Source organism: Plasmodium yoelii (assembly GCF_900002385.2).
Source record: "Plasmodium yoelii strain 17X genome assembly, chromosome: 9".
NCBI classification, from domain to species: Eukaryota; Apicomplexa; class Aconoidasida; order Haemosporida; family Plasmodiidae; genus Plasmodium; species Plasmodium yoelii.
In genome coordinates, this window is record NC_036181.2 from 422,201 (window position 1) to 710,558 (window position 288,358).

At 21.8% G+C, this 288,358-nt stretch overlaps 68 protein-coding genes and 1 non-coding gene across 69 annotated transcripts in view; 37 read left to right on the forward strand and 32 right to left on the reverse strand.

The window, feature by feature from the left end:
- Positions 1-441: 441 nt before the first annotated feature.
- PY17X_0908400 (heptatricopeptide repeat-containing protein, putative) lies at positions 442-2,358 on the reverse strand (the record flags this gene model as incomplete). The annotated part of the gene is made up of 1 exon (XM_718600.2): positions 442-2,358. The coding sequence occupies one exon, from the start codon at positions 2,356-2,358 to the stop codon at positions 442-444; it is 1,917 nt and encodes a 638-aa protein (XP_723693.2).
- Positions 2,359-3,689: 1,331 nt separating this feature from the next.
- On the forward strand, positions 3,690-5,297 carry PY17X_0908500 (inner membrane complex protein 1b, putative; the record flags this gene model as incomplete). Its single annotated transcript, XM_718599.1, has 1 exon — positions 3,690-5,297. The coding sequence occupies one exon, from the start codon at positions 3,690-3,692 to the stop codon at positions 5,295-5,297; it is 1,608 nt and encodes a 535-aa protein (XP_723692.1).
- Positions 5,298-7,995: 2,698 nt separating this feature from the next.
- Positions 7,996-10,539, forward strand: PY17X_0908600 (EELM2 domain-containing protein, putative; the record flags this gene model as incomplete). The annotated part of the gene is made up of 7 exons (XM_022955922.1): positions 7,996-8,292; positions 8,480-8,549; positions 8,727-8,778; positions 8,925-9,064; positions 9,529-9,792; positions 9,967-10,038; positions 10,250-10,539. The coding sequence occupies 7 exons, from the start codon at positions 7,996-7,998 to the stop codon at positions 10,537-10,539; spliced, it is 1,185 nt and encodes a 394-aa protein (XP_022812136.1).
- Positions 10,540-11,284: 745 nt separating this feature from the next.
- Positions 11,285-12,636, reverse strand: PY17X_0908700 (OTU domain-containing protein, putative; the record flags this gene model as incomplete). Its single annotated transcript, XM_022955924.1, has 5 exons — positions 11,285-11,316; positions 11,417-11,474; positions 11,572-11,653; positions 11,755-11,800; positions 11,922-12,636. The coding sequence occupies 5 exons, from the start codon at positions 12,634-12,636 to the stop codon at positions 11,285-11,287; spliced, it is 933 nt and encodes a 310-aa protein (XP_022812137.1).
- Positions 12,637-13,358: 722 nt separating this feature from the next.
- Positions 13,359-14,129, forward strand: PY17X_0908800 (dolichol-phosphate mannosyltransferase, putative; the record flags this gene model as incomplete). The annotated part of the gene is made up of 1 exon (XM_722799.2): positions 13,359-14,129. One exon carries the CDS (start codon positions 13,359-13,361, stop codon positions 14,127-14,129), a length of 771 nt encoding a protein of 256 aa, XP_727892.2.
- A 243-nt stretch (positions 14,130-14,372) lies between these two features.
- On the reverse strand, positions 14,373-16,986 carry PY17X_0908900 (conserved Plasmodium protein, unknown function; the record flags this gene model as incomplete). The annotated part of the gene is made up of 14 exons (XM_022955925.1): positions 14,373-14,423; positions 14,520-14,593; positions 14,742-14,755; positions 14,862-14,892; positions 15,011-15,029; positions 15,119-15,195; positions 15,375-15,475; positions 15,609-15,663; positions 15,770-15,787; positions 15,972-16,067; positions 16,244-16,373; positions 16,499-16,536; positions 16,673-16,723; positions 16,848-16,986. 14 exons carry the CDS (start codon positions 16,984-16,986, stop codon positions 14,373-14,375), a joined length of 894 nt encoding a protein of 297 aa, XP_022812138.1.
- A 375-nt stretch (positions 16,987-17,361) lies between these two features.
- PY17X_0909000 (phosphatidylinositol N-acetylglucosaminyltransferase subunit H, putative) lies at positions 17,362-18,764 on the reverse strand (the record flags this gene model as incomplete). Its single annotated transcript, XM_022955926.1, has 5 exons — positions 17,362-17,715; positions 17,826-17,900; positions 18,060-18,172; positions 18,332-18,431; positions 18,633-18,764. The coding sequence occupies 5 exons, from the start codon at positions 18,762-18,764 to the stop codon at positions 17,362-17,364; spliced, it is 774 nt and encodes a 257-aa protein (XP_022812139.1).
- Positions 18,765-19,980: 1,216 nt separating this feature from the next.
- Positions 19,981-23,022, forward strand: PY17X_0909100 (conserved protein, unknown function; the record flags this gene model as incomplete). Its single annotated transcript, XM_721770.2, has 2 exons — positions 19,981-22,488; positions 22,630-23,022. The coding sequence occupies 2 exons, from the start codon at positions 19,981-19,983 to the stop codon at positions 23,020-23,022; spliced, it is 2,901 nt and encodes a 966-aa protein (XP_726863.2).
- Positions 23,023-24,276: 1,254 nt separating this feature from the next.
- Positions 24,277-24,838, forward strand: PY17X_0909200 (ATP synthase-associated protein, putative; the record flags this gene model as incomplete). The annotated part of the gene is made up of 2 exons (XM_022955927.1): positions 24,277-24,437; positions 24,664-24,838. The coding sequence occupies 2 exons, from the start codon at positions 24,277-24,279 to the stop codon at positions 24,836-24,838; spliced, it is 336 nt and encodes a 111-aa protein (XP_022812140.1).
- Positions 24,839-25,748: 910 nt separating this feature from the next.
- On the reverse strand, positions 25,749-33,176 carry PY17X_0909300 (conserved Plasmodium protein, unknown function; the record flags this gene model as incomplete). The annotated part of the gene is made up of 1 exon (XM_725723.3): positions 25,749-33,176. One exon carries the CDS (start codon positions 33,174-33,176, stop codon positions 25,749-25,751), a length of 7,428 nt encoding a protein of 2,475 aa, XP_730816.3.
- A 1,408-nt stretch (positions 33,177-34,584) lies between these two features.
- PY17X_0909400 (conserved Plasmodium protein, unknown function) lies at positions 34,585-37,194 on the reverse strand (the record flags this gene model as incomplete). The annotated part of the gene is made up of 1 exon (XM_022955928.1): positions 34,585-37,194. One exon carries the CDS (start codon positions 37,192-37,194, stop codon positions 34,585-34,587), a length of 2,610 nt encoding a protein of 869 aa, XP_022812141.1.
- Positions 37,195-39,442: 2,248 nt separating this feature from the next.
- On the forward strand, positions 39,443-45,499 carry PY17X_0909500 (conserved Plasmodium protein, unknown function; the record flags this gene model as incomplete). Its single annotated transcript, XM_022955929.1, has 6 exons — positions 39,443-39,952; positions 40,053-40,253; positions 40,389-41,061; positions 41,162-43,750; positions 43,875-45,195; positions 45,475-45,499. The coding sequence occupies 6 exons, from the start codon at positions 39,443-39,445 to the stop codon at positions 45,497-45,499; spliced, it is 5,319 nt and encodes a 1,772-aa protein (XP_022812142.1).
- Positions 45,500-46,012: 513 nt separating this feature from the next.
- On the reverse strand, positions 46,013-48,178 carry PY17X_0909600 (uncharacterized protein; the record flags this gene model as incomplete). Its single annotated transcript, XM_720909.2, has 1 exon — positions 46,013-48,178. The coding sequence occupies one exon, from the start codon at positions 48,176-48,178 to the stop codon at positions 46,013-46,015; it is 2,166 nt and encodes a 721-aa protein (XP_726002.2).
- A 2,326-nt stretch (positions 48,179-50,504) lies between these two features.
- Positions 50,505-56,501, forward strand: PY17X_0909700 (erythrocyte membrane protein; the record flags this gene model as incomplete). The annotated part of the gene is made up of 1 exon (XM_718719.2): positions 50,505-56,501. The coding sequence occupies one exon, from the start codon at positions 50,505-50,507 to the stop codon at positions 56,499-56,501; it is 5,997 nt and encodes a 1,998-aa protein (XP_723812.2).
- A 2,073-nt stretch (positions 56,502-58,574) lies between these two features.
- On the forward strand, positions 58,575-63,197 carry PY17X_0909800 (conserved Plasmodium protein, unknown function; the record flags this gene model as incomplete). The annotated part of the gene is made up of 1 exon (XM_022955931.1): positions 58,575-63,197. The coding sequence occupies one exon, from the start codon at positions 58,575-58,577 to the stop codon at positions 63,195-63,197; it is 4,623 nt and encodes a 1,540-aa protein (XP_022812143.1).
- Positions 63,198-63,587: 390 nt separating this feature from the next.
- PY17X_0909900 (myosin K, putative) lies at positions 63,588-69,009 on the reverse strand (the record flags this gene model as incomplete). The annotated part of the gene is made up of 5 exons (XM_022955932.1): positions 63,588-63,689; positions 63,796-63,867; positions 64,045-64,334; positions 64,434-64,887; positions 65,092-69,009. The coding sequence occupies 5 exons, from the start codon at positions 69,007-69,009 to the stop codon at positions 63,588-63,590; spliced, it is 4,836 nt and encodes a 1,611-aa protein (XP_022812144.1).
- Positions 69,010-70,167: 1,158 nt separating this feature from the next.
- PY17X_0910000 (conserved Plasmodium protein, unknown function) lies at positions 70,168-70,830 on the reverse strand (the record flags this gene model as incomplete). The annotated part of the gene is made up of 2 exons (XM_022955933.1): positions 70,168-70,344; positions 70,507-70,830. 2 exons carry the CDS (start codon positions 70,828-70,830, stop codon positions 70,168-70,170), a joined length of 501 nt encoding a protein of 166 aa, XP_022812145.1.
- Positions 70,831-72,416: 1,586 nt separating this feature from the next.
- Positions 72,417-73,523, reverse strand: PY17X_0910100 (P-loop containing nucleoside triphosphate hydrolase, putative; the record flags this gene model as incomplete). Its single annotated transcript, XM_022955934.1, has 1 exon — positions 72,417-73,523. One exon carries the CDS (start codon positions 73,521-73,523, stop codon positions 72,417-72,419), a length of 1,107 nt encoding a protein of 368 aa, XP_022812146.1.
- Positions 73,524-74,993: 1,470 nt separating this feature from the next.
- On the forward strand, positions 74,994-76,437 carry PY17X_0910200 (conserved Plasmodium protein, unknown function; the record flags this gene model as incomplete). Its single annotated transcript, XM_022955935.1, has 2 exons — positions 74,994-74,997; positions 75,401-76,437. The coding sequence occupies 2 exons, from the start codon at positions 74,994-74,996 to the stop codon at positions 76,435-76,437; spliced, it is 1,041 nt and encodes a 346-aa protein (XP_022812147.1).
- Positions 76,438-78,116: 1,679 nt separating this feature from the next.
- PY17X_0910300 (V-type proton ATPase subunit F, putative) lies at positions 78,117-78,908 on the forward strand (the record flags this gene model as incomplete). Its single annotated transcript, XM_022955936.1, has 4 exons — positions 78,117-78,182; positions 78,303-78,384; positions 78,490-78,572; positions 78,750-78,908. 4 exons carry the CDS (start codon positions 78,117-78,119, stop codon positions 78,906-78,908), a joined length of 390 nt encoding a protein of 129 aa, XP_022812148.1.
- Positions 78,909-79,665: 757 nt separating this feature from the next.
- On the reverse strand, positions 79,666-82,023 carry PY17X_0910400 (carbonic anhydrase, putative; the record flags this gene model as incomplete). Its single annotated transcript, XM_721481.3, has 2 exons — positions 79,666-80,129; positions 80,301-82,023. The coding sequence occupies 2 exons, from the start codon at positions 82,021-82,023 to the stop codon at positions 79,666-79,668; spliced, it is 2,187 nt and encodes a 728-aa protein (XP_726574.3).
- An 831-nt stretch (positions 82,024-82,854) lies between these two features.
- Positions 82,855-83,832, reverse strand: PY17X_0910500 (ER membrane protein complex subunit 8, putative; the record flags this gene model as incomplete). The annotated part of the gene is made up of 4 exons (XM_022955937.1): positions 82,855-82,942; positions 83,103-83,200; positions 83,308-83,508; positions 83,623-83,832. The coding sequence occupies 4 exons, from the start codon at positions 83,830-83,832 to the stop codon at positions 82,855-82,857; spliced, it is 597 nt and encodes a 198-aa protein (XP_022812149.1).
- Positions 83,833-85,004: 1,172 nt separating this feature from the next.
- PY17X_0910600 (conserved Plasmodium protein, unknown function) lies at positions 85,005-91,214 on the forward strand (the record flags this gene model as incomplete). Its single annotated transcript, XM_022955938.1, has 1 exon — positions 85,005-91,214. One exon carries the CDS (start codon positions 85,005-85,007, stop codon positions 91,212-91,214), a length of 6,210 nt encoding a protein of 2,069 aa, XP_022812150.1.
- Positions 91,215-92,344: 1,130 nt separating this feature from the next.
- PY17X_0910700 (uncharacterized protein) lies at positions 92,345-93,862 on the forward strand (the record flags this gene model as incomplete). Its single annotated transcript, XM_724834.1, has 1 exon — positions 92,345-93,862. The coding sequence occupies one exon, from the start codon at positions 92,345-92,347 to the stop codon at positions 93,860-93,862; it is 1,518 nt and encodes a 505-aa protein (XP_729927.1).
- Positions 93,863-94,463: 601 nt separating this feature from the next.
- Positions 94,464-96,254, reverse strand: PY17X_0910800 (conserved Plasmodium protein, unknown function; the record flags this gene model as incomplete). Its single annotated transcript, XM_724833.2, has 1 exon — positions 94,464-96,254. The coding sequence occupies one exon, from the start codon at positions 96,252-96,254 to the stop codon at positions 94,464-94,466; it is 1,791 nt and encodes a 596-aa protein (XP_729926.2).
- A 1,976-nt stretch (positions 96,255-98,230) lies between these two features.
- Positions 98,231-100,831, forward strand: PY17X_0910900 (AAA family ATPase, putative; the record flags this gene model as incomplete). The annotated part of the gene is made up of 7 exons (XM_022955940.1): positions 98,231-99,224; positions 99,356-99,652; positions 99,751-99,857; positions 99,945-100,013; positions 100,263-100,294; positions 100,396-100,498; positions 100,691-100,831. The coding sequence occupies 7 exons, from the start codon at positions 98,231-98,233 to the stop codon at positions 100,829-100,831; spliced, it is 1,743 nt and encodes a 580-aa protein (XP_022812151.1).
- Positions 100,832-108,775: 7,944 nt separating this feature from the next.
- Positions 108,776-115,938, forward strand: PY17X_0911000 (AP2 domain transcription factor, putative; the record flags this gene model as incomplete). Its single annotated transcript, XM_721712.1, has 4 exons — positions 108,776-109,574; positions 109,700-110,263; positions 110,450-115,413; positions 115,558-115,938. 4 exons carry the CDS (start codon positions 108,776-108,778, stop codon positions 115,936-115,938), a joined length of 6,708 nt encoding a protein of 2,235 aa, XP_726805.1.
- A 1,455-nt stretch (positions 115,939-117,393) lies between these two features.
- Positions 117,394-118,684, forward strand: PY17X_0911100 (VPS9 domain-containing protein, putative; the record flags this gene model as incomplete). Its single annotated transcript, XM_721302.1, has 2 exons — positions 117,394-118,197; positions 118,364-118,684. The coding sequence occupies 2 exons, from the start codon at positions 117,394-117,396 to the stop codon at positions 118,682-118,684; spliced, it is 1,125 nt and encodes a 374-aa protein (XP_726395.1).
- Positions 118,685-119,296: 612 nt separating this feature from the next.
- PY17X_0911200 (uncharacterized protein) lies at positions 119,297-123,754 on the reverse strand (the record flags this gene model as incomplete). Its single annotated transcript, XM_721303.1, has 1 exon — positions 119,297-123,754. One exon carries the CDS (start codon positions 123,752-123,754, stop codon positions 119,297-119,299), a length of 4,458 nt encoding a protein of 1,485 aa, XP_726396.1.
- A 4,962-nt stretch (positions 123,755-128,716) lies between these two features.
- On the forward strand, positions 128,717-134,598 carry PY17X_0911300 (WD repeat-containing protein, putative; the record flags this gene model as incomplete). Its single annotated transcript, XM_022955941.1, has 7 exons — positions 128,717-132,072; positions 132,246-132,477; positions 132,628-133,369; positions 133,469-133,597; positions 133,804-134,103; positions 134,317-134,481; positions 134,579-134,598. 7 exons carry the CDS (start codon positions 128,717-128,719, stop codon positions 134,596-134,598), a joined length of 4,944 nt encoding a protein of 1,647 aa, XP_022812152.1.
- Positions 134,599-135,846: 1,248 nt separating this feature from the next.
- PY17X_0911400 (conserved Plasmodium protein, unknown function) lies at positions 135,847-141,532 on the forward strand (the record flags this gene model as incomplete). Its single annotated transcript, XM_022955942.1, has 4 exons — positions 135,847-135,931; positions 136,090-136,129; positions 136,252-136,330; positions 136,502-141,532. The coding sequence occupies 4 exons, from the start codon at positions 135,847-135,849 to the stop codon at positions 141,530-141,532; spliced, it is 5,235 nt and encodes a 1,744-aa protein (XP_022812153.1).
- A 1,067-nt stretch (positions 141,533-142,599) lies between these two features.
- PY17X_0911500 (beta-catenin-like protein 1, putative) lies at positions 142,600-144,456 on the forward strand (the record flags this gene model as incomplete). Its single annotated transcript, XM_022955943.1, has 3 exons — positions 142,600-142,659; positions 142,840-144,247; positions 144,356-144,456. 3 exons carry the CDS (start codon positions 142,600-142,602, stop codon positions 144,454-144,456), a joined length of 1,569 nt encoding a protein of 522 aa, XP_022812154.1.
- Positions 144,457-145,570: 1,114 nt separating this feature from the next.
- Positions 145,571-147,967, reverse strand: PY17X_0911600 (protein phosphatase 2C; the record flags this gene model as incomplete). Its single annotated transcript, XM_722482.1, has 1 exon — positions 145,571-147,967. One exon carries the CDS (start codon positions 147,965-147,967, stop codon positions 145,571-145,573), a length of 2,397 nt encoding a protein of 798 aa, XP_727575.1.
- Positions 147,968-152,528: 4,561 nt separating this feature from the next.
- Positions 152,529-164,081, forward strand: PY17X_0911700 (guanylyl cyclase; the record flags this gene model as incomplete). Its single annotated transcript, XM_719666.2, has 1 exon — positions 152,529-164,081. One exon carries the CDS (start codon positions 152,529-152,531, stop codon positions 164,079-164,081), a length of 11,553 nt encoding a protein of 3,850 aa, XP_724759.2.
- Positions 164,082-165,438: 1,357 nt separating this feature from the next.
- PY17X_0911800 (conserved Plasmodium protein, unknown function) lies at positions 165,439-165,870 on the forward strand (the record flags this gene model as incomplete). The annotated part of the gene is made up of 1 exon (XM_721975.2): positions 165,439-165,870. One exon carries the CDS (start codon positions 165,439-165,441, stop codon positions 165,868-165,870), a length of 432 nt encoding a protein of 143 aa, XP_727068.2.
- Positions 165,871-166,281: 411 nt separating this feature from the next.
- PY17X_0911900 (conserved protein, unknown function) lies at positions 166,282-166,983 on the reverse strand (the record flags this gene model as incomplete). The annotated part of the gene is made up of 2 exons (XM_022955944.1): positions 166,282-166,625; positions 166,770-166,983. 2 exons carry the CDS (start codon positions 166,981-166,983, stop codon positions 166,282-166,284), a joined length of 558 nt encoding a protein of 185 aa, XP_022812155.1.
- A 435-nt stretch (positions 166,984-167,418) lies between these two features.
- PY17X_0912000 (uncharacterized protein) lies at positions 167,419-167,796 on the reverse strand (the record flags this gene model as incomplete). The annotated part of the gene is made up of 1 exon (XM_721977.1): positions 167,419-167,796. The coding sequence occupies one exon, from the start codon at positions 167,794-167,796 to the stop codon at positions 167,419-167,421; it is 378 nt and encodes a 125-aa protein (XP_727070.1).
- An 884-nt stretch (positions 167,797-168,680) lies between these two features.
- Positions 168,681-176,630, reverse strand: PY17X_0912100 (conserved Plasmodium protein, unknown function; the record flags this gene model as incomplete). Its single annotated transcript, XM_721979.1, has 1 exon — positions 168,681-176,630. The coding sequence occupies one exon, from the start codon at positions 176,628-176,630 to the stop codon at positions 168,681-168,683; it is 7,950 nt and encodes a 2,649-aa protein (XP_727072.1).
- A 1,346-nt stretch (positions 176,631-177,976) lies between these two features.
- Positions 177,977-180,453, reverse strand: PY17X_0912200 (conserved Plasmodium protein, unknown function; the record flags this gene model as incomplete). The annotated part of the gene is made up of 2 exons (XM_720326.1): positions 177,977-178,286; positions 178,535-180,453. 2 exons carry the CDS (start codon positions 180,451-180,453, stop codon positions 177,977-177,979), a joined length of 2,229 nt encoding a protein of 742 aa, XP_725419.1.
- Positions 180,454-182,182: 1,729 nt separating this feature from the next.
- Positions 182,183-182,825, forward strand: PY17X_0912300 (sporozoite surface protein essential for liver stage development, putative; the record flags this gene model as incomplete). The annotated part of the gene is made up of 2 exons (XM_725220.1): positions 182,183-182,225; positions 182,419-182,825. The coding sequence occupies 2 exons, from the start codon at positions 182,183-182,185 to the stop codon at positions 182,823-182,825; spliced, it is 450 nt and encodes a 149-aa protein (XP_730313.1).
- An 856-nt stretch (positions 182,826-183,681) lies between these two features.
- PY17X_0912400 (uncharacterized protein) lies at positions 183,682-185,856 on the reverse strand (the record flags this gene model as incomplete). Its single annotated transcript, XM_725221.1, has 1 exon — positions 183,682-185,856. The coding sequence occupies one exon, from the start codon at positions 185,854-185,856 to the stop codon at positions 183,682-183,684; it is 2,175 nt and encodes a 724-aa protein (XP_730314.1).
- Positions 185,857-186,483: 627 nt separating this feature from the next.
- PY17X_0912500 (conserved Plasmodium protein, unknown function) lies at positions 186,484-187,864 on the forward strand (the record flags this gene model as incomplete). Its single annotated transcript, XM_725222.1, has 2 exons — positions 186,484-186,792; positions 186,878-187,864. The coding sequence occupies 2 exons, from the start codon at positions 186,484-186,486 to the stop codon at positions 187,862-187,864; spliced, it is 1,296 nt and encodes a 431-aa protein (XP_730315.1).
- An 801-nt stretch (positions 187,865-188,665) lies between these two features.
- Positions 188,666-189,348, forward strand: PY17X_0912600 (apicoplast ribosomal protein S14p/S29e precursor, putative; the record flags this gene model as incomplete). The annotated part of the gene is made up of 2 exons (XM_725223.1): positions 188,666-189,071; positions 189,245-189,348. 2 exons carry the CDS (start codon positions 188,666-188,668, stop codon positions 189,346-189,348), a joined length of 510 nt encoding a protein of 169 aa, XP_730316.1.
- A 958-nt stretch (positions 189,349-190,306) lies between these two features.
- On the forward strand, positions 190,307-191,587 carry PY17X_0912700 (UVB-resistance protein UVR8 homologue, putative; the record flags this gene model as incomplete). Its single annotated transcript, XM_723848.1, has 1 exon — positions 190,307-191,587. The coding sequence occupies one exon, from the start codon at positions 190,307-190,309 to the stop codon at positions 191,585-191,587; it is 1,281 nt and encodes a 426-aa protein (XP_728941.1).
- A 1,906-nt stretch (positions 191,588-193,493) lies between these two features.
- On the forward strand, positions 193,494-195,428 carry PY17X_0912800 (uncharacterized protein; the record flags this gene model as incomplete). Its single annotated transcript, XM_723849.1, has 1 exon — positions 193,494-195,428. One exon carries the CDS (start codon positions 193,494-193,496, stop codon positions 195,426-195,428), a length of 1,935 nt encoding a protein of 644 aa, XP_728942.1.
- Positions 195,429-197,611: 2,183 nt separating this feature from the next.
- On the forward strand, positions 197,612-198,937 carry PY17X_0912900 (apical exonemal protein, putative; the record flags this gene model as incomplete). Its single annotated transcript, XM_723850.2, has 1 exon — positions 197,612-198,937. One exon carries the CDS (start codon positions 197,612-197,614, stop codon positions 198,935-198,937), a length of 1,326 nt encoding a protein of 441 aa, XP_728943.2.
- A 454-nt stretch (positions 198,938-199,391) lies between these two features.
- Positions 199,392-200,294, reverse strand: PY17X_0913000 (mitochondrial ribosomal protein S9 precursor, putative; the record flags this gene model as incomplete). Its single annotated transcript, XM_723852.2, has 1 exon — positions 199,392-200,294. The coding sequence occupies one exon, from the start codon at positions 200,292-200,294 to the stop codon at positions 199,392-199,394; it is 903 nt and encodes a 300-aa protein (XP_728945.2).
- Positions 200,295-200,932: 638 nt separating this feature from the next.
- Positions 200,933-201,132, forward strand: PY17X_0913100. The gene has a single exon (XR_002696562.1). It is a non-coding gene; the product is annotated as a U2 spliceosomal RNA (small nuclear RNA).
- Positions 201,133-202,018: 886 nt separating this feature from the next.
- PY17X_0913200 (subtilisin-like protease 2, putative) lies at positions 202,019-205,824 on the reverse strand (the record flags this gene model as incomplete). The annotated part of the gene is made up of 2 exons (XM_723854.1): positions 202,019-203,117; positions 203,246-205,824. The coding sequence occupies 2 exons, from the start codon at positions 205,822-205,824 to the stop codon at positions 202,019-202,021; spliced, it is 3,678 nt and encodes a 1,225-aa protein (XP_728947.1).
- Positions 205,825-209,642: 3,818 nt separating this feature from the next.
- PY17X_0913300 (DnaJ protein, putative) lies at positions 209,643-211,394 on the forward strand (the record flags this gene model as incomplete). Its single annotated transcript, XM_022955946.1, has 5 exons — positions 209,643-210,425; positions 210,675-210,803; positions 210,899-210,995; positions 211,125-211,183; positions 211,353-211,394. 5 exons carry the CDS (start codon positions 209,643-209,645, stop codon positions 211,392-211,394), a joined length of 1,110 nt encoding a protein of 369 aa, XP_022812156.1.
- Positions 211,395-212,648: 1,254 nt separating this feature from the next.
- On the reverse strand, positions 212,649-214,611 carry PY17X_0913400 (conserved Plasmodium protein, unknown function; the record flags this gene model as incomplete). The annotated part of the gene is made up of 7 exons (XM_022955947.1): positions 212,649-213,276; positions 213,367-213,445; positions 213,620-213,706; positions 213,797-213,897; positions 213,998-214,057; positions 214,185-214,425; positions 214,542-214,611. The coding sequence occupies 7 exons, from the start codon at positions 214,609-214,611 to the stop codon at positions 212,649-212,651; spliced, it is 1,266 nt and encodes a 421-aa protein (XP_022812157.1).
- A 746-nt stretch (positions 214,612-215,357) lies between these two features.
- Positions 215,358-218,558, reverse strand: PY17X_0913500 (conserved Plasmodium protein, unknown function; the record flags this gene model as incomplete). The annotated part of the gene is made up of 1 exon (XM_721165.2): positions 215,358-218,558. The coding sequence occupies one exon, from the start codon at positions 218,556-218,558 to the stop codon at positions 215,358-215,360; it is 3,201 nt and encodes a 1,066-aa protein (XP_726258.2).
- A 5,193-nt stretch (positions 218,559-223,751) lies between these two features.
- PY17X_0913600 (casein kinase 1, putative) lies at positions 223,752-225,693 on the forward strand (the record flags this gene model as incomplete). The annotated part of the gene is made up of 8 exons (XM_721489.1): positions 223,752-223,868; positions 224,034-224,103; positions 224,202-224,350; positions 224,505-224,577; positions 224,689-224,838; positions 224,947-225,123; positions 225,255-225,354; positions 225,558-225,693. 8 exons carry the CDS (start codon positions 223,752-223,754, stop codon positions 225,691-225,693), a joined length of 972 nt encoding a protein of 323 aa, XP_726582.1.
- Positions 225,694-228,481: 2,788 nt separating this feature from the next.
- On the forward strand, positions 228,482-230,878 carry PY17X_0913700 (uncharacterized protein; the record flags this gene model as incomplete). Its single annotated transcript, XM_723862.1, has 1 exon — positions 228,482-230,878. One exon carries the CDS (start codon positions 228,482-228,484, stop codon positions 230,876-230,878), a length of 2,397 nt encoding a protein of 798 aa, XP_728955.1.
- Positions 230,879-231,529: 651 nt separating this feature from the next.
- Positions 231,530-234,784, reverse strand: PY17X_0913800 (uncharacterized protein; the record flags this gene model as incomplete). Its single annotated transcript, XM_723861.1, has 2 exons — positions 231,530-234,498; positions 234,712-234,784. 2 exons carry the CDS (start codon positions 234,782-234,784, stop codon positions 231,530-231,532), a joined length of 3,042 nt encoding a protein of 1,013 aa, XP_728954.1.
- Positions 234,785-237,059: 2,275 nt separating this feature from the next.
- Positions 237,060-239,530, forward strand: PY17X_0913900 (conserved Plasmodium protein, unknown function; the record flags this gene model as incomplete). The annotated part of the gene is made up of 5 exons (XM_022955950.1): positions 237,060-238,155; positions 238,242-238,369; positions 238,476-238,599; positions 238,737-238,983; positions 239,125-239,530. The coding sequence occupies 5 exons, from the start codon at positions 237,060-237,062 to the stop codon at positions 239,528-239,530; spliced, it is 2,001 nt and encodes a 666-aa protein (XP_022812158.1).
- Positions 239,531-239,906: 376 nt separating this feature from the next.
- On the reverse strand, positions 239,907-241,724 carry PY17X_0914000 (conserved Plasmodium protein, unknown function; the record flags this gene model as incomplete). Its single annotated transcript, XM_723859.2, has 1 exon — positions 239,907-241,724. One exon carries the CDS (start codon positions 241,722-241,724, stop codon positions 239,907-239,909), a length of 1,818 nt encoding a protein of 605 aa, XP_728952.2.
- Positions 241,725-242,642: 918 nt separating this feature from the next.
- PY17X_0914100 (conserved Plasmodium protein, unknown function) lies at positions 242,643-252,732 on the reverse strand (the record flags this gene model as incomplete). The annotated part of the gene is made up of 2 exons (XM_022955951.1): positions 242,643-252,268; positions 252,558-252,732. The coding sequence occupies 2 exons, from the start codon at positions 252,730-252,732 to the stop codon at positions 242,643-242,645; spliced, it is 9,801 nt and encodes a 3,266-aa protein (XP_022812159.1).
- Positions 252,733-256,231: 3,499 nt separating this feature from the next.
- Positions 256,232-258,710, forward strand: PY17X_0914200 (3-oxo-5-alpha-steroid 4-dehydrogenase, putative; the record flags this gene model as incomplete). Its single annotated transcript, XM_022955952.1, has 10 exons — positions 256,232-256,334; positions 256,530-256,571; positions 256,836-256,916; positions 257,080-257,209; positions 257,356-257,478; positions 257,628-257,736; positions 257,916-257,973; positions 258,173-258,289; positions 258,461-258,554; positions 258,677-258,710. 10 exons carry the CDS (start codon positions 256,232-256,234, stop codon positions 258,708-258,710), a joined length of 891 nt encoding a protein of 296 aa, XP_022812160.1.
- Positions 258,711-259,466: 756 nt separating this feature from the next.
- Positions 259,467-259,910, reverse strand: PY17X_0914300 (conserved Plasmodium protein, unknown function; the record flags this gene model as incomplete). The annotated part of the gene is made up of 1 exon (XM_725876.2): positions 259,467-259,910. One exon carries the CDS (start codon positions 259,908-259,910, stop codon positions 259,467-259,469), a length of 444 nt encoding a protein of 147 aa, XP_730969.2.
- Positions 259,911-260,717: 807 nt separating this feature from the next.
- PY17X_0914400 (conserved Plasmodium protein, unknown function) lies at positions 260,718-261,197 on the forward strand (the record flags this gene model as incomplete). The annotated part of the gene is made up of 2 exons (XM_022955953.1): positions 260,718-260,831; positions 261,075-261,197. The coding sequence occupies 2 exons, from the start codon at positions 260,718-260,720 to the stop codon at positions 261,195-261,197; spliced, it is 237 nt and encodes a 78-aa protein (XP_022812161.1).
- Positions 261,198-261,479: 282 nt separating this feature from the next.
- Positions 261,480-267,078, reverse strand: PY17X_0914500 (condensin-2 complex subunit D3, putative; the record flags this gene model as incomplete). The annotated part of the gene is made up of 5 exons (XM_022955954.1): positions 261,480-265,300; positions 265,384-265,947; positions 266,069-266,213; positions 266,332-266,514; positions 266,665-267,078. 5 exons carry the CDS (start codon positions 267,076-267,078, stop codon positions 261,480-261,482), a joined length of 5,127 nt encoding a protein of 1,708 aa, XP_022812162.1.
- A 952-nt stretch (positions 267,079-268,030) lies between these two features.
- Positions 268,031-269,615, forward strand: PY17X_0914600 (conserved protein, unknown function; the record flags this gene model as incomplete). The annotated part of the gene is made up of 5 exons (XM_022955955.1): positions 268,031-268,197; positions 268,289-268,978; positions 269,121-269,207; positions 269,329-269,391; positions 269,588-269,615. 5 exons carry the CDS (start codon positions 268,031-268,033, stop codon positions 269,613-269,615), a joined length of 1,035 nt encoding a protein of 344 aa, XP_022812163.1.
- Positions 269,616-272,163: 2,548 nt separating this feature from the next.
- PY17X_0914700 (conserved Plasmodium membrane protein, unknown function) lies at positions 272,164-273,414 on the forward strand (the record flags this gene model as incomplete). Its single annotated transcript, XM_724741.1, has 1 exon — positions 272,164-273,414. The coding sequence occupies one exon, from the start codon at positions 272,164-272,166 to the stop codon at positions 273,412-273,414; it is 1,251 nt and encodes a 416-aa protein (XP_729834.1).
- Positions 273,415-274,355: 941 nt separating this feature from the next.
- Positions 274,356-277,549, forward strand: PY17X_0914800 (regulator of chromosome condensation, putative; the record flags this gene model as incomplete). The annotated part of the gene is made up of 2 exons (XM_724742.2): positions 274,356-274,403; positions 274,658-277,549. 2 exons carry the CDS (start codon positions 274,356-274,358, stop codon positions 277,547-277,549), a joined length of 2,940 nt encoding a protein of 979 aa, XP_729835.2.
- Positions 277,550-278,842: 1,293 nt separating this feature from the next.
- On the forward strand, positions 278,843-280,582 carry PY17X_0914900 (protein phosphatase PPM8, putative; the record flags this gene model as incomplete). Its single annotated transcript, XM_724743.1, has 1 exon — positions 278,843-280,582. One exon carries the CDS (start codon positions 278,843-278,845, stop codon positions 280,580-280,582), a length of 1,740 nt encoding a protein of 579 aa, XP_729836.1.
- Positions 280,583-281,857: 1,275 nt separating this feature from the next.
- On the reverse strand, positions 281,858-283,511 carry PY17X_0915000 (PQ-loop repeat-containing protein; the record flags this gene model as incomplete). Its single annotated transcript, XM_022955957.1, has 7 exons — positions 281,858-281,914; positions 282,005-282,052; positions 282,207-282,355; positions 282,489-282,656; positions 282,896-282,977; positions 283,174-283,299; positions 283,449-283,511. 7 exons carry the CDS (start codon positions 283,509-283,511, stop codon positions 281,858-281,860), a joined length of 693 nt encoding a protein of 230 aa, XP_022812164.1.
- Positions 283,512-284,144: 633 nt separating this feature from the next.
- PY17X_0915100 (conserved Plasmodium protein, unknown function) lies at positions 284,145-286,049 on the reverse strand (the record flags this gene model as incomplete). The annotated part of the gene is made up of 1 exon (XM_719548.1): positions 284,145-286,049. One exon carries the CDS (start codon positions 286,047-286,049, stop codon positions 284,145-284,147), a length of 1,905 nt encoding a protein of 634 aa, XP_724641.1.
- Positions 286,050-287,139: 1,090 nt separating this feature from the next.
- Positions 287,140-288,358, reverse strand: part of PY17X_0915200 (coatomer subunit delta) — a gene marked incomplete at both ends in the record, with an annotated part of 1,485 nt that continues 266 nt past the window's right edge. Inside the window, one exon of the mRNA XM_719547.2 lies at positions 287,140-288,358. This exon is cut by the window's right edge and continues 266 nt beyond it. Within this exon, the coding sequence (XP_724640.2) occupies positions 287,140-288,358 (1,219 nt within the window).

Below are 288,358 nucleotides of genomic sequence, written 5' to 3' on the forward strand. Positions count from 1 at the left end.
TATATTTAATAATTTTTTTTTTTATGCTTATTATTCGTTTTTTCTTTTTTTTGAATTTTTTTTTTTACTATTTTTAAAGAAATATCAAAAAAATATTATAAATCACCATGCTTTGTATATTAACTAAAAAATAAAACTTAAAATATAAATTTTTAATACAACATAATAAAAAATTGTATAAAAATTACAAACAAAATATTGGTTAAAATATTCAAAGTATTTAAAATAAATCTCTGTCATATAGGGACGTCAAATTAAACAAGTGTAGGGAATAATTCACCTATCATTTTATATAACAAAAAAAAAAAAAAATATAAAATATGTCATATATATATATCCCTTATGATTTATACAAATTAAAGGCAAAACAAATATGCTTAAACATTACATGTCTAGATACAATATATATCCATTCCATTTTTTTACATCATATTTTGTGGACTAAAATGATGATAAAATAAGTTTAGTTTTTTCCACAAAATTATATTCGTTATTTATATCTTTTTTTTGTATAAAAATATTTAATAAATTTTTAACATCATTCAAATCATATTTATGAAGTTTGTTAATTTCTTTTATAATATTATCCAAAGTGATATTTACTAAAAAGGTTGCTTTATGTATGTTTACATGCTTCTTATAATTTTCTAAAAAAATATATTTTTCTTGAGTAATTTCTGATATATTACCATCTTTGGGTTCAATATTGTTACTAATTTTGGTGCCATCAAAATACACAATTTTAAATAGAATAGTCAGAATTTTAGGATAATCTCGAGAGTCTATATTTTTATTTTTCATAAAATAATCTACATAGGATATTAAAAAATTATATAAAAAAAATAATTTTTTTACTTTATCATTTTCACAATATTCTTTATTTAATGAATTGAATATAATATTTAAAAATTTTTCACATGAAAAACTATTTATACACATGTTTAAAAATACAACTTGTTTATATATTTTTTTCTTAGATTCTTTAATTTCATCATTTATATTTTTTAAAAAAATATAATATAAATCCAACATTTTATATTCTGGATATTTTAAAAAATATCCCATAATAATCATTTTTTGTAATGATTCAATTTTATTCAAATCTTCATATATTTTTTTACATAAATTTTTATATAAATAATCATTATAAATATTGAATATAGAAAAGCCATATGCCAAATTACTCAAATCTATATTATTTACATTTTTAAAATTTATATATTCTACTATTAAATTTAATAATATATTATCATGATGTTTATTTTTCCCTAAACAATAAACCAAAAGACACAAATAAGAATATTTCTTATCATCTGACATATCAATTTGATTTATTTCAATATCACTTTTTATTAAAGATGATTTATTACTAGTTCTTGTTTTATTAAATTTCTTTTTTTCATCATTCTTATTATTATATTCAATGTCAAATTTATTTTTATTAATATTTAAAATTTTATTTTCTTCACCTTCACAATTTACACCATACTTATAAACATCAGTTGTGTTATTTTGGTTAATTTTGAACTTGTCATTTTCACTTACATTATCCCCCTTTTTTAACTGACTGTTTTTAATTTCATTTTTAATTTTATATTTCGCTTCGTTACATATATGAAGAAACACTTCAAAATCATACATCCTTAGTTTTGTATATGCATAAGCTATTAATGATAAATCTTCAAAATCAGAGTAACATATTTTATATAACAATTCCTTACTTATTAAGTTTATGAATGTATAAAATTTTGAATTAATTCTAGAATAAGACAATAATAATTGACACAAATCTTTTATATTAAAATTTTTTAACCATCTTTCATCTATTTGTTCTGCTACTAATTTAAAAATATCATATTCATTATAATTTATTTTTGATAAATAATTTAATGCCATGCTAATACTATATGGTTGTAAAAAAGGTAAGTGATATTTTAATTCATCACATATTTCGTCCCATTGTAATTTAGAATTTTCATAACTCAACATTTTTTCTGATCTTATTTCAACACTATTCTTACTATCAATGTTGTTATTATTCCCAACATTGTCAATGTTCTCTCCTAAAAGATCTCGAAAATCATAATTATCCAATTTTATTTTATCACGTTGGTCATAAATATTACCATTTATAGGATTGCCCTTTAAATCTGGTGATAAATATAATTGTTTTGCTACTGTTCCTAATTTGTTTCCATATTTTTTTCGTGGTATTTCCTTTGCATTTATCTTCTTCATCCAAATTTGTTGTTTTTTTTTTCTATTTATTTCTTTATTTGTTACCACATTTATGTTGGCAGAACTGCTATGATAATTTCTTCGAATATTTACCAATCGTTTATTTATAAAAAAAAACATTTTCAGTAAACTTTTTGTTTTTATTTATTTTAAACATCTCAAATAATAATGGAAAAACTTATTATTACACCATTTGCTCATTTCCATAAATCTTTAATTAATATATTTTTTTCACAAAATAAATTATCTCAAAAATATTTTATTGAAAATTAGTAATATTAATAATTTTTGCTATTTTCCTTTTTATGTATAGGCCATTTTCCTATATGTCATATCCTCTTTTATACATCAATTTAGTTTGTTCCACTATCTTTTATTCATTCATTTCATATGATGAAATATATACATACAACAAACACAACCTTGTATTATCTATATTATTCAATTTCTTTGACTTTTTTTATAGTTTTCAAACTTACATTTCTTTAGCTGAATAATTATATATATTATAATGTGGAGAATTTGCCCACTAATCACTCATTTTACTCTATTTATTTTTTTTATCATGTACCCATAAATCTGTCATATAATACATATATATTTATACGTAGGCTATTTTTAATCATCAACTGTATGATATTCAATTTGAATTAAATAACTCATGAAACGCCGTTCTAAATCAACTGGTATCTACAAAAAAATATGCATGCGTTCATAGGCATTTTTTTAAGTATTTTTGCATTTAACAATAAAAATTGTTCTTAAAAATAGCAAAATCGTTTAATTATATAATATATTTTTTTTTTTGGCTAATTTAATTATTTAAAAATAAAATAAATATGAACAAGTCATATAAATAAATATTTTTGGTCAGGCGATAAATAATAATTTTTATGTAACATTGAGTCGTTACGTATTAATTGTGTATATAGCGGAACGATTTAAATAAAAAATTGCATAATAATTATTGCTCGTTAATATTATTCAAGTGTATTTTACTTATTTTTTTTAATATGTGTGTAAAGCTATAAAAACTGTGTAAATGTTAATTTGTAAAAAAAAACATAAAAGTGTAATATCATATGTTATGTTTTTTATTTTACTTTTGTATTAGACTTTTCGCATTATTCATATTTTATAAATAACTATTAATATTTAAAATATAGTTCTACATTCTTATTTATGCCGTTGTTGTTATTATAATTATTTTCTTAGCCATAATCATGCATATATATAACATTTTTTTATGTTGAATTATTTTCTTGGCAATATTTACTCCGCAACATAATTTGTTAAGATTTATAACTCATTAAGATTTATAATTTGTTTTCTGTGTGCATTTTTTTATTCCGCATTTTAGAACAGTTTGTAATTTGTTTTTTTGTTTAATTAGCTACGTATAAAAGTGTATTTTCCGTACAATTCATACATATATATATATATACTACAAAATGAAGATAGACAAAAATAAAAGTGCAAGCATTTCAAACCATGACAATGAAATGCCCAATATGGAAAAACTATATGATCAATTAAGCTTTCCAAAATTTGAAGATGAGTCAAATTCATCATTAAAATATTCCGAAATTGATAAAATATCATCATTAAATAAAACTATTCAGTCATCTATATACAGTAATAATACTAACAATAGTTATGCAAATACTCCGAAAAGTGGGACTAGAATTATGAATAAACCCAATGTTCATATAGTTGAAAAAATAAAGGAAGTACCGACTTATATTGTTAAAAATCAAACAAGAATAATTGACGTTCCAGAGGTGAGATTTGTAAATAAGATTGAGCACGACACTGTCAATGTTATTGAAAAATTGAAATATGTTCCTAAAGATGTTACTAAATATAATATTATTAAAAAGCCAGTGATAAAAAATATAGTCAAAGAAAAAAAAATGGACGTTTTACATATACAGGAAAAAATAAGTTTTAGAGATCAAGAAGTTGTAGAAGAAGTTTATAATTATGTTGATAAAGATGGAAATCAAATTAAAGACCACAACGATATAATGACTATGGATTATATTCAATCAAATGAAAATGAATCTAATAGAAAAACAGATTGTCCAGTATATTCTTCCTTAAACTGTTGTAACAATACAAGTGCTTATATTGAAAATAGTAACAACATTTGTAGTATGGTATGTAATAATAAGGATGAAAATACAAATATTATAGAAAAATCCAAAAGGGAAAACTTACCATATGATGTAGATCTTAATATGCTACCTCCACTTTTAGAACCTTTTGGTCCACAAATAAAAACAGAAGAAAACAAAATATTTGAAAATGTATTTGTCCCCAAAGTTGAAAAAGTTGTTGAAGTACAAAAAAAAATTGATATACCTATAAATTTACCAGTGCCATATATAGTTCCAAAACCCAAAATTATAGATGTTGATATTCCAGTTTTTAAATTTAATGATAAATATGTACCTGTTCCAGTTCGTCAAAAAATAATACCAAAGGTTACATGGAGTGATAAAGTTTATAAAGTAGATTGTATAATAGAAAAACCATACTTAGTATATCATGATATAATAAAATTTGTACCAACTGACACAAAAATAAATGTTAGAGAATATCCAAAAGGAATAAATAAAATAAACCCTGAAGAGTTATATGAAGCAGATAATTTAGCATTATGGATGAGAGTTAATGCTGATTTAAAAGAAGAAAAAGATAATTTAAAAAAAAGCGCACAACCTGATATTATACTAGATCATATATGTGAATGTTCTGATTGTGAAACATGTGAACATATCTCCAATTCCGAATTAAATATTTCACATGATTTATCTAATATTAAATCTAGTCCTAACAATTTTTCTGATACTATACCATTACATCAAGACCACCCCCTTGAAATGGTGCATTTACAAAACAAATGGATGAAACAAGATACTACAAAAATGCCAGAATTATATAATGAGCAATTTATGAATGCACATAGAAATGCATTTTTCAATTTAACTTCTAAAATTCCTCGTGAGGCTAAAGTAGAAATGAAAACAATTTCGCAATTGAAAACAAATACATAAAAAAAGGAACTGAAATAGGATAAAAAATAATTATTTTAATTATAGAGAATTTATAAAGGTAAAAAAAGACGGAGAAAATATATAAACAAAAAATGTATACACTAATAATTAAGAAGCTATGATTATATATACAGTTTTATTTATATCATGTTTAACTAAAAACAATTTCTATTTTTTTAAATAAAAATGTGTATAATTAAATATGATGATTTTTTTTTTTTTTTGATAATTGTTTTTTTTATTAATAAATTTTGTTAAAAAAATGCATTTATAATAATTTATGTTTTGCCAAAATATGCGTTATATATGCATGTCTATCATTACACTTTTTGTGTAATATAATATTTTTTTTTTTTTTTTTTTTTGTCCTTTAAAAAATATTCATTTTATTTAGTGAAATAGTTACAACATTAAGTATATTACTAGATTTAAACTAAATTTTATTACTATGATTTATTATAAAAAAAAAAAAAAATGATAGCTATCTAGCTTAATTTTTATTATATTATGAATAAGAAGTGCATTATGAATTTATTAACAAGGAAATATGACAATTGATTACTATTTATATAGAATTATGTTTTTTTTTTTTTTTTTATGATTTATTCTAATTTAATATCAGATAAAAGATAAGGTCTACTTTTATATTTGTTCCATAACTATTATCCTGATATTTATAAAATGGAAAAATACCATCAACCTATAGAATATATTTTTTTATACATATATACAATTCACACTAAAGGAAATAAATATTATTAAAGTAGTACTTTTTTAATAATTGAGAAAAAATAATATACAAATATTATTAATTCAAAATGAAAATATAACCATAATTTAAGAATATTTATAAACAGAAAAGTTAAATAATTTAAAGACAATATTAAATATTGCCATATATTTATCTTCAATATTTTTTTTTTTTTTTTTTTATAAGTTTATATTTATATAATTTGTTCCCTAGTTACTAAATAATATCATATATGCGATTAAAAATTATTACACATATTACTACGCGAACACAAATGTTGTGTGTATTTTTTTTTTTTTTTTTTTTTTTTTTGATAATTATAAATGTGATATGCACATCATTAATTAAGCATAAAGCCCGATTTATACGATTATAAAAAATTGTAACTATTATTTTTATTTGTTACATATACACATATTTTTTTTTATTTAAAAAGAAACAAAATCAATATCGTCTATTCGTTCATATATTAACAAATGATTGTTCTTAATACATCTTTTGTGGTATTATTTTTTATAAGAAAAAAAATAAGAGCTTGCCCTATATATCCCATAAATGTATATTATTTTAACCTCTTATTTATACCCATGACATATATATATGTATATATATATATTTTTGTATATGTGTATAAAGCATCTAACTATATCACAGCCATGTTGCATAAACGCATTGAGATAGATATATCTAAATAGACACATACATATGTACATATATAAAAAAATGCATATACTTAATAATTATATATTTTAATTATTAAAAAAAACTTAACATGTATAAGCTTCTTTTATTTATATATCATTCTAAAAAAATAAATTCTAAAATATAATATAATTAACAAATTATATATTTTTAACCTTTTTTGCGTAATTTAAAATATTTATATATTAAACAAGTTCTGTGTGCATTTGAATATTGTACAATTATACAAAAATTATAATAAATAAAAATTAACAGACCGTAAATTAAATCTGTTACATAATGTTGTATTATGAAATTGTAATACAATATATCAAATGAAAAAAAATATTAAAAAATCAAAAATAATAATTTCAAAATTTTAAATGGGAAAATAATGTAAAAATTTATGTAAATAAATATATATATCAAGTAAACAAAAAATATATAAAATAGAATATGCATATATATATATATATTTATGTGAAAATCAAAAAATATATTATAAGTGTAATTTTTTTTTTCGGGCTAAGATTAAATAGCGAAAAATATTTTTTTTATATTAGGAGAGCAAAAAAAAAAAAAAAAATAGTGTTAAGACAAAATATTCGAACTTTTTTTGCCCCTCTCCTTATCATTATTTTCATGTTATGTATATACATGAAATAAAGAATATATATTATATATATTTTTATATGTTTATATATTTTTTTTATTATTGTGTATGCTATTTAAAAAAATATATATAATTTTTATACATATTATGTGGTAACATACAGTGAGGGTACACAAAAAGTTGCCAATAATAGTTAAAATGCAACAAACTTTTTCTGTGTTTTAATTTTTGAAGAAATAGTTGTAAGAAATATCTTTTCAAGTTTTTCATTTTTCATCATTTTTTTTTTTTTATTACATGTGTATAATCAATTTATGCAGTATATATATATAATATTACTTTTATAATTTTACTATGCTATTGTATGCATATCATAATTTATGTGTGTATATATACAAGCGATTATATTTTTTGGTAACAAGTATATGCACATTTTTATTAGCCTTTTCACCGATATATAATTTTTCTTTGCATTTAACTTTTTTTTTTTTATATTGCACATTCATATCTGCAGTATTTTATACATACCACCATATAGGCAACACATAACCAAATAAAAAGCGATAAAATATAAAAACAAACATATAAAAAATAAAACAAATATTTATAAATTTTTCATTCTTACACTTTTATTAACATTTTTAGAAAAAAAAATGGAAAAAGGACTTACTATAGTTCATAATAAAATAAAAAGAAGAGAAATAGATAAGACCAAAAATAAAAATATTAATTTAATAGAAAATTATGACATAAAAAATCATAAGAATGGATCATATAATAATAATGATGATAAAAAAATTAATAACAAAACTACAAAAAATAATAATAATAATGATTCAGAAATAAAAAATTATCCTAATAATCTTGAAAATGACTCTTTTTGTTATGAATGTTATCATGGGGGAAATTTAATTTGCTGCGATAATTGTATCAGATCTTATCACATATATGTAAGTATATTTATAGAATTTTTTAAATAACAAAAAAATTTATATTAACACATATTTTTTTATTTTTATAATGTCTTTACGATTAAATTGAACACTTCCCAACTACAATTGTAATTTATAATACCTATAATATGTTTATATTTTTTTTTTTTTTTTTTTTTTTTTTTTTTATTTCATGTCTTACTAGTGTGTAAGCGAATCGGACAAACCCCAACAAAATTTTAATTATTGGTATTGCCCCCTATGCAAGAGAAATGGTAAATGAAATTTATTTATATTTTTTTTTATCATTTTTTTTGTCATTTTTTTGGTCATTTTTTGTCATTTTTTTTGTCATTTTTTTTATCATTTTTTGGTCATTTTTTTGGTCATTTTTTTTACCATTTTTCGTTTTCATCTTATTATATTTTCTTGATTTTTTTTTTCAAACTTAGGTGTATCTTTTGGTATTCCTCTGAAAAAAAAAAAAAAAATACGAACATTAAGGTTAGAACATCAAGATAAAAAATGCAACCATTAATATGTATGACGTATGTCCGTATGCATGTGTGTATTCATTTGTTTGCCTCTGTCATAATGAATAGATATTTTTCTATATTCTCATATTTTTTTTTCGTCCATATTTATAATAGTACACTAGACAATACTCAAGAAAAAGTGAAGCAGAAAAGTGAAGGAACTAAATATGCGGGAGAAATAAATATTGGAGAGAATTATCAAGTATCTAATGTTTCTACATTTTTTTTAAATAGCCATTCGGAAAAATATGACGGTGCGTTGTGCATACATATGTAGATGCATATGTAGATGCATATGTAGATGTATATGTAGATGAATATGTAGATGTATATGTAGATGAATATGTAGATGAATATATACATGCATATCTAACAATTGCTCAAATTTGTTATTATACTGCCCACACATATATCCACACATATATATAGAGAGATATCCATACATATATATAGAGAGATATCCACACATATATATAGAGAGATATCCACACATATATATAGAGAGATATCCACACATATATATAGAGAGATATCCACACATATATATAGAGAGATATCCACACATATATATAGAGAGATATCCACACATATATATAGAGAGATATCCACACATATATATAGAGAGATATGTAGAAGGACGGAGTAGAAAGTGGCATATTTCGACATGTCCTTGCTTAACCATATTTATAATCACATGTTTTACTTTTCTTTTTTGCAGAGGTCAGTAAATCAGAGTTAGTGTATTCACCATATTTGCTCGAAAGGATGAAAGAAAGTTTTTTGTGTGAAGGGCAATATGAATTAGTAATAAAAAATGATTATGAGCTAGCTATTTTTATAAAAGAGTTAGCAAAAAATTGGAAATGTCAATTAGGATGGCATCCTTTTACTCCTGAATATGCATTCAAAATTTTACATCGTGTGGATTACAATCCTAAAAGAGCTATTGAACTTTTAAAAAGTTCTGATTTTAACTTTTTAGGTAATTTTTTTAAAAATGTACAAACATATATGTAACTCACATGACTATGCATTGTTTGAGTGCTCTTAATTCTTAATTTTTCATTCTTAATTTATTATTCTTAATTTTTAATTTTTCATTCTTAATTTTTCATTTTTCATTCTTAATTTTTCATTTTTCATTTTTAATTTTAAGAAATATGTGACCCACCAATAAGAAAGTATGAAAACAAATGGCGACCTAGAGACAAAAGGGGCCAAATATCAGGTAAAGCTACTTGAGAATATTGAAAAAAAAAAAAAAAAAAATAAAATAAAAAAAAAAAATAAAAAAAAAAAATTAAAAAAAAAATTAAAAATATTACACACACAAACCTATACATTTATGAGTAAAAAATATAATTAGACATATTCTTTAATGCTAATATTAATACATATTTCAATTTTGTATACATATATATGTGTGTGCACATATGTAGATTCTCCATATCCTTCATCGGAATTACTACAAAGCTACATAAAACGCTCGATAAATATTTCTGTGGGTGAAAAAAAATATGGCTATTATTCAAATGGGAAGAATAAAAATTATTGTGAAATAAATAAAAATAATATAATTGAATCTAGTTACCCACATGAGCGAACAAGAAATGCATTAAAAAAAGAACTTGAAGAAGATGATGAATCAGTAGATATAGATGAAATAGACGAAGAAGTTATTGATGAAATAGGAAAGGATGAAATTGAAGATTATGAAGATTATGTATAATATTTGGATAAAAAAAAAAAAAAAAAAAAAAATAAAAAAAAAAAAAAAAAAAAATAAAAAAAAAAAAAACAATATATCAACTATCTCTTAAACTTATTGCTTTAAATTTTTATCCACATTCATATAATTATATATATGCGTTTATATATGCGTTTATATATGTGTTTATATATGCGCTTATATAGCGAATTTTTAAAAGTTCCTATCCCACATAAAATGGAACTTTTTTTTATTTTTTGTTCTAATAATTTTTGTATATTATGTGAAAAATAATACACACACAATAATATGTATATATTTGCATTATATATAGAAATATATGTTTTATATATATTTATTTAAAAAAAAAATGTAGAAATATTATAGACCTCTTTTTTGTTGAATTTTTTATATTATTTATACATTTGTCAAACGTTTTAATTAAAAATATCGGTTTTGTTATATATTCATTATGTTTATTTTACTGTTTTTCATTTTTTGCTATTTATTTTTCATACTTGTTCATTGCCCTTTGCTTTTTTTTGTAATATTTGAGAAAATTGATAGACATTATTGGACGAAAAAAAATAAAAAAATAAAAATAATAATAATAATAAAAACAAGCAATATGTAATAATATGTAGTAATATGTAATATATGTAGTAGTATGTAAAATAATTTCCCTTTGCTAATAACCAGTGTGTAGTCACCTATTCTCTAATTTTTACAAAATATCTTCTTAAATAATAACAATTTTTTTTTATGATCATAAATCTATAACAGAGTTGTAGTGCTTGCCTACATAAAATCGAAAAAAAAATGAAAGCACGTAATTTTTAGAGCGCTTTATTTTAATAAGCATTCTCACACACATATTGAATTTGATTTGTTTCGTTACCCAGTGTATATAAATTGTGATGGAAACATATAAATAATTCTTCGTCATAATTTTCCCCCTATAAAATAAAGTAAAAATAAAGTAAAAGTAGGAAAATGTGAACCAGTCCCATGTTATATATACAGTTGCTTATTTTCGCTATTTTTTTGTTATACATATGATATGCTCATATTTATATCTTGTACTGTAATTTTTTTCTTCAAAATATTTGACAAAGCTGTTATTTCAATTTCACTCCTGCAAATATAAATACATAAACGTTATATAAAAAAGAGGAAGAATTTGTAAAATGTGAATAACCAATTGTTATATCACAAAATTTCTTTTCCATTTTTTACCCATATATTCCATTCATAATTTGTTGGCAATAATTATAGCATGGATCTATAAAATTTGAAATAAAAAATATGTGTGTGTGTGAAATTTAATTATATACATAATAATAATGATGTAGATATGTATACAAATATTGATATATTTCTAAAAAATGAAATTTAAAAAATACCATTATTATCTTGTTCTGCATATTTATAAATAAAATTAATAAATAAATCATAATTTTGTAATATATATACTGAAGTAAGAAATCTTAGTATGTCACTAGTTAAATGATTTGGATCAAAACTTTCAAAAATAGAAAAATCAAAAATATTTTTATTTTGTTGATAGTTTTTTAAATCTATAATATTTAATGAAAAATTGTCTTGATTCATAATTTGTAAAAAATTATTTTTCGAAAATTTGAAATTTTTAATTCTTTGTTTAAGTTGATGTATAATAGATTCATATAAACAATTACCATCTGGTGGTATAGAATAAATTGTTTGATTTTTAATTTTTAAAATATCTAATAATTGATTATATTCTTCTTGTCCAATTTTACTTCTTGATTGTTCATTTAACTCTTCTTCCATTTCTTTTTTTTTCATTTTTGCTTTATTTTTTAAAGATTTTTTTGAAACAACATTATATGAATATAAATTATCAGGGATAATATTATCATTGTAATTATTTTGTTCTATTATTGTATTATTATCATTATTTTTTCCATTGTATAATTCATTCAATTTTTTTAGTTCCTCTTCTAGTTTTAATATATTTTCATTTTGTTTATCCTTATGAATTGTTTTTTTTTTTCTTTCTTTTGTTAATTCTTCTGATAATTTTTTTAGTCTTCTTTTGTATTCATTATAATTTATTTTCTTTAACTCCTCATTCATATTTATCACCTAAACAACCATAAATTTTTATCAAAAAAAAAAAAAATTAAGATGGAAAATATTTATTCATACTTATGTATGTAACAAATGTCAAGATTACAAAGACGAACTGTTTTTACCAAAAAGCAATAAAATTAAATTGCTCTTTTATTTTTCTACTTTTTTTTTAAATCATTATATAAAAACACTTTAAACTATGAAAATGCCATGAAAATGAAATGAAATGAAATGAAAAGAAAAATAATTCTATTCAAAATTGCCGATGACATGTATGTATATGTAGTATATATGTATGCATATATGTATGTATTTTTTTTATCGTATATACGCATATATTTAAATACTAGGGGTAATCTTATTAATTGCATCCCACTAAGCATACAGTTTTGATTAACCTCAAATTAATGATCATGCAGATATATTATATAACGAAAAAAACAGAAAAAATAATGCTAACAAATGTATAAATATATAAAATATGTGTATACATGCAAAACTAAAAACATGTATTTGTAAATCCTGCACATGCTTAAACTTGTAATAATTTGTATTATAAAAAAAAAAAAAAAAAAAAAAAAAAAATAGAATAAAATAGAATAAAATAGAATAAAATAAAATAAAACAGTTTACAATAGAAAAGAATATCTATAAATATGGATATTTATTTACGTACACACTAGAATAAAATTAATATTATTATAACTATTTAATAGACTCTAACCATGGTTATATATTTTTTTCTTTTTATATTAACATGCTTAAAAATAAATATGAGTTATGGATCAATGTATTCAATTATTTTACCAACTTATAATGAAAAAAACAATGTCCCATATATTATTTATATGATCATAGATGAATTATCCAAAAAAAAAATTAATTATGAGATAATATTAGTAGATGATAATAGTGAAGATTTAACGGCAGATATTTATAAAAAACTACAATTAACTTTTCCAAATGAAAAGCTATTATTATTGCAAAGAGAAAAAAAAAGTGGTATAGGAAGTGCATATATAGATGCTTTAAAAATAATATCAGGTGATTATGTTATTATTATGGATGCAGATTTATCGCATCATCCAAAATATATTTATGAATTTATAAAAAAACAAAAAGAAACAAATTGTGATATAGTTTCTGGTAGTAGATATAATAAAGATGGAGGTATATTTGGATGGGGTTTTAAAAGAATTTTAATAAGTCGTGTAGCTAATTTCTTATCACAATTTTTATTGTTTATTAATTTAACAGATTTAACAGGATCATTCAGATTATACAAAACTGATGTTCTTAAAGAAATTATACAAAATATTCAAGGAAAAGGTTTTTCATTTCAAATGGAAGTAATTGTAAGAGCCCATAAAAAAGGAAAAAAAATTGAAGAAGTTGGTTATATATTTTATAATAGATTATTTGGTGAATCAAAATTAGCTTCAAACGATATTTTTCAGTATCTTTTTTGTCTTTTGCGTTTATTTTGGACACTTTAACAACTTTCAAAATAACTACAAATAAAATATATATATATATATATATACTTTTTTTTATTTTACAAACTTTAAATTAATACAATCAAATGATATTCTAATTGTTAGAATTAAAAAAATGAACAAATTCGTAGTTTTTTTTTTGTACTTATTCCATTTTTTTTTTTTTTTTTTCGTCCAAATTTTTATTTCTCTATAAACACTATAACTTATAATATTTATTCATTTTGATATTTCCTAACGCTTTTAAATTTGTTTTTGAAATCCTTTATATCTCAAAACGATTTTGGGCTTTGTCTTTAATTCGATAATAAACCAACAGTATGTTAATAGGAATACGAGGAAAAAGGAAAAAAATTTCACATATTTTTTAAAAAAAAAATATAATATTACTTTTAAATAATTGTCCAATTTATGGCTATCCCTTGTCATGTTAATATATTTCAACCTGTTTTGCATAAGGAAAACTTTAAAAATAAAAAGCAAATAAAATGTGTGTGTGTGCAATTATATATATATTACAAGCTCTTATGCAATAATTTATATTTATATGGTTTGCTTGTTTATATGGTTTGCTTGATTATATGGCTTGGTTGTTTGTTTTATTCCATATACCCCCTTTTGGCTCTCTAAAAGTAGGAAAATATAAAAATGTCGTTATTTTTTACCACAATTTTAAATGGTATTATAATATAAAAATAAGGTTATACACATTTCACCAACACACTTGCATACCTTATTCCAGGATTTTTATTTGTAAGAAAGCCTTTAAAAAAAAAAAATAAATATATATATATATTATTATGTGGCTATCTGTTTGTTACTCTCCTTTTTTTTATTTATTTTATCGCTTTTTAAATATTTTTATAAAGAAACTAAATTACCTCTTATATTTTCCACAGTCTTTTTTATCAAAAAGAATGAAACAAAAAATATATTAATATAAATTTATGATATTTTAGGAAAAATTACAACAATATTTTATTTTTTACCCATTTTTTTTTTTTTTCATTCGTTTTTTGTCTAGTATTTAATTTAATTATTTCACTAGCATATCCCCCTCTTCCTTCTTTTTTGTTACAAAAAAATAAAAAGTTACAAATTATTGTAATATTAAAATTAATAAAATATTCAACATGAATATATAAAAAAAAAAACATTCTTACATATAATCCAGAAACACCTTATTTTACCATATACACACATATAATTTTTTTATTTATATTTTTTGAAAAAAAAATTACATACTTGCTTTTATGTCAGGATATGAAAATATATAATCAGAAGTTTCTTGCCCAAATCCATAATTTTTTAGGGTTAGCAACTTGTTTTTATTTTTTACTGCGTCTCTAAAAATGGGAATTTTAATAGTTTGTTTATTTTATTAAATTTAAATTAGACAAGTTTTTAATAACTATTTATTACTTTTAATAATATATATAAATAAATATTTGTAACTTTTTTATGCATATTTATTTATACAAGTAATTTTTTTCAGGATCTAAAAACCATGTCTTTTCTATATATTCTTCATCATCTATATAAAAAAAATAATGTATTTTTTTTTGAAAATATTCTTATAGTATCATACAAAAAACAAGTTATTATGTCTGGTAGAAAAAATTATATTTTTATTTGTATACCATTCATATTATTTCCACCTAAAAAAAATATTAAAAAAAAAACAAATATTAAAAAAAACAAATATTAAAAAAAACAAATGTCTATGCTTACACAATTAAATATAAGTAAATCTATTTTCTCCACGTATATATATGCATATTTGTATATATGTATATTTTTTTTTTTTTTTTTTTGTCACATTTTGATTTGAATAAAACATACTTAATTCTTTGATAAATATATTTTTTCTCCTTTCTAATAGTGTAGTTTTAGTTTTGATGTCTTCAGAAATTCGAATTTTAGTGGTTTGATCAAGTTCTAAAAATGTGTGTAAAAATAATTATGATGTGTGTAAAAATAATTATGATGTGTATAAAAATAATTATGATGTGTATAAAAATAATTATTGTGTGTATAAAAATGATTATTATGTTTATAAATATTATTATTTTTTATTATTTATTATTTTTTTTTTTTTTTTTTTTTTTATTAACCATATGGGTTGTTTAGTACTGCCCTTATATTTTTTGTGACTTCCGGCTTAGTTACAATCTTATTAACAAAAAATGGAAATTGCTTTTCATGTTGGTAATAGTTTTCAAGATTATTTTCCTTTAATATTGCCTTTAAAAAGGTAGTAAATAAATTGTTGTTATTATTGTTGTTATTATTGTTATTATTATTATTGTTATTTTTACAAAATAACTATTCATTAAATAATAGAACAAATTTGTAAGAATAAAATATACTTTTCTTTCAGATAATATATCTTTTTGTGTCCTAGTATCTTATGTTATTTTTCCAAATTAAGAGAAAAAAATATACTATCATAACTATTGATATGTACATATATATATGGAGAGATAAAAAAAAAATATATAGAACAAGCCAAACAAATTTATGTGTGTATTCACAATATTAACTCAAATCAGGACGGTGGTTTAAAATGTCATTCATCGTTTCTCTTTTTTTTACTACGAAATAATATAGAACCAAAGAATTATTTATTTTTATGGATATATTTATTTATTTATTTATTTATATGTGTTTGCTTGCCTTATTATATTAAGCTTTTTTCATTTTGATTTTCTTAGTTACTTATAAACTTAACATCATCATTGTTTTTCTTTAAATTTTTTTTATTATCATCATTTTCTTTTAAACACATAAATTTCAGCAAATCTTTTTTTGTTTCATAATCATTAAAAATTGGTATTTTTTTTGTATACTCTCCCATTTTGCTATTTAAAAATGTAAAGACATATTTATTAATTGTAATTATATTATTACACAAAAATATTTGACACTATTTAATGATTTAAATTTTGGATAAAATCATGTCTATATTAATTTTTGTAATTGTCTTTTTCCTTTCAATTTTGAAAAAACAGAAAAAAACCAAAAAAAAAAACCAAAAAATGAATAAAAAAATAAAATAATGAATAAAATAATGAAAAAAATAAAAGTAATAAATGCCAGTTAAAAGATATATATAAAGCAATAAGTATGAAGTAGAATAAACTTAAGTGGAATTATATAAAACATGTGTTATTAAAAAAATAAAAATATGTGAATTAAAAAAATTGAAAAAATCAATAAAATGAAAAATTAATCAGCTATTCATAATTTCAATAGCTAATTTTTTACTAATATGTATATCAAATGTCTTCGTTATTTTATTTTGATTAGTTTTATTTTTAATCATACATTTTTCAAAACTGTTTGACTTAATAAATTTATAAATATTATCACTATTTACATAAATATCGCTCAAATTACATGTATTATTTAATGAGGAACTATTTTGTTCTTTATATATTTCATCATCTTTTTTTACTATCTCAATATTTTTATTTTCTACATCCATAACTTTAATATTTTTTAATTCTAAATTATCTTCATCAAAAATAACACTTTTCATGTCTCTATATATCATAATCAAGTTCTTAATTCCTAGCTGATAATCCTAATATAAAAAAGAAAGAAAAAAAAGGAAAGAAAAAAAAAAAAAAAAATTAACCATGTATCTAAATTTACAAAATATTAAAATTAAATATATTCACTCTTTTTGTATACCTCGAAAATAACTAGAGATTTTGTATTTTTAAGGACAATGCATAATTTTGGGCATATTTCAAAAATATATATCACCTTTATAAAAAAAAAAAAAAAAAAAAAAAATAATTACATAACATGACATATTAATAATGGGCTAAAACGATTGTTATTATTATTATTATTATTATTATTATCATTATCATTATTATTATCATTATCATTGTTGTTATAATTTATTATGTTTTTTTTTACTTCATTAATAAAAATTCTTTTCACATCGCTTATGCAAATAAATTTTAACGAATGTTGCAGCCAACTACTTTTCTCAATTTGTATACCAACATTATTTATTAAAAATAATTTTTCTGTGGAAATAAAAAAAGGGGAAAAAATAATTTCTTATAGTTACCAAACGTGAGTAATACTTATATATTTTACACACATACACACATAATGTATGTATGCTGAAATATAGTAATATATACATTTAAATATGCATACAATTTTCTTTATATAAAACAAACCAATACTATAATTGTTTAAATATGTTATGATTAACAATATATAGAAAAACAAAATAAATATTTGAACTTCGTTAATAATAAAAATGCCTTTTTTGTATCCCTAATAAATTATTTAAGAGGAAAAATATATATATGTATAATAATTAAGCATATTCTTTATAATTTTTTTTTTTTTTATTCTATAGTCTAAATATATAAAACAATTTTGTCGTATAGATATCTACTTTGCAACAATAAAAAATAAGTTTCATATTTCACACACATTTATATATGAACAAAACCAACAATATTTTATACTTACCAAATATAAGTAGTATATATAATATAGAGAAAATGTTATTATTATAAATAAAATAATATTTTTTTTTTCCCTTTTTTCGCATATATATTCAATTCCATATGTATGCACAATTTTCCTTATTTCACTATTCATTTTTTTTTTTTTTTTTTTCACCTATTCTTTTAGTTAATATATAACTTAAGGTGATATAATCATAAAATATATATCATTAATTTTATTTTCATATATATATTTTTAAATATTGGTCATTAAGATAAATATCTTATATATGTTAAATACCTTCACAGTAACTTATAATATTTTGTATACCTTTTTTATTATTGGAAATTCAAACAATATACTATATTTTCATTTGGCCATATTAAATACAAATCTATTTTAATTATTTGAGGTACTATTCTTTTTTTCTAATTATATAAATTTCCCATTTTTTTTTTTTTTCATACTTAATATGTGTTAATTTAAAATTCGTTAAAAGGTTAAATTTTTTACGATCTTAATGCACACTAATAAATATTATTTTTTTTTTGTACTTTTAATAAAAAGAAAAAAAAATATATAATTGTATTTTTAACAATTGTATATATCTCGTAAAAATTAATACAAGACCATGCTACCAGCAATAGAAATAAATCTGATATAAAAATGTTAATATATATTTTTTTAAGTAAAAAAATAAAGGGTTAATCATAATTTGTACAAATAAAATATTCATAATTTATTAGATCCAAGTTGGATTAAACATTATAAAATTTGTATGTAACTGAATATGCATACTACATATATACACTCTTGAATATTTTTTTTGTTATTTTGTTTTCCCCTTTTCCCGTTTTTTCAATGTTTTTATTTTCGTCATTTTATTTATTTCCCTTTTTTGGTGCTAATATATAATACAGATTTTTCGCTTAATTTTTTTTTAATTATTGTTTTTTGTAATATAAAGACAATCCGATGTACTGTCAAAGATATTTATGTGTATGTGTATGAAAAGATTTACAAAATTATTGTTATGTATGAAAATATTTACAAAATGATTGTAATGCATATATTCATATAATACAATATGTGTGTGCATTTAGTTATTTTTTGTTTGTTTTAATAGACATATATGATTCCCCTTTAGGGGTAGCTCTTTTTATATTCTACTTCTTTTTATATTCTACTTCCTTTTATATTCTACTTCTTTCAGATCGTTAGACTTTTTTTATATTTCTATAAAATTGACCAGTTATCCAACTTTTCGTTTTTTTTTTTTTTTTTGTGCTTTGGCATAAATTATTTTTAAATAATTTGTAAAAATATATATAAGCTAGTTATTACTATAAATATTTTTCTCAAAGTTAAAATGAACTTCAAAAATCGTAGTAGTAGTAATGAAAATGAAAATGAAAATTTAAAAATGGAGAAACAGGGAAAAGAAGATAAAGATGGGTTAGACCCATTAAAAAAACTAAAAAAAGAAAGAGAATTATTAATTCAATGGTCTAAAAAATTAAAAAATAATAATTCGTCTTTTTTAAATATTGACAAGTTAGACATTGAGCAACATAATGAAAAGGAATATTCAAGTGACAATTCATTAAATGAAAAAAAACAAAAAAAATTTAAAATAAATAAAAAAAAAAATGAAGAACATTATTATATGACCGAATCTGATGATAATGATAATGGTAATGGCGATAAAAAAAATATACAGATATATCTCAATGATGACCATTTTGACAAAAAAATATATAAAAATAATATAAATTCCATGTATGGTAACAAAAAGAAACCCATAAAAATTGTAAAAAAACAAAACGATATTAGAAATAGTGTTAATCTAAAAAATGTAGATCATGGAAATGATATTGAAATAAATAAAACTGATGGACAAAATTATATTGGAAAATTTTATAACGAAAATATTTTACATAAAAAAAATGAACATTCTTTTAGTGATTCTAGTATTGAAATGTCAGAAAATTTAAGTGAAATAGTAGATCATAACAATTCTTATGAAAATCAAAATATAAATGAATATAAAACTATAGACTCTGATAATACACAAATAAATTATCAGAATAAAAAAAAAAACAGAATTGAATATAGCAATCATGATATGCGTAATTATTATGAAAATTCTAATAATAATAAAATCGTTAAAAATATAGAAGCAAATAAAAGCGATGAGGAATATGAAGACAACAATTTAAGATGGAAAGAAAATAGTTACAGATATAATATTGATAATTATAGTGGTGATAAAAAAGAAATAAATAAAAAAAAAATAAAGTTAACAAAAAAATTCGAAAATAAAGAAAACGCGAGCGAATTATATAACATAGGTAGAAGCGAAAAAAGTGTGAAAAATATAAAAAATACGGAATACCACAAATTTCAAAGCTATGCTAACATTAGCAATAGCAGCAAAAGTGACAATGATAAAATTCCTCAAAATAATAATTATCATCATTATAAGTCAACAATTAATAGTGCTAACACATATGTACCTATCCCATCAATTGTTAATTTGAAAGATAATGAATCGAATACAACTTTATATTCAAATAATGATGGAAGTATAGAAAATTATAAAAAAAATAGTGGAACAATATTAAAAAATAAAGAAGGAATAAAATTTGCTACATTATTAAAAGAAAAAGTAAATTTATTAGAAAATAAAAAAGAAATATTAAATGATAGAATCAAAGATTTACATGATAACACATATAGTCTTATGGAAACAAAAGAAAAAGACAATTTAACTATACAACATTATGAATTATTAATAAAAAATTTAGAAGCAAAATATAATAAACTATTTAATATGTATCAAGAATTAGATGAACATAGAATATCATATGTTGATGCTTATAAAGAAAAACAAACAAAAATTGAAAATTTATCTGCAATTATGCAAATTAAAAGTGAAGAAAATTTAAAATTAACTCAAGAAATAAATATATTAACTAAAAAAAATGAAGAAATGCAAGGACAAATTTATGAATATATAAAAGATGCTGAAGATAAAGAAAAAGAATTTAATGAAAAAAAAGAAGAATATTTTAAATTAGTTAATTTATTTGAAAAAAATAAAAAAGAAAATGATCAATTAAAAAAAGAAATAGATGAAAAAGTTAAAGAAATAGATGAAATTAAAAAACAAAATAAAAACTTAAAAGAAGAAAATGAAAAATTTAAAGGTAAACAAAAAAATATAACTAAATTTAATTCCAAAATTAATGATGGAGCTGAATTTTATATTCCCAAAATTGATAATTTATTATGTATTATTAATAAAATGATGCAAATATTTAAACTTAATGAAGAAGATATAATGAAATATGCTAGTTATCTTAAAGAAAATTCAAACATAATTAAACAAAAATTACAAAATAATGATAATATATATGATGATATAATCAATATATTAAATGCAAATGTGTTAGATCCAATTGTTAATATTGTTAAAAAAAGAGACGAAGAATATTCTGAACATAATAAAATAATGCAAATTAAATTCGATGATGAAATATTAAAAATGTATGAAACTAATATTAATAATGTTGAACTAGCCAATGAATATATTGAACAGTTAAGAAATAAAATCACACACATATCTATACAAAAAGATAATATTAAAAAAAGAACCATATTATTGTCAAATGGGCAAGGAAGATTAAATGATAAACCAATTATCAAAGAAATACAAAAAATGGACAAAGGAACATTAATATATAAATGTAAATTTCATACCTTTACTCATAAACCTGTACTAATATATATGAAAATGGTAAATAATCGTTTCATAACATGGTCTAAAAATGTTAAACAAAAAAAATTCAAAAAAAAAAATTTGATAGACATTCAGGTATGTACACGCAAATATTTACGTCATATATCTTTGATCATGCGTATTTATGCGTATTTTATTTACATATTTTTTTCAAATTTTTTTCAAATTTTTTCATATTTTTTTCATATTTTTTCAAATTTTTTTCAAATTTTTTAGGATATCACGTCCATAGAATATGGGTTAAATAGTAGGCCCGTATACTGGCTTATTGAAAAACAAAATAAAGAAAAACTTAAACAAAATAAAATTAAATCAAACGAAATTTACAATAGTTCATACACTATTAATCCATATAAATCCTTTACAATTTATACAAAAAAAAGAGCTTATGATTTTTTTTCAAGTAATGACAATACAATTGCAACATGGGTAGTAGGGTTAGGGGTCCTATCATATGAATATAATAAAAATTCAAATATACAATCAATGTCTGAATTTATTATTAAAAAAGTTCAACTTAAATTAAAAATATACTGCATTAAAAATAATATAACTTATACTAAACTATGGAAAGACGCCATTAATAAAACACAAAAAGAATTATTATAATTATATTTTTTTAGTAATTTGTTTAGCTTTTTTATTTTCTATTCATACTTTTTTTTTAAATATAAAGTCTTATGTAATGTGTTTTATTTTTAAATATTCTTAAAGTAATACCCATATTTTTTGCATTCCCTATTTCGGAAAAAGTAAACGCTTATTCCGTTCTGCTCACACGGTATATTATGCGTGTGTATTTTTATTCATTCATTCATTCATTCATTCATTCATTCATTCATTTATTTTTTATTTCTTATTTCTTATTTTTTACTTATTTATTTGCGTATGTACGCCTTATATTGTGAGTATAAAAAATACCCATTTGGAACAATCTATTACACAAACTAACCAATTTTAAATAACAATCGAAAAAAAAAAAATATATATAAATATATATATATATATGTATAAATATTCTGCACATTATTTATCGCTAATACTGCCTTTGGCACCCTATATGTTTATTCTTTTTTTTTGTGCCTTTTCTTTCTTTATTTTTTTGGGGGAATGATAGTATAACTTTTTATTAAATAAGTATTAATTTATTTATCCCAAAATGTTGTATTTTATTTACTGCATATGATAATACTTATTTTTTTTAATCTTAAATTATTGTCCTTATACAAAGCTGTATATTCAATCACTAAAAAAAAATATATTTATATATATATATATATATATATATATCGTGTTAACACCTTTTAAACATACACACTTTTTTATTTACAATTCGTATGAAAAGAATATACTAATAAAAGCAAAATATAAAAAATATAAAAAATAAAAAATATAAAAAATAAAAAAATAAAAAAATAAAAAAAATATAAAAATACACAAAATATAATTATTATTTTCCCCTTTTTTTGGTACACTTATAAGCGTTTTAAAATTTTCAAAAACTTAATAGTTCATATCAAACTTGAAAAAAGGAAAAAAATATTTTATATGGCTAACATAAAATCTTAAGCATGTTTTATTTATAATATACACAACATATTACGAAAATAAAATATCATAATTATATATACACTAAGCAAAATAGTGATTATATACCACTAAGCAATAATAGTGATTATATATGGATGCCCATTTAAAATTTACAATTGAAAATATAAAAACATATGCAAGTTTTATAATATTCCAAATTAAAACTAGGCAATGACCAATTAGCATTATGTTACAATAAATTATATGTATATTTTTTTCTTTTTTCAAACTTATCAATATCATATTTTCCATATATAACAGTTTTAAACTAAAATGGGGTTTCATATACAAAGATATATTGCTATGATGGGTAGAGGAATAAATCCCAAAACATGGAAACGAATGTGGGCAGATTATAAAGATAAACAAATAATACATTTATATAATGGTATGGCAGAATTCACAAATACACAGATTGCTCAAGTTGCTAGAGTGTAAGTTTTTTTTTTTTTTTTATTTATTAAATAAATTATTTAACTATAATATTTTGATACTTATTCTCAAGTTATGTATAGGTGTACACATGAATATACATGTTTATAATTACACAATCATGTTCTCGTATCTTTATAATTTCAATTATATTACATATTTTTTTTTATTTTTTTTTATTTTTTTATATTTTTTTTTTATTTTTTTATTGCTTATTTCACTATATAGCTATCATTATAGATATTGGTGGTGGGCTAATCCATTTGGTATGGGGCTAGTTTTTTATTTAGGATATAAAGCATGGTATATGATATATATGAATCACAAACAAAGAAAGGTAGCACAAGTTGTTGCTTCAGCTTATGGCCAAGGTGGACAATGGCTTAATCCAGTTCCCAAATAAACAAAATGTGTGCATATGTATTGTATATACATGAGAATAATAATCAGCCATATGCTTAATATCATATAATATATATATATATACATATATTATATATATACACATATACAGATTTATCATAGTTTATTTAAGGAAATGAAATATATTATACGAGGGAATGACATTCAAATTAATTAATTTTGTTGTTAAACAATTTTTACCACGTCGATCAACAATTCATTTATGACTTTATTATTATTTTTTTTATTTTTATATTTTATTTTTTTCTTTTTTCGTTATTTGATTGAATAATTCCTTTGTCCATTATATAAACACCCCATGTGAAATCCACATTAACATATTTGTTTATTAAATAAAAAAAAAAAAAATTAATAAAACAATAAATATATAGACAAAGATTTTGTTCAATTAAACAAATTTTTTAGTTAAAATAATTAAAACAAACAAAAAATCGTAAACAAAAAAATTTGCATAATTGACACAATTAATACAATTGCAAATTGAAAATATTTATACAATTATATTATTAAAAAAATTACAAATCAAAATTGTAAGCATTTTAAAAAAGTACTTAATGTCATCATATATATGTAATTATACAAAAAAAAAGGGAAGGAAAAAAAAAAAAAAAATAATAAGTTATATATGTGTGTGAATAAAAATATGTAGGAAATTATTTAGTGCCGTTTCAATTTACTAATACTAGCAATTAACTTATTTAATTCATAATAAAAAATAAAATATATATATATGTATATATATATCTTTCTATTATTATGCTTATACAATTAAGGGTAATATGTTATATACTAGTAACATTCGCAATAATTACTCTATATTTTTTAATTAACATATTTCGACAGTTTGGTATAAAGTAATAATAAAATAGACAATTTTTTTAGCTAATTCATTACATATTTTTATATGAACATACATTTGGTACTGCATAACTACTCATACTTTTTACTAAACTTGGGTTGTGCATTTTGTTATCTCCAATTATATATGCCTGACCATTTTCATAAAAAAAATATTTGTTATTCATAAGCTTGTCAGTATTTAATTGGGTGTTATTTAATTTTTCCAAGTTATTGCTAATAGCATTATTGTTCGCGATGTTATTTGCGATGTTATTATTCGCGATGTTATTCACGATGTTATTATTCGCGATGTTATTATTCCCGATACTATTGCTCGCGATGTTATTTGCAATGCTATTAGTATTTTGAGCTATTATTAGGGGGAATGTGCCAAATTTTCTGAAATCTTGAGGAGTTATTTGTTGAATTGGCTGGTTAGAACCTGCAATAATATTCATTTTATTATTATCAATAATATTCATTCTATTATTATCAATAATGTTCAGTTTATTACTATCAATAATGTTCAGTTTATTACTATCAATAATGTTCAATTTATTATTATCAATAATGTTCAATTTATTATTATCAATAATATTGGGGATTTGATTACTATATATGGGAATGTTCATATTTTGGGCTCCTATATTTGGAACACTAAATGATTTATTATTATAATATGCGGAATAAAAATTACGACCATAGTTAGAATGTATTGGTTCAGATACTGTTGATGCTTGATTTACCATTGTATTCTTTATTATATTTCTATTCATTATATAACAATTATTTATATCATCATATATTATATTATTATTATTATTATTGTTGCGAATATCACTAACTTCATTTATATTACCAATTTGACTTTGTCCAAAATAGTTTGCACTTTTGTTAGTATTAGGATTTTCATAACAAGCCATACCATTGTTTCCCCAATTTTGTCCATATATTCCATTTTTACCATGATTATATAAAATTTGATTTTTTTTTTCTTCAATTTCTGGAGTTGAATAAGAATGTTTTATTGCATCCCTTGTCTCATTTCTCTGAAATGAATTATTTTGTTCAAAAGGTAAGACACAACTTTTAGGAGTAGTAATTTTATTGTCCATTGGAACGAATTTTCTATTTATAGGATTGTTATTTATAATTGGTATATTATTTAAAGGAATATTTTGATTTTGGAAATTTTCTGTACTAATACCATTATTACCTATACACATACTGTTTTGGTGATTTATTACATTTGTAAAACTTTTATCCTTGTTTAAATCAGAAGAAGGGTTTTTAAGCGTATCTTCTTTACCCCTTCCATATACATTATGTTCTGTAATAACTTCAGTACTGGCCCTTTCCGGGTTTACTTGAATGCTTCCCAGCTTTCTCATATTATTGCCACTGTTACTACTGATCATGTTGCCACTGTTACTACTGATCATGTTGCCAATATTGCTACTGATCATGTTGCCAATATTGCTAATATGTCCACTGTTGTTACTATTCCCAATATTACTAGCATTTCCAATATTACTAGCATTTCCAATATTGCTAACATTTCCAATATTGCTAACATTGCCAATATTGCCAGCATTGCTAATATTGCCAGCATTGCTAATATTGCCAGCATTGCTAATATTGCCAGCATTGCTAATATTGCCAGCATTGCTAATAATTCTACTATTTCCACTGTTGCCAATATTGCTAGCATTGCCAATATTGCTAATAATTCTACTATTGCCAATATTGCTAATATTTCCACTGTTGCCAATATTGCTAATATTTCCACTGTTGCCAATATTGCTAGCATTGCCAATATTGCTAATAATTCTACTATTGCCAATATTGCTAATATTTCCACTGTTGCCAATATTGCTAATATTTCCACTGTTGCCAATATTGCTAGCATTGCCAATATTGCTAATAATTCTACTACTGTCAACATTGCTAACATTCCCAGCATTGATAACATTGCCAGCATTCCCAGCATTGCCAACATTGCCAGCATTCCCAGCATTCCCAGCATTCCCAGCATTGCCAACACTGCTACTGTTTTTAATATTGCTAATATTGTTATTGTCATTATTTGATAAATAATAATTTAACTCTTCCTTCATATATTCATTGGCTTTATTCAGACCTATAACACCATTCAAAGACCCAACGTGAAAATTGCTTGCCCCACGTTTTACATTATTATTTTCACATGGTACAGACATTTTTTTTAAAACTGCATGATTGTTTGTGGCATTACTACTATTCTTTATTGTACCATTACTAAAATTGTTTATTTCTGACAAATTTTCTTTATGCTTGTTATTATTACTATTATTATTATTACTATTACTATTATTATTATTATTATTACTACTATTACTATTATTATTATTATTATTATATAAATATGTGCCTTTTACTTCATCTGAAACAAGATAACCATTTTTATACTCACCACTTTTATTTTTATCAATTCCATAAGTTATTGGTAAAATATAATTTTCTGAACATTTTGATTCCTGTTTTATAGACGGCTTATTAGAAGCAGCTTGTTCACCCAAATTTCGTAAGGAATTATTATCTTGAAATATCTCTAATTTTTTTTCATTATCATTTTCATTTTTTTGTTTATTTGTTCTGATACTATTCATAGTCCCTATCTTATGTTCTTCATTATCACTATGAAAATTATTTTCATTTTTTTCACAATTTCCTTCTATAATATAATTTGCATTGATATTCATTTCCCTACTTATGGTTTTTTCTTTGCTTTTATTCCTTTGCATATTTGACCTATTCGAAATTTGTGATTTTATTGATTTTTTTTTTTGATCATTTTCACTATCAGAATAGTATACTATATCTTTTTCTCTATTTTTGTTATTTGAATTATATATTTGTTCTTTTATAGATTCATTTGTTTTCTTTCGATTAGATATAACTGATTCTTTATAAGTATCATTTAAATTTAAATCTGTTTTATTTATTTTTCCATGTATTGATTTTGACCTTTTTATAGATCTATTGCTTTTATTATTTTTTTCTGAATAATTGGACAATCCTTTCTTAGAAATATTTTCATGTCTTTTTGAATGTCGACTTTTGGGTTTTTCTGAGTCTGATGTATCAGTATAATATATCATTTCTTCTTCATTTATTTTACTTATTATTTTTTTCCCAATATTTTTACTATTATCATCTTTACATGAAATAGTAGTATAATTTTTGCTTAATCTATTTTTTTTACTACACAAATCTATATATTCATCATTTTTTTGAAATGCATTGTCATTTTCATCACAACTCATACAATTCTGTACACTATTCATTTTTGAAGATCGGATTTTATCATATTTATTTTTATAATTTTTATAATTTTTACAATCTTGATCATTGCTATCAAAACAGTGGCTATTTTCTACAAATCTACTACTATTCCTTCTTCTCTCAATTTTTGTATTATTATTATTAGAATTCGATTCAAATGATTTACCATTTTTTATTTTTTTTTCATCCAAACATATTGTATTACAACTATTATTATTATTGCTATTTATATGATTAGTGCTTACATAATTTTTACTTCGATTTCTCGACCCTTTTTTACATACCTCTTTATCACAATTATTATTTTCATATATACTTTTACTCTTTACTTTGTTTGAATTATCTACAGACTTATAATTAGTATTAGATATATTTTTTTTGTCATTATATTCATAAATATTTTCATGTCTTGATCTTACTGTTTCATTTTTTACATCATATACACTCTTTAAATTTCTTCTTGGTTTATTTTTATAATTATAATAGATACTTTCATCGGGACTATTATGAGATGATTCACAAACTGATTTGTTATTCTTTTCCTTACTCATATAATTTGTATTCAATTTTGAAGATATCTTAGATGTGTCTTTTTGAATATTATCAACATTACTATGTTTATTACTTATAATTGTTGGATTAAAGTTCATACTATCATGTTTTTTTAAATGGCTAATTCTTTTATTTATATTTTGATAACATTCATTGGATTCATTTTTACTTTCTCTTCTAGAATACTGAAGTTTTTTGCTATTAGATTTATTTTGTTTATTTTCTTCATGATTTCCATTCAACATATTTGATACATATGTACTTCTTTTTTCGTCAAAATATTTTGAATTGCTCTCTTTCATCCCTATTTTTGAATTTTCCAAACTATTTTTACTCTTAAAAATATTTTCATTTTTTTCTTCCTTTTTATATTCATTTTCACTATTTTCTAAGCTATTTGATACATTTCTTTCATTTGTTTCTCTTCTTGATTTATTTGATATACCCGTTGTTCCACTTTGTTTATAATAAGTATTATTACTATCTAACTTGCTTTTGTTTTTTTTATTCCATTTAGAATCACCACTATAATGTGAAGAATAACTAATTTCCTTTTTTTCTTTACATTCAGATATATTTTCCAATTTTGTATTTGTTTTTTCCATTTTACTATTAGATTTTATATTTTCATAATCCTTATAATTTCTACTATTCATTGATTTATTTTGAATCTGTCCATCTGTTTTATACGAATTATAGTCAGATGCAAATCTACTTTCCCTGTTTATATTTGAAGATTTTCCTTCTGTATTAACTTCCCCAGTTTTATTATTTTTATATACTTTCCTTTTTTCATTTTGGTATAAATTTTTTGTTGATTCTTTATCATATTCACATATTTCATAATCTGTATGTTCATTTCTTGCAACATCATCAAAATTAGTTAAATGTGTATTACTTGATTTATGGGTATTATTATCTCTATTTGTTTTTAATATACTATTATCTTTACTTTTACAATAATCATAATTTTCTCTTTTATTTTTATTACTACATTTTGTGCTTGCATGGTATGTACTATTTTCCATGTTTTTTGATCGTGTTTGTCCATATTCATGTTTATTATTTTTTTCAACATTTAAAAAATTATTATCTTTATCATCATAGGTGCTCTTATTATATCCTTTATTTTTACATTTGCTAAATCTGCTTTGTTTAGATGTATGAGAATATTTTTGGCTTTTTGATTTATCACTATTTTGATACATTTCTTTTTCATTATTATCACTATTTTGATACATTTCTTTTTCATTATTATCACTATTTTGATAGTCACCATTTTCTATTGCCAATAATTCATTTGAAAGGCTTTTTTCTAATTTCGAATATTTCATTTCATCATTTCTTAAATTTTGGTTATATTCCTTAAATTTCATATCACTATATCCATTTCGATAACTTTTTGTGCTTGAGCTTCGAGATTTCTCACTTTTTACGCTATTATCACATTTCATTATTTGTTGACTATTTTTACTATTCCATCTATTTGTACTTAGTTTATTTTGGGAATTTGTTTTTGATTTTCTTTGGCTATAGTTCGTAGATTTTCTGTTTTTGCATTTTTCGCTATTAACCCTATTTATATTATTCGATTTAGTGCTTGTTTTTAAATTTTTAAATTCTTCCTTCTTTTCCCATTCATCATCACTATAATAGATATCACTTCCATTATTATCACTTTCATCTGATACGTCCTTTATATATAGCTTACTGCTGGCCAAACTACTATGATCGCTTTTTGAGTTTATATCATTTACTTCTTTATAATCCACAATATTCAACATTTCTCCTTTCAATATATAGAAATTTTCACAATTTCCAACATTATTTAATTTTTTTTTTTCTTTTTTCCCGTCTTTTTTTAAGCATACTTTACTATTTTCTCGATTAGATGTATTTTCTATCATTCTATTAGAATCTGTTGTGTTAGACATTTGTTTAGAAGTACTATTTTCATCTTCACTATTAAATGAATTATCCTCATAACTTCGACTTGTACTTTTATCATTTTTAAATCTAGCACATAATGATACATCTTCTTTTTCTTTGTATAAACACAATTTGTTACTATCATCCATTTTGTCTGGTAATGTACTATTACATTCATTCATTTCTTTCTTTTTATTATAAAATAAAGTTTTATTTTCACATTCTGATTTATTGTATATATCAAAATTATCCTCTTCAAAGTTTTCGTTATCATACTGACTACTCGTCATTGTATCATTTTCTACATGACTGGATCCTCTATTCCTACATATTTTCATATCATCATTTTTTTTTATATCATCCATCTCGTCGGTTTTTGTATCAATACTTGAATATTTTATTCTTCCATTTATAACATTTTTTGAAGGTGGCCTAAAAGAAATATTACTACTTCCATAAGCAGAATACGATTCTTCTGCTTGACTTCCCATATCACTATGTCTATTTCTATTTACATTGGTCATATTATATCCATTGTTATATCCATTGTTATATCCATTGTTATATTCATTATTATGTTCATTTTTATATTCATTTTTATATTCATTTTTGTTTTCATTTTCTACATGGGTACTTTTTGAGGTATTTGAAGGGATGAATATATTAGTTTTGATATTTTCATTTGCATATTTATTTTTTTTATGATATTTTGTTTCATTGGTATTATTGCTAGATAAACAACTATTTTGATCATAATGATTTTGTTTCCAATCTATTTTTGAAACTAAATTTCGATTATTTTCTTTATCATCTTTGTTTATGTGTAGTCTTATTTTTTTAGGCTCTTTATTAGTGTTATTATAGTTTCCAGAATTACCAAATGAATTATATGTATTGCGTCTATCCAAAGAACCAAAACTGATTTTATGATCATTATGTCCATTATTTCCTCGATATATTTTTGTATTATGCAAAGAATTTGTTCGAGATATTTTATTACCATTAAAATTATTATTTGGTTTATTTTTATTTAAGCCATAAAAATTAGAAGATTGAAAATATTTAGAAGAATTATTTATATTACTCTTTGCAAGTGTTTCAAATGGACTAACATTAGATATTTTTATAATAGCTTTATTGTTTTTATATCTTCCTTCATTATTATTACTGCTTAAGTTTCGTAAACTGTTACATCGAATAAATGGCTTCAAATTTATTCTATTGAAATCACTTTTATATAATGTTTCATTTGGAATCCTACGTCTATATAATACATTATTAGTCGGCTCAACATTTAAATACTCATTTAAATAAAATGTAGAATTATATTTAGACGGAAGTATATGTTTTGTATTATTTTTTACTCGATTTTTATATGCTTCTTCTATTCTTTCAACAATATTTTTAATAAAACTTTTATTATTTTTTTGTGCGTATTTTTTATTATCTGAATTATTACTTCCTATTTTTATATTTATTCTTTTTTTATTATTTTTTTTCATACTATTATTATTTACAAAGCATGGTGTATTACATTCATCGGAATAAACTACAATGTTATTATCATTTTCTTCATTTCCTTTTCGATTTAAATTAATTGCATTATTAATTTGATATTCATTCACTAAATTAGTTTTTCCATATATGCCTCTGTCTTTTACCTTTCTCTCCATTTGCTTTTTAAAACTAAATAAATATATTTATTTCCTATTCTCTACTATTATTTGTATCACACCATAAACCCTCACCTAATACCAGGTGTTATATTAACCCTTACTAATTATTTGATTGTTTTTATTATTTTAATAAATGAAATTTACTTGAGAATATTCCGAAAATAGGCTTAATAAAAAAAAAGCAAAAAAGAAAAAAAAAAAATGAAAGACGAAGCAAAATGTGTTTTTCTACATATCCATATTTCTATACCCACAACATAACAAAAAATTTTTTTAAAACTTATTATATATTATGAGTACCCTATTTGTGTATATATAGTCACAAAAAAACATAAATAACAAACGGGTATTTAATTTTCCTCCCTTTTCGTATAGTAATGAAATTACAAAAAAAAAGACAATACTTATAAAACATGAAACAACACAAAACACAATTTTGTAGTCTTAACTGACTCGATAAAATTACATAAAACAAAAAAATAAACAAAATAAACAAAAAATAAACAAAATAAACAAAATAGACAAAATAAACAAAATAAACAAAATAAACAAAATAAACAAAAAAATTATATTTTTATTTCATTTTATAGTTGTAAAAAAATACATTCATTATATATATTAAATAAAATAATTATTTTATAATAATAATAATTATAAGTTTAATTTTTTCTAAGAGCATATTTCGAGTCATTAATTATTACAAAAACGACAATTCAAATATCTATATTTTTTTTTGCACACATTGAAAAATGTATACTCGGAAAAAAAAAAAAAAAATATATATATACATAATACATATGCATATGAAAAGAATAATTAATAGCCATATAGGAATTACATTTCTGAATTAAAAAACGAAAAAAATATTTATAATTGATTTTTAAATTATTTATAATTGATTTTTTAGTTATTTATAATTAATTTTTAAATTATTTATTACTCGTAAATTTTTTTCTTTCGTGTTTTATATTCAAGACGATACAATAGTTTAAATTCTACAACGTCGTATGAGAATGTAAAAGTTACAAAAAGAAAATGCTTATTTGCTTTACATCCGGAATACACTTAACAGTGTGATTTATTTGCAAAAATATTTTCATATTATTTATTACATTTTTATTTTTATAGTTTGAAAAAATAGAATAGTTGCGAACATTTTTTTTAATATATTAAAATTAAATTTTAAATTATCAATATTTTAATTTATAGTTATTATAAACCGAAAAATGGATTAAAACATGTAAAAATTAATGTAGAAAATAATAAAAAGGTCTAAAAAGACGAAACAAAAGTATGATAAATCATCAAAAGCATAATTTAAAAAATAAAATTACACACACAATTTGGTATGCTAACTATATATTTTTTTTTTTTTTTTCATCCTTTACCATTCTTTCGGTTTGGATTAAGACTTTCCAAAATATTCATCATATTCTTTTTCCAACTCGAATGAATCACACCTTTTTATGCTTTTATGGCCATCATTATTCTGATAATTGTGATTAATATCATAGTCTAAATTGTGATAATTTTGGCCGTTCTGATAATTCTGACAATTTTGACCATTTTCATCATTTTCATTATTCTGATAATTGTGATTAATATCATAGTCTAAATTGTGATAATTTTGGCCGTTCTGATAATTCTGGCCGTTCTGATAATTTTGGCTATTCTGATAATTCTGACAATTTTGATAATTATATTTTTCACTGCTTGTTTTTTCCTCATCGAAACTACTATTTCTTAAATTTTTTTTGTTGGCCATTTCGACTGAATCTATGTATTCGTTACATACACTGTCATTTTCTGAAGAATATTCATTTGTGGTATGTTTAAAATTTCGATCTAATTGTCTATTATAATTTAATTCTTTGTAATTTTGCATTAACCTATTTTCACTACTTACACAACAATCACTTTGTGTATTATAATGATTTTTTTTGTTATCATTTTTATATCTACATATTTTTATTTTATTTTTTATATTTGCATTGTTTAGTTGGCTTATGTTTTTAGAATAATTATTATTATATTCATAATTATTATCCTGTCTTTTGTTATTATATTTTTTATAATATTTCATTTCTCTATTCTCTGATTCATGTCTATATACAGAAGATGCATTTCCTGACTCTTCGATACTATTGCTATAATTGCTAACAACACTGCTTATATCTCCACTATATTTTATGTAACTATATTGTTTTTTTTTTTGTTTTTTTTTTCCAGAATTAGATTTAATTTTAATATTCAAATTTGGTGGGATTTTTTGTTTTATGTATTTATTTTTTTTTCTTATTTCATAAGGACTTTTTTCGTAGCTAGACGATGATTTTGATAAGTCACTCTTATATGATTTATTTGATTTTGATAAATGGCTCATACTTAATTCTTCTGAATTTTCTCTATCTACTTCATATAAATTTTCTCGTTCGATTTTCGATGATTCATAAAATTCTTCTGATTCTGTTTTTACAGAATCCTCATCATTCGATTCATTAGACTCATATGGTGATGTTGAATTTTCATTCATTTCTATATTTTTATTTATTCTTTTATTTGAACAATTTAAATTTCCTGTTTTTATTCTTACTTTTTCGATATTTTGAAAATTATCAGAAACATCACTAGAATTCCTTTTATCATATTTTATTATATTTGATTGATTCTTAATATTTGTACATTTTTTCATTTTTTTTTTTCTTTTTTTTCGATTATCATTTTTTTTTTCATTTATTTCTCTTTTATTTTTTTCATTGTTTGATTCACCTTTTATCAATTTTATTTGAACTTTTTTCGAATTTGATTGGGCGTCTCTATTTCTGACACCATCTTCTATTTGTTTATCATTCTTAGATATTTTTGCAAAAAAACCAAAAGTATCATCTAAATTTGAATCTTTTTTATCCGAAATGAGAACATTGATTTTACCCATACTTAACCCATCTTTTCTTTCTCCACTTTTTTCGGAAATCTTCTTATTATTATTATTATTATTATTTAATGCGTTTTGATGTCCATCTTGCATATATGGATATTTCGATACCTTTATTATAGCACGGGGGTTTAAATTATTTATTCGATCTTTTTCTTTTCTATATGATTGCAAAAAACCAGTAATAGGTCTTAAATTTAGTTTGTGAAAATCGCTAACTGGATTTGTTTTAATATTTAATGAATTTTTACTTCTAAAATAACTTATATTAGTTGCTGGTGTGCATAAATATTCATTAGGTAAAAATTTATTAAAATATTTATTTGTAGAAATTGTAGATGATATATTTTTGCAATTATTTCGATTTTTATAATATTTTTCCTTAATATTTTCCTTACATTTTTCAATGTTAGAAAGTAGTTTACATTTTTTTCCTAAATTCCACCATCCTATTTTTAATTGGTAATTATCATTTCTATAACTTATACATGGTATTGTTCTTTCTTCAGGTCTATTTATTGTAGTTTTAATTTGAATTTTTCGAATATTTTGATCACTATCTATTATCTCTAGATTATTATTATTTTCCTGTTCAATTAAGGTCTTACTATCCCCTCTTATGTTTACATTCATTATTTGTTTACCTCCTAATATTTTTTTCTTTTTTTTCTTTATCACATTTTCTTCTTCATCATAATTTTTATAACTTTTTTTTGTTTGTTTATTACTATATTTTTTTTTTTTTATAAAATTTTCGTCATTTTCTTTTATATCTCTATTATTATAATCTATATTTTTATTTTCGTCATAATTTGTATTCATACAAACTTTAGTATACGGATCATTATAATAGTTATTATTATTTTTTAAGGATGATTCTAAAGGAATAATTATATTTTTTTTTCGTCGGCTTCCATTTGTATTTTTTCTATGAAAATTTTTTTTTTTGTTCAAAATATTAAGATTAACATTAATATTGTTTGGGGTTTCTTCATTTTTCTTTTTTTTTTTTACTAATTTTTTTTTTTTTTTCACTCCTTCTGATTCTATATCCTCTTCTTCTTCATTGTCTATTTTCATTTCCATCAAAAATGTCTATACTTTTACTTTTTTTTTTTTTTTTTTTTTTGATATGAATTTTTGTTATTTCTTTTTAAAAGTTCAGATTATGGGACTTTCCATGTATACACTTTTCTCTTCTTTTCGTTTTTTATTTTTTGGCTTTTCTACTAGTTTATATTCCCAAATGTAACACCAAATTATTCTTAATTTTCTTTTTTTTTGTAACAAGTTTTAAACTGTAATTATCGTGGTGAGGTATTTGTTTTCTTATAAAATAAAAAATATATATATGTCTATTTTTATTTGTAATTATAAAAATCTATAATGATAATTCTTTTGTTTCACTCCTAAATAGGGAAAAATATATGAGAGTCCATTCTTTCTTTTTTTTAGGCAAATTAATAATTTTTTGAGGATTATTTACGATATTCTTTTTTATTTTTTCCTTAAATTTTAATAAATTAGTTTTTTTAAAATTAAAAAAAAAAATTATATATAAATAATTCAATAATAACCTTTTTTTAATATGTATTTTTTTTATTATATGTTTTTCATTTTTTTTTTCTTTTTTTTACCGTTGTGGGATAGTTGCACACAATTTTTATTGAGCATTTACAATTCGCCTTCATTATATGTTTCACATTTTGTATATTTTCTTTGCATTTTTTGTCTATTTATTACTCATAAATGTTATTATTTTCCTCTTTTTTTTTCTACAAATAATTATTCTTATATTCATTCCTTTTTTTTTATAATTTTATGTATCATAAGATTTTACACAACGAAAAAAAATAATATCACTATATTGTGTATTTCAGGAACACTGGATACAAAATTATTTTAATTTTTATTTTCAAAAAACAAATATATATATTTTTTAAATAATTAATTTTACAATTTTATTATTTTTATTTTGCTTTTTGTTCATATTTATAATATATTATATCATTATTATCCCCATTTTTTATTAACATGTCAAATAAAATAAAAATCAATTTAGCTTTACGAAAAGGAAAACTTTTTGTGATTAAGTCTAAATTTGAATTTTAAAACAAATTTATCATCATTGTCTTCAAATTGATATAAACATACTTTCATTTTATGTTACAATTCAGTGTAATATTTTTTCGTTTTTTGTGTTTTCCGTTGTATTCCCTAAATTAATATAACCATTGATATTTTTACAATTTTTATGAGCCTTATTAAAATGTGTTACTGATTCAAGATCATATCTTTTATGTTCATTTTTACATTTCTTATTTTATTGTATATATATAGATTGTGTTATTGTCGTTATATATCCCTATTTTATCAAAATTTTGATTGCCATTGTGTTATGCATAATTGTTTATCCATTTTGATTAAATTTGAAATTCAGTGTTTTATATTTATTGCCATATATTATACTCCATTTTCGATTTATTAAAAAATGCACTATATTTATAACCGACGTTATCATTTATTAATTTTTTTTACAGATTTAACAAAATTTCAAATATATTATATACATTCATTATTTTTGTAAAAGCCATTTTGTAAAAGCCACTTTGCAAATGTCACTTGCCAATGCCACTTTGAAATGTTATATAATTTTTCTTTCATTTTAAGACATACTATAATTCCTTTACATTTTTAAAATCAAATTATTTATGTTCAATATGAATTATGTTTTATTTGGTCTAAATATGTAAAATTTTCCATTTTTTTTTTTCCACTTTATTTATATATTTCTCTTTTTGCACACAATATTTTCAATAAACTTAACAAAAATTTATGCATGTATAGAAAATAACAAGTAAATATATGAAATGTGTAACTCTCTACTTTTTTATTTTTATCATTATTATTTAATTTTATTACACATACCAAAATGAAATATTTCATAATTCTTCATTTAATTAATTCTTTTTTTTTAAATCTCTAAAATGAAAAATATTCCGATCCAATAAATATAAGTAGTAGCTCCAAAAGTAACCAAAACATATATAATGACAAAATTTTATGTATACCAGCCCCCCCAAAAAAAAAGAAAAAATCAAGGAAAAAAAATTAATAAAAAAAAAAAAAAATGATATACTAAGATTAATATAAGTATACACAAATATACACTTATATTAAGTATAATTATAAAGATAATTTTATAATTAATTAGAATATAGAAGATGTATATTTTGATTATTTATTTTTATATATATTCATAATATGTAGAAGAAAAAAAATAAAAATGAAGATAAATCCTTTAATATGAATGTGTAATTTATAACTAATGATTAAAAAAATATTAAAAAACATAAATATTTCAAACGAAGAAAAAGATGATAATTTTAGTCACAGTCAAAATATTATAAATTTGATAGAAGAAATAATTAAAAATGAAAATGATTATTGGAAATATGTAAACATACTTGATGAGTTAGCAACGTTGTGTTATGAGGATCCAATAGATTTTCGAAAGTCATTTTTTTCAAAAAATGAGCAAAAAGACGAACAAAAAAATGAAAAAAAAAATGAAAAAAAAAAGGAGAATAAAGCAAAGGAGAACAAATTGACTATTGATAAAATTATAGATCGAATATTAATTGTTTTAGAAAAATATGAAGATTCTAGAAATACATTTATATATGCAATTTCAAAGCTAATATTTATTAATGATTATAATTTTAACATAAAAATATTAACCATATTATGTAATTTAGCTATAAATGATGAATATAAAATCGCTATTTGTTCTGCTTTAGAGGAAATAGTCACATCGGTTATCCTCAATTCTTCGGAGGTAACACACATTTATATATGTTACACATTTTTCAAAATATATAATAATTTATATTGTCTTTGTTTTATTTCATTCGATTTTTTCTATCTTCCTTTTTTAGAAGCAAACCATAGATAATATATTTGTTGGATTGAATTCATTACCCCAGGACAAAATCATAGCAAACAGTTTCAAAAAATGTATCTATAAAATTATAAGAATATTAAAAAGTTCATTTAATGAACATATTTTGAAGCTTTTATCAATTTGCACTTTAGATAAGGAAATATGCTTAATATCCTATGATGAAGGATTATTAAAAGTTAAATTTTTTTTTTTTTTTTTTTTTTTTTTTTTTTTTTTCACCCAATTATTTTTAACTTTTTTAAATGATCATATATATATAATTGTAATTGCATTGCTCCATACAAATTTATGCATTTTTTTTTTCTTACAGATTCTTATCAAAGAAATGAAAAAATATAGCGATGATGATTTTGATGATGTTCCAAATTACCTCAAAGATGTCTATCTGACTGTGTGTAATTTATGCGGAAATTATTTTAAACATTGTGAAATGATTATAAATGAAAAATTACATATAACTTTATATTTTAAAAAAATTAAAGAAATAATAAATATAGGTGAAGCAAATATTTCTCAGAATAAATCTATATATTCTAATTTAATAATTTTAACATTAAATAATATTTCTAATTTTAGTAAAGATACGTTAGTCGAACTTTGTAACACTATGCATATTATTGATTTATTTTTGATTGCAATTAAAATGGATATAAATAACCCTTATTATTTAAGTGGGAGTTTAGGAGGATTATTATTAATTTTAAAAAATAAAGAAACATATAATAATAATATTGAATATATATTACAGAATACAAACAATTTAAAAATATTAATGCCATTATTATTTGGAAATAAATATAATAATATATTTAATTATTTTAAAGATTCTGATGATAATGTAGAGAATTATTTATTTGAGATTGTCAAATCAATTTTAGACATCATTTCTTTTTTTTTTCAGAAAGAATTAGATAAATATTCTATAAAAGTAAAAAAAGAACTCAGAAATAGTAACATAAATCAATATTTATTTGCATGTTTAGGTAAGTTCATTTTGTTATTATATAATTTTCTACACTGTACATAATTAATTTTGCTTACACATTTGTTAAATCTTTGTATTATATTATTTTTCCTTTTTAGAAAAAAAAAATGAAAACATAATAATTCGTATGTTAAAATTTATTTATCAGTTATCTTTTGAAGATTACAAATTTGTAGAGATATATAAAATATTTTATATTTTAAATGAAAAAAATATTACTATAAATAATAAATGGAGAGAAATATATTACTATTGTATAAAAATATATATAAAAATAATCATAAATGAAAAAATTAAAACTATTTTAGATGATTATAATTTTAAAGAAATAATTATTAACATATTTCGAATCGTAAATGAATTTTTATTACATGATTTGATATTACAAAGAAAAGCAAATTTTTCACTTCTCAAAAATAATGACAACTCTGATATGGAAATGTTTATTGGAGTTAGTAAATGTATATTAAATCAAAATGAAAATTTTGATAATATTTATGAAATAGACATCATAGATTTAAACAAAGCAACAGTGGAATTGTTATGTATATGCTCAAAAATTATTGAGTTACGAAATTTTATTCGAAATCCATCAATATCTTATTATTTTAATAATATTGTAATAAATGAAGATAGTTTATATAGTGAAGAAAATATAAATTATGATATTTTAATTGAAAGAACTTGGGCTTGTAATATTGAAAATATATTTAAAATATTAATGAAAAATAATGTATCAAAAAATAAAAAAATTTATTTTCGTCTTTTAATTAATATGGGTGATATATTTAGTGGATATTTTTACCAATTCAAAACTTATAATAATATGAATATATTTGATTTATGTAATCTTGAAGATAAACATTGGAATAAAAAAAATATATTAAAATATTTTTTATTAATGAGTGATATAGATCGAAAAGATTGTAAAGAACAATTGTCTATTTTTTTAAATCAATATATAGGAAATTTATTTTCCTTATTAACTATGTTTATTGAAGATGATATTTTTTTAGATTTAAAAAAAGAACAAAAAGAACAATATTTTCCTGGAGTGTTAAAATACTATAAATTAGAATATGAAAAGAAAATATATCATTTAAAATTAAAAGAAAAAAAAATTAAAAATATCATTACAAATTTTAAACATGAGGAAAAAGATAATAATCCACACTACACACATTTGGTTCTACAATTACAAAATATTCATAAAAAAAAAAAAAAACTTTTTTTACAATTATCAAAAAATAATTTTACTAAAACATTTGATATTTCATTAGTTGACAACGAAATTGAATCGAATTTGGATAATATGTTTGAAATATCTAAACCTAAAAAAAAAAAAATTAAAAGCCCCAAAAAAGAGCAATATATGAATTTTGCTAATGAAATAAAAGAGGAAAATTCAAATGACAACAATTTGGGTAAAGATGATAAAAATGAAGTTATTGATGATGATAAAAGTAAAATGATTGAAAACAATGTATCCAAAAAAATGTCTAGCAATGTAAAAAACGACGTTTCTCATAATATGGACAGTAAATATATTAATGGCGAAAATTCGTTTATTATTAATGGCGAAAATTCGTTTATTATTAATGGCGAAAATTCGTTTATTAGTAATGGCGAAAATTCGTTTATTATTGATGAAGAAAATATAGATACAGATTGTAAATCATCATCTGAATCATCCATATCGTCCGATCCTAACGTAACCGTACTAGATAAAATATCATCTGAATTATTAAATTTTAATAAAGAAGTAATATATAAACCGAAAATAAAAACTTTTAATATTCTTTTATTTAACAAAAGAGGATTATTTGTTAATAGTAGCAAAGGTGAAATTAATGAATCGTATATTTTAGATTGTTCATTCAGAATATTTTATAGTATTATCATTAATAATATAGACACTGAATTTTATACAAAATTAGAAGAATTTTTATTAAAAAACAATGTTTTAAAAGCTTTTATAAATCTTTTAAATAAATGCTCTTTTTACGATTGTAATGTTTATGCACATTTTTTTCGTTTATACAATGAAATATTAAAAAAAAATGTAAGAGCAATTGAATCAATGGACATGTTAATTTTTTATAATATATTTTGTTATTATTTAAAATTAATATCTAAAGAATTTATTAAAAAACTTCGAAATAATGAATATAATATATCAGATCAATATCAATATTTTTTTTCAGAATTATGTCAGTTATTTTATTATTTTACACAAAAAATTATATATATACAATTTTCACAATATAATGAAATACAAAAATGGTGTGTTGATTGTTCTTTATATAATTTTTTTTATAAAAATAACATTTTATTATTACTTTATTTATTTATATATATTAATAATATACATCATGGATCAGAATATAAATCATATATATATCACAAAAAAAATTTCAATTATATACACACTATTTTTTTCTACACCTTACATACTATTTCATATTTAATGTGCTTTTCACCAAATCTTAAGTATTTTATTTTATATTTTATAAATTATAAAAAATTTATTCACAAAATATTATTTAGGAAATCTCTTATTCATTCGATATTTTTTTATCACAAACTTATATATTTACGAGTACTTTTACAAAATTATTTATCCCAAAAAAATAAACGCCCCACACAGATATACCACATATCTCCGGTTATATATATCAGGAACAACGGTAAGGCCGAAACCGTACTTAAAGCTTTCACTTCATATTTATTTGGCCCTATTATACATATTATTTGTTTGTCTTGTTCAACTGGTTCGTATTCTCCTCTTTTTTTTACTCAATTTTTTTGCAGCTATAGAATGGTATTTTTTGGCTATCGGATTTGATAAATATTATTTAGTCTTTATCCCAGATAATTTTGAAAGTAATATAACCGATTTTAAGGTTACAAAATTAGTTATTTATTCAGAAAAAAAATATAAAGATATAACACGAATATGTATTAGTAAAATAAATGACAATTTTTTTGTTTTGGGTAATATATGTTTTGATAAAAATATACCATATGAATCATATGATATATTTATTAGTATAAATAAATATTATCGAGATGAAATTATATTATATTCTCAATTTTTATCGGGTTCTAACTATGAAACAAGAGTAGATATAATTCAAGATACTATAATTATAAATAATTTAAAAAATTATATGAACGTTCATAATATTATTATAACATCCTTTGCCTATAAAGAAATAAAAGAAGATGAAATTTATGAACAAAATAAGAAAAACAAAATAAAAAAAAGACAAGACAATTTAAATAACTCTACAAATATCTATGAATATGAAACATCAGAAGAATATGATACTAATTATGATAATACAAATGATTCAAATTATTCTCAAGTAACAAATTTTTCAAATAAATTAAAAGAATCTGATAATTCTGATACACAATCTAATAATGAAGAAGAATGTAATATATTTAGAACAAATATATCAATAAATAAAAAAAAAAAAAAAATATTATTATTTTTTGTCTTAACAAAAAATCATTTATATGTATTCAAATTAAATTTTAAAAATTGGATATTTTTAAGTCCATTTATTGATGAAGAAAAAAATGATATAAAACTTTATGTTGAATCAATTAAAGATAGTGATGAAGAACAACAAAAAAATAATATTTTTATAAATGAAAAAATATTCCTAAACAATTTTATAGGAATGACAGCTAATATTATTAATGATGAAAATACAATATTTGCTAGAAAATATGCAATTACAAATACAGCCAAAAATATATATTCACATTCTAACTCAGATTATACAAATGACCAAATATTATCAACAAATGTTACGACATCTATAACTACAACAGATAATAAAAGTGTAAGTCTAGACCAAACAAACAATTCGGATACTTACAATAATAAAAGATATATGTTTGCAAATCAGTTTTTTTTAAATATAAAACATAAATATAATAATGAATATTTAAGTATGATCAAATTTATTAACAAATGTGAGTCTATTATTTCTCTTATTTATAAAATCGAGCATAAAAAATCGACGGAAAAAAAAATTAAAATAATAATGTTTGATGATTATACTCGAGAACTATGGAAAAGGTCTTTGGCCTATTCTTTAAACATCCAGATGGCCTCATCGTAAGCAATACAAGCATATAAAAAATATAAAAATATAAAAAATATAAAAATATAAAAAATATAAAAATATAAAAAATATAAAAATATAAAAAAAAAATTAATTCATCTCTACACACGATATTGTACATTGGAACTGTTTGCGGTTTTATCCCCCTTTTTTTCAACCTATTTACTATTTTCTTGTCTTTCCATATTTTTTACATTTCTATAGATATACATATAAAATAGTATATTGTTAAAAATTAATAATTTCTTTAATTTTATTTTATATTTTTATAGGGAATGGCGTAGAACGTGGAAATAGTGCTCATCAAAATTTAGCATGTATGACATAATCCGTACCGGTCCTTACTAATTTTTTTATAACTTTATTATTTTTTTATAACTTTATTATTTTTTTATAACTTTATTATTTTTTAATTTTTAATTTTTTAATTTTTTAATTTTTTAATTTTTCATTTCCAATTAGCGAGTCATATTGCTGAATATGACACATTAATAAATTGCTTCCGAAAAAAATTAAAAAATATTAAGAATAAATGTGCATGTGTGATATATCACATTTTGTATATGAATAATAAATTGGCTGAATTTGCATAAAAGCAACTTAAAAAAAATTAAAAATATAAGATATGAAAAAGTAAAAAAGCATAGGGTAATATATTACACAAAGCTTAACTTGAAATAAAAACAAAAAAACAAATAGGAAAATCATATAATATAGTGTTTAAAAACAAATAAAAATAATTCGAATAAGAGATCGTTAAAAACAATTAATGTATACACATATCCCCATAGGTATATTATTTATCCACATTTAATTCTTTAAATTATCCATAGAATTTCTTAACTTAATTAAACAGTCATTATTATCATTAATTAGAGAAGCCAATTCTAAAATCTGAGAATTAATTAAAATTAATTCTTGACCAAACATCCTCATTACTTTATCTGACATCTTAGATGCTTCTTCAATATTTTTATTGTCTAAATTTTTTAATGTTTCCTTTGATGGGTTTATAAATAACGATTTGATTATTTCATTATTTAATGCCTTTTTATGTTCATTATTAATACTTGGCATTTTTAAAATAAAATTTAATGGAACAAAATTAGATAATTCATTTGATAATAATGTATGAGCTTTATTTGTTATGTTTTTTATATTTATTTCGATTTTTTTTTGAGGATTTTTTTGTAAAGCTATTAATTGATCACATATAAATTTACTATATATATTTCTTTCATTCCATATTGATATACATCGATAAAATTTATTTATCATTTCAATATTTTTCACTTCTTCTGTTAATATATGTCTTAATATTGGTATAACAAAAATTTCTAGTCCTTTATTAGCTATATAAATATATTTATCAAAATTATTTCGATAATTATTTCGTAATTCTTGAATTAAATGATTATAAACATAAAATATTGCAATTTTTGAATTTAATAATATTGTATTATCAAGAAAAACCTCATTCATAACTTTAAATAATTTATCAGGAGGATCAGAAAAATGTTTTATATAACAACATACCCTTTCGATATCAACTTGTAATGTATTTAATACTTTTAATGATTCTTTAATTTGAGTTTCTGGAAATATATTATCATTAAAATTTATTTTTCCATCAAAATATGTTTTATCATTATTATTTTCATATTTATCTCGATTATAAAAATTGTTATGTTCTGTTAATTTCTCACCCATATTGCTACTACTATCACTGTGATCATTATCATAAAATGGTGAATCTTGAAAAAACTCATGCCCATTTGAACCATATTTATTATGTATTCCTATCGAAATATTTCTATCCATATTTTTATGTTCTATTTGTTGATTATATCCTGATATGTAATTACCTACAAGCCCATCATTTATTCGATTATTAACTGTTGTGTTTCCATGATTAAAATGGTTATTTTTTTCGAAATTATTTTTTTCGAAATTACTTTTTTCGAAATTACTTTTTATATATTTGCCATTTTCATACCCTTCCATATTATTATCATGATTATTTGGGGAAAAATTTGAGTTTCTATTTTCTATATCACTATTATTATCACTAATACTGCTATTGCTATCCTTAATACTGCCCGAGGTTTTAAATGGAATTGTTCTTAAAATAGATAATGTATTTAAGACACTATTGTTAGAACTTTTATTTTGCGATTCCAGATTTAAAGATGTTCCACCAGTTTTATCATCATTTTTGCTAACATCATTTTTACTTTTTATTATGGAAGAATTATAAAATTCATTATATTCTGTGTTATTATTTATTGCACTATTATTGTTTATGTTATTCAATATATGATCATCATATGTGTCGTTATTTTTATCATTTTCATTTGCATTCGATGCATTAAATAATAAATTATGAAGATCTCTATGTAAATTACTTAACTCTATATTTATATTTTCTTGTTTTGTTTTATTTATATTAATATTACTAGGATTGTCATGATAATTGTCATGATAATTGTCATGATAATTTTCGTGATAATTTTCATCATATTTATTTTTGTTATCAAAATTATTTGAATTATAATTATTGTTATTATATAATTTTTGTTTGAATTGTTTTTCTGATCTTATATATTTTTTATGAGGGTGAGAATAATTTTTTCCTTTATTATTTTTGTCATTTATTATTCCCTTTTTATAAGAGGAACGATTATAATCATTATTTTTATTATTTCGTCTATCTATTGTTTTATTATTTATTTCATTATTATTGTTTTTTTTTCCATTTTGAGAAAAGTACATACTATTCCCTTTTTGTGAATCAAATTTATTGCTATATCTATTATTTACATGTGGCCTATTATTATGATATCCTAATTTATTATATCCTCCATTTTCTTCATTATTACAATATCGTTTGCTACTACCTCTATTATAACTTTTCAAATTGTGTTCATTTTTTTTACCATCTTTATCATTGTTCCCAAATGGTTTCTCATATTTCATTTTATATTCTTTTCTCCCTACACCTTTATATATATTTATACATATAAGCACAAAAGCCCCAAAATAAAAAGGCGTTTATTAGCCCAATCTATTTATAATATATATATATACATATATCTATGTATATATCTATATAATTTATACTTCGAAAACTTGTGTGTGATTTTTTTTTTTTTTTTTTTTTTAATTCGCTTATAATTGAATATTATATACGCTATTTATTTCTCTTTTGTTTCGTTTTTTTATTTATTTTATTTTTTATAAACAATTTATTTGAAATAATATCATTTTATGTATTTTTATAAGTAAATATATTTACTACATTTAAAATATTTTCATACTAGTGAAAATAGTTATCAAATTTATTCACCACAAAAATAAGAAAATATATTTATTTTTTTTTATGCATATATTATATACGCTATTTTAAAATTAAACCATTATTAATAAGAATATTGGCATTCATTTCTATGTTTTTTTAAAACTTTCATAAAATGGATTAACACCATTATTATAACCAAATTTACCCTTTTTTTTTTTTTTCTTTTTTTTCTTTTTTTTTGGGGGAAAGTGCAAATATTTATTAATCCCAAACTTAATTATATATTATTTCCTTTTAGCGTCTTGAGTACACTATAATACCATTTGTAGTGATATATACCTATTGATATAAATCGAACCTATATTTATAAGAAAATTCCAATATATATATATTTTTTTATATTTATTGTGATTGTACTTGAGAATACAAATAAATATAATTTTTTTATTATATATTTTTTTGTATATAACATGCAAAAATTAAAAAAAAAAAATAGTCAAAAATATTAATAGAAACGACGAATAAAATTTGCCAAAAAAAAACGCCTCAACGCATATATATTTATCTATAAAACGTATTATAATATATTTTTTAACAATAGTTAAAATAATAATTTTTTTTTTCATTACTTTATTATATTAAATCTCTATTTTTACATATAAAAGGATATTAAGATGAGATACTATAAATGTTTATGTGATTTTAATATATATAATATTTTTTTTTAATAATTTTTTTTTTTTAATAGAGATTGTATATATTTCAAATAATATATATTTTTTATGTTTTTTAATAATAATCATTGCACGAATTATGTTCATTACAACATATGTTTATAGAATTTAGCAAATTTTAAGAACAATATGCCTAGTTGTACATATTTATATATAATAACAACTTTGTATATAAAACCATAATATACATATAAAATCATTATATTTATATTTATATGGATATAATGAACATGATTGCAATATATATATATATTTATATATATTTTTTTTTTTTTTACTTTTTGTTTTAATATATTAACTAAAATATAATAACTTTTATATTATTAGTTTTTGGAAACCGTATAAAAAAAGTTATTATATATTTTGATACTTTTAATTTGAATACTTTGTATTATGAGCTTTTGTATTGTAGTTACTAAATATAAAACTTATGTAGACGCTATTTTATATATATATATATACATTTTTTATTTAGTTTTTACCCCCTTATTAACGAAAAATTTTGTTTTGTTTTGAATATATGATTTGATTGTACATTATATACGTGCAAAAAAAATAGCTTTATCCAAGATGGTCTTTTTTTTTTTTTTTTCACCACTTTAGAAATATTAAGAATTAATAAAACGTACATCTGTTTTTATTTATTAATTTTTGATATACATATCCAGCATGTTATCAAATGGTAAGAGATAGGAAAGACCTTTGTGTTATTTTATGTTCATACATTTCAACATTATGTATATATAAATATGCTATTAAAATACCTCAATTTACCAATATATTTTTTTACTGCAGTTTAAAGGCAGACTTTCCATATAACAAGTCTGCATAGAAGTTACATATATATAATATTTTTTTCACCTATTTATAAATAAATATGAAGAAATATCTTCCCCCATCATCTTATATATATATATGTATTTTATATGCATATTTATATAGCAGAATCTATGTTTAGTATATTATCTTTTCATGGTTGATTTATGAATTTTTTTAAATGAAATTTTTTGATACTTTTTCATTTTCCATCCGTATGTGATAATTTGAAAATGATCTATAAAAATGAATTTGTTTTATTCATATGTAAATATATATACATATGTGCAATTATATACGTATAAAAATGTACAAAATATGTAGTTAACATATTTGTATGGGTATATACGAATTTAGTTATATAAATATATTGACACATATGTATGTATATATATTTATCTTTCCTTGCTTATGCATTTTATAAGCATATAAAAGTACCGCTTTTTTGGGAAAGATGGAAGATTGCTATAATGTTATTAATACGCCATTTGAAGTGGCTTCAAAAAAACGAAAAAAAGGCTCAAGAAAAATACGAAGAAAAAGTAGAATAAAACTAATGCTTGATGATGATTATAGTTCAGATTTTAGTGTTACAATAATTGGTGAACCAGATCATACCGAAGTTTTTGAGGTTGAAAAAATTATTATGGCAAGATATAAATTAGATTCGAAAAAAAAAAAAAAAAAAAGTGATAATTTAGATAATTTTGAATTTTTAATAAAATGGAAAAATTATGATAGTGATGATAATACATGGGAGCCTTTTGAAAATTTAAGTGTAAATTTAAAAGGAGAAGCAAGAAGAGCTGCTTTAAAATTAACTGAAGAATTAAAAACATTAAAAATAGATAATTCAATAAATAGTAATGATCAAAATATAGAAAATGAGGTCAATCAAATACCTAACAAATTAATAAATAATATATCATATGGTATGCATATTAATAGTAACATGACTAGATTAGAACAATCTGTTGATTCTAATTTAACTCCTGATACTAATTCAGAAACAATATATAACAGTAATTTATATAATCGATTTAATATAAATGTTAATAAACAAAAAAAAAATGAAAGCAATGATGATAGTAGTGTATGTTATAATAATATTTATAACATAAATAAATTCACAACAGATGAAAATGATGATATATCACAAAAAAGTGATAGTAATACTTATGATAAAAAACGAAGACATTTAAAAAGCATAATCTCTGTATCTAACAAATTAAATAAAAACAAAATTCCAAACTTTGAAAATAAAAATAATGTATTAAATTCTTTAGATAATAATTATTATATTAGAAAAAATCGAAAATCAGAAAATATAAACATTTGTAATAACACTAATGAAGAAGATGATACAATCAAGCGTCATTATTCGCTAGATGATTATTATATACATAGTAATAATAATAAAAATGATTTTTTTGATGATTATAAAAATTATAAAACGAAAAATAAAAAGATCTTACACCATGATCGTTATTTGAAAAATAACTATCCAAGTGAAGATGAAAATTATAATCAAAATTCTTTAAATTTTTCCGATTATACTTATAAAGAAAAATATTTCAATGTTCCCTCAAAAAATAATGTTACTTGGGAAATAAAAGAAAATAATAAAATGAAAGATCCCAACTCACTATCTACTAGAAAGAAGCATAAAAGGAGTGCCAATAAAATTGCTACTAATATTGTGGACAATTCTAGTGACCCTCAAAAAAAAAAAGTATATAATGTAAATAGTAATATAAATAATAATGTGAGTAGCAATGTGAGTAGCAATGTGAGCAGTAATATGAGCAGCAATGTTAGTAGCAATGTTAGTAGCAATGTTAGTATTAATAGTTTCATCGAAAATAATCATGATTCCGGTATGTGCAATAGCAATATTCGAAAAACAATCGGTACTGGACGTCGAAGTAAAAATAAACAAAATAATGATATAAACATTAAGAAAAATATTCCAATAAATAATAATGATTCAAATTTATCTAAATGTAATCATAAAAACAAGTTAAACAATTTAAATAAAACAGATATAAAAAATAATAACGAAAAATTTATCCATGAAAATGTATTAGACAATAAAAAGTACAAATCTTCAAAATGTTTTGAATTGATTCGCATGAATAAAGATATGCTTAATAAGTTTGCTCATGAAGAAAAAATACCTGAATCATTATTAAAAAACATGGAACATATTTTTAATAAATTTATTGAATTAGATGAAGAAAATAAACAATGTAATAATTCTATTTCAACCGTAAATTCCTATAAAAATTCAGAATTATCTACTTCTGAAAAATATAGGAATAATATTAGAAATGTTGAAAAATTGTATATTAATAATTGTTATTCTAAAAAAAGTGATAATAATAAAACAAAAAATTCATATATTTATGCTAATAATAAATTAAATAAAGAAAACGAAAATATTTCAAAGGAAAAAAATGAATCATCATTACCCCATTTAAACACAGACACAGCTCAAAATAGTGACATTAATAGTGAGCATGCAGGAATTTATAAAAATAGCCAAAATATTTGTGATAAAAGAATTAATGATATTTCAACATATGAAGATAATACACATGAATTGAAACAAACTAATATTGGATTTACTTGTGAATTTAATAAAGAAATAAACAAGGTAAATAATATTAACAAACTTTCAACTGGTATAAATAATCATTATAATCTTAATCAGATACCTCTCAAAATACCAACTGAGATAAAACATGTTCATAGTGTAAATAGTGTACACAGCGTACATAGTGTACACAGTATACATAGTATACATAGTGTGAGAAATGGAAATTTTAAAGACGATAATTATAGCACATCTAACACAAATGTAACAGTTGCTAATTCAATTAGTAATATCAATAAATCGATCAATACTAGCAATAATAATAATAATAATAATAATATATTATATATGGAAGAAAAATACAATCATAGCAATTCATGCAATGAGAATACGAATTATATAAATGTAAACAATAATAAGAAAAAAAATTTAAATAAAAATAAATCAGTTTCCGAATCATCATCTTTTTCAAATAATTTAAAAAACAAATATATATTTAAAAATAATATAAAAAAAAATTCACCAAATTTTATTGACAAATATAATAATATATTAAAAAATATCCATAAGTTAAATAACAATAATGTAGATAAAGCAAGTGATGGTTTTAATTCATTATCATCTGTCAATGAAATGATTAATAAAAATATATATGACCATGATGAAAAAAATTCCTATATAAATAGAAATTTTAGTGTTGAAGATTATATGAATGGAAATCATATTGAAAATAGTAGAAATAGTAGAAATAATAATGATAACAACTTTCCTTTAAATTTAAATCATGGTAAATGTGAAAATGGTGCATATGAAAATATAAGCCCAGAAAATCGTTTCATACGAAATATTAGCAAATTAATAGATAGAAATAATGATAAATGTGATTATTATATTGATCTTTTAGAAAATGTTTTGTGTCTTTTAAAGGAAAAACGAATGAATATCCAATCGTATAATACTAATAACAGTACTCCAAATATTATGAACATTACTCCAAATTTTATGAACATCACTCCAAAATTCGATATAAATAAGCAACCTAACTATCCCAATTATAATAACTATAATGAAGATAGTAATTATATTAAAAATAATTGTTATGATTATTCTAATGAAAATAATCCTTTGAATCAAAAAATAAATCTAAGCAAAAATAAATCAGGGTTTGATTTCGAACAAAAACAAATTCCTAATAATTTTATCCATAAAAAAAATAATAATTTAACCGAATTCTACCAACATTCACAATTATATAATAATAAAAATAGTTATGAACATTTTAGTAATGAACAAAGTAATAGTAAAAAAAAAAATATACGAAAACCATCACAGAATAATAATTGCAATACTGATATTAGCAATGAATATATAAACAACTACAATCCAAAAGATCTCAAAAATAATAATAATAAACTAAATTACATAAAAAAAACTGACAATAACACAAATAATGATATATCTATGCCTAATATTATAAACAAAAAATATAGTGATAAAAAACGAAAAATAGAAATAAAAAATATATCTGCAATTATTTCAAAAATTTGCAAAAATAATAAAGAAATTATAGAAGAAAATGATGAACAAAATTGGAAAAATAATAAAAAAAATGTTAGAAAAATAAGAAAAAAATTAAATGTAGATAAAATGATAAATACAAATGATTCAAATAATGACCAAAATGTTAGTTCCCAAAATAATACTTTGGATAAAGAAAATTCTGAACAAGACGAAAAAAATAGATATACAATTTTGCATTCATTAGATATAAATATTATTAAAGAAAATTATATGAAAAAATATTCTGAATATGTTGAATCTATTAATAAGCTTGCTTTAAGTAATATAGATGCACTTATAAAAAATATAAATATAATAAATTTTTATAATAGAAAAACGGAAAATAATATTAATTTTATTAAAGGAAAATTACAAATCCATCTAATAGAATCATATACAAATATATTATTATATTTTGATATATTTAATGATTTTAAAAATTATAATTTTATTTATAAAAATTGTGAATTTCTTAATACTTTATTAGATCATTTTTGGGAAAATATATCAGAAAATAAAAATCATAATATTGATACTTCAACAAATGAACTATCAAAAAATATAATCTTATTCAGTGAAATATATAAATTAAATCAAAAACTAAATGAATTTTTTAAAGAGCAATTTTTACTCTTAAATTTGAAACCAAAACTTTTATATTTCCCATCACCGAATTATTTTATGTGTTTCTATGTTCACCTTAGCTCTAAAACCGATTATAATAATCCGTATGAAGATGAAGAAGATTGTGCTACTACTCGGGCCAGTAGTCATAGCAAACACACCAATCCAAGCAAAGAACGTGGCGAAAATTTGAATGATATCCGTGATAAAAATAAAAATAAGATCCCTGATGATTCTTGTAAAGATCTTATTGGAAACAAACACGGTATTACTCATACTCAAATTAATCCCTATTTTATAGATGGCTCCAATAAAAAAATTAAAAATGATAATATAAAATATAACAATGGTAATTATATTACCAGACAAAATGAAGAAGATAACAAATCTGAATATAATTCGATTATTACAAATGATTCATTTTCTGCTAATTGCAATGATGTGATTACAGACAATGAACTTGATAATACTTTAGATCATGTTGTTATATCCGAAAATTGTTGTAGCAATAGTAATAAAAAACCTAACAACGAATCAAAAAATATATATCATGGTAATTATACGATGGAAGTAACACATCATGTCGTAGCATGTGACGAAATGAAACAGACAAAATATAAGGATACAAAGTTTCAATCCAAATATCACGATTCACAATTTAACAAATTCGAATACAAAACTGATGCATGCAAAAATGATAACTTTAAAGCCCACAAAGGCTATTTAAAACACAATTTAAATAATAATAATAATAGAAAATCGATTTTTAATAGTTACATTTTATGTGGTAATGATTCTAATAAAAACAAGTTACCATTAAATGAAGACGTGAAAAGAGATGATTGCAAAATAATAGAAGAAAGTAATGATTCACTAAAAGCTGAAGATTTTATGCAAAATAGCAGAATTCATGAAAATAATTCAAATGCAAATAAACCAAATTGCATCCCAAATTCTCAGATAAAATTTTGCATAAATACAGATCATGGAAATAACAAATCTAATATTATTAATAATGAAAAAATAGATTCTGAAAAATCTGTCATTTTCAAAGACAGTCAAAACAACTTAAATGACAACATATTGCATTTAACTAATTCTGGAAAAGGCATTTCATATCATGATATATCTTTCATGAGTGCTAATGAACAAAGTGATCAGGATGAAAATAATAATGACGATAATGATACAGAAAATGCGGTAAGCCCTTTTGACGGAACAAAAATGAAACTATACGATAGTGTCCAGACATCCAATGATTTTCAAAATTCCCAAAAAGAAGAGGAAATTTATTTATGCAAGGGAAAAAATGAGTCGATATATGAAAATGATAATACAAATAATGTAAAAAATGAATATGAGAGTGTTGAAAATATGGATAATATTAATGCCAATTTTAATAAAAGCGATTTTACTGATAGTAATAATAATAATATGGATAAACCTTCTAATGTTAAACCAAACAATTCTAATAAAAATATTCGTATTAATCTTAATATTCAATCTTTATACGATGCGTATGTTAACCTAAATGATAGCTCCAAAAATAATAACAATTATTATGATGGTTATCTCCCACGTTCTAGTGCTTATAATAAATATACAGATGATAAAAAAAATGTAAACAATAACATATTGAAGGAGGATATAAAAAATGTTCTTTATAATTAGCATAATAATGTAAGGACAAATTATTAGCTATAATAAAATATAGTGCAAATGACATAAATATTTTGCATCATATAGAGAAATACAAATTTCAGGGTAATAAAACAAATTAATATTTTCAACTAAATAGAAAAACATGAAGAGTACAATTTTAATAGTAAATAAAAAATAAAGGAATGGAATAGCTATACCGAACGTTCTAATAATAAAATTATTTTATTTGTATTTTTTTTTTTTTTTTTTTTATGGCTATATAGCTTTTTAAAATAAAATTAGAAATATAAAATAAGCTAGCTTATTGGCTTTTAATTTCTATATTTTATTGCCGTTCATATTAAAAATGATTTTAATGTTATAAATGTATATTTTATATTCGAAAGTGTGCAATCCATTTTTTGATAAATTTTGTATACTCGAAAAAATTTATATATTTATATATTTTTTTCCTTTTATTCTTAATTAATCCAAATTTTGGATCATTAAAAAAATGATAAGTTACAAAATACCAAGTGTATAATATTATAATAACTGTATTTAAATATGTGTTTTTTTTTCCGTTATATTATTGACATTTATTTCTAAACATTTTAAGAATATATTTTTTCCAATCTGTTCCCTATACCACATTTTGAGCGTTGTTATAAATATTTATATATGTTTGTAGAAAACAGAAATATAAATAATCATATAACTTATCCATATTTATATACACTTTCACCAATTCATGTTGCTTGATGAAAGAAGAAGAAATAACATATGAATTTCCAATAAAATTAGTTTTATATGAATTATGTCAATATACTAAATTTTATTAAAAAATATTTTATATAATAATATTTCTACAAGTGCATATATAATTTTGTTTAAATAAAAATATGAAAAGGCCTTTAAAACCAAACTGCTTAAATTTGCTTACCTCAATTTAAATCACAAACATATTTATGTTTTGGCTCAATCATTTAACAAGTGAAATAATATTAATATGGACAATCAATAGAAAAAAATAAATTGCAATTTTATTCAACATTCCATATGTTATTATTATATTGTTTTAATTTTTTCTGTTTTTACCTAATAATTTTTGTCTATTTTATTTTCCATCATTTTTATTTTTATTTTTATTGTATTTCGATATTTTGCTACTAATTTTTTTCCACCTTATCCATACAACTGAATATTGGTGGATATTTATTTTCCACATTAAAATGTTCCATTTTTAATATGCAACTTGTAAAATAAAATGTTTGCGAAGTGGGAATAAAATTAGTCCATTGTGCAAAGGCATACCCATATTATATATATATATATATATATATATATATATATATATATATATGCATTTGTTAATAATTCCTACATTTTTACTTTATTTTTACTTTATTCTTACCCTATGATATTCCCTCACATTTGGGACTAAGATATAGATACATATGAAACTTATACTACCATACGAAATTAATGATATAAGATCGCAATGCATATATTTGACCACATACACACATGCATATGTGCTAAAACTACGATCACACATATGGCAACATAAAATAATTTATAATACTCAAATATTTTTATACTAGCATATATATGTGTGCATAAAACCAGTTGTAATGATAAAGGTATTGGCATAAAATGGGAAAATATGGAAACGAATTAAATTTCAAAACATATGATCATGTAAAATATGCCTATACAAACATAACAACAAGAAAAGGTTGTGTTTCTAAATCTCAACGAAAAAAAAATAAAAAAAACATAAAACTTAAAAATATATAATAAGAAAAAGCTAATCATTCAATTCAGCAAATTAATTTGACAGAATTTCTTATGATCAGTGTGAAAACAATAAAACTAGAAATATTGAAATATATTTAATTAGGAAAATTAACAAATATATTAAAAGAGATATTAAAAAAGATATTAAAAAATATAATTGCTCGAAATTCTCACACAGATTGAACAAAAAATATATAAACATTCAACAACCACAACATAAATATTTGTTTGTAAAAATAACCCTAGTAGTATTTAAAAAAAAATTACACAAAAACATATAAATAGATAACTAATCCTATATACATGGATATAGATCAACTAGACAATTCTCAAAACGAAACTAACAATGGGTATTCACCAATTTCATATAAAAAAAAAAAAAAAAACTGTATAAAGAAATATCATTTAAAATTAAGCACTGTGAATTCCATAACTTTTTTTAGAAGAACAAAATTAAAAAAAAAAATTAGATCTCTCATTAAAATGGGAGAAATGAAGATTAAGACGGTAAAAAAACAAAGTGAAGATAATAATAAAAACTTTATTAATACCATAAAAGAAAATCTAAACAAGAATCCTGAACAAAAATTGCATAATATGCAGAACGAAAATATAATTTCCATTAATAATAAAGATACAAATACAGAAAAAAAAAATTATTATGAACATGTAAATAAAACACCTATTGATTTTGACATAATCGATTCATATATAAATAATAGTTATGATGATTTTCTAATCGATGATTATGAAACTTCATATTCCGATAATTGTTCTATTAAGGAATCAATTAAAGAATTGATAAATAATTGTAATAATATATTTAATAATAACTTGGAAAATAAAATTACTTGTAATTTTTCAGAAGACATTGATTTAAAAGATCCAAAATTTATTGCAGAAAATTTAACAAATGAAGAGATTGTAAAACATGGGGATTCTAATTATATTGATAATTCTATAGATGATGAGAATATAGATGTAGCCTTGAATATTGCCATTGAAAATAATGGATATAGTCCATTATCTTATCAAACTAGTGATTGTAAAAAAGTTAACACTTTAAATGATTATAACATATTAAATGAATATAAAGACAACATAATTTTTACCAAAAAGAGTAAAAATTATTATCCTAATTGTAATACATCAATTTATGTGGAAAATCCATTTTCTGAATTATGTAATAATTATTTAAATGAAAAAGAAATAAATACTTCCATTTTAGATGCACAATTAAATAATACTAGAAAAAATGTCGATAAGCATTTTAGCAAAATAAAATGTAATAAAAAAAAAATGGCGAAAGCACATTTAACTTCGTATACAAGCTTCAATTTATATACTCAAAAAAATTTATGTCATTTATTATTAAATAATGTAATTATAAAAAATCGAATACAAATAAAGTCCAATAAGGAAAATAGTGATCCTGCTTTTTATTTTAGGATTACGAAAAAGAACATGCCAATTTTGCATACAAGAATAATGTGTGGGAAAAAAGAAAAAAATAAATCAAAACAAACAAAAATAAATTATTATGCCAATAAACATTTTAATCGATTTGATCTGTCTAATGTCGAAAATTATTCCGATGAAAAAGTAGAAAAAGTAAAATGTAATACTTTCAAAAATTTAAAACTTGAAAATAATAAAAATGGTAATATTTCTAATGAGCATAAAATGGTTAAACACAAAAAAGAAATTATAAATCACCAAAATACCACGAAAAGTTCTTTAAAAACTAGTGAAAATATAATAGATATTTTGTATGAAAATGAAAAATTAGATAATGATAGTGTTTTTAAAATTGAAACCAACATTCGTAATGATACTTGTTTTTATAACAGCGATAATAATAGAGGTAGTAGTAAACAGAAAAGTGTGAATGAAGATGTTGGTAATTTTGAAAAACAGAAAAGTGTGAATGAGGATGTTAGTAATTTTGAAAGACAGAAAATAGAAGTTTCTAAGGACAAAAATAATAAAGCCCAAAATAAATCAAACATAGAAATTATTTTAAAAAAAGTAAAACTAAAAAAATGCAAAAATATGATATACATATATTTTTATGGAGAAAATAATTTTAAAATTTGTAAATTTAAAATCGAACCTGATATAGTAAAAAGAAGCTGTAAAATGTTTAAAAATATAGATGTGTCTAAAAAAAATAAATGTATTTTTACTATTAAAAAAGATAGAATACTAAAAAGATTTATAAAAATTTCGTTATCAAATAGTAACAATTTTGTAAACAATAAAAATGATAATAACAAAATTATTCCAAACTTGAATTTTCAGAATAATACCATATGTGAAATAACTGACAAAATATTTAATGTATCAAACTTTTTAATTCTTTTTACATTAATAAAAATAAAATCTAAAATTTATATATTTGTAAATGAAATTAATAATATAAAAATAAAAATAAATGAAATAATTAAACATATTGATAAAAATATAAATGAAATATCTAATATTATTACTAATTTGAAGAATGTAGATAATATTAAAAATACATCAGAAAATATTAAGCTAATAAACTTAATGGTTATCTTTCTAAAAATTACAAATATTTATAGTAGTGCTTCAGAAAAAGTAAGATCACAATATAATGATTTTACTTCTATTCAATACAATCATGAAATAATTCACAGTTATATTTTTTTTATCAAAAAATTTGATAAGTATATAATTACTAGTGTTGTGGATATACAAAAATTTTATACTAAAATTAAGGAAGTGATGAAAATAAAGCAAAAGGAAAAAGAAAAAAAGACAAATTTAAATGAAAATATATCTATAAAACAAAATGATAAATTTATTCTTTCTTCCTTTTATAGTGATCTGATACAGTGTTTAATTACCCACTATCAGAAAATATCAATTTTTAGAAAAATATTAGACATATATTTAATAGAATTAAAAAATTTCAAAAAGTACCAAAAGGAATATATATATAATAAACTTCATTTTATAACTAACTCAAAATGTTCATATAATCTTCTTCTTTTTTCATTTGTAATAAAATGTAAATGGTTATCAGAAATAAGTATAAGAGATATATGCAACAATTTTAACCTCAATAAGTTTGATAAGGAAAAAAAACAATATTTTTATTTTCTAAGTAAAAAAATAAAAATGAAAATTTTAAATAAATTTAAAGAAAATAACAAGAATGATGCATATAATAAGTTAAAAGAAACACAATTTCAGGAATCCTTAGATATATTTATGAACAATTCAACAAATAATTCGATTAATTCTTCTTTTATAAATACATGTGAACAATCATTGGATATCGAAAATATGAGTGACTTGTTCAAAACAAATGAAACATTAGATTTTGTAAAAAATGTGCGAAAATTTTTAGAAAGAAAAAATGGGATATGCAAAAAAAGTAAAAAAATAATAAGAATGGACAAATATAAAGATATAAAAAAAAATGATACATTATCTTTACTCAAAGAAAAAAAACATGAACCTACAGAAAAAAGTAAAAACAATGATAAGGATTCTACAATATTGAAATTTAAAAAAGAATTATCATTAAATCAAATAAAAATATTTAAAAAACAGATAAAACCAAAGAATAAAAACATTACAAATATGAACAAATTAAAAATAAACAAAAATTATTTGTTAACTAGCCAGTTAAATGGATGTAATATTAAGGACGATTGTAAAGATAAGACAGAAGAAGATAAAAAGGAAAATGACAAACCCCAAAATAATAGCAATAATAGCAATATAGAGGAAAACTTTCTAAAGGATTATAATGATAGACCTATCAGTTATGAAGAAATAAAAATGAGCTCTAATTTATCAGAGAAAGCCAAGCTTCCAAAATTTGTACAAAATAATAAAAAGGATAAAATAAAAATTGTTGAAAATATTAAAAACATAAAAAAAATAGAAAAAAAATACAAACACATGCAAGAAGCTAAAAATAAAGAAAATTTCAAAATAACCTTAAATGAGTTAAGGTTAAAAAAAATCACAAAAAGAAATAACATCAAACTTTTAAAATCGAGGTTATTAAAAAACAAAAAAACAATCAATGTGTCACTTTGTGATATGAAAAATGATACTATAGACAATATTTCAGTTAATTTAAAAATAAATAAAAAAAATATAAATCATGAAACACGTTCAAAAAAAAATTCTAAATCTAATATTACCAAGATTGTGAAATATACACATTTACACGAAGTTAACAATTCCAAAGTTAGTAATTATGATGATAAAATAAAACCTTCAAATTGTGAAAATATAAAACAATCATTTAATGGAATAATTAAAAATAATTCCATTGATAAACAGCCAAACAAATTGAATATGCCTTTAAGAAATAAGGGAAGGAAAAATAGTCACATATTTTTGAATAAATACGAAAAAGACGATATCATGAATAAAAATGTGAACAATTCAGAACAAATTAAGCAATATTCAAAATCTGAGAAAATAAACTCAGAAATTATGCATATAATTAATGAATCAAATCGTGGAATACAAAAAGTTAATAATAAATATATTTATATGGAAAAAAATTATAATAAAAATGTAGAGAATGACATCAAATTATTAGAAAATTCAATATATTCCAATGTCTTTTATGATAAAATAAATGAACCAAATTTTTCAGAAAATAATTTTTTTTTTATAACCCAAATGGATAATACCGATAAAAAAATAAAGCCCAGTAGAAACAACTATAATACAATTGTTTCCTCACAAACAAGTTGTATTATAAATTCAAAAAATAAGAATACGGAATCACTGAAAAATAATAATCTTGAGCCTAACAAAATTATTAAATATAAATTATCTGACTACTCTCAAAAAATTAATAAACATGAAAAGGAATTGCATCTTTACAGTTTTAATGGTGCAAAACATGAAAATAAAACTGTGAATATGTAAGAATAAGTTTCGTGAACAAACATAAAAAGAGTTTGGAAATATACTATCACTTAATAATAAAAATATAAATAAGTATATATAAATAAGTATATGTATATATACATGCTTATGGTTTATTTTAGTTATTCATACTTCTAAAAAAAAACTATGATAAAATAAACAATATTTTAATTATTTAATCAAATGCATTTAACAATTTAAAGACAAGCTTTTTTTCATAATTCGAAAAACAATTCTTTTAAATAAAGTAATAAATAAATTCAAAATTAAAGTAAATATAATAAAAAGATTGCAAAATTATATAAATGTATGTAAAGAAAGAAAAATAAATAGAGATTCTTAAGTTCAAAAAAAATATGGATAAATTTTTTATAATTATTTCAGATTTAATTATTTTTCAATTTCTGAGCATTTAAAAACATTCATCTGGATCACTGGAATTTTTGAGTTCAAGTTTTTGTCTAAATATTTGCAGAGCATCAAATAATTTTCCTATAAACAAAATGGAACACAAATATATATATTATTTTGATACAAACCCTTCTACATATTTATTATTTCTGTAGAATTTACAATTTCCAAAAATGCAATTACTTACATGATTTTCATGCATTATATTTGGAGTCGGAATATATGATTCACACACATAAAAATCTTCTGGGATAATCAGCTAAAAAGAGAAAATAACAATAGTATATATATCCATATTATCGTTTAAATTTGAACAAAAAAAAATTAAAACTTTTCTAAATACGATAATGCCGTTCATATTATTCTTTTTTTTTTTTTCTTCTTTTTTTTTCTTCTTTTTTTTTCTTCTTTTTTTTTTTATTTTTTGAATTCTTACTACATCGGTTACGTCGAAATTATACTGCCTTTTTATGGTCTCTTCTTTTTTAGGCTTATGGATACTATATATGTTACTGATATTGCTATAGTTATTTTTTATGTATATAGATTTTTTTTTCCTTTCCTTTTGCTTATTTGTATGATTTTGTTTATATTTTTCAATATATCTATCATATATCGTATTCTTTAAAAGATTAGAAACATTATTTTCAATACCTTTATAACTAGACACAAAAACACTTTTTGTATTATTATAATTATGTGTTTTTATATTAATTTCGAATTTTCCTAAAAAATAAATTTATATATATTTATAATTGAATTTTATTAAATATATATTCTACAAAATTTATATGTAAAAATCAAAAAAAAAATGAACAATTTTACCTGTATTATCAAATTTTATTTTTTCCAATTTCTTTGAGGTGGTATTCTTTAAATTGGTATCAATAATACTGTTACATGTGCTTAAATTACTAAATCTATATTTATTTTTTCCATAAAATTTGATGCCTTTTTTTTTGTTAAAAATATGTTTTTTATCTTCATTTTCTTTGCTCTGTTCATTATTTTGTATATTTCCAACATTCATAAATGGAATATTGGCGGTATAGCTTCTTCTTTCCTTTATTTCTTTTTCTTCATTTTCAATAATATCGTTTTTATTATAAATATTATCATATAGTTGTAAATTATTTTCTATGGATACCCTTTTAGTATCAAAGGTTGTTTTTGCTGGAAAATTGTAACCATATTTTGATGCATCATTTCCTATATCCCAAGTATTTGCTCTTTTAAATGTGTGTTGTTTTTTTGAAGATTTGTTTATATTTTCCAAGATCTGGATCACAAAAAAATAAAATAATAATCATAGTAAATGTTATATTAAAGAAAAGTATATGATTGAAATGGATGAATGTGATGAGAAGTGAGAAGTGAGAAAAGTATCACATTTTCACAAGTTAAGGAAAATGAACTATTAGCCATTGTTATGTCTCGATAAAATAATTATGAAAATATCTGTAGAGTTATTTATTATACTTACCGAAAATGAATGTCTTCTTTTTTTTTCTGAATGAATATATATGAAAGATCCAATTCGATCTGTTTGATCAGATATTTGATTATATACATGCACATTATTTTTTTGGGAATAAATATTTTTTTCTTCGTTTTTTAATTGAGACCCATTTAAACAATAATCTATATATTTCTTTTTCATATACATTTTAAAAGCACGTTGTATTTTAATAATAGAATTAATCACATATTTATAATCTGATTTAATTATATACATTAACCAATATTTTCGTATAATATTAGAAGCTTTGATTCTTTTTTGATAATATTTTCTGAATATATAATAATCTTGTATAAATCGTATAGTTCTTTTGATATTTATATATTTTTTTCGGCATATATATTTTCTATAATTTTTTTGTATAATAATAGTTGATTTTTTTAATTCTAAAAAATAGATTCTTTGTTTGTAGACATTGAAATAATATATAAGAATTTTTTTAATATTTTTTTTTTGTTCTTTAAAAAGATAATTATTATACATTTGTAAACCATTATTCATTAGCATTTTCCATCTTTGCTTTTTAAATAAAATTTTAAATCGACATCCAAATAAGACAAAATTTAATAATCTTCTTTTTCTTCTAGCTAGCCAAAATTTGTAAACACATTCTATAAATTTTTTTTTTTTTTTTTCATTTTTATTTAATAATATTTCATTTATAAGAGATAAAACTCCAAAACGAAAAAATATTTTGGTTTTTCCAAATGTATATTCGTTATAATTTATTTGTAAAAATTTTAAAACAAGTTCACAAAACATTTTAGGGGTTAAAAATGTTTTCATATCTTCTTGTAATATTTTATTATAAGTTTTCCAAATATCATCATATAAAACACGACATGGATATCCTTTTTTCATTAAATTTAGAATATCAATCATTCCACTCATAACTAATTGATTAAGTACTAAATTTTTGTTAAAATATTTTGCTGCTTTTTCTTCATTTGGTTTTATACATCTAATAAATTTAGAACATGTTAAATCTAATTTATTAGTTAATATTTCTAGCTGTTTTTTAAATGAAGAAAAAATTGATTTTACTTTATTTCTATATAAATTATTTATCTCATTATGTACACCAGAATTCCATTTTTGGTCTGATTCATGTTCACATACAATTTCTTTAACAGATAGTTTTCGTCTTTTTAATTTTTCTTGATTTTTATTATCAGAAATATTATTAGTTTCTTTTTCTTCTTTATTTTCATTATTCCATATTTTATCATTGTTAAATTTATCATATCGTTTTTTTTTCAACAAATTTATACTAATAAAACTGTTACAGTTAGACAAAAATTCTTCAATATCATTAGTAAGTATATCTACATTTTTATTAAAAAAATCATTAGAATCATATAAAACATTACCAGCATAATGACAAATTATAAAAGAATTTTTTGAATCTTTATAATTTTTTATTGTATATTTATATTTAGATGAATTGATAACATGCTTATTTAATTTTTCAAAAAATACATTTTTATTATTTTCTTCATCTGATTTATTAGATGTAAATAATAATGCTAAATCTTCTAGTATTGTATAAATACTTATATTTTTATTATCTCCTATTAATGATATAACATTACTATTATCACTATATTTAACTTTTCCTATAGATAAATTTTCTTCATAATGTATTTTATGTTCATTATATATTATTTGTTTCAAAAAAAATGAGTGTAATATTTCGTTAGCATAATTTATACATAATTGTTCGAATCCATTTATCCCTTCTAAGGAAAAATTTTCAAATCCATAAATGTCTAATATTCCTATAAAATATTTATTATTATTTTTTTCAGTATCATCATTATAATTCTCATTTTCTATAATATTTTTTTTTTTTTTTACTAAACACATTTTTTGGTGTTTTCTTTTTTTAAAATTTTGATCATTTTCTTCCTCTTCTTTTTCGTCATCTTCCCATTCTTCAAAATTTTGTTTAACATTTAATGAATCATTAACTCTCAATATTACATATTCAAACAAAAGCTGATATAAAGCTTTTGATATAACATCACGATTATATATAGCTTGTTGATATGTATAATTTTTTTGAGTTTCTCTAACTTTTTTTATAGTTAAAATTTCTAGGATCTTTCGAGTATTATTACCTGACCCATCTTGATTTATTCCTAAAAGTATATTCAACTGTTCACATAAATTCATATTTTTTATTTTTAATGGTTTTTCTCCTTCTTCATTTTTGTCTTCAATAAAATCGATATTTCCCAACAATAAAATACATATTAATGTTTTATAAATTTCATTTTGCTCATTTTCCAAAACTCCAATAGTTCTAAAACATTTCATAATAACATTTAGATCATATGGACATTTCTTATAATCATCGTCTATACCATAATTTATATTTTCCAAATTGTTTGTTCGATTTTTTTCATATTTATTTTTTTCCGTTTCTTCTGTATTATTATTTGAAAACTCTGTCTTTTTCCTTTTATTTCGTGTTTTTTTATTTTTTTCATTTTTCATAATTTTAATATGTTCTGAATCATCTTGAGTGTCTTCTCCACCTTCTTCGAAATTTTTCTTAGTATCATTTTCATTTCCATTTTCATTTTCACTTTCATTATTATCACTAAGTTTGTTTTTATCTTTTAAGTAGTTATACTTGTGCCAAGGAAGCAAATTAAATTTTTCAGCTATATTTTTATTTTGACATAATGCATAAAAAATGTGATAATTTCCTTCTCCACATGGAACATTAACAACTCGCGATTTTGCAAGTAAATATGTTTCAATAGATGCTGAACATAATATTCCATTTTCATCATAATTTAGTTTCATAAGTTTTCCAAATCTACTACTATTATCATTTTTTATTGTTTTAGCATTTCCAAATGATTCTAATAATGGATTGCTATTTTGTATTTTTTCTTCATAAGATGATATATATTGTGAATTTTCTGTATAATTATTTTTTTCTCCCATAATAGTTTTTTTGTGAGTTTGATTTTCCATTTGGTTATTCAATGTATTATCATTACCATCATTTGTTTTTTTTATATGATCAAATTTATTAAAATAACTATTTTTGTTTATCTCATTTTTAAATTCATTAACACTGTTGTCATATATTTCTTCTATATTTTCTTCATTATTGTATCGTGTTTTTCCATTATTATTATAGTATTTTTTTTGCTTTTTATTTATTATTTTTTTTCTTACATCTTTATTACAAGAGCTCAAATAAGTTAGATATTTTAGAACCTGCTTTGAGGATTCAGTTTTACCAGACCCACTTTCTCCACTAATAATTATAGATTGACTTATTTGATCTTTCATTAAACAATTATAAGCATCATTTGCAATAGAAAAGGGGTGGGGAATAGAAAATAAATTATTTTCATTTCTTACTTTGTTCATATAATTATCATCATAAATTTTAAAATTTGTATAAGGATTTATTGATAATAATATATAACCTATATATGTATAAATGCAATTTCTATTTTCTTCACTCATATATGCATTATTATATCTTTGATAAATATTTTCTAATACATTTGGAGGATTTAAATATATTAATTCTGTATTGTCTTTACACCCAAAATTTGTATCAATTGGTAATAGATATTTGACATTCTCTATTATCTCATAATTTATATTATTTTTTAAGGTTTCATAATTATCATCTACATATATATATATTTCCACTTCTTTATTTGAAACAAATCTATTTACTCTTCCTTTAAAAAAGCAAAAATATGTTTTCCTCTTATTTTTATAATATTCTAATATTTCTCTATATAATCCCACATTTTTATTTTTTATAGAATTCAAATTAACCCATACCCATGAATCCTCGTAAATATAATTTATATCTCTTGATTCTAGCGAATTCTGTTTGTACATTTCTGATTCAATTATTTCGATCCCCCAATAAAAGGCGAAAAATATATTTAAGCTACGGAATCAGAACAGATCTATTCCTTCACAAAAAAATCCTTACTTGAGGTATCAACAAAATAAATATTTTTTCTCAATATTATTACTTAGATTGATGTAGTTTCAATATTTTTTTTACTCTTTATAATATGGTGATTATTTTTATTTATATATATTATACTAATGCCGTTATTATGCGGTTAACTCACACATAACTTTGTCTTTATAGTTTTCTTCCCCCATTTCTGCCTTTATTTTCTTATTATATCTATAATTTATTATTAATAAAGCATTAAAAAGGATTGAGAATAATGTGAAATATATACATATACATACACACATACACACATATATATATAGTACAATTTTAAAATGGAAATTGTAAAAAGACAGGTCTTATGAACATATATTAAAAAAACATGTTTATATATGAATGTATGCCCTATTCTTTCATAAATAAAAATATATTCCCATGTTTTATTCATAATTATAAAAAAAAACAAACATTATAAAAAAAATATCCATACATACTACAAATATTTTATAAAGCACGCTTATCTCATATTTCAAATTATTATTTATAACATCAAAAATGTCTATAACGTGAATTACTAAAAAAAAAATATAAGCACACACTAAGCATACTTATTACCCCTAATCAAATATTGCAAATATGCACATGCATATATATCGCATTTATGCATATATACTAAAAAGTGATATAATTATTTTCCATTACATTCATAATACTTTTTTTTGATTAACTTTATCTTATCGTTTTTAAAATCCTCATATAGATACACACATACTTATATATTTATCTTAATATAGTAGAATAATAAAGCGACATAAGTTCTATTTAAAACGATAAATATTAAAAAATTTAGCACATTTAATGTGCTTCATTTTTTACCTTTTTTTTTTTTTCGAATTTTATAGTATTTTTGTCAATATAATTACACTTTTTATCAATTCACTTTATGTTTATTTTTAGATAATAATAAAGATTAATTAATAACAAAAGAAAAGGCAAAGACAAACATTATATATACAAAACATGTTTAAAAAAAAAAAATTATAATTTTTATATAACGAAAAAAATAAATATATATCTCCTATAAATGATTAACAACAATAAAACTTTTTAATTTTTTTTTTGCTTTTTTCTGCATTTACGGGAGAACATGATAATGGATTTATAAGTCCATATGGATCATAGTATGGGTTCATTGGCATATTCATTCCTCCATAATATTGTGGAATCCCTCCATACATTGAGTTCATTCCATTAAACATTTGATACTTTTAGAAAAAAAAAAATAGAATGAATATATGAGATTCGATTAAAAAATATATAGCCATATATGTAATTTGTCTTTTTTTAATAAAACAAATGGCAATTGTAAAATAATATACATTTATATAACAAAACAATGGCATTATATAATTAATATTTAGTATTACCGGATAATCTGTTGGAAGTCCATGGTTTTGATACATTAAGCTTTGGTTTAAAGCTGCAGTAGCTTGCATGGTTGTTGGATCTATAGGTATTCTCGATTCAGTAGCATCCGGTATTATATATGGAATATTGTTTGCGTCCATAGATCTATCACCTTCATGTGGAATTGTGTAATATCCACTCATAGAAATGGGATTTCCGATATTTTGAGGGGATTCGATATAGTTCCCTTGCGATAAATTAATATTTGTATCTTCTTGATATACATTTTGATCATGCTCAATATTTTGCATGGATTTTATATGTTGTGATTTTGATGTTTCCATTTTTTTTTGTATTATAATAGCTGATTTTTTTTATAAATTAAAATGCAAAATAATGTTTTTATTTTTTTATTTATATATAATTTATGTAAAAATATCAAATTTAAATACTAAAAATAAAAACACACAAAAGTTATATTTTTTATAAAAAAAATAAAATTAAATTAAAAAATTAAGCGCTATATATAATAGAAAAAAAAAATGTATAAAAAAAAAATTTTATTGTAGTTTTTTTTTTTGAAATGTCTATAAAAAACAAAGATTTATTCTGAACAGCAATACTGCAATTGTGTGTGAAGAAAAGAATTATGAACAATATAGTTGCAAACATAGATATATTTTTTTTTTTTCTGACTAGCAAGGTTGAAATTAAAATAGAATTAAAAATTAAAAGTAATGTTTTAAATGTAAAATACAAAATTTTAAAGCAAACTAAAAATAAATGAATTACTTATGATATAATAGTTTTAAAATATAACATATATAATTTGTTAAAACCTAATAATAAAAAGCGAGCTTCCCCCAAATGTAAATTGTCACTAATAATGACATGTACTTAATGTTTCATTAGTATGTCCATAAAATTATTAACACTGATATTTTTGTGCAGGTAAAATAGGATATATAATAAAAATAATTAAATATCCCAATTTGGCTGTTTATATATTTTCAAAATATCTATAAATTCTTGAAATATATATTGTCTTTTTTTCAAGTATTTATATGAAATATAAATAAAATATACTGAATAAGATATAACGAATGAATGGCACTTTCAAATTATTTTTTATATTTTTTTTAGAATTAATATTGCGAATCCTGCGTATATTTTCCTTTTTTATGGTGAAATGTTATGATAAGTGTAATAGGTATTTTCACAATTACAACAAAAATTTTGATGTTTTCCATTATATGTGTATACATTTATTTATCATACTCCTAATATATGCCGAATTTGTGGTAATATATTTTTATACAATTATTCAATTTTAGTTTAATTTATCGCGGTAAATCTTATTATTTTTCCTATTTATTACACTCCGTGTAAATTATAAAAATAATGTATTTTCGTACGTGCAATATAGGTGCATGTAAATAAGTAGTTCATTATGTTTTTGATATAATATAAATATAATGCATGTTTTCTATCCAATAAATAAACCATATAGGAGTATGAACTAAGTTTTAAATAGTGATAATTTCATTCTTTAAGTTATGAAGCCACTTAATTATTTAAGCTAGTTATTTTTACTTTTGAAAATGAGGGAATACACATTATCAATAAAATGTGATTTTAATTTAAAAAAACTATAGCTAGTATTTATATTCTTTCATCAGTATATGCTTTTGAATTAATAATAAACAGGCATTCCAACAATGCCCATATGGTTACATTATATATATGTATACATGGGATATTGCTTATGGATATATATAACTGTGTCTTGTTTTTTGTTCGATGAATATAACTATACTTTAATAAAAAACACAACTAAAAATGTTTGTGTTATTATTTGCAATTTTTTATAAAACCAATAACGCGAGTTTATTTATATATGTACATGTCCACTCCCTTATTCCTTATAATTTCATAGGGGGACAATAGTATGTGAATTAACTATCCTAAAAAAAAACTTTGAATATTGTGTTTTGTTTGGGTTTTTCATTTCAGATGATAGACACATTAAGAAGTTTAAGTTTGAATTATCGTATTTTTTATCAATACATGTAAATTGTTTTTTTTCATTTGGAATTAAAAAAATAAAAAAAGGTTTTTCTATTAAAAAGTTTTTAGTTACAAAATCTTTCTTGCGAAATATGTGTGTTTTAATTATATCATTAAAATTGTGTGGTATTAAAAAATATTCCTTTTTAAAAGTATTTGATTTATTAAATAATACATTATTTTCTTTTCTATTTTCTTTTCTATTTTCTTGATGGATCTTTAGGTTATTTGTGGGGTCAATATTATTTTCATTCATCGACAAATTTATGGTATATTCCATAAACTTATCTTCATTACATAATTTAGTATAAAAAAATAAAAACTTAAACCTTTTCTTTAGGTTTAAAATAAGAGTAAATGCATAATCTAATAGTTCTAATGTATTCCTTTTTACATAATTATTATTTGAAAAAAAATTTATTTTATCATATTTACAAAAGTTCCAAAATGATAATGAATCAATAAATAATGCCCTTATAAAGTTTTTTTTCTCTAATAATTTTTTTAAGCTGTTTAATATAACTAAAAGATGACCTGGATTGAATATAGGGATATAATAAACATTTGAAAAAGACCGTTCTAATAATTCCTTTTTTAATTGATCTTTTTCGTATTTACCATATATGTTGACATTATTATTGTTTATATATTTTTCAAATTTTCTGCTTATCATATCTTCATAATTTTTATAGTTAAAACTTAAATCACAGTCTAAAAAAGCAACCTTACAATTCATTCCTCTAAGTTCATTTACAGCTGAAATGTCAACTAATAATTCTGTTAGCAGTAAAGTTTTACCGCACCCTTCTTTTCCATATATGCATATACTATCCGATTCCTTTAGAGTTCCATCTTTTACACATTTTTTAATTATTTCACAATCCGAAAAACGATATACTTTGGTAGACTCCTCAAATAAATCCAAACAAGTGCAGTCTATTTCGATATTTCGCTTATTCTTTTTTTCCATGGAATTAATTTATTTTATTTTTTAATAGGCATCACTATATTCATATAATGTATATATTTTTTCCAAAAAATATATTATTCCTAAGTATTCATTCTGATATTGTCCTTTGAATATAATACGATCTCACATTTTAATTAATATCATTTAAGTTATAAATATTACCATTTAATTATATTATTTATTTATATTTTTTATGAAATATAAAGTGATAAATAAAATCATGAAAATAGAACATCGAAAAAAAACAAATTGGGCATATAAACTATTATCCCTACATAAACCTAAGATATAGGATGTGGAATTATGTATATAATAAAATTAATAAATTGTTTAATCATTGAATTTAAATCAATACATATATCAAAATATATGTATAAATTATTGCAAACAAGCAAACAAGTATTCGCACAGATATATATCTATTGCACAATAAAAGAACTATTTAAGCAACTTATATACATGAAAATAGGCAAATATAAATAACTTAATAAAAATAATGATAATAATGTAATATATGTGCGTTGTGTTTTAAAAAAAAAAAAAAAGGAAACTCGCAAAGACAATGCTTAAAAAAGGGTTATGCAAATGTGCACATAAATACTTATTTATTTTTTTGTTAATACATAACAGATTATATGTAATATATAATAGCAGTACAAAAAAATAACGCAAAAAATTATCCTCAAAAAAAAACATAGATTGCGTAATAAGAAATAAAAAAAAGAGACTAAAAAAATAATAAATTTAGAAGATAATGTATAAAACAGGATATGCTTTTATTGTTATAAAATACTATATATGTATGATATTATAACTTTGAATAAAATCGAAAAATGGCTATAAATTATCATTTATTATCAAAATTGATTATCAAAAAATAAAGTATCATTATATGCATATATTAATATATATCATAAAAAGTATATTATTACACACGTATATTTAAAAATACAAAATTTTTTTGTTTTTCCCTTTTTCGAAAATTTTAAATTTAAGCAGTTATAATGATAACACGCTAAAGGATTATTAACTTTTTGTAAATAATAAATAAGCTGATATATTTTTCCACTCGTTATTATTTTTATTACTTTATATTTTCCTTCCTGTGCTTTTTATCATTTTTTTTTTATTTTTTAATTATATTATTATTATTATATTTTTTTTTTTTTTTATTTCACACACCACCCTATTTATGATACAATTAATTATAAGCCACATTTTTAAGCATGCCTTCAAAGACGTAAATTGTGATTTCTCCAAATATGCGTATATATTATATGTTTAAGAAATTCAGAAAATTTATATGCGAACAATTTTACATTAATGTAAATTTTATGTAATATATTTTTTTTCACCTTCCTTCATTATACCTATTTTATAGGTCATTTAAAATTAAAGACAATTTTTAATTAGAATTACACGATAACATTTTCCCTTTTTATTATCTTTTAAATATTTATCATTGGGCAAATGGGTAAGCAATTATATTTGTGTGTATGATCATAAGGGAATTTGGTTTTATTTTTTTATATTTCTATAACCTTCATATAATTATAATGTTCTTTACAAAAAAAGTGTATGAAATAATATCTATTTTAAAACTGAACAATAATTTGTGTATCTCTTTATTTTATAATATACACTTGAAAATTATATTTGTCTTAAAAAAATATATATATTGAATAAATCCTGTCCTTTGAAATGTGTACATATGTTATATTTTATTTTTTCGTAACCACACAAAAATTTGCCATAAACCATAATACATAAATATATGTGTTTCTATCTCTATATTATAAATATATATATATATATTCACCTTATCAAATTCAGTATAATATTAATTTGTACATTAATTTATTAAACTAAATATACAGATGTCCCTAACGAGATCGAAAAAATTAAGGAAATACTTGACAAAATATTACCAGAAAGAGATTTAAATATTGTGACTATAAAAAGTGTTCGAAAAGATGTTGCAGATTATCTAAATGTTGATGAATCATATTTTACAGACAATAAGGAAAAAAAAACAATATTAAAAGATATATTAAAAGATAAACTATTAAAATTATATAATGAACAACAAGGGAAAAAAGAACAAGAGGATGATAAAAGTACGAAAACTGAAAGTAGCAAAGAAAATGAAGATGGATACAAAAAAAAAAAATATAATCAAAGTAATAAATCAATAAAATCAGATTCAAAAAATAACAAAAAAAGAAAAATGAATAGTGATGATTTTAATACTCCATCATCCAAAAATATAAAAAAAGACAAAAAAGAAAAAAAAAGTGGAAGTAAAAAATATGATAATAGTGATAATGATAATGATGAATTGAAACCAAAAAGTCGAAAAAAATCAAGTGGAAATATTACAGAAAAAAATATACACACAATTAAAAAAGAAAAGTTACGTAAAATTGTATTGGACTTAAAAATTGGACCAACTATTTTTAAAGACTTAAATAAAGAAAATGACGAAGAATATAATAAAAAATTAGAAGAAAAAATTATTGCCTTTTGTGAAAAAAAAAATATATGTTCAGAAACAAATAGATTGCCAAATCCTTCTGAAATACAAGAATATGCAAAACAACTTAAATTAAAACAAGAATTAGACGGAATTGATTTATCTAACATTTTAGATTCAAGTACAAGGTCAAGAAGAAGAACACCAAATATTTATGTCTCAAAAATTATTGATGGTTCTGAAGAAGATGAAGAAGAAGATGGGGAAGACGATGACGAAGATGACGAAGAGGATGATGAAGAAGAGAATGAAGAGGAACATGAAGAGGAAAATGAAGAGGAACATGAAGAAGAAGATGATGATGGTGATGATGATGATGATGATGAAGATGATGATGATGAAGAGGAAGAAGAAGATGGCGATGACGATGACGATGACTAGCTAAAGAACAAACTTTTTTATTTATATACCTATTGTTTTTTATTATTTGGATTATTTTTTCCTTTTTTTAATAATATTTTGGCTTTTTTTTTCTACACACTAATTATGTTTGCATGTTTTAAAAAATGATTCTTAATATTTTATTCATTTTATTATTTCTATGGCGTACATGTATTTTATCATTTTTTTTTTCTTTTGATAATACTTATTATGATGATATTTACAAGTAACTAGTGTTGGTATATATTTTTTGTTGAAATGGAAAGCATATTATATATATATCCATATATATATATATACATATTGGGTAATATTATTTCTTTTTTATAGTATAAAAAAATAGAAAAATCGAAGAAAAAATATATACACTATATGTTATCATATTTTTTTGTGTCCTTGAATTTTTCCACTTGACATGTATATATCACCTCCTTAAAGTAAACACGTTTGAGGGGACTAACAAAATGCAAAAAAACTTTTTTAAATATGTTATCAAATAAGCTTCATATGTATTATAGCCCCCCAAAAAATATTATAGCATTATAAACATAATAGCTGTTTCACTTTTATTACACAAGTTTCTTTTTTATTAATATGTATTGGTTGTGTTATTATTTCGCTAAACTACTCATTTATTTAGCTATTATTTATTTAGCTATCATTTATTTAGCTATCATTTATTTAGCTATTATTTATTTGGCTATTATTTATTTGACTATTATTTATTTAGCTATTATTTATTTAGTTGTTATTTATTGCTATATACTTTCATATGTACATAATTTTTTTTTAATCAATCATATATAATTCCACTTTTCCCAATTAATTTTTTTTGCCAATTTTCCAAAACAAGCTTAAAATTCAATATCCCAATTATTTTTCCTTAAGAACAATTTTCACAAAAATAGTTTAAGTGCATAAAATTGGTAAAGGAATTGTAATAAATATATGATATAATTTTTATATACTTTTGTATGTATGCATGTATATTATACTATAAATTAAATACAAGGACGCTGAAATATTTTTAGTACATAATATATATAACACGAATATATAAAATATATTTATAATGTTGTATTTCCCAAGAAAAAAGGATATTAATCTCATTTTATTTTGCACGTTTTTTTAATATAACATATAATTTTTTAAATTTATTTATTCTTTTTAATTTATTATACTTTTAATTTTCCATTAATTTTTTTGCTTTTACACAAAATTATAAATTTTATCACATACACTTTATATTAAGATTTATTAAAAAAATATATATAAGAAAAATTTAACAAATTGCGCGTGAATAAAATAAGTAAATTATGAAAAATTGAATATTTTTTTCATCACTTTCAAAATCTACTTATTATTCATTTATATTATAAAATACGAAAAAAGTGAAAAAAATATATGGAATAATAGAAGATATAATAAAATTATATAGGAAATGAGAAATGGGAGAAATAACAATAAAATAACAATAGAAATACCAAAGTAATGATAATTATTTTGAAGATCTTTTTATTTAATTTATTTCTATTGAAATATTTTATATATATTTTATACTCCCTTTAAAAAAGGAAAAAATATACCTTTTAATTTGTATATTATAAATAAATAAATATATATATATATATATATATATATATGCCATGCATATATAAATAGTAACATTTTATTATATAATGACATCTAGAAGACATAAACTGTTCAATGAAACTGATTTGAAAATATATATTATAGGGGATGAAGTAATAGCAGATAAAATAAACCAATAAATTTTTGATATATGATTCTATCAATAAATGTTTATATGATGTTACATGCACAAACTATTATATATGCACACATACATATTTATATTTTTTCAGGACTCTGTTGTTGGTTTTTTGCTAGCTGGAATTGGGTTTCGAGATGGACTTGGAAAAAAAAATTTTTTCATTGTAAATTCAAGTAATAAAATAGTAGTAAATATCGTATACCTACCATTTAATCTGACTAAGAAAATCACAAAATCACACTTTTTTTTTTTTTTTTTTTTTTTTCTTTTTTTTTAAGAAACGAGTAAATCCGAAATTGAGGAAGTTTTCAAAGAATACACATCGAAAAGTGATTGTGGAGTTATATTAATGAACCAACAAGTAATATTTTATAAAAATAAAAATAATAATATATTACCAATTATATAACACCCGTAAAGCTTTATATATACACAAATGTGTGGGGCTCTATAAGAAGATGTATTGTATACATGTTGAATCCACAGTTATAGATAATATATACATTTCCTTTTCTCCTTACTCATATTTTCTATACAGATAGCAGACGAAATAAGACATCTTGTTGATTTACATGATAAAATATTACCCACTGTTTTAGAAATACCATCAAAAGACAAGCCATTTGACCCAAACAAAGATTCGATTATTCAAAGAGTAAAATTATTTTTTGGTGGTGATATTTCAAATATAAAATGAAATCTGGACATATTTTCAATATTACATTTTCTTTTTAATTTGTCACTTTTATTTTTGTTATTTATCTGTATCTGTATATATATATATATATATCTTTCCCTTTGCATTCTCACCACTTACATTTTTAATTTATGCCCATCACTATTTGTTATATTATCTCACCACAAATATATACCTACATAAAAAAATAAAGCCAAAATGGACGTAAGATTAAAGGGAAAAATACTTATAAGTCTTCTTGTTTTGATATATATTTATGTAATGATAAATTTATTTATCCAACCATTTATTATATCAGAATTTTTGATTTCCGTTTTTTTTGTAAACCCATGGAAATTGGTATATATTATAAATTATACATTCGTTTTTTTTTTATCATTTATTCTTTGTTATATTGGGTTTATATTGTTATATTCTTAAATTAATGCAATTATTCAATAAACTAAAAAAAAAAAAAAAAAAAATATAACACATATGTATATGCTTAAATAATTAATGTCTAATTTATATTTCAATTATTACTACTCAAAAAAAATAAATACAAATATAAGGTTATTTATTGGTACAAATTTAAACGTTTTATTGCGAAATATGTTTTTTACCATTTGAAAAAAATAAGAAAATGGTGTGTACTTTTAAGCACCTCAACAAAAAACTAAAAAAATAAAAATAAACCTAAAAACCTATCAAATTAAACACAACAAATGAAAAATAAACAAAAAAGATGAAAATTTGCCTGATCATTCAGCAAAAAAAATTAATAATTTTGTAAAAACATAAAAATTAATAGTAAGAAAATCAAATTGAAATAAATATAATTTCCACTTGATTTAGAATAAGCCAGTTTTATATTTTCAATCACATTTTTATCTTCACTGGTAGTTAAGGCAGATGAAATTAACAGTTGAACTGGAAAACCTTGTATTAAATATACTCTACCATAATTATGTATATTGCCTTGAACATTTTGTAAAGCTCTAAAATTATCATTATCACTAGCATTATAATCTGGTGTTGTTTTTTTTAACATATTGTAAAATTTCAACATGGTTTCTGTTGATATGGGTAATGATTTTTTGGCAACTTTCCAATGAACATTTTCATTGCAATCAGGTGAGGTTGAAGACCCATGATATGCAAAAAATTCCATACTTTTCATATTTAACATCATTAGTAATGAATTTAAATTTAGGGGTTTCTTCAGATTCACTAATTTGGGGTCTATTAAATGGATTGGAAATATAAATTTAAGAAATTTCAAAAATAGGAAAATGAAGAATAAAAAAAAATAAAATAAAAAAAAAACATAAAAAAAATAAAAAAAATCATGATTAGCAATGTCTCCAATTGTTACACTTTTTTATGAAAAATAAATGAAGATATTTTTCTCACCTGAACCAACAGGAACATTTTGAGACGCCTCTAAAATAGTTTTTAAAAATTTTTCCGAAGGAAGTTTTTTAAAATTATTAATTGTAGATTTATCAATTTCAGCACTTGAAAAAGTAATGGAAATAACCTGATATTGATTTTCTCTTTTTGTATTTTTACCATTTTCATCCAATCTAATACTATTATATAATGATTTACTTCGTTTGTTCCTTTTTTTATTTTTTGTATATTGTTGACCTAAATGAGGATTTGATAAGCTATTCATTAAGAATGTTAAAATATATGAATGTTGAATATTTGTTTCATTATTTTTTTTTTTATAATTTTTTTTTTCAAAAACTCCATTCCATTTATTTTCATCATAATCATAAATCTCATTTGTACTGTGATAAATTTGCATTTCTATATGTCTCCTATTTCCAGATCCTTCAAATGTATGTTCACTAGGGGAATGAAAATTAATATGATGTGAATAAAATATTGTTGGTTCATCAGTTGTAAATAAAACACCAAAAGGAATTATTTCATTATTAGATGCTTTTATTTTAAACATATTATTTTGTCTATTTATAATAATTTTATTTATTAAATTTTCATAATAATAAAATATATCACCTTTAAACCATGGTCTATTAAAATTATTCCATGAATATTCATCATTATCATAAAATGCATTTAAATAAAAATCGGATAAGTTTTTTAATTCTCTTTCTTTTAATGTATGCATATGTAAATCTACAGGAGATTGGTATTTTCCATTTTTGCATATTCCTACATTCCAATCCATTCCATGCTTAGCATAATTAAATGATAAATTCTCATTATTTTGAATCATGCCATTTTTTATATTACCTTCTTCGTTTTGTTCATTTTGTTCATATTGCTGATGTTCGTTTTGTTCATATTCATTTTGTTGATGCTCATTTTGTTCATATTCATTTTGTTGATGCTCATTTTGTTCATATTCATTTTGTTGATGCTCATTTTGTTCATATTCATTTTGTTGATGCTCATTTTGTTCATATTCATTTTTCTGATGCTCATTTTGTTCATATTCATTTTGCTGATTTTTCATTTCACCCATGTATTCTTTATTGCCGTCACTTGTATTATCCTCCACGTATTTCGACTGCATATCCTCAAAGTATTTTTTTTTTTCTTTTTCGATATTGTTCATATTTTCGAGATCGTTCATATTTTCGAAATCCGCATATTCATTGGATTCATCAAATGCTCTTTCCTTTCTTTCTTCTGAATTTTTTTCCACCTCATTTTTTAGAGAAAATTCATCCCTTTCATTTTCATTTTGTCTTTCAAATTCTTCGTCATTATAATTGGAGTTATATTCCCAGTTTTTGTCATTTCCATAGTCATTGTCATTATTATCGTCATTATTATTGCCACTATTATTGCCATTATTATTGCCACTATTATTTCCACTATTATTTCCATTGCCATCATTATTGTCATGCCACTCGATATTTCTTTGGATATTTGGATCATCTTTGTGCTCATTTATCTCAATATCCCAATGTCTTACATCTTTATTTATGTCTATATTATCATTTTTTTTTTCTTTAATTTTGTATTCAACTATAGGGTCAGAATTTAAATCATCCGTGATATTATTTGGCAATTCAAATAACATTCGCTCTACATAATTATTATACATTACATTATCACAAAAACATAACACGATTGAAAGAAATATAATGTGTTTCATTTTGCTTATTTTATTTATATAATAGATTGAGTAAAGACTTATCTTTTTCACATTGACAAAACGGTATTATCACATATATGTGTATATATAAATATGTTAATATTTTGATAAAAGAAATATACCATAGATATATTTATATATGTGTTATCCTTTGATATAGTTATTTTTCCATGCTTATTTGATTCTGTTTTATCATGAAACTCATATTTATGTAAATGTTTCGAAAAAATAAAGTAGAATAGAATAAATAACTATCTTTTATTTTGTTCTATTCTGTTCTATTCTGTTATATTATGTTATATTCTATTATATTCTCTCTTATAAAACATATAAAATAAAACAGAAATAAAATATAAATGCATCCTGGTGCATAAGGGACTGTTATATAGGACATGATGGAAAGGTGTTTCCAGATATCGAATAAATTTATTAAATAATTCAAGATATGCTAACTATAAACATGTACAAAAATATTGCATATATACATATATGTATGTGACTAGTCAATACATAGATAGAAAATTTTACAACAGTTCTCTCTAGGATTTAAGACAGGATAAATAAATGGGCTTAATCATTACATAGATAAATAATTAAATAAAAAAAGTTTGAGTTATAAAAAAAATATATTTAATAAAAAGGCAAACATAAAAATTTGTTTATAATTTAAAAAAAATAAATTAATAAAAATTAATTTTTAAATTGAGTATACATATGAATACTTTTATAAATTAATATAATATGTTTGTAATATCAAAGGTATAAATAAAAAAAAAAAAAAAAAAAAAAATATATTATTATAAAGATTTGTTTATTTAATAATCTTAAGATCTAAGAAATATCTTTAAATAAGTTGGGATTCATAAAATCACAATTAATACAATTTAAATGATCATCAAAATCGTGTATATTCAAATATCTGAAAAAGAGGAGAAAAATATGGAGGATATATAAATTGTTTTATTCTACATACAAAGTTGTATATATAAAGGTTGTTAATTTCTATTAAATATTTATAAAATTTAAACATATACACATATAGTTGTATTCTTAAAAAATAATTATAATAAATGTCATACTCATGATTTGAGATACTTTTCCTTAAAAATTCCTTGTTCTTATTAGAAATTGTTATCTTCGCATTTTTTAATTTTCCATTACCATCTTGCATAAATGTCTACAATTTTATAAAAAAATAAAAATATACACAAGAGTGGTATAATATGCCAATATAAAATTACAACATATTGTCATATATTTTTTTCGTGTTCATAAATATGTTACCTTTATACAGTTATCTTCATCATCCTTTAATTTAGAAATTTTGACTAAACATATTAATGCATCGTTATAATTTTTTATTAAGGTATCTGAAATTACATCACATATTTTTATATTACTTATATTATCGTTTTTAGAATCATCAGCACTAATGTGATAATATCCTATGATCCGTTCCCCACTTTCTTTACAATTCTTCTCAATCTATAATTAAGGAAAATTATAATAAATGAATCGAATATCTACTTATTTAAATACATAGACAATATAATAAAATATTTATTTTTTTTTAATAAAAATTTTCATAATTATATTAACCATTGTAAATGCCAAACTTAAAAATGCGAACAAAATATGTGTGTGAAAAAGTGGGATAGTATTACTTATAATACATTTTTTTGTTTCATTTTCAGAATTATAATATTTTCCTATTAATATTCCACACACATCATTATATGAATTTTTCAAAGCATGCATAAAAATTTTTGCATATGCAATATTATCAATTGTTATTTCTGTCCCTGTCATACTTTTTATTATTGTGTTAATATTGTATACTTTGTGGATCTGATAAATATTTTTTTTTTTTTTTTTTTTATTTCAAAAAAAAATTATTCTGTAATGATATGGTCATGTGTAAAATGACAATTTACTTTTATTTATTTAACTTCATATATATTATATATAGGTATGTACATACAAACACATATACATATATATACATACATATATATATACATACATATATACATACATACATATATATAATATATAAATGTTTTCTAATTGTAATGGAGTTATAAATAATCTATGCAATGAAATTCACCCAAATTATATACAATATAAGTAAAGAATAAAAATATCTTTATTCCTTATAATATTTGTCATATTTATTTAATATCGCCATTTCTTCACAAAAAAAAAAAAAAAAGATTAATTATTATTTTCAAAATGTTCTAGATATTACTAAACGTTTAACATCATATTTTATGTTTCTCTAAAATTGAAGCTATAGAATTCCCTTATACTAAAACTTTATTGATTTAAAATTGTTCTGATAAAAAAAAACAAATATTTAATCTTAAAAATAAATTAATATTAAATAATGTTGTGCTTAAAAAAATTGCGTTAAAAAGCTTGTTTGAAATTAATGTTCTATAAACTTATAAGCCACCAGAGAAAAATGCCAAATAAAAAGAAGGAAAAATAATATTATGAAAAAAAAATAATTTTTACAAATTTTCAAAAAATATAAAATAAAAATATAAATAAAATTTGCACAATTTTTAAATTATCAAAATATTGTATATAATTTTAGAAAATGGAAAAAATTTATGGATATTAAAGAATATATAAGAATTTATAATTTTAGGAAAAAGTAACCATATGTACTATGCATATATATTAATCAGAACAATAAACACATGGTTATATTTAGACGCAACCCTACTTGATATTTTTTGTATTTATTTCTACAGAAATACCTTGTTTTATTCATTGTTGAAAAGGCAAAAACAATTCGAATCTGGATAAGTATATGGACTATACACATTTGTATATATCATCAGCATATGTATATCTGACCAGCATATGTACATTTCACCAGATATGTATATCTCACCAGCATATGTACATTTCACCACATATGTATACACAACTTTTATTTAGCTTGATGGGCTTTCCCCAAGTATATTAAAATAATGCCAGCAGATAAACTTAGAATTGCATGTTATGGTGATAAAAACATTCTAAAAAATGTAGAATATTTTTTTAAGGATGATTTTTATGAAATACATGATGTAAAATTAGACGAAAAAATAAACACAATACGAGTTAATTTACAATATGAATATTATAACAATCCAATAACCGATTATTTTAAAAATGAAGAAAATGGATCAACTGAAAAAGCTTTTATTTATATTTATTTTTTATATTCAGAAAATTTAGAAGAGTATAAAAATGAAAAGGAATATTTATTAAATAGATATAAAGATTGTATAAATGAAGAAAATGAAGATTGTATATTTATATATTTATACAATTTAAGTGATAATGTAAATGAAATAAAAAATATAAAAAAAATAAAATCCGATTTTAGTTCTAATAGTTATAAAACTATCAAAATATTAAGTGTCCCAATAATTAAAAATGAAGAATATGATACTAATGAAAAAGTTAAAGAACTTTATGAACATTTTAAAATCAGATATATTGATCACATCAAAATATGTATTGAAAAAAAATACCATTCCATTAAAAGCTCATATAACAAAAGCATTAATATTTTTTTAAGCTATGTAGAAATAAAGAAAAAAGTTATTCTGGAAAAAAAAAAAAAAAAATTTTGTATACCCAACATACGTGTAGAGGGAATTGAACCAAATGATATATCAGAAGAAAAAGCAGAAACAAAGCTTAGCGAAAAAGCAGAAACAAAGCTTAGCGAAAAAGCAGAAACAAAGCTTAGCGAAAAAGCGGAAACATATCATAACGATATAGCTGAATTTGTCGCGTTTTATAAAAATCATAATATTTTTTCATTTTGCAATGAATGTGTAGATATAAATTTTTTTTTACAAAAAAATGATGTTCATTCTTATATAAACAGAATCGAATTTGTTACAGATTATGATGAACAATTGTATTTAGACATGTATGATATTTTTTTATCAGTTTTTATGTGGGGAGAAAATTTATGTGCGTTATATTTAAAATTAAATCTTTTTAAGAAATGTTATATGATATATAGCAATATTCAAAAATTATTTTTTAAGCATCTCAATGTTTATATAAAAAAAAAAAAGTGTATAATACATTCTCCGATTTTATTTGAAAAATATAAACTAGCTATAACCAGATATATATACGAAAGGAATATTTGTTCTATTCATTTGCTAGAATATATATTTTTTAAAAAATTTACTTTATTACTTTTTTTAAACAAATTTTCATATATTTCAATAAAAGCTTTAAAATTTGCTCAATTTTTTTACAAAAATAAAATTTTTATATTTATGCACAATTTTAGTACCTTTAGAAATAGCGTAAATAAATATATAAAGTATCCAAATTATATCAAATACATTCATAAAAAAATTAAAAAATATAAAAAAAAAGAGCTAGCCAAAAAAAATATCGAGGCAAAAGAGGAAATTTTTAAAGACGATATAATAAAGGACAAATCGGAAAATCTAAGTGATTTTGTTGAAACTTGTCAAAAGAATGTCAAAAAAAATGAGTCCACAAAAGAGGATACTGTTGATCATGGGGATAAAATAGTGAAGGAAAATGCAAACCAACATGAAAGCACCCCCTACAATCATAATGATGATAATGACAATAACAATAATAATAATGATGATAATAATAATGATGATAATAATAATAATGACAATCATAATAATAATGACAATAACAGCAGTAGTAAAGAAATGCACAAATTGAACAATGCTTTGATAAGAGAGCTTAATGAGATATTTAGCCAAAATGATAGTGACGAAATATTAAGTGCAGAAAATATACTGAAAAAAATGATTATAAATAAACAAAATTGTAAAAATGAAGAAAATAATGAATCTAAAAATGGGGAACATACAGAAACAGAAAATATTTTATACTCAAATGAACCACAAATTAATAATGAAGTTTTTTGTGATATATTTAAAAACGAAGATGAAAAATTGTTGTTTCTTTTAAATTGTTGTTTTATAAATAAAGAAAAATTTTTTTCAATTTATTTTTACAATCTTGGAAATTTAATTAAATTTCTTTTTGAACGTAAAAGGGATTTACACACTGATAAAAATACAAATAAAATAGATCACAAAACAAAAGAAAATGGAGAAAAAAATGTTAAGCATAAAAATACAAATATCAGTAAATATTTATCTCTCCAAAAAAATATCATGAAATTAGGTTATAAAAAAAATTCTTCAAAAAATAAAAAAAAATCGAAATCAAAGCTTCAAATTGAAAACCGCAAAGAATCGAGTTTTGTAGAAAACTCATCTTCCGATTGTTCGGATTTTACTTCTTCTACACTTAGTGGAAAAAGTGAATCCAAAAATAACGACAAAATTTTTCTTTACACAGATTTTAGTATTAATGTTTCGAATATATTTAAATTGTCTTTTATTATTTTAAAGAACATACTTAATATGAGCACTAATAGTTTTAACAACATTGAAAGGAATATAAACAATTTTGGATTTAATGAAATAAATAATCAAAAAATATACTTGTTCAGTTTTTTTTATAATTATTTAGAAGAAAAAAAATTTGAAAAATACATAGAAAGTGTAATTGAAGAAGAAATTAAAGAAAATAAAAAAAATATTTATCATAGTTTTCCGATTTATCATATTAAAGCATTTTCTAAAGACAATAATAAACATAAAAATTATTTATTAATAAATATTATGAATAAAATTATTAATTTATATTCAAGAAAACACAAAAATATATATATTATAAATAAGTTTTTTTTAGCTATATTATTATTTGAAAATAAATTATATAAAAAATCGTTTAATATTGTTAGAAAAATTATTGAAGAATCACCATTTCATTTTCTTACACAATTGTGTATGCAACTTTTATTGTTTCATGATTTAAATAATAAATTTTATCATTTTTGTGCTTCATATTTTTTAGCAAACAAATATACTAAAATTATATCTTTTAAGAATGTTAATATTAATTTCACTTCTTTTCAAAATTATGAATTTGATTTATTTTCTATGACTAGCCAAAATTCGATTTTAAAGCTCGAGCAAAATAAAAACTACTATATAAATTTTTACAACGCATTAGAAAAAGATATAATAACGCTTAATTTATTTTTTAAGAAAGAATTAAAAGATATTAAAAAAAATGAAGAAAACAAAAATTTCCCTTTTGATGGTAATAAAAAAGAGATACAACTTTTAGAAGGAAAAAATAATAACACAAATAAAATTTCCATAACACATAACGAATCAAATCAAAATAAGTTGAAATTTCTAATAAATAAAAATAAATTAATAAAATTAGAAACTAAAAAATTTTGTAAAGATAATTATTATTTTGATATAAATAAAAAATTTTTAAATAGTTTAAAAAAATATAATTTTTCCGTTTCCAAAAATGAAAAAAATAATATATTTTATATGCCAACAGAAGATATTAAAATATTTGTTCAGTCTGATTATAATCTATATATGTTTGTGTCTAATATGACTTTTGGGCTTAATAAAAAGGAAGCATATGAAAAGAAAAATATAACATCTTCATGTGATAATATAAATGATATTAAAAAGGAATATAATATAAATAAGTATACGAGTAAAAATAATTCTTTTAAAATGTACCACCTTGATACATTATTGGCTAGTAAAATAAAAGAATATGCAGAAAAAAAAAAAAAAAAAAAAAAAAATATGGAAACTAAGACAGACAAAATTCAAGAAAATATATCCTCTAATAAAACCAATAATGCAATCAAAAAAAATATACGTGTTAAAAATGTGTGTGCTGAATATGATGAATATTTAGATTTATTCATTTTTTCCGCATTTACCAAAAATTTGAATGTTAATAATATAATTTTACAATTATATAGTGAAGAAGAAAATAAATATTTATACATAAAATATTCTGAAGGAAACTATATAATTAGAGATGGATTAAATTTAATAAAATTAAATATAATTAATATTCTTGAATCTAATAAAATTAAATGGGAAAATTTCTGTTATAAAGTCAAATATGTTTTTCTTAAAATCAAAAATTTTTCTTTTTATCAAAAAATAGGAATATTACCTAACGATAATTTAATAACCTCCTTTATAAAAACATATGTTAATTTTATAACCAACAATAATATATTAATTAATAAATATAATAGTTATACCTCTTTTTTTTTAAATCAATTAATATCACCTCTATATATTAAAATAAAAACTTTAAATTCAATTCTAAATTGTAAAATAAGTTCATCCTATATAAATAAAACATCACTAGTATACGATAATATAAACTATGTTAAACTAGTTATAAAAAAAAGACAAAAAAATAAAAATCTTTCCGAAAATAGTGATATAACTTATGATGAGGCTGATGAAGTAAACAGTCTTGATAAGAATATATCAGAAAATAATTCTAATAATATAACGGAAAAATTTATTCGAGTTTCAGTTAAAAATAAAAACAAAATAAATGAATGTAATGATATTAAATTATATAATACAATTGATAAAGATGAAATATTGTTTGTAGATTTAATAACTTTTTATATTGAAAAAAATGAAAATATAGATATAGATGATCTTAAAATTTTAAATAATCAAGAAATTAATATGATTAAACATAAGGACATAAATTATTATTCACCAATTAATATGAACGAATATATTGATGAAGAAACTGAGGGTAACGATTATAATGACAGTAATATTGAATTTAACGAAAAGTCAGAAAATTGTTCGAATAAAAAAAAAAATAATAATTTTGAAAAGAAGATACAAAAGACAGAAGCAATAATCTCGTTCATACCACGTCGAAAAATAGACAATGAAATTGATTCTTTTGAAAATAGTGAAAAAAATGTGAATGATAATTTATATAAAAAATTATATAAAAATTCTTGTTCAAACTTAGACATAATAGAAATAAAATGTATAATAAATAATGATATATGTGGAAAAAAAAGAAAAAAAAAAAAAACAGATATATATAAAATAGAACAAGTTAATTATATAGGAGAAATTAAAATTAATAATTTTATTAATCATGATGAAGCATTAACATACACACATTTAAATAATAAATTAATTGTTCAAAAAAAATTTAAACTTGTAAATATTTTTAAGGAAAAAATAAATACATATAGATCAAAAAATGGAATGTTGTATGAATTAATATTAAATTTAAATAATAATAATTATTCAGTATTTTTAAAAAAATTCAACATAAAAATATTAAAAAAAAATATTACTCAAATCAAAAATGTTAAAATTTTTTTTTTAAATAATGAACAAAATGAGGATTTCGATTCCAAAAGTTTGCAAAATGAAATTAACGCATTTCACTTAAAACCTCCAAAAATGGATATAATTAATGATGATACTGAAAAAAACATAGAAATGTTAGAAGAAAATGATATAAAATCTTCTAATCATATAACAAATTATGGAAAAGAAATCTGTAATAGTTTTAACGCAAATATAACTGATAAAGAAAGTGACGAAATAAAAAAAAACAGCTTTTATGACGAAATTTCTATTAATAGCTGGATTAAAGGGGGGGAAAGCATTTTTTTACTTTTTGAAGTAGAATATAAAGACACATTTGATAAAGAGGATAATTTTATAAATCATTTAAAATATGAAAATTCTATTGGACATATAAATATATCATATGAATATAAAAATCAAAATATTTATAAAATATACAAACATGAAAAAAATTATAAAAAAATATATATATATAATTTACTTGTATTTATCCCACAATTTTTATTATCAATTGATGCTCATTATGATATACCCAAAACTGGAATACTTCATAGCAATATAAATGTTAATATTATATTATCTAATAAAATAAATGAAGATATATATATAAAACATTTTGTGTGTATAGATAATAATAATGATGAAAAAAAAAATAATCGCGACACAAAATATAATTGGCTAATAAGTGGATTTAAAAAACAAGTAATTTGTATACCAAAAAATTCATCACATATTATAAATTTAATGTTAATTCCTTTGAAAATTGGGTTAATTAATTTTCCACCCATTTCTTATTTTATAAAATTAAATAATAATTGGGTTGAAATAACACAATTTTTAAATAAAAGTGATAATTTTCAAGTAATAATTTCACCACCCCTTAATATTACCCCACAAATATGGCAACTTATGTAAAATTTACATCATTCAATATTTTATTTATTTTGCTTTTTCATTTGTTTATTTATTTTTTTATGTTATTTTATTTTATTTCAATTTCGCAACGTCTTGATGTATTAACACGATATAATGCGAAATATACAATTTCGATTTTTTAAAATTAAATCAAAATTTTCCATAATGTTATCACAATATTGCATTATATTATGCCTTCCATTTTTTAATTAGTAATTTATTCATAATGTGTGTATATAATTATTTTATTTATTTCCATACATGTGAATTATTTCACTAAAATATTGCTTTCGAAGGATGTTGTAATAAAAACATGTATATACCCCATGTGCTTGTATTTGTTTCAAGCATATATATAATACTACTCATATATATGACGTGATTTTTTTTTCTATTTTTTTTAAATATTAATATAAATTAATATTCTTAAAATGTAATTTTGTGTATTTAAATAAACCTATTTATTTCATTTATAATTTCATTTATAATTTCATTTTTTTTGATAATATGAAAAATTGGCGTAACAAATATTTTGTCGATTTTTTTTAATACAAAACTTAGCTGTTTCCACTTACGAATTTCGCCAATTTAGGAAAATACTCTCATGGCATAGTAAAGCATTACTATTGCTACTGCTTTGTTACTATTGCTACTGCTTTGTTACTATTGCTACTGCTTTGTTAATATTGCTACTGCTTTTTATTATTATTGCCGTTATTATATCCCATCACTTTTTAAGATATTTAATAAATAGAATTGTGCATCATATAATGCTATTAAACAAAATAAACGACCTAACAAATAAAGAGTAAATATGTACAAGGAAAAACATACATAAATCGATGAACATTATTTCCAAATTAAAATATTTTTACACTAAATAGTATCTTCTGCTCAGCTTCAAATTTTTAAAAAATTTAACTCAAATAGTAATAAACTCACGTAAAGCTAAAACATATTAATTTTTTTTTTCTCATATGATTTCGTCCTATATAATAGGCATTGAATTCACACACACTTTAGTATACATTTTGCATTGGTTAAATAAATCCTTAAACATATTTAAGATAAACTATTAAAAAAAAAATTTTGAGAAAAAAGTAGGGACGCTATATAAAAGCGAAAGAACAATGATTCTGTGTGGCATGTTGTGTGTGCCTCGAAACTTAAAAAATATAAAATACAGAAAAAAAAATAATTTTGTTTTTTTTAGAAAGGATTTTTTTTCGAGTGAAAATAAACATTTTAAAATTGGAATAATCGGTGGAGGTCCATCTGCTTTATATTGTTGTAAATTTTTTTTAAAAAATGAAAAAATAAAGGTTGACATTTTTGATAAATTACCTAACCCATATGGGCTTATAAGATATGGAGTAGCACCTGATCATATAAGTGTAAAGAATATATATAAAACATTTAATCCAGTTATTATAAATAATAGATATCGATTTTTTGGAAATGTAAATATTGGTATTGATATAAAAATAGAAGAATTACGAAATTATTATAATGCAATAATTTTTTGTTGTGGAGCTTCTGAACCCTTTTTTCCACAAATACCATATGTCAAAAAAATAGATTCTAAAGAAAATGAGAATTTTCCTGATATATTTCATGCAAGGGATTTAATATATTTTTACAATAATTATTATGATGATATACGATGTAAAAAAATAGATAATTATTTAAATTCTTTTGAAAATTTTTCAAATTCAGTTATTATTGGGAATGGGAATGTATCATTAGATATTGCCAGAATCCTTATAAAACCTATAGATGAATTAAATAAAACAGATATTAATCATAATTATTTAAATTCTATAAAACGACATCGAATTAATCATGTTTATATAATAGGAAGACGAGGATACAAACAAACATCATTTACAAATGCAGAATTAAGAGAATTATTCTCATTAGGTAATGTAAAAGTCATCTTAAATAAAAATAATTATGACATGTGCTCTTATTTTAATGGTCATAATAATAATGGAAATTTAGACGAAGATCATGAAAATTCTAATATGCGAAATAGACAAAATAAACTTTTTTTAAATATGGTTCAAAATTATCAAGAGCTTGAAAAAAATAAAGATTTATATAATAAATATAAAATTATAGAATTTATTTTTTGTCATCAAATTAAAAATATATATCCAATTAACGATCATATAAAAAATGTTGAATTTGAAATAAATAAAAATTTTAAAAATAATAATACCAACTCGGGCTACAAAAAATCTATATCAACACCATTACTTATATATGCTACAGGTTTTAAAAAAAACACATTTTCGGAAAATTTATATAACCAATCTATTCAAAAATATAAAGAGGATATTTTAAAAAATAATTTTGGAATATTCCGAGCTGGTTGGTTTTCTACCGGACCTAAAGGAAATATAGCTAGCCAAATTATTACATCTAAAAATATCGCTTTGACTATTTCTAACTTTTTAGAAAAGGCAACCACATTCTTCGATAATGATATAACTCATTTACTAAATAAAAAAAAAATACAATTTATTCCTTTTGATCATTGGAATTATATTCAAAATTTAGAACAAAAAGGAATTACACCAAAACAATATCCGGGAAAATTTTCAACCATAAATGAAATATTGGGAATATTAAATGAAAGAAAATGAAGAGTTAAGACAAGTTAGCATCTAATACTTTTTTTGTGTGTAATATTTCACTGGAATATAAAATAAAGACCATAATATTCTACTCTTCTTATTTTTCTTTTTTTGCTTTAAACGCACATGTATCCATTTATTACATTCTATCAATACTTTTATTATCTATTTATGCATTTATATTCGTATTAATACACTGAATATGTGTACTTCCAATATTTTTTTGTTTTTTTTTTGTTTTTTTCATTTATTATTTAAAAAAATATTTATTGTTTAAAGCAACATAAAGAATTGTAAAGGTTTTAAAAAATATATCGAAATAAAAATATGAAAAATTAAAATGAAGTATTATTTAAAAAAATGAAGAGAAAAATTTAAAATAAAAAATTGATATCCAAATAAATATTATTGTTTATGTCCGTTGCAATCATATATGTTAACATGTAATGTGTAGTATTCCTGTATATTACCAATATTGTTGTCGAATTTATCACATGTATATTTACCTTTTTAATCAAACTAGAGCTAATTTTAAAAAATGTTATTCAATAATACAATAAAGAAAAATAATGATGTATAATTTATCAAAATATTATCTCCTATGTTATTTTTATTTTTCTTTATATAATTTATACTTACGAAAAGCTTCTTTTACAAAATTTTTGTTTCGTGGAATGACATGACCATCCTTTACTAACATTGCATCAAAATCAAAATTATTTTTTTGTCTTATTGGGTTAACTTTGAAAATTGGAAGTTTTATTTTTTCATCTTTTACATTTGTGCAAATGCTATGTATTCGTTTTGTATTTATTCTTCTATTAATTTTGTTAACCCCATTAATCATGCCAACAGAAAAATTCGGTTTCTGTCTTATTACGTTGGTTGGCTTTATTATTATATTATTATCATTGTTTTTTTTTAAATTAATGGTATTTTGGTTGTATTTATTTTTATTATATATATCAACCCTTTTTGGTAATAAACCCAAATCTTTATTTTTATATGAATTATACTTACCTTTTATATAATTTTCTTGATTCGATAAAGAAAATTTACGTGATCTTTCATTAAAATTACTAATTTTCTCCTTTAAACTATTTTTTATATCATATTTATTATCATTGTGATATGTAGAATTATAACCTCTATTTGAAATTATTGATGATCTAATCCCCATTTTTAGGCTTCTATAGTTATTAATTTTATTTTCTTTATTATAAGAACCATTTTTAGATTCATTTCTATTTTGAGGATTTTTTTTTAAAATATCAAGATCATTACTATCTGGATCGCTATTAAAAATATCTAAACTGTCTCGTCCCAAATTGGAAATTGTGTTATTACTATCCTTTTTAATATATACAATTTCCTGTTCATTTTCTGTTTCGTTTCCTAATTTTTCTTGTGATTCTCCTGTTACACTTCTTTCACTATCATAGTTAGAATATGAACGATTATTTTCCAAATTACACAAATAGAATGGCCGAATTTTTTTTTGCAATACTTTGATATTTTCCTTGTATGGGGTACATACCTTTGAAGACATACTATGCAAGGTTTTTCTTTTATCCATACTATATCCATTTTTTGGATGAATTCCTTCATTTTTAATAAAATCACAATTTTTTTCGGATTTTGAATTAAGTTTATTAACATTTTCCTTTCTTAACTTTTTTATGTTTTCACTATACCTCAAATTACATTCAGACGATTTATGGTCATTTTCGGATTTATTTTTATCATTGATTTTCATAATTTTTGATAATTTGGATTCATTATTAAATATATTATAATATTCATTAGGTAAATCATAATCATATTTAAATATTTGTGCATTTTTTTTTTCATGTTCTATCTTAGTGTCTATTTCTTCATCACATTCTTTTCCACATTCCATTTTTTTGAAATGGTCAAATTTCGTTTCTACTTTTTTTTTTACATCGATTTTTTCTATTTCGTCATCTGTTATTAATTCTTTTGTATTTATCTCTTTTTTTTCCAAATCAGGTTTATATTCCTTTACTGAATCTTCATTTTCTTCGCTTAAATTACATGAATAAAAATCGCTTTCTCCTTTTTCTTCTTCTAATTCTCTATTTCTTCTTTCTACATAATCAAAGAAATTACATGCTTTATCACTATATTCAACTTTTGTATTATTTTTTAATTTATCATTTCTATTAAGTCTTTTTTCATCGCGAGATTTGTCAGATTCGATTGTTCCCTTTATTTCATAATCATTATAATATTCCTTTGGTTTTACATTTAAGTAATTGCTAGTGTGATATTCATTTCCATTCATTTTTTTTAAACTATCCGAATTTTTTGAAAAATCAAAATTTTCTGAGTTATCACCATTTTCTTCAAAGCTATGATTTGTGCTTATAGATAAGTTCATATTATTATTAATTTTGATTTTATTTTCTGAATGTTTTACATATGATTTCTTTTTTTTTAAGGACTCATCATTTATTAAATACATTCTTGCTTTTTCCCCGTCGAAATAAATATTAACTGGCCTGGTGGTATTTAAATATGTTATAAATTAAATGAGCAATCCCAATGAAAGCATCCCATTTTTGAAGGAATTTATATTTTCCTTTTTAAATTTTGCAATAATTCCTATTATTTTTTGAAACGTGAATACTTACATGTGTATATATATGTACATTCATAATAATTTTATGTTCCCTTCTGTCTACATATTTATTTTATACACTTGAAAAATCTTTTATTTATATTATATTGACTTTTGTACGATTTGTTCGTTTTTAAATGTATTGGTTACATAAAATTATAAAGAAAAAAAGTCTATTATGTAACTTTGGGGTTAGAACAAATTTTATTATATTTTTGCTATTTAATATTTAAAAACCGTGACATAAAAAATAAAATATCTTAAAAATATGTGAAACAAATTATCACTTTTAAACAACATCAATTGAATATAAAATGAATGCAATTTTATTTTGTCGTTTTTTTTCTTAGTATAAAAATAAAATAATTTAAGACAATTTTACCAAAAAATTAATTAAAAAGACAACAAATATAAAATTATTTAAAATAATGATTAAATAAAATAATTTTTTGTCAATTCATTCGATAATTAATAAATTTGCTTAAAACGCACACAAAATAAAAAATGAAAAAAAGCTATATTTTATTTTTTATATAAAAATAAAATATGACTGTTCAGAAAAAGTTGTTCCATTATTTTTTTTTTAATTTGGTCTTACAAAAATAGCCACATAACGGTCTTTTTTTGTGTTGAAGAACAAAATTGTCACCAATATGTGTATATACAAATTTTCACTACTTTTAAATACGTAAATTATAAAAAAATTAGATAAATCGAATTACATTTCACATAATAAATATATATGTAAATAGTGGTATACTACTTGATTGAATTAATTATTGAGATTTATCCTCAAATAAAAAATTTTCTCCTTATCTAAAGTGGCAAATCGTATAAATTCCTTATAAAATAAAATGAATGAAGAAACAATGTTTTACACAGGATAATTATTAAACTTAAAATATATGTAAAGAAATATGTTAACAAATCCAAATATTACACTAACTTTATTGCAATACTTCATGTTTCTCTGTTTGAATCATGCATGCTATCTCAGTTTAATTATTGATACACTATATTATAATTTCCGAATATTGTTCAAACAAATATAATTTTTTACAAAATTTACCTTATGCTTATTGAATATTTTAAAAGTATGTACTTCTTATTCTACTCATAAAAATATAGCCATAGCATAGAATGGTACATTTATTTTTTTTTCCATTCTAGTATCATTATCTTTTTTTCTTATAATTCAACATTGCTGAACTTTTTTGCTTTTCTTAATACTAAAAATAGAGATTATTCTAAATAAAATGGATTTAATATTGTTCAATTCATTGCAGTATGTACATCCGTTGTAACATTTTTTAATAAAAAATTGCTCCGATATAAAGCTCCTGCAAGTTTTTATTTAATAAAAAAATGATTACGAAACGATATGCTAGACATGCTTATATTTCTTAATATATTTTTTCTATATATTAATGTTCTTAAAAAATAATGCGCTTTAATATTAAACTCTTGACTAAAGCATAGATTAAACAAAAATTCCATATTCACCCTCAAAAATATATAATGTGTAATTTTCCGATAAAATGTGAATTATATATAAATGGATAAATAATGTATATACAGGGATATTTTCGTTAAAATGAAAAATTTATAATGATATGATTAAGATAAAAAATCGTATAAATTGTACAAAAATAGCAATAAAATTTTGTAGAACGTATTTAGAGTTTTACAAAAAAATATTTTTTCATATAATTCGTCTATATTTATACTGGAAAATAATGAATATTAATGAAGAAAAAAGGATTCCGTTATGTTGTGAAATTTGCATAAAAAATGAAAAAGATATATCAAATGAAATAATAAAAGTAGCAGCACACAAATGGCTGTTTTCGCTCGGAATAACAATAACTTTAGGTCGACATGATCCAAATAAGATAATGTGTGAAAAATTAAGTAATTATTGTGAATATATAGTTATTGAGCCAGCTGTACCTATAAAAATTGTAAAGGAATATAACGAAAATTGTGAAAATAATATTTATGGGACATTATACACTACACATTACTCAGTTTATGAAACCAATTCACATATAAATATAAATGATAATAAAAAAGATATAGACAATATAAATATATTAAATTCTTATGAAAAAAAAAATTATGAAAATATATATAATGATAATAATTTAAAGTTAAAAAAACAAAATACTTCAAATGGGTTTAATACAAGCAATTTAGTTAGTTCTCTTGCTACAACACAAAGTATTGCCTATTCATTTCCTATGGTTAATGATATAAAAAATAAAGACACCATAAAATATCCGTCTAATTTATTATTTACTGTACCTATTATAGGTGAAAAATCAATATCTTCCATGGAAGAAGATCCAATAATTTTACCGAATTTTTGTTGTGTAGTAAATGTAGTTACATATTATAAAAATGATGATTTTATGGAAGAACAATTTAATGAACCAAGTGAAAATGAAGATGAAGAAAAAAAAAATATTCCAATTTATGCTCAATATATATTACCACATCCACGTTTTCATAAATTATGGGATAGTTTATACTATGAAGAAAATATAAAAAGAGATTTACTCGAATATGTATCTGCTTTAATGTTATTTGCATCGAAAAAAATTGATTGCAATTTAATCAATTATAATCATCTAGTCTTGTTATATGGCCCTCCAGGCACAGGGAAAACATCTTTGTGTAAAGCCCTAGCCAATAAAATATGTATTCGTTTATCTAATATGTACACAACAGGTTGTATAGGCATATAATATTATTCGTTACATTTATGAGGGTTCAAAATATGAATATATACCTTTATGTTATACTATTATATTTCTTCAATTATTTATTTTATTATATTTATATTTTCATATAATTTACAGGAATATTGATAGAACTAAATGCTCATACACTGTTTTCAAAATGGTTTAGCGAATCTGGGAAGCAAGTATTAAAATTATTTAATAAAATTAAAAAAATTATTAATGAATATGAGGAAAACGATGTTTTTATATGCTTATTAATTGATGAAGTCGAAAGCTTATCAGCTGATAGAAAAAAATCTATGGATGGAACAGAACCTTCAGATAGTATAAGGGTTGTTAATACATTATTAACACAAATAGATTCTTTAAAATATTATAATAATACTTTATTGCTAACTACATCTAATATATCAGGTAGTATCATGCAATATATATCTAATAGGATATGCATATAAAAATGCAAAAGTTTGAATCTATTCGCTTATGTATATATGTATGTTTTCATTTTTCAGAAATGATTGATGATGCTTTTATTGACAGAGCTGATTTGAAACAGTTCATTGGATTACCAAATGAAGAGTGCCGATATGAAATTTACAAGGACTGTATAGGCGAATTAGTAATTATTTTCATTTTTTCCTATTTAATTATTTGCATGTTGTTCATTTCATTCCATATATACAAGCAACATTTTATAATTGTATAGATCGAAAAAGGAATAATTAACTATTGCTCCAAAATCCCAAGTTACCAAAGAATTACGAAATTGTTAAAAGTAAATATTCAATGAAATATATATTACCAATTTTATAATTATGCAATCTTTTCCAATCTTTCCCAATCTTTCCCAATCTTTCCCAATCTTTCCCAATCTTTCCCAATCTTTCCCAATCTTTCCCAATCTTTCCCAATCTTTCCCAATCTTTCCCAATCTTTCCCAATCTTTCCCAATCTTTCCCAATCTTTCCCAATTTTTCCCAATTTTTCCCAATCTTTCCCAATTTTTCCCAATCTTTTTTCACAGAATGAAAAGGAAAAATCCAAAGACGAATATGTGTAACCATTTAACTCAACTACAAATATATGTTGCTCCATAAAATATTCATATTTTTATCTTTTAAATAAATATTAATCTTTTTAATAATTATATATATTAGATATGGGAGTAAATTAATGGAGTGCGCTAAAATGAGCAGTGGGTTTAGTGGACGATGTTTGAGAAGGATCCCATTTCAAGCTTATGCTTATTTTTGCCAAGCTGTAATATGAAAAATATAGGAACTTGTATATATCAAATAAATTTATTATTTATTATACATTCATATAAAAATTTATAATAAAAACAACTTTACGTAAAATAATGCTTATAAGAACATATATATGTATATAAATTTAATGAAATGAAAATTTTTTGATATTTTTATCATAAATAATATTATTATATTTTTTTAGACCCTGCGCTTTTACAATTCGACAAATAATAATGACCACAATGTTTTAATTTCTTTGAACGATTTTTTGTTGGCACTTCATAAGGCCGTCCAAAAGGAACTTATGTGTAAAGATATATTACTTGATCAAAAAAATAAATGAGTTATAAAATTCGTTATCTATTCGAATTTAAACCCAAAAGAAGCCTACATTATACTGGAACAATGTATGAACAAACATGTCAATAAAATTTATAATTTAATATTATTGGGGAAATTATCCATTACATAGAAAGAACAGTTTATGCTTTTTATTATGAAATATACAATTTTTTTTATTTCAATTATAATTTAATATTTTTTCTCTTTCATTTTGTATTTGTTCATATTTATATATTCTCTTATTTTTTAATAATATTTAAAAAAATATATTTAGATTATTAAAAATAGTTAGATTGGGCAGCCATGCTAACTATAAAGCCATACATTAACCATATTACTATCTACATCATGTTATTTATTCATTTTCATTTAGTTGAAAATATATATTATACACACACTTAAACACTATTGTGGGTTAAAGATTGGGATCATATGTTTGTTCTATCTCAAACATATGATTTCCACAAATTAAATAACATAAAATAATTATTATAATTTTTCAAAATATTCAAAATATTCCAAAACATATCCCTTTCTTAATACAATAGTAAACAGTCTATTTACATAGGAACATACAATTTTTCAAATTTAATAAAAAATGTGACTATTTAACAATCTTATTATAATACAGGATGTATGTATTTTTCCCCTTATTCTTTTAAATTTTATATTATCAATTAAATAATAAAATATAATTTTACTATTTTTGTTTCTTTCTACAATTGTAGTTTAAATTAAATAATTATATTTATAAATACATACAAAAGTACAATTATTAATGTATATTTATTTCGAAAAATGAAAAAAAAAAATTCACATACTGTATATAAACCAGTATACATATTCTTACGCACATAGAAATTGTTAATTTTAAAAAAGGTTAAAAACATGCTGATTAGAAAAGGAAACTAATGGGGATAGATTCTTAATTGGTATATTTTTGCTTAATATAAATAATCCCTTATAAAATAAAAATATAATATTAAAGATAATTATTTGTAGTTATAAATATATATATATCCCCAAATTATGCGCAATTAAGTGTTTTTAAAAAGAAAAACCATGCTTAAGATAATAACATACATGTTTCAATTCGTTATTTTGAAATTTCTTATTTTCGAAACATTAAAAATTAATAAATGTTAATATATGCATGTATTCCCCTTTAAATAAAGCCATATCCATAATATATTATATATTTTCTACTATTGAATAAAAATAATTAGATAAAGATCTATTGCATGCATGCTTATAGAAGTTGTAAGTATTTCCTTTTTAAATTTGTTGGATATATGGATAAATAAATAAACATATATCTATTTCATATTTCATGTTATGTGACAAAAAATTTAGAGAATTCACACAATCTGTTAACATATAAATTTAAATATATGGATATATATTTTTCATATTTTCTCCTGAACAAATAATATATTGTTGGCTTTTATTTTGTTATTTCAGTTTTTACAATACCGTAACTCAACATATGATCCTTTTATTCATTCTAGCATAATTTAAATAACATAATAAAATAGTTGTATCTAAATATAGAAAATAGTTAGCTTAATAATGACCAAAATATGTAGATCACTATAAATAGTATTATTTTGAATAAATATATCAGCACATGTCATTTTGGAAAAACTTATATATATATATATATATATATTGGATACAGCTTTTTTGGCAATGTGGGCATAATAAATATATTTATAAACATAGTCAATGTGTATGCTAACTGCAACACAAGTTATATAAAAAATATAATGTGCATCCTAGGAAGCCGTTATTCATTTCGCCTTTAAAGATATATAAGTAAAATAAATAGAAGGTTGCAACACATGTGTACTATGAATATATACATATTATGTACACATATATTATACGGTTGAAATATAAAATAAATAACATTTAAATATGAATAAATATATATTTACGAAAATTATTTTAAAATCACCAAAAATATATGAAAAAATTAAAAAAAAAAAAATTTATTTTCTTTATAAATAAATATATGCCTACAAAAACGAAAAGATAATGTATTTTTGTTCAACTATTGTATAGAGTACAAACAATATCTCATGCTTTTTAATATATAATAAGATCAGATTTTCTTTATTTACACATAGTACATATTATATATTTGTTTAAATTTTTTACACAAATTATATTCTAATCGTATATAACATACGAAATGCATTTCAATACACATAATCATATCATAAATATATGATGTTCATATTTAAATATTGCATATTTTATAGTATTAATTACACATATTTATATATATATATAAAGTCCTAAAATATGTATTGCTTATTATTTACGATATTAAAGTATATGTAATAGTTATTTTATCTTTTCTTTTTCTTTTTTTTCATAAAATTTCTGCATTTGATTAAAATTAACAAATTACACAATGACCTTTAATTTATTGTTTTATTTTCATTTATCATTTTTTGCATATTTTTAATTTATGAAAATAAAAAAAATAGTATTTAGTTATTAATCGCAAATAACATAAAAATTGTTCCTTAAAGAACAAGAAAATAGCTAAATAATATGCACATATATAGAGAGAGGAATACATAGGATATATTCATGTAGTTACCTATCTTAATGGAATATACATAGTGCAATTATAGATTATTCTCATATATTACAGTATTGTACTGAGACGTATATAAGTATACATGTTTTTTTTTTTTTTTTTTCAGTAATACGAGAAAAATATTTTCAGATTTATTAATCTTTTTAACTATTTTGTTTACTTGCTAATGTTAGTTATATATTTTTTGTCTCTTGTGCACACAAAAAAAATATATATGCATACACGTATATATATTTAAACAAATATTTTAAATACTAGCATTTTGCAAATCTTTTTTTGTATATCTCCTCAGTAATAGTGCTTTGTGCATTATCATAATAATTTTAAGTTTGCTTATAAATATTATATATTTCATTAATTAGACATTCTTACCTTTAAAATGAATAATTTAAGTTAATTAAAATTTTTATAATTAAATAAGTTGTATATTATGGTGAGCAAAATTATTTTGTATATATAACGTAAATTCATTTAAAAAAAAATTAAAAAAAAATATGCATATAAATATTTATTTAATGATCTCATTGTATTGCAACAACATACTACCATAACCTGTACTTTTTTAGTTTCGAAAATATATATAATTTTATTTTATCATTTCTTGACCTTGTTATTTTATAGATTTATATATCTATATTATTTTTATTATTGTATTAAAAAAATGAAAATGTGTTATGCTTTTAAATTAAAAATATAAAACACACAAAAAAATAAATGAATTCAAAATTTTGGTTTTCCTTTTATAATTCCACGTTTATAGTTTCTTTCTCCTTTCCCCTTTCTTTTATATATAATTTATAATAATAAAAACAGCCCAAATTTATGAGTATAATATATAAAAAATAAGAGATTATTTTACGATTATTTTTCTTTTTATATCTATATAAATGTGCTTAAGACCAAACTTATATATTATATATGTATATTTAAATCTTTATTATTATCCTTTATTTTTTTCTCTGGCTAATATTTATGTCCATACATATTTTATTGACCATTTTTTTTTTTTTTCATTTTTTAATATATGAATATATATATAGTCATTTAAACATTACCTATAAATAATTGTCTTAAGATTTATAGAATTATAAATTTTTGTATCATAAATAATACAGTTATGTGTTTTTGCTCATTTTAAATTCGCTATGATCTTTATTGTGTATATAATATATGTTATTTTATTATAGATTTTATATTGAATATATTTTCTCGAAAAAAAATACATTTATCACACAATTTTACAATACTTATGTATACGTGGAAAAATACATGGTCACATATGTATATGACACGTTTATTATTTTATTTTTTTATTTATGTTTTTTGATATTTATTTTCCCTGTTATATATATAACATATTAAAAATTTATGTCTTTATTATGATTAAAACACTATATGTAAACTTGTTCACATATATGCATACACATATGTTGAGACCTTAACATAAGTATATATATATATATATATATATATATATATATATATATATATGCAACAGTTTACACTTTTTGTAATGTTTCCATCCGTAAAAAAGATTGTTAAAATAGTAATGTGTGTTATAGAAATATAATTACAAAAAAATTATGTATTTATATTTTCGAAAAGTGACAATTATATGAAGTTTGTTAAGTTTAACAAGGAGATCTTTTTATTTGCCAATACAATAGTTTATACATATGAATACAGCTAAGTACTTTTGAAAAGTTATATAATATAAGAATATTGGCCTATCGAAAAATATACTTTAAGTTATTAAAAAAATTCCCTTAGTTGTTTTAATAAAATATTTTTTGACATTCATTTATTTTCATCTTTATTGACGCTTGTCATTTATTTTATTATATATATTATTACCATTATTGTTGTTGTACATTTTTATTTTATTCTATTTTTAAACGCACAATTAAATAACTCATTGCATAAAAAACGTGACAACGAATTAAAACCTTTTTTTGTTGTGTACTAAAATACTATATATGCATTTTTATATTTATATATTTTTTTTTGTGTTGATTTCATCTCAATCACAAAAGTACATGGCATAGTGAATTCATCTGTATATACATAGCATACACCTTACACCTACATATTTTGTTTTAACGACATTGTATTGGATATACCTATATACATTCATATACATATAGATTACACATTTGCATATTTTTATATTTAAACTTTTCTTTTTCCATGTATATATTTTTTATCATATTCTTTTTTTTTTCATTTTTTTTTTCTTTTTTTTTTTTTTTGGGTGGAGTACCCATTACCAAAAAAGGTCAATACATAATGTTATAGCAACGCATTACAAGTTGCAACTCAACAACAAAAAAAAAAAAAAATAGAAAAAAGAATATTACGCATATAATATATATATACATTAAAATTTTTCATAGATAAACATATAATTTACACGCCAATAATAAAATAAGATAAAATATATATACATAAATACATGGATCTTTTTATCTATATATAAATGCTTGTATGAAAAATAGATATACATCAAATTATATCTAGAGTAAATTTTTATGTATCATATGCCCACACAAATAATCTACATAATTATTTACCTATTAATTTTTCAAAATACAAATACGTGTTAATTTAAAAAAGTACACAAGTATATAAATAGAGGCCGCTTTAAATTAAATCTAAATTATTAAATGATTAATACTATATGCAGATTTTGTTTATACTACAAAAAAAAATTAAAATATAAATTAAAAAAAAATAATATATATATACACCACAATATTATTATCATTGTATTATTTACATATTTTTTTGTATATCTATTTTGTTATATTAGTTGTTATTACTATATATGTACTTTTTATATAAATATTTTTGTACACATATTTGACATACATATAAGTATACATGTTTTAAAACAAAAACATCGAAACAAAAGTAAGAATAAAAATAATAAATAATAAACATTTTTTTTCTGCAAAATATGTGTTTCTTTATATAGTATTTCTAATTCTTTTACAAGTATATATTTGTTTTTTCCCAATATTCACCAAGTTTACATATGTATAACCACACAAAAATATATGATTAAAACAAAATATATATGAATAATTATGGTCTTCCATTTATATGCATGCATGTACATATTTTTCCACAATTTCATTCTGTTATCCACCATAAATATTTATTATCATTATCATTATTATTATTAATATAGGTAAAACATTGTATCTATGAATTGACGAATTTAACTTTATTTCCATATGGTAAGATTAAAAATATGCAAAAATTATAAAGCATATTCTTCTACTTAAAAATATCCCAAATTAAAAACATAACAATATTACATAATTACGTATATTATTATCCTTTATTTATATACTAATTTTTGCTAGTTTCAAAGTATATTGGTATATGTTTTGTTTTATTTTTAAGAAATATATAGTTGTAAAAGTATACATATATATACACAACATTTTGCTAATTTCTTTATTTCATCATATCTATATATATTTATATTAGTAGTAATACATAAAATACTATATATATACAACATACGTATGCATTGTATACACATAATACATATGAACTAATGAAACCAATACAAAAAACTATGCTTTTATAATATCAAGTATACCCCCCTCCACTCTGTTTTATATTTTATTAACATTTTGTAAAACCACGAAAAAAACCAAAAAAAAAAATATATATAATATATATACGAAATGATTATTATTTATCTAGTAATATAGCCATAAAAATTGTTTTTTTGCCTATCATAATATTTTTATTATTTTTATAAAAACATGCTTTGCATAAAAAATTTCATATTAACAGAATATTATATTTAGATTATGTAAATTATATTTTATATTTTTGTGATCATAAAATTTATTTATATATATGCATAAAAAATATATATTTATTACAACATTTTCATCTATTACCTATACTCCCAAAAAAATAACGAAAAGTTGGATTATGTATGAATAGTTGCTATGAATTGTATAAGTAGTATATTTTTATATAAATAGAGCGAAACAATTCTTTATATTGTATATTTAATTCGGTGTTTTAAAATTGTTAAATTAAAAAAAAAAAAAAATAAAAAAAATAATACATTAATATGACCCCCATCAATATTTAGTTTATATATTACTATGTGCGCATATAATAATATATATATTATCTCTACACCTATATCCAGCGTAGCATATATTATTTTCTTTATGTGACACTCTTGCAATATATTATGGATTTATTTAGTACAGTATATATTATTTGTGACATATATTATTCTACTAATTGAGTACAAATTTTCCTATTTTTAATTAATTTTCATGAATGTGCACTTAAACCAATTTTTCTATAACTATACAAGTACATATTTTTATCTACATAATAATATTTTCTGCATATATTACCATTATTTTATATTTTAATTTACATGGTTTTAATAATTTCAAATATATATTTTTTGTTAAATGAGGAAATATAATAATTTAAATATGAAAGTATATATATATATATATATATTTTTTTTTATAAAATTTATATCTATATAATTAAACATATTTATATAATTGGGTTATCTCCTATTTTTAATATTTATGTAATTTTGTATCATTATATATACATTACATTCATACAAGTATAATTGTAGTAACTTATTTTATAATTGTACAGTTTTAATTATATATGAAATGGTATGTAAATGCAAGTTTATTATAGCCTGCTTTATTATTTTTTATGATGAGGTATTTTGTATTATATAATAATCTATTTGCATACATAAATGAGATTGTAAAAGATTAATTATAAGTTTTTATAGACTTTTATATTAAATAAATTTGAGTAAATATTAATTTTACAGTTTTTTTTTGATTTTTTTTATAGTTATCCATGTAGGTTTGGGTATTGTTTTTTTTTTTCAATAACAACTATCTTTATAAATTTTGTTAATTAACCTTTTATTTAATTCTCTTTTAATTTCATACTCCTCATAATTTTTTTTTTAAAATCAATAGTTTTTTCTTTTTGTAATTTTATTCTATTGAATTTTCCATATATTTTTTCCAGTTATTTTTTATAGTTTTCTTTTAATAAACTAGTAAACCATATGTTCCCTACCGTATAAATATACATATGCCTGTATATACTTATATAGGAGATGTATGAATGTATATATTATATTTTTAATATATATTTTCTTTTAAAATACATCCAAAATTTTCATATATTATATATATATATATACATTTATGTTGCTGAAGTGTGGTATATAATTTGTTTTGGAAATTTATACCAATGCATTTTTAATTCTTGTATATTATGATTTTTTATTTAAACAAATAATAAAAAATGACGACGGATTTAAATAAAAGATCATTAAGAACGCGACGTAAAAAAACAATGAATTCGTTTTATTATAACAATGATTATAGTAATGATTTAAATAGTGAAGAGACAAAAAGTAAAATAAATTTTGTAAAAAAAAATGACACATTATTAGCAAAAACAAAAGAACATTCAAAAAGATATCCAGATATATATGATAATAAAAATCCAGAATTAAGTGGCAATTCAATTATGAGTGATGCAAATGTCAGTGATAATAATAATAATGGAATAATTGATGAAAAAAAAACAGAATTTTCGGAAGAAATTAATGCTAATAATATTAGTGATGAAGAAAATTTAGCTAAAATACGAAGTAATAATAAAATAGACGATGATACGATAAATATAAAAAATGAATATAAATTAGATAATTCATCTAAAATTGAAAAAAATAAAAATTATACTATTGGCAATAATATTTCTAATAAGGCTGGATGTAATAAAGGAATCAAAAATGTATCTAACAATAATGAAAATAATTATGCTAAAATGGCAGAAAAATTACCACACGTTGTTGGTGTAAGATTTGATAAATCTCAAAATCGATGGTTATCAGGTATATGTATTAATGGAAGATGTATTAATAGATATTTTCCAGTTTATAAATATGGTTTTGAGGAAGCAAGACGCTTAGCTATACAACATAGAAAAAATTTTGAGACTGCCAATGCTGGAAACCCTAAAAAACAACAAGGAGAATCTAAAACATCACACTTGAATCTTCTTAACATTAATTCGAAAATACCTAATGGCTTTAAAGGTAAAAAAAGATATAATAATATTTTTAGTTTTCTTAATTTTTATTATTGTTTCTTATTTATCTATTTCGCCTCTTGTCATTTCGCCGCTTGTCATTTTGTCGCTTTTCATTTCGCCATTTTGCAGATATTCATGGAAAGAACAAATTAATTTTTAAATATTTGTCATACGATTCTATTCAAAAGGAATGGGTAGTGACATACGATTATGACAGCAAAGTTTTGGTAAACAAATTTCCAGTTGATATATACGGATATAATAATGCTTATGAAATGGCTGTTCAGTGTATTAATAAGCTAACTGTATGTAATCAGAATAAAATGAATAAAAACCTAAAAAATGAGAATGGAAAAAATATAAAATATGACTTTAAAAGTACAAATTCTCAAAGTGATTTAAATGACGATGATGATGCAAGTTTTACATTACGTAAAGATAAAATAAATAAATTTGTTAAAGCAAATAATAATGATAATAATTTATATAATAAGTTAAATTTGGAAGAAAAAGATGGTATTACCAATCGTATCGCTTCTAATTTAAATAATGGACATTCTCATAATAATAATATAAACGAATATGATATTGAAAAAAATCATAATAAAATGGGATTTGATTCGAGCAATTATAATCAAACAGAAAGATTGTTAAATGATCCTAGCAACTTTTACAAATATGACACTTCATTAGGTAATAATAAAAAAAAAATAAAAATAAATAAATAGTAGCAGTGACAATGGCAATACTGGTAGTAATTGCCAGATATTGTTAGGCTATAAAAATAGCACTATTATTTTAAATAATTGTAAAAAATGTGTATATAAAAATAAATTCCATTTTTTATTATATCATATTTTCTTAATTTTTTAATCTCAGATAATGACGAAACAAACCCACATCATTTTAATAGTATTAAAAAATCATATACTAATGAAAATAGTGGAAATAATAATGATGATAATAATTTATTACAAATTTTTAATGAGACGTATTTAAATGATGGTGACAAAAATACATACAATATATTAAATAACATACTTAAACATAATAGTAGCAAGAACAAGTTATCGAGTAATAAACCATTTGAGCATCAAACAGATGAAGATGGAAATAAAATAATTACAGGTATTGATGGACTTACACATAATCAACTATCTAATGAACACTTAGAAAATTTAAACAAAAATAATGATGAACTAAATTCATTATTAGAATACAACAAAATGAATAACAAATTTGAAAATAGTAAAGATGTAGAATCACTGCTTAGTGATAAAAAAACATTAGAAAATGGTAATTATGGTACCATATCTAATTTCAATAAAATTATTAAAAATATATTAAAAAGCAATAAAAATGCAAATAATAATGAACAAATTATCAAAGGAATTAACATAATAAAAAATATGAAAAAAAATGATAAATTAAAAATTCATAAACCTATCGAAGATTATGCTAGTAGTAACAATGGAGATATAGATGATGTTCCAGAAGAAAATGGCGATGAAAATTATAACTTCTCAAATGGAAATATTAGTGGTGTAAAACGAGGAAGATATACAAGTAAAATACGACATAGAATAAAAAAAAAACACAAAAATTATATTAATTATAACAATTATTTTATTGTAAAAAATGAGGAAGATGTTAATGAAGAAAATGACATCAATATTGCTAAAAGTGATGTTAACAATTCAAATGAACCAATTAATGCCACAGAATTAGAAACAAATACTAAGAATGAAGAAATTCCTACTCAAACAGAAGAAAATTCTAAGCAAGTTGGAGATAACACTACTCAGGTAGACAAACAAAATGAAGAAGTGACAAAAACAGAAGCCACTGAATCCAATATAAATAACGACTCGAATGAAAACACAAAACAAGACACAAAACAAGACACAAAACAAGACACAAAACAAGACACACAACAAGACACACAACAAGACACAAAACAAGACACACAACAAGACACAAAACAAGACACACAACAAGACACAAAACAAGACACATCTACATTTAATAATATATCTGATGAAAATCCAAATATAATTAATAACTCTGAGTTCAATGAAGTTGCATTAAAATTTGCTCCATGGAAAAAAGGAATAGAATGGGATCAAAAGAAAAATAAATGGACATGTAAATTATGGGATAATGATGGAAATGCAATTACTAAGCATATTTATATAAAAATTAAAGAAGGAATAGAAATTGCATATAATTATTGTATACAAATTCGTTTACGTTCTTTTGATTATTATTTAATAAATGTATTAAATAATTTTCCAAAAATCGAAGAAATATCTTATACCCTTGAAAATCCATGCTTTATATTAAATTATAAAGATAATGAAAAAAAAAAATATTATTTTCAAGAAGAGGGAATATATAATTCTTTTGTATCTTGTGTAGAATATTTAAATAAATTGAAAAGTGAAAACGAGGAAACATTGTACAATATAGATAGTTTCATAGAAGAACACAAAGAAAATATAGCTTCAGAAAATATAGCTTCAGAAAACGTAGCTTCAGAAAATGCAGCTCCAGAAAATGAAACAAATAGCCAAGGTAATAATAATGAAAATAAAAAATCAAGCATTCTTCAAGAATTAGAAGTTTTGATGAAAGATATGAATTATTTTGAACACAAAAAAACAGTATTCGACAATATGTGTGAACAAACAAAAGCTGCTTATAACATAAAACCATGGCTAAAAGGTGTTTTATGGGAAGAAAAAGTAAAAAAATGGATTGTGTTTTTTAAAGATAAAAGTCAAAATCTTCGAATTAGTTTCTTTAATCCATCTGATTATAATAATGATGTAATAATGTCTTATAATAAATGTTGTGAATATTTTAACCAAATAAAAGAATCAAATAATTTTGATGAAAACACAGAAGAATTTTCGGAAAGTATTCGACAATTTATTAAAAGTATCGAATTTGATAAAGTAATTGATTATAGTAAAAATAATTATAATCATATTGACAAAAGTCGAAGCACAAGTTCAGTCAGTAGTGATATTAGTAATGCTAGTTCTAAAAATATATATAAAAGAAAAAAAAAAAAAAAAATACATTCCTATAATGAGGATTCTCATGATTTGGCTGACACATCACAATATAGAAAAAATAGCAATCAATTAGAAAGGGATATTATGGATGATAAAAAATTTAGATCTTTAAAAAATGATCATTTAGGAAATACAAAATATCGAATAAGCATTAATAATATAGATAAAAATTTATGTAATAGTTGTGAAGCATCAAATGACGAAATGGGAATGTTAGATTATAATTCACCAGCAGATTATAAATATTCTGTAGACACATTAGAAGGAAAATATTTTAATAGAAATGATATGTATAATAATATAAATGGTAAAACAAAACATGAAAAAAGTTTAAAAAGAGGCCAAAAAAATAAATTAAAAAAAAACATACTTGATGATATTGATAATGAATCAGCAAATCATGATGAAATGAAAAAAAAATATTTAAATTTTGATGATAATAATAGTAATATTAATAATAATGATTATTCAATTGGAGATAGAAGTTTTAAAATGGATTATTCTGAATATGAAAATCATACAAAAGAAAATCCTATAAATGATTATGGAGATTCAAACCCTTATTTTAGAGACGATATATTATCACCTTCTTCTACTCGTACGATTGCAAGAGATATTCCTTTTGATTCGAATAATGGAAATAACAGAATTGGAAATAATAATTATAACATGCTTGGAATAAATGGTATAGATTGTAATAGTAGCGATATAATAAATGGAAGTTCGAGTGAAAAATGTCTAAATGAAATGAATATGATAAAAGATGGAGGAAGTGATATATCTGGGGCTATGCCTTATGGAAGAAATTTAGATACTGAATATGGAAAAGGATTGAGAAATTCTGATAAATATAGTAATATGGATAATAAATCTATCAATAAAAGTACTGAAAAATTAGATAATCTTTTAGATGGAGGCCCAAATGTTCGATTACCAAAAAGTGAAATTTTAAATCAAGCCGCAAGTTTACCAAAATTACAAGGTATGTTTTTTGATAAAAGAAGAAATTACTGGACTGTTAGTGTATGTGGTTTTAGAAAATCTTTTGGAGTTAGAACAAGAGGTGTTTATCAAGCATATAAATTAGCTGCTGAATTTAGAAATCGAATTTTAGAAACAAATAAAGGAAAATGTTATTCTCAAAAAAGTTCAAGCATGTCAAATAGTTATAAATATAATATAAAAAATCTTAATGGATTAACTAAAGAAGAAAAGACAAATTTTTTACGAGACTCAGAATCTCTTCAAGCATCATCTGGAGTAGAAAATTCATATACTAATAAAAGAAATTCATTAACTAGTATTAATAATACTGACAAAGATTTAGCATATACAGCTAGTGATAGACGAAGTAGTTTTAATCTTAAAGATACAGATGGAAGTGTTGGAAATGAAAATAATAACAATGATTCATCAAATATTTATGATTATTTATTAGAAAATAAAATGAATTCTAACATTTTAAATAATGAAAACTTATTAAAGACCACATATTTACCTAGTAGTGCTGCTAACAGTGTAAGTCATGATGAAAATTATTCAGATATGGTATATGACGAAAGAATAAATTTTACTGGTAAATCGAAGAAAAAAATGGATAAAAAATATAAATCTAATAATAGTTATTCTGCATCTAAATATGATAATAATGGAAATCCTATTAATAATATGGATTCAAATTTTATGAATTTTATGAATGATGGAACATATGATATGAGAGAAGATAAAAATAATAATAATAATAATCCTTTATTAAAAAAATCAGGAAATAATCAAAATAATGCAAGTGATAATAACAATATGTCACCAAGTAATACAGCCATTAGTCATTTAGGTTCGGGTCCAAATTATTCTCCTACTCATATATATGAAATCGATAATATGCATAATACTCTGGATTATTACATTAAGAATGAAAATACAACAAACGGATTAGATAAATCAGAAGATTTAAAAAATATGAAAACTAACAATTATAATCAATCTTCGTCTTTTTTAAAAGGTGATATTAGAAATAGTGAAAGTATAAATGAAAATAATAATAATATATATTCTAAAAATTTAAATAATGTAGATTATGAAGATAACCCCAATTTAATGAATAATAAAATGAACTCTCATAATTCAGAAGATAAACTTAATCGATCATATCCAAATAACATGCTATATAATAATTCTGAAAATAATTATGAAAATACTAGCATTCATATAAATGGTAATATAAACAGTAAAGATGATTTATATAAAAATTATAATTTAGATGGAGAAAATAAAATGTTTAATTTAAATACAATAATTGATGAAACAATTGAAGAAAGAGATATAAGAATAAATAAAGAAGTTAATAAATGTAAATTTGTAGATGGATTAATATATGATGAAGCTAATAAATGTTTTAGAATTAAAATTAATGGATATAGAAAAGCTTATTCTGTTATTAGACGAGGTGTAAAAGAAGCTTATAAATTAAGTATTGAAGCTATACAACAAATTAAAAAACAATCAAAACCAAATAATTACAATACATCCGAACAACCACAAATTAATTCAAATAATTTAACTCATTTCTATAATTCTAGTTCAGAAACATCGAAACATGGTTACGCTTATAATTATCAATACAATAAAAATAAGCAACCTTCTCAACAAGAATGTGCAGAAGATATTTTTGAAAACTATAATACTGACCAAAGAAATGCTAATAAAAATAATAATCCATATATGGAAACCAATGGAAAAAGAAATTTCTCCAATGATAAAAAGGTAATATATTATTTTCGAAAAATTTACAATTTAGAAGGTGTTATAAATTCTTTTTTTTTGTTGTTTTCACAATTTAATATACCAAAATATAACATTCACATATATTTTAATTTTTTTTTTTTTTTTTTTTTTTTTACTTTTTAGAACAATGACGACCTTTCTTTCCCTATTTTAAATATAGACGACAACTACTATGAATTACTTAAAACTGCCATAATCATTTGTTTGAATGATATTCTTATGAACTCTATTCCTAAAGTTTTTCATTTATATAAAAATTTGAGTATAACAGAGGATGTTAAAATTGAGGACATATTAAGTATAGAAAGAAAAAAGAAAGAACAATCGTTAAGATATCATATAGAATATACTCAAAATTCCATAGGTGTATCATCACTTATTCCATATCTTAAATTATTTAGTACTGAAATTTTAAACAATATTTTACCATCAGCTCAATCTTTAGAAATTCAAAGACTTATTATTCATTCCCTTGATTTACAAGCTTATAATGCATCATGTTAAAAACAAACTGATGGATGAAGAAAAATATAAAAAGTAGTAGTTATCGTAATAAATTATTTAAATATAAAAACATAAAGTTCAAAAAATTGGAGTTATTAAATTATCTAATTAATTAAAAAAATATTTTTTTTCACATAATATGTGCTATATTTAATTAAATTTTTCAAGTAGTAGGAAAAAAATATTTTTTCTTTGTCTATATACATAATTTTATATTAAAGATTTTGTATAATTTCTTTTTCGTTGCAATCCTCATTTTTTTCCAATTATTCATTTGTTTTATTTTTTCGATGTTTTTTATTTTTTAAGTTTTCATAATATATCTTAAATATTATCGTATTGTAATTAAATGTAATATATATTATTTTATAATATTTATTACTTTAAAAGTTTATATCTCTTACATTTTTCCTCGTTTTTTTTTAGTTATAAATTTCTTTATATATAAAGAAATAAAGTAATGAGTAACTATTTACAATATATATAGCATAGATATATGTACTAATAAAAAGACTTTTATATTTTAATTTTTTAAAATGTGCAGTTAAATAATATTTAAATTAACCACTGAATTATATTCATATTAAAGAAATGGGGGAAAACAAAATAGTCTTTTCCCTATATATCCTTTATAAATATATGAAACTGTCAATGGAAACTTTTATACAAATCAATGCTCAAAAAAATGTATCATATATACATGTGTATTCCTATAATTGAATAAATAAAAATGTAAATGCATCCTACATTTTTCTTATTATACAACCTGCTTGATATAAACATTTAAAGGGATATTTAGGATGAAGTATTGTAGTAATTTTCCTCTATTTTGATCATTTAAATGTTTTTATAAATTATATTTGAAAATGATATGTAAAATAATCAAAAAAAAAAAAAAAAATGAAACTTAAAAATAATAGGCATACCCAATAAAATCGATGCCTCCTTTTATTTAAAAATATCTATAACATATAATTTTTTTTTAAATATATTTTATGAAAAAAAAATACACAATTAAAATATTTCATGGCTACTATATTAGGATTTTATTTCATATTATAGGAATATAAACATCCTAAAAAAATTCAATACATTATCTTTTATAACTTTTAAGAATTTATACCTATTATGAAATATAAAAATAAGTAGCAAAACTCATATATAAATGTATATACCTTATAGATTTATGGATATGCGAAATTATAATTTAAGCTGAGAAAAAAAAAAAAAAAAAAAACAAACACTTAAAAAATCAATGAATATAAAACCAAGAAATGTAAATATAATGCAAATTTTGTACAAATGATAATGTTAGAAAAGGATAAAATCAAGCTGAAGAACAACTAAGATAACCATAATAAATTGCTCACTATTTTTTCATCATTTTCTTGGCATATTTTAGATTTGTTCAATTATTTTTACTTAATCTATGAAATAGTATACACAATGTAAACAATGGAAATTCACCACCCCGTTTTAAATATCCTTATCAATAAATACAAAAGCTTGTATGACATGCTATCCTGTAAAACTCATATAATTTTACTGCCTGAATCGAAAACACTTTTAAACACAGATATAAATATAGAGTTTATTAAAAAATCTATATTTTTAAAAAGTCATTTAAAAAATATATATGTAAACTTATGCGATCAATGTATAGAAATTGATACAAAATGTGTTTACACAAATTATGGTTATGAAGAAAATAGAATATGCGATATAATAAAAATCGAAACAAATCCTAATTATAATTTTTTTAAAATAATTTTTATTAATATACCATTAGAAGGTGATAAATATGAAGAAAATATTTCCACAAATAGTATAAGTTATAATAATAATTCCTCAAAATATAAAAATGAAATAAATCTATTTTTTAGTAAAAATCAAACTTCTAAAGAATATTTATATGCACAACTGTCTCAGTTTGTTTCTTCATATATTATTGTTAAAGGTTATGAAAATTATATAGGTAAAAAAATTGTAAATATAGTAGACCAAACAATAAAATTACAGACAAATTCAAATGATAGAATTTCTGGAAAAAATATTAAAAATATATTAATTAAATATACTTATTCACATTTATATGATTTTATATGGAAACAGTTAATTAAAAATTATCAAAATATAGAACTTAAAATTCAAAAAAAAATTGAATATCTAAGAAAAGATATAAATGGCTTTTTGGCGGATGTCAATCTAAAGCACATAAATATGTTTCATATTGAAGCGCTTTCTTTTCATGTTAAACAGGTTTAAAAATATAATAATTGCCTATGAATTATTATATATCATATGATATGCTGATATATGTAATATCGTGCACTAACCATTTTTAATATATATATATTCTCCTAATCGTGTTATGATACCAATTTAGCATAACTCACATACATATTTATGTTCTTTTTTTTTGTAGATCGAAAAATGCGTGGATCCATTTGATAAAATTACAATTTTGGACAACATAAGTCAATTAATATGCGAAATAATTTCAAGTACAAATCAGGATTTAAAAAAACAAAAAATAGCCATTTATGATATTAATAGTGATAGTCTAATTTCTATTATCGTTGCTGCTATTTCTTATGGCCAAATAAAAAATATAATAAGTCATTCTATTCATTTACATATGTACATAGAAAATTTAAATGATTCGGAGAAAATTGATAAACTCTCTTTTATATTTACCATTTTTCACTCATCAATTATGTACCTTTGTGATATGAAAATTTCATAAACAGTTATTTATAATTATTTTTATTGTTACATTTTTTTACTACTTTTACCATTTGTTAATTTTTTTTTTTAAACATATTTATAATTATCTCTTTGGTGAAAAAAGTTTGACAACATTTTTAATGAAACGCTGTGTTTATAAATAAAGCAAATACTCACATGTGTATACTTGCACTCACAAATACATATATATACACATGTATTGATACATAGCACATAACAAAAAGTAAACAAATAAGAGTATTAAATATTTAAAAAATAAAATTACACTTAAAAGTTAAAATATGTGTGATTAAAAAAATTTTTTTTTCCATATATTTTCTTATTTATGCAAAATTTAAAGGTATAATATAAGAATGAATCGTTGTGAATATATGTAACTATACTACATTTTTTATAAGCAATTTCATCACATCGTTAATTTTTTTAAATATTTATATATAATGAATAAATACCGTGAAAAAATATACAAAAATATATACTACATATCATAAGACAGAAGTGCATATATATGTATGCACATAAATGTATAAGATTTATATGGACAAAATCAAAGAGTCATCATCCATATTATATAAAAAGTCATTTAAATATACATATTTTTTTTTTTCATCTACTTTTTAAACTTTTTACGGTCATTTATATTTTTTATTGAATCCTTAACGTTAAACTTATTAAATATTTCCAAGGCGTTATTAATTTCACACAAGACATTATTTAAATAGTTAAACATATGAGAAGTAAACATCGATGATTTATTTGTGGCATAAATACTAATCATATTTTTTAACATTTCATCACTTAAATTATCATTAATTTCAAAATTGTTATTATTAGATTTATTATTGTCATCTATAAGTTTGACAGGTAAATTATTTGGATTAGGATCACTCATTTTGTATATACCATTATTATCCCTTTTCCCTTCTATTCGCTTTTTACGATAATCATTTATTATTATATTATTTTCTTTATTCTCTATCTGATCGCTATTAATAGAATATGTATTATTAGAATTATTTTTTAACAAAATTTCATCGTTTGTTCTTAACAAATGTGATAGTTTAAAACCTAAGCAATGCGCATTAATATTATTATACCCATTATAACCGTCACAATTTTTATTGCTTTCATATATGCTATTAATAACATTGTCTTCATTTATAATGTCATCTATTTCTTCTGGAATATTCTGGAAATCTCTCTGACAAATTTTATCTGTTATATTACTATTACTACTATTACAAATGATGCTTGTTTTTTTTTCGTACAAATTTCCCTTTATATAGGATTCACTTCCTTCAAAATTATCCTTATAGTTTCTATCTTTTTCATCAGTAAATGTACAATTATTTCCAATACATGATGATAAAAACATGTCTGCATCATCTCCATGTATTATCCTTTTTTCTAATTTATTACAAGTTTTTGAAAAACACAAATTATTATAATCCTCTTCTTCCCCATTAGCATATCTGTTCATATTACAATTATTATTCACATAGTAATTATTCGCATAGGTGTTATTATTATTGTTAGTCATAGTATTGCTTATTTTAATATTACCATTGTTGATGCTGCTAGCAGATCTACCCATCTCGATATTCTGCTGGTCATGTATACTCTCAGGTTTAAGGGTAATGTCGGGCATTATTATATTGATACTGGCACGATCATCATTCTCACTTAATATATGTTTACTTATAAATTCTTTCCCTCCTAAATCGCTATTATTAATATTATTATTATTAACATTATTACTATCATATGTAAACAAATCTAGCATTTCTTCAAACGAATTTTCTCCCAATTTTTCTGAAAATTTATTGTCAAATAAAAACTGAGGTAATAAGTTGTTATAGCTTTTATCTTGCATTATCAAATCTATATTCATATTATCTGATACATTATCTTCTTTTTTTAACTCAAAATTATTGTATCTATGATTTTCATGACCATAGTCGAACCTATTATAATAGTCGCCATTTATTGTATCATTTGTTGCTTCGCTAATAGTCTTTTGAAGCTCTGAATAATTATTTCCACAGTTTAAATTTTCAAGGTTTTTGAATTCCATGTTTTCCTCATGTTGCCTATAAAAACTGCTGACATTCGTTACTCCCAATTGATCAACACTAGAACATCCTAGCTCATCATTATTATTATTATTATATACCCAACTATTAGGTTCTTTATGAATATAAGATGTGTTGTCATTTTCTGAAATGAAATAAGATGAATCATTAGCATTAAAAGCTGAAATATTGCTTGAACTGTTCAAGTTTATTGTATTCTGACTTAATATATCTTCAGTATTTATAGGTAAACAACCACTAGGCGCTATTTTTTTGCCTTTCCATTTAGCTGCATTTAATAATTTTGTTCTTAATTTTTTTTCCTCTTTATTTTCAGGAAACCGAACTTCCAATGGCTTATGAGCCCCTGATAAAATGATTTTGTTATTCAAATTTTTTATTGCATTTATGGCTTCTTTCATATTATAAAAAGTAACAAATCCAGATCCTCGCGACTTACTTCTTCTATCTTTTAATATTATTAATGAATCACATTTTCCAAAATTACTAAACAATGTATGCATATCCTTTTCTGTTGTTATTGGTGCTAAATTACCGAAAAATAATTTTATTACAATATCGTCATTTTCATTTAGCTCATTCACTTTAATCGTAGTGTTATCTTTTGATTTCATTATATCATAAGGCATATTCATATTTACATCTTCAAACATAGACACCTGTTTTAAAAATAGCATGTTATCACCACTATTTTTACTATCTATTCCGCTAGACATTGCATTTGATATATTATTAGAGTTTTCACTAAGCATGGGATTGTGCATTTCACTATCTGTGACATTCAATAATGCAGTATTAGTATCATTATAAATGGCATTATTCGCATCACTATGTAGTGCACTAACTATGTCTGTAGATATTGAATTATTCACACCATTATTCACATTGTTATCATGCATAAAACAACTAACGTAATGCGTATCTCTTCTTTCATTTAATGTGTAATTCTCAAAATTATCCATATCATTTTTGTTTTGATAAGTGTTTTTTTTTGAAAATACATTTTTCATTAGGGAACTTGGTATTTTAATGCCATCCATTTGAACATTATTGATATGTGCATTTATATGGTCATTTGAATAATCTTTATTATGCATAAAATTTCCATTCGTATGTATAAAATTATTACTATGTATTGTTTGGGGGATATAATTAACATTTTGCAATAATATTTCATTATTATTTTGTAACAAAAATGTGTCCTTTAAGTTATCATTCGAGATATTACTAGTTTCTTCATTGGTATTTACACTACTATAAATATAATCTTTACGTATATGACTATGCTCGCTATTAATATCATCCATCAATAACTCATTCACATTATTTTCATTAAAATAATCATCTTTCGTATTAGTTTTATTTGTCTTATTATTTTTCTCCATAAAACTTATATTTCTTATTTTATTTGATATTAATTCCTTTCTATGAACACCTTTACAAAAGTTAATTCTTAAGGCGTTGTCTTTCCTTGCATTAATGCTATCAATGTTGTTTATATGGTTATTCCTAATATTATTATCATTACGATTAATGAGGGAATTGTTATTGATACCACATATATTCTTATTATTATTTTTGCTATGGTTGCTGTTATTTTTATATTCCACTTTTCTAAAGCATTCCTTTTTACCATCCGATTTTTCCAAATTTTCAATGGTAAAATAATCATCATAAATCATATTATTTGCATATATTCTTTCATCGGTATTGCTTCTCAAAAAAAATTCTGATTTATTTTTTATGTGCTCTATATTGGGGTAGAAATGTCTTTGATTGCTATTCAGGTAAAAAATTTCTTTCAAATTGTTGTATTTTTTTAACTTGCTTGGGTTATTTTCTATTCTATGAATTTTGCAACTTTCTCTTTTCTCATGGATATTTTTTGGATTTATTTGCATTATATTCTTGGTATCATACCTGTACATATTATTACCACTCATTCTATAACTGTTCATATTACTAACACCTATATTGTTATTAATGTTATTACTTATGTCCCTATTAGACCCTTTACTGAATGCATTGTTGAGAGAATTATACTGGGGTATTTTACTTTTAAAATCATTTATATATGAATTTTTGTCTCTATATTCCTTCTCAATATCTTGATTGTTAAAATGATGATCTATGTTATCATTTCCATTTTGATTATTCATTTTTTCCCCATCTTTCATTGAAACTAAATTATTTTTTTTTTTTATATTATTAAATTCATTATGGTTAAACACATTCATATTTATATTTTCCACAATATTATCATTATTTCTATTCACTTCATATTTATTATATTCGTTATTATTTGTTGAATAATTTAGCTTTTCTTCATTTGTAAAAATAAAATTTTCTATTTTCTGATTTATTCTTTTATTTTCTTGAGACTCTCCATAAAAGAATTCATGTTTTAATAAATTCTTCTTCTCGTTTAATAGTGTCTCAACCATTTTGTTTCCATCTTCATAACTTATTTCATTTTTTTTTCTACCATTATTTGTGCCATTTTTATGATCGTTTACTATTAGCTCATTTTGAATTGTATGGGGTTTTTGCCCAGACAACACTACAGCATTATTATTTTTACCATTAACATTCTTATAATTTATGCAATTATTATAATTGGTATTTAGGTAATTTCCATAATTGTTATAATTTTTAGGTCGCTTTAATTCAACGTCATCCTTATTATTGTTAGAAAATTCTTTTTTGTTTTGAACTTCTGCATTAGTTGACGCGTATTTATAGTGACAACTATTTTGTAGATGACTTTCTTCTGAGTTTCTATATGACTTCATAGAATTTGCATTAAGTGTTCTAGTTATTTCCCTATGTATATATTTTCTCGATTCTTCAAATTGTTCATTATCATTATGATTGCTATTATCAATAAACTTCTTAAAATTAGGATAATTTAAAAAATCTTCATTCATATTGTCACTTGAGCTATTTTCATTTGACTCATAAAATGCGCTCTTCATTTTTATCAATAAAAAGGTTGCAAAAAAATGAATGAAAAAAGGAAATGTAAAGGGAAAACTGTAATATATAAAATACAAAATATATAAAATCTAGAGATGCATTGTATAAAAGAAAAAAATAAGAAGAAATTATGAAATACAAAAATAATGAGTTAATACAAAAATTATGTGCAATTGTGTCTAAGTATGCATATGATAAGTGTAAATCAATACAATACTATTTATAATAATATACTTTATGTATCGTCTTAATTTATGAATATTCCGACAACACTTAAATTCTACATTATTTAAACACTCGATTTCTTTATTTAATGCATCATAAATATGTTCTAAAATGTTTGTAATATTAATATCAATATTAATATATATATATTTGCATTATAGCAAAAATATATTTAAATTATCACATACTATAAGAAAATGGTGATATGTACACACCTATCTATACTTATGGCTGATTGTATAAGATTATGTATTAAACTCATACGTTAATATATGCGTATACATTTTCACAATGTGTATACATACATGCATACATATAATTATATGTTAGATATTCATATAAGGCTCAACATTATATGTGTGTAAATTTTCCCCATATATATGTGCAAATGAAATAGATGGGCATAATTGTCTCGTAAATAATGGTATCTCTACAGAATCTCTTTATGGTTATTTTCTTATATCAATTTTCTTTATATATATATCCACAATATGTGAATAAATGTAATTAATAGTATATATAAAAAATTAATATAAATATCTTTGTATGCATATACGTATAATAACAATATATATAAATATAATATTTCAAAAAATATCCACTGTACAAAATTAGATAATGTCGACCCTTCAAATAGGGAATACAATAATAAAAAATGTGAAATATAAATAATTCATAAATAATTATAAATGTATATATATGTAGACTTGTGTAAAATAATATAAAGTGAATACCAAGAAAATCATTTTTATTTTATATTATACTTTCAAGGTATATATTATTCAATAAACATATACAATCAAATTGGTCATAGATCACGTTGATCGAACATGTATTAAATTAGTGTAAATATATATAATGAACCACACACACACATACACACTTAATATAAATAACACATGTTAATATTTATAAAATAAAATTATTTACAAAAAATATAGAAAATTTTCTGAAAAAAAAAACAATAAAATAAAATTAAAAATATACTATTTTATATTATCATTAAGTATATTTTTGTATAAGAAAAAAATATTGAATAACTTTTTGTAAAAATTAAAGAACAAATTAGTGTACAAATATCTACAAAGATTGCTTTACACATAAATGAAAAAGTGAACAAATAAATGATCAAATTGGGAGCATACGCAAAAGTAATAAGCAAAAATTAAGAGAAAATAATAATAATAAACTCATGAAAAAATGTAGAAAAAAAATTGTGAAAAAATTAATGGAATAAAATAATTCAGAAACGATTATATCTGACCATACAGATTAACAACCAACATAAAGGTTTGCTTCATTCTCTGTATTTTATATGCATTGGGGAAATATGTATTATGCTTCTAGTTAATATTATAAATTAAAACATATCTACCATGAAATCTCAAACCCATATTTAAAAATATAAAATTATTATATGTAGTATATATAATAAAAATATATGAAAAAGTTAATGGGGAAAAATTATAAAAATACATAAATAAAACAATGCTTATAATATTTTTTTTTCACCATAAAAAACACATTTACAAAAATCACAGGTATTTTGTAAAATATTTCAAATATAAGAATGTGAAATATTGAAAAAAAATAATAAAGCATATACAAGAGGAAAAAAAATGATAATAAGAGAATGTTGTATTATAGAAGTACATTAAATAAATAAAATAAAAAATCGTCCTCACATGCATAAATATATAATAAACATTATTATATTTATATTGTCAACATATATTTTTTTTATAAACTATGTAGAAAAAGGCAATTTAAACCCTTAAAAAATATATGCTATTGTATAGAGTAAATAATATACACAGGTATTCATACAAATCTATATATGCATACATGTTACATATCACAAACATAAAACCCATACAATACACATGATAATATTTGTAAAAGAAATCAAAAGAACAAAAAGGGTTGCTGATAAAAATATGAAAATAATATTATATATATGTAAATATTATGTAGTAAAAAAAAATTATTTATTATGCCGATTATGTGTTATGTGCCACCTTCAAATAGCTTTTATCTATTTTATATACAAAATTAAAGTAAAATAAAAAATACATTCAAAAAAAGAACAATAATAAAATTAAAATAAAAAAATTATAATTTATTAATAAAAAAAACATATAATAAATTTTAAGAAATTTCAAAGTTTAGCTACCTATATATATATTTGTTCATACAATTGTAAAAAAAGTAGCGGCACGCCACTATGTTGAAAACGGTCAAATACGTGTGCGCATACATATATTTATATAAAATTTTAAATCTTTAAATAAGAATTAATTATCAACACTATTTTATTAATAACATCATAGCTTATTAACATATAATCCTTAATATATTTATTTTCCATTATAAGCACATATTTTCCAAAACCATAGAACTATAACTTTAAGTGTTATTTAATTTATAACAAAAAAAAAAAAAAAAAATATAGCTGTTTACTTGTAAAACACACAGTTAGGTAAATTACTTTAACAATAAATCATTATATGCATACTTTTTTAGGAACGTATAAAAATTGGTTGTATATATATATATACACTGCTTAGACATTTCCTTTTTTTTTTTCATTAATTTTTTTTATTATTTCAAAAATATATTATTTTATAGCTAGATTTTTTGACATTTTTTTTTTTTTTTTTTTTAATTTTTATTTAAGGAACAACATACAAGATTGGCGCTACTATAAATTAATTAAATATTTAAAAATAATGTCAAAATATAGATTTTTCAACATCATTCATTTTGTTTTTTTATTATAATTATATTCCGTTTTTTCAAATTTTTGGGAAACAAATTCCAAAAAAATAAAAAAATGCTATTTAAATAATATTAGCTATTAAAATATGCAAATATATAGAGAAACAATACAATGTATTAACATGCATACTCTCAAAAAATAAATTGTGTAATATTATATGGAGAAAAAATTAATTTAATAATTTTATTTAAAAAACATTTTATTGTTTTATTAAGTATTTAAAATTATGGTTATTTTTAACAATGAAAAAATTGTGAACAGCATGGTGTGTATTTTGCTAAAATAAATTTATCATAATTTATGATATAAGAATTTAGTGAATATATACTTCATATTCAATTATATTACACTTTTTAATTTTAAGAAATACCCAAAAATGGATATATATGTTAAATTTAAATTGCAGATACTTGTTTATATCAAACAACAAGCTTAAATATTGCGAAATATTGTCTTGTAGCATTATTTTACTATTTGTAATGTTGTGCTACTTTTATTAAAAACCTCTTTATATTTTTATAAGTATTAAAAAAATTTTTTATGTGACTTTTTTTACATTTTGTTAATTATATAACACCACACTTAGCACATTTTTCAGTATTTTTTTTCCTTTGAAAAAGACCAAATCAATGATAAGAAAATTTTCTCTGCTCATTATAAGTAAAATTAAACACATGTAGACATTTGTTAACAATGTCACTATTAACTTTTATCTGCTTAATGCTTTTTAATATATAATTTCCGAGGAAAATTCTACATAAGACTATTAAATGATCATCATTAAATTATATAAAACAAACGTTACACCGCGATTATATTTTTTGTATCATAAAATATCTCAAATGTTCTTATTTTTTCACCACGTCTTTATATTTCTAATTATTTTCCAATTTAAAAAAATTATATTGGCTATTAATTTAATGACAAACAGAAATACTGTTATGTTTTTTTACATTTAGTTATTATTCGTTAATAATAATAGGTAAAACCATAAGCATCAACTTGGTTTCCATTAATATATATGGCAATTTTACTTGGGATATATAATAGATCCATAATGATTTATGTGTATATTTTTCAACGCATGCATTGGAGTATTATTTTTCTCATATGTGTCCATATACTTTATTTTTTTTTTAAATGGAAAAAATTATTTTTTGTTTCATTGTGTGCTAAAAAGTGTATAAACAATTTTAGCAATACGCTATTATTCATATAAATGCGGGATTCGAATATATTTCAATAACGCATAAAGTAAAAATTAACGACAAATTAAATAAAATTTAAAATAATTAAATAAGCATATAATAAGATGCCCCAGTGATGTGAATGTATTTTAGTGAAGCAGCAGTTTTATTCCAAATTAAAAATTTTAGGAACAAAATAAAAAAGAAATATTTTGTCATACTTTAATACTATACATTGTTAATAAAATTAATGTATTTAATATTTATATATATATATGTATATATATATAAACATATGTTATTGTATTAATTTTACAATGATAAATTTAAGTATTAATTAAAAATAAAATGAAATTGCAATAGTCGAAGGAAAAATCACATTATCATTATTTTTTTTTTAAAGCTTCACAAACATACATAATAGATTCATGTATATTTTTGTTTTCATGTGCATATAACATACTTAAAATTTTTAATCTTAAAGTTTCCACATAAAAAAAAAAAATAACAATGAAAAAGGAATATTTCATACATTAAAAAACCCATTATATACATAAAGGATGAAGTACAATATGAATATCAATAGTTTATCAAAAGTGAAAGTTTTTATGGGTTTTTCATATTAAAGCATTATTTATATTACATAGTCGTAGTAACAATAATTATAATAGTAATAACATAATTAAAATTGCCCAATTTAATGAACAAATTAAGGATATTTATTTTTAATTTTTTAAATTTATCAATATTGATCGATTATAATAATTAATATGAAGAATAATATGAACATACCAAATAATATTAACAATAATATGAATAATAACTATAACAATGAGAATTATAATAATGTTAATAACAACTCCAGAAACCTCATAAATAATAATTTGAACATACCTGCTGGATTAAATAATATGGCAAACAATATGAATGATAGATCTAATAATATGAAGAACTTCCCTAATGGGGTAAATGGTTTAAATAAGAATATTGGCAATATTAACAACATTAATAAAATGCATAATCCAATTGGGAAAATGCATGGTCATATTAATAATATACCTAATAATATGGGTACTATGAATAATAATTTAAAGCATGGTGTGCAAAATATTATAAATGGCATGCCAACTGGGATAAATAATATGCATTCCAATTTGAATAACATCCCTGATAATATAAAAAACATGGCAAATGCCATGAAACCCATGCCAAATAACATAAACGATATTAGGGTGAATGCAAATTATTCCATGAACAATATGAATACAAATGTCAATCCAAATAATAATGTTAATATTCCAAATGATATGAAACACATGATTAGGGTAAATAACTCTGATATAACTAGCAATGTGAAATTTAATACTATGATGAATAACAATAATAATAGTCATTTTGTTTCTCCTGATAATTCAAACAGAAATATGTTTTATGTAAATGATATGAAAAATGTTGACAATAATGTTATAAATATGCATAATAAAAGAAATAATAATGCTAAAGAAAAGAAAAATAATATTCCCCAATTTCGAGAAAAGGAATATCTTGAAAATGTGGGACACAGAGATAAATATTTATTAAATAAAAATGAAACCGACAAAATTTACTTACAAAATAAACAATTAAATAATATGAATCAGGGAAATATCCCAAACATCAATAATAACAACACGCGAAACAATAACACAGGAGGTATTAGTCGAATGATTAATAATAGTGCACAAAACACAATAAATATAAATTCTAATAATAATATAAACTCCGTAACCAATATAGGAAATAATAATGATAACAATAATAATAATAATATTCTTCAAAGGAATATGAAAAATTTAGAAAATGGGGGAATGCATAACCCTTTAAATATTAATCAAATGAATGCAATGAATTTAAATAAAACTTTTAATTTCAGCTCGAATGATCCACATAATTTTAATATAAATAGTGCAGCAGATAATAAAATGAGTAACAAATTTAAAGATTCAAATTACAATAATATAAATAAAAATATTAATATACCATTTAACGAAGAGTCAAAATATGATCCATATAACTTAGGAAACAACATTAATCGAAACAATGGAAATAATGGTATTGTGGTAGAAAAAAATATGAACAATGCAGAACATTCTTTTTCGAAACAGCATAATAATGGCATGTTTGATATTAAAGCACACAGTGGGAAAGACAATTTTGGAGGAATAAAAAATATGAATGACGATAAAAACATAAGATATAATAGTAAATTAAATGAAATGAATAATGCAAATAAAGTTGGCAAAGACATTATAAATTTGTCTGCATCAAATATTCAAAAATTAAATGAAAAAAACCAAAAAGCAAATGGAAATAGTAATACCAATTTTATGGGAAATAACTTACCAAAAAGTATGGAAAATGCCGATTTGTATAAATTACAGATGAATTATGATAAATTAAATTCAAATGATCCAAATAATTATATAAATAAAATGGATAATTATAATGATTTTATAAAAGAAAACAACAAAGGAAAATATATATCTGGAAACAAATATAATGCTAATGCAAATACTAAAGGAGATCAGTCAAAAAATAAAACACAAAAAATGGAAAATGAATTAATAAATAAAAAATTTAACCCCATCAATAATAATAATAATAATGAAAATGCTCCAAATCATCATATGAATGAAAATATGATATATGATGAAATGAAGAAAATGAATAACACATCTTTTGAAAAAATGGTTGGGAATGATATGTTCATGTTTAATGGAAATCGTTCCTTAGAAAAAGGCATAAATCAAATGGTTAATATGCAAGGCTTTAGAGATATAAAAAACATTCATAACATAAACAATTATCGTATGGCCAACGATAACGATCCTAGATCAAATGAAAAGAACAATAATATGTTTCATAATCAGAGACCTAATTTTGAAGGTTGTAATGGTACGGAAAATCTAAAAGGAACAGGGAATGAACTCGAAGAAAAAAAACGAAAAAAAAAAAGAGAAAAAAAAAGTGAAATGGAAAAAAACGAAAAAAACGAAAAAAAAGGATTGAATCGCGACGAAAATTTAGATGACAAAAAAACAATAAACCAACTCATAGAGCATAATAGTTTCATGCACAATTTAAATGAAAATAATGAGAGTAGTGAAGTTGGTCAAAATATAAAAAATAATTTATTTAATGATATTTCTAAAAACTATATGCAAGGACAAAATATTGGAAATGATGAAAAGGAATTAAATATAGACTCCAATTTAAATGAAAACATGAAAAAAGAAAATTATGCATATATTAGAAAACAAAATATATTTGAAAATTATGAAAATATGAATAATTTAAAAAATGCATTTTTGGAAGGAGATCAAAATATGTTAAATAATGCTAATATCTTTAATAAAATAAATTTCAAATTTCAAAAAAAAAAAAGTGATGATTCATATGAAAATGCAAGCATGTTTCCAAATGATCAAAACGATGAAGATAAAAAGTTAATGGTATTATCTCGATTATTTGGGAATGTTATAGGTGAAAATGGAAATAATAATAATAATAATAATGATGATGATAATAATATGCAAACACAAAATGAAAACAATATGAATAATAGTGGTAAATTGCCCAATATCCGAAAAATGAATAGCAATGCTCTTGAATTAGAGTTGTATAAAAATATGCCTCTAGATACTATGTTAAATAAATTAAACTTAGATAAGAATATTCTTAATATATTAAAAGATAAAATAAATAATATTAACAGAAACATTAATGTAAATATCTGTTCCACTTCAATGGAAACACCAGAAGAACCAATTAAAATGGAAAATATAGACTTATTAAAATTAATAAATTTATTTGATGAATTTTTAAATTGGTCTGAAAATAATTTATATCAAATTAAGTTGCAATTATATAATATTGCATTTTGTTTATTATTAGAATTATATATATTAATATTAGCAAATAAGTTTTCCATGCTAATAGATTTTAAAAATAAATATTTAAAGAATTTCGAAGCCTATCATCCCGTAATTAAATTTCTATCCAATTGTGTTAGTTTGAATCAAATTTTTGAAATTTCTATTCTTCGTTTTAAAGAAAAGAATGCCAAGCACATCGCTTACATGAACAAGTAATGCTCTCTTTTCAAATATCCTCATTAAAAAAATCAATATTTTATCAGTTATACTTATTTTGAGTGTATGCATATTTCGTTGGAACTATGCCTATTTGCGTAGTTTGCTATGTATACCTGTATTATTATCTTTATATTATTTGACATATATACATAATTTTTTTCCTTAGATTGGGAAAAGCATCCCTTATGCATTATTTAAGTGTCTACGGAAGTATTCCATTATATAATTTAATTATGACTAAAATAAAAATAATAGAAATAGATGATGCAAATAAAAATTTTAATTTTTTTCATGAATTTATTTCTATGAATTTTTTATATAATGGAAATTTAAACGTCCCAGTTCAATGGAATTTACCTTCTATTTATTTTATTAAGGATGTATCAGAAACGCAAAATGTAAGGAAGAAAATAAAAACATGCATATATTACTTCATGGCCATACTCGATAAGTTATGGGTGATCATTTTATGATTAAAAGTTATATATTACTATTTCCATTTATTCCACTTTTATCGATATACTTACATATTTCTATAAAATTTTCAGGATGATAGCATAAAATGTACAAAGGAAAAAGAAGAAAATGTTTACATCCCAAATGAAAATAGTGATGCTTATTATTACTATAAGTATATAATAAAAATGCAGGCAGAAAATCGATTAAAAGTTACAAAAAATAGGATGCCAAGTATGTTATATTATTGCTTGAACAATTGTACCGATATGACTTGTGCAGAAATTTCATCATTTGATGGATCATTAGTTGCTACTGCTCATTCAAATAATATAATAAAATTATGGAATATCAAAAAATCCCAAATGAATAAAATAAAAGAAAAACAAAAAGATATGGAAATTGATAATAACGAAAATGTAGATGAAATAAATAATTATAGTAATATACAAGAAAATAAACCAGATTCTATACATTTAGATGATCAAGATGAAAACGGAATAGCTAAATTATATGGAAATATGTATAATATATCTAGTTTATGTTTTGGAGAAACAAATAAAATTTTATTATCAGGAAATTTAAATGGTGATATATATTTATATAGTACAATAAGTAATAGAAATTATGTTAAATATTCAGGTGGGCATACACCTATATGGTCTATTGATACAGCTTTTTTGGGTTATTTTTTTTGTACAAGTGAGGATGATGGAAATCTAAGAATTTATTCAACTAATAAAACATATCCTCTTGTAACATATAAATATAATTGTACTTCAAACATATGTAAATATCACTACAATAATACAATTGTCGCAAGTGGATATTATGGTATATTTTTTTTCACCTTTGCATATATGAAATAAAAATTAACCATTTTTATGATTAGTCAAATATAAATTTATACGTTTCTCTCTTCTTTATATCCAGATAATTATGTCCATTTGTACGATATTAGAGTAAACTCCTTTATAAAAAGATTTAAGAATAATTACCCAAGTAATAATGGAGTGACTTCTTTGAGTTTTTCAAAAAATGGAAGACTTCTTTCTTTTGGAGGTATTATTTCATTGATTTTATCAATTTGTCGATTTTTTTATAATTTATTTTATATATATAAAGGGATGTAAATGAGGCATTTTTATTTATAATTGCATATTTGGTATATATTTTAGAATTTACGTAACGGTAGTGTATGGTATTTCGAGTTTTGCACACATATATGGATATTTATGTATTTTTTTCCATTTTTCACCATATTATAGGAGGATATACAAATAACATAAATATTATAGATCTTGTAGCTGATAAATTTATTGATGTCGAACCAAAGCAATTTATTAATACTAAGGAATATAATTTGGGGGATTATTATAGTAATACAAAATTCGAAGAGAATCATTTAGGTTTTTATCCTTTGACGAATGAAAGTGAAAAATTGCATATGCATAAAAATATTGAAGAATTTGAAGATAAAATATTAAGTATAGATTTTAGTTATGATAACAATCTTTTAGTTTCCATGTCTTGTGATAGCCACATCGATTTTTATAATTGCTCAAAGGGTTAGAATATGAGAAAATTATACAAAAAAATCAAACCAATAAAATTTGTTATTCGCATAGATTGTATATATATTAATCACTAGCACATGTTTTTTATATATATATTTATTTGTTTATATGCTTATTTGTTTATATGCTTATTTGTTTATATCTTATTTGTTTATATCTTATTTGTTTATATGCTTATTTGTTTCATTTTCTATGCCTTTTCAGCATCGAAAGAATTAAAGCATCCCTCCACAGAGAAAAAACGAATTAAATCTGGAAAAGACCATAAAAATAATAATCCATATGTCCGCTTGTCAAAATCATATGGTGTTAATTATTCGAACTTAATATCTGCGAAATTTACGCCAGAAAATGTTCTTCTTTTATTCGGTAAATAATATGTTTCCTTACGAAATAAATATTTTATCAATCAAAATATATGCACTTATATACATACATGCATTTACACACACCTTTTTATTTTTAGGAATTAATACCTTAATATAATAGCAAGATAATTGGCTTAACTATTTTCTCAATTTCTCCCATTTTTTGTTTCTAAGTTTTTTTAGACCAATATATTGTTAAATTATTTTTTTTTTGTAGCACATTTATATTAACGTAAATTCGCTAATTTTATAATTGGGTATTTTAGAAAATATTTGTGCATATATATTTTTATATCTACTTCCGAATTTTCTTTTTTAAATTTACATTTTTTACTACGTCCACTTTTATTAAAATCGTTTGTATTTTTTGATATATTTGCATTTCACAACACTTTTTTTTTTCATGTATTATTCACATTCCTTTATATTATATAAATAAACACTATTTTAATGTATTTGATTAATATTACATTTAAAAGTTAAAAAAAAAAAAACAATATAGAACAAATTTCCATGGTTTATATTATATTTATAATTACAAAATTGCTTCTTAATTTTTTTTTCTTTTTTTAAAAAAAGGAAATGCCTAATTGTATGTATATTTTAATATATGAAATAGGAAAATATGAAAATGAAAAATGACAAATTATATAATATATTTTTTTTAATTATATTTGGTTTTTCTTATTCCATAGCATTCTTACACTTTTTATATATTTTTTTAATATTAAAAACGGTGTAGAAAAATATATATTAACAATAAATTAAACAATATTATATTACATCTATTTATGGCACAAGTGAATGCTATCTTAAGAAATCAAAGAAAAAATGGAAAAAAATAATTATTTAAAAAATATTAATAATAAAAAATATAAGTTTTTCTGTATAAACAAAATATTTTAAATTGAAATAAGAAAAAAATAGGTCTATAAAAATCCCAAGCATTGTTCTTTTTCTTATTATATTTACATTAAATTTATATAGTTGTAATATTATTTAATAACGCATTTTTTTTTTCAATTATTAATTTTTTATTCTTTTAATTTCCACTGGGTTTATTATAAGTTATTTAATCATTTTTTAATTTTTTTTAGATTATTATAAATTTTATATATACAAAATAGTAATCATTTTTCTGAAAATTTTTGTAGATATAATTTGAAAAAAGGATAATATATTATTCTTTTATAATATATATATATATATATATAATAATTACTATTTATTACCGTTGAAAGGATTACATATACATTTAAAATGTTTATAGATTAGTAATTATATGATGTAGGAAATAAAAAAAAAAAAAAAAAAGTATTATATAAATACATTTTTTTGAGATTATTTAATATTAAAATTATTAAAAATGTTGAATAATGTTAATCAAAGTATTTATAACTTTAAGGAGCTCGCTCGACAGTTAGAAGCGTGCGTACAATGCAATTCAACAGGTAAATTATATCATACTATTTTTGTATTATTAGTTAACTCACGATATTTTTTATTAGTACATTGTTTGTTCATGCATATATTTAGTGGGTATTTATAAAATTTCGATGGAAAACACACTTTAAATGATTTTTTGTTTTTTTTACATTTCTACATGCAGATATTGAAGTGATGCGAGAAATATATTCAGAATGTAAAAAGTAAGAAATTCTAAATAAATCAAGCTTCATATTATTATAAATTATATTTTTTTTATAAATATAATATCCTTTATCAAAAAAAAGTTAAGCTAGACATATTTATTATTTTAACTTCTTTTTAGAAATCTAAGTAAATTAGAGAAAATGACATTGGAGGCACTAGAAAAGGGGAATTTAGGCTTATTCGAAAAGCTAGTCGAGGTAAATCATAATATTACATTTTGTAGATTTTCATATTACTATGTTTTGCATTTTATTTTCGTGTCTTTTATAAGCATAAATATTTCCATTTATTGATTGATTCACCTATATATTTACTTTGTCTATATGTCCATCTTATATACGCATTTTTTTTTTTTTCAAAATTAATAGGCATCAACGCAAATAAATCAGTCAATTCATACTTTCGAGGATTTTGAAAAAAACCCAAAAGAAAGAAAAATGGGATATTCAAAAACAAATGAAATGAGAAACATAAGTACTGAAACGAGAAATTTAAAAAAAAAAAAAAATGGAACAAGAGAAAAATTGTATAAAGGTATAGATGATTATGATAAAAGATATTTAAATAGAAGTCGAAGTGGAAGTAAAAATAGAAGAAAAGAAAATGAATACAGAAAAAAGAAAAAAGAAAAAAAGCGAAAAAAAAAAAATTATCAAAGTGATGATAATAGCAATAAAGAGGTAAACATAAATGATAATCATTTTTTAAAATCAGATTCACAAGATTCTTTAAATAAATATATAAAGAATTTGAATGGAACAAATGGAATTAATGAATATGATAATATAGATGATTATTTAATGGAGTTTAATGAAAAGGATAAAAAAAAAAAAAAAAAAAAAAAAAATTATTCAAAATCGAAAAAATCCGATTCTAATAACAATGACGGTGAAGATTTTTTAAATAATAATGATTTAAATTCTTTTAACAGCTTTGATGATTCAAATAATGAAAATAAAAATAAATCAAATAAACTAGAAAAAACATCTTCAAAAAATTCAATAGTTATAGTTACTCATATATATGATATTATAAATATGTCGTTAGATTTAAAAAGTGTAAGTATTTATTTAACCCTAAAATCAGCAGACAAAAAAATTAATATTAGAAAAAAAAGTAAAAGTTCAAATGTAGAAAATTGTTCTATAAATTTGTCAGAATTTTTTGAATATAATGTTCCACATTGTAAACAATTATTTTTAATTATTGATATAATAGATAATAGTACAAATAAAGCGTATTATAAATGTTTAATAAATTTAAATAAGGATGTTTTGAAAAAAACTAAATACATAGTTCCAGCAGCATATTTATTAACAAAAATCACAGAAAATTTCAATCCTGAAAACGAATTAAAAAATAATAAAACTGTGTGTATAGAGGCAACTGATTTAGCTTCGAGTATAAATAATCCAAAAGATAATATGAATCAAAAAGAACCTAATGATATTAAATTTATAGGTCCAACCATTAATATATATCCCCCTCAAAATAACAATTTAAATAATGATAACCTATTTAATAATTCTAATAATAATTTGAGCTTTAATAATAATTTCCCGAATTTTGCTAATTTCAATTTTAATAACAAACATATAAATAATAACATGAATAATTTTAATTTTGCAAGTCGAAATTATTTGAACCGTAATATGAGCAAATTTAATTTTAACAATCCAAAATATAGAAAAAACCATTTTAGCAATTTTGCTTTTCCGCCTAATTTTGATGTCAGACATGGTGGCAATATGTTCATGTCTGAACCCAATTTTGTTACCCCAACTTTAAATCCAAATTTTATACAACCAAATATGCCAAACTCTAATTTTATTAACCCTAAAAATATGATCCCTAATATTAAACACAACATACCTATGACTTCTGATTTTGTTAAACCAAATTTTTCTAACCCGAATATGAACACTCTCAATTTTGGATATCCAAATTTCTCTTATTCTAATGGGCCTGAAAAAAATATGAATAATGTACACAACTCTTTTAACATTTCGAATGAATGTAATGATGTGAAAAATATAAATAATAACAAAAACGATAATGACAAAGTAAGTGATAATTGTAATACCATAAGCAAAATAGTTAACATAGATAATATTGAAAATATTCGAAACAAAATAATGAAAGAAACAGATGAAAATAAAAACAAAGCAGATAACAATAAAGAAGAAAATGAACAAAATGATCAGATATTTTCAACTAATAATGCATATGTAATAATGAATGTTTTTTTTAAAACTAAAGACTTTGATCATGAAGCAGAGCTAATGAAATATAATAATTTGAATTTATATAAACAATTATATAAATTAAGCAATAAGGAGAAAATATTTTATGAATCTAGAAATGTTGAAAATGAGAAAAAAATTGAACAACTTGATAAAGCTGTAATGCTTTTGGAAATATATAATGAAAGTTATGTAGATGCTAATGATAAGTTAAAAAATATAATAGAATCTAATAAAGAAATAATAGATGTAATTGAAAAAATAATAAAGAAAAAAAATAGTAAAATAGAGAAATTAGAAAAGGAAAATGAAAGAATTCATGAAGCAGAAAAGATCATTCAAGACAATAAAAAAAAAAATAATTATTTATCAGAAAAAATATATAAACTTAATAATCTATTTAATGATAATAAATTAAAATTAAAAGATTCGAACCAAATAAATAATAATCTAAATACTAAAGTTAGTAGCCTATTATGTCAATTGCAAAATGCACAACTAAAAAACGAAAAACTATTGTTTTATTTATCATTTTTATTAAAACATATGCATAAAAAAAACTTAACTAATGTAGAAAATTACTTAAATATAATGAAATTAAAAAAAATGAATTGGGATATCGAAAATACGGCAGTAGATTATTATGATACATTCATGGAAGATGTAACAAATGATTACAATTTTATAAAAAATAATTCAAATATAAATAATATGACCATAGAAAACTATATAGAAAACCAAAACGGAGGAAACACAAAACACAAATTATTAGGGGAAATACTACAGTTCTGCAATAATGAAGAAAAAAAAAAAATTTCAAACATCAAAAATGATATTCATAACAAAAATGAAAATCAAATTTGTATTAGTAACAATATATGTAGCAATAGTAGTGATGAAAACGCTGCTTTGGAATGTTATAGCAACAATGAGCAAATAGCATTAAGTATTGAGAATAATAAATTAAAAAAAAAAAATCTATTACAATCAGAAGATGATGAATTTTTAATGGATGAATGTTTAATGACTGAATATAAGAAGTTTGTATCTACCACAAACCTTAATAAAACAGAAGAAAAACGTGGAAAAAACAAAAAGGGAATATACAATAATATAAATATTAGTACCAGTTCATATGATAATGATGAATACCAATTTAATTGTATCACAAATGATGTAGTGAACACATCTGAAAAAAATAGAAAAAAAGGGGGAAAAAAAAAAAAAGACTATAATAGCTCTAATGAAGAATTAGAAAAAGCAATTAATAATAAATCTTTGAACAAAATTAACAAATCGAAACTTGAAAATAATAATGAATATTCTGATGATTATGAATTTAATATGATAAAAAACGAGACAACTAGCGATTCAAATAATACATTTTCTTACATAAAACATGCTAATGAAAAGAAAGATAAGGATAAATCAAAAAAAAACAAGAAAAATGAAAAATATAAAGATAAATATTTAAAAGAAAAAGATGGAATCATATTTGAAAAAACAAGGGATTGTACATTTAAAGGAATCAACAATGATGATATTAACATGAATATTCATTTTGATCATGATAAAAAAAATATTCATATGCATAATGAGAAAAGAATGGATTTTTTTGAAGAAAACCATATTTCTGAAAATATACAAGATGAGGAAGAAACAAATTTAAAAAAAAAAAAAAAAAAAAGTTCAAATAAATATAAAAAAAATGAATACAATAATGAAGAAGATAATACAGATAAAAAAAAAAATAAAATAATAAATAATGTATACGAGACCCAAGGTACAAAAGGAGTAATAACAAAATATAAAGACAAAAAAAATATGCATAGCGATAGTTATTTAGACAATGATGATAAAAATAAAAGAAATAAAAAAAATAAAGAAAGCTTCTTTTCTATAAAGGAAGTTGATTTTGAAGAATATAGTAATGACATAAAGGAAGAACAAAATACGGATTTAATTATAAAAGAACAAAAAAATATAAGCAAATCGAAAAATACATATAATATTGGTGTTAAAAAAACATCTGATGAACATTTAAATGATTTTAATGATTTTGAAAAAAAATTTAACTATTTTGTAAAAGTGTCTAGTAATATAAAAAAAGATATTTTATCAACTGATAATGATGGTGATAAAATTAACTATTTAGTGAATTTAAATAAAAAAGGATATTTTAGAACAATGACAAAAATAATAAACAAATGTAATGAAAATGAACCAGAAAATATATCATATCCAAATAATTTCTACAAGACTCAATTAAAATCGAATTTTATAACAGAAGAAGAATTAAATAATCATAAAGAATATTTGAAAGCATTTTATATCAAAAACACAAAGGGTCTTATTTTTCAAAACTCAATTATTAAAGTTTATGTAAAATTATACTGTCATAATAATAATTCTACTGAAAATAATGAAATATCAAATACCAACAATGAGAACCTTATTAGTACTAATAATATTATAAAATTAAATGATAAAAAAAAAGATAACATATATATGAATATTTATATAAAATCTATTTTATATAATATTATATATGTCAATGCGGATTTAAATGGAAATAATATGGACAATATTAAAATTATAAGAAAAAATTTGAAAAAAAAACCCAATGAAGCATTAGAAGAAAATGATTATATTAACTTAAAAAAAAATGAAGTATGCTTATTATATACTCTTGGATTTAAAAAAAAAATATTAAATAGTTTACCATTAGTTTTAAATGTGAAATGTTTAAATAATGATAACACATCAATTAAATTAAAAATTTCCTTACCACTACCTCATATGTTTATGCTTAAACCAAATAGTGAATGTTTAAACATGTTTATAAATAACCATTCAGAGAAAAATAAATGTCATTACAAATCTTATTGTTATCATATGGTGAATCTAGAAACCTTTAATCGTTTTATTAATACTATCAAATTATATAAATCCTTTAACATTTTTCATTTTGATTCATATAATGTTTTACATAGTGCATATCCAATTGATGAAAATAAAATGGCACTTTTGTTAATTTTTAGCGAATTTTCTCATAGAAACCATAATATTCCGAATGATTTTGCCAAATTGCATTTTATTTCTATTTCAAATAGTTTGATTCAATTTGCAGTTAATTTGTTTAACCAAATTTTGTAGACAATGCCATTTTTATTTTCATTCATTCGTTTTCATTTCATGTTTTGTTTTTTTTTTATTTTTCCGTTTGTTTTAATATTTATACATAAGATTTACATATACATCTATATAATATACAAAACTACATTATCATTATATGTACTTTTATTTTTATTCGGAAGATACCTTAAATTGGTCTCAAACGAATTTTTTGTTTTGTGGTTTTTTCGTTATTAACTTTTAATTCGGCATCCCTTTTTAATTGCTCGTTTTTTTGGTTAATTTGAAAATTTCCAATAATATTTTTCTTTCTTTATATTTTTTATTAATTTGATTGTTTGCTCCTATGATTATAAATTTGCTAGTCTTTTAACTCATATTCATTAAGTATTAAAATTATTTACACCATATTTTTATTTCCCTCCTTTTTTAACAATACTGTTAAAATTTATTTATAATTTTCAAAACCATAATCGAATATGCATATGCATTATACAACATTACTAATTCTGTTCCAGAAAATGGAGTATTAATGCTCCTAAAAATGGTATATAAAATTTGCTCTTTTTAGAACAAATTAAAGAAAAATAAAAAAAGCAAATAAAAGTTAATATCACATTTATCTTTTCAATTATATTATTCTTCTCAATTTTATATATAAAAAAACTTAAATTTTATCTTTCCATTTTATTAAATATATAAAATGATACGCTACACGATTTAAATACAGTGTAGCATTTTTTTAATTATAAATTAACATGGATAAATCATTTAATTTATAATTTTGTGGCTTTGCATATAATAATAATAATACTATTTTATTATGTTTAATATATATAATAACAAATATATACATATAATTAAATTATATATTTGTTCGTGTTTCTCTTTTTATTTTAGTTTCATACAATTTAAAAACAATATAAAAGCATAACAAAAGGTGAATATATTCCCCCTTTTGCCAATATAGCTATAATCATATTATAAAGAGCTATTATTAGAATCACTAGCTTATAAAATATATAGTATATCTTTATATCCACTCCTTTTTCGTATTTCATACGTAATATTTAAATCCAATTGTTGACATGGATCTTAGCGATGAAGATGATATTGACATTGACGAAATTCTTAAACAAGCTGAAAATGTAAGGAAAATATATATATTATGTACATGTGAATAGTCAAATATGTTACAATTCTTTACGAATTATACTATATATTATTCATATGCTAATATATTAACTATGTATTGTAAATTTTATAAGGTCTTTATTTTTATTAAAATTAATATTTGCTATTATCTCCATTTTCTTTTTTATGTATAGGTCGAATGCGTAGACGAAGACAGCATAAAAAAGCTAGCTACGGTTTTGAAAAAAAAAAAAAATATTAATGAACGAGACAGAATTGAACACCCAGATAAGCCAGAAAAATGGGTAGCTAGTGAAGTTGATTTAGATGAAATATTAGTTAATATAAAAAATTTAAGTGTATGCACAAATTTATATAAAAGTATGATTGAAAGTGATATTTTTGGCGACATTATTAATTTATTGAACCATCCTAATAATGATATAGTTATTGAAGTTATTGATATAATTAAAGAAATAACGAATCCTTCAAATATATACGAATTAAATAAAAGTGTAAATTTAATGTTAATAGATTATTTAAACAAAAATAAGCTAAACCATTTTATTATAAATACTTTAGATAAAATTAATGAAGAAGAAAGTGAAGAATATTACAATGCTATTTCATCGATTTTGAATATTTTTGAAAACATTTTTGAACTTGAAAACAGTTTGCAAAATGATCTATTAACTAATTCTAAATTATTATTTTTTTTATTAAAAAGAATTAATAATGAAATAAAAAGTGATGACCAAAATTCATTATATGCAAGTGAAATATTAGTTTTACTTATTTTAAGAATTAATCAATTTGCTCAAAATGTCTACAATGATTTTTATTATACTATTTCTATTTTTAATTTTATTTTAAAATATATTTCAAAGTATAAGGATAAAGATCCCCCTAATATTAATAAAAAAGAAATATTACTTAATTGTTTTCAAGCCTTAGGAAATTTATTATTATTAAACGAAAATAAAAAAATATTTGAAAGTGCTAATGGCTTAGAATTAATGTTGAAATTACTTAGTGAAAGAAAATTTTTATGTTTCCCTTCTTTAAAAATTTTTGCTATTGTACTTACTAACAAAGATGTATGTAATAAATTTGTAGAATTAAGTGGTTTAAAATATTTGTTTTGTTTATTTATGTTAAGAACATTGAACAAGAGTAAAACTAATACATTAGAATTTGAAGAAAATATTATTACAATAATTTCCAACTTATGCATATATTGCACTGGTACATCCCTTGGAAGAGTTTTAAATAAATTTGGTGAAAAAAAATGCGAAAAAATAATTCGGCTATTAGAAATAAGGCAAAAATACTCTGATATAATTATTAATGAAAAAAAAAAAGAAAAAGACAAATTGCTAATAAACAAAAACCTACAAAAATTGAACATACAAATTGATGATGATTGTAAGAAAAATCTTGAATATATAGAATTGTGTGATAAAGGATATCTCACATATCAATTAACGGATGTAATCTTAATATCGCTTTTTTTTATGAACAACTCATATATTTCTAATAATATATTTATTCATTTGTACACACGGAACATAGACATTCAATCCATTTACGAAAATATATTAGGTAAGCTTGTTGAATCCCAATGTTACTTTGAGTATAGATTTATTTTATAATCTTCTTATCCTCCTAATATTAATAAAAATGTTTTATGATTTATTTACTATTTTTCAGATTTTCAGGAATGTATAGATGATGACGAATTAAATGAAAAATTAAAAAAAATGCTGACATTTTTCCTAACCTCATCAAAGGAGTCAAATTTGTTTACATAAAACAGCTATGTTATTAATGCTACATAGTTTTATATTTTTTTAGTAAAATATGGGTACTTCTAATCCTTTTTATCATTTTTATAAATTTCTTGAAAATTAAATATTTCATTATATTATAGATTTAATAAACATTGATAAGTATATTGATTTATTATAAATGCAAATTATGTATGTATTGAATTGTCACATGTGTACATACACATATTGTATTTATATAATTATTTCTATTTACAAAAACGATTTTTAGTGGGAATGTAAAAATTTTATTATATATTGACAATTAAATTAAGTTATAAAATACAATATAGTTATTAATAAAATAGTTGGATGATAAAATATTTGTGTTGTAATAAAATATATATGATGAAATTGTCATATAATTAATATTTATTGTATAATATCACAACACAATAACAACATGCTTTCGAAATATAATTAAATATATTCGTGTTCCAACAAAGTAGTATATACTCATATATTGCATTTAAGTATGCATGTATATGTACTACAGTACATTAATATATGTATGAATAACTCCTTACATATATAACCACATAAATTGTGAATACTATAAAAATACTATTATAATGGTATCACAAACAATATATTATATTATGAAAAATAATAATACCTTAAAAAAAATATATAAAAATAAATACACCGAGGAAAGTTGTATATATGCATATATTTGTTTGGATGTAGTACAATATATGAGAGAAATATATAATAAAACGTATGTATATATGTATGCATGTATGTATATATTAAAAAAAATTAATATGAAAAGTATTCCCATAATTTAAATTCCCATTTTTTTTCGTTTTAAATAATGATAAAAAAAAGGAAAAAATTAATAGAAAAAATATACACAATATATATTTTAGGATGGTTTTTATATAAATTAGATATGCTTTATTGTTTCTCATTATAAGAAATACAATTTAACAAATTTATTTGATATATATAATCGTTTTGCTAATCATAATATGCATGAATTTACATTTGCAAACAATATAGAAATAAAGATATTCAAAATTATATATCTTTTATATGTATATTAGCTCGATATGTGTATGATACTTTTGTATCGTTTGAACTATTTTCCAATCCTTAATTATTCTATATCATCAATATTTAAAAACTTTTTCTCAGTATGCATCTTATATAATGGATTATATTGGACTATTAAACATGTCATGTTATCACATCCAATTCCATCATTTTCTTTATAATTATTTGATAAACAATCGTCACATAATTCTTCACATATTTGCGACAATTTATTAAATTTATCATATTTCTTTCTTTCAATAATAGGTGAATCATCATATTTACCATTAGTATCTTTTTCAAAATTGTTATCGTTATTTTCATTAAAGTTATTTTGATTTTCATTAGAATTGTCTTCATTCTCAATATTAGAATTATTATTGTTAATATTTTTATCATATGAGTTTGAAATTTGTCCGTTTTCGGCATTATTTGATGCATTAGCTTCATCTTTTAAAGTACTATTTTCATTATTAGTAGTATTATTATTTGAATTTATATGTTCTGAATTGGTGTTTTGGTTACCTCCTAAATCTGCAGAATTATCAGGTAATTCTTCAAATTTTTCTAAGCGTGTTTTAACAAAACCAACAACATCTTGGCCATCTTTACAATCCCAAATTCCATCACATGCAAGAAATAAAAATTCATCATCAGGAGTTAATGTTACACAAGTAACTTCAGGGAATGCAGAAATTTTTTGATCTTTTTGGGACAAAAATGGATCTCTTTTATAATGTAAATCTCCAATAGCTCTAGTTAAATTTAAATTTCCATCGACTCTACCATTTGATATATATCCACCAGCTTTTTTAATTCGAGCTTCTTCTGCTTGTAAATGTGGTTTATGATCAGTTGACATGCCTAATGAATTGCCATTAAAACATATAATGGCTCTTGAATCACCTGCATTAGCAACAATTAAATACCCTTTTATTATAACGGCTACTATAGCTGTTGATCCACAACTATATGCTATATTATCTTCATAATCATTTGAATAGTAATTTTCAAATAATCGTAATTCATCAGGGGAATATAAATCATTATTATCATTTGTTTCATTATTTTCATTACTATTATTTTCATTATTATTATTTTCATTATTATTATTATTATTCTCATTATTATTGTTATTATTTATATTATTATCAATTACATTTGTTATTGTTTCATTATATGAAAAACCTTCACCTATATTATCTTTTCCATATAAATCTAATGAGTTATCATCATCACATGAATTTAATATATCATTTATAACATCATTTGAATTACTATAGTTTCCTTTAAGTTTATCTTCTGGTTCTGTCATTTCTCCTAATGATTTCAAATTATCATAAGTTAATGCTGATGGTTTTACATCTTCAGTTTTAATGTTATTATTGATAGCATCTTCCTCTTTAATATTATTGTCTGTTTCATTATTCATATCCTTCTTTAGCCTTTTAGTATTAATTTCGGTGCTTCCATTATTATCTTCTTTAATTTCATTTTTAATATCTTGACCCAAATTCGATGTATCAGTATCTACAGAGTTTACTTCACTTTTGCATTTGTTTTGTAAATCATTTTGTTCTTTATTAGTATTATCTGAATCTTCGATTTTTATTTTATTTGTATTATCTTCGCTTTTTTCATCTTTTTCTAATTTTATTCCCTTTATATTATCATTACTATTTACTTCCCCTGTAGTTGTATCAATTTTTTTAAAATTATTATCATCATTTTTTTTTTCACTATCATTTTCTTTTATTTCTAATTCTTTGTCATCACCATTCATATTATCTTTTAATATGCTATCATCTTCATCATATAATTCTTCTGTTTTATTATTATAATCATCTTCTATTAACGATGTTGATGGTGTTTCTGCACTTCCTTCTTCAACAGGATTTCCTTCCTTATTATAAACAACTTGTAAACATCTTTTTCCATCTTTTTCGACTGCTTTAATACTAATATTTTTTGATATTATATCATTTAAAATAGAATATAGATAATTTTCTCTCGTATCAGATTCTTCAGTTTCTTGTGCTGATGCATTATATTTTTTTAGTTTTTCTTGATTTTCTGTTAAAAGCATTTCTTCATCTAATTTTAAGAACGTCTTTTCAAGTGTTAATTTAATAAGTTTTAATTTATAATTTTCTGATTTATCTAAATTGTCTTTTTTCATTTCATCGCTAGCTTCCTTTATGCATTTTACAAATATTCTATAAAAATTATATGAAATCCATTTTGAAACATTAGGACCACCATGTCCATCAAAAACACCGTAAATAGAAATAACTTCTTCTATTTCGTTTACTTTTATATTATTATAACATATATGGCTATCTTCCATATTCTTTCGCCATCCTTGCATACACGATAACCCGTACCTACTTGGATCTATTTCTAAGTTCCCTCCATCCATGGACTCTTTATTCGTTTTCGGTGCTGATAAATATGCTCCCATCTATTAAAATTCACATTAACAGAAAAAAAAAAATTGAAAATATGTTTAATAATTATTTTAAAGCCAATATATATGCAAAAAAATCAATTATAATTTCTTCATTTTTGGCTGAATCATGATTTCATAAATATACATTATTTTCAATAAACAATATATGGATTTATGAAATTTCTTTATATAAATGAATATATATGCATATATTTACATTTTAAACAAAATATACGCAAAAAATATTGTAGAACATATTTGTCCATCAACATGCATATTTTCAAATAAATACAATGATATGTTTTTTTGCTCGTTATATTATCGTACATTCATAAGCATATATATAATACGAGCTAAATTTGTAGCATAAATTACAATGTATATATAATGTATGCAGATAGAAATTATATATATGTATATATACTTCTATTCATATTATTATATTTCATTTTACCTTTCTTATTTTCCTTTACAACTTCAAAAATATCGAGATAACATTTATTTCTTTTATAAAAATTGCTATATTCCTCAATAAATACAATATTATATTTTGTTTTCAAACAAAATATTATTGCTAATTTTTATAGAAGTTTTGCGTTTTTTGTGAAAAAAATATAAAATATAATTAATTATAATTAAGCATCAATTGTAAAAGCTACAAAAAATGTGAAAAAGTGGAAATATGCATATTCATGATACCATCTCTTTCCACTGCTATATATAATTATATAGAAAAAAAATTATAAATATATAATGATTTATATACAATATTTTAAGTATATTTTTCAAAAGCTATTGTAAATCTTAAGAATATAAATATTAATATATAGCTTAAAATGCCCTATGTTAATTGCAAAATGTACATCAAGAGCAACACATTAAATAATAATATTCCATATTGCCTCATAAAATTTCTTATTATTTTTTAGTATATTGTAACTTGTAAAATTATACAATTTTATTTAATATATAAAAAAAATTTAATGTAATAAAAAATATGTAAATTAATTAATATACGTATAATTTTTAGAATAACAAACACACGCACTTCATAATGATTATTATTATTATTATTATACGAGTATGTCGCTATTATATTATTATGGATATAAGCAATGCAGGTATTTTTTTTATGGTTTATCCTGTGTACATGAAAAAATACAAAAAAAAACAATAAAATAAAACTTTTATTACGCTTTTCGAATTATTCAAATAAATTATGTTTTAGCTTTGTATTATTAATATTTTACTTAATACTTTTTATGGTATAATATAAATTACAAAAAATTATATACTTTAATATAAAATATATTATATTTAATAATATACTCAAAAAAGTTTTTCCATATATATATAACGCACATAAATAAGCGAAGTAGTAAAAAATTAAGATAAACATCCTCCACATATATTAAAATGGAAACTTAATCTTATTTTTGTTTTTTCGTTTTTTTTAAGTTCATAATTAATAAGGAATACATTCATACATATTTTTTTTCATATTGCTATTAAATTATAGACATAAGAATAATGTACAATTTTTGCAAAACTATTATTACTATTTTCCCTTTATACAAATGTATATTAATGTAAAATTAAATATTTATATTTTCCACATAAAACACATTAATATATATTTTTGAATATAGATACTTAAACGTTTATTTTTTCTTTTTTTTTTAATGCCTTTTTATCATAATGACTCGTTATAAATATTTGTATATATATTCACAATATAGAGATTTTTAATAAAAATTGACGTTGTATATTTAAGCCATAAACGATTTGAAGCTTAATATTACACACTTTTTTCAGGATATCTATATTGTATATAATTACATTAACCCTATTTAAACTAAATAGCATGAACAGTTAAATTATGCATTTTTTTAATAGGAATTTTATATTTTTTTATTCTTTGAATTAAATATATAAATAATGCAAAACATTATTTATTATATGGCAATATAAAAAATACAACTGTAATCCTGGTTTTATAAAATAAACATTTGGAATATCATACATTTTAATATTATACCGAAAATCTTTATTCAAAGGGTTTTATAGAGGTATATTTTTCATATTTTATAAAAATGAAACTCCGAAAATGCTATGAACATATATATATATATACATGTTATATGGTGACACAATAAAGAATATGCAATGTGTGACTTATAATATTTGTATTTCCTTTTCACATTCCTATTATCGTTATTAGCGATTAATTGAAATGCGAGCAAAATGTATTCCACATTTTTTCGTTCTATAAATTTTAGAAAATCCCCAAACACGTATAAAAATATAGCAAAAGGGTTCTATTATATTTTTTTCGTTTTAAAATGATTAATCATAATTCTATGCACATATATTCCCATTCTTTTTCTTTTTTTTATATTGACCATAAACTCTTAAAACAAATGGCAATTATATTAAAATAAATTTTCGGAAATATCAAATTGTTTTATTTTGCGATATATAATTCATAAAATTAATACAATATTTATATGCTTTTTATGTGACCATCATTTATGATAAAAGCAAACCATATTATAAGTATTTTTCATCCAGGTGTAGACTAAAATTAATACTTATATCATAGGTTATTTTTTCTATCATTTATTTGCTAATCCATATATATACATATACTATTTTTACTTTACATATTTCTCGTTTTTTTCCCTTATGCTTTCCCTATCACATAGTTTTTTCTCAATATGGTTGCATATATATATTTCTTATCAAGCTAAAGATGTAGAGGAACAAATTTATTCATTTATTATAGAATGATAAAAATGTGTTGTAATTTTTACATTGAGCATATGTAGCAATTTTTATTTTAGGAAATATTTATAAGTAAATAAATAGTTGGAACATTGCATTAGTCATATGATTGAGTTCTTATTTTATGCAATAATTGGGCATATTTATTCCATTAAAAAAAGGAAACACATCATAATAAGAATAGCAATTAAATCTAAATAGAGCTCATCAATTTTAATCACTACTAAACCACGGTAGTTTTACTATACACACATATATGTGTGCTACATTTTTTTTCCTAAATTTATATTTGAAGTTATTCATTTTATAAGGAAAGTAAAAAATATATTTTTGTATTAATAAAACACAGAAACATTATTATATTATGGTGAAATTTGTATACACATGTATGCATTTTTTAATTTATTTTGTGAGATTTTTAGGAATATACACATATTCTTACAATAGTGTATGCACATTATCTTCTTTACAATGCAGTTAAAAAATTAGTATAAAATAAGATAGAAGATTTGTTAAATTGTTTTTAACAATTTGTTGTAATTTATTCTTATAAATTATTATTCAGAAAGCATTCAATAATTGTGCAGACCTTTTGAAATTTACATAAATGTTAACTTGGATAAAAATATGAGTAATATACTCTCTTTTTCAATGTGTATATTATTTTCCATGAAAAACAAAAGTATGTATATAACCACAATTTTGTTATTCTTTAATTTAACTTTATTTATTTCCATGTTATTTTTCAAGATTTGCATAACGATTAAATAAGAAATAATAAAAAAGTACATATATAAGATTTAAATAAAAACATAATTACATTATGGTATGTATGCGTGATATCCATACATAAATATATTATTACACATATGTATGTCTGTTTTATAAAAATTTATATAATCAAATATTTTTTTCAAAGAAATATTATTTATTGATATACATAAAATTTAAAATCTTATTATTTTTATTATTATTATCCTAATTTCCATTTTTTGTGTATGTTTTGCCGATTTTATATGTATCCAAATTAAATGTTTTTACTCACACATTATATTATAGTAACTTTTGAAGTAATATATTTCTTATTTTTTCGATGTATTTTATTCGTATATTTATTTATTATTATGTATTTTATTTAATAAAAAATGTCCTTTCATTAAGTTTATGTTAATTACGTATAATTGTCACAAATATATTTCACACACCCAGCACACATATTTAGATATATTTATGATGCATAAAGAAATGAGTTTTTTTTTAAATTATATCTTTCTGCATTCTTAGAATTAACATGTATTATTGGATATGATTTGATGCTTAATATATAGTTATAAGTATTATTATACATACAAATTATTTCTTTTTATTTGTTTTATTATAAAATGATTACAATTTTTAAGTCCAACCCTCTAAAGGAGTTATGTCTGTGTTTGTTTTATGCATAGCTTTGTATGCACTTTTGTTTTTTTCATAAAAACCAATCTTGTATTAAATAATTTGTGTGCAAGCACATATTCGTGCGCATATAATATATACATTTTCAGAAACTCTACAACGTATATCAATTACTATCTTTTTTATGTGTTTATTCTTTCTCCTTGCTTACCTCTATTACTGCACCATTGATTTTTTCTTTTTGTAAATTAATAATATACACATATTTAAACTTACCAAATAATAAATTATATATGAATATTTGAAACTCGTATTTAATTATGTATAATTGATAAGTGATAAAATCATATATGCAAATAAGAAACAATAAAAATAACAGATAAAGATATAAAAGATGCAGACGAAAAAAGGAAATGAAAAAGTAAATAATAGATATAAAGTAAAACGTTCAAGTAAATTATTTTCTAGCAATAGTAATATGAAAAATCCGGATAACATTGAAAATAAACTTTCGAATAATTTTGCAACAGCAGAAGCTGCTTGGATAGAAAAGAAACAAAAGTTATATAAAGACACAAATAATCAACCATTATGGGATTTTCGAAAAATTCAAATAAATCCGACTGATATAGATGAATTATTTAGCTTCCCTCCGAATAAAATAACATCAACTAAATATGGATCTTATACTTTTGTTTTTCGAATTTTATATGAACAACTTATACGCTTACCAAATCTATGGTTTTTAATAATATCCTTACTAGAATATATTCCTTCTTTCCAAATATTATCAGATCATTTATATTATTATAAACATTCGTCAATATATTTGTTATTATCTTTTATAATAATATCTATAATAAAAAATTTGTATGAAGATTCAAGAAGGTCTAATATAGATTATCAAATAAATAATAGATTATGTCACATCATAGATGGATCAACTTCTAATTTAAAAGTAGTAAAATGGATGGAATTAACTGTAGGTAGTATTATACGCTTAGTAGAAAATGAGCAAGTACCTGCAGATATTATTTTATTAAGTTGTAATCATAGTGATGGTTCAGTATATGTCGAAACATCGCTAGTAAATGGAGAAACAAATTTAAAAAAAAAATATTGTGTTAATGAAACCCGAAATGAATCATCTGTCTATAGTGTATGTAATATTAGAGGAAGAATAACATGTGAAAAACCAAATATGAATATGGAATCATTTAATGGATCATTAAAATTAGATGCACATCCCCGTGCTACATCTTTATCAATCAATAATGTTGTTTTTAAAGGGTCTTATATAAAAAATACTGATTATGTATTCGGTGTTATTATATATACAGGAGTAGATACAAAAATTATGAAAAATACATTAAGAAATACCTATAAATCTGGATATGTGAATAAAGAATTAAATACATATACTATTATTACGATTATTTTTGTCTTCTTTTGTGTTTTTATATCTATATTGTGTAAATGGACTGATGATAATAAATATAAACACGGAACAAACTTATTATTAATAACAGCTACAAATGGTTTATTTAAATACATTATGAAATATATTATATTATATTCAAATATAATACCTATCAGTGTTTTAATAACATTAGATTTAATATCTATAATGCAAAGTATACTAATAGAAAATGATAACAGAATTTGTGTTTTTGAAAATGAAACATCCGAACCATTGGTATCAGATGATAATTATGACATAAAAAATTTAAAAATGAAAAAATCATATAATTATTTTAAAAAATATACACATTTTTTAAGTAACTTTAATTTAAGAAAATTTTCTAGAAGTCGAAATTCTTCAAATAACATGGAGAATTATTCATATAATAGAAAAAGCTTTATAAGCACATTTGATAAACTTGTAAAGTTTAAAAACCATTTTAATAAAAAGGATAGTAATCATATTAATTCAAAACCAACATCAAACAATATTTATAATCGAATGCCAGCTGAAGAAAGCTATTGCATTTCAGAAAATAAATATACAACTAATTTTTCTTTTTCAAAAAGATCTAATAACAATACGACTTCTATTTCTAATTATAATGATGATGACATAATACATAAACAATATGAAATTAAAAACATTCAAAAGAAACCGTCTTATTCAAATGTTTTATATAAATCTCATTCAAAAAAATCTAATCATATATACAACGAACTTGTTGGAGAAAAGGAAATTTCTCAAGAAATTAATGCTATACATGATAATCAAGAAGATGACTATAATAATATTCAAAATAAACATGACAATTTTTCAACTAAAGATAGTGAATCTAAGATAATAAAAAGCGTTAGTATCAATAGCAAATATCCAATAAAAAATGAAAATACTAATATCATTAAATATTTGTTTCCATTTCTTTTTAATAAAAAAAATTCTAATTCAAAAATAGTAAACTTGAAAAATTATATTAACAAATATGCATTAAGTCAGAAAAACTCACTAAAAGATAATTTTTATGGATGGGGAATTTGCTTAAATTCAAATATGCATGGAGATTTAGGAAATGTTGATTTTATATTTACCGATAAAACTGGGACATTGACAAATAATGATATGTCTTTTAATATATGTTCTATAGCTGGACGGGTGTATGGAAGACCTCGCAAAAATAAAAATAAAAATAAAATTTTGTTTTCTGATAAAAGTAACATTTATTATAATACCAAGTTGGAAAATAGAGATTTTATAGCAGATCAGTTTGAAAACAGAAACACATTAAACGAAGAAAATACATTTAATGATATTACAAATGATACAATTGAAAGAATAAAAAATAATCCAGAAGAAATTGATGGTGATAAAACACATATGCCCAATACTACTAAATGGAACATCTATAAAGGCAATAATATGGTTGAAAATAAAATGAATGAAGATGCAAAAATTATGAACAATAACTGTTTTAATACTAATTTAGATATAGAAGACGATGATGATGAATATAAAAAATTTTTAATGAAAAATATTCAGGACCATCAGAAATTTAACGAAAACAATTTTGATGAACATACAAAAGATTCGTATAAGAAAAATAAATCCGATTGTGCATCTAACATTAATGATAGAAAAAAAATAAGTTATCCCGATTTTGATAGTAGCCAATCATTAGGAGATTCTTCAATTATATCATCTGATTGTTCTTCAGAAACAGATACTACTTCCATATCAGATTATTATAAATCTTCATATGATCCTTCATCTTATGAATATCAAAATTCAGAAGTGAATGATGACATGGATGGTGATAGTATTCAATTAGATTATGATAAAAAAAAAAAAAAAAAAAACGATGATAATGATGATTCTAAAACCAACCAAACAAATAAATTAATAAATAAAACCTACATTTTCGATAAAAATTATCTAAACTATTTAATGGAACATAGGTATCCAAAACCAAAAAACTTTAGAACAAATGTGAACCCAGAAATGGCAAAGACTCGATGTGATTTTAATGACAAAAAAATATTTATAGATTTAAACTCAAATACTTGGAGAAGTTATTATATTGAAGAGTTTTTTAAATGCATAACATTATGTCACACTATTGTCCCTTATATCCAATTTGATTATATTCGAAATAAAAATTTGGCACATAATTCTTCAAGACATTCTAAAGTAGGTTCTAATCATTTTGAAAGGTATAATAATGATATAAAAAAAAATACATATACTGATATAAGTAAAACAAATAATGAATTAAATTCTAATGTATCTCGCGAAAATACTTACGAGCCCAAAACAAGACGTTTTATTAGGCCCAAAAAAAAATATAGCAATAATTCTTCAATTTTTGATAATACAAAAATGTTTTCGTATAGTATAAATCAAGCTTTTCTGGATGGAAAAAGGGTGCGCCCACAAACAAGCGAAAATGATTACTGTACAAAAAATAGTCTAAAAAATGAAAATAAGAAAAATGATGTGATAAAAAAAGAATCCACGTTTCAAATGTTTGTTAATAAATTTTTTACTAAAAATAAAATAAAAGATAAAACAGATAAAAGTCAAAACAATTGTACTGTAGTAAAGGAAAATCTAAAGACAAAAAAAAAAAAAAAATTAGGAGACGAAACAGAAGATGAAGAATCAAACAAGTGGAATAATTATTATAGTTTTACCAGAAATAAAAGTATCATGCACACAGGAAAAAATCATAAACACGGAAAAGCAACAAAAAGACACAGCACAGTTTCATTCAAACGAATATCGAAAGAAAAAATGATGTCATTAAGTAGTTATTCAGATGACAAATTTGTGACCTTGAAATGCAAAAATAAATCTTATAATTTAAGTTATCAAAATTCAGAAGTATCATCTTCTCATAATAAAAAACATGAAACTGATTTTGAAGATTATCCAAGTAACAAAATAGAAAATAAAAGTACAGGAACATATGATGATTTAGATAAAACTAAAGATACAAATGTAACGGATAATGGCGGTTCTGAATATAATGCATATCTAGATTCTATAAAATATCAATCAACCTCACTAGATGAAGAATGTTTAATATATACATCAAGCTATTTAGGATACAGACTTATATTAAGAAATAAAAATAATATGTGTGTTGAAATTGATGGTAATTTCTATAATTGGACTATTATCGGTATTAACGAGTTTACTAATAAAAGGGGAAGAATGTCAATTGTTGTCAAACCAGAATATATGACTAAGGGCTCTATTTTATATATAAAGGGTTCTGATGCTTCTATTTTATCTTTATTAAATTTAAGGCATAGCAAATTTTTTGAAAAAAAAAGAAAGAAAAAAAAAAAGCAAAATTTTAATAAATATAACAGAACGAATAAATATTATAGTGTTGAGGGGGAAAAACAAATCAATTACTCTACAAAACACCATTTATCAGATCATTCTCTAAAATCAGAATTTTACGAAACTGAAGACTATCAAAGTGGTGTAGAAAGAAAAACCTGTAAATCATCAATACAGCTAGATAAAAATAATGAATACGATGTTAAAGATAATTCGGAGGATAAAAAGTTATATATGAAAAAAAAAAAAAAAAACGAATTTAAAGAACGCAGTAGACAATTAGAAAAACAATTGAGAAAATTTTCAATGAAAGGTTTAAGAACAATGGTATTTGCATTTAGATATTTAAATGAAAAGGAAACTATAGAATATAAAAAAATGTATGATGATGCACGCATGTCTATATATAATAAAGAAACAAAATTAGAAAATGTTGCTAATCATGTAGAAAAAAATTTAACATATCTTGGTATAACAGGTGTTAAAGATAGACTACAAAAAAAAGTAATGAATACAATGGAGATGTTAAATCAATCTGGTGTTCGAATTTGGATGTTGACGGGAGATAATATTGAATATTCTTTACACATAGCATTTTTATCCAATTTTTTAAATTCTCATACAAAAATATTTCATGCAATGCTAGAAAATACTAGTTATAAAAAATTAAAAAGGGAAGGAACTGCTTTGTATGAATTATTTCAATTGGAAAAAGAAGAAAAAAAACCTCATGAAAAAATATGTCTATTAATAAGTGGAAAAAATTTACAAACATTTTTAAATCATAATGATTTACAAACATATTTTCTTAATATGGCATGTACATCTGATGCTGTTATAGCTTGTAGAATAACTGCAAAACAAAAAGCATTTATAGTTCGATTGATAAAAAGTAGATTATCCCCAAGGCCAAATACTTTAGCTATAGGTGATGGAGCAAATGATATTGCTATGATTCAAGAAGCTAATATAGGAATAAGTATAATGACATCTAAAAGTATTATATCGGCTGGTTATGCAGATTATTGTATTAAAAATTTTTGTTATTTAAGGAAATTATTATTTATATATGGATCTAAACATTTATATAGTATTAGTATAATTTTATATTGGAACTTTTTTAAAAATATAATTCTTATTTTACCAGTATTTTTTTATCAAGCCTATGCTTCATGGAGTTGTGTAAAAATATACCCTGAATTATTGCATACACTAATTAGTGTATTTTGGGTATTAATACCTATAATTTATTATATGTTTTTACAACATAATCTTAATTATGATATACTATATAATATTCCGTTATTTTACGCATTAAGCAGAAGAAAGTATAATATGAGTATATTAAAATTTTTATCTTGGGCATTCGAAGCAATATTTTATTCTCTAGTAGTTTTTTTTTTCTCTTATGCAGCACTTAGTGAAAATTCCCATTTAAATAATGGTGAAGTCGTTACAATCAATACGTTTGGTAATATTTGTTTTCTTGGCTGTTTATTAATTTCTATTTTCAGGCTTTTTTTAGAAGGGTCTTTATGGTCTCCGTCAATATTTATAACATGTTGGGGTTGTTTTCTTTTTGTTTTTTTCCCGTCAATACTTTTTATATGTATAGCATATTTGTCTAATGAATATATAAGAGAAGTTTTCAGACAAACATTTCTATGGAATCCCATATATGTACTTCTATTCCTATGGTTTACTACTTGTATTATATGTTATATGTTTATAACATTTACAAAATCTTTATTTTTTCCAAATATATACAATGTTGTTAATCATTGGCTATTTGAGCACTATCAAGAAAAATATGTAAAATACAAGTATTCACATTTTATATCGGGTAAATCAAAGTTTCTAAGTTTAAAAAAAATCAGAAATAAATTGAAAAACAAATTTAGAAGGAAACAAAAAAATAATAATAACGTCAAATGTAATTTTGAAAATGACGTAAATAATAATACTTCTATAGAAATTAAATCCGAAAAAAGTTATAAAAACAATGATTCTTATCTAAACATAAGTTTATTCGAATCAAATGATAAAACAAATTCTACTAAAAAGTTTAATGATCAGATATTAAAAAAGAAACATGAATACAAACTTAATAAGAATACCCAACTTGATGAAGAACAAATATCAAACGGAAGAAATATTGTATTGTCAACAAATGACATTCATGCTATGGAATTTGATGAAGACTCTGTTAATAGGAATTATAAAAATAAAAAAAATAAAGTTAATAAAACAAAAAATCACAATTTAGATGTTAAACACGAAAATATAAATCCAAATGATGAAAAAGGTAACGAAAAGAAAAACATTTATATAGAGTTACAAAAAAATAAGAATAAAGAAACAAATAATAATGATCTTAAGGAGAAACCTAACAAAGCATATGCTTTCCAATTGAAAAATACAAATCAGAAAAAAAATATTAAAAAAAAAATTAATGAAATAAAATATGACGAAAAACACAAAAATAAATATGGCAATTATGTCAGTAATAGTAATACATTACATAAAGATTTAGACAATTTAGATACAGAAAATGATTATTATAAATATCATAAAAAAAGCTTAACTAGCAATAATTCAATAAACTGTAATAATGATACAACTATTAGTGCTGATTATTATTATACTGATGAAAATACTTATGGTGATTCAAAATCTGAAGACGAAATAAATACAAATGGTAAAATCGATGAATCTTTAATAATTGAAATGAAAAATTGCTTAAATCCATTTAAAAATACATTTTTAATAGATTTATTGCCACAAGGAAAAAATTTTCAAATTAATGAAGAACATGTATTTTTTAAAAATAATGAACGTATAGAAAATATACCAGAACCATTAGATGTTAATAAAAAAAATTATAATATTATCCAAAATAGACCTCAATTTTATGTTAATGATTCTATCTCTGAATTTTCCTACACAAGTGAAGAAACATTAAGTGATACAAATAACAATAATATGAATAATACTGCAAAAATAAATCAAAAGAAACAAAAAAATGATAATACACATCAAGAAATTGTTAAAGTTAGCAATTTAATAAATAGACTTACATTAGCATTTAAAGATATGCAATTAGAGTCAGGATTTCAAATACATAAAAAAAATAAATTTTACAAAACATATATTCCTTGGTATCGTTTTATATTTATTTTATTGGGAATATTTTTTATATATATATGGAAATTAGAATTATTATTAAGTGAATCATGGAATATAATAGAAAATTCATCTGCTAATATATTTATATTGATTTTATCAGTATTATTAGAATTGACATTATGCATTGCAACATTTACAACTTTTTTCCCTAGAATATTTATAGAAAATTTTAACAAAATTATTAGTGTTGTAGTTGCATTAATAATTGCCCACCATGTCGTTAGTTATTCTATTACACACATTGATGGCGTATTTCAAGCCGTTCTTTTTCCTTTATACACATTTGTTATTTTGAGGCTTTCTTTTGTTAATGCTGTATTATATAATATTATTTTTTTAGCTTTATTTATTATTAGATTTAAAGGAGATAATTTTTTAGATGTAAAGGGATTAGTTCATTATATTCCATTGTTTATCGGTGTAGATGTTTTTGTGGGATTTGTTGGTTATCGTCTTGAATATAATCAACGAAAGAATTTTTTATTAGAATATTCTGTTGAAGCATCTAGAAGAAAACAAAGAGAAATACTAAATACTATGCTTCCACCATTTGTTGTTGATGAAATGATTTATTCAGAATTAAACGAAGAAGGAATTCCGATATCATTAAAAGCAGAAGATATAGAAACCGTTACAATTATCTTTTGTGATATTTATGAATTTCAAAATATAGTTGCAACTATTGAACCAACCAGATTAGTAGAAATGTTAGATAGATTGTTTTTATGTTTTGATAAATGTACAGAACATTTTAATTGTACAAAAATTGAAACAGTTTTTGAAACATATTTAGCTGCTTGTGGATTAGTAAAAAAATGTTCTGATGATAATAAGGGAAATAAAGCTAAAGAAGATGCACATGATTCAATTGATTTTGCTTTGTCTATGCTTCAAGTAAGTAGTCATATTAAATATGAAACAAGCAAATATATGATTAAAAAAGAAAATTCATCAGAAAACAAACAGTTAGATGATAATGATGAAGATATAGAAAAGGATAAAGCGTTAGAAAGGAGACCGACTAGAATTAGAGTAAAAATTGGTATTAACTCTGGGCGAATTATTGCTGGAGTTGTTGGATCAAAAAAACCACAATATGCTTTATTTGGTGATACGGTTAATACTGCTTCTCGAATGAAAACAACTGGAAAACCAGATTATATACATATATCTGAAGCAACTTATGATTTAATTAAAGACGATAAAACATTAATTTACGAAAAAAAAGAAACTGAAGTTAAAGGAAAAGGAACTATGGCTACTTATTTGTTAACATCCGTTATTGGATTAAATTATCCATTTACAGATGAGGATGTAGATAAAAAAAATAATTTCCTATCTGATTTTTATCTTGATCATAACGATGTAAATGATACAACAAATTATGAACAAACTCAAAATGTATTTGATTATTATTCAAACAAAGTTACCAAAAACCAAAATAATCATCAAAATGAAAATAATAATAAATATAACTTAAATGAAACAATAAATAACGGGGAAAATCATTATATTAATTCAGAGGTGTCAAGTCAAGATTATATAAATCTAAAAGATCTGTCATTAAATAAATTGCCAAATGAATATATAAGAGATGTAAATACAAACTATTATGATATTATAAAACTTAGAAACCTTAAAATAGGTACTGCTATTGGGCATCAACTTAAACAAAAAGATCTTCTTAGCATGGCATTATTAAATAATGGGTTTAATAATGATTCTTCAGGAAGTGTAAATAAATATTTTGAAAATAATAATGATACTGATGAGATAAAAGATATAGACACAATTTTAAGAAAACAATCTGTTAACGATTCTTTGTATTATTTGAATGATAGTGTTATAAGAAGAGATCAAGAATATGTAAATTCTCCATCTAAAAAATGTAACCAAAATAATAATACCATATCCAATACTAATAATATGCTTCGACATTTTAATAGAGAAAGTATAAATAGTTATGTATTATCAGCAGAAAAAGAAATTGAAGATACACATGAGGAAGATTATCAAAATATCCAATTATGCGCTAGAAGATGCAATAATTGTCATGAAAGCTATTGTTCTCCAAATAATTGCATCAATGATGATCATGTAAATCACGTAGCATATCATCAGATGTTAAGCAATATAAGACGTAACTATTTAAAAAACATGAGAAAAGATGATAAAAAGGATTCAGAAAAAAATAAAAAAATTCAAAAATTTAGTATATTTAATTTGTTTTGTATCTGTTCATGTATATCGAAATTATTTACATGGATTAAACAAAAAAACACAACAATACATAAAAAAAAATATACTAGTAATAGCGTTTATGAAAAAGATGATCGAAAATTATATCATAATAAATCGAACCATTTTATTTCGTTAAATAGGGAATGGATATTTCTAAAATTTAGTGATAAAAATTTAGAAGCAAAATATAAAGCTCATTTTTACAGTAACAAATCTAACATTAATTCAATTGAACAAGCACTAATCATTTTTTTAGTTACATTTGTTATACAAACATTAATTTCAAGTATCGTTCCTATAATGTTTGTAGATCATCAAAGAGCAACACAAACATTAAAAGTCAATTATTTTGCATACTGGTCTGTTAGATCAGTATATACTTATATCGGTTTCATGGTGTGGTTATTGTTCCACTATAGAACTAGATCCGAAGTATCATCTTTATTAAATATAAAATGGATGATATTTTTTCTTAATTTATTGTTTATATCTGCCGCATGTGCTTTTTCTATAGCATACTTATGGACAAATTCAGAAACGGATAATTCAACTTCACAAACAATATGGATGACACATGATACTGTTGAACTTTTTTTTTATTTAGTAATTTTACATCATAATACAGGAATGTTATTTCAAACATGCATTTTAGTGGACTTATTGTTTATTACAATGTCTTTAACATTTATATCAACTAGTGTTGTAAAAACAATAACAACAGATTCAACTGTTTTATTAATACCATGGTATATTATTTTTAATTTAATATCAACATATTGTAAAGAATCTATAGATAGAAGAACATTTTATGCAAATGAAAGTGCAAAAAAAACAGAAAGAAGAGCAACTGATTTATTAAATGATATGCTTCCAAAACATGTTCTTGAAGAATTTCAACAAGACAAATTAAAATTAGCATATACACATGATCGACTTACATTCTTATTTGCTGATATATGTGGATTTACTTCATGGGCCAATGGTGTAGATGCTTCAGAAGTTTTAACCTTGTTACAAAAATTATTTGCAAGATTTGATAATGATAGTACAAAATATGGTTTATATAAATTATGTACAATTGGAGATGCATATGTTGCAATAAGTGAACCCGTAACCGAAGATAATAATGACTACGATCCAGTAGATGGAACAGAACGAGTATTAGAAATGGCATATTCAATGATAAGAATTATAAAAGAAATAAGAGAAAAATTGTGTATACCAAATTTAAATATGAGAATAGGATTGCATTATGGATCATGCGTAGGAGGAGTTATAGGTTCAGGGCGCTTAAGATATGATTTATGGGGGATAGATGTATTAACTGGTAATCTTATGGAAAGTAATGGAGTACCTGGAAAAATTAATGTTTCAGAAACCCTTAAAGATTTTTTATTACAACAATTTAGAAATAGATTCATATTTAAGCCTCATAAATCTGTTAGGGTCATTTATAAAGATGTCAAATCATATATTATTACTGATAAGAAAGAGGTTGATACATCTAATAACTTCAATTTAATAAATAATAAAAACTACATATTTAATAGAAAATCTAAAAAACGATCTATATTAATGTCCACAATATCTGAATCTGATAATTTAGCTGCATTACCGAAATCAAATCGTCATATAAAATATTTTGGTAATAGTAAATCTTCGAACAATGATACGAGCTATAGAAATTCCAAAGACACAAGTTCAATTTTGTAAATACTTTTAGAACTTTCTAATTTATGTAGAGTAAACAAATACCTATAGTTTTCTAAATGTTGGATATATATTTGTGATATATGCGTGTTATACATCGTATTATATTTATCCCATTTAATGAGTATAAAAATATGCCACTATTAATATTCGTTTTTTTTTATTTTTTTCATAAACACTTTTTAAAATTTGTAAATATTTCATGTTTTCACATAATTGCAAAATATATATAAAATATTTGTGTGTGCATATATATATATATATATATAATTAATTTTCACTTTTTATTCTTTGATATAAAACACATATGAGGGGAATTTATACATTTATTCCATTATACCTTTATGTGCTTATACATTTTATGATTATATGTAATATTTTCTATATATCTTTTCCATTTTCATTTATTCCAACTTAATACATATTTACATTGTTTTTTGCTTGTGTACTCTTATTATTACTATCTATTTTTATGTATTTTTTTGGAACTAATATTGATATGTTCACAGTACATGGCTTTATCCATTTTGGAAATTAATTTCATAATTTTCTTTATAAATATTTGTTTATTTTTGTTTATTATGTAATATATATCTGAAATATTTTGTATAATTTTTTTTTTAATTTAACATTTTATGCTTTTTTCTTAATATTATTTTTGTAACTATAATTATATGCATATTGGTAATATGCTAATATTTAATTCTTTTAAATATTTTCTTTCATTATTTTTTTTACAAACGGACTTATCGTATTTAAACAAATGAATAAACGAACTGGAAATAAAAAAGTTATAAAATTGGCTGAAGCCCTTGTATCCTTAAAACAAGATGAAATTGGTATAAAAAAATATTAAAAAAAAATAAAATATTAGATATAAAACGTAGGAATTGTATAATTGTTATAAATATATATACTTATCTGAAATGTTTAAGAGCTATTTTTCCATTTCGTGTACCATTAAGACAAATAAATATATATGAGTATGTGTATAATTGGTGTAAAAATATATATAGAAAATATTTCCTTTAATTTTTTGTAATGTCTCATTAGATTCATTTGTATCCCTATTTAAAGAAAGAATAGCAGCAAAACCAAAATTTTCAAAAAAATCAGCGTCTGATATATTTTCTATACAACCACATTCTCGAAGACTTAATATGTCATTAAATATATATAATTATAAAAAGGGTATTATATTCAATCTGTATGCTAAATTATTCCAATCTATCCGAAATATAATTTTTATGGGAAATAATAATTCATCAAAATAAATCATTTGTGTGTATATATAGGATTATACAAATACCCAGTATTTTTCCCCTAAACACTAATCTTAGTTTAATATTAAATAAACAAAATGGATATATATAGAATGATTAAAAAAATATATAATTCTAATATAACCAATTCCCTTATTAGTAGTATATGTGGAACATTGGCTTCCGCTTTTTTTAAAAAAGCATCAGATATATCTATTCTTAAAAAAAATTATCATTTAATAAATATCACATGGATTATAGAATTTCTCTTACGATTAATATATTTTTTTTTATTTATTATATTTAATTTATTAATGATTAAATACTACATAATATTGATGAAGCATTATTCAGCTTTTTTGGCAACCATCTTTAACTTTTCTTTTAATTTTTTTCTAACTGCTATATTTGGGACACTATTTTTCCATGAACAAAGAAATGCTTATTGGATATTAGGAGGAGCGTTTATCATTACAGGCCTAATTCTTATTATGTCGGACTCTATAAATAAAGAAAATAAAAGTGAATAACACCTCACATACCTATGGAAAGATATATACATATATCATTCCTTTTTACTACTATATATATTATCTATATAAATTAATTACACTTTTTATTATTTTTTTTTGTATTATTTATATTTTTGAAAATATAAACACAAATATTTTTTCGTAAAAAAAAACAAAAAAGACAGTTTTTATTTGTTCACCACAATAATATTTTATGTATTTGACAAATAATAACTTTACTAACAAAGTAAAGAATGTAACACATACATGATATATTAAAACATCAAAATGAAAAAAATATTACATATTTTATTATATATCGCATCAATATTTGTAGTGAGTCGAAAAAAACAAAAAATGACAAAAATAAATAGCATACATAAATTAAAATAGTGAAAAAATATGTATCATGAATAAGCTTTATATATTTCATATAATGTTTCTATTATCTTCTAATTGTTTATCAATATTTTTCATAAGCATATAATACACAACTATGCTTGTAATAGCAACAATAAAATGAAGAACGACTAAAAAAGCATTTGCTGAAAAAAAAAAAATAGATTTGTAACAAGTGCATTCATTCATACCCGTAATATTTGTAAATACTATATCAATTATAGTATACAACACATAAATACCATAAAAACTCGAACTAACATCAATAATAGCCATAACAGCTGAAACAATAGCAACTACCACCCACTCATTTTCTGTCCCCCATTCTCTACAGCTAATCATGGAATAATATGGGGCCATAACATTTGATGCGCCTTATAAAAGTGTGATTGAATGTGAAAAAGTATAAACATTGGAAAATGAATAAAAAAATAATAAAAAAATTAAAATACTAGGCGGAATCAACATTCTACATATGTATATATATAACTACATATTTTAAACTATTTTATCCTTACCCATAGATAAGTAAAAGTTAAAAAGCGAATCAACTAAAGGGGAGCAATGCAAATCAGACGCCTTTGGAAATAAAAATATACCACATGATAGAGCAGATAAACAAATATACAATAATGCTAAAATTATTAACAACTTTTTAATCGGGTTATATATTAAGGGAGCAGCACCACTGCTTCGTAGTGATCTACCACATATATAATTAAGAATTCTCATCCCATTAACAAAAAAAACTATAATACTAATTTGCACTAATAAAAAATATAGCTCATCATATAAATGAATAAAATATAATTTATTTTATTTTTTTACTTTTTGGTTTGTTCTAATTTTTGTTCAAATTCAAAATATAATTTGTATAGAATTATAAAAGTAAATGTCCATATTTTTGATTGTAAACAATAGCATTTAAATATCGATGTCAATTTTTCTATATTAATTACTTTAGATGAAAATAGAATAAAAACAAAATGTGAAAAAGACAAATTATCAAGCTGAAAATAAAAAACATAACGTTAAAAAACAAGTAAATATATATTTTCCAGGATATATGAAAAAAAAATAAGATGAATGTATATATATGCATGTGCAGTTATATGCACATCCATATCTCCATGTTTAGATTCCATATCATTTAATTTACTTTCCCCTTTAACCACCATGTAATGTTGATAAGAAACATATTTTATCATCGTTTTTAATTTGGTAAGAATATGTTCCCAAGATTTCCCAATCATATTCGTTAACCAAAACAATTATTCCTGGTTTTATTTTGGCTTTATCTTTTAAATTATAATTAGAATATTCTTTATTATCAACTAGTACTTTACATAATTTCTCATCTGCACTTACTATATCATAATCTGAAAAAACAAATTTTTTTTCTATTATGTTATCTCTTATAAAAGCAATTAAATTTTCAAAATTCAATTCCTTTGAATCAATTTCCAATGTGACATAATTCTTAGATTTATCTTCTAAATAGCTTTCTAATCCTCCTAGGAATTTTAATTCTATTTTGACTTTCATAATGTAAAAAATGATGTTTTAAAAGTGAAGATTATAAAGCAAATATATTATGTATATCTATTATAACTCATATATGATAAAAGGGATTTCTATTTATTATAGTTATTTTTATTTGGTCAATTTACTGATAATATGCAATTCATTATATAAAACTATATCAAACACAATGATATACTAATTTTATTTGGGTCTTTTTTTAATCACATATAACGTTTTTGTATTATATATATATTTATTTATTTACTTTATTTTTTTGTATTTTTATTGTTCGGTATTTTTTTAATTTAATTTTAGTATACCTTTTTATTTTTTATATAGTTGACCACGTTGCTAAGTTCACAAAACACCAAAATAAAAAAAAAACAAATTTAAGAGAGACATAAAAGAAACACGGTACGATAAAACGTATTTATTTGATAATTATTTTGCAATATTATTTTAATAAATTTATATTTTCTTTGTTTCAATTTAAATAGTTATTTACACAAAAAAAAAACATACAAAAAAAAGTATTTTTTAATCAGCATATTTATTGCCTACGAATACTTAATAAAAATTAAAACACCCATAAATTGATTAAATAACTATTTGTTTATTTTAAGATTGTATGAAATTGAAAAAAAAATTGTTATATTATATACAAATAACCAAATAATAATGAAAAAATCTTAAATAAGTAAAAGTTGTGAACAAATTTATAAACACTGTTAAACACCATAAAAAAAATAAAAAATCCGTGTGTATGTTATATATTATATAGATGAACGAAAAACGCAAAATAATAATGCCAACATACTATATAAAATCGTACATGGTGTAATAAAATTCAAAGCGTAGAGGGAATACTAATGTGTAGTAAATATATATAATACATATTTACTTGGCTACCCTAAAATTCCATGCTTTTTTAAGGCTTCGCGAAAATTGGATAGTGATTTTCGCGTTTCAGATTGGAATAAATTGCTGCCGGTTTTGGGGGGAATGCTAAATGAATTATTAACAGCACTTGAGGTTCTCTTGAATTTGTTATACATTAAATTGCATGAATCTTTGGAATATGTATTTTGACGATTTTCTTTTGATATGTTTTCATTATTATATTGAAAGCTATGTTTCTTATCAAAATATATATTATCCATATTATTGTTTATATTAATTTTTTTGTCATTTACATTGTGCACAGTAGACATATCATTATTACTTGCATATTTATCAGCACAATCATCCTTTTCATTTTGTTTATTATCATAATCAAAATATGTGGTTGCTTTACTTTCAACAATATTTTCATTCTCAGTTTTTGAGAATTTATTATGTAGGTTGTTTAATTCAATATCATTATTTTCTTTGCAAAAATTTGTACTTTCATTGGCAGTGATCATATTATTTATTTCCGAGCTTAAACACTTTTTTTCATTTTTGTTGTTTTTCCCCATGCCATTTAAACTGCTAATATTTGATGGTATGAGAGATTTCATATCCTCTAAAACTTTCTTAGCATAAGATGACATGTCTCTTAATCCATTCTTGTTTTCTGTATAATTAAATATTTGTGTTTTTATCTTTGGTTGCTTAGAATTATTTTCGTTATGTAAATTCACCTTCTTATCATTTTTTTTATTATCAACAGATTTTGATCTATTAGTGCTTTTTTTGATTAAGTTATTTTTTTTATCATGACAATTTTTTGTGCTTACTACTTTATTATTTTGGGGTTTTTGGATTTTATTTGTATTACTATTGTAAGCATTTTTTTCTCTTGTATTACCTCTTACATCTTTATTATTTGCATTTTCAACCTGGTTATTTAAAGTTGCGTATGAAGCATGCGAATTATTTATTTTATTTACTAATTCAGCTTGGCTATTTTTATTTACCTCACTAGTATTTGGAGTATCATGATTTGAACCTTTATTATTATTTTGTAAATAAAGAGTAGCGTTATTTTCTAGATTTAGTGCATTAAAATTGGTAATATATGAATTAAAATTACCATTTTCAAAACCCATTTTGATATTTTCACTATTATTATTGCACGATAATAATGGGTTAATGATGTTATTATCAAATGTACCAGGCAATGGACATCCATTTATATTTTTAATAATATCATTATAATTGTTCATAATATTTATACTATAATTAGTGTTATCCTTTTCATGATCATTTATGTTATTGTCTAAAATATAATTGTCACTATGTTTATTACCATTTGATATGTCGTTAAATGTGTTCATATTATTTTGTATGAATCCATTAACCATTGGATTTGTATTTTTTATATATTCATTAATAATTTCGCTGTTTGAATTAAAATTATTTTGATTTAACAAGTTTATTTTTGGCCAATTTTGATAGTTTAAATTATCATAATTTATATTATTATTTGCAGAAATATCAATGTTGCACATTTTCGAACTATCTAGTCCGTTTTTATTTAAATTCATATTATAATATAAATCATTGGCATCATTTAATAGTATATCAGGTAGTATCTGTTGTTGCATATCCATTAAATTTTTATTAAAATATTCTGACTCATTCATATATTTCTGATTTAATGTGATATTATTCAATAATATATCATTGTTTACATAACTAGGGTTATATAAGGAATAATTATTTTTATTAGTCATAATAAAATCATTCATGTAATTTTTTTGAATATTATTATCGATTATATCATTTTTAGATATATATGTATTTTGTTTATTTTCATCTGTTGTAAAATTAACACTATAAGCAGTTTTGTTATTAAAAGAATTTTCAAAAGTTGCTTTATTGATTTGATCGTTATAATTTTTATCACTATTACATCCTTTTTTATCAATAATACTATCCTTATTATTTTCATCTACTTTCTCAAATGTGCTGTTTAATGCTTCCGAAGATAATGAGAATGTATCACTCGAAATTATAGCAGTATCCTGTCTCATATTATTTAAAGAACTTTTTGATATTGGATTTTTTTTTTTTATTGTTGTTATTTCTAAATTGGTTATATCTTTAGATATATTTTTACCCTTTAATTCCTCTTTTATTTTATTTTTAACTAATTTTGAAATATCATTTACAAGTGAATCTAATTTATTTCCATTTGTCTTATGCATATGTAAGTTAGGATTTTTCTTTTTGTTTGCAAATTCAGTTTTATTCATTTTAATGCTTTCACTAGGACGTTTAACAATGTTATATGTTCTATTTCGCATATTATTTACTGTGCTATTCTTTGAATTTTTTTTTTGACAACTCTTCTTTTTATTATTGTTTTTTTTGGTTCCAGCTTCTTTTTCATCAGATAAAACACATTTTTCTATTTTAGTATATGGCAAAACTTCATTGTTTTTTATGTCAATTATCCATGCTTCTCCTTTTTTCTTTTTTTCATTAGTCATATTATCATTTGGTTTATGCTCATTCATATTATTCGTTTTTTGCGAATTTAAATAATAATTTTTCAAATCTTGATCATTATAATTTTCAATTATTTTATTATTATATGCAATATTATTGTCTTCATAAATTATATTTTTTAAATCATTAGTTGAATTATTTTCAGTTTCAGTATTATTCAGTGTTGACTCATTATTTGCACTTTCGAATTCGTTAATCTTATTTAAGCATTCGTATGTTTTTACATTTACATTGTCACTATTTTTTATTGAATTATTGTGATTATTTTCAATAATATATTCTTTATTACTATTATTCATATAATATTTATTAGAATTATCGTTTTTTTCTACACTATTATAACTTATAGTACCATTTTCTGAAATTGTGTAACGATTGTTTTCATCGTTTTTATGTAAACTTATGAATTGTAAATTATTTCTATTATATACATCTTCTATTGGTGCATATATTTTGTTTACATATTTGTTTACGTTCTGTAATGATTCTGTATTTTGAACAGATACATGTTCACTTTCAATATTATTTGAAAGGTGCGAATTTGAATATGCATTTATTTTGTTCATGTTTGTATAGTTATGTTCATTATTATTTACTTCATAATTATTAAAAGACTCATTTCCATTAGCGTTGCTGAACATATTTTGCAAATTTGCCCTTATACTATCAATTTCGAATATATTGTTTACATTAACATATTTGTTTTCATTCTTCAATAAATTCGTATATATATTTTCTTTCCTGTTATTGAACATGCTATTTGTTTCATTTATTTTTAAATTATTATCTTCTAGAATATTATAATCGTCTTGATTTTTTTCTGTCATTTCTTTTTTATCTACACTAATTAATACTAAATTTGTATCATCTGTTTGTGTTTCCTTTAAATTAGGGGTACATTTTTTTTCATACATATTCTTATCAATTTCTGTTTTTATTTGATCATAACAATTTTCGCTATTATCTTTATGATTAGAAATGTCATAACCTTTTTTGATTCTGTTCATATCATATGAATCATCTATCTGAGTAGATTCATCAGTTTGTTTAACTGTGTTGTGTTCAATTTTTTCATTATTTAAATCGAAGGTAGTAATTATACTATCTGGTTTAATGGAATTTTCTTTCAATATATCTTCATCATATTTTATATTAAGTTTTTTCAAATCATTAATGGATTTTTCATAATTTTTTTGTAAATTTTTATTTTCTTTTAATAGACATTTTATTTTCTTATTAAGTTCAATTGATTGTTCATTGGAAGTTTTTAATAATGTATTTAATATATTTATTTTGTTTGTTTTTTCTTCTAAATTAGATTTTAATAATTTTATTTTATCTTTATATAATGCTTCGATTTCTTCTTTCATTATTTTTATTTCATTATTAATAGTAGTACCACTATCAATACTGCTGATAGTTGTGTTGCTGCTTTCGTCATTTCTTAATTGTGCAGCTTTTTCAAGCATTATATTTTTTTCTTTTAAATCACAAATTTGTTCAGTCAATTTTAAATTTTGTTCCTTAAGTTTATCGATACTTTTTTCTAATTTGTCAATACTTCTTTCATATTCATTTATATTATGTTTTTTCATATTTAATAATTTGTTCAATTCCACATTTTTAGATTTCAAAAATTCCATTTGCTTAATTTCATTTTTTAACATAAATAATTGATCTTGCAATAGAACAATTTGTTTTTTAATTTTTTTTTTGTCTGTTATTGAATCATTCAAAGAATGTACATCGTTGTTATTTGTATGTTCCTTAGTATTGTTTTCACTATTTTTTACATCCAAATTTGTGTGGTTTAAATGTTCATTACTATGCACATTATTATTGCATATTTGAGATTCCAATTCTATTATTTTCATATCTTTATCTTTCAAATTAATTTTTATAAGCTCATTTTGTTTAGACATATTTTCTAATTCGCAATGAAGTTTTTCAATATGTTTATCAGTAGCTTCAAATAAATTATCTTGATTTTTTTTTATTTTTTCCATTTTTTTATAATCATTTTTTACTTTTTCCTTTTCATCATACAATTTTTCTATTTTTTTTTTTAATCTTTCATTCTGTAATTTTAATATTTTTATTTTATCTTCAAATGATCTAATTGTTTCAAATGTTTCTGTTGTTATTACACTTCTGTTTTGAACATAATTATCTCCAGTACTTTTACTATTATACAAAATATTGCTAATATCCTTGTTATTTTTCTTTGCTTTATTAACTTGGTGTAAATTATTATCATTCCTATAATTCCTTTCAATAAGATTGTTATTTTTTTGATGCTCCCCTTTATCATTTATCATTAATATGGCTTCTTCATAGTTATTTTCAGTATCCATATTATTATAACAACTTTTTATTTTCTCCAGAATATTTGCTTTTAAATCATTTATATTTTTCAATTCTTCATATTCATCTTTATTTAAGTTGGCACTTATACTGATATTTTGATTTTCACCATATTCATATTTTTTACTTTTAGAAGCTGCATTTGTTTCTTCTAGAAATCCAGAATCTTTAGTTAAATTTCTAAAAAAAATTGAATCAATACTGGTTTTTTTGTTAATCATATTTTCTCTAACATATATTTGATTGTTAATATCCTGAATACCAGTTTGTATTGAATTGTCTTCTTTTTTTATATTATTCGTTTGTATTCCTTCATGTTTTAAATCTGTATTAACTGTTTGGGTATTTTGGTTATTCGTTAATATATTTGTTGTTTCGGTTAATTGATTTACTTTATTTCGTTTTTCTAATAAAATCGTTTCTAAATGTTTTTTTATTTCAATATTACTTTCTTTCTCCACAAAAAATGCAAAAACTGTTTCTAATAATTTTTTATCTACACATTTTAAATATTTTAAAAATATATCAATTTTTTCATTTTTTTTATCATCTTTATCATAATCATTAAAATTGTTATGAATTTTATCGACATTGTTTTGTTCATTCACATTTTTTTGTGTATATTCAATTAAGTTTTTTTTTTTTATATCATTAGAATCATTTGAAATTAAATTTGACTTATTCTTATTATCCAGGTTATCATCATTTTCTTTTTCAAAATATTCATTTATTTTATCATAGAAAGAGTATAAATCATTAATAGTATTACCAGAGTATTTATCATTTCCAAAACCCTTTTCATTTTCTAGAAGTTTGTTTTTATTATTATCACAATTAGATATTTGTTCGCTTTCACAGTATAAAGCATTACGAATTGACTCTTTATTTGGGTTATTTAATGAAGAGCTATTATTATTATTATATTCTTCTATATTGAGTTGTTTTATTATATTTTCTGATTCAATGTTTTCCTCTCTCTTAGAATCATCAACGTTATTATCGTTCTCACATGAATCAATTTTTTCATTAGAACCGCATTCATCATTATCACCTTCGGAATCTTTATTTTCTCCAAAATTATGACTATTTTTATCACCTATAACTTTTTCAACATTTTTTTTTCGATTCATATTCACATAATAAGAAATATTCTTTGGTATTTCATATCTATTCCCAATTTTCTCCTTATTTGAGTTTTCTTTTTCTATTAAATTGTCTTTGTTATTAATTTTATCAGAGGTATCCTTCTGTTTTTTAATACCATCGATTTTTTTATTATCAATTTGCTCAGTGGATTTCCACCATTCAAAATTTATTTTTTTGGCAATATGTTCGTTTATCAAATCTTCATTTTCTGATGTATTTTGTGGTTCTAATATATTTTTATTCAATTTTTGGTTATTTTCACTATCCTCATTTTCAACATTTCTAGTCATATTGTTCGAATTAAAATCTTCACTGTAATTATTATCGTAATCTTCAACAATTCTCTTAATAATATTTTTAACAATTTCTTTAGATACACCTTTAGGTGTACCTACAAAAGACTTTATATTTTTTTTAATATTCTGTATTTTTTTTGTATTATTATCATCCCTTGATTTACTTTTTGTATTCGTTTTATTATTAACTACATCATTTGACATATTATTATTTTTTTTTAATTTTAAAAGCTTATCATTATCATTTCTTTTTTTCCCACTTTTATATGTATGTTTTTTTTTGCTTTCATATTCTTCCACTTCCTCTTCTTCTTCCTCTTCATCATCTTCTTCTTCTTCTTCTTCTTCATCTTCTTCTTCCTCTCCTTCCTCTTCCTCTTCTTCCTCTTCTTCATCTTCTTCACCTTCGCCATCTTCGTCATCTTCGTCATCTTCGTCATCTTCTTCATCTTCGTCATCTTCTTCCACTTCTTCCTCTTCTTTTTCTTCTTCATCATAACTTTCCTCATTTTGCATTTCCTTCTTATTTTCCCAATGTACTCCTATCTTCTTCAATATTGTATTTTTCCCCTTGGATTTATTTCCAATTTTTCTAATATTTTCAATTTTCTCATTTTTAAGGCCGGCATTATAATTTTCTACATTTCGATTATAAATATGTGAAGTTATATCATCAGAAGACAATGGTGTGTTATTTATTTCATCACTACGAATATTTTTGTCTAATATATTTTTTCTTAATCTAGTATAATTATTATTACCCCTTTTATTTACTTTACTTTTTTTATATTCATTATCATTGTAGGCGTTTGGAAAATTGTTATGAGCAAGATAATCGCATTCTACACGATTCAGATTTGTTAAACTACTCATTCTTGTTAATTTTTCGTGTTCCATTTTTAGCAAATCAATATCGATTGCTTTTTCATTTGTATCATAATATAACCCATTTATGTCTTTAAATGTTTTAGGTTTCATAAAATGTTTAGTAGCATCATCAAAATTATTTTTTTTTAAATTCTTAAACATATTTAAATTGTTAAACATATTATTTTCTAATTCTTCTTTAAAATTATAATTAAGATTATTAGACATATATATATAGTCTTCATTTGAACTATTATCATTTCTATTATTTGTTAATAAATTTTTTACATTATTATTTATTTTATCAAATGGATAAATTTTTGCAGAATCATTTATTGCATCTATATAATTATTTTTCCATTCATTATTTTCATTTTGTTTATAACTCTCATTATTCACCCTTTCACTATTTTTATAATCATCTTCGGATGTATTACCAAATCTAGGTGACTCAATTTCACTTTCGAGTTTTTTATTTTTTGAATATTCATAATCAGAATATGAATCTTTTGCTGTTTCTTCTATATCATAAAAACTTCGCCATGTTGGCTTTTCTAATTTTTCTTTCTTATTATTTATTACATTTTTTTTATATGCATAATAGGGCACTTCTTTTATTGACGCAACCCCTTCTGATTCAGAATCACTATATCCAATTTTGCAAGAAACATCTGAATGTGCTTCATAATCTTTTAACTCCTTTTTCATTAAATTCTGGTAGTATTGAAATTCATAATTCTTATCCATTTTTAAATTTCAAAAATTTGTTTTATTTTGGAATGGATATATACCCAGGTATGCATACTTGCGTTTATTTTTTCTCACACTAAAATTTATATATACGGATATATGTATCGTATATGTTTTTTAGTTTATTATGGGAAAAAAAAATAAGCGTGTCTAAATATACCTTTTATCATTAAAATAATGACGCATTATATAGAAACGAAAAAAAAAAAATAATAACAAACACGAATAGTTACCTCTAGAAGGTATAGAAAAATCCTTCAAATATATTTATAATCAAAAAGTGTGCATGCAGGAACAGACAAATAAATGTGTCCATTTGTATGCATATAAGTATTAATATAAAAACATACTTTAAGAACAAATAATATTTAATGTATTACTACATGAAAATTTTACAAATATAAAAAAATCAAATTATTCCAATAAATCAAAAAAAAGGAATATTTTCTTTATATATAATTTTATTATTTTTCTTGATATTTTTTAACATTTAAAATATTTTTTATTATATACACATATATTTTTTAAATGATACTACACAAAATCTGGGTTTCTATTCATAGACATATGAATAATTAGCATGAATTAATCTAATGTTATTGTATTTTTTTTCTGAAGTTGTATTCCCATATATGCGCATACATACATATTATTTGTAGTACAAAACAAGTGATAGAAAATGTATTCCTAATTTTGGTGGAAATATTTACATTATTTTTTTTATTTTTTTTCAAAATTTGACAATGGCAGTTTAAACTTTAAAAAGCACAAAAAATGCACCCTTTGAATAATAAACAATGTATTGCATTTTTTATATTTATACACATAAAATATAACATATAATAACTTTTTACCAGCATTAAAATATATATAATATATTTTCCATCATATCACACATTTATAATATATATATATATATAATATAATTAATATACGCAATACACATTTTCATTAATTATTTATTTCAAAAAATATTGAAATGCACATTATGCATTATTAATTGGGAGGCAGCATACATATGTTAAATGCACTTTTTAAGTATATAAAACATGAAGATATTAAGAATACTATCTTCATTTTTTTTAACTTTGTATGAATATTATTTAAAAAATATGTTTACATTAATACATTTATATATTTTTTTTTTTTTCGATTTATATATATCCGGCTAATTAGATATAGCAACATAAAATATAAAGGGGGCTATTACTGTCTATCAAATATTCCTTTTTTCCTCACATATACTAAAATATATATATATATATATATATATATACATATGATATATATGATATATATGTCTATATAAGTATGTACTATCATATTATACACAACATTTGTCATTAAAAATTTCGAGACAAAGAGTTCATTTTATTTATCCAATTTAATTGAATATCGTTAAATTCGCATTTTTCTAATTCATCTACCACTCTCTTATATTCACTCAGCTCATTATTTGCAATTAAATTCTTTTGGTCATATTTTCCATCAATATTAATTCCGGTATCAACTATTGTATAAATGAATCTCAGTTCCTTTGCACTTTTATAATTATTCATCAATGAGTTTGCTTTTTCGTTAAATTTTGAAGTTGTATTTTTTAAAATGGTTAATAGCTCCATTTTTTTTTTTATAATATCATCATAATGCTTCCTGAAAATAAAAACGAAATAACAAATGACATCATAATGAAATAAAAAGGATAATTAGCTAATAACAAATACATATAAATATAGTTATTTATATATTCGTTTTCTCAAATAAATGTGTATATTATAGTATCATAAATGAGGCTTTGTATGAAATATATGCAACCGCATTTTTTCTATTCATATGTAAAGGGAAAATAAAAATAAACATATTTTAATGAAAATTGTGATTTATGGGTTTCCAATTATTACTTCAAATTATGGGTTTCTTGGAAAACATTTTTTGCATAATATATTGCATCATTTAAATTTTTTAAATATTCTTCTTCTTGGATTTTGCATATATCTCGAATATTATCATTCTCAGTATCATTAGACATTATCGAGTTTTTTGTAACTTGGATTTGGTGCTCATTTTCCCTTTTTTCTATTAATTGGTTGTCTATTTTTGATTCGTTTCTAAATTTTAAAAAGTTTTCATATTCTTTGTCTATTATTTTGTTAGAATTTTGAATTTTTTTTTTGTCTTCTTCGTGAATGTTTTTTTCTGTATGTAAATAGTTTAAATTTAAATTTTTGTATTTTTCTATTTCATTCTTTATTTCTAAATTTTGTTCATCAATACAAAATATTTCCGTAAGTACATTATTAATATCATTATTTTTCCGTTTTTCTTCTTCTTCATATTTTTTTATAATTTGATTTTGCTTTTCTACAATATTTTTTATGCTATCGTGAAATTCATTTTCCTTTTCTTTATAAAATAAATAATTTTCTTCAAAAGTTTTGTTTAATAATAATAACTTATCAACGTGTTCTTCAGGAAAATTTATAGCTTCTTTTATTATATTATATTTGTCTTTTTCATCTAAATCAACATTTTTAAATAAAATATTTTCAATCTTTTTATATCTTTCATTGTTACTCAGGTTTAAATTTTTATTATTATTTCCTGATTTATTCATATTTTTAGTAAACAATCTTAAGAAGTCCTTTATTTTTAAATCAATGGAATATAGAAAGTTCAAAATACATTCATTATTTTTTTCGATACCATAATTCTCTGAAATATTCAGAATAATTTTAAAATGAACAAAAGCTGAACATGTAAATATTTCCGAGAATAATTTTGATATTATTCTAATATTTGAATTATCGAGTTTTATATTTTTTTCGAACGAATTATTTCTTATTATATTACTAAATTCACAAAATATATTTTTTACTTCATTTTCCTTGTTTTTCTCTTCTTCTACATTAGTATGAGAACCAGCATAATAGACATTGATAAAAAAAAAGTTACTCATACCAGATTTATAATCATTATTTCCATTATTTATATTACCCAATAAATTACTAGTAAATATGTCATTTTCTGTATCCTTACCAATACTTATATTTATTAATGAACAATAAAATGAGTCATTAATGTCTAATTTATTTTCCAATGCAATTTTTTCTTTTTCGGCAAAATTAAGGATTTCTTTTAATTTTTCAGAATCAAAAAATTTTATTTCTTTGGTTTTTTTGTTGAACATTTTCAATCCATCACTTTGTATTGCGTCAGTTTTATGTATATTCAAAATTGGTTCTGTTGTTTCATCCCATTTTAAAGCACAACTTTTTATTTTTTGATAATATTCTTTATTATCACAATAATTTTCTAACAAATCATATAAATTATTACAGTTTAATATACCATATCTTATCGAAAATTTTGTTTGTTGTTTTTTATTTTTTTCAAAGGAAATATTACTTATTTTGTTAAAAAAATTGTCTATAAGATAATTTATATCATTTGTTCTTAAATTCTGATTAACATTATTGTTGTCATTATTTATGTTATTTTTACATGTATTTTTAATTTGTTCATTTACATTAAAAAAAGATATCACACATCCATTAGTACCTTCTTTATGATCATGCAAAATACCATTTATTGTATCAGATACAAATTTAATTTCGCTATCATAATCATATTTAAAATATTTTATTTCTTTAATATTAGTAAAATCATTTTCACCATTTTGATTACAACATGGTTTCATCTCTTTTTTTATCTTATCTATTCCGATATGATTAGCTATATCATTTATTTTTATGTATAGCTTTATTTTATTATTACATTCATATATCACATTACATATTGTTTCCTCATTTTCAATTAGCATTGTATTCACAAAAAAATGAAATATATTTGGAACAAGCGCAATATATTTGAAACATATATATAGTTATACCTTAATTATATAAAAATGCTTAATTTTTCAATGAGTATATAGAATATTTTATGAAATTCACATATTATTTCTTTATTAGGGAAATGTATAATTTTCAATAAGTTTGGATCATATTGCTTAAAAATGCATTTTTACATTAAGACAAAAAAAATAATAAATTGAAAGATTGAAAAATATAAAAGAAATATTTTTAAATGATAAAAGATGTTCCTACACACGTTATTATTTTTTGAGGGGATGGAATTATACGTACAACATCAATAAATGAAAAAATGCGAAAATTATTTATGATAAATATATAAAATATCGGAAGGGTTAAAATTAACTACAGTGTTTTTGTATTTCACATAAGTCAATCTTCAAAATGTATAAAAAATCTTTTATAAGCATAAATAAGATATACACCTACCTTTATTATATCACATATTATAAGACATGCAATTTTATATACGAAATAAAGGCATATATTCCTATATTATTTTTATGTATTATATTTTTATTGAATTTCTAAAAGAGACTATTTTTCTCCAAATTTATTCCTTGCTTTTAATATATGATATTTATTTGTTTAAATTAAAAAAAAAATTAAAATAAAGTATGCATTGTTATATGTGCATGTATTAATGCATATTTTAAAATTCTGAAAAAAACTTATTGACAATAATAAAAATCATGAAACTTATCAATATAACGATGAGGGATTAACATTAAACCGTTTTATTTATTTTTGAATATAAGCACATGTTATAGCCTTTTGTCTATTTTTGAAAAAATATTTAACTCATTTTCAATTATATAAAAGCTTAATATTTTTTGAAATATGTAAATTCCCATAAAAAATATAACATATATATATATATATGTATATTTGCGTCTATTTCCAATGTTCTTATATGGAGTTCAAAATTTGTTTACAGAAAATGTACAATTAGCTGTTTGCATTCGTATATATTTTGTTCTCGTTCATTTTATATAAATTATTAAACAACGTAAGGAATTCAAATTATGAAATAATATATAAATAAATATATATTTGCATTTAATTAATCCTCTATATGCATGCTTATAAATATCACAATTTATATTTTGGAAAAAAAAATTCAAAAAATGAAAACATGTTATGAAATTTCACATTTTCTCCTAAATTATAGCATTGTAATGTTTTTTATAAATTCGCATGCAAAAACACATTTGTCCAATCAAATTAAATAGCTAAATGTGTCATATGTGCATCTATACGTAAAAATCAAACATGAAATAACATAGGAAAATAAATTTTTATGGTGTAAGTTGTTTTATGAATATTCAAATTAAATGTGTTAGAGCATGTTCTGGTTTTAAAAAATTCACCCAACTTTTTTGTGTCTTTTTTTTTGAAATTCTCAAAGAAAAATGAAAAAAAAAATTTAATAAAAATAAATAAATGAAAAAGATCAAAAATTATTATTTTTGTAAAATACAATAAACTAATGTATATTAAACGAAATAATATATTTACAACATATTAACGAAATTGTACTATTTTATATATTATCCATTGTTTAAACATATTTTATAAATACATTTAACGATATTTTATTTTTCTCGTTTTGAAACATATATACACATCCTCAAAATTAAAAACAGTTAATAAATATCATATAATAAAAATCCATTTACAATGTCCAATCAAGTGTTAGAAACATACGAATGCTCCCTTTTAAGTAATTAATAATGAACATGAATCGTCCATAATACATATATATATACATGAATGTATATATAACCTTTTTTAATCGACATATATGCATGACTTACAACTTTCAAACACAATAATTTTAATAAGCTATAATCCATTTACATTTTAAAAATATTTTTTAATTATATATATACATTTTTTTTATCCCAATTTTTTAGAGCCTCAACTAGTCAATACTCTTTATTACCCCGCGGATATTACATGGAAGTATGTTTTGAGTTCTAAACCATCAGGCTGTTTTGGATCTACAAAAAAATATGTTGCTGTTCCCGAAACATATACATATTCCTACCCCTATTATTATTATTATGTATATTATCGCCCATATGTACTTGGAAATGTCACATTGAGTATAAAAAATGCGGATCAAAGCAAAAAAAAAGTAAATGAATTAAATAACCAAGAAAAAAAAGAAGAGCCAAGTGATGAGAATGGAAGCAAAACTTCAAAAAAAAATGATGAATGTAATGATAGAGAAAATAATACAAAAAAATATGTATCAATATTAACCCCCCCTTACTATATAGGGTCATTATTTTATCCTACTGCTATAGTTTTTCCTTAATTCAATTTAAAAAAAAATCAAGCAAACAATAAACACTTACGTGTACACATATAAGTTAAATATTCAATAAAATTCATTATACGCATTATTTATTAATCTTCATGTCCTTTTTAACGGAAAAAATTAGTGTGTATTTTAATGTATATTTTTCCAGGAAAATTGAAACAAAAAAATTATTATTTTTCATACGTGATAATGTAAAATTCTTCTTCATTTTTTTTTTTTGTAATTATTATTATCCTCACATATTTCAAAGATATCTTTTATTATTATATTTTATAAAAAAATATATTTTTATATTTGTTGTTTCTACATATTATATATATTTTTGTTTACTTCAATTATCCATGAAATTCCGAATGTGCTCCAATATAAATAATGTAAAACGTTAACATTTAGGCGACATAAATAATAGTTAAAAAAATAGATATATTAATACTAAAGAAAATGTATATTTGTATATAAAAATATTACAGTATAAGATACACAAAAAATGGGATAGTTGAAAAATAACTAAAAAAGTAGCTCGTTGTATGATGAAAAAAATTAAAATAATATCTTGACAGTTTCATAATGCATATTTTAAAACAATATTTAACATAAAAAATTAGTAATCCAGAACAATACATATATTAACACAATACTACATACAAATGTCTTATATATGTTTCGTTTGGGTGTTCCAATAAGTTCAAATAAATATATGATGAAGTATGTCTATTATAAAATTAATAAAAAATGTGTGAAAATATACATACGTATGTATACACATAAGAATGGATAATACATATATTCCATAAATTCTATGTAAAAAAATTAACATTTTACTAAATTAATAACCAATTTATTTTTCCAACTAGTTGTAATTCAAATTATAGGTTGTTTTAAATCGTGAGTTATCATTCATATAGAGATCAGAATTCTCTACTGGTTGAATTACATTATTTGTATTTTTATAAGGGGTTAAATTAAATTTTGTAGCATTTATATGCTTATTTAAAAAATCTTCTGGCTTTGCTATAAATTTATTTCGTATCCTTTCTCTAATAACATAAGAAGGACAAAATTGATCTAGTTCTAAATTATAATTATATATTGCATCATCATATTTTTTAGCAATAAATGCATTTTCATTATTTGATCTATTTTCGCTAATTGATCGTCTACGAGGTCTAGTATCATAATTTTCAAAATCCTCTCTTTTTAAATTTTGAACAAATTCAAAATACGGTTTATTAGTATTTTTAATCCATGAAATCATTGATTTATCTTCCAGTTGGTAATTTGTTAAAAAATCATTAATATCTATATATCCCTTTTTTTGTGTATCAATATATTTTAGAAGAAGATTTACATCCCCATTTGTTATATTTTTTATTTTTAAATTATTAATACTTTTATGTAAGTCTTCTTTTGTTATATAACTATCTTTATCATTGTCTAAGTGCTTAAAAATTTCATATAAAGACAAATATGGGTTTTTTGGATCTTTTTTGGTATTATTATTTTTTACAGTTAAATATTTAGGTCGAAAATTATTGCGCACTGAGTAATCGATTTCTTCGATTAAAAATTTAGCTCTTTTTATTTCCTCCTGATTTAATTCCATATTATATGTGCTATCAATTTCTTCAGTAGGGGGGATGTTCCTAGAATAAAAATCATATGCATCTTTTATAAAATAATTTTGTAAATTTAATGCTTCATAATCCGTATTTAAATTATCTATAAAATTTCTAACAAAAACTTCATCATTTTTATTTGTTAATAGTGTAGATATATAAGCTTTTATATTAAAATCTGTTAATATATCTTTTTTTCGGAGTTTTTTTACTTCTTCAGCACACATTTGCTTTTTGTTCGTTTCTTTCGTATTTTTTATATCTTCTTCTATTGTATATTTTGTTCTTTCATTAGCTATATCTAATATAATTTTTTCTAACTCACTTATTTTTATTTTTTCTTTCCCTTTAAACAAATCATATAACTCTTTTTCTGATATCAACTCATTAAATGCCTTTGAAAATTCGGAAGCTTTTAATCGAATGTTGTCAATATAATTAAGTGTTTTTAACTTAACATCTGAAGGGTTGAAATTATATTTTAATACTTTATTTTTCATTTGACTAGCTACTATTTTATTTACATATATATTTTTATAATTTTCCGATTTTTCATTTATAAAATTAACAAATTGTTTATATTCTACTTTGTCACTTTCACATTTTAAGTTTGTCCTCAAACAGTTCCAAGAATAATCTATTTTTTTGTCTGACATTGAAGGCAATATATACTTTATTATATTTTTGTATTCATTATAATTGATACTTTTGGATATTATATTTGTGTTGTCTTTGGTTTTCAATTCGATTCCATTCATTTTTCCAGATTGATTAAAATTTTCATCACCTTTTTCATCTTGAATTCGTTTATATATTATATCATTAATTTTGTATTTCAATCTACTGTCTTCCGAATTATGAACATAACTTAAATAATTCCATAACTCATCTACGTGAATTTCTTTATCTTTTTTTTCGTCTTTTATTTTATTCGCTTCTGTAGTAATTCTATCAATATTTATTTTACTTTTTTTTCCTACATTTTTTTTAAATTTGCAAGGAATATTTTTAAAATCTATATTATTTTGTTCATTTATCATTTTATTAAGTTTAACAAATTCTATTTCCTTTTCTTTCATATTTTTATTCATTCCGAATATATTTGTATTTGGTTTATTTTTACTATCTATCCATGTAGTTAAAAAATTATGATCATTCACATTTATATCATTTTCTACATCATTGTAAGATTTTATTGTTTCTTCAGTAAAACAATGCTTATTATTTTTAAGGATGTTTTCCCTCAAATTATCCCTATTGTTTTTGTTAATATTATTATCATTATCATTGCTACCATTATTAGTTTCAAATAATATATCATCATTTTGTGTGTCTGAAAAAGTGAAATGCGAATTATTTTTATTCGAATTTCCAGTTATGTGACATCTCTCTTTTCTCCTTGTTGCCATTTATATAAAAATTAACACAAAGTGTTTTAAGGATTTTGTCTATTTTATTTATTTAAAATACATTTTGCATATAAATACATGCATAAAAGCATACATATTCATATATTGTGTATACTGTATCTTAAAAATTAATATAATTGATAAAAAATTATTTTCATTAATGGGTATATTATTATGTATGTAATTTCCACAGTCTCATATATTTAAATGTCTTTTTTTTTACGTCGTTAAAAAAAATATCGCTTTTCGTTTAAAAAAATGCACAAAGAGAATATTATAGAAATTCACTTTTTTCTCATACTAGAAAAAAAAGACTAAATAAAATTTTATTATTTTGTAAAATTTATTTATGTTCCATATGCAACTTATTAATATTGAGAGTATATATTAAATTTTTTTATTTTAAATAATATTTATCCTAGGAGGTTTCTTTTCTCGTGTCCTAAGAATGTATTATTTTAGTTATAAATATGTCAAGTAAATATGTAGAAAATATATATGTGCAAAGATATGTGTAAATGCACGTGTGTATATCTCATCCTACAAAAGAGAGTAAATATAATATACACATCCATATGAATTATACAACGTATCTAAGCACATATATATATATCCATAAAGGTAAAAATGGAAAATAATAATATATCAGGAAAAAAAATACAAAATGAAAAAGAATACCTCTTGGATATTCTAAAAGCAAACGACTGTGAAAGTTTAAAAGAATTACAAAATTTAATAAATTTTTTAAATAATGAAAATAAAAGATTGCATTCATTGAACATTGAAAATTTAAAAAAAATAAATATTTTAAGCGCAAGAATTAACCATTTAGAAAATCTAACGAAAGACAATAGTCAACATTATGAGTGTGAAAATAACTATAAATACAAGTTTATGGAAATACTAAGAGCAGTTAATGTCATCAAAAAATATGCGGTAAGAATAAATAAAAAAAAAGTAATATGTGTGTTGTTTTTTATTAATTCATCATATTTTATTTATTCCCTTTTATGGTTTTTAGAAAGATAAGGAAAATGAATACAATGAAATGGTTAGAGAACATGAAAAATATTCAACTTTTTTTTTTTTAAACTTGAATAAAATTATAGATTCAATTATTATCCAAAACAATGAAAGTAATGTCAGCAATTTTGATGATATTTTGTCCACCCTAAACCCTCACACTAAAAATAATGAAAAAGATTATTCCCATGATAAGACAAAAATGAATAGATTACATTCATCACCCAATTCATATCATCATAGTTTTAAAAATGTTGACAACTATTGGCAATGTCTTAGCGTAAATGGTAATAATAGGATGGGAAATACTGAGAACGTTGTAAATAATAATAATGAACATTTTGGCCCTCTTGATTGTGGTATATACAAAGAAAATCGTAAATCCTCAAAAGGTGAAATAAAAAAAATGACGAAAAAAAAATCCGAAAAAAATATAAGTGATGACATAGCATACCATTTGCAAAATCGCGAATGTTCTAATGAAATAAAATTAAAAAATAAATTACATTCCAATTCGTATAGTCCATTTCATAAAAACTTAGAAAGAAATGATGAGAAAGAAATATATAATACAAAATTCGAAAAAATAAAAAGTTTACGTGAATCTTATAAAAATACAGATAATGAATTAATTAGTTCTGTGGACAACATAAACAAAAAGAAAAAAAAAAAAAATTTTGAAGCAGAAAATCAGATAAACAAAATGGTAAACTATAATTATGAGTTAAAAAATATAGATATTAAAAATGCTAGAAAAGACGATATTATTGTATCTGAAAATAATTTAAATAAAGACATAAACTCCCCAAAAGAAAACATAATCACCATTTTAAATAAAAAAAAAAATATTACTCCAATCAAACATATAGGAGATCTAACACCAAAATACGTTAAATATAATACGCTTCACCGCGAAATTGTGAATCCTCGTCAACGATATTCTCGACAAAAAACAAGATCAATAGATCATATTATTTGCTTATAATACATCCAGTTATTTATTATTTATTATTAATTATATTAGTTATCAATACTACTATGTGTGTGCAATTTCCTTTAAATTTTGTTATGCATAACAAATTATGATACCATTTTCATTATTAATACTTTTCTAGTAAAAATAGGAATCCTTCTCACAAAAAAAATCACTATTAAATAGCCTTATATATGCATATAATATTGTTATATTTTTTTGTTTTGTTTCAGTTTCAATTTTTCTCTTTAAATTTATGAATACTTATATCGTGTATATAATTGAGTTCATAATATATTAATGTCACGTTTATAATTATGTTTACATTTTTATTACACATGATATTAAAATTACAAGTCCAATGACATTAATTAAAAAATTTATGACGAATAAATCAAATAGCTTCATTGTGATTTTATTTCATCTTTTTCCAACGATGCTTATTTATTTTTATTATATTATTTTTTATTTTATATGCTAATGTTTTGGAAATAAACTTTCATATTAATTATATTGATAAAGATTATTTTTTTTAACCTTTAAATAAAAATATATTATAATTCTATCACCATACAAAAAATTAAAAAAATAATTGTATATATATATATAATGTTTTATCGTTTTTCCATTTTTCCCCATATATTTTTGTATAGCTAGATTTTTTTCCATATCTTCGATTTTTCGTCCTAGTTAATATATATTTTTCATTGTTTTTGAGAAAGCCAAAAAAGGGGTATATTCCCCTAAATAACAAATAAAATTTAATTAAAGAAGTTTTTTTATAGACAATATTTTTTTTAATCAAAATGTGAAATGCTGAATTTTATAAAATGGTTAATTGCCTATTTCGTTTTAGTCCATACAACCGCTTTTAGTATCAAGGAGAGGCACAGTCGCTATTTATTTTTAAATAACTACAACCCAATTTTCAAAAAGAGAGAAATGCAAAATAATATAAACAAACCTTATCGTTTAAATTTAAAAAAGAGATTAGATCCAAATAACAAATATACAGTAATAAAAAGGCATGAAGCTAAGATTCAAAGAAATTTAAAAAGAAAATATCTTATTGAAAAATACAAGGAAAAACGAGCATTGTTAAAAAAATATATATCAGAAGCCTCGTCTCCTATTGAATATGTTTATTGGAAATACAAACTATCTTCCTTGCCAAGGGATTCATGCCCTGTCAGATTTAGGAATCGATGTGCAATTACAGGTAATATATATCAATATATTTTTTAAGATTTGTGTGCATGATATACAAATATGTATATATATAATAAATACGTTCGTATTTTGTTGTCCATATATATATGCTATATATTTAAAGATTTTCACATTAAAATTTTAAGCAGCATAAACATGAAACTTAATATTTTTTTTTTAAAGGACGAGCAAGAGGATATTATAAATTTTTTGGCCTATGTAGACATCAAGCGCGAGCTTTAATCCAAAAAATGTTTTTCCCAGGTTTTGTTAAAGCAAGTTGGTAATGTTTTATTCATATCCCGTTTGAAAGATATGTTAAATTAGCAAATTTTAAATTATTATATCCACAATTTTAAATAAAATTAAAAACTGCTATACATTTAATTTATTTTTGTTTTTTTGTTCACTTTTATAAACAAATTTATTATTTCACACAATATGCTTATGTATGTATGCATGTATATTTGTTTGAGTATAAATATATGAAACTTTAAAATCGTTGGGCTATAAATATGTATTTACTTATCAAATTCCCCAACATTTGTGTATATATATTTTTGTTTTAAATGTAAAACGATTTTTACGGTCCAAGAATCTATACACATATATACATTTGCGCATTCATTTAAAACGTAAATAAAATAAAAATATATATTAAAATTATCACTATATTTGTCCATACACAAAAACATACTTAATCTTTCTATAACATTTGAATGACATTACAAAAGCATAAAAAAATTATAACAATGAAACCCTGAGAGGTACAATTTTCCGCAGTAAAATTCGAGGCTGAAAAATTGAAATATAAATTATTATATAAATACATATATGGCTATATGTAACAATTTCTACATGCGTATATACATATATGCTCTATGTATTTCCAATGCCTGGAATTGTACTCTATATTTTAAATTGTTCAGATATAGAGAATTGAATACTTTGATTTTTTTAATTTCTAAAATTCATATTCACCAATATATAACTATGTGCAAATATGTTATATATCCACTTTATTTTTTAACAGTGAACATGAAAAAAATTGAATAAAATTTCGTCGATTTAAACTACAATATTTGGGGCACTCTTTTATGGTTGCTATCCTTTAATAATTATTTTTTAATTATATTAATTTTTTTCCGTTTTAAATAATTTTTTACTACAAATGTCATAACAACATATTAAATATGTTCCCCAAATCTTTTTTCTCCCCTTTTTTTTAACAAATAAAATGTTAAAATGCTAAAAACTTTTAATATATTAAAGCGTAATACGCAGCTATTCAAAAATGAAGTTCGATTTTATAGTTCTAAAAAAAATAAAGTAGAGAAAAAAAAAGAAAAGAAATATAACTTATGGAGATGGGGATGCTCAGGTGATAGTTTATTTTCTTCAATGCGAGCGGGCGAAAAAAATACATTGCCTGAAAAAATTCCAAATTTTGAAAATAAACAAATTAATAAGTTATCAGCGGGGTGTAGTCATGCAGCTTTTATAGTTGATGGAAAAATTTATACATATGGATTAAATGATAAAGGCCAATTAGGTAGAACCGTATCAAATGGAGGGGGGAAAGAAAGCAAAATTTCTTTAACTCCTGAAGAAATAGAATTAGATGATAAAAATATAAAATTTAAAGATGTTTGTTGTGGATATAAACATACCCTAGCTGTTGATGTAAATAATGATTTATACAGTTGGGGATGGGGTGGTAATTTTTTTAAAGGAGCTAATGGATTAGGCCAAGGAAATAAAAATAATTTAATGAAACCCCAAAAAATAGAAGCATTTAATAATGATAATTCTGAATTTATAAATATATGTTGTGGTGAACAACATAGTTTAGCTTTAACAAAGAGTGGAAAAGTCTACGGATGTGGAAAGGGAGAATTTGGTAGATTAGGTAAAGGAAATCATGGAGATCAATTATTTTTTGAAGAAATTGATTATTTTACTAATAATAATATTATTATTAAAGATATAGCATGTGGTAATAGCTTTTCAGCGGCTTTATCAAATAATGGTGAAGTATATGTTTGGGGTAGAAATGATTATGGACAATTGGGTATTGAAAATAGTATAGGAGATTTATATTCACATGAAGTTTATCCAAATAAAGTTAAATATTTTGAAATTGAAAATATTAAAATAAAATTAATTGCATGTGGAGATAATCATATGATTGCTTGTTCAGAAAGTAATATTATTTATTTTTGGGGTTCAAGAGCATGGCTAGAACCTAAAGCTATTACTTTAAATCCAAAATATCAAAACAGTTTAATAAAAAAAAATATTGATAAAATACAAGCAGGTGGAAGTACCTACTATTATTCTATGCTAATTTCAGACAATAAATTATATTCATGGGGGAAACATAATTCTTCATGCTTAGCTTTAAAGGACAAAAAAAATCACAACGAACCTACACTTGTTGATTCAGACTTATTTAATAATGAAATTATTTGTGATATATCATGTGGGCATGGAAGAGTCTTGGCTAAAACTCTAGCCAATGCATAAGGAAATTGTCATAGTTCAATGAATAAATGTGCATGTTAATAATACGTACAAATGATACCCCTTAATATTTATAGTTGCAACAGTGAGGAAACTGACATAATATATTTTTACAATATGCACTTTATATTATAAGCTAAATTGTTTATTACTGTGTATTATGTAATCAGTATAATATGTTTAAATGGGCTTGTCAATATATATATTTTTAGTTTTCTATAAATATCCAATTTTGAAATAATATTTATTTTTGTTTATTATTTATTTTTTTTTTTTAATATATATAATGGTGTGCATAAGAATGGAATAAAGAAGAAATCATTTGATTTTTTTAAATAAATATTTATATTAATTTTCTTTTACTCCTCCTTTACGTCTATTATATAATAATTTAAATGAATCAAACCTAATTAATTTTTTATTAGTTTTTTATTTACAAATTCATATGTATGGGGCATTCGAAAACTCCCCTTTACAATGTAACTATGATGAGGTAATTATTTTTTTCAAGAAATGTTTGAATTTTCCAAACACAGAGATTTACTAAGACAGTGACAACTATACCTCAAACAATGATTAAAAAAAATAAAGCAACGTTCATCTTTATTTTTATTTTATTTGTTTATTTTTTACGATTGAAAAAATACAATTTAAATGATGCAACATATACTTTATATTATATTTATATATGCTTAAATGAAAAGCTGATTTTAAGATACACGCCTTAGTATACTATATTTACATTATTATGGCATAAATTAATATTTTTTAATTTTTGTTAAAACAATATTTCAAATACACCAAAGAAAAATGATATCACAACAACATTTGTATCATTTATTATTTTTTTTATAAATATAATTAAAAAACATCATTTTATATACGTTTTGTAATACAGGAATACTTAATGATATTTTATTTATGTGCTTATCTCATTTTGTTTAGTACATTATATATCCATAAGCATATTGTATAATATATACATATGAATAAAAAAATAAATAAAACATTATTATCTCTAATAACATTACAGTAATAAATAAATTCATTTCTGTGAATTGATTATAATTTATATATTTTTTTCATTTCAATTTGATATAATATAAATATTTTTTACGTATGTGCAAATAAGCCTTGCCAAAATATCCATAAAATATGTTATGTGGCTTATCGTAATTCGCACAAGAAAAACTAACCTTTTAAGGAATTTTATAATATACATTTATGCATTATATATAATATCGTATACCTATTATTATCTCAAATGATTATATATATACATGATTATAAAATATTAACGATTTCATTTTATCAAATCGTGATGATATAAATGATCAGTAATTAATTTGTAGATGCATTCTTAAGAAATTAAGAGAATATAATAAAATCAATAATTTGTATAAATTAATTCAAATCCATAAGTTACAAACAAAATAATATAATAAAAGGTCGAGAAAGCCAAGTAGAAACAAAAACTATGTTGAACAAATATCTCATTTACATTTCACAAAAAAAAATAAAGCATTGTGCGAATTTATTTATTAATTAATTATATCATTTATAAAGCACAGTATTTTAACTAAATAGAATAAGTAAATAATATATATAAATGCAAAAATAAATTCACATTACAGAAATAATAATTGTAATGATATATTCATGGCTAAATGGATATAAACATATAACTATAGAGAATTTCGAAGTGGGCTAAATAAGAACAATTACGAATACGGGATATTATATATTCTATTAGTATTTTGACCATAAATATCATACTTTTTTTATAATATCCTTTCATTCCATATTTATCAGATATAAAATAAAACATACAAAAATAACAATTTAGCCACTTCTTTTACCTAACTCATATAACAACTTGTTACTATTAATTAGTTATTTTGTATTTAAAATGGACGCAAACGTAGCCACTACCCCTGCGCCCGCAGGACAAGGGCAAACTGCAAACGGAAATGAAAATCAAAGAGTTCCATTTTTTCAGAAAATAATATCGATCATTGTTCAAATGTTAATAATGCACACAATTATGAATTTTATATCTGGTGGGAAAAATAAAATAGACCCAAAAAATGAGTCCACAAATATTAATAACTTAATATTACGAAACAGTTTTGAAAATGATGATATATTTGATATATATGTATTTTTAAGTAATAATCATTCATTAGATTTTGAATATATACAAAAAAATAGTAAATTGATACAAATAAGAGAAAAGGAATTATATACATATAAACAGTTTAGTAATTATGAAAACATGAAGTATTCTTTTTATCTTGATGATACATGGAAAGGAGAAAAATATTTGAGTGTCGTTGCTATTCCATTGCATTGTTATGATAAACGTAATGAGTCCTCATTATTAAAAAGCACTATAAAAAAAAGTTTTAAACATAATGTTTTAGTTGACAATATACCACTTACTGTTAAAAAAGAACCATTCGAAGCTGAAAAAAATGAAAAATATAATTTAATGAAAGAAGATTATAAGGTTAAAATAAAAAAAAAAAAAGAAGAATTTTATCATATAAAAAAAAGAATAGATATAAATATTATACACGATTTATCAAAACATAGAATTAGTGAATTTAATATGCCTCAATTAAAAAATTGGAAAATTAATATAAATGCCCACACATATACACCTCCAATTTTTTTATCTGATTTTTGGTTAATTGAAAATGATTATTATGTATTAGATAAAGAATTTTTTAAAGATAAAGAGAATAGAGTTAATTATATTTCAGTATATGATCCATATATGATACGAAATAATAATAAGAAAAATGACCTATATGTATATCCTGATATAATTGAAAAAAATTCAGATGAAAACAAATTATTATCAATCGATATAAATTATGGAGTTTGTAGTTTTATGTATTATATGTTTTTAAAACAAATGGACGCATCTTTATTAATGATGGAAAAAAACCAATCTTTTTCAATTCAAAATTTATCAAATGTAACTGCACATAAAGAAATAAATATGATGAAAAAAATCTTAATGACAACAAATATTTATATGCTAATATTTTCAGCTGTATTTATATTGTTACATACAATATTTTCATTTTTTGCTTTTAAAAATGATATGCAATTTTGGCATAAAAATGAATCAATGGAAGGCTTATCAGCACTTAGTGTTATTACTACATTTGTTTGTGATATCATATTAGCATTATATTTATATGATTCAGAAGATACATCATGGTTATTATTATTTGAGATGTTTTTAGGGGTTGTATTATCAGCATGGAAAGTAACTAAAGCCGTTGATGTTTCATTTAGTAAACAATATCCATATATTATTATGAAAGACAAAAAAAATTATACTGAATCTATGACTAAAAAATATGATAAAATTGCTGTTAAATATGTAGGAATTATATTAATACCCTGTTTTATTGGATATGCAATTTATTCTCTTTTTTATAATAAATATAAATCATGGTATTCTTATATAATATCAGTTTTAGCAGGAACAGTTTATACCTTTGGTTTTATTATGATGACACCTCAATTATATATTAATTATAAACTTAAATCTGTTGAACATTTACCATGGAAAGCATTAATTTATAAATCTCTAAATACATTTATTGATGATATTGCTTTCTTTTTAATTGATATGCCATGGATGCATAAGTTGTCATGTTTTCGTGATGATATAATATTCTTGTGTTACATATATCAAAGATGTATATATCGAGTGGACAAAAACAGAAGTGAAACACTTTTAAATAATCAGAAAAATGAAAATGACAATAATTCTACTCAATCTAATCAAATTCAAAATGAGGTTTCAGACAAAAAAAATGATTAAATTCGATAAAACTTCAAAACCGATTCAGTTGGACGAATTGGTTAATTGACTTCCTTGATTGAAGAATTAAAAAGGTGAAATTATTTTTCCCTTTGTTTGCAAATGTTTAAAGATGGTGTAATAAATTACGGGATTACAACTATGCAATTACAGAAACAATACAAAAAAATGATGCTATTTTGTTTAAGTTGGATAAGTTATAAGTATATGCAAGAACAATATATGCGGGCGCATATATGTATTATGAGATGTATGCCGTATTACTACGAATTTCGCCAGACATTTATTATTATTATTATTATTATTATATTATATTTTCTTTTTTTTTTGTTATTATTATTGCAACCATTACTTATATACACGGAGTTATGAAATTTCTTGCATACCTCATTTTAAGTATTTTCATAACCACAGTTATTTGCCAGAAATCTTCAAGGGGATGAAAAAAAAGATACTATATTTCATTTGATAAATTTTAGAAATTGTTTGCTACTGTATGTTAATAATATTAAACATATGTCTATTATTTACTGTGTCTTATAACATTAGCTCTGAAAATTGCTTATATTTCCTTCGTAGTATTATGTTTATTTTCACTAGTTCAATATTCTTATCGTTACTATTGTTATGGTGAGTTTTATTTTTTTAAGCACAGTTATATATGTCATAATTTCATATATTAATAAATTTTACAATTTTTTATTAATTCAGTATCCAACTCTTACGTTTATAGTTATTTTCATTTTTTTAAAATTACATTTACAATTTTATATAATTATGTTAAATTATATGCTACATACATTTTAATATCCTATATTACTATTGTCATGCTTCCTGCTATTATTTGACTATTATATTTTTTTTTATGTGCCAAAAACTATTAAAGAAAAAAAAACACACAATTTCCTTTATTCGTAAATACTTATATATATTACTAAAAAGTTTCTAAAAAAATAAAATGTAAATAAAACTAGAAAATGAATAAATGTGATATTTCACCAAATAAGGAAATATATTGTTGTAAAAATGTGGAAAAAATGCACTATTCTATTTTCCTTTATAAATGGCTTGCTACCTATATACTAACTATATATTGCACATATATAATGCTTAATGAAAAACTAATATGCTGAACAAACATGTTTATATTTAAACAGTATGCCACATAATAGTTTTATAACAAATTTTATACCCAATAATTTTAATATATATGTGTGGAATTAAAAGACTATTGCAATATTGTGATGGAAAATAAAATTCATTTTTACACATAGAAAGGTAATATCTATATATGAACATATTGATATATAATAAATAGCCAAACTATATTTATACATATGTATAAATAAGTAAAAATATATATATGTGTAAGCAAAGCCGATTAGAACAATTGAAATAAGAATTACACCCATAATACCAGAGTTGCTCATTTGACTTATTAACACAATTGAAAGAGTCAATTTAAAAATTAAAAAATATAAATAATAGAAAATAAAAATAAATATCAAAAAATATATTTTTAATAATAATAATAATTTTAATATATAAAATATATTAATTGTATCGTAATTGTTCCCCCATGCGAATAACAGTGTATCAGCAGTGATAGCCTGAGGGTGCACTTTTTGTGACTAAATGTATATGATGCATTTTTTATATATAAATATTTTTTGTATAATACTATTAAAAATTATTACATAATTTATTTTTATTACATATTTTTTGTGGCATAAATTAATTGTTGTTTTCAACTGTGTAGCATTATGTGTACACATATGTGTCGCATTTTAAATTTATTCTGTCGTATTGTGTATTTTTTCGCATTAAAATTGTAAATGTATATTTTATATAGGATATATTTTTATTTTATTTCGTTATTTTATTTTATATTATTTTTTAATATAGTTTTGTCCTAATTAGTAGCATTATTTTCCCATTTATCCGCAATACAATTAATATGTGTCTTGTTTTCGTAAATTATCACACATGAAGTATATGTCGTATATAAAAAATGCAAAATATACTTTTGTTAAGTAGCTAAAAACTAAATTTAAGTAAATTAAATTAACAGTAATATAATACCCATAAAATAAACATATGCATATACGAAGATATAAAATATATGCTTAATTACTTTTGCAATATTCCCTTAACATTTTTCCATAATATGCTGAATAAAAAAAATGGATAAGTCTTATATTATACAAAAAAAAATAAATTATGATGAAATATGGAAAGACGAAATTAATGAAGATAAAGACAAAAACAATCTTGATGAGGAGGAATCTTATATTCCTCATCATAACATTTTAGATTATACATTATTATATAAAAAATATAAAGAAAAAAACAATATTAAATATTATAATAAATTGCCAGTAAATGCTTATCGATATCCACTAAAATATAAGGATGGATGTTTTGATGCTTTAAAAAGAGAATTAATAAATGATCAAACCGACAAAGATGAATATAATTATTCAAATGATGATTTTATAAAACGCAAAAAAGGAAAATTGGTGAATAATTATGAAGGGAATTTGAGAATTTCGATCCCCCAAAATTCATTCGATGAAACAATTTCCAGTGATAATGTAAATGAGTTAGACACAAATAATAAAAAGTCATTACGAGAAAAAATATATGATGGAGAAGTCATGTTTTATGATGATTATATAGAGCAATTAGCCGCCAAAGATTATGAACGTTTTTTTAAGAAACCCTATGAAGTTAAAAAAATCGATGAAGGGGGTAAATATTATTTTTATGGAAAGAAATTAATTATGGATAAAAATGAAGATATCTATAGAAAATATAATAATTATAATGATGAATATTTTATAAAAAAATTACAATTGTATGAAACAAAAAAGAAGAAAAAAAAAAAAAATTTAGAAGATGAGAAAAAAGATAAACAGAAACAAAATCAAGAAAAAATATTAGAAATGGAATGCCAAAAATTGGATTACACAGATCAAAAGTTTATACAAGAAATAAAAGATGAGAATAGATCAAAAAATATAAATATATATAAATTTTATAAAAATAATATAAACATATTTGAAAAAAAAATTCCTGATATAATAAAAAAAGAATTGTTATATGGACACATTCCGGACATTATTTTGCCAGCTAATATCAGAAAAACTAAACACCCACAAAATTGTACTGTTCCATTAAGTAGTTTATATGCATATGCACAATACATTGATGATATGTTTAAGTGTCCATATATCTATACCGCTATAGATGCTGAATTAACAAAATATTGGAAAACTAATGAAAATGATATTATAAATAATATTAAATCAGAAAAAATTAAAAAATCATATAAGAAAGATATATATTCTGTAACCAAAGAGCAATTAGAACAATATAGTAAGCTTAACAAACTATATGATAATAACAAATATACAAATATTCAAGACATAAATTTAAGTTTTAATTTCAAATTACAAAAAAAAGAACGGAAAAATGAAACAGTTTCTAATGGAAGATATGTTATATAAGTAAACCCCATTATTTGTGCATACAAAAACATATACAATCCTATAATTATTAAGTCGAAAAAATAGGATATATAAATCAAAAAAATATAATTTTATGAGGGGTACATTTTATTATTGCGTATTACACGTATGTATATATAATTTTGAAAATTTCATGTATCATTTTTATATTGTTTTAGTTTGATTTTATTTTTTGTTTTCATGATCATTATCAAAAAAATAAATTTTGAAGAAAACAGGTTTATACTAAATATTCCGTTTCGGTAGTTACTTTTCTCTTTAATATTGCCTGCATATATTTTTTTTAAATTTTCCACATATTAATATATGCATATATAAGTTATCCATCAGCCACGCTATGCTAATAAATAGTATATATTATTATTAATATAAATATCTTATATAAAATATTTTAAAATTTTATATATAGTGAATGAATATATAAATGTAGCCATTATCGTTTTGACCACTGTTTCATTGCCCTTGATTTTTTTCGTCCTGGCATTTTGGGGAATTTTTGTCGCATATCTTCATATAAAATATCATGTTGGTTTAACTCATCATGAATAAGGGGACATGCATTTAATAATGCTCTTCCAATTGCTAACCTAGCGGCTTTTGATTGACCACTAATACCCCCTCCTTTTAATTTTATAAATACATCATATACACATGCTGTGTTTGTTAAATAAAATGGTTCTAATACATCCATTCTGTTATAAAAATAAGGCCATCGAATATATAAATCTTCTTCATTATTTATTTTTATAATACCACTACCTCTTTTTATATAAACATAGGCACATGATCTTTTGTTTGTTCCTATACCTTCTGATTCTTCTAACCATTCAAGATTATTATGAATAAAAGTCTTTATTCTTTTTTTATTAAAATTTTCAAGAAAAAAATTATCTATAACATTATTATTCATTTTTTTTTCTTCGTCATTGTATTTATTATTTAAACTGTCTTCTGTTTCCTCTTCATCTTCTTTTTTTTTATCTGATTCTAGTTCTAACTCCTTGATTTTTTTATCAATTTCTTCAATCTCATCAGTATCTTTATCTTTTCTTACGTTTTCAAAAAAGTTATCAATAACAAATGGACTTTTGTCATTAGAAAATGGTGGAGATCTCATAATTATTCTTTGCATTTCAGTAGTTGTTTTAATACCCATTTCTTTAGATAAATACAATGCTTCATCTAATGATAATATATAATCATTCTTTCTTTTTTTATTTAATTCACTTTTGGAAGAAGAAGAAGTATTTATCCACCTAGGCAAACTGCACATATATTTCCCCTTATCCGCTTTTAATAATATATTCCCAATTTTTCTTACATACAACATGCTCATTTTGGGTGTATATATATACCTTTAATAATATATTTGTGACAAAATGGCACATTAATATTACACTTAATCGAAGAAAACAGAGAATTCTATACTTTCACATTCTTTTGAGATAGCATATTATTTCCCTTTATATAGAATAACATAATATATTACAAATATCAATATTCAAATACTTTTACCATTATTTGTTATTTATTTACTTACATTTTTCTCATTTTAGAACATTATATATATAATTAATATTATTTATTTTTAATAATAGCATATTTCGCTTAATGGATTTTTTCAATAATCTAGCATCATTTGTATATAATAAATTATTTACAAAATATTTTGCTATATAATTTTTTTAATATTGCATTTTCTATAAAAATAAATGAATGTGTAAAATAAAAAATGTATATTCAAATTTTACAAAAAATCATATATTTTTTATTTTTATAAAATATATTATTATTCATATTAAAAAAAAATGCATAAACAAGTATAAGAATAATTTAATTCATATTAAACTGTATATATAACATTAAATTTTATAATACAAAAAGAAAAAAATAGTAAAAAGGGAATATATTTCATATAAGTACAATTTTGGTAGGGAGATAAATACATAATGAATATTTTAAATGATAAATTTCACCCCTTCTCGGCCTCTTGGCTAAGATCAATTTGTAGTACCTGTTCTTATCAGCGTGATAGCTGATATGGTCTCAATTGAGACCTTATCAATTTTCACATAAATTTTTAATAGGGGAAAGGATCATTTGAAGCTTGCTTCTTATAGCCTTTCGCGCGTTGCCTTACCCTAGCACTAATAGGTTTGTACAGTGCACCCTTAACAATCCTTAAAAATCAACATTTTGCGTATTTTTGTGATAAAAAAAAAATTAGCTAATTAATAAAATTTTTATCTGGCTTTTTTTTATAGATATATTTTTTATTTTTTGGCTTTTAATAAAATATTTATTCAAAAATAATATTTATAAAGTTTTTATAGCGTATATATTTTTTTTAATGTTAAATTTTTCTTTTCCACAAATATATAAATAAAATAAATTGTAAGAAAATTTTATTTGAGGGTATAAAAGTGTATTTATTACATACTAAATAAAAAATAGGTCATAAATAAAATAAGTCATGAAAAATCAACAATTTTATTCCTCAATGTTTTATAAGAATTAAATTGCTAAATTTGCCGCTAATTTAACTACTTTAATTTATAAAGTATAAATTAATATAATGATTTTTAAAGGGTAATATATTTCTCTAAATAATTAAACATGTTTATTAAAACGCTTTATGCTTTTAAAAGGAAAAGCATTAATGCCAATATTTAAAGGTGATTATGTAATTTTATAAAACAAACTATATACAAATATAAAAATATAGTCATACGGATATAAAATAAAAAAGACGAAACATGCATTTAATGCATATTATATATTAAAAAAAAATATATTTATAAACAATTTATTAAAGCAAAAAATAGAAAAAATAAATGAACAATATTATGCTATATCATTGTGAAAAAAAACTATTATAATTTTTTAATTACTATTTTTTGGAGATATATATACATATATTTTCTAAAACAAAAAAAGGAAAATTTAAGAAAATGTCAAATAATTAAATAAATATATGTGTAATATATACTCATATGTGAGATCAATGTGTCTCACAAAAACCCTATAATGTATTCTCTCCTCATTTCTCGGTGGAATAATCTATTCCGGTGAGTTGTTTTGTGGTTCGTATAATTCATCTATATTTTTGAAATTTACATTTATATCTGCATGCTTTACAATTGGACGTTTTACAAGTGGGCGTTTTACCAATTCATTGCGTGGTTCATATTTTGCTTGAATAGAACTTTTTTTTTTTAGCACATACATATTATCTTCATTTTGAACAATAGTAAATCTCTGAGTATTTCGGTGATTGTTTATATTGTCATCCATTGTATTTATTCTTTTAATACCATCGGCACCCGCATCCTTAAAATTATATTTTATTCCATGTGCCCTATCTACCATTTTTTGATGCATATATTTTTCGGCATCTCGTTGTTTACTTTGATGATGTTTTAAAAAAAACACAATCGATGCTAAAGCGATTAATATAATTCCTATAAAGAACAATATCAATGATGAAATTAAAAAACTGTTGTCATGCTCATATAAATTATATAAAGCATTTTCACAAATGTATGATAATATATCATCATTTGACTCATTTGCATCAATGTGGATTTTTTTTCCAACTCTTGGTGATAAATTAAAATTTTTTAATTTGGGATTTGTTAATATTTTAATAGGAATCACAATTTCTCCATATTCTTTTGAATTAGAATCTTCAGGTTGAATTCCTATAATTATATCTGATTCATACATTCCATCTTTATATGCTGAAAATACAACAGGAATGTTTTTTTGTTGATCTTTATTTAAATAAAACTTAGCAAAATGGCAATCCATTTGCATCCATAAACCTCCCAGTAATGTAGTTAATACTGCTGCTTCTGCATTTATTAAACTATTATGTATTGTTTTTTTGTCCTTAGATACTATTTTTATAGATGTCCTTGTTATTATATCTAAAACTTCATCAGATTCAGGTATAAATCCTTGTTTATGACATACCGAATATATCAATCCAGCTACTCCCGATACATGAGGGGCTGCCATAGAAGTACCTGTATTCATTTTGTATGTGTTCATAGGTGTTGTGGAATATATGTGATGTCCTGGTGCAAGAATGTGCACACTGTTAGCTCCATAATTAGAAAATGGTGAAATTTGTAAGAATTTGTTGATGGAACCAACACTATAAAAAAGAGAAAATATAACAGATGAAATGCAAATATGAAGAAATTGTTACAATACACTACGTTATATCGAATAAACAAATAAATATATTCGTGAAAAGTACTATTTTTGCACTCTTAGACATACCTATAAACATTTGGAAGTTTATAACTAGCAGGGTATATAGGATAAAGATCGTTGTTTTTATTTTCATTTCCTGCTGCAGCTATAAAAACTGTTCCTTTCCCCTTAAAAGTATATTTTAATCTTTCAATAGCTAAGAACATATTCGTATCATAATTTCTAGAACCCCAACTAGCATTAATAATTGGCGATTTGTTTAATATACAAACATTTATAGCTTTAATTACATGGAAACTACCTCCATAACTATCTCCATCAATAAATCGTAAAGATATCAAATTGACATCAGGAGCAACACCAACCATACCTAAAGAATTTGCCGAAGCAGCTGCTATTCCAGAAACATGTGTACCATGCCCAGATGTATCTATTGGATTTTTAACCATAAAATCAAAAAAATCATCTGTCATTTCATATCTATCTGAATATTTCGGTGTGTATATATTTTTTGCTAAATCTATATGGTTTTTATCAACCCCTGAATCTATAACACATATCTTTACATTTTTATTTCCATACCCAGACAAAAGCCAAGCATTAAATACTCTTATAAAAGATAAATTCCAAGTCGAATACTCTTTCAATTCTTTTGGTAATGCGTTCAAAATTTTTTCTTCTATTCCAGCATTTTTTTGATTTCGATTTTTGGATAAAGAGAAAATTGATTCTAGACCCCACATTTTTCTTAAAAATGAATATTTTATATTATATAATTTTTTGGGTTTTTTAATATATTTTTTCATATTTTCATTTAATTTATTCATTGCATTGTCAATATCTTCATTTTCATAATCGGTATCAAATGCTATATAAGTATTTGAAAAATTCCAATTATCGATATAATTCTTGAGCTCATTATGCAATATAATTAATGCCTCTTTTAATATCTTTAAATTGCTCATATCAAAAATTATAGGAATAAAAAAACACACAAAGTTTATTGGTGATGATATATCATAACGTATATTCTTAACGTCTTTAAAATGCATATTTATATATTTTGTAAATTTAACATTTGCTTCATTTATAATTGTTTTCATCTTCTTCGAATGTAAATCTAAATCCCCATGGAAAATGAATATCAATTCTTGTTCTTTCATATTTTTATTCTTTAAGTTTAATAGATATTGATCTGTAACTTTGTCTACAGTCAAAATTTTATTTGAATTATTTTTTTTGGCCGTATCATTAGGTTTCTTATTTAATTTAGGTTTAGAATCGACATTGTTCCTTTCCTCAGATTTTTTTTCACTTCCAATACTATCATCTTTCTTGCTACTTGGGATGGATAAAAAACTAAAAAAACTTTGTATCTTCCCTATAAATCCATGATTATATTTTTCATTTTCATGAGAATCACTTTTTTCAATGTTTTGGCTGTTACTAATTTTATCATTAAGTTCACTTGCGTGTTCACTGTTAATTTTTTTTTTTTTTTTTGAATAACCATTTTCATAATCAATAGTCCCAAATCCACTATACAAATTTTCATTCAAATAGTTTTCCTCGTCTTCTTTTTCATTTGTATTCTCTCCTGTTTCTGTTTGAATAAAACTCATTTCAGGTTCTTCAATATCCTCTGTTTTCGTAAACTTTGGATTTTTTGTCATTAGAAATATTTTATATCGTCTATTTCCTTTATTAGTTAATACTATATGCCTTTGGTGTGTGTATTCGGTTTTATTTACTTCATTATATTCTATACTTAAGCTATTTATACTTAGCTTTGAAATATCTGATGCATCTACTTTTATATCATTTAATATATTATCAGAATTTGTTATAAGTTTATAATGGTCAAATGTATATGTTTTTATATTATCATCTAAATATTTCGTCGTGCCTTTTAAACCACTATTATGTTGCTCATTATTGTCAATTTTATCTTTTAGACTTATACCACTTTTTTTATTATCATTTACATTTTTGCTATTATTCTCATTGCCTGGAGTTGTGTTTATATTTTTATTTTTTTCTTCCTGTCCATGCATGTTCCCCCTTTTTAAATTGGCACCATTTTTTTCTACTAAATCATCCTCTTCTAAATTATCTTTCCTGCCTTCTATCAAATCATCATCTTCATCTTCATCCTCACCCTCATCCTCATCCTCATCATTTCTTATATTATCATTTGAATTCGATGCACCATTTTGATTATTTATTTTATTTACTTTATTTTGTTGAGAATTTTGTTTTCCTATATTAGGATATTTATTAGATAATTCAATAAATTGTATATCATCCAATTGATTTGATAGACGTCTTTCATTTTCTTCAGCAATTCTTCTGTTTTCTATACTTTGTTGGTTTCCGTATCTTCGTCTTTTTTTTTTATCTGCTATATCTTTTTTTTTGTGAAATGCTGCAGATATTTCATAAATGTTAAATATAGGCTTATAACCATCTGTTATATCTTCAACTTGTTTTTCCCTATCTTCAATAATACTTGCCAAAATTCGATGTTTCTTACCAACAAAATTATATTTTTTCAAATTTTTTGAACAAATATGCTTATTATACTGACCCTTGTGCAGTATAAATTCAATTAGCATTAAGGATAGAACATAAAATGTTCTCAACATTTTATGAAAAATAAATATAACGGAACATAAAAATGCATATACAATATATATTAAGGAATAAAAATAAATTATTAAATGCAAATAATAAATAGCGAAAATATAACTTTTTTAATTAATTACTACTAAAAAAATTAATAAATAAATAAATAAATAAATAAAAAATAGACATGATCATAGATATATGGCTCCCATAAACACAAAAAGTGCATCATGAATTTTTTTGTGTGTATGTTAAGCTTATATATGTATATTACATATATATTTTATTAAGTTAATTAAAAACATTATCTTTCATATTATAAAAAATCTATATATAGGAGCACAATTTAATTAATAAAAGTTCTACATATTTTTTTGTTCTTCCATTTTTTTGTTTATAATTTAGAGCAATTAATATATTTATTAATAGACATACTTCATGCTCCTTAATTTTAATTTTTTTAATAAATAATATTTATACATTATTTTTTAAAATTTATTACATTTTCTATGCACAAAAAAAATGGAGGAATTTATTTTTATTTGATTTTACTGAATATAGAGAAAAAAAAAAATAAAATGGTTTCTAAAAATATATTAATATAGAATCAATAATAAGGCATTTCCACAAATAATGTCTTATGCATTATCCATATATATATTATACAACGTATATATTTATTTATTCATAAAAAAATGAAGGCAATTATAGCACAACATTTTTTTTTTTTTAAATGCAACATAAAATAATAAAATTAATAACAAAATTAATTTCGCGTATATTGGTTTTTTTCTTCATCAAAAAAATTAATTATATATATTTTTTATGTGTTTCATAAAAAACAACAAAACATATTGAAGTTTGTGTAAAATAAGAGAAAGGTTGTAAAATTAAATATATTGTAGAAATCAGTGATCAATGTGACTCAACTTATTAATTATGTGTGTGCTTTAATTTTTTTTTATTTTCCGGTTTTGGAGTTTATATATATACACGTTTATTATTTATTATATATTATTTATTATTTATTTTAATTTTTTTTGTTTATAAATTTACAGTGATTTTAATATTAAACAAATATCATTAACAAATGCAACTGAAACATGTAATAGTTACTGTCATTTAGTAAAAAAAAAAAAATACATATAACTAAAAAAAACATTGGTCTATAATATGTTTTTGAACTATATTTTATTATACTTACATTTAATAGTTCTTAAATTTACAAACAGTAAAAAATGTCTTATTTTAAAAATTAAAATGGAATTTTCCTTAATGCTGAAAATTGAAAAGGAAAAAATGCATATTTTTAAAAATTTACAAACTTTTCAATGAATTATAAAAGGAATTGCTTCAAAAAAACTGTTTTTTTATTTTGTAACTATATTTATAAATTTTAATAGTCCTTTTAAAAAAAAAATATATATATATTAAATAAAAAGGCAACGTCATTAGTGTGTAATAATTTTTTTACCTAATTTAATATGTTCTATTTAAATAATATATTTATCTTAAAGATTAATATGTTTGCCAGAATTATTCGTAAAATATTGGAAAAATTGTAATTGCAAAAAAAGAGGAAAAAAGAAAATAAAGAAAAAAACAATATGGAAAAGGAATGGTACCCAACAAAAAGTTATTGTACAGTGAAAACAGTATATGGAATTTGAATATATATATACATATGAATTGGTATAATAACAAAATGTGGCTTTAAATTCTCCATTAAAAAAAACAATATTAATAAAATTACACATAATTGTATTAGAAAATACTAAATTTCGTTAAAGCTATTTTTTCCTGCAAAAATGGCAATGTCTAACAGCAATCAAATAAATAATTACGAGATGAAAATAAATGCACAAATATGCGTAATTCCCTAATAATATATATATATATTTATTCATGTGCCATTTTATAAATTTGAAAAGCAAAATCCCAACTGTAATAAAAAATTCCATATTACTTTTTTGGCCATGCTATTGTATAAAAAAAGGAAATTCATAAATATTTTACCTTAAAACTAAAAATATGTGTAAACATTCCCCACATACTAAAGTTCATTTATTTGTAGTCTAGTTTAAAAAGCACAACCATGCTACGATTAATATATATTGTTGTTTTCTATATAAATACCATCATTTATCGGTTTAGAAAACTGATATACAACATACATATGTATATAGGTATATGGGGTAAGCAAAAGGGAATGTAAGCGATACAAAAAATATTAATACAACTTTCATGAGTTGTTATAAAAAATATTGAATATACATGCTCATTTTATTCTAATTCCAAATCATTACAAGCAATTTTATTTAATTTATAAAAATATTAAAATTAAAATATTCTTATTTTTGTTAAATATTATAATGATCTCATAAATATATTTTAAATATGTGTTACCTATTTAATTTACAAGAGCATAAAAAAACAGCAAATACATAGAAACCCATAGGAAAAATGGAAACAATATTATACATAAAAATATATTCATATACATATATATTTCCATAACATATTTTATAATCCTTCTATTATTTAAAAAGCTATTATTTTTTATATAAGAAAATTTTAATTATAAAAAAAAATTGTAAACAAAGGGAATATAAAAATAAATAAGAAATTTCGTATTGAAATTAAAGGAAGGAAAATAAAAAAAAAAAAAAACAATATGTATAATTATGTATGCATATATATATTATTTTTTTATATAAATATAAGTGTTATATACAGTATTTTTACGATATTTTAGAGGAACTTTTTCAAAAATGGTTAATAAATTATAAATTAAACATTTTAAACTGTGAGGAGGGAAAGAAAATAAAAATTTCGATAAACAAAATAGCTTAAACTATAAAATTTAGTTTTTTCTTTTTCAAAAATTCAAAATATGAATATAATCATACGCGTATATATAAACTGATGATTATATGTTCATATTTTTATGTTTCCATTTATACATGTTTTTATTGAATATGTTCATATCTATAATCAGTTTATATGTGTTTACATATACGTGCTCATATCTGTGATATATGTTTACATGTGTTTTTATTATATATTAAATTATTTTTTTTTTTTGTTCTTTTAATAAAATCGTAAAGGAAATTAAAGGACTTTTATATGTTGCTAAAGTCCAATATTTCCCTTGAGACACAAGATAAAATATACATATTCATGATATATATACTATGGCCATATATGAATGATTATCTTAGTAAGTATATATTAACAGAAGAATGCCTTAAATGAAAATTACAAAAAATAGTATAACTAATATTTGAAGATATATCCCAGACATTTCAAATGCGATTTATTTTATTTTATTAATATTATTTTTTTTCATGCGAACAGATTATGGCATTATTCTTTTTTAGTATATGTGTAATATTTAAATAAATAAGAATAATTTTTAGATATTAAAATAATATCATAACAATACATAATGTTTTAAAGACCAATGGTGTTCGTTATTACAGACTATAATTATTCCGTAAATAAATAAATATTACATATTATATATATTTATGTATGTTTATTCCTGTGCTAATACACATATGTATGAACAATAAAAAAAAAAAAAAAAGAATAAAAGGGAAAGTTAAAAAATATAAACTATACTATATATGTTTTCTGTAAATTATGATTAGCGATACACCTGATACATTAATAGAGATACAAACAGGTTATGCTTATGAGTACATAACAGAAAATATAAACTAAGATAATACCACTGGTGAAATATTAAAGATTTAATTATAAAGGGAGAAATATATTTAAAAAATAGCTGAATACATTTATTGTTGATATAAATTAACACACACATACGAAGAAAATGATAGGGAACAAAGAAGAAGCATATGAATGCTTCAATTTAGCAACAAGATATATGAAAGTAGGAAATTACAGTCATGCAAAAAATTTATTTTTAAAATCTAAAAGGATGTTTCCTGAAATTGATATAACTGAACAAATAAAAACATGTGAAGAAAAAATAAATAAAAGTGAACACATAGGAAATGATAATACAACATCCAGTAATACTAATAATAGGACATATAAAGCTGATCAAAATAATTTACATGAACGGCATAAATCAAAAGATGATGGTATCGAAAAAATATTAAGAACAAATAATTTTTATGAAATATTAGGTATACCAAAAAATAGTAATGATGAAACTATTAAAAGCGCTTATAAAAAATTAGCGAAAATATATCATCCTGATAAGAATAAAGAAAAAGGGGCTGAAGAAGCTTTTAAAAAAATATCAAAAGCATTTCAAAATTTAATAAATAAAGAAAAAAGATATGAATATGATAATAATTTAGAAATGAATTCTCATTACCCAACACATAGAGCAACACATTTCTATTATAGTGATGATGTATTTACCCCCGAAGATTTATTTCGTAGTTTTTTTGGAATAAATTTTGCTACTTGTAATAATAGAGCATTCCGAACTAATATTAATACAGAAAATACACACAACAATAATAATAATAGCAATAGTAATAGTAATAATAATAATCAACGAAATGTTTCCCTTGTACAAATCTCTATATTTTTAATAATGTTTGTTATATTTTTTCTATCAAGCTATTTTGAGCAACCAAGGGTAAAAAATTTATATACATATCTATGCGTGAAACACATTAATATTATCATACTTTATAGTTTGTGCCTTCAGAAAATATGCAGTTTTAAATATGCATGCATTTACATATTTCAAAAAAAAAAACGAATTTAGGCACATGTGTTCAATACATCTTTTTTATAAATAAAAGAGAATAATTATAAACATGCCTATTTTACACAAATCATTGTTTATTTTTTATTTTAAATAGTTTTAATTTTTTTCTATTAGGCTGTATATTCCCTTCAAAAAACAAATTATTTTGATACTGTAAATTATACGTCATTAAATAGAATTCGATTTTACACAAAAAGAACATTTGGCTATAACTATCCTAAAAATAGCCATCCCCGTTTTCAAGTAAGTTTTTTTCCATTCATATATTTAATAATGTTTATTTGTTATGTATATACAATATATTATATCACGCTTGTGGTATTTATTTTTTTTTCTAGGTTGAATTTGAAGTAGAATACAAATATTATGAGCACGAATGCCACGTTTTGACTAAAAAAATTAAAAATGATTATTATGGACAAAAAAAAAAATACAGTAATTAATTTTTCCATATATATATAATTTTAGCATATAGCAATTATAAATTTTGTGTCTGTTTACTAAATTCGATTTATTTTATAAACGAATATATATATTTTTTCTCTTGTCTTTTGCTACCTTTAGAACAACAATTAAATTATAAGGACATACCCGAAAGTTGCTTGAAACTAAAAACATTAGAGGTAACAACCATTATCAATAAAATTAATATAATACGCTTTTTACTGCATTTCTCTTTTCCATATATTGAACAAACGGTTATGCATCCCAAATATATGGCTTAACTAATTATTGTGTTCACAAATATATATATATATATATATATACTTTTTTTTTTTTTTTTAAATCCAGGACCAGTACAACAACTACATTATGAAGTTAAAGAGACGATGACAATAATATTTTTTTTTTTGATAAATTATTTTAAAAAAAATTAAATAAATAGTTAAAATATATATATGACATGAAGGAACCTATATATAACTTTTTTCCATTGTCTTATCACTTTAATATTTCTAAATATCATTACCCCTTTTATTCACGATATTTTAAATATAATTTTTGTTAAAATATTTGAAAATTATTTATTTGATTCAGTTTAATTATTATACATTATACCCATGCACATGTGTATGTATTATGCATATTCGCATTTTAATCGCCAAAATCACAAAAATTTCAAAAGCTAAAATTATTAATATTATATATATTTCCTAATATTCATGGTAAGATTTATTATTCACAACTCGGTAGTTGTTTCATTTTCATTTATTTTATGCATTTTTTCTTTTTTCGTTTACTTATTTGTAATTTCAACACCATATTTTTTAAATTCAATATAATTTATTAGTACGCTTAAAAAATGATTAATACCTACTACTATATGTCCAAAATATACGTATAGTAGTATTAGATAATATACTAAGTAACATACTATTTTATTCCTTTCTTTGCTCAATTTTTTTTCTTTTTTTTTACTATTTATAAATATATAGTGCATATTTTGTTTACAAATTATTTCGTGTCTATGAACATATATATATATATATCATGCATATCTATATTTTTGTTAAATCGTTGTATGATATATAAAAATGCAAACCCATTTTTTAAAACGTTGTTAATATTGCATAATTTTTTTTCATATTATATATATACGCATTTTATTTTTCCACTTCAAACCTATTGTAATATATATCTCCTGAAAAATATATTAATTTAGTTTTATAGTAATAATATAAAAAACAAAATAATTAATTTTCAATAATTTTTAAATATACATGTTTAAAAGTGTGTCATAAGGGATAACAAGACAATTTCAATATATTTTTATCTTATGCATTAAAAAAACGAAAGATATGTATAGATATATACATATATATGTTACATACAAAGCATGTATATATGTCAATCGCGCTATATACATGTCTTATGTTTAAAATAATTATTTTAATCACTTATTAATATTGTGATTTTAAAAGTTATTAGTTATTTACATCACTTGAAAATTATAAATATGTATATAAATATAGATAAAGCAATACACATAGTTTCTAATTCTTATAGACACTACTTTATAATATTAATAAAATAAATAAGCTACTAAAATTTAATTATATAAGCTTTGTTTTGCTTTTTAAAAAATTTTTATGGTACATTGCTATCAGATGTATGAGATGAATATTCAAGATTACTGTTATTCATTTTACCAGTTTGATGTAATTCTCTTTCTTCTTTTTTCATAATATAATTTATATATGCATAACCAAATTCTTCATTATTATTGGATGACATATTTTCTAAAGAAATGTTACTTTTTTCTTTACTATAATTAATATCTGTATCAGAAATGATATTACTATTATTTGAGAAATTGTTATTTGATTTGTCCTCTTTATTTTCACTTAAATAAGTATCACAATTGGCCATGTGTTTCTTTTTATTAAAAGATATTACATTTTTTATATTGTCGTTATACATATTGTTTTCATTTTGAGCTGATTTTACAAAATATGTTTTTTTGTCTAATTTATTTTCAATCTTAGTGTTTTTTTTTTTATTTTTTTGATCCAATTTTTTTAGTATACTATTTTTAATATTAGAATATTTTAAATAACGAATCGTTTCGTCCATACATATTAATATAGAATTATAAAAATTATCATTCAATCCTTTTATTATAATGGTTTTATTTTTTTTCTTATCTTTGGAACTTTTAAATATATGGATATGTTTCAAATCGTATAAGTAATAAGCGCTGGCTAAGTCATAAAAGCTGTATGATGTATGTATAACATAAAAATAAATATGTATAAATATATTGGTAAAATGTTGAAATATGTAACAAATTCTAAGTGATATTTACCTGAATATTTTTAGCACACTAGGATTTATACCTTTTATTGTTTCTTGGTAAGAATGTGAATAAACTGTTAAAAATGTTTCTAAAAATATTAATTATATAAAATTGGGGAAAATATATATATTATGTTGGGTGGAATAATAATTAAGAATAATTGTTAAAAAAAAAATAGAACAAGATATTCAGTTATAGAATAAATCAAAATTTATTTGTGAAATATTCATATACTTTTTTTTAAATAAAATATTTTATTTACCTATATTAGTCCCGTCTAATATCATGTAGTTCAATGTTTTTTGTTTATAACTTTCAAATATATTTTTAATAAGTATTCCATTACATCCTATTAAAATTAATAAAAATAAAATATGTTTTTTGTCTTTTTTTATATGTTCACTTGTTTTACTTGATTTTCCATATGTTCATTTTATACCCTCTTTTCCTATATCCCATGCCTTTTTTCGAGACAAATTTATTGAAGAAATATCTGGGACATTTTCCCCTACAGGCTTCCAATGAAAATCTTCTAATATTCTGGTATTTGCACACACAAAAAAAAAAAAAAAAACGTAATTATACATATATATTTTTTAATATATTATTTTAATTTATATCCATAAAAAAACATACTTACTTTTTTTTATCTAAATCATAATTTATGGTTCTATAACTTTTAAATGGAAAATTTTCGATACTTTCAAAAAAAAAAAATTAAATAATAAAAATTGTGGAAAATTATGTTTTCTTTAATTTAAAGTTTATTTGTTTTTAAAAATATTTAATTTTTTGGTACTATTGTTTTGCTATCATTTCCTTCTAACCTGTTCATATGATTTATGTAGCTAGTTGTATAACATTTTTTATATTTTTTTTCTTTTTTTGATCTAAAATTATTACTAACAAATGATAAAAAATTATTTTTTTCACCTATGGAATTTGAATTATAAAAATCTGAATTTTCATTTTCACTTGAATAACTGGAATTAGATTCATCCGAATTTTCCAAAAACTCATTTACGTCTTTGTATGATTCTATGCTGGTTTCACTTTCATTATTTTGTACTGCATAAAAAGAAGAGAGCATATATTTATATTATGGAAATACATAAGAGATAACCAATTTAATAAATGTGAAATTATATTTTCGAATGTTATATGGACACACTAAAAAAACATACTTATATCCTTGTAGGAAATAAAAACATCACGAATATTTTCATCATGCAATGATTCCTTTATTTTTTTCATTTTTTATTTTATTAGCAACTTTATAAGAGAAAAATTAAAAAAATACAATAATATATATATATGCACAAAAATGCGTAAATTTGTGATTACATTTTTAAATGCATATATTTAATTATACGCATAAATCTACACATAATATATGTATGTCATGCCCTTTTAAATATTACAACTGTGTATTTAGGGGGTAAAAAAGTTACATTAATATGTTTTTAATTTTTTTAATTAAAGATAATTTATTTAAAAAATTTTAATTACATTAAAAAGTTAATTTAAAAATATATACATATATATTTATATACATATTTATTTATATTAATGAATATAAAAAGATGGTTACATAAAAATGTATACAAACGCATTTATGCAAAATATAGATTAAACCCAAACAATATATTTTAATAGTGCACAAACTGTGCCTAAAAGGTGAGCTATATTATTTTTTTGTTTCCAACCCCTTTTGTTATTTATAAACATAGCTAACATTATAAAAATTTAAACAATATTCATAATTATGCATTTTTCATGTTAAAAAAAACAAATAATTATAAATTTTTATAAAAATTCAATAAAAATAGCAATACACATATGCACATGCATATGCATACCTGAAGAAAAATAACAAAGTATTAAGCATGAAGTGAGATATAAATGTATTAGTGATTTCTCAATTTGCCTTCCCTCCAAAAAAATAAATACCATATAAAATATTTCGCTTTTTCTCTCTCCAATGTTCATTACTTCTTAACTTATTTCATTATAGTTCCATCTTTGTATGTTAATATATCTGAATGATCGGTATTATTTTTCATTAAATTATTAATTGTGTAATTAATTTTATTCGTAACTAGTTCTATCATATATTTGCATTTTATATTTAAGTCTGTAAATTCAGATAATTTAGTAACTAAAATTCGATGCTTTTTTCGTCTTAGCGTATCACCATATATTTCGTATATAGCTTTAATCCATGGGAGTGCATATATAATTAGAAGACATTCTGCAGTTAACATGTTTAAAATATATTCTAATAATTTTATAGAATATTTTTTTCCAAGATTTTTTATAGTATCATAAACCGCGTTACCATAATTTTTATTAAGTATCGACTTCAATGATTTATATCTTTTTAAAGATAAATTCATCTTAATTATAGAACTCATAACTATAAAATTATTATTTAAATTCTCCTCATCATCATCATCATTAATATAATTCCATGTTTTATTACTTTGATTTAATAAATTAGATTCATTATTCACAGTTTCAATGTTATGATTTTGGTTTCGTTTATCATTTGGCAATATATTATCAACTTTATCTTCTTTTTCTGATTTATTATTTTCTGTTTTTTTAAATTTTTTACTTTTTTCTAGCGTTTCATTTTCTTCATCATTTTTTTCATCATTTTCTTTTTTTCTTTTTTTTAATTTTGTACATTCTTCACCATGTATTATGTCACCATTTATTTGTTCGTCATTACCTTTTTTTTTTTTTTTTTTTTTTTTTTTTTTCTCATTTTGATCGTCTTCGTTTTCTTCTTCGTCGTCATTCTCTGAATGCTTGTTTTCGTCCTCGTCGCTTTCTTCTTTCTCTTTTTCTTTGTCTTTTTCTCTTTCCTTTCCATCATTTTCTTTTTTCTTTGTTTCTTTTTTTTCTTCCTTTCTTTCATTTTCCCTTTCCTCTCTCTTCTCATCTTCTTCTCCTCCTTCATCATTATCTTCCCCATTTTTTTTGTTTGTTTCTTTCCCCTTCTTATACGGTGTCACATTTTCTTCTTCAATTTGCATCATTTCTTGATTGGTTTCACGTTCATCAGTTTCATTTTCATTAATCAAAAATGGCAAAGGGCTGAAGGTATTTGCACTTCCTATGGACTGAGCAGATAAATTCGAATTTTCTCTTGAATTATTATATTCTGTAGAATCAGAAAATGCGTCAGTTTTTTTTACATAATAATTTATTCCATTTTCTGAAATATCATTTTGATTGTTCTCAATATGATCATCATTTTTTATTTCTTCACATTCTCGTTCGTTATCTTTACTATATTCGATATCTTCAGTCTGTTTTACATCAATATTATTTTCACTATTTATATTATTAATAAAGCCATCTTGCTCATTTTTTATACTTTCAAATTTTTGGATTTCCATTAATTTTGTATCCTCGCATTGATTAGTTGGATTAGTAGTTTCTTCAGTTTTAATTTCTTCAGTTTTAATTTCTTCAATTTTAATTTCTTCAATTTTAATTTCTTCAGTTTTATTTTCTTCAGTTTTATTTTCTTCAGTTTTATTTTCTTCAGTTTTATTTTCTTCAGTTTTAATTTCTTCAGTTTTATTTTCTTTATTTTCCTGAGTTTTCTCCAAATCAGTAATTCCCTTTTTTATTTGTTCGTCCTCTGAACTATAATCACTACACAAATATGCATCATCCATATTTTTGTCACTGTTATTCCATGTTATGTCACTATCAATATATGAATCACTATCAGAATAACAAGAGAATTTGGATTGATTTATTATTTTATTTAATACAATTTTTTTATCATTTATATCCATTGAAGATTTTATTCCAATAATTTTATTATTAGAATCCATTATACTTAGAGAAGTTGTTTCACAATTAGTTTCTAAATCAGATAAAAAGTCATGATGGATTTGTATAGTATAAATAGTAGCCATGTTTTCAGTCATTAAAAGTGTGTCCATAAAAAAATTACTATTTATATATTTTTCTTTATTTGATATATGTTCCATATATTTATTAAAATTGTTTGATGATTTTTTTTTTTTTTGAATTATATTTTTCTGTTTTATTACTCTATTATAAAATATATTAGTAACATTATTTATGTTAACTGTCTTGAATGGTAACGCTATATATATAATTGGATTTGCATTGTTTATATGCACAAGTCCAAATTTAAATTTTTCATGATTTAAATAATCTATAAAATAAATTAAAACTTTCCCATTTTCACTAAAAACTAGTAAATATAATTTTATACTGTTTTCTTTGTTTTTTTCATTATCAGAGTTATTAGGCACATTGACTTCATCTTCTTTCATATTATCAATCACATTATTTTTTGTTTCATTTATTTCGTTGTTTTCTTCATTTATATCATTAAAACTATTTAGCACATTTGTGTTAGTAGCTACCCCAGTATTTACTTTAAAAAAAAATGCCCCCTTTATGTTTTCTCCATTTAATTTATCTATACACAATTTAGCTAAACACTTTTTTTTATTTTTAAACACACCCTTTACAAATTTGTAAATAATAACTTCTTTATTTGTGTAACTACATACATGTATTACTTGCTTATATTCATTTTTAATTTTATATAAATGATTTTTATATGAATGGAATGCATATTCTTCTGTATCCATTTTATTCCTCAATGGAAGACTCATATTAGTATTTTTTAATTTAAAAGATTTATCTTTTAAATACATGCATTTTAAAAAATATAATCTACTATTTGTTTTTAAATATATAACATTTTTATTATTATAACAAAAATTTAATTTTAATAGAGGTTCTATTAATTTTAATAAAACATTACAATCTCCATTCATATTAGTATAATATAAAGAATTATTATTTTGTTTAATAAATATTATATCTTTTTTTAAATATACAAAATCTATAGGATCACAATTGTTTAAATATACTAAAGGTGTCTTTTCCTTATTTTCAGTATTATATGTATAAAATGAATTATCAGAAAGTAATAATAAATTTGTTTCGCTTTCTAAATACCCTTTAGAAAAAGATTCTAATGTTAGTGTACTGCTAATTTCATATTGTCTCAATTTATCACTTTTGAATTTTAATTTGAAAAATTGTATCTTACATTTTTTGTCATTTTCATTATTTATTATTTGATTTACTAACAGGTTATTCCCTCTTACTTCTATTATACTTCCATTTTGATCCATCTTTTTATCGTAATTATGATTATTCGTATCTTCAAAATTTATATGAATGGATATATTGCATATGTAATATATGAAATGCAAATATGCAAAATATATTATATTTACGTTTTGGGTATTACTTATTTTCTGTTTTTTTTTTTGTTAAACTATCAAATATTCCAAAAAAACGTTCTATATTTTGGTTAATATGCCAAAAAAATATTATCAATTCTTTACATATATATGATTTAATTATATAAATATCATAATATATATCATTGGATAAACGTAATATTTATGATAAATGGAAACAAATTGGGAAAGTATATGCGTTATTATTACGAATTAAATAACGTTATAAAAGCAAAATTAACAGGAAGTTTACAAAAATTATGTTTTTTCTTAAATTCTTCTTCTTAGTCGATAATTCACGAAGAAAAATAGCCCAAAACTATTACTTCATCCATTAACCCCTTTTCCATTGTTCTTATTATCTTTATTTGTTTTTTTTCCGTTTTGTTACAAAATTAAAAATAAATATACAACATTAATTTTTTTTCTATATTCAAAAAAAAAAAAAAAAAAAATTAAAATAAGCGGGAAAATATATTTGAATAATACATAAACTCGGTTACTTGCTACCCATATTTTATGCATTATTATTATTTCAATTTTTTTTGGTAGTAAAGTAATAATTTTAGCGTAGCGTATATAAATATATACCCATACTATTCAATAGTATAAAAAACATATTTAAGCAAATGCATTTTCTATGCGTATTCATAATTTAAAAAATTATTATATTATTATTCATTATTTTCTTTTATTTTTTATTATATATATAATATATATGAATATTTGCTTTTACCACTTTAATGGGTTATTATAATGAAGTTTTATATATACTTAAATATATATATATATATCCATATTTTGTATAGTTTTTATTTACATATTTTTATATGTTATAAAAAATATACGTTTTCCCCTTATACAACTTTTCTTTTTGAAAAAAAATCATTTTCAATATAGGCTAAGTTTAAATGACCGTTGATACTTTTTAATGGTATTTTTTTTAAGATGACTTAATAAAAAAATACATATAAAGGATATTTTTAAATACACTGAACATAATATTTTATATCATATAATATTATTTGAATGTTTCGTATGCAAAACCCCAGATTAAAAGATAATATATGCCATTACTGCATTTTATTATTACACTACTTTGTGGGAAACCATGTTTTGGGGGCATTTCATTTTTTTTTAAATACTTCCTATGAATTTATAAAATTGATCATAATACATTTGTATTATAATCATGAGTTCATGTTATTATTCTGAAGCTAAAAAACGTATATTTGTGCGGATATATACTTATAGATATGCAAGTGATATTACCATTGACTGTGAGAAGTGAATAAAATGCATATATTGTAAAAATTTTAACTACATGTTTATTTTCTATATATAAGATCTTATAAAATATACCTAAGCATAAAGTATATATACATGTATATATGTACGTATACAATATTTATATACGAATGATAGTAGTAATATAGAAAAATTCGCTAATTAATACTTAAATGATATGTTTATTTCTCTTTAATATAATACTACCGTATGTAAATAATATTGCTCATAAGATTAATATTTCATTTTTGTCTTTTTAAAAGTACATATGGTATATATTTTGTGTGAACCCACTTAAAAATCTTCAAACATAATATGATGGAATTTTAAAGGGATATTATTTATAGTCACTTTTAAAATTTTAAATCATGAAAGAGATAAATAGAATTATGGTATTATCATTTTATCTATACACTATATTCAAAAAATTATTTTCCCTTTGTATGAAGTATATGGTCTTTTTGAATTACAGCATTATGCAAAATTCATGTCCTTTCGTATTTTATTCTACTGCTTTTTTTTTAATAAATACATATTTTACATATATTCCCATTTAAAATTCCCACATATATATGCATTTATGGAAAGTATAATTCGGTATAAAACATTAACTGTATGAAAAAATTAAAATAAACACTTACAAAAAAAAACAAAATTATACTTGATCATTGAGCAAATTATTTAATGCATCATTATTTATAATATATGTATTTTGTACCAAATATATATTACATACTTCTACAATAGGGATTTACGTAATTGGGGAAGAAATCATATATCACTACAAAATGATGTCACCATAATATAAATGTCACTATTCACATAATTCTCTTTTATTGTATAAATATAAAAAATTCTATTACTTTTTTTCGTCCTTTTCTTCCCTTTTTAAAAAAAAAATTTATAACATGTAAATTCATATTTTTTTTTCATATTTCCCCTCATAATTACGTTCATAAAACGGTGTGTGCAGCAGGTCTATCATGTGAAAATTTAATTAAAAGAAGGGTAAAAAGTAAAGAAAATTAAAAAACATAAAAGAGATCATAAAAATGTATGGCATCATATGCTTACTTTTTATTTAAGAATTAATATTTTAGAATTATGGTAAATAAAACAGGATGAAGAAATGTAATATACCCTAAATGTCTGATACCTATAACATGTATACACACGTTATATATACTATATCCATCATACCACTTATGTAACATAAGTAGCTTTAGCTATATAATAAATTTTATTTATGAACAAATCATATAAAAAAGGGATTTATGCTAGGTAAATTAAATATGTAAAAACAACCAATTCTAAAACACCTATTAAATTACCTTAACATTCATAAATATATATATATAATACAAATAGTGAAAGCAGTAATAAAAAAAAATTATGTACGATTAATAAAAAACAAGCTATCCATAGTTCAATATATATATATATATATATATAAATTATGAATATTATGATTAACAAATAATATCATCCTAAATCCTTTACTTAAAAATAACTAAAAATAAAAATGATTTCATACCACTACACACACCAATAAAATATTTTTTAAAAATGAATAAAAAAAATACCAAACACTATTTTTTCCCTTTGTTATTTATGTACAAACTTTCACATATGTAAATATTATATAAATAATATGTTGTATATCTTTTCTTAATTTTCGCTTTTTTTTGGTAAAAAATTATTTTTTTTTTAATATTTTTTTTTTTTTTAATTTAAATAGCTTTTAGTATGTATTAAAAAATGATATGTTGATTTATTATAGCAACTATTAATTTATAAAACACTATTAATATTATATACGTATATAAATATATTATAATTATGTGCTATTTAATACGAAACATTTGCATGTGATGTATATATAATAAATTATAGTTATATAATTATTTACCATTATTCTCATTGCTTCATATTAGATTAATAATTTTCTTTTTATATAATATACTAAATATATATAAATTTATTATGGGTATACACATAAAAATAATATATTTCTTATCGTATATCATTAATTATTGATCAAAGTAAAAACATAAATACGTATTAATAAAAATTGCATAAGAACGGCTGAATAAAAGTCAAAATCAGCATAAACATTTCCAAAGAACGAAGGAAAAAATATAATATATTTATAATAATAATACAATAAAACATAAAAAACACAATTTATTATATTATATTATATTATATATAAAAGATAAATTTTCCTAAGGTGGGGGAGCACACAAAAGATAACGAAGAAATAGTTTTAAACAATATAAATGTTTAAAATTATGTTAAATTAAAACACAAAACGAAACAAATATAATTTTTCTATTTGGTAAGTATTTATGTTAATTTAATATATAAATAAATATATATATATATATATATCCATATAATGTATATTATATAATATCCATGAAGTTTATTTTGGTATCCATTTCGTATAACATATATAACATTACTTGTAGCCATTTTAATATGTGACATTAGGAGAAATTCTATGCACAAATTATTATAATATTCATGTAACATGGAAATCCTGTATGTATTATTACATAGATAAATACGATGTGATACATGTGCTACGTTTTTGATTATGCATATTATATACAAAATTTATATGTGGTATTATCATTATGGACATGACATTGTACAGTCCATACATTATTATTGTATACATACATTAGATATTCAAAGCAGCTAATAAAAATGTAATGTTTACATTGTATGTCATTTAAACATGATTAAAGCATACTTTATATTCTACTTATATGTACATTTTGTTTTAGCATACATGTTGGTATTGTTTTTTCCCCTTCATATATATATTCTATTAAATCATTTATAAACTTATTTAATATTTTTATATCACTGTTTTATTTTATAGTGCATGTTTTTTTTATTTCTTCTATTACTGTATTCCATTTGTGTATTATTAAAATTCTATTTATAAAAATATATTTATATGAAGGACAATATAGCATGCTAATATTAGATATAATTGATGCAAAACATGTACATGTTTTTTGAAATCCATGATTTTCATACGAATATGTACACATTACACTATTATCATGTGCATCTGCTACTTATATATTTATTCACATATATGAAAATAAAATTAGAAACTCCTGGTCACCCTTTATATGTGTAATAAAAGTAAACGTATCAATAAATATTTTTTTTATTTTATATTTTTTACCCTTAAAAATAATTTTAATTTAAAAAATATATATTGAAATATTCACGTGCATAATACTTTTGCGAAACCACTATAATATACATATATTTATTACATAAAAAGACACTTTTAGTAATTAAAATATGAAATCTAGTGAATATATTGGAACAAATTATTTCATTAGTATATATATTATTTTCATTTTTAGTTAATGTTATATTTAATTTTATAATTTAGTATTTTCTTAGGAAATTAAATAAGGGGAGATGTATTTATTTCATTACACACAATTTATATAATTATTTAATATTTCAATTATGGCATTATAAATTTTAATATTTTTTGAAAACATTTATTACATAAAGGAGATATATTGTAGTTTATTTATATGGGTATCAAATATAAAATTTATATGTATATACAATATATATATATATATTTATATATGTTTCATTAACACACGAACTAATTAATATACATGAATAAGTTATGATGTATGTTTTTAATTTATTTTCACAATTTTCTTAATTTTGTTATATTATACCTGTATATAGGAATTCACATATGTATTTATTCATTCTTTTATGCAGTTATAATACAAAATAATAATCATGGAAATAAGAGTAGCAAATAAATATGCATTAGGGAAAAAGTTAGGAAGCGGATCATTTGGTGACATTTATGTTGCCAAAGATATTGTAACTATGGAAGAATTTGCTGTTAAATTAGTAAGTCAAAAACATTTACGAAAAAAAGGAATATAAAATATCATTGGGAGACGTATATAAAATATTTGTCTTATATTACGTTTCACGGTGTTACGTATTATATTCCTTGATTATTATTATTATTGTATGTTTTATTGATATATAAATTTGTTTCCATTATTTTAGGAATCGACAAGATCGAAACATCCCCAGTTATTATATGAATCAAAACTATATAAAATATTAGGAGGAGGAAGTATGAAATATTAAATTCGAATGAAAAATATAAATGTATATATATATATATAACTAATAATCAATCGTATATTTTTTTTAATTTATCTCTGTTTATAGTTGGCGTTCCTAAAGTTTACTGGTATGGTATAGAAGGAGATTTCACTATTATGGTTCTTGACTTATTGGGGCCATCTTTAGAAGATCTTTTTACCCTTTGTAATAGAAAATTTTCTTTAAAAACTGTCCTTATGACAGCAGATCAAATGGTTAGAAACTACTATAAAATATTATATACACATCTATAACCTTACACAAGCTGCATAAACATGTCGTTATAACATATTCATATGAACTATTGTTCTATTACCATAATAATTATTAATATATTTTCCCCTTTTATCAATTTTTACCATCTCACAGTTAAATAGGATTGAATATGTCCATTCAAAAAACTTTATACACAGAGATATTAAACCAGATAACTTTTTAATAGGTACTATGTTGTAAATATAGCAAATGATCATATCAAATAATAATATTATTATTTTTAATTTTTTTTTTTCATAATATATATTTTGTTTCATTCGATTCTTTAATTTTTTAGGACGAGGAAAAAAAGTTACATTAATTCATATAATTGATTTTGGTCTTGCAAAAAAATATCGAGATTCAAGATCACATACACATATACCATATAAAGAAGGAAAAAATTTGACAGGAACAGCAAGATATGCTAGTATAAATACTCATTTAGGTACGTTTTTTTTTTAAATATAATTTTCTTTCTTTTTTTGTTATTTCATGAATAAAAATATACATATATGGAATGACACATATTGGTATAATTTTCGTATTTGTATAGGAATTGAACAATCACGTAGGGATGATATTGAAGCCCTAGGATATGTTCTTATGTATTTTCTTCGAGGAAGTTTACCATGGCAAGGACTTAAGGCTATTTCAAAAAAGGATAAATACGATAAAATTATGGAAAAAAAAATATCAACATCTGTAGAAGTTTTGTGCAGAAATACAAGCTGTAAGAAATAAACCAACTAACTATTTTATATTTGAATGCATATATTTCAGAAATATCGAAAAAACGTTTATACAAATAAGTATTATATATCCAATATAATTTTTTACTCATATTTCTTTTCCCCTTTGCAGTCGAGTTTGTTACATATTTAAATTATTGTCGATCTTTAAGATTTGAAGATAGACCCGATTATACATATTTAAGAAGACTTTTAAAAGATTTGTTTATTAGGTAAGTTATCATAGAAAACCATTTATAATTTGCATAGTTATTTGTAGCATTTCTTATGGAATATACATATCATTTATTTTTATGTTCATCATTCTCCAAAAAAAATAAATAAAAAAAATAAAAAGCATCGTGTGTACACAACATGTATACCTTATATATGGTTGTAATTAAAATAATCATTGAATAAATTACATTTTTTTCAGAGAGGGATTTACCTATGATTTTCTTTTTGATTGGACATGCGTATATGCATCAGAAAAAGATAAAAAAAAAATGTTAGAAAATAAAAATCGATTTGATCAAATTGCAGATCAAGAAGGACGAGTGAAACAAAATTAAAAAATATATGAAATGTTTTTTTTGAAAAAAATGAATACATAGTCACATTTTCCCCAAATAATCAAATAAAAACAAAATTAATGGATAGATAACGAAATATTATCAAGCAAATAGTAATCAAATACAGAGCTACGTTATCAACATTGTTGTATAGTGCAAACCTTTCAAAAAGATGATATTATTATTTATTATATTAGTTTTTTTCTCTCCCCTTATATCTTCTTTCCTTTCCCTTTTTTTCATATTTTTAAATAAAGTGCATTTATATAATTATATCATTTTTAATATCAAAAAAGTAAAAATAAATCGATTCCATAAATATTAATATATTTTTGTGTATCTATTATACTTTACTTAATGAATATATTCTATATACAAATTTAATACAAGTGAAAAGGGAAGAGAAAAAAAATAGGATGGTTAAAATATTATGTGATTAAATTATTTATTTTCTTTTTCGTTCCCCTTCTATTTATTTTTCTCATTTTATATATTTTCGTATCTCTTATTTTCCATTAATACTTTTCTTTTTTATTTTACCCATCATCTTTTTATAATTTATTGCATTATATATGAAGTTGTTTTTAAAAAAATTTAATTTTCCATTTTTACAGTTTATATTTTTTTATTTAGAGTTTTTTTATTTTCTCATTTTAATAATTTTATCATATAAACATATATTTTGAAAAATATAAAAGTATGCAATGATTTTCATAATTGTAAATATGCACTGTTATGTGTAAAAAATTATGTATTTTGTTGTATATGAATAATATTTATGTTATACGCAATACTCTATAATAACTCAAATATAACACACCTATATTAGTATAATGTAAAAATAAAATTATTTATTTTTAGCATTTTTCTTTAAACATATTTTTTCAATTAAGTGGCTTTTTCACGTGTGTAAAATATATATGGTGAATGACGATAACTCAAAAATATTTCTTTAATAATATATATTTTTTTAATATATATAGTATTCTTTTGGTTTCCCCCTTTAAATATATCATGATACAATAGGCATGTATATATATTAATATTAGAGGGTTATATACGTCTATCCCAATATTTACACAACACTTTCAAGTATATATAATTTTATTTTTTATCCAGAAAAAATATATAGAGGGGCTTATACATTTGAAAAGCAATTCTAACCATTTTCTATTCAATGTCCTGACGATAAAATGTGAGTTAAAATGAAAATATATATGCTATTAACATATGATTTTTAGCTATTAGCGTAAAAAAAACATATTCCTATACATGTATATGTGTGTATATAATAAAATGTGTTGATGATTTTTAAAATAGTATGCACACGAATCCATCCCCTTTTAATTCATCAAGCATATTTATAATTCTTTTATAAAGATACTAATATATTTAATAATTTTTATTAGCAAGAATAGTATATATTAAGCCAATCAATGATGAATATATTAAATCTATTTTATTTTTTTCGTGAAATGGGGACAGTATAATGTTCAAATAATACTATATCGTCAAATTACACTTTAAATAAGATACGTATATATATTTTTTTTAATTATAAGCATGAATAGTGTAAGTATCCCTTCGTGTTTCCACATTTCTCTCCATATAAACTATTAAGGTTTATTATTTTCATTATACTAAAACTTAAAACAAGTGTGATTAAAATATTTTCTTTCTTTTTTTGTATAGATTAACACTAAGAAATATATTGGTATAAGGAAAAATATATAGAAAGAAAAAAAGTTGTATGGTATAGTTTTCCTTATATAATAATGTCGGCATATTTTTTATAATATACTGCTGATTTCTAAGTATACATTTTTCTTTTATATATATAAACGAAGTTTATCTCTTTATAATATATTTTTCATGTTTATCAAGGGAAATATAAATTTATAATTATGTATATTTTTTAGTTAAAATTATTGCTGTTTTTTTTTTATAACGACCACAGAACTGGTACAATAATAAATTACAATATTTAATTTTACAAATATATTTTATATTTATAACGAATTTAATATGTAATAAAATTTATACAGATAAGTGTCGTGTTATTTATGTATTACATGTGTTGGCCCATTATATAAAAAAGCGAGACTCTTGAAAAAAAAAAAAAAAAAATAGTGATATTAAAGTGAGAAGAATATATAATGAGCATCATCAATTTTACTTTTACATATTAGTATGAAAGATAAAAAAAAAATTAAATATAATATTATTTATAAAATGTATAAATAAAGGATTATTTTGGATGTATCCATGGTTTGTTAATTATATTTATAGGTACAATTACTACAATTGTCATTGTTGCTATATATTATTGTTATTTTTTTCTTTCACTCTATATTAATATTTTTAAAGGGATACTCATTTTATATTTATTATTTTTTTTTGGATAATTAACTATTATATATTAATTTATAATACATAAAGTTACATTTAATATTATATTTACATATTTTCATTTATCACGCATAAATATTATTTAAGTTCCCTATTCGGGGTATAGTAAAATTAACTTAACATTTTTCAAAATCATTAAGGAACACAACAATAGTAAATATTATATATAATATCGCTTAATAATTTTCACACTCATATTATAAATTATTAACGATCATAAATTGCATACTTACTATTTTAGATTAATAAGGGAAATTATACACATAGATAAATATATATTAACTTTGTGCAAATACGGCATCCTGAAAAAAGAGTAGCATATACCCAACATAAGCAAACACACTCGTTTCATATCAGTCTATGCTTATAAAAGAACAAAATGAATGACAAAAATGAAAATTGTAAAAAAAAAGGTAGCAAAAAAAAGGATGGAGATAATATAAGTTTAGAAAAAAAAGAAAAAAAACGAAGAAACAAACGTAAAAATACTAAACATGTAACTACTATATATAATAAAGACAAATTTAGTATCAATGAAATAAAATCTAGATATTCTTCATTGATTGAGAAAAAGGAATATTCAAAAGTAATTTACGAAATAACAAATGTGTTAATTAAAAATAAAAAAATAAATAAATCCATTGGAACAACAAAAAAAGAAAATAAAACATTTAAATATTTGTTTCAAGAACATTATGAAGAAATGAAAAATGATAATGTTTTATTAGAATTTTTTTATTGTTTATATAAATTAAAATTGTATAAAAAATTAAATGCTTGTTTAAAGTATTACTTAGAAAATGAAGACCAATATAATAATTTTGTAAATATACTATTAGCAGATGTTAGTTATAAATTAAAAAATTTTGAAACTAGCATTAATTTATATGAACTCTTGATAAAAAATGAAGGGGAAAATCAAGTGGATTCTGCAAGTATTAATATGGACAGTAGTTATATTTCCTTTTACTTACAACTAATGTATGAATATAACTTTTTAAAAATTAAAAAAGAAAAAAAGAAAAAAAGAAATAATAAAATAAGTTCGTCTACAACTACAGAAAATCAAATCTCTAATAAAGAAGAAAATGTTCAACAAAATTCTCAAGTTGATATTCAAAATATAAAAGAAAAAATTATCGAATTTACTAACAATTTTAACTCTGAAGAAGTAGAAGATTTTGAACAATTATATAATTATTCTATTTTTTTTGCAATTGAAAAATCCTATGAAAATTCTTTAAAATTTTTGAACTTATTAGAAGACTTATGTAAAAATACCTTAATAATGGATGAAGTAAATAATGATGGAAATAATTCTGAAATAAACAAACTAATTTTAGAAAAAAATAAAACAAATAAAAAAGAGTCATCTCTTTATAATATAGAGATGATAAAAAAAAATAAGATATTTATTCAACTTGGTAAAGCATATATATATTCAAAAATGAATAAAATAAAAGAATCTGTAGATATTTATGAAACCATTTTAAACAATTACGAATTATATATTAATAATTTACCAGTCTTATTGACATCTTATAATAATTACATAGCACTAATAAATAACTATAATGAAAATTTACTTATAAATAAATTACCTAAACTAGTATCGGGTAAAGAAATCGAATTTAATATAAAATCAGACAAATTATTACTTATTAAAAATATAATATTTATGCATAAAGATATCAATAAAGAAATTAGTAGATATCAACTTAGTGTTTTATATTATAATGAATGTCTTGATTTATTTCACTATAATCATAAAATTGATGAACTTGGATTAAAATTACAAAATTTTTCTACAAAATTTAATAACTCTGTATTATTAGATAAATTAAATATATTGGCATATCTTAAAGATAACAATTATTTAAAATGTAAACATTATATACGAAAAAATATAGATTTGGTTCAATCACCTGAAATTAAAATCAAATATATTAATGCATATGCATATATGTCTTTTGAAAAAAAGGCATACAACGATGTTATTGATATTTATTTAAAATATGAACATATTTTTCAGAAACTTGTACATCATTATAAGCATTTTTTTTCAAATTTATTCTACATCTATATATGTGTAAAATTACCAGAAAAAAAAAATCGTGAAATTAACAAAAACAATGAAAATAATGATTCTTGTGAATATAGCATGAAAAATCTTGAACGCGTAATTAACCTTTTCAAAAAATATAAAGAAGCAATAAAAGATGATATTAATATAGTAAATCATGAAACACTGTTTCTAGTTAGCAAATATCTTATATGTCATGAACAAACTGAAATGTTGCATGATTTATTTGAATATCTTTCAACAGAAATAAAAAATGATTTTAATTTCTATTCAATATATACATACTTATATACATATATAAATATAGAAAATGTATATAAATATGAAAGTAGACTAAAAAAAGCGATACTTAGCGAAACATATATGATCGATGTTGAAGAGCTTGAAAATAAATCCATCAACTTTGATACTAATTTGTTTAATCAATCTTTAGATAATATCCATAAAAAACGTAAGAGATCAAAAAAAAATAAAAATAATAAAATAGCAGATTCAGGAGCTAACACCCACAATAATTCCTCTATTGATAAATGGCTACCAAAATATGAAAAACCGGGATTTAAAAACAAAAAAAAAAAAATAAAATCTAATGAGCCTGATAAGGAACCTGCACCTACTGAAGAAACCAAACCTCAACCTATCAATCCTACTCAAGCAAAATTGCAAAACTTAAAACAAAGAAAGAAAAGATAAACAATTGGAAACTCTCCATATAATATTCTAATGTATGTATTTTTTTTCTTAACCAAGTTAAAACAAAACTATTTTGTGATAAAGAAATCGATGCATTTGTATATTTATATTATGATCTTATTCACCTATACCTAAATATTTTATTTTGTGAAAACCCCCCAAAAAATGTTTTTCCTTTCACTCTTACATTTCTTTTTGTTCGTTATTCATTTATTACCACTTATTTATTACTAATTTATTATTATTTTTATTTATTATTATTTTTATTTATTTTTATTTTTCCATTAAAATAAAGTTAAAAAATCGCAAATCCCGCGAAGGAAAAAAGATATGGCAACTTTGAAAAAATAGAAAAACTGTTTCTATCTATTTAGCTGCTTTTTCTCTTTTTCCTTTTTTTAAGTAAAACTTAATCGAGCATTCTCAACATTGATAACAAATGCTCATTAATATGTAAAAAGAGTATGAATAAAAAAATACATGTACATATATACAGTGATGTGGGAAAAGATACAGTTGAGATAGTGCAACTATGCATAATAATACTCGTCTCTGCAAATTGAAATAAACGGATATATGGTCTTTCCAGTTTGGAAAATGCAATGAAAATACGATATTCCGAAGATAAGGGGATTAGGAAATAGAAATTACTTATGCATAATTGTCATCGTAATTTATGTCTCCATAAGACCATATGCCAAGTTTATTTTTTTTTGATTGTAATTCTTCTTTTTTTAATTTTTCAAAAATTTTGGTATCACTAAAATTATCAACATAACAAATTCCTTGATTTGCTATTTCTTCGTTAACACTTTTCACATTTTTATTTGTGGTAAATTGTTCATAATCATAAAAAACAACATGATATATATTTTCTACTTTCTTTTCAAATTTAACATATAAAAATTTATCTAATAAAAGTTGTTTAATATATATCATTAAATCTGGTTTGTTGTCTTCTGGCATTTTTAAACCTGATAATGCAACCTTAATAGCAAATTGATGATAATTTTTTAAACTATATTCTGGGGTTAACTTTTTAATATCTGCAAAATTTATTTCATCTTCATTACCAAAATCTATATATTTTACAATACATTTGTTTTTTGATTTATTTATTTGAAGTATCACAGCTCGGTAATAATAATTATCAATATATTTAGCTAATACTAAAGTATTTTTATTTATATTATTAATAGAAATTTCTGGTATACTTTCTATGTAACTTTTTTTATTTATATCTTCTTGAAATTTTTTAAGTTGATCTTGTTTATTTTTTAGTTGTAAACAAATATTATTTATATCATCTACATATGAACAATAATATATGTTATCAAATTCAGAGAGTTTTGCTTTATCTCCACTTATTAGATTGTTTTCGTTATTTTCATTTATTACTTCAATAGCCCATATATTTCTTTTATTATTTTTAGCTTCTTCAGATGCTTTAATATAATTAGATCTTTCAGTTATATTTTTCAATCCAATATCATTTAACATACCATATCCTAAAGATAATAAATCTTGTGCTATGTCTTTATTTTGATATTTTAATGTTCCAATAAAATTACCACCTTTATCACATGTGATAATACATATTTGCACTGCTCTTTGCATTAAAAGTCTTCTCACATATTTATATGCTTGTATGGCAATATCTCTATATTCGCTTTTTTCTTTCTTATTATTTTTTTTTCCGGTATCTCCAGCAACATAATCATCCTCTCTCTTTCCATTTTCGATATTTCCATTTTTATTTACATTTTCATTTCCTATTTCTTTCAAATTAATTTTTTGAATATTTACACCTAATAAGATAAAGTTTATCATTAAATTTTGAGAAGGAATGTAAATTTTATATTTATTTGCTCCATATATATAATCAATATATGCATTTAAATTATTATATTTATTTAATGTATTTTCAAATGATCTTGCTCTTAGGGCATTTTCACTACCACTTATATTATTTATTTTTATAATATCTAAATGTGGGTTAAATCTTCCTAATTTTTTTTTTTCAGCTTCTTTTTCTAGTGCTTGTAAATTGAAATAGTAATCTGGTTTTTCATTTTCTTGTACATAATTTACCACTTTTGCTAAACCTTCTGCAACCAATTCTTCATTGAGACTAATCTCGTTGTAATTTTCTTGATCCATATTTTCAGATTCGTTTTTTTTGTCATCTTTTGTATTGTTATTACTCTTTTTTCCTTTCTTTTTTTTTCCAGAATTATCTTTATTCGCAATTTCAGAATTTATCTTATCCGATCCTGGTACATTTCCCTTTTTATCAACTTGTTTTTTATTAATTTGATAAACACTAACAAAATGCATCCTTCCTTTGTTATCAGAACATGGTGGTATATAACCCTCGTTATTGCTTTGTGGTGTTTTTACACACTCAGTTACAATTTTCACTTGTTCACCAACTATTTTTTTTTTTAAATAATCTTTTGCTAATAAAGATAATGTATTTAAATGAATATCCGAATTATGTTTTTCACATTTGATCGAACTTAAATATAATCTTCTTTCTTCATTTTTATAATCTACAATAATAATATCTCCATATAATATTTCTATAACTGTTGTAATATATTCTTTTTCAAAATCTACTTCTTTTTCAGAATAATTTATCCATTTTTTTTTCCTTAGTTTTACAGCTTCATCAAGTGCCTTTTTATATTCTAAAGGATTTTCGACATATTTTATGGTATAGTCATTAATATAAGCATATCCATTTTTTAATAATAATAAACATATATTACCTAATTTATAATATATATTTCCATATAAATTTAAATTGTTATCAATATGTTTTATTTCTATTTCTACATCTCTGTTTAATAATCTATATTCTACAAATTTTTTTGTTTCAGTTGCATATGTTTCTTCTTTTATTGTTTCAACATTATTTATTACTTCCTTTTTGTACATATCTACTATAATACCACAAAGAGATATTGAAAAATAATACATTGTCAAATATTTTTCTCCCGTTTGACTAATAGTATTATCTTCATTTTTTTTTTTTGCTCCTTTTCCTCCCTTGTCATTTTTTTTACTTTCATTTTTAACATTATTTTTCTTGTTTCCTTCGTCTTTATTTTCATTTTTTTCCAATTGGGCATAAACCCTCAAATGACCTCCATCTCTCACATGCTCAATCACACAATGAACTTTCTTATTAACCAACATATCATAAATTTTCTTATTTTCATTTTTGTCATTATTAATATTAATTATATTTCTAACAAAATTATTAATATTATTGCCAAATATGCCTAAATTTTTGCTTTTGGCCTCTAAATAATATGGTTCTAAATCTCCATATACATTCGTTTTTACATTTTTATTAAAAACTAAATTTGCATATCCTTTTTCTAATAATAATATCGACAAATTAGTATCCTCAAAATAAACACTACAATATTGGCGATTATTATATACATATTCTAATGTGAATGATACATTTTTCCCTATTATAATTTTTCTGATAAGTTCTCTACTTTCCCATGCAAATGGTTCTTCATTTTTTTCCGAGGTTTGGCTTTTTACGTACAATTTTGGGCACTGTATACATGCTAAACTTACTTGCCTTTCCTGTGCAATGCCATCTGAAAATAGAAAAAATTAAATGCATATATATATAACCATGATGGTTCATATATGAAAAGCAGAAACAAAATTGCAAACATATATAGCGTAAAATTTATAAAATGGTTGAACGGAAATAATGTATCACATTCCTTTAATTCGAACAATATACACTTTTTTTGTGAGTAATTCATATATGTATACATTATGATACTTCATCGTATTTTGCTTACTTTTTTTAGGCCCTAACAAAACATACGTATCCGCGGATATAACCTGCTTTACTACACCGACGAGTCTTTCCATTTATATCAAATAAATACTTACATATAAAAAAATAAAAAACGTTCTACTAATTTTTATCTTTTTCAATTAGTATAATGTTTTACAATATGTAAACATATATATGCAGCTCATGTATCATTTATATATGTACATACATATACATATTTATATAAGATTTTTCCTTTTTTAATTAAAGCTACACATTTATAAATTTTTATTAATTTTTTATTTTCTTAATTTTTTTAATTTCTTATTTTTATACTATAAATAATCTAAAGGTTTTTATAGTACATGCTTTTTTTTTGAGTTATAAAATTTTGCAATATTTAGCAAATCGTATATATTCATTTTTTTACATAATATTTTAAGGCATTAAAAATACTAAATTTATAATTCGAAACTCGTTACCTATATGCACGTTATTGTTTTGTTTATATACCTTAATCAGCATGAATATATATATATATACATATAATATAATTTGTGCATACTATATATGTGCTTGCATAGCGATTATTATATATATTATTTTTTATTTATTACAATTTCTTCTCCCCCTATTAAAATACGCTACGCTCAGTTAAATAGGCAATAGCAATTCCTGGCTATATTTATATTCCCTAATGGTTAGTAAACAAATTACCATTAATAAATACAAAAAAAAACCTTAGTCATGTTCCAAAAAATAAAAAAAAATATATATAACTTAAAAATAAAGTAAAATAAATATGAAATGGTGTTATTTTTTGTTATAATTTATTTTATAAATATTCTATACGTTTATTTAAAGTAAACAATTTTTTTTAATAAAAATTTCTTTTGGCATATATACCTTAAATACCCAAAATTAATTGTGAATTATATAATCCTACAAAATATTAAAAGACACATATATCTTAAGTTTTATAACTACATACCTAATCTTAATTTTTTAAAAGAAGAAAAAAATATATAACTTATATAAAGAAATAAATATGCAAATATTTTCCATTATATTTAATGTTGTAAAATCTTTTGGAATATCTACCAAAGGAAATGAGTAAATATAGGTCAAAAATATGAATATATATACGAATATAAAAAATAATAAACAAAACGAAATTAAACTATTAGGGGTGTGTTCTTCAGGAAATTTCTCAATACGGCTTTTCTTCACCCAATGTAATGACTCATATCATAAAAAATAAAAGAAACACATTTACCCTAACCATGTGCAAATTTCATAAAAAAACTTGTTCTAAAATAACAATACACTTTATCTTTTTGTCTTATACTTATCCACAGTTATATTTTCAATTTTTCATTTAATTATTATAAGATTATATTTAAAAAAACAACTATATTTTATAACTACTATTATGCTTATATATTTGTTTGCATAAAATTAATTTTGTCGAGAAATGCTATATTATATATTCTACTTCGTAATAACAAAAAAGTTTTTTTGAAATAAATTCTTATTAACAAAGCATAATGAAATTGGTGATCATTTTTTTTTCTCGTCTTTTATATTTTTATAAGTTGTACAAATTAAAATGTTGTTGTTTAAAAGAATAATATTTTTTTGTTTTCTTTATTTTTTGGTTATATGAAAAACAACATATTGTTTCCTTACCAAATGTATTTATAGAATTATCGTATTTTAATAAATGCATCTATTTCAATATTAAAATAATAATGGATGAACAAAATTTTCAGAAATTGGGGCGCATGAGAAAAATTATAACATAGCATTGGATATATACATGTATGTAAGTTCACAAATAAAAAAAAAAAAATATATATATATAACATTATATATGATTATAATGTTTTCTCCTTAAATATAATAACATTATTTTCCATAAATGTGTATGCACCGAAAAGCATATTTTAAAATAATTAGTCTGTCAATAATATTAAAAGGGATATCTAAAATTATTCGCAAAAATGTATTGCTATTTATGTTTTTATTATGTTATAGTACTATATGAGTATGCTAAAACTTTTTTGGAATATTTCAGTGCCTACACTATTAATCTTATTTTCGGAGAGCATTTTAAAATATACTAATGTATATTTTCAAAAAAATATGAATTTAAAATGTTATAAATAAATAGAATATCATATTGTGTATAATATAATTAAATATTTATATTAATATCTGTATTAGTGCATAATTTTTTAAATCATTATTTATGTGTGATACTTTATAACAATCGGTAGTAACATGTCTTTAAGACAATAAATAAAAAATAGATGTTTATAGGTAGAGCGAGAAAAAGTAATGATAAAATGTATGATATAATAGGTTAAAATGAAATTAAAAATTTTTCTTTCAATTTTTAAAATAATTACCTTAAAACATGTCGTCAATATAATTGGAAATATAACAGTGTCTACTAATTTTATTTATTTTCAAAATCGGTTATCAAGTAATAAATATTTATTTTCAAATGACAATAATTACAATGATCAATTTTTACTCAATTATAAATATGTATCATCAACAAAAAAAAATGACCAATCCTTCTTACAGCTAAATATGAAATATAATACTCAAGAAAATAATGAAGATGATGATGATAATGATGATACAAATGATAATGATGATGACGAAAATGATGAAAATAGTTCCATCTCCAATTCAAACGATAACAATGATGATGATGAAGAGGAAACTCAGCCTACCACCAAATTTAATGTTCGAAATAGTATTTTTAAAAATGCATTGAAAACCCATGGAAACACTATTCCTACTAATACAAATAAACTTGTAAATGATGACCATAATAAGCGCCAAAAAAAGCATCATCACAAAAAAAAAAACCATCAAGGCGTTATTTCGAATGATGTCGTCCCATCAAATGTCGTTGCATCTAATATAGCTCAACCAACTGCCGTTGCGTCTAATATAGTCCAACCAGCTGGTGTTGCATCTAATATAGTTCAACCAACTGGTGTTGCATCTAATATAGTTCAGCCAACCGCTGCTGCACCTAATACAGTTCAGCCACCCGGTGTTGCATCTAATATGGTTCAACCAACTGGTGCTACAGAAGCTGGAAATTTGATAAATCAAAATGTGGTTAACCCTAATGCTTTAAATTTAAATAATAATGTCAACAATAACAATATTGGGGCAAATGCTAATAATGCAATAGCAGCTGTTTTATCTACGGCTATTACCCCAAATAATAATAACGATGTAAATAGTTCAAATCAAGGGTCACCAAATCAGAGTGTAAATAATTCAAATACTGTTGTTCCAGTTCCTGAAGAACAAAATAAAAATGATATATTTTTAAAAATAATGAATAATAATAATAACTTCAATACAACTGAAATGATATGTAATTCAATTAATTGCACACCGTTAACTAATGATAATAAAGAAAAAAACCCACTAACTGGTATAACAAATATTTTCGCACAGATATAAATATGTACATTGATTTTTTTAGAATTTTTTAATTAATTTATTTTTTTTCTTTTACAGAATGCACAAATATAACATATTGTGGAAGTTGCCCTATATCTAATAGCCCTAAAGATCAATGGAACCTTATGAAAAATTTACAAGAAGATAATATAATAATTTCATCTGGTTTTGTCGATATGACTGATGTAAATAAAAAAATTAAAAATTTCACTTGTCTTAAAAAAATAAATTGTTGAAAATTTGAATTTTTATTATTGTATATACATATTCTTTTTACTGCTTTTTTTGTAGCTTATTGGGAAAAATAATTTAATAAATATTCCATTTCGTTGGGATAAGGTATCATTTGATTTCTCCAAATGTGTACCTGATTTATATAAATTGAGGTTGGCATTTACGGAATTACAAAATAAAGGTATTATAAAATACATGTAATTATAATAACAAATGGTTATGACATTCCTTCAGTTATACATAAAGCTGATTTTTTTCAATAAATGTCATTTATCAGAATTTATATGTATGTATCTCTTTTTTTCTTTATTCCAGGAGACGTAACTGGACTATATAAACAGTTATATCGATTTGCAAATTTCTATTTGTATGCTACGAAAATTGTACAAGATAATAACATGGGAGCACTAAATATATCCATTAATATAAATAATAGTAATATAAATGTATTAAAAACAAATGAACAATTACAGAAAGAAAACAATCCAGTATCGACATGCCCGTTAAATGTGAATAAAATGACAGTGTCCAATGTTTATCCAACCCAAACCTTAGTGTTTTATCAGTAATATACATTGTGCAAAATATATATTCAATACGTTAAAAAATATCAAAAATATTGTATAATATAAAGTTTGAACTAAATATGTATATTTATATGTGGATTTATTTTATTATGTATTATACCCAATTTTTCATTTTACAGGCGTTTGTTTGTCCCCAATGACAGTCAGATAATAAATAGTAATGCTTTCAATATAGAAATAACAAATGATCAAGGTTATAATGTACAAAATTATTATTTTTATGCAAAAATTACTTGCCCTAAAACAGATATTAACATAGAAAATGAAATAAGTTCTATGATTTCCAATAAAAGTGGAGAATTACAAAGTAACACAAATAATCAAACAAATACACAACAAAATTCTAATTTAAAAAATAGTGCTCTCGCAGGAACACAATTATTAAGCATCAACGATAAAAATAATAATAATAACAACAATATAAATTTTATGAAATCTGGAAACTCCAATAACAATAATAAATTGAGTTATCTCATATTTTTCCTTTCAGTAGTTACATATTTTGTGTTTACAACATCATGTTAATTAATTAAAATTACTATGTCTATTGTCTTCGTCGTGTTTTTATTTTATTGCTTTTACAATTATTGCATTTTTGTTTTTATTTTCACTGTTTTATTTTAATTTTTAGTTTCTAGCTTTTTCATCGGTTTAACAATGTATATATATATTTTTTTTTTTTAAATGATTTTCCCCAATTTGTTATTTTAATTTATCAGTTTTATGTGTATATATCTTTTATATTTTATGAAAATTTCAGAATTATGACACGGAAATATGTTTATACAAAAAACCAAAAACACATGTTCGTAAGAGGTGGATATTTTTTAGGTGATTAAAACTGAGAATAAAGTATGGGTATTTGTTTTAAAATGTCTTAATATATATAATTATTTTATTTTTATGATAAACCATTTTTTATTAATAAATTAATTTGGCTTGTAAATATTTCTATCATATTATTCATTTTTTTAATACCATTTTTAAAGTTATTGATTAATTCCTCATTATTTTTTAAAATTGAATTGTTACTTTTTGTTGCATAATTTTTAATTAATTTATTTATATGATTCCCTTTATGTTTCAGTTTATTAAGCTCATCATAATTCAATTCAGCAAATGTGTTATCCTTATATATGTTAATATTATCTGATCGAGTTTTATTTCCACTTTTTTTATTTTCTTCCTTCTCATTAACACACTGTCTAATTTCATCTGAGGCAACTGATATGTCCATCTGAATTTTTATTATATCTTTTATATTTATTTTGTTTTTATTTATAAAATCAATATTTGTGTCTATCAAATCTGTATTCATATCAGGATATTCAATTGAACTAACTTTATGATATAAATAATTAATTTTTTCACTGAGATTATTTAATTTGGTTATGCAATGATTAGATAATAATAGTTTATTATTTTTTTTTGCTCCTAATAAAATATTGAATAAATTATTAATATGCTCATAATATTTATCATTTTCTTCATTCAAAATTTGGAAGTTTTTTTTAACTATTTTATATAATTTTTGTGTAATATTAATATTTCTTATATTTTGTTCATATTTTTTTTTTTGTTTTAAATATTGTAATTTTTTTTTATCCAATATATCTATATAATTTCTAATATCATAACACATTTGAATATATGTTAAGTTATCATCATTTTCTGAGCTTAATAAATAAGGTAATATAATATCAGAACATGTGTTAATATAATGTTTATTATTTTCTACCTTTATTTTACTATTACAAAAATCATTACTTCGTTGTAATAAGCAAAAGTCAATGTCTTTATTATTTTTTAATTTTTGTTCAACAACTGAACAGTTATTATAAATATTGACCATATTTACACATGCCGAATATTCATGTTTTTTAAATTTAATTGGTCTTATTATCAATTTCTTATATTTATTATTACCATAAACTGATTTATATATTTTATTTTTTACTTTGTTATCTTCTATCATTTTTCTTTCATAAGACTTTTCACAAAATGCCTCTCCATTTAAAATTATATTTTTTTCTATATCAAAAGTTTCACAATGAATTAACTCATTTTTATATTTATTTTCCGTGCATTTTTTAATCAATGAAGTGAATAAATTCTTAGCAATATTGCATCGACTATTTTCGTCGTTTTCTTCGTTTGCCTCGTTTTCTTCGTGTATACCATTTGAGTTGTCTATATTGAGCAAGCTACTATTACATTCTTCATTACCCTCATTTTTTTCTGTATTATCATTCTCTTTTTTTATCGATAAAGTATCATCCATTATGTTATTATTTATTTTTTCCAACGCAATTTCTACATTTTTGTCAAGGCCAATATTTTGGATAATAGGACTTACATGAATATTATTCGGTTGACACTTTTTCTTTCCTTTTTGGTCATCCTTTATATCCACATACCTGATTTTACACAAAGGCTTTTGTATTTTACTATAACAATTATAATGCTCCAATCTATATTTTTCCAATACAAAATTTCCTATTTCCTTATATATCAAACAATTTCTATCATAATCGTAATTTTTTACTAGTTCATCATAATATGATAATCCATTTGCAACACTTATACATGTGTCTATTAAAAAATTATTAGAACTATTAAACGTATTTTTAGGATTAGGTTGTTCAACTTTCCCCTTTACATTACCTAAATAATTTAAGATCAGCAAAAATCCCAAAATACACATAAAATAGTTAGCCATTATATTTTATTTTGTATTTAAAAGACCATAAAAAATTAAAAAAACAAAAAAATAATAAATAGATCAACAAAATAAACAAAAAACACCAAAGTCTACAAATTCAACAAATAGACAAGTTAAATATTTCAAATAATAAAAATATTAATGTATGCATATACAATTGTATATATTTATGGCGAAATTAATGCATATATGTAAATATGTACGTATATTTCCGATGTAAAAAAATATTTATCGAATAATATATATATATGGCCCAATACTGATAGCATGACAATGATATGATTAAAAATAGTTATCTTTCATTCATTCTGATAATCCTGTGCATTTATATTAGAAGCGTTCAAATGTCTAATTGCAATTTGAATACATCATAATTCATTTGTAAATGAAAATGAGCACACTCTCCTTAATAATTAAGTGTAAATACAGCAAAGAAAACCGGCTCCCATATTTATATATTATATGTGAACTTTTCGTAAATTTTTCTATAAGCATTTATTAATTTTTTTAAATTTTATAATACGTATACTTAAAAAATAATAGAAAGTAGTTAAAATTAATTCCCGAAAGTAAAAATAAAAATAAAAATATATTTATTTTTATAAATTTAAAACAAAGACACATAAGATAAAACGAAAAAAATAAAATTATAAATAAACATTATAGTATGCATTAAAAAAAAATATTACATATTATCACACACATACACACACATAAAAAGGGTCATGAAAATGTGTATGTTTGTTACACAGATAGGATGTATTTAATACAAAAAAAATTATTTGGCATTGAATATATAAAAGCGTGAAATCAGATTAAATCGGATTATGGTTATGAAAAGTTTTTAAAAATTGTTCATGATACATATATGCTCACAATGAGATAAATAGTCTTTAAAAAAGCTGCTTTATGAAGTTAATTTTTGTAATATTCTATGTAATAAAAAGGAACGGCATATGATAAGTCAAAAAGTATAACTGTTCCATTGTTAAAATATATTGAATCATAATTATTATAATAATTGTATATTTCATTACTCTTATATTTCATAAAATTGTGAAATGGAAAATTTTCATATTTGAAAGTTTTTCCTTTATGTAAGGACACTATTATTAGCCTATAACAACCTCTATTACTCAATTGATTGCGTCCATTATTTTTATTATCATTTCCACCGGAATTATTTGTGTGGCTAGTTAACCGATCATTCATATAGGGATTCTCTTCTTTGTTATTGTGTCTTTTATTGGAATTGCAACGATCGTCAATAAATGTATCAAAAAATTTGGTTGCCTCGTGAACAAACTTAAAAAAAATGCCATAATTTTTCGTATTAGATGCATTTTTTTCAAAAAATTTTTTATTACAATCAAACCCATGAGAATCACTAAAAACTTTATCCATTAAATTAAAATTTGAAATAAAAAAATATAAATTTGTTTGATCAAATTCATAATTTTCCTTTTTCATTATTGGTATAATATTTTTTATATTAATTTGTTTGTTTATATGGGATAAAAAATTATCTAAAAAGTATTTTGTTGATGTTTTTAATATCCGTTTTTCGTTCAGTGTGTAGGATACTGGTTGCTTTTGTATCGAATCAATTTTATTTTCAAACTTTTTACTATCTTTGTTTTTTGCTCTTTCAGTATTATCTTGGGTATTGCTTCTGTGAATACTATCTGCAATATAATTTTGCTCGATAAATATTCTTTTAATTAAATTAGTTTCATAACAATTGTTTATATACAAACATATAGTAGAATTTTCATATATTTTATATGTATCTCTAAATTTATATTTTATATATCTAAAAAATTTATAGCAATCAAAAGCGTAGAACAATAAATTATTGTATGCCAAATTAAAAATATCATAATAATCTTTTTCAGAAAATAATGTAACTTTATGTGTCTGTCTTTTTTGTTCAATATTATAAATATTAAACATAATACAATTGTGCATTTTTGTATTTTCTTCATAAAATAGCGATGTAAAAAATTTATTAAATAAATATAATCTATTAGATTTACTAACTGTAGAATCTTCGATATATTCATAATTTAGATTTTTTAATACAACATTTATATTACTACTAAATTGTCTGTTAACAATTGTTTCATTTCTTTTATTTTCTTTTCCATCTTTTTTTTTTGCATCTATATCATCACTTTCTTTTTTTACACTGACATCATGATCTCTATTTATATTATTTGTTCTACTACTGCATATTATAGGTTTATCCCTTGAGAATGTAACCACATTATTATTTTTCTCAAAATCAATAAATTGCGAATGCATTTTGTCTTCCTCTTCTCCTTTTGTTTTGCATTCTGTATTCTGACTATTTATATTTTTAGAAGAGATACTACGATGCAATTCATTAATAGCTATTTCTACTTTTTTTAATGTAAAAATATCATCATCATTTGATTCCTCAGTCATTTTGTCGCTTTCTTTACCTTTTAGCGTGTCATCTGTTTTGTTATTCGCTTGATCATTTTGTTGTTCTTTATTTTGATCATTGTTGATGATATTTTCATTTTTCACATTATTTTCTATTTCATTTATTTTTTTTATCAATAATTTTGATTTTACATCCTTCAAATCATTTTGTATATTTATCATTACATCCATAAGTTGGCTTAGTACTTGTCCATTTTGACCCGTTCCTAAATCGCCAAGTTTTTCACGAAATAAGTTTTGTAATTTATTGGTGTCACTATTATCGGCATCATTTTCATTTATTTTATCATTATTAATTTTATTTGTATTATTATCACTATGATGAATATTCGTTTCTTTTTCCTTTATGCTTATTTTGTCTTTTGTCGTTATTTGATCAGTTATCTCAAGATTTTTCTCATAACCATATGCTTCATTATTATGAATTTTATTTCCATCGAATTGAATATTAGAATTTGAATTTGAATTTTCATTGTTGTCCCATGATTCACATTTTAAATTATGACATTCATAATTTGTATTTGCCTTTTTCAAAATGGGGGTGTTTGCATTGGTTTTATACAGTTTTTTGTTATTTATTTGATCAGAATTGCTACTAGGCGAGTTATTCTTATATATTTTTCCATTAGGGGCGTATTGGTTATTTTCAACTTTATTATTATTATTATTATCAGACATATTTTGTCTATTCCCATTATTATATTCAGGTACTTCTATTTCGCCATTATAATGTTCTCGAGTATGGCAAGCACAAGTAGAACATTTTTGTTGAAAGGAATTATTTTGTTCATAAAATTTCTGTTCATTATTTATTTTGTTATTATCATGGATATTTTTAATATCACATTTATCATTGTTAAAATTATTATATTTCATTTTGCCATTTTTCATAAAATTTTCATTGTTATCATTTTCAGAATACTGAGCTTGTTCTCTAAAACATCGACAATTCGAAGTATTATCAACATTATGGGGATTTTGATTATATACTGAATTATTAAAATGTTGGTCCTTATTATTACATGGATTTCTTGGTGTTTTTATTATTTTCCCATTTTCTTGAGGTATATATTCTTCATCATAATATAGATTATTTTCTATCCCGTAATAATTTCTATTATCACAAGATGAACAAAAATTATTGTCAAAATGTCCGTTGCATACTTTATTTTCTTCAAGCATGCAATTGGAAGATACACATTGACACACATTATTATTATTATTATCATGATTGTAATTAAAACAATTTGTGCCAATTTTTTTTGGATTTCCTTGGTCATAATTTTGATTGGGGTTATTCATCATTTTGGGAGGTAATTTTTTACATTCAATTGCATTTGATTCATTATAATAATAACCGCTTGGGATTTTATTATGAGGATTATAATTGCTATTTATATTATTATTACAATTTTGATTTTTTTTACAACAAGTATTTTCGGAATTTCCAATTTTGTTGTTTACATTATTTATACAATTTGTATGATGGTCGCATTTCATTTTTTCAATATATTCAGCATTTTGCATATTTATTTTCATAAAATGGTTTGGAACTTCGTTACAAATTGTGCCTTTCCTACTTATTCCATCCTCATTAACATTTTTTTCTAAGTCATAATTAACAAGACAAAGAGTGTGTTGTCTTTCATTATGAGTAATATTTTTGCATCCTTTTATTAAATTGTTTACATTTCTATTTTTATCATAAGAAGGATTATTATCGATACCATCTAAATTTTTAGGTTCTATCCTTTGATTTTGAACACGTTCATATGATATATATCGATCATTATCGTTTTGATTTATAAGATTATTATCTAATAAATTGTTAATATCTCGTAAATCATTATAAATGTCATTATTGTTAATATAATGCTCTGAACCATCCTGCCCAACATTCTTTATTACATAATATGGTACTTCGTTATAGACACATTTAGACTTTGCATAATTTTGATTTGAATTTTGATATGCTAAAAAATTTGCATCATTCACATTCGATACATTATAATCCCTTTTATTATTTGTCATATTTTGTGTCTTTTGTTTTTCTATATTTTCATTATTATATTGTTTCATATTATCATCAATGGAATTTGTCATTGTAGACATATCTTTTTTTTCTTTTTTATTGTATTCATTGTTTCTCAATTCACCATTATAATAATTATGTTTGCATTCACAATTTTGTCTATAATTACAATGTGGTTCTAGATCTGTATTTTTTTTTTTTTCATAATTTTGAGAATCCTGAATTATAATATCACTCATATTGTTATGAATATGAGGATTATATGCCATATTTAAATTTTTATATTTTTTTTCATATTGGTATTCATTCCTATCCAAATATTCATTATTTGTTCGAGAATTTTGGTGTCTTACAATATTATTAACTTCATTTTTTATATGATCATTCTTAAATGATTTTGAATGTTCATTACATGTATTGCTTCTTTTTATAATTCTTCCATTATTCAATTCCAAAGCAGAAATAATTGTGTCATCTATATATATATGTTCTGATATATCAGTTGTTCGACTCACTTTGTTTATTATTTTATCATCAAATTTATTTCGATTTTTATAAGTACTATCCTGTTTATTATAACTTTGAGGATCTATGTCATTATAATTTTCGTATTTCATGTCCCCTGAAGTATTACATATTTCATTATTATATTTAGAATTATTTAAATTAGCATAAACATATATATTATCCAGAGATTTTATACTTGTATGAAATTCATCTTTGTAATTATTTTCTTTCATCGACATAAAATTATTAGTTTGCTCAAAATTTTCACAATTTTTTACAACATTATTATTATATATTTCCTGACCAAAAATAATATTTTGGTTATCATAAGGATACTCCTTTAAATTTTCCGATACCAAATTTGCACTATTATTTTTTATTTTTATTTGTTCACTAGATATATGAGTATATGGAATTATTTTATTGTCTTTATTAAAAGATTTAAATTTATTATTATATAGTTCAATATTTTCGTTTTTTTTTTGCATTTCATTTGATTTTTCAGGAAATTTTGAAACCCCTTTGTTCATACATTTATTACCAATTTCGTGTTCATAATTAGATAAATAAATTCTTGGATCCTTTTCTACATTTATTTTTTGTCTGTATTCTTTTTGATCCCTTATATCTGTTAAGCTTCTAATATATACACCCTCTTCAATTATCTGTTTATCAGGTATATGCTTTTCTTCTTTACTAATAAGAACATTTTGGTGCTGTAATTTTTGTTCACTTCTACTATTAGCAGTATTAAAATTTTCAGATTCATATGCTTGATTATTTCGATTTACATTATTATGAATGTTATTATCACCGTTGATACGATTTATTTCTTTCTCTATATCGAACTTATTATTTTCGGTAACCAATTTGAGGTCTCTATTTTTGATAATTTTTCTATTACCATTTTCGACTTCTTCATTATTGAGATTCTCATTTGGGGTGTTCATATTTGTAGGCAAATTATTATTTGCAACATCGATAGTATTGTTGATGTTTTGGGGATCTCCTAAAGTCTCTGTGTGATTTTTCAAGGGTTTATTTGGAAAAATATAATTATCATTAAAGCTCGAATTAATAATAAAACCTTTAACGTCATTTAAAGGTATCGTTTCAATATGATTATTTTGATAAACTTGGTTATAATATTTATTATTTATTGTATCTTCTTTATATCTATTTGACTCATTTTCAAATATTGAACTATGTATTGGTTTTGGAATATCATAATATTCTGATGAATTATTAATATTATCAAAAAAAAGAATTTTGGTATTTTTATTATCATTCAAATTTAGGACATCTGACATGTTTGTTATGTTACTATGTTTAATATCGTTAGATTTATAAGATGCATTACATATACTATTTCTGCTGCTATTATTTCCGCCTTTTCCATTATTACCACTATTTTCTCCATTTTTTGAGTCATTGCATATTTCCATTATTTGATATTCAGTGAAATTATTGGCTCCATGCTCTATTTGAGGAAAGCTATTTTTTATAATATTCATATTGTCTTTTTCATCTAAAGTAGTACTATTATCGAAGCTACGCTTTCTTTTGTTTTTTTTCTTGTCATCCTTTTCTGATATAACATTTGGAAATTTCATTGTTGTTGAAATGTACGATTTATTCGTCCCCGTATCACTAAACCCTGTATCACTATTGTAATTGTTATATTCTAATTTTGTATTATTTTTAAAAATATTAAATATATTTTCATTCACAGGTTTTCCATTTTTTACTATATCATCATAATTATTTAATAATTTTTGGGGTTCTTCATAAGCAGTATTCTTCTCTACTTTATCATTTTCACAAATTTTTGAATTAATTTTTGCAAAATTGGCTTCAGTCATATCGCAACTAATATTTGACTCACGCTCATACATACTCTTTGAATTTGTGTTCATAAAATCACGTTGATCAATAATATCAACTTCACTTGTTTCATTCATTTCTCTTTTTTCATTTTCTTTTTTTGGTGCATGTCTTGTCATTATTTTCAACTCATTCTTTGATTTAATATCTCTATCTATATTTTTCTCATTATCGTTTTTCCTATTTTTTACCTCCCCATAGTTGGCATTATAATCCTTATTTGAAAAATTAACTCCTTTAAAAGAATTATTTTTCCCCAGTATAGTGATATTATCACCAACAACACCTGCATCAATGTCTTCTTCCCATTTCATGTTATTTATTATTGGATCACTCATACTATTTGTACTTGCATCTGTCTTGTTTTTTTTATAACATTCTTCTGAATCTAATTCAGAATAATTAGTCCATTTTGCCTCTTCATCATTATGTATATCATTAGAATTGTTACTATTTTTAAAAGGAATATTTTCATCTTCAAAAGATTTTTTGAATTCTAATTTTTTATCCCTAAAAATTTTTTCATTTAAAATTAGGTCATCTTTATTTAGATATAACTCGTTTTCGTATATTTTTCTTTCGTTATATATATCATTTGTTATACAATTAAACAACTCTGACTCCTTTTTACTTAACTTGTCTTCATGATTTTGATTATTATTCTCTTTATTCCCATAAAACATAGAATAATTCTTTATATTATATTCATTCCTTGAATCGTTCATAATAGGTATTATTTTATCCTCAATTTTTGTGTCGCCACTGATTCGGATATTATTTTGTGCAGTTTCATTTCCTTCTTCTACATACTTAGATCCTACAAATTTATTTATATAACCAATTATGTCAGTATTTGATTTTCTTAAAGAATTTATATGATCATTTTTTTCAAAATTTATCGAGTCTTTTAGCAATACATCTGTATCTAATTTGTAGGAAAATTTAGACGAAACTATAGATTTATTTGATCGAAGATCATTTATATTATTATAATTTTCATTTTCTTCTTTTTTTATATCATATAAATGCTTAGTAACATTATTTATCTGAGTTTGTTCGATTAATCCACGTTTATCAATAGATTCACTAGTAAATATTTTTTTTTCCTCTTCATAAAAATTTGTATTATTGTTATCACTGATTTCATTATTATTTATATTTAATATATTACCTTTGTCATTAGAAAAGGAATCGCAGTTATTTATATTAATGTTATCATGATGATTCAAGCTCATACCCCAATTGCTCATTTTGTTTTGATGTCGTTCATATTTTTCTCTAATTTTTGAAACATTCATATTTAATATATCCTTTTTACTAGCTTGTAATGAATTTTCTATATAACTTTTGGATATCTTAAAAATGTTATCTTCTTCACTTTTATTCATTGAATTAAAAAAATTATGTTTTAAACTATCTGATATATTAAGTTCTTTTAATTCTTTATTATCTTTACTCATCATATTTGAGTGATTAAAAATACTATCATTCAAAATAACATCATCCAAAAAATTTTCATGACCATTATATTTTGTATGTGTCTCTAATATGCTGCTGTTTAAACTTTCTAGTTTGGTTAAACTAAGATCATTTAACATTGATATAGAATTAATTTTTTTACATATTTCGTTGATATTTTCTTGATCAATTTCATACTCATTGTAACGATTATCAAACTTTTCATTGTTTTCCAAATTTGATACTATTTTTTTTTCATTATCTTGCAAACTAATTTCTCTATCTTCGTCTTTTAGCACACTTTGTTTTTCATCTAATTCTTCTCTGCGCCCGAAACTTTTCAAAAGCATGTCTTTGCTATTACTCAAATTTTTGTTATTTTCACGATTTATAGAATTTAGAATATCATTTGAAGCTTTGTTTTTCATTATTGCTTCTATTTTATTTTGTCTTTTTTTATTTGACCGATCAAAATTTTCGGCATTTTCGGCATTTTCAATATTTTCAGGATTGTTATAAAGAAAAGGGGAGATGTTTAAGTGTGATTCGAGTCCTAGAAGGCGATTTCCTTTTATATTATCACCTACATTATTTTGAATTTTACTAATAGATTTTCCATTTTCGATATCATTAGGAAATTTGTTAATTCTGGCATCCATGCTACTCGAAAAAGAAGCAATATCCAATCTACTGTTATTAAAAGTAGACATTGAATTTATATTATTATTATTATTATTATTGCTATGTTTATTTTCAGAAGATATGTAACTTTTTAAACTTCCTTTTTCGTACTCTTCATTCATTGAATCAATATAACTTTTATAATTTGGATAATCCATATACTTATTATCTAATTGGTTATTAACAGAATTTTCTAAATGTTCAATATGCATACTACTATGATTAAAATTTCTCTCTACAGTATTATTTATTATACCGTTTTTATTTTTATTAGTAATTCCATTATTATTCATATAAATCTGAAAAGAATTATTACAATCATTAGGATTTGAATTATCAATAAACTTTCTTTTTTCTCTTTGACTTAATGAGCTATCCCCTTCTACATTATTAATAGTCTTTATATAATGGGATTCTGGAATGTTATCTACATTGGTATATGTTTTCCCTTTTTCATTTTTATTATTTGCTTGAATATATTTACTAAAAGAATTATTGATATTATTATTGCTATTACAATTAAAAGAATCTGTAAATGTATTATGCCCTTGTGTTTCTAAATCTTTGAATTTTGAAAATCCAGAAATTTTACTAATATTCATATTATCAATACTATTTGGGAAATATTTATTATTAGAATTATTTGTTCCGTTAAATGAATAGATACTAAAATCCTGTTTTAAACTATCACTAGACACGAATGATATATCAAAATCATCATTGTGTAACAAATCACTATTTTCCCTTCTATTCGTTTCGTGCTCATATCTTTCATTATTATTACTATTATTTATATTTACATTTTTATTACTACTTTGGCTAATAGCAGTAAGTACATTATTGCTATTCCCCAATTTAGTGTGAATTGCAGTTTCATTATAATTTGCACTATTATAAGGGGGATCCGAATTTTCAATATTTTTTTTTAAAAAACGTTTTCTTTCTTCACCTTTTTCTATATTTGTATGATATGAACTGCTCATAGTAGAATTTTCATTTTGCATATTGTTAGTATTTTTAGTATCATTATTTTTTTTGAGATTTCCACTAACGGAATTATTATCAATGCTATCATCATCATTATCATCGTCATCTTCGGACATCATTAAAAGATTTATATTTTTTTCAATTTTTTTCAAAGAATTTCGTTTCGCAATATTTTTTAATAATTCAATTTCTTTTTTGTTTTTATATTTTTTTTTATTTTCGCTATTACTATTATTTTTCATATTATTATCGCATTCTGTTTCGTTGTTAGATAATAATGATTTATTTTGGACATTTTTAGAATTATCTTTTGGGGTTTCTTCATTTTGTTTTTTTGCTTCCTGTGTATCTGTGTTATTACCTTTTTTTTTATGCTTTATGATCGTTTTCAATTTCGATATTCTATCAGTTATGCTACTGTACAAATTTACACCTCCATTTTTTAATGTAGTTCCATTTGTTTCGAATTCCTGTCTTTTGTTCATATCATCCATTTTACGATTCCATTTGTTTTCTACATCACCTAATAATTTTTAACATTTATAAAATAAAAAAATACATGTGTGTATGTCCATATAATAGCATATATGCATTAAACATGTTTGAATTCACACATATATATAATTATTATACGCCATTCTATTATCTTCAAAACTGTATATTGTATTTTTTTCATTGAAAAATAAGAACATTAAGATTAATATGTTTTCAATAAATTCATTTAAATGTGTATATATAACTATATTTTTGTTACTTATTCAGCTATAGAAATAAATTAAATTGAGATATGAAAAACTATAATTTCTTCTTACCTTTGTCTTTTTTCCATTCATCCTCTTTTATGTTTTTGGAACTTTGGTTTTTATCATTTCTCAAATTTTTAATTTGTGTTGTTTTATTGTCACACGGTTTAGTATAATCTGAATTATTTGATATTATTGTTTCGTTTTCTTTATTAGTGGGCTCATGATATTCGCTGTCCATCATATTTTATTTATTTACTTTATTTTAACATCAGTTAAATTTTTAAAACGAAAATCCCACAAAAATAAAAAAAGTATATATGTATATAATTCCAAATTAATCGCATTACTCGAAATATTGTATATTATCCAATACCTATAAGGATGTGTTTGTATGTATATATACATACTGTATGCATAGTATTCGAATTATTTAAAAGTAATAATTTTGCTTAACAATCAATCAATGAATAAATAAACGAATAAATAAACGAATAAATAAACGAATAAATGAACGAATATATGAACGAATAAATGAACGAATAAATGAATGAATAAATGAATGAATATTTATGAACTAATGGAAATGTGTAATTATGTAATATAAAAAATGTATTTTTTAAATTAGGTAAAAATATTAATTAAAAAATTGTAACGTGCTACAATTATAAAAAATATATGTTTTTTTATACGCTATTATTTTTTATTTAATTACTAATATTTTTTCCGTAATTTAAAAAATACTAATAGCAGACTATGATTTATATTAAGTCATTATATTCAGAATATTTAATTGCCTATTTTTTTATCATAAGGATTTCAAAAATGTACAAATTAATAATATAATAATAAATCACATAAAAATGATATTACTAATTGTTCTAGTAGTGATATGTGTATAGTTGTGTAATTAGACCTTAAATAATTAAACAAACAAATATACAATATACATATATATGTATATATATTTATTTATATATAACTTACTATTTATGCAAATACCGTTTTTTATTATTACTTATTTTTTTTTTATATTTCGCAAATAGAATGTAATTATGCATACACACTTAATTATGTGTATTATGCATGTACCATAAGAAAATATAGTATATTAATAATAAAAAATTAAACATATAAAACTAAGTTTATCTCTTATTTTTGAATAATGATAATATTTGTTGATGTCCAATTAATATTATTCGATTTTCAGTTTTCTATATGTAAATTAATGTACGTAAGGAGTGTATATATATTTTGTTTTAATGCGAAATTCTATAAATCGTAATTTATATATTTTTCTTCTTTATTCAAAAGATAAAATAATGTGTTTTTAAAAAATAATTGTAGTGAAAAATATTTTCACTATAAATGTAAATATTATACTCCGTCTTTTAAACATAATAATATATTTTTAACTCTTTATTTTATAAATTTTATACATATTTTTAGTTTTTTCTCCAATAATGGAAAATTAATATTTATATTTTTATAAGCGATAATAAGACACAATAAAAAAAATACGTAAATTTATGTGTGTATGGATTATATACCCACTATATATTTCTCTCATCACTTTGATATACCTAGATAATGCTTAAATTAGTAATAAAAACATTTTTCCTTTTTTTTTCCTTTTTTTTTCCTTTTTTTTTCCTTCTTTTCTTTTAATTTTTTGGGTATATGTTCATAAATAATATTTGAATTAAGAGAATTATAAATATATTGTCTGCGGATATTGTATATATTTAAAAAAGTGTAATATTTATGCACTAAATTTAATTTTCAAATATTTTTTCAATGGTTTCTTTTTGTTCTACTATTTCAACTTATTATTCATTTAATGCTTAAAGGTTATATTACATTGTTTGTATATTTATAATGTGTCTATTAATAATTATATAAATTATAGATAATCAAATGTGATAAAATAATTCGAAAAGAAAAGCTTTAGTTTGATACATAAAATAGAGAATATATATACAAAGTCTTATATTTTATAAACTTATTCCCGTTTTCATTAAAATTGTGTATATCCCCCAAAGTTTTGGTGCTTCGTGAGGACTATACATATAATGTCGAAATAAGTGAAAATGACTATCAATAAAAATTTAAAAAATATAATGTGTTTAAAAGGAAAAAGGAACTAAGAGGGTACAAAATTAACACAAAACATGTAATACAAATATTGCAACATCTTATATACAAAATGTGGAGAATATATCATATAAATTTTTTAATTCTTGAGTCCTTTTTTTTCTTCATTCTTTTTATAAATTCGCTATTTTTCAAATATATGATTTGATAATTTAACACGAGTGCAAAATTCTAAGCTAGTAAAAAATTGTATCAAATAATTGCACAAATAAAGTAGGAAATAAGAAAGTTTTTCAATGCCAATAGCCAGGAAACATAGACCGAATAATTATGCATCGATAAATATATAAATAAATGCATATATATATGCTTCATGAAATGTTTACATAATATCATAATATTTAAAACTACAAAATTCATTGAAATTTTTTTTTCAAGTTATGTATTTCCCCAAAATTGCTTTTATATTTGTATCATATAAAAAAATGAACAAATGAAACAATAATCGTATATACTAATAAATATATCAAAGTTTAGTATTATTAATAAGCAATTTTCAATATTTCCAATTTGCATGTTTCTTTTTTATTCTGGAATATAAATGTTTAAAGTAATAAATTTTACTTTTCCAAATAGTAATATTATGTGTAAAAAAAAATTTAGGCTATATAAATGGTAATATATAATATATAAATGGTAATATATAATATATAAATGGTAATATATAATATATAAATGGTAATATATATAATATATAAATGGTAATATTATATATACATAATATTATTTTTTTTGATGGTTAATAAAAGTGCAATATAACAAAATAAAATAAAGTATAAAGTATTTATGATATGCAATTAGATAAATATAATAAGGAAAAAGCAAACATAAAGAACAAATAATTAAAAGTGTGAAAATTAGATTGCTAATAAAAACATATGTAAAAATAAAATATCCAAATAAAAAAACTGTGTAAACACTACAAAATATGAAATAATAAGCATGGGCATATGAGTATCCATTAAAAAACAATAAATAAATTAATATTACTAAAATAAATAAAAAAAAAAAAAAAAGGTTAATATTTGTTTATATACTGAAAATAACAAAAAAATAATAATAATAAAAAAATTGATGATTCATGAAAATCAAAATGAACTGATAAAAACAAAAATATTCGTATTATATATATATATTTGCCTTTTATTATATATTGCAAATATGTATGAATAAAAGGTGGCACAAGTAACCATGCATATTAAATATGTAAAATGTCAACCTGTAACAAATGAGCATGTATATATATAACATATATTTGTGTATTATATATATATTATAAAGATACTAAATGTATTGATACGAAAAGCATTAGAATTTTCATTTTTTGGGGGCTTTTCCATATTGAATACAAGTTATCTATAACTTAAATTATATACACATGTTTTAATACTTCGTGGAAACATATTCGAAATAAGCAAAGGATAATGCAAGTGATATATGACAGCATATATAAATGTTAATCAAAAAATATTAAAAAAAAAAAAAAAAAAAAGATAGCAGATAAAACACACTTTGCAATCAGATATACGAGTCGAGTTAAGGAAGAAAAATATAAACTATAAATAGTAATAATTATATGAGAAGAAAAAATGAAAGTAATTTTGAGAAAAAGGAATGGAAAATTTATAGACTATTTTGACATTAGTCCATCAACAACAGTTGACCAATTTAAAGAACTATTTTATAAAAAATGTAAGAAAGAAAATCAAAATACCTAAAATCATTTTATATACAACAAATTATATCTATAATTTCAAACAACAGAATATCAATGAAATGTATATGATCATATATGTATTTATATGCATATGAATGTAAGCTATTTAAAAAATAAGTCAGTGCTTTAAATAAGAAAAATATATTTTTTTGTTTTTCATTTATGTTTAGACCATTATTATCCTGAAAGGCAAAAATGGAACTTAGATAATGGTAATTATTTTATATTATATTTGGGGAAAATATATATGATTGAATACATGAATGTAGAGACATTATTAATACGAAAATGAACAAAATTAAAAAAAATATAACAAAAGAAATAAACAATGTAGCGTGTTTCATGTGCTAATATTTTAAATGATGGAAATATATTCATAGGCTTTACAAATAACATAATTTATAACCATCTGTTTAATTATATATGCCATTAAAATGTTTTTTAATTAATAAATTTTGTTTTGTATATTTTTATAGCCACAGGGAAAACACTCGTTAGTGGAACATTAAGCGAAATTGGAATAAAAGATGGAGACATATTAATATTTAAGGACTTAGGTAAACAATTATATACAATCACATAAATATGCACATAGTCATATAGTATAACAATATATATAATGTCTTTTGTGAGGATCCTCTTTTTCTAGTGTTAAAGGGGACAATATAAACTTTTGACTATTCAATATTTTATAAATATGTCAATATGGTATTTTTGCAGGTGTACAAATATCATGGCGATTAGTTTATGTTATAGAATATTTAGGCCCAATTTTGATTTTTCCGTTTTTTTATTTTTGTGATAAATATATTTATTCTCAGAATGCAAAAAATAAGCATATAATCCAAATGTAAGTTTCAAGAAATACAAATTAAAAAAAAATGACAATACGATATTTGTTATAAGAATATTTCAATCATAACTGTCAATTATTTTTTTGTTATCTCATTATTTTATATTTTTTTTTACCCTTTTCACTATTTAAATGGAATGCAGATTATCCTTATGGTTTTTGTTATTCCATTTTTTGAAAAGAGAATTTGAATCCCTATTTGTCCACAGATTTAGTAATGCAACTATGCCAATAGTGAGGGTTCCAATAAATTGTGGACATTATTGGTAAAATATATATGATTTAGTTTTTTATTTGTTAAATAATCATTTTTTATTATATTCCCACATTGTTTATTTTCCTTAAAATGTTTTGAATCCACGTGTTGGTCTGCTTCATATTTATTCAAAATTTTATTATTTTATTTATTTTTTAGGATACTATGCGGCGTAAATATTGGGTATTATTTATTTCACCCAAAATATAAGCCGTACAATTTGGGCTCCAAACCACATATAGTCTATTCTATTTTTTTTGTGTTACTAGTAATAATTTCATCTTATCATTTATATCTATAAATATTATTCAATTTGTGTTTATCATTATGTTCCCCATTATTTTGTTATTATCTAATGTATATATATAATTAGGATCTTCAAGGATATAATATACTATTTATAATTCCATGAATGATTATTCATATTTTTTTTTGCACTTTTCTCAGGTTTTAGAGTTTTTGAATTTGAAATGCCATTTAATATTAAAAAATTTAAGACCACGAGGTAAAAAATATATTTATATGTAGATATATTTTACTTATTTTTAGGAACTGAATAAAAAAAATTAATGATGTGCTATTTTCATGAACACACTCATACAAAATAGCGAATAAGACAATGTTAATTTATTTCGTTATAAATCTGTATTTTATTTTATATTATTTTATTTTATATTATTTTATTTTATTTTAATTTTTAAAAGGCACAAAAACCAGAGGGATACCATATGGATATGGATTTAATTACATATCTTGTGCAAACTATTTTTATGAATCATTAATATGGATTATATTTTCGCTTATAACAAATACCCTAACAGGTGAGAAATCGAACTATTTTTTTTTAATCAATGTATATAATGAAGCATAATAAGTTAATAAATGCCCACAATCATCAGTGAAGCATTTGATTATTATATTAAAGAAAAAATATATATATATATATATATATATACATATTTGTTTGTGATTCCTTTCCCTTCTTTTTTAAGGTTACATTTTTTGCTGTGTTGCAATAATACAAATGGCAATTTGGGCATTAAAGAAACACAATAGTTACAAAAAGGAGTTTCCAAATTATCCAAAGTAAGTTATAAAAGTAATTTTGTATAATAAATCAGCTTAATTTATAGTTTCATAAATTCATTAATAAATATATGTGCAGTATTATATCGCATAACCGTGCCTATATATTTTTTTCCACGCAGAAATAGAAAGGCCATATTCCCATTTGTTTTGTGAGTATTATATCTTATTAATTTATTTTAACACGAGATAATAGGCTAAACTACTATATAAAAACGGTTTAAAATTTTTTGTAAACAAATGATACTTTATCATTATTATTAAATAAGTGTGGTTAATAATAACATTAATGGCATACTTGAAAATTAATCCCGAAAAAAAAGACAAAAGGAAAGAAATATTAGTAATAAAAAAACATTAGCGATCCCAAAATAATGATAAAGTTAATAATAAATGTGAAAGATTAAGTAAAAATAAAAATTGAATTTTTTTTAATGTTTTATTTTTGTTTTTATGACACATGTATATGTATGTATTTACTTGTATATATGCACTTGCATAATTCTCTTTTTTTATTTTTTTTATTAATCTTTAAACTTTTTTCTTTTTAAATTAAAATAAAATTAATTATTTCAAATAAAAAACACACGAAAAAATATAGATAGTATAATTAAAAAAATATATATATATCCATATATATATATAATACAACAATATTGTATAGTAATTGAAAACATAATGAGCCATGCACAAATAAAACAATTAAGCCTTAATATTTGTAGGAGATAAAAATATTTTTACTTTAATAAAATTATCATATTTGAATGACCCAATATAACAAAAAAAAATTAATTATAACAAACCTTTTCTTTTTTATGTATATGTACATTTTAATTCAAATGTATACATATGATATCATATGATTTTCTGTATAATTTGATGTCTTATTAATTTATATTCTTTATTAATTCTCTACCCACCAATTTTCTTAAATTTTTCATATATTTCGTTCACCAATAAAGATTTATAACTATTTAAAATTGCATTTGATATATCCTTTTGTTCCTTTGTATTTGTATTATCCACAACTGGTATACATGTGCTAATATATGATAAAGGAATGTACAATTTTTTATATGTACAACATTTTGTTGTGTTTGTTACATTTATTAAAATCACTCCCTTCAATTTATTATTAGTGGGATATATTTTTAATTCTATTATTTCCCCTTTAAATGCATCAAAATTATTTGTTCTTATTTCAACAACTTTGTTTTTATTATACAAAAAAACAAAATATATATAGCTATAGTTACTATTTTTGCTTTGTGTATTATTTATTTTACTATTTTTTTTCAATCTTTCTTTTTCCGTTTTTTCATACTTTAGTATTAGTTTGGGGATTTTTCCGCTCATACTTTAGTGTTATTTTATTTATGGGAAAAAAAAATATAATTTTTTTTGTTTTTACAGCCAACTTTTTGTGTTATCTTCTGATCTTGAGCTAGTGTTGAAAATTTGAGGCCGATAATATACCAATGTATAGTATAGTGTTGTATATTCCATGTATATATATGGTCTTTATGTTTTTTTCATTAATATATTACAAAAAAGTATATATAATTTTATCCACATATTATTATATATACATATGTACAATAATGCTACCCATTTTTATTTTAAAATAACTACTAAAAACATTTTCTATATCCTTCATACGCTTTAATATAAATTATCCTATCTTATCTTTATATTGCATAACGCCTAAATGTTATTTTACTTTGTACCATTTTTTAACAATTTAAAAAAAATATTCGTATTATACCACGCCCTATATTTAATTTTATTTTATTATTTTCATTCATATATTTTACTATATTTTGTTTCAAATTTACCATTTGTTTGAATTGCAATTTTTTCTGCATATATTAAAAGCGCATACATGTAATATTTAGCACATGGCTATTTTATTTATATAAAAAATAAATAAAAATAATATGCATAAATACAATAATATATATATATATATATATATATATATATATATATATATAATATACAATATAAATATTCCCATTTGACAAATTTTTATTTTGATAAATTTTAGTCGCCATTGTTGCTTTTATTTAATTTTTATATTTACTAAAATTGGAGTAATCAAATCCATTTTTTTTTCAAATAACAAATTGAGATTATAACATACTTTAGCATTATTTGTTGAAAATGGTACAAAATCTAAAAGTTAAAGTAAAAAAAAACAAAATAACGGAAAGGAAAAATAAATCCAAAAAGCCCCAAAAAAATAAGGAAAAAATAGTTGTAAAAAGTTTAAGAAAGGTAATAATTTATTTTTTTCTCTATATATATTTTATCTTTATAACTTATAATAATATGCATATATATAGCTACATCATATTTCATGGGCATGTATTAATAGACGTACTTTATTTTTATATGTTACCGTATGAATGTATATTAACACTATCTAATATAATTTTTCATTCGTTTCCTTCTAACACATGTCATAATTCAACTTCATCAGAAGTATTTCATTTTATAATTTTTTTTGTTGTATTATAGAAAAACAAATTGGTTAAAATTAATAAAATTGAAGAAACTGCGAAAAAGTTGTGTGCTTCAACAAGTAACAATCTTAAGTTCTTGAACATGAAAGAAATGAAAAAAAAAAGAAATAGCCAATGACTATATAGTCATAATGCTTATGTAATGATATATAGTATGAAGAAGAAGAAAAAAATTGTATATGGGTTGAACAAAAAATGCAAAGTTTTTTGGAGGTAAATTAAATTATACTGTTATCAGGCCTAACAGAATAGTAGGCATATTTATGCACAAATAATATGCAATTATAATCTTAACCTTAAGTATAGCTAAGACAAGACATTTTTATGCATTTAAAACGAAACGACCCAAAACTGAACGAATAAATAGGTATATACATATTAGTGCATATATATGTGGATTTTATTTTTTATTATTTTTTTTTGTTTTTTTATTTATTTTTATATTATTTGATAATTGGTGTCTATTGTGGATACTATGCAAAACATTTGAAACTTCCTCGTAATCACTAGACCGGTCACTATTGTCACTGGTATCATCACTATTGTCATCATTTTTTTTCTTATGAATATTCCCTTTTTTCCTGATGTTTTTGTTATGCATATTTTTTTCCAAATTGTGTTCGATCATTTGATTTTGGGACAACTCTAAAAAGTTTATGTCAATATTAATGTTACTATTTTTATTAAAGATATCATTATTATTATGAACAGAATGTATAACATCAGTATAGACAAAATGTTGTATATCACTAAATATTTCATTTCGGGTATGAGCCTCGAGTATCAATTCCTCCAATGAATCTTTATAATCAATACATAAATAAATTATTAAATTATTTATATATTTAAAAAAAAATGATTTAGTTTTAAGCATAATTGCACGTAAAGACAATAATATAGGAAGTGTATTTTTTTTTAATATATTTTTCATAAGATCATTTAATACTTTAACACTACTTTCTACATTTTTTATTTTTATATTTTTATTTTTTTCTTCTAATTTTGCAAAATCTTTTTTAATTTTTATTTTCATTAATCGGGAACTTAATATGAGTAAAACATCTTTGAGTACGGATCCTTCATTTCCTTCGTCATTTATTGGGATAATATTATTATGCTTAGCTCGTGTGTTAATTCCATCATCTCCTTTCTTTTCTTTTGCATGTTCATCAGAAAAATAATAATTATCATAATCATAAACATATTGAATTAGATATTCATTTATCAACTTTTGTTGAAAGGAAAATTTTTCACTATTGGTTAAATTTTCTATTAATAAACAATATATTTTATATCTATCTTCAGGATTTTTTATTTCAAAATGATTTCCAATATGTATTAAATGCTTGCTTAGTTTAATAGAATAAAAATTATTTAATACAAATATAAAATCAATCATATAATTTATTAAATTACTTTTATTATATATTAATACTATATGTTTAAAAACAGATAACGACTGTTTTCTTATTATCTCATTTTTATCAGCCAATAAATATAAAAAGCCAAAAAAAAATTGATTATTAAATTTTACATAATCTTCTGAAATTAATTTAGATAACATATAAAAAGACAAATACCGAATAAAAGAATTTTCGTGTTTAAAAAAACGTAAAAGATTGAATACAAATTTGTTGCACGAACTTCCAAAATTTTTTATCATATAATAAGTCAGGATAATCAAATTATTCAGTATATTCATGCAAGTATTCGAATTTTTTAAATCTTTTTCTAATGTTAAGAAAAAATCACTTTTATTCATCATGTCTTTATCTATTATCAACACACATTGAGCCATGTATATGCAATTCTTTACCATTATAATATTTTCACCGAGATGATTTAAATTGTCAGAATCTTCACCCCCTATAGCTGTTTCATTACTGCCTGCTGATTTATCCTTACATACGTTTTCATAAACTATTTTCAATTTTTCAGATGCCATAGTTAAAAATTCGGTGTCTTGCTTTTTATAATGATTTATTAAAAATATAAAAGTAACTAAGATATTACAAAAAACGTTATTATATGGGATTATTTCGATTTTTTCGAAAAAAAAGTGAATTTTATTTTTTAGCTTATCTATAAATTGATTTACATTTTTTTTTTTCTTTATCAATATATTTAATATTATATATATAAAACACATTGGACAATTAAAATTAAAAATTGTATTTTCTATAATTTCTAAAAAGTTTTCATTAACTTCATTATTCTCATTATTTAGAAGATTAGAAATTATTGTGAATAATTTTAGCATGATATTTTTTAGTATACCATTAGGACAAGATTTCTTTTCATTCGCTAACTCTTGATCTGTTAATATAGAATCAAATAGAAATTCAGTTTTAATTGTGTTATTTATTTCGGGATTCTCTTTTATATTTTCGATTTTTTTTTCAGCCATGATATTTTTATCAATTATATTACTCTTATTAATATTTTTGTTTTCATTCATCAAATATATTTTATAGCATCTACTCAACAAAAATAATATACTTTCAAAATTAATACTATTTTGGTATTCTTTTGACAACTCTATTATAAAATCAAATATAAAAGTGTTCCAGGTTCGTATTGAAAAATATCTTAAATTATATATAAAAATGTTTATTCCTTTTATAAATTCTTCTAAGACATTATTTTTCTTTTGTGTTAGGCAAAGTAATATAAGGTTGAAATTTAGTAAATCATATTTTGTCATCATTTTTAAAAGTGTTAAAAAATAATTATCCATATTACTTTCAAAATATTTTTCCCATATTTCTATAAGTAATATAACTCCATCATTGTTTTTGTCACACTCTTCTCTTTCTTTTTCCAATCCTTCTTTATTTTTAATAATATTGTTCGAATATTTTCTTTGATTTGTATCAGATGTGACCGAATCGGTTATACTTCCATTTTTGACAATCGGATTTACTTCTACATCACTTTTTGTGTTTTTATAATCATCTTTTTTTGTTTTCAACTCATGGGAAAACGTTGTTAATGCCTTAAAATAGGTCATTCCATTTTCTTCCAAAACTTGGTTGATTTTTTTTTCATTAGTATTAAACATAGAACAATTAATAGATGCCTTCATAAATGTATTTATAAATATTGAGATAGCTTCGTCTTTTATTGTTTCTTCTGTATCGGTTATAGCTGATAAAATAATAGTTATCCATAATTTCCCTATATATTCATCATTGCTAGCCATTAAGAACAAGATATTAACTGTTAATAAAACTTGTCTCCTTACAGATAAAATCGAATCAAATGATAAAGAATATAAATAATTAGAAATAAATATTAGAAATATTTTATAATTTAATTTTTGACTTATTAGTGTTTCAAATATAACTTCTATATATTGTATTGTTAATTTTCTTATATTACTTCTATGACTAAATATATTAGAAGATATTATTTTATACATATTTATTTTTTCTTTTCTTTTATTATATATAAAGTTACGAACGAGATTATTATTATGATGTTTTTTATTTGTTAATGTTACTAATATAGACAATGCTTTTGATTTTACTACAATGTTTGGGTCTTCTAATCTTTCTAAAAATAATCGAAATAATTTCTCATAAATATTTTCATTTTTATTCGTTTTTTTTTTTTTTAATAATATTAAAAATAGGTCTAATATCATATTCCTAATTTGATGTTTTTCACAGTTCATATATTTCAAAAGTAAATTTAAATATCTAATCATCACTGATTCATAGACAATACAATATTTCTTATTATCAATCTCTAAAGTACTTTTTGTTTTGTTCTTTATTTTACTCACAGGGCAATATTTATTTGTCTCTTTCTCGCTTTCATAACCGTTTGTTTGGTTATCACCCATTTCTGATTTTCCATCTTCTCTTCCTTTTTCTTCATCTTCCTCCTCTTCTTCGTCTTCCCCTTCTGTCTCTGAATAAACAGAAGAATTACACTCGTCGGATATTTTAAAAGATGCCGTTGATTCTAATCGTTTTTTACTGATTTTTTTCGTTTTTAAATAATTTTTATCTAAATATTTATCTCCATTTTTTTTATTATCTTCCCCTTTAATATGCAACATAAACTCATCGTGTATTATTTTCATAACGTTATATTTTTTTTCAATTTTTCTACAGTTATTAATTATTATTTTTATCAGATCTGTAAATACAGTCTTTTCATACTTATCACTATTATTAATGATAAATATTTCGATAAACGAAAAAACGGGATTACCTAAAAAAGACAAACATTAAAATTTGTTAGAAATTTCTTTATATATACATGGATATGTATGTATTTCATTTTTTATTTATTACATGCGTTAAGAACTATCTTGTCTTCAGCATCCAATTCGTCATCTTTAATTTTGTTTATTTTTGTGGTTCTTGTCATTTCGTTATTTAATAAATATTTTTGTTTTTGTTTATCATTATATAATACTTGCGGTATAATTATCCTTATGCAACTATTCAATATATTTGTAAATAACAAAGCTATTAAATTATTAATATTGTTTATTTCTTCAATATAATATACATTTTCAGAATTTTTTATATCTTTTAAAATAGATAAGATTTTTGCAAATATTAAATTTACAATTTTTACAAATATATTTACATGAGGCCCGATATCATATAATTCCACATTTATATTATATTCAAATCTAATATCATAGCATTTTATCACTATTTTTATTAGGTAATTTATACATAGTATATGAACTGAATGAATTAATGGATATTTCAATAATTCTATATAAAATTTTATGAGCTCAAATATGCAATTTTTACTATTTATATTAACCAAGTTACTTATGTCGAGATAATCTATGCTTTCATACAACAGCATAAATATGTTTTTTAAAACGCCTATATCCTCTTCTTTAAAAAATAAATACATACATATGTATATATGACACACCGTTGGTATAATTTACACACATTAAAAAGACTACAATGAAATAAGATATAATTTTCTCTATTTTATATTTTTGTTTCATACCGCTTATGGATTGATCGTTTTCCATTTTTTTTATTTTCATTATTTCTTTATCGTTCAAATAGTGAGCACATAATAAAAACCTTTTTAATATTCCTTTTAGCGTGAAAAGTCGAAACATTTGTTTTTTTCTTTCAATGTGCATCCACTGAAAATATTCAAGAAATAACCATGAAAAAGAGATGTGAAGATATGACTATTTTGTTATGCATGTATATACATTATTTTGCATAACTTTTTCTGTTTTTAGTGTAATTTTATCGTACTTTTAGCATATTTAAACAAATCAAACAAGCATAATTAGAATAATTATCATTTTTATATATTAAATAAGTTAGAAGAATGTTCATGCTAGACAAATATGATATGCTTGTATGTTCAGCATCATCTTTTGTGTTTTCATCTTTGTTTCTTTCCTTAACTAACCACTCCACAATCCTTTTTCGTATCTTTAAGAATGAATAAAAAAATAAAATAAAACATGAAATAAAATGAGATAAATTCCGTAATATTATGCGTATTCTCCTATTTAAAGGATTCTTAAAGTTTTAATTCGTAAGTAGTATTTTCACTATTTCGTTTTTCCATTTTTTTTTAACTGTTTCGTTGTAATTCGGATAAAAGGACACGTCACTGAGCCCCTTCAAAACATCGATATTTGACGAATTAACGATGTTGTCTAATTCCGGAAGGAGAAAATCAATTTTGTTTTTTTCAAAATAATCAAAAGAATCATAATGCTCTATTGATACACTTGATATATTTAACGAAAGAAATTTAGCTTTTAATTTTCTATACATATTTTCATCCTTTTCCAATTTTCCATATTTTTCTTCATTTTCTTTAATAAATTTTATAAGAATATTATTATGCAATTGCAAATTGTTATACAACTTTTTTTCATTTATTGCTTTATTTTCTATTTTAGTTTTTTGTTTTTTCTCTCCAGCATGTTCATTTCCATTTTTGTTTGATACACCCTCCTTCAATTTTCGCTTATTACATTTTTCCATTTTATTTATTTGTTTACTTTTTATCTGTTATGTGCCTATTACTTATGTTCCTTTTATTCATAATTTTTTCCACTTTATATTGATATTTTTTAATGATAAAAATCAGACCATACTCTTTTATCATATACATGTGTGAACAATTTTAATATAATCAAAATGTGAATCACATCATTTATTACGCCTAATTTATTTTACAATATATTAGTTTAAGTTGATAATATATGAAAATAATGATAAACTTTTTTTCTGCTCTATTTTCTATAATACATGCTTTTACTCGTGTGTATCCCTTTATTTCTATGTGTGCACATTTCTTAATTTATTTATTTTGTAATTTCTTTGCTTCATGCATTTTTACACATATATATATATGAGAATATAAATGTTATTTTGATTTAATTAAATATCATGTCTCTTTTTACGACATATATTTTGCTAATTTAATTATTAATACCTTAATATTAAATATTTTTTTTACCTCTATGTATGTTATTTTTATGATATTTCAAACGCACTCTGTTATTTATTCTACGGATATTTTGTCGTATTTTCTCCCCTTTTTTCTGTATAAAATCAACGAATATTAAAAATAAAATATGTATAAAAATTTTAAGATAATTCCTAATTGGATGATATATAGGAAATTTATATAGTTATTTTGTGTTTTATTTTTATTTCTTTCTTATTTGTGTATTTTTTTTAATTAATTTTTTTTTGAATATATCCAATAAAAACGCATATTTATGAAATAATGTAAAATTTTGAGTATTCATTTTTCCTATATGTAAGTATTATATTTTTGTTTATATTATTAAAATATATATATATATATATATATCACACAGTTAGATATATATAAGGATATGAGTATATTATTGGATTATTTGGCATTTTTGTTGGACCTTACAATGAAATCATACTAGTGTAAGTTTTAGCCCCACTTTAGCATATAATGATTTTTAAAAGATTTTTTCATAAATACCCAGGAGGTAGTAAAATAAAATGTTATGTTGAAAAAAAGAAGAAAAAAATAATAAACGCAAGCTTATTCCATCAGCCATTATATTCAAAAAATTCAAAATGTTTAATTGATTGGAGATACTGTACACCTAAATCTGGGTAACAGCACAATTCTATATATTTTCACATATAAGCAAATAATTCCATAAATGCAAGGATATACACATTATATATTCTTTTTCTAATACAGGTACGAATATATGTATATATACGGGGAAAATACTATCGAGATAACAAACTTACCAAATAACAAAACTAATGAATATATTCAAGAAAGACTAAGAAAGAGTTTAAATAAATATGGTAGACTAAAAATTTTGAGGTGCTTAAGTCACAGAAATGACCCATATATAAACAACAATGTATGTTATGCTACGTTTCATAATAAAAAAGATATGTATAAATGTATTCGTAATGTAAATATAAGATTTCCTTTATCTTTACAAAATAAAATTTTAAAATTCAAAAGTTTGTATAATGATAAATGTAATGATTATCATTATTTTTATAAGCAAGAACATTATAATTATAGTGCTATAAATGTTGCCTTGAATTTATTTAAGTATTTACAACATAATAATTGTTTTATTAATATAAAAGATATATATAAACATGTTTTTGAATATTCTTATTATAATCATAAAATTGTATCTTCGGGAATATCAATTTATAAAGTATTTAACAAATGGGAAAAATTTATTGATTTTTTTGACAATCTTTTCATTAAAACCAAAAAAGATAACCAAATAATTATTACTCCTAGACTTATAGATGACAAAAATTTATGTATTTACCTAAATAACAAATTAATTGATTTAAAAAGGAAAACAAATTCGCTTAATTCAGTATACTGGAGACAAGATTCTGTCCAACTTCCAGAGTAAACTAACGTCAAAAAAATAAAAAAATAAAAAATATATATACATAATTTTGATTAAATCAATGCATATTCTAAATATCGTTCCATTCGAATAAGACAACATACCAATCATTTTATTTTTACACATCTGATAATTTCATAGGGAAATTGAAGCAAAATTGAACACAGATCATCCAAAAAAATTGAAAGAAGAAATGCAGCTTTTATCCAAAACAAAGGATTTTTACAAGTAAGACTTGAATGAATAAAAGCAAAACAAATATATAAAATAAAAAATGCTTTCTCAATATTTATTTATACCTTTACAAATACATTATAAACATATAGCCCGATTTTTATACCATTTTTAGAATACATGATGAGAGGCATTTATTTAAATTAAAATTGAACAAAGAGCGAAAAGAAAAGAAAAGGTATAAACAATTAATTTGAAGTTTTCTGTTTATGAATTTCTCATTTTTACCATTGTAGAATTAAAAAAAATTGTTAATTTCGAAATTATTAAGCATATATATGTATGCACGTATTATGTATATAGTATTTCTTGGAAATACATACTTTTTATCTTATATAAATTAACATTGTAATTTTATTGCTATTTTATTTTAGATTAATGAAGAACAAAAATACTAAATGAAAAGGATTTGTGAAGAAACGAATATATAAATGTGTATATATGTGAATGTATATCGGACTGACCTTTTTCTCTATTTATTGTAATACACAAAAGGATAACATTTACCATTTCAAATGAGCTTCTATCTTTTGAAATTCCCTATCCTATCATAAAATTTTATCCATTTATTATTTCTTTACCTTTTTTTTAATATATTTCATTATGATGATAATATGTTAATACAAAAAGAGGAAAATAACATATAAATGAGTGAATGCGTTTTATATTTGTTTAAAACATACAATTTTCATCTTTGTTTTATTACTATTATTATGGCTAAATCATTATTATGAATATAATTACTATTGTTGATATGATTGTTATTTTTATTGTCTTTAAAATTTAGCCTTAATTTAATTATTTTCTTTTTGTATTTTCTTTGGATATACTATAGTTTCTCTCAATTATTTTATTCATTTTTTTTATATTTTTGACTTTTTTTATGTTTATTTTTTATGTCCATTTTGAAATGGGTAACCGAAAAAAATAATGAGAATCACCCTTTTATTATTATGTGCATATATATAGTTTCTTTATATAATGAATTGTCCAATTACGTGCTTATTTACATAAAAAAAATATAGATCCTTTTGTATGCTCATTACAAGAGGAATATATTCATACACACTAATATTTATATTTTTTTGTTACCATATAGCAGTTTGCTTTGAATGCGTTATAATATTATAAACTTCAGCCATTTAATATTTTTAGACAATACTTTTTTATAAAATTAGAAAAAAAGTTTTCCATTTAATTTGATTGCTATTAAAAAAATATACTATTATTATGCATGTATAATAGCAAACAAATCCATATCCCCATAAAAATGGGCATTTCAAATAAAGTATAAAATAATTTAGTTTTATACACAATAAAAAATGCTACTATGCTTATAATATTTCTGAACAATATAAAAATTGAAGGATTCAAATTTTATCCATTTATTTGCATAACATAGAGAAACCAAAAAAGTATTGATATAAGCGAATATAAAAATAGAAAGAATTCATTATTACCTTATATTAACACCGCAAAATGATAAAATATTATTATATTTGAAATATTTTTCGCTAAATATATGAAATACCTAATATAGTTATATTTTATTTTTTAAATTTATATTACTAGTACTAAAAAGACATTTATTCCTTTTAATCAGATATTTTCATTTTTATTTCATATATTAACAATTTTGACATTTTAATGGTTAATACATTTTTATCTTATCAGTGCAATCTACACATATATATGCCTGACTTAATATGGAATTTTCTATTTTTGATGATAATTCATTATATTCCATTTTGTTTGTGTTTAAAATAAAAGAATTTCAAAATGATAAGATAACGCCTTGAAATATAGATCAATTGAAATTTTTTAATACGTATAAACTTCGCAAATATTAAATATATATTTTATACACTACTTAATTTTTATTATTGCTATATAATATATTTAATCTATAATTAAGATTTAAATTTGCGTTAATCTTTACATATATTTTATTTTTGTAAAACCACTGGTGTGGAAATTCGCAATTAAAAAAACATGATATGTATGCTAAAAATATTTAAAGTACAAAATAACAGAATAAATTACATAACATAAATCGAAAGTTTTCATATACGAAAATAATTCCGAATATATGGATAGCAAGAAAATATTAGAAAGCATAATAAAAAAGTAATACATGTTTATCTTATTATATAGTTATTTGGAGTTACATAAATGTATAAAATAAATATATATATATATATATATATATATATATATATATATATATATATGTAAAAAATGTCTTCAATAAATTAATTGTATATTTATATAACATATATAATTGAGTATTAATATAAAATACTTATTTACACGTGGCGAATGATATGCATTGTGTACAGTAAATTAAACGTGAAATTGTAATATTTTTATGTAGTTAAAATATATATATTACATATATATTTACATATATATCAATATGTTTTGAAACAAATACTAACTCATTTTTGTGAAAATTAAATTTCCGTATTCATTGTTAAAATGAGATAATTAGAAAACCATTTAAACAATGGAACAAAATAATATAAAATATAAAATGTAGTATAAAACGGAGAATATGTAAACTTATAGGAAAGTTTTTATCTTTTTTATAAAATAATAAAATACAACGTAAATTATTTGTTTTTCAGCTTTTTGAAAAAAAAAGCAAAACAAAATAAGAATAATATTCACAAAGTATGAAGAATTTATATATTCCCCTCCAAATAATTAATATTTGTATGCATTAAAATTATCAATCACATATCATTTGAAACTTGAGATATCATCAAAAGAGAAGGAAAAAAAAAAAAAAAGTGAAAATCTAACGAAATATCAAAACAAAAAATTAACGAAAAAATAGTGAAAAATTGCAAGTTATGCGCAATTAAAATCAAACTAATCATTTACTAGTGAACTACGAAAAATCATATATGAACACAAAATAATTAATACTAAGATTGAAGAAAGAAAAATGATGCAAACAAATAAGTCCATGGCAATAAGGGGGATGAAAAAAACACTAGAAATTGAATATAAAAGAAAGAGTCGAGGGAAATATTTTTTAATAGCTGTTAGATTAGTACAGATAATAACTACAATAATATATGTGTTACTTTTTAATATACTATCATATACATTTTTGTCTTTGGGAGAAGATGAAATAAGAGAATACAATATACCAGAAAATCAAAGAAATATTTTACAAACTAATGAAATATTTTATAATTATTACAAACCTTTTAATATAATAAATATTATTTTTGGCTTATTATCAATTATACTCAACATTGTACACTTTTTAGAAGTTTGGGGCACAGATTTTCTTTTTATTAATTTTAAAAATAGCAAAATTATAAAATTGGTATGCTTAAATTTACAAATATTATTTACGTCTTTAATGTTTGTAGAAAATCTTGAGAATAACTCATTTTTTTGTAATATAAAGGCATATACATATTGGTTTAGTGATTATAATAGTAATATGCTTATAAATGTAGGGGATAAATTATGCCAATTACATAATTATGCCAATATATTTTTATCAATATTTATAATAATATCATTAATTGATTTTTTAACGTTATACATAAATACAGAACCTCATTTTAAAAAAAAATTTTTATTGACATTTATCAAAATATTATCATCAAATATATATGTATCGCTCTTTTATATATTATTAAAAAATTATTATTTCTACAAGACGACCTTACCAAAATATAATGTCTTTAATGCAGATTCGCTTGATGATGCAATTAAAACGATTATACATTATACCCAAAAGCATAAGGATTTCTGCTTATGTTTAGTATTGATAAGTACAGCTATATCATCAATTTTACTTAACGCATTATGTTGCTATGATTTATATACAATTGTGAAAGCATGTAAATATTCTCTTTTCATTGGTGCCCTAATAAATGGATGTACATTATTTATTATAATTTGCCAAGTTGTGAATTCAAGTTACATTGCTGAAGGAAGTTTATTTTTTTGTTCATATGATGATTATTTAAATTCTATTCTAAACGGAAATGAAAAAACCCTTAATATCAATATTGCTTCTCCCAATATTATCGAAACTAAATGGTTTTGTAACTTATCTTATATATTATATTTATATGTAGCAAACACCGGTGTTTGCTTTTTATCTTTCATTTTTGATTTTTTTATTTCATGTTACATGGTTTTTTCGGCGAAATATGCTTCTAAAATGTCTTAGGATATTTTTCCCTTTTACATTTTTTTTCTACCGTTAATAATTTTCATTTTATATTATATTTTACATATTTAATTTTTCGTTTCTATTTTTTTTTTGGCTTATAATTTGATATATTTTAAACTTACTTTTTTGGTTCTCAATTAACTGAAACTCTGTATGGATATGCACACCTATACAGTTTTGTTGATTATTTATCTCAAATGCTTTTAAATAAATATTTCCATATTATATGTATGCCTATATGATTGGATGATAGTCCGCTATAATTATTACTATAAATTTTTTTAGTATTTATAATAAATATATATAATAGCTTTATATTACATTTATAAGCTATAAATATAAATGGATATCTTGGTATATTGAGAATAATTGTAAATCTTTTATTTTCAATGATATATATTTTAATTTTATGATTTTTGTTCTACCTTATCATTTAAAAATCACTTAACTATAAAGTATGATGGAAAATATAACACTTTCTTATATAGATAATTAATTTTTATTTATAATTTAAGCAATAATTTTTGTTAATGTGTAAAAATTTCTGCCAATGTGTAAATTTCACATTTCATATTTCTCTTATTTATATATTTATTGATTATATTATTTCTTTATATAAATGTAACAATTTTTTTTATCTAAAATTGCATTAAAAATAAATTTTAGTTAATAAAAATACTACTCCTAAAAGTAATTAAGCATATTTTAAAAGGGTAATTGTAATCCAAACTTTCTGAAAATAAGTGTCAAGGAAAATTATAGTCCTTAAAAATAAAAAAAAACGATAATAATGAATCAATATAATAAATATAATAAATATCCTTATAATAATTCCACTTATAATGTGTATATGTATACCTTAAATTATCATATGGATTAAAAATCTGGACACATAAATTTATATTTATTAACGCCTATATTTTTATGTTTTAAATAAAATGGGTCAAGGAAATGTGAAAAATCGTCTTATTCTTCATGGAACAAATGTATAGTTTTTAAAAGAGAAAAACAAAATATATAAATGTGCATAGTAAATAGTAAAATATGGATAAATTTGAAATTGTCATTTTAAATATAAAATATATTGTAGTTTTAATTTGTTGTCAAGCAATATTATAAATTATAGCTACATAGTTATTTTTTATTTTAAATGAAATCGTGGTTATTCCGCATATAGTTGCGTATATTTACACATTCATATATCATCACACACTACTCATTTATTCTATGAATTTTATAGGAATATTTAATAGATAGAAAAAAAAAATTATGTTTTTTAAACATACGAAATAATGTGAAGATAAAAAATATATACAACGGCCCTAATAATATAATAGTTATATATGAAAATGACGATTTGGAAATAGTCGGACTAAATAATCACGGACAATTAGGTTTAGGGGATAAACTGAATAGAAATAAACTAACAATTAATCCAATTTTTTCCAAACAAGCAATTCGAAAAATATCATGTGGACTTGAGCATATAATAGCCTTAATGTATAACTATAATATTTTTGTTTGGGGAAATAATGAGTATGGTCAATTAGGTATAGGAGATACTACCAAAGAAATATCAACACCTTTATTAGTTTATTTTAATGAAAAAGTTATTGATATTGCATGCGGAAATAATCATTCTATTTTTTTAACCGAATCAGAACCCCTTCAAGATAATTATACTACTAATGATATAGATGAACAAAAAAAAGACAAAAAATGTCCAAATTCAAATAAGGCAACTGAAAAAGAAGATAACATTAATAATAAATATTTGTTCAACCTTGATATAAGCATTAATGATCAACATTACACCAACCATATAGATAATTTAAATCAGAGAAATTTATTACATTTTCATAATGAAATCAAATTTAAGGAAAAGGAAGAAATAAAAAATAAAATAGAGGACATATCAAAAGAGGTAAAAAATGAACAAAAACAAACACCTTTAGAAAAAGAAAATAACATACAAAAAGAAGACATAGTATGTTTTAATGATATTTACTCATGTGGTTCAGGATCAAATGGAAAACTCGGATTTAAAGAAGAAGATAATGTTTATTTTCCCAAAAAAGTTGATATAAAAAAAAAATTAAAAATAAATAATATTTACTCGAGTCATGATTATAATGCATTATTAACTAATACAGGAGAATTATATACTTGGGGAAATAACAATATTGATGAATTAAATACAAATAATAAAAAATCTAATTATGAAATAAAAATAAAGAATTTTAATAATGACATAGTTATAAAAGTGTCACTTGGTAAATTATATTCAGCTTGTTTAACAAAAAATAATAATTTTTATATTTGGGGAAATAATATTACTGGAATAAAAAAGTTAAATTTATCGAATCATAAGGTTAAAGAGTTTTCATGTAATGATTATAATATTATTATACTAACGGAAGATAATAAGTTATTTTTATTAAACTCACTAAAAAAAATACAATACATGAACAAATTAATTGAAGACAAATTATATGCTAATAAAAAAAATAATAATTCCATTCTATACAATTTTATAGGAAATGGAAATAACTATTTATATGTTCAAATGGGTATACATCAAGATGTTAATAATATAAGTTCATTAAAAATAAATGATTATCCTACGAATAATTTGCTTGAATCAGTAGACAAACAAGATATAACACACAATGAAATAAATGAAAATAGAATACATTGTAATAATTCTGTACCTATAAACAGTAATAATATAGAAACAATGCAAAGCATTCTAAATACGAAAGACACACAAATAGAGCAATACAAGCTTTGTGAAGACAGTAAAAAAAATAAAAATTGTGAAGAAATTATATTTTCTTCTAAAATTTCTGAAAAAAGTGAGACGACTCCCGATATAGCAACTGTTTCTAGCCTGAAATGGAATGAAGAGGAAATAGAAGATAAGAAAAAAAAAGATTACGAAGAAATAGGTCAAAATTGTGAAAGAATAAAAATAAATAATACTACATATTCTGATCTTCCATTTTTTAAAATGGATCATACTACAAACAATATAAAAAGTAAACCCATATATGGAATTAACAAAAATATTATAAACACATTTTCTTCTTTTTCTAATAAATTTGAAAAAAATGAAAATTTATATACCTTTTGTAGTGTACCAGTTATAGAAAAGGAAGCGAATGAAGAAACGAAAAATGAGGAGCCAAAAAATGAAAAGAAAATGCAGAAAAGCAAAAAAAATACAAAACACTATAATATGTCTAATGAAAAAATAAAAATTACAAATTTCCTTAATAACATTAATAATAGTAAGCAGATTGCATGTATAAATGATATAGACTGTCTTATAAATGGCACTTATTTAAATTTTGAAAATAAAAAAAATATTTACGTTGATTATGATTTTATAAAAAATAAAATAGCTGATGTTATGAATAAAAATGTTAATTATATAGACTATTTATCATGTTGTGATGAAACTATTAATAATTTTGATGATTTATCCACTGAAAACCAAAATTTATTTTCTTCTTATGCCCCCCAAGAAGATAAATATATTAATTTAAATATAATATTATTAAAAGAATTAAATAAACAAAAGAAAATAAACATTTTTTATAGTCACGTGTTAAGTGCAATTTTACAACAATTAAATGATTTAAAAAAGGAAAAAAAAAAATTAAAAAAAAAATTGTCACTCTTTAGAAATTTAAATAAACCAAACCAGAGCGTAAGCAAAGATGAAGATAAAACTCATCAAAAATATAATAATAGTAGTAATATAATTAACAATAATAGAAAAAATAAAACTATTCCCATTTTAAAAAAGTATCCTAAAAGACTTCATACTAATCAATCAAAAAAGACAAAAGAAAAAAGCGAAAGTTTTTCACCTTTATATTTAAAACAACATAACACAAATATGCATATTGATATACCCGCTGCTACTACTATATTTGGTAGCAATAATAATAACAACCCTTATTTTTTAGGAGAATCTAATATAATAAATACTCAAAGTGAACAAATTAACAATGAGTCAAATAATTTGCTCTTTGTGAATGAGTTCGAACCGGATTTATTCATAAAAAAAAAAAGTAAAAATCATACAGAAGTAAATAATATACCAATATTTTTTTTAAATAACTAAAAATTGTAAAAATAGACGAAGAAAAAAAAGGATTAGTAGCTTTGTTTTGCAATTCTTTCTTTATACATATACCGTATATATAATGGACTGTATATGTTCACTTTGCAAACGATAAACCCTATAAAAATTAAAGTTTAAATATAGGGATTTTTGAACAAACTATATAACTTTGGAAGAAGGCCATATATATATATATATGATTTCTTTCATTTATTCAAAAGATGAGGAAAAATAATATTTTTATGTTATACATTCTTTTTATAATTTTTCTTGTATATATAGATTAGGTGAATTATATTAGAATATATATGTATATAACATTTATATAGGTCTATTTATTTGGCTTTATTTGAATATTTTTATTATTTTATTTATTCATAATATGAAACTTATTACAAGTATTATTTTTTGAGATTAATATTTTATTATTGCTTTAGATATATGTATTTAATACTAATATAATATGAAACTAAAAACTATGTTTTTTTATATGTAGTTTCGATAATAATTAAAATAAAATTTTATAGAAAAACTATCCCCATTATCTTAAAAAAGGTACCCAGAAGAAAAGATAAATGAACAAAGAAAGGCTAAATTAAAAAATCTTTAAAAATATACAAATTATTTAATATAATTTTTTCGCAATACTAAAATTTGTACTTTTTTCAATTGTTTCGATATAAATATTTTTATAATAAATTTTTTTAGTTCCGTATCGATTTAAAAATTTAGTTAAATAAATAGTAGCGATTTATATAGCTATTTCTTTGTTTATAGTTTATATTTTTTTTGTATATTACTTTTTCGTAAGGACGGCATATTTGTTATTAAAGCACTCACGTATTTTGCAACAATTTTTTTTTTATTAATTTTTTTTTATTTTTAAAGCTATTATGACTAATAATTATATAATAAAAATTATGAAAAAATATAGTGTAGTAATATATATAGATGGCTACGGGTAACGTCATGCATATTATTATATAATTATATAGAAAAATTATTTATAATTATTTTATTAAGATATAATTGAAATACTATAGCTCTTGATATACGATATTTTTTTTACCCATTATGAAAAAAAAAAAAAAAAAAAATATAATAATTATATAATTAAATATAATATTATTATTCAAATATAATTATATAATTATATATAATAATAGCATTCAAATATAATTATATATAATAATATCATTGAAATATAATTATATAAATATATATAATTATATAATTGAAATATATCCATCTAATTAAATATAATAATAGTAGTAATAATAATAAACAGTAAAAATGGGGGGAATATATCACGAATTACGATCGGGGAAAAAGATTTCATCGAAGAACGTACTATTATGTTTGGCACTTTTGATCATATCAATATTGGTCGATAACAATAATGTTTTATGCCAAGAAAAGAAAACGTCAAAAACGGTAAAAACAATAACAAGATCCTCCAAAAGGGATGAAATAGGCAAATATAAGCCTATTAAATTTACCAGTTCAGGTATTAGTTATGACGATTCGTTTACGCCTTATGCTAATGATGAAAATTTGATGGACAATAATTTTAATAAAGATCTCATTTATCCCGATGTCATCATCGATAATCATGAAGATTACAAAGAATACATTAAAAGCCAATACATGACATCTGGGTTTGGTTTGAAATTTGAGAAAGTAGATGATCTAAACTCTCCATTTCTTCGTAAAAATGCTTCAAACATTTATATGGCTCAATGGGCAGCTAACGATCCTATAGAAGATAGATGCTCTGTATCTGTTATAGATTTGAATGAAATAGAATTAAAACCTTTAAAAAGTACATACATACCTAGGAAATCACTTCAGGCATTATTTGTAAGTGATTTTGATAAATTTGCAACAGAAAAGATGGACAAATTTCTAAAGTTTTATAAAGTACATATATCAATTGATAAAGTAAAGGTACCCTTACCTATCCATTATACACTTGATGATGATGCTGATATTTTTTATAATGATAATATGCATGAACCATTGTCAAGTAATAAATCAAATTTTGGTATTCGTGGAGGAAAGGATGCTAAAGATATATATGATCTTAAAGATAACCAATTTATATTTTCTTCTGTTATGGATGGACATGGTGGTTCAACGTTGGCTGATTTATTAAAAAGATGGTTACCTGTTTACGTTAAAAAAAATTTAATGGAGAAAGTAGCATTTGGCAAATTAAAACCTCGTGATATTGTATCAAGTATAGAAAAGGCACATTTAGAAATAGATCAAGATTTTCTAGAATTAAATTTAAACTTTAGTGCAGAACGTATTAATTATAGTGCAAGTGGATCATGCGCATTAAGTGTTTTAATGGATAAATATAATTACTATGTAAGTAATGTTGGTGATTCAAGATCCATTTTATTAAGATCTGATAGTTTTGTTGTACTAAATAATACTCATAATATTTCTGAAGCTGTGGAAAAAGAAAAAATGATAAAAGAACATCCTAATGATAAAAAATTAATTTTAGCTAAAGCTACTAAGAATACTGTTTTTCCTGAAGTAAATCAAGCTATAATGCCCACTGATGAAAGATGTGGTCCATTAGGATTATTTAGACCAGTACGCAAACAACCCACATATGTAAAAGGTTTATTACAATGTACAAGATCTTTTGGTGATTTTTTCTTAAAAGATATCCGATTTGCTACTAAATATATAGACAGAAGAGAAACTTTCCAAGAACCATTTACATTTCCTTATATAACTAGTCAGCCAGAAGTTTATGCACTCAGAAGAACAAAAGCCGATAGATATCTAGTCCTAGTATCAGATGGTGTCTCAAATGATTTAAATGACTTTAACATATATGAAATTGTTAATAATTTTGGATTTTCTATTCAGGATGCTGCAAAACTTTTAATTGGTGCTTCTATCGAAAACCATTCCTCTTATGCAACATTTGACAGAATTAGCCTTGGTGGTATCGAACTCAATAAAAGAATGTATCATGATGATTCAACTGCAATAATTCTTAAACTATTTTAAGCTCACAAATAGTATAATTATATTTTATTCACTATGCAATATTAATTCAAAAAAAAAATTGGAAAAACCGGAACACATTTATTGATTTGTAAATGATAGGTATAATAAAGAAGTTATTAAGCTTATACATATTTTATTTATAAAGCTTTAATAATTATTTATAATATATTATAAATTTTTGATTTATAAGCTATAACTATTGATAATATTTTTATAGAATGTAGCATTTATACATTTTATAACATAACCGTTATAATTCAATCGTTTACACCTTTATTTTTATAGATAATTCAATACCACGTTTATATATATTTTTTTATCATATTTAACAATTGCATTATTAATATATTAATTTTATATGTTTTAAGTCTATGTGGAAACATATGATGCATATTATTTCACTATTATTGTACGTGAATATTTTGTCATATATTTCATTATATATATTTGACCATGTTTGTCTTTTTATTATAAATAATTTTTAATTATTTTTCATTTTTGTAATATATATTTTTTTCTTCCGTTTACATCCATCTTTATAATTTGCATGTTTTTATTTAAATATTTAATACATATTTATAACGAAATAATGGAACAAACATATTATGTTTTGATTTTTAGGAACGTTATTCTTCGTATGCATTTACATGCGCATATATATAATAAGTTCCAACATTAATATCACTTTATTTCATAATGTTTTAATAACTTCGTCGTGATATAAATAAATATTTTATAGTAAATTCTTTATAAAGAAATTAATAAGAGAACACAAATGAGTGTACTCTATATATTTACGTGTTTCAGATAAAATGCTTATACACAAAAATAATTATGCAAACATTTTAAGTTATGCATATGTTCAAAGTATATGCAAATAAAAAGAAAAAAATATTATAAACAAATAATTTAAACAAATAATTTAAAAAAATGATCTAAAAAAATGATCTAAAAAAATGATCTAAAAAAATGATCTAAAAAAATGATTTAAAAAATTGATTTAAAAAAATGATTTAAAAAAATAATTTAAACAAATAATTTAAACAAATAATTTAAACAAATAATTTAAACAAATAATTTTCTTTTTGTTTTTTCACACATAAATCACGTTTTGGGGGTGGTACAAGTTTGTAACTATACTTCCATAACGATAACTTAGGAATTAAAATTTATAATCATAAACTATAAGTTGTAGTTTTTGCTTAAAAAAAACATGAACTCATTCCTAGTCATATGTATATATACTTATGCAAATAATATCGATCGTATTTTATTCTACTCGACCTTGGTTTTAGCTAAAACTTTATTTGTGTTTTTCCAGTAATAGAAAATCTAAAGATGAATGCACAAAATAAATATCATTTCCTTTTATGTTAATATTTTTTATTGTATAATACTTTTGTTTTATTTTATTGCTCTTACTTGGAATAAAATAGTGAAATTTAAGACCGCCGAAAAAGCACAATTTATCTTGAAAAAAAAAAATAATTACTATTATTATACAACATGTGAGTTAATTATTAATATCATTTTATGTATGTAAACATCGTCCATATATCGGTATTCATATACGCATGTCTATTCTCTTTTTGATCCTTTTCATTTCCTTTCTTTTGTAACTTACCATATATATTTTATTTTTTATATTATAAAATATGACAAACATTCTGGATAAATTACCAAGAAAAAGGAATAAGTAAGTCATTGGAGATAAACTTCCGGTGTGCTTATTTTTCTTATTTAAACGTATTTGAGGGAATTTGGAAAAAATACCTAAAGTTATAAAAGCAACATACATAATTATTTAACTATAAGAATATTCGCACACACAAAATGTATATAGTAAACACTTATGTGATGGCATACACAATTATGTATATATAAATGTTTATTTATTTTTTATAACCTATTGGAATAGATATTATTCCAATGAAAGGAAGGAATGCTTTAGGCAAGCCATAGATTAGAAACAAAATATAAAATATATATAAACAAATTTTGAAAATTTTAATGAATTTTGAGTATGGGTTGCTATATTTCCACATAAAATATAATATCAAAAGATTTTGCGCAACTGTTAAAAGACGTGAAAAATACGACGAATTATTTATGCACATTCGAAAAACAAAATAAATTATAATTCAATTGTTTTAATGCTGCTAACGTTGATACGCAATGTTTAGCAATATAGTACATATACACATTTCATACTTTTTCAACACATATTTTTATGTGCATCATTACATTCACATATGCATTTTTCTAGCTTATATATATGTATTTGTGAATATTTTTATAGTATTATTTTTTTACGAATTAAAAGGGTGTCTAAATATAGTTTCAGATTTATGTTATCTCTTATCGAAAGGACTATTAGTGAACTAGCTACAAAAATCTAGAACATAAATAATAAATAGATAAATAATAATAATGCATATACTTCATATTTTATTATAAATACAAATGTAACATCGGTGTAATTTAACATATATATTATTTATCTTTGGTTACACGTCATTATTCATTTATATCCACAATGTATTCACTACAACATATATAAATATGTGTACATAAATGCATTAAATCATTACATCTAAATATATGGATACAAATGAGATACCAGAAGCGTTCTTACTAACAAATATTTTTATTATTTGTGGAATTTTTATGAAAAAAGCACCAATAATAATTGAGTGCACGAGTATGCTATTTAATACCTTGATATATATAAAAAGGAAATGTACGAATGTCTATAGTAAATATATAACTAAATAAATGCACATGAAATAATATTCAATATAAATAAATATATATATGGATATAAAAACTAGCACAATGTCATAGTACAAATTTGTTGTTATTTTACTGATAATATATTTTCTTTATGGTAAAAGTTTTCTGACCAAACATTGAAATATGGCGGTTTCATTTTAAAAATATGCTTATGATTATTAAAATATGGGTTGTTAAAAAAGGGGTAAGAATATTTATATATCAGCTTAAAACTAAATTAATCAAGTATCTATACATATAATAATAACACGTTATACACTCACATATGTGTAAACATATTTATCATAATTTTTATTGGATTATTTGCGTGTTTTTATAAAATATTACTATTTATTTTTTTAACACATAATTTGTGGCTAATGCCATAGTGGTATAAAACCATTTAGCATTTGCATTAATAATTCATCGATAAAAATAGACTTACATATATTCATAATTTTAGTAGGAGAATGAAGTATGTATTATATAATATTTTACTATTAAACCAGCATTATTATTGCTAGTTTTTCTACATATATATATATTAAAATTATAAATCTTACATATACGCTGTATTATATGCTATTGCATATCGTAAAGAGAATAAATTATTATGAGATAATTTTTTATTTCTTATAATTTTTTAGCATGTTCATTTTTTAATTTATATTATTTCTCATAAAGAAACGGAGTAAATGTTTATATGTGCATAATACCAAAAAATAGTATAACAAAATAAAAGGTCGTGAGAAAAAATTCAAACTGAAATTCACAATATGGAGAAAAAAAATTACTTTTTTTTTTTCACATTTTTATTTTTAATTTTTTTATCCGAAGTTTTAATGTATACAAATATGTAAAATAAATCAAATGTGTTATACTTAATTATAGAAGATTTATCAGACGAAATTAAAAACATTTTAATTTTGTAAACGCTCTGAATATTCTCTTTGCTTGTACACAAATTAATGGTCTTCTCCGACTTACATTTAAAGTTTAAGACAACTAGCTGATAATAACCAGTTAAATTTAATGTGCACTTATTAAAATAATTTGTTTTTTCATCATTAATATTTAGTTCGTTAAATATATTTTTATACTTAAAAATTTTTTTATCAGTAACAATTTCAACATTATATTCAATGTTTTTATCATTTATTAATTCGAAAATGTGTTTAACTAAATTTAAGTCAATTATATTTACAAAGGTTTGACTTAATATATCTTCATTATCAATTGGTTTGCTTATACCCTCTTTCTCTTCAGTATCCACGCCTTTCAAATATGCTTTTGTATTGTTGGGAAGTGGGAGATCATTATTTTTTGTTTTGTTTTCAAAAATATAAAGAGAATTATATTTGTTTATATTTAGATCATCATGGGATAAGCCATTAAGTATATCCTTTTGAATAGCTTCAATTTTTTGAACAAATTTATTTTTATATAATTCTAAAAACTTTTTTTTGTATAATATTTGTCTTTTTAAGTGTGTTGAATAAGTACCATTATAAAAATACCCTTGAAAAATTAAATTATCATGAGAAATATATTTCAATATATCAAATATATTTTCTTTTTTATTTTCATCAAAAATTTTCTTTATTTTATATAACTTGTTTTTTCGTCTTATTTTTAGCTTGAAATTTTTAAATATATCTTCTTCAATTTTTTCAATGAAATAAGCTTCTTTATTTTTTTGGACAATTTTCATATTTTGTTCATCTATAGAAGAAATATTTTGTTCATCTATAGTAGAAATATTTTGTTCATTTGGGGATCCTAAATTAGTATTCCTTTTTTTTTTTATTATATTTTCTATCCTTTCATACACGTTATATAATAAATTATGGCTAGCAGTATTGTTGTTATTTTCTGGTATATGATTACAATGAACTTCCCCACTTTGAAGTTTTGTTTTTTCCTTATTATTTAAATTATTAATATAACTATTTTGACTATTACAACTTTCTAGTGATAAAAAGCTAAAGTAATTATTAGAAAAAAATATATTATTTTTTTTTCCAGGACAACAAATAAAATCGTCGTCTGATATCGATGGAACATAAAACATGTATCCATATCCATTCATTGAATTGTTTACAAAATATCCAATATATAAAAATGGATAAAAATAATATAAAGAAAATCCATTGAACATATTATTATCAAATTCACCAATATATATATTAACCTCTTTTAATGGAACATATAAAAAGTTTTTTAATTTTTCGACCCCATTTTGTTTGATGTTATTGTCATTATATTTATTAATTACATCATCATACAAATTCATGTAAACAAATAAATTATGTATGTTTTTATATTTTACCCATATACCATTTCTATATTCATTTTTTATGAATAAACCAGTATATATTTCATTATGTTTTATATATTTTCCATTTCCTTGTAAAATTATTAACTGTTCTTTTATTTCACAGCATTTTTCACTCTCCTCTTTAGTTTTATAATTATCGTAACCATTTTTTTTTTCGTCAATTTTTTTTTCTATTATTATATTTTCTTTTTTTTCATTTCCTTTTGAAGTATTTGTTTCCCCACTAATTTTAGATGGGGTGCCCTTATTCTCTTCTAAAATATCTTTGTCTCTATTTCCCTCATCACACACAATATATTCTCCAACATATAAAGCATAGTCTCGATAAAAAAGACCTGTCTTCACAGTTTCAGACATTAATTATATTTTCGTATGTTTTAAAAGGTTTTCCTTGGTTATAAATATTTTTTTCTGTATTTCTTGCTCGATTTTTGATCTTATGTGCATATCCACATACATATATACAGTCTTATGGACTTATCTTAGAATATGAAATTTATGAATACGCACTTTCACCCATATATTTCCTATCATATAAGAATTTTTTTTTTAATAAAATTAGAGAATTTAATTATTTTGAAAAAAGGTAATAAAGAAGAATAATACTATAAATTAATGAATATAAATAAGGTAAAAATAGGGAGAAAAAATTGATTTTTATTAAACAATTTTATAATAATCTAAAAATATTTAATCCACACACCAAAATATATAGCATATTTATGCACACGTACAAAATTTCCCTTAATGATTATAGCAATAAAATATATGCTAGCTTTATTTTTCTTAATTCCCAATTAATGATAAGACAATATAACTATTGGAAAAATAAGTAATAATAGGAAAATGTACAAAAAAAGGAAATATATTTTTAGTTATTATCACCACTTCTACATGAATAGGCATATTTCTATTTCACATCCTTTAAAAAATTATACGACATTTGTATTAATAATTAAATCTTTTGTTTATCGATTTAGCGGCTTATATGCAAAGCTTAGTTTTTACACTTAATATTTTTGTAATTTATGAAAACATATTACAAAAAATAAAATGGGAAAGATAAAATATGAGGGGGTTCAAAATCGTGTAATAAAAAGTTTCATACAAAAAAATAAAAATAAAATAAGTATATAGATAAATATAAATGAATAACATGAATGTGCGCTAAATCCATATTGTCATAAACGATTAATAATATTTATAAAATATCTCGGAAAATTGGAATGGATTTTGTCCCAAATTTCAGAGTTAAAAAAAACTCTTAACAAACATAAAACGTAAAGAGTTTCTTCGATCAAGTATTACCATGTTTGTTTCTTTTCCATAATTTTTAGAAAAATTATAAAAGAATAATGACATTATTTTATATCGTTACGTAAAAAGGGTAGAAAAAAATACAAAGAATAAGAAAATTTTCTTGCTTATTGATAAAAATAAATATCCCTTACTTATTTACAGTAAACAAATAGGTTATGCTTTTCTTTATTTCATACTCTATATTCTCATTTGTGTCTTCGTCTATAACACTAAGAACATTAAGATTGTGTGCAAGAACATCTGATTTAGCTTCAACAGAAAATGGGAATATATGTTCAGGTTTTGAGTTAACAGATATTTCTATTTGACAATTCTTATTATTTTCTAAAGTATCAACATGCCAATTTAATAAAATTCCATCATGCTGTATAATTCCTTGATCCTTACTAATAACTTGTGGTTTACTTGAAGATGGACACATTAAATTAACATTTAAATCGTATATATTTTGATTTGGATTTTTCATTTTATTTTCGATTTCCAAATTTAATATTGTACTTTCATTATCTTCACATGGCCAACAACTAATATTAAGAGGTAAATACATATCGTTAAGATGGTTTATTTTCCATTTTAGCAATGGGTATACTGTAGATGTTCTAAAATTTTTATTTTTATCTTTTAATTCTAATATATTAGAATTATATTTATTTTTGTCTAATATTGGATGTATTTTTGCCTTATCTGCATACTCATTATTTATTTGTATAATAATTTTTGAGTATTTATTATTGTTGATTTGTAAATTAAATACTCCTTGAATATCCAAGTCACATAATGTTCCTTCAGAACTTAGTGTACATATAATATTTTCATTTATATATATATTAACAGGTTTATCAAAAATAGAATTAACATTAATGTTTGATTTATGTTCTATTCCACTATTATCTACGACATCTAATATTCTAACGTTTTCCTTTTTATTTGTTAATTGCATACCTTTATAGGAATTAAATGTTTCATCAACAATAGTTGGTTGATCTTCAGATCTATATAAAAAGTTTTCTATTAAATTTGAATTATATTCTACATTATTAATAATATTATTTGATATAAAACTATTATTACTAATACTATTGCTTTTATTTTTTTTCTGTCTATCTTTTTCTAATTTTGATGCAATAAATTTTCTCCTTTCTTTTTCTTCTTTTTCTTTATTTTCTCTTATTAAAGTTTGTAACTTTTCTTCATGTGATTCCATCTCAATATATGCTTTTATCTGATTCGTATTTACTATTTCTCTTACGCCATTTTTAATTAATTCATCAATATAAAATATTATAGTAAAACATTTTTTTAAAATTGTGGATTCATTTATATTCCCTTGGCATATATCTTGGATA